Source organism: Gadus macrocephalus, chromosome 16 (assembly GCF_031168955.1).
Source record: "Gadus macrocephalus chromosome 16, ASM3116895v1".
In the NCBI taxonomy this organism is placed as follows: Eukaryota; Metazoa; Chordata; class Actinopteri; order Gadiformes; family Gadidae; genus Gadus; species Gadus macrocephalus.
Window position 1 is genome coordinate 25724563 of NC_082397.1, and position 288358 is coordinate 26012920.

At 43.8% G+C, this 288358-nt stretch overlaps 9 protein-coding genes and 3 long non-coding RNA genes across 12 annotated transcripts; 5 read left to right on the top strand and 7 right to left on the bottom strand.

The window, feature by feature from the left end:
• Positions 1 to 2054: 2054 nt before the first annotated feature.
• LOC132475068 (14-3-3 protein epsilon) lies at positions 2055 to 19173 on the bottom strand. Its single transcript, XM_060076053.1, has 7 exons — positions 18860 to 19173; positions 18704 to 18778; positions 17271 to 17470; positions 13023 to 13129; positions 12546 to 12752; positions 8090 to 8226; positions 2055 to 3322 (listed from the first exon to the last, which is right to left on the bottom strand). The coding sequence occupies exons 1-7, from the start codon at positions 18969 to 18971 to the stop codon at positions 3270 to 3272; spliced, it is 891 nt and encodes a 296-aa protein (XP_059932036.1). The 5' UTR covers positions 18972 to 19173; the 3' UTR covers positions 2055 to 3269.
• Positions 19174 to 28049: 8876 nt separating this feature from the next.
• On the top strand, positions 28050 to 58973 carry LOC132474660 (uncharacterized). Its single transcript, XR_009529696.1, has 2 exons — positions 28050 to 28790; positions 58470 to 58973. It is a non-coding gene; the product is annotated as an uncharacterized LOC132474660 (long non-coding RNA).
• Positions 29322 to 33989, top strand: LOC132475034 (uncharacterized). The gene is made up of 7 exons (XM_060075995.1): positions 29322 to 29419; positions 29518 to 29654; positions 29749 to 29842; positions 29975 to 30313; positions 30393 to 30576; positions 30821 to 30945; positions 31170 to 33989. Exons 2-7 carry the CDS (start codon positions 29614 to 29616, stop codon positions 31497 to 31499), a joined length of 1113 nt encoding a protein of 370 aa, XP_059931978.1. The 5' UTR covers positions 29322 to 29419; positions 29518 to 29613; the 3' UTR covers positions 31500 to 33989.
• On the bottom strand, positions 38182 to 39692 carry LOC132474586 (uncharacterized). The gene is made up of 2 exons (XR_009529681.1): positions 38386 to 39692; positions 38182 to 38307 (listed from the first exon to the last, which is right to left on the bottom strand). It is a non-coding gene; the product is annotated as an uncharacterized LOC132474586 (long non-coding RNA).
• LOC132474696 (uncharacterized) lies at positions 45622 to 47574 on the bottom strand. Its single transcript, XM_060075526.1, has 4 exons — positions 47521 to 47574; positions 46762 to 46917; positions 46302 to 46397; positions 45622 to 45930 (listed from the first exon to the last, which is right to left on the bottom strand). The coding sequence occupies exons 1-4, from the start codon at positions 47572 to 47574 to the stop codon at positions 45622 to 45624; spliced, it is 615 nt and encodes a 204-aa protein (XP_059931509.1).
• A 25330-nt stretch (positions 58974 to 84303) lies between the features above and the next one.
• crk (v-crk avian sarcoma virus CT10 oncogene homolog) lies at positions 84304 to 164381 on the bottom strand. The gene is made up of 3 exons (XM_060076050.1): positions 163852 to 164381; positions 132682 to 133265; positions 84304 to 86446 (listed from the first exon to the last, which is right to left on the bottom strand). The coding sequence occupies exons 1-3, from the start codon at positions 164075 to 164077 to the stop codon at positions 86309 to 86311; spliced, it is 948 nt and encodes a 315-aa protein (XP_059932033.1). The 5' UTR covers positions 164078 to 164381; the 3' UTR covers positions 84304 to 86308.
• Positions 100703 to 102285, bottom strand: LOC132475134 (uncharacterized). Its single transcript, XM_060076125.1, has 2 exons — positions 101984 to 102285; positions 100703 to 101432 (listed from the first exon to the last, which is right to left on the bottom strand). Exons 1-2 carry the CDS (start codon positions 102283 to 102285, stop codon positions 100703 to 100705), a joined length of 1032 nt encoding a protein of 343 aa, XP_059932108.1.
• Positions 164382 to 178742: 14361 nt separating the features above from the next.
• LOC132473865 (uncharacterized) lies at positions 178743 to 180532 on the top strand. Its single transcript, XM_060074149.1, has 4 exons — positions 178743 to 178874; positions 179314 to 179407; positions 179844 to 179877; positions 180059 to 180532. Exons 1-4 carry the CDS (start codon positions 178838 to 178840, stop codon positions 180530 to 180532), a joined length of 639 nt encoding a protein of 212 aa, XP_059930132.1. The 5' UTR covers positions 178743 to 178837.
• Positions 180533 to 244986: 64454 nt separating this feature from the next.
• LOC132474461 (uncharacterized) lies at positions 244987 to 247355 on the top strand. Its single transcript, XR_009529660.1, has 2 exons — positions 244987 to 245720; positions 245836 to 247355. It is a non-coding gene; the product is annotated as an uncharacterized LOC132474461 (long non-coding RNA).
• LOC132474460 (G2/M phase-specific E3 ubiquitin-protein ligase-like) lies at positions 247148 to 249470 on the bottom strand. Its single transcript, XM_060075178.1, has 3 exons — positions 249161 to 249470; positions 248708 to 248925; positions 247148 to 248014 (listed from the first exon to the last, which is right to left on the bottom strand). The coding sequence occupies exons 1-3, from the start codon at positions 249292 to 249294 to the stop codon at positions 247758 to 247760; spliced, it is 609 nt and encodes a 202-aa protein (XP_059931161.1). The 5' UTR covers positions 249295 to 249470; the 3' UTR covers positions 247148 to 247757.
• Positions 249471 to 253384: 3914 nt separating this feature from the next.
• LOC132475283 (zinc finger MYM-type protein 1-like) lies at positions 253385 to 256681 on the bottom strand. Its single transcript, XM_060076321.1, has 3 exons — positions 256312 to 256681; positions 255405 to 256100; positions 253385 to 255316 (listed from the first exon to the last, which is right to left on the bottom strand). The coding sequence occupies exon 3, from the start codon at positions 255252 to 255254 to the stop codon at positions 254349 to 254351; it is 906 nt and encodes a 301-aa protein (XP_059932304.1). The 5' UTR covers positions 255255 to 255316; positions 255405 to 256100; positions 256312 to 256681; the 3' UTR covers positions 253385 to 254348.
• A 1204-nt stretch (positions 256682 to 257885) lies between these two features.
• Positions 257886 to 259203, top strand: LOC132474704 (uncharacterized). Its single transcript, XM_060075536.1, has 3 exons — positions 257886 to 258280; positions 258406 to 258699; positions 258810 to 259203. The coding sequence occupies exons 1-3, from the start codon at positions 258231 to 258233 to the stop codon at positions 259201 to 259203; spliced, it is 738 nt and encodes a 245-aa protein (XP_059931519.1). The 5' UTR covers positions 257886 to 258230.
• The last annotated feature ends 29155 nt before the right edge of the window (positions 259204 to 288358 follow it).

The window sequence follows — 288358 nt, forward strand, 5'->3', positions numbered from 1 at the left end:
GGTGCTGAGTTACCACTGAAATCAGTGGGTCAGATCGGTCGTCAAGATGGCGGCGCAAAGTTAGTGACGTCACGTGAACCAAACGTCGCAGCATACTTTGCGCGGGATACGTTCCTTTCTGGAGAAGTGAAGAGGGCGTCCTACTGAACGGAGGTATCCTATATTATGTTAAATGAAATGACCTAGTTCAAGTGTATTCCCCCCAAAGTACTGCAGGATAAAATAGAGCACAAATTCATGTTTGCAGATGTTCGAAAAAAAAAATCTGGCTATAATCTCTTTTTTCATTGTTGCAAAACCTTTTTTACAAGGTGTTTTTCAAACAGACTTACAAGCCTTTGAAACTTTATTCAGGATTGAATTATGACAGGATACTGGCTCTGTCACACTAAATTTGTACCGGCTGCCAAATTTGTACCGGGCGCGTCATCCATACATAATCCATTCCAAACCTGCCTGTCAGCAGATGATCGCGTCGTCCGTTGCCGGGCAGGTTTCAAAAAACATTTGCGCTCATGTTGCCAAAGACGAAATAACATAATACAGTTAACGGATCGCTAGATAACACTTGTTTTTACTTTATATTTGTATTGTATTTAATTGTTTGATCAAATTTAGCTAGTAAACTGAGTATTTAAAGCGGGTTTCAAAAAACATTCGCGCTCATGTTGCCAAAGACGAAATAACATAATACAGTTAACGGATCGCTAGATAACACTTGTTTTTACTTTATATTTGTATTGTATTTAATTGTTTGATCAAATTTAGCTAGTAAACTGAGTATTTAAAGTGGGTTTAAAAAAAAATTTGCGCTCATGTTGCCAAAGACGAAATAACATAATACAGAAAACGGATCTAGATAACACTTGTTTTTACTTTATATTTGTATTGTATTTAATTGTTTAATCAAATTTAGCAAGTAAACTGAGTGTTTAAAGCAAGTCAAGGACGAAATAGCATAATACAGATAACGGATCGCTAGATAGAAGGTTTGCGAATGTTCGTGAACCTTTCACGTCATTCGACGCGATCGTCCGTTGCCAGGCAACGGACGATTTGGAGTGGATTACGTATGGATGACGCGCCCGGTACAAATTTGGCAGCCGGTACAAATTTAGTGTGACAGCTCCATACTGGCTCCGCTTCACAGCTGGCGAAATCGAGCTGACTAACAAGCAGGCAATGTCTGAAAAACGGTCGTCTACCAAAATAAAAATATATATAATTACGCTGTGTGACAATTCAAAAGAGGTAGCTATTTGATAAATGTATCCCTAGATACCTTCACAGCTTGCAACGTCGAGCTAACAAACTAGCAAGCAACTGGTTGTCTACCAAGATAAAAAATATATATAATTACGCTGTGCACATACAAATACATTTCAGGTCATGAATCATAAAGGGCCTCTGATAGAATATAGTTACAATTTCAAAAGAGGTAGCTATTTAATCAACTTACCTCAGAAGTTACTCGGCGGCCAGCAATGGAAATTAATGATATCCAACGCCGTAGAACGGATGTTTGGAACTACGCGAGGCTGCATACCCCGGAAGTAGGCGGCAAAAAGCGTACAACGGAATCCAATGGAAGTGTCACCACTCCGTTATATCTATCACTCTGGTTGAAAGCATTTAAGTCAACATGTTGACTTATGCATTAATAGGTCCATGAGCTAACCCAGGCTTTGAGCGCAACATACCTCGCTAACCCACTAATCGAGGTTTGTAGTACAGGCCAGAGGCAAGTGTTATCCATCTCAGATAAGCCTCTATAAATATGTTCCCAGTTGCCATATGTGGCTTCCACTGCAACATATGTTGCATATATAGCAACAACTGTAGCTATCAAAGAAATTTAGAGGGTACATTGTATTTCTTAACCATTTGTAGCTACAATTATTTCACTTTGAACGCTCAAATATTTAGTAGCCCTAAGGATTGCTAGGAATGTTACTTTGGGTCTTCTGTCTTTACAGCACCAACAACTGGCCTTTATTTCCCTCCCACATGGCAAACACGACTATCCATCAAGATTTGAAAGAAACAAAACCATATTGTTTTTTAACGTTTAATTTAGATTGTTTAATGTTAATTCCATGCTGTTTCAGTAAGAACGGTACAGATCCCCCCCGTCTGTGGCTCCAGTCAGATATCCAGTAGTACAAATCAGCTCCAAGTTACACATAACCAAGCAAGAAGAGAAATTAAAATATACCATTGACAGGAAACTGCCCAGAGACAGATGGAGAAAAGCACCTCGTGAAGAGAAGGCTTCTAGTAAAAAGTAGGATGAAGCAAGAAAAACAGTATTTGTAATTTGCCTCAACATGCAAGCACTGACGGACAGGGTACTTTTACAGCTCTCCGTCGAGGAGCTAGGGGGCCAGATTGAGACGCGTCTTCCCATACAGGTGATCGTTTCTACTGTTTATTTTGTCCAATCTTAACCACCGCTAAGCTATCAGTCAGACCTCAAGGAAAGGATGTGTACACAGATACAGTATTTCAGCACAAAAGAATCCAAGGACGACTCCTGGAAAGAAAAATAACTACAATTGGAGGACGACGGTGTAAAGGTCATGGTTGTTCGCTTCTACATGGATATCGCAAATTTCGCCAACTGCCTCTGAAAAACTAAGTTACCAAAAAGGGCACTTAAAGTATTATATTTTATTCTGCCCATAAAAATAAAAAATAAAGTAAAATGATTTGCATTTGACATTTTCCTAAAAACAGATAAAAAGGCTCCCAAAACTAATAGTCAACATATCAGTAATAAAAGTTAATTTCTGCAATTACATTAAGAAAAAAATTCTCAATATATCCAGCAACTGATAAAAATATTGAGGAAAAACCCAAGGGAAATAAAATAAAATCATACATAATGAAAACATAACATTTGTTAAATTCAGGGACACTTTCTTTGTCTTTGCATTTCTCACATTGTATTTACTGTCTCAATTAAGTGGTACTTACTTCAACTGAATTAACGGGCTAACAAAAATAAAATATATGCAAAGAGGAGAAAAATAAGTGGGTCCGCTCCTTGGCCCTGTGAGACATGAAGCTACTGAGGTTTGATGGGACAGGGGAGGGAGAGAAAGAAATATCCAAAAGAAATTAGATTAGACGAGGAAGGAGGAGAGAGAGAGGACCGGGAATTTACACTTCCTCAGGGTGGGGCCTGGTTATAGAGGAGGAGGGGTGAAGGAGTGTGAGGAGGGGGTGAGGGATAGGGTCTCAAGTTGTTGGCTGTCGTTGGCATAGTCTCACTGGGCTTCGTCCTCAACGTCTTGCAATGCCTCTTTGTTCTGTTCTTCTCCTGCAGAGAGGGGACATAAAAAAAAAAATCAGCATCACTGCACACGGTAGGAAAACACAAAATGGGGCTCCTTCACAACAAACCGGTGTCTTCATGGAGAAGTCAACCAATGGAAGTTCACTCACACACTGTTGTGCTTCCGGCTTAGTGAGGAGGGAAGTGATTCCCATCCTGTACACGCACTCAGGCCTTGGATGTGTGATCCCAACCTACTGCTGCTCCAAGTGTTCAACAGGTGGACATCATGTGATTCGTTCAGAATGCATTAAGTCGGCTTGGAAATCAACCAGCAAGTCTCTTCTCCTTCGGATTATAAAAACATATGCAACTCTATTTGCTATTTAAGCTCACGTGGCGAAGAATTGCTTGGCCGGGCAAGATTTGTGGTGAATAACCTGCCTCTTTGCAGATGGCAAAGAAAACTACTTTTCAGAAGAACCAAAGAGCAAAACCTGCACTTTGGTGAGTCCTAACGTCTAAGACAATAGTGCACCACTGATTGATTATACGCAAGTTCTCCAGCTCAGAAAAATGTCCTTGGAGGATGTAGGCAATAGGGATCGACCGATACAGGTTTTTTAGGGCCGATACGATACCGATTTTTCTTCATCTGCCTTAGCCGATACGCTGATACCACAATTTGAATTGGCTCAGCGAGTCACTCTGGGAACGAGCAATATACTGTATATTCTATATAGAATAGTGTATATTCTGGGCCTCCCCTGGCCCAGAACATTAATCAATCACATCGACGTATCAATATAGGCGGGCCAAAAGCGTTGCTGTTTTACCGACCAGATATGGCAAAAGTCTTATCTATTGGTTAGCTCCAATGATCTGGATACGTCACCCCTTGTATTCTTCTGATGGTCATAGTGTTATCCAATGTGTGTTATCCAGTGATATTTTCAAATGCATGCTTGTTGCCGCCCCTCGAGTTGGGCCATTTACATTGCTCGTTGCCAGACCCTACAGCTTTCTAGATGTGGTTCTGGATTTCCAGGCTAAGCCTCCCTCAAATTACATCATAAAAATGACAATGATAACAAATGTTACAATGTCTCAATAAAAAAAAATTACATTTATTGAACCGTCTGTAAATCACGGCAAATAAATTGTAAAAAGACATGTGAAGTTATATTTTTGAAGTGTCTAGTTCACCGTCATGCAGGCTGTGTTCAGTAAAATAAATAAATAATTGGCGATCCGTTTTCGGCGCATGTAGGTCTAGCTGCCTAAGCCCACGTTGAAATAATTTTGATGTTGAATGTTGATGGCGCAGTTGTTAAGAATAAACAGTTTGATTTCATACAAATCACAATGACAAACCTGTGTCATTGTGTGTGGGTGTACCCGAGGTGCGTGCGTGCGTGGGGGGTTCTTGATTGAGCGATTTTCGAATATTATTCGAATATGTCTCAGCGAATAGTATTATGGCAAGAAATGCACATCCCTAGCACACGCATTTGAAAAGGCACCATCCAGGTGTTAGTATCACTGTTGCTGTGGAAAAAAAAACTAGCTGTGCGAACCCAGCTCACGATACTATTTCAATAACCCCTGTTAGAAATGCAAATGCCATAACCAAGTGTATTGGTGTTTTCATTGCTGCTGATCTACGGCCATTCTCCGTTGTTGACAGACAAGCAGTTTTTTTTTAAATTGTAATTAATTAATTATTGCATTAATGCATTAATTATGAACCGTACCATACCGTGACTTAAAAACCGAGGTACGTACCAAACCTTGACTTTGTGTACTGTTACACCCCTAGGGTTCATGTGTACAGTTTTACATTTTAATAAAATAAGCGGTATATAATAAGACAGGTGGTGTTTCTTTGATTTGTTTACATATTGTTCTTTATGTCTTGAATGTTTGGATTAAACCTGCACTACTGTAAATGTTCCTGACAAATAAGCTGTTTATATGCTTAACCCTTGTTCCTTTGATGTTAAAAGTTGCACTTTTGATAATATATAAATAAATAACACTGTTACACTTTTTTAAACTATTTCAGTTAGCGTAGGCCTATCAGTACTTTCTGAACATATTCAACACTCAAAATACCACGAAAATACCGAAAACCAGGATAATTATGGTCACAATAACCGTGAGGTTAAATTTTCATAGTGTTACATCCCTACAACAATGATTGATATTTCACAAATAAATGCTTTTGTTTAGGCATTCAACACGAAGAACCTATGTGAATTAACCAGACCAAGAGCGACCAACATAAACATTAGAGCCCGACCGATATAGGATTTTTAAGGCCGATACCGATACGAATATTTTGTGATTAAAAAATCCGATATGCCGATATATATAAAAAAAAATAATCCAGAAACGCGCAACAAAACAAACAGATTTCCCTAACATTGGTTATTTGTAGTTATCCTTTAAATCCTTTTCACTCTCAACTAACACGTAACAACAGCAAAACTGGACATGGTAGTCATGAATTAAGTCATGCTTATCGACTTTAGAGAATTGATGGGGATGTTCTTTTAATTGTTATTCAAGCAATGTATGTCTTGTGACAGTTGCCAACTTACCATGAACACACTTGCACACATGAGCTGTGTTGGAAATCATTCCCTATTCACTCCCTCACTATTCCCTATATAGTGTTTATGATATAGTGCACTATATAGGGAACGAACAAACGAGAATTCGGACACTACGCTGAACATTTCTAAGCGTCATTTGCGACAGTAAATGCGCCGGGTATTTGTGTGACGCAGACAGATGCTCCCACATCATGTAAACAAACCGGGCAATAGAGTGGCGAAGTCATGCCCCTTCCGGTAGGGCTCATGGGACCTATGAGATCGAAAAATATGAATAGGTGTCAATGGAGAGAAAATAATTATTTTCTGGTCCCAGTCTTTATATGCCCTGGATTACACATATGTTGTTTGTGGATTTAAATTATAATTGTTCATGCAAAGAAAACTAAAAATGTTCGTGAAGAAGTTTGATAATTTTAGGTTTTATGTGAGGCCGCTTTGTGAACTACAGCTCTTCGCTGCTCTCGACGCATATGATATACGTCACCACACCCGCCCTTGGAACTCGGCACAGAGATGGCGATCTCTCTGCCCCACTTAGCCGCTTTTTCCAAGGGGAGGATAAAAGCATCGAAAGAGGTGAAAACCATTATAAGTCGGGGCACGTGCAGAGTTTCAGTTATGCCGATGGGAAGATTGTCGGTCTTCTCCACGCCAGTCGCAGGGAGCGTGACGTCACATACGAGCCGTGTAGTCTTTCTCGTTGTGTTTTCTCTACAGCCTTTATCTGAACAATTGCACAATAAACGGTTGAACTCTTTGCATGAAAAATTATCCTTTAAATCCACAAACAACATATGTGTAATCCAGGGCATATAAAGACCGGGACCAGAAAATAATTATTTTCTCTCCATTGACACCCATTCATATTTTTCGATCTCATAGGTCCCATGAGCCCTACCGGAAGAGGCGTGACTTCGCCACTCTATCCCGAGGAAAGCTGGAGCTTGTATTGATGTTGAATGCAACATTTCCTTGATCAAGTTTTTTTTATTAATTTTGAATATTACATTTTCTATGTTAACTCCCAATTAAATTGTTGACATCTCTAAACGAAAGCCGGAGACTCCATCATTAAATGTATTAGTTTTCGCGGTTATTCAGCTTCTTCTTCTCCTCCGGAAGAACACTACCGCATTGCATTGTGGTATACGGAGTAACAAGTAGGGAACATCGTATGTACACTCAAATTTTAGTGCATGAAATTAACCACTGAGAATTTGAACACCACTGCAAAATGGCGAGCACCCTATATAGTGCACTATATCCGTGATAGGGAATGATTTCGAACACAGCTATGAACAACACCGATGATCTCCGTCGATCTCCGTCATTCACTCTGCCTGAATCAGCGGGTTTGGGGCGTTAGAGCGCCCTCTGTTTTTTTTTTTTATATTCATTTATCGGCCATTATAATGCCGATGCCGAATAGTTTGAAAAATGCCTAATATCGGCCGATAATATCGGCCTGCCGATATATCGGTCGGGCTCTAATAAACATCTAAAGAAACTCGTATCTCTGTAGTGGAAAGTGTCATGCCAAAATCCATCTCCATCGCTAAATATGTAACCTCTTCATTGCATCAACTGACAACGTTCGTCTAGGTGCTGGCTGTATATCTAGGTACAGACTCGATTAACCTTGAGGAATATAACTCTGGGGTTGGGGGGCTTAAGGAAATGCATGCAGGTGTAGGCTCTAGTTAAATAGGAAATAGTTTTTCTCCAGGACGGTTCATTAGCCAAGACGATGAGCTCTCTCCCTCTCTCCTCTTTTCCAAAATGAGGCTTCAGGGAAGAAAGGCAAGGAGGAGAAAGGGCTTCACAGACTCCTTTGTACTGCTTTACAACAGGACACACAAGCCACTGCAAACACTAGGAACAGTTTTATTTTGGGGTGGAGTGGCGTTGACTCAGCAGTATCCGTGAGCTGGGGGAGAAGAGCCCGAGGCTAAAGGACCGCACCATCTATCAATTGAATCCGTTCATTTTGAAAAACGCTGCAAGAATTTACTTTTTTGCTTGTTGGGAAAGGATATGTTAAACTGAGAAAGTCTGCAGGTGATTTTGCATTTATTTGAACACTAAACAAAAAGTAATTTAAGGTTCTGGATCTGCCAAAATTAAACCCTTATCAAGACCAATGTGTTTCATACGTCATTACTTTTACTCAGTCTTAGATCAACAGACTCACCGTCCCCCTGCATGTCTGAAGTCCATAGTGTCAGGTTGTCGCGTAACAACTGCATGATAAGCGTGGAGTCCTTATAGCTCTCTTCACTCAGCGTGTCCAGCTCTGCGATTGCGTCATCGAACGCAGCCTTCGCCAACCTGTGTGAACAAATAGACATGAGTCACAGCATTGGCTCCTAAGGGCACATTGTAACATTCTGACGACGAGGATGACCATCCGGGGTCGTTCAGCCCATCTGTGTACATTGATTATTTATCGGTCTTCCTTACCACTAAATGTCGACCGACCGTGAGTCGATCGGAATAAGTTAAACATTTAAATATACACGCAGCAAACAATGTATTCGTGGCAGCAAACCCATATTTAAATAGCTGCATCGTCTACAAATTGGTATGCGACTTGACTATGCCTACAAAGGTTAAACCTCCTGGATACTACTACTAGTGTTATCCGCCACTCCGATGGAGCTTCAGCCAACACCAGACACAGACTGGTTCATACTATGCATAAAGGTAAGCAGCCCTGGACACCACTGTTGACATTAAAACCACCACTATTAACATTAACAGTTCCAATGCCGGTCCATACATTCACACAGGACACTAAAATACACGATACGATTTTCTCCATTTATTGGTTATAACCGTGAACTAGAATACAATTGCTTGCTTTTAAATAAAGTTCTGCCAGTTTAACTTGCTGGTTGTTGCATGGTTCTTGCACAATTTTTAAAGTCAAATTTAAGACTTTTTAAGACCAACACATACATAAATTAAGACCCAAAAAATGTCTGAAAAATTATTTGATAGAAAAGGTGTGTATAATTGAGTCACTTATACACATCAACCGTAGCCGTAGTACTAGCAGTACTCTTGCAAAGTTATCTCGGAAGCGCGCGGACACGACGATACGCGAACACATTAACCCATCCGTGTCACCCATAGTCACCCATGACCCGTCGCTTAGCAACCGGACACGCTGGGGTTGATATGTTACCGGACTACTGTAACTACTACGGAGTGATAACAAAGACATGAATCAGGCAATAAATCCACCGTCCTTGACAGCGGCATGAGTGCGGAGTGAACTACTGCAGCTTTCCTAAGTTAAACCCCAAACTATCGGAATAAGTGTATGCATGTCGATTATAGCAGACTACACCACCTCTTCTGTAGCCGAATAGAATTATATTACGAACAGATAATTGTATTCCGATTGAGGCGTATTATATGATCCTTTTCTATTCCGATTGAGCTGTTCTTCCACAACTATGCGGATCAGATATGTCCATGTAAACACGGCTGACAGTGAACACACACACACACACACACACACACACACACACACACGCACGTGGGACTCAAGAGCTTTTGCTCCCATGGTCCCTAGTATGAATGCCTTTCGGGATAAACGACACCTTGCCTCGTAGTCACCTGCCTTCTCCAACCACCCCCGAAACGTATCCTCCTCAAACCATTTCTCATTGAATTTGCACTGTCCCATCCTGAAAGTAGCGCAAGTTGGCCTAATGATGTCAACCTCAAAGTAGCGCCAGCAAGTTAGCCTACAGACGCAGCTGCAGGCTGCAGATGCAACCGGCCCCCCGATGACTGATGTCGATGTCAACGTTAACGTAACGTAAAACTCCTGAAAATGCCGTAATTAAAAGACGCACTAGGTGATTTGTGGTGCGCGACAATTTCCCCTAGTCTTAAAAAACCATCTGCAAAATTTAATACCTAGAGCAAATTTACAGTAAATTTAAGACAATTTATGGCCTTAATTTACACAAAAAAAATTAAGACTTTTTAAGGACCCGCGGGAACCATGTGTTGTCAGGCATGAAAACGGGTCAGGGGTGAAAAAGGTGAGAAGGATATTATCCCTCTAGGGGGGTCCGGGGTATCCTCCCCCGGTAGAAAATTTTGAATATTCGGTTCGAGCCTGCATGAGAGTTCAATGTTGTCATTAGCTGTTACGTCTGTCTGACCAATCGCAGTTCAAGGCCGACCTGGGCTGTACCACTTCGGGAGGGGGCGCTCAGTTACTCCTCTCTAGACGAAATCGAATTGGTTGCGACGTTGACCCGGCGCCCCCCCGAATCATTAACGGGCCACAGGGAATTCTCCCAACTCTCCCGATTACCACTCTGCGTGTGCGTGCGTGCGTGCCCGTGTGAGTGTGCAGGCGTTATTCAACTGCCTGGTAAACATGTAGGCCTACGGTAATATTCATACTGGTTTAAATAATGCATTTGATAGTAGGCTATTTCCCATCGTTGCTGAGCAAGAGTTTTGTTCGAAAGTTCAGTGATAGAAAACAAATAATAGCCCGGGCTATTGACGTTTTACGGTATCACTGTCATGCACCTACCCGATGTCAAGTGGACCGGGTTGAATTCACTGCGGGTTTCTCTTATATCCATCTTACCAAAGATATTTTGGTACTGTCCTTCTCAACACTCTCTGATCTCACTAAAAGGCTAGCAGCACGAAACAGCAATATCGACGAGATGCGCTATGCATAGAGAAGAAAGAATACCGACGTTGAATTTGCAACATTTTGCAACAAATTATTCTAAATCTGCCCATACATGGACACGGCAGAATTTTGCGGTTTTCACTCGCTACAATGTTGCATCTGTGGCTGCTGGTAATTCAATCACAAAGAAGTAAACTCTACGGGGCTATTTTCAGCATTATGATGTTTTTTTTACGGCACAGCGATCCGGGGCTATAGCCTCGAATGCTGGGGCTATAGCCAGGTCTAACGACGCGCCTGCTCGCGCATTCAAAGTTCTCCGTCGGGATGTCGGATACGCATTGCAATTCTCCGCCCGATCGAACTTATATGTTGACAATATATTTGTAAATAGTTTTGTAAATAAACTTCCAAAGCTTTAAAAATCCTATTTGGTATTTTATTGGTCCTGTGCAAAGTAAATAAGGTCCAAAGTCAAACCGAGTAGCGTTTCCGGAAATGATTTTGTTAGAGGACCAATCACAGCCCTTACCGTCTCTGTTGCGTCGACTGATAATTAAAAAATATTGGATGCGCACGTAAACTACGGAGAGGTTCTCAGACAGGCTCTCCGTGTCCAAGTACAGCACTTTACGGAGGACTATAAACTGGCCGGCCTCTGAACCTACCCCCCCCCCCCCCCCCCCCTAAATATTTTTTCACGGAGGTCACCTATTTTGGTTTCAAAACGGCGAATTTCGCCGAAAGGTGAGTGATTTTCATGCCTGTGTTGTAACTAGGGATCGACCGATTTTCGGCCGGGCCGATAATCTCCTAGTAACATTACTGTGAGCCCATTAACGTTATCGAAACATAAGCGGCAGCTCTGCTCGCTCGCAGTCCGTTAATCACTCGAAACAATGTTGCTGATAATATCGATATGGATATAGTCTGTGAAAGTAGAAGTCTGTGTGTGAGGGAGAGAGTAAAAACCTAATAAACTCAATTCAGTCCAGTTTTATTGCAGGGAAGCATGTTAAGCGGTGGTTATACTTCTACAACTGCGTAATGCGCTATCCAACTGCGTAACCACGGAGCCCCTCGAACCCTTAGGGGCTTTAAGGTGCAGGCTGATTAGCTTTTAGCGTAACGTTAGCCCAGCGGTCCGCTTTCTCCTTCTCTGTGTGTGCGTGTGCGTGCCACATGAGAAACTGACAGCCAAGCACCGTCTGTCTGAGAGAAAACAGTCTGGCAATAATGGCTGTTTAACTAGGGAACTATTTATTTATTTAAATTTCAGTTGTAAAATATTAACATTTCAGTTCAGGAACATTTTAGGGAGCCATTGATTTGTTTAAATTGTTATGTTGCAAATCTGATAAGCTGTTGTGTTTATTAAACATATGCTTAGAGGCATTTAAATGTTAAGTGTTAACGCCAATATTTTCCCCTTTTCTGTAAATTAATATCGGCTCCAAATATCAGTTATCGGCCCCCTTTACTACTAATAATCGGTATCGGCCCCAAAAAAACATATCGGTCTATCTCTAGTTGTAACCAATTCAGAGCCATGTTGTGGCTATGGTTTACAGGCCTGTGCTATGGCTGAAGGGTTTGAGCTAGTGCTGCCCACCATCACATCTTACAAAATATAAATTTTATTTTCTTTAAAGGGGTTTCTTATATTTAAAGTGGGTATATCGCTGCCCTTTGGCTGTCTTTGCTAGCTATAATCTGATTTTCAGATTGGGGGAATTGGACCAAAACGGCCCAAGCAGGTAACCCATGCAATACCATGCGTTTTACCCATAGAGGGTAATTTGAGTCCATATTTAAATCTTATCCTAGGTTTTAAAAACGAGAGTTGGACCAAGATTAATCCATAGCACTGTCATGTAACCCACTACATGACTTTCCATCTAAATAAGGATTTTTTTCTAAAACTCCAGGCTAACCCTAGCAGCAGATATGGACCAGAAGCAGGGGAGGGGCTTACCTGCAGGCACGGTCCGGCGAGTTGAGGATCTCGTAGTAGAAGACAGAGAAGTTGAGGGCTAGGCCGAGCCGGATGGGGTGTGTGGGCGGCAGCTCCGTCATGGCGATGTCGCTTGCCGCTTTGTATGCCACGAGGCTGTTCTCCGCTGCCTCTTTTCGGTCGTTGCCGGTGGCAAACTCGGCCAGGTACCTGTGATAGTCCCCCTTCCTGGAGAACAGCGCAATGTTGATGGTTGAAACAATGAGTTGAGCAGCTTATTAGTTGATCGATAGAAATGTCAACGTTGCTTACAGCTTAAAAAATATATATATTAGGTTGATTTCAGTGTTTCAGAGCATAATTTTCTTTTTGACATAAGAGAAAATACATGATACATAGAACAATTGAACAACAAAAACAGTTATTGTAGCTGGAACACAATGGACACATTACTTTGTGTGTCCCAGTGGTTAAAAGTTCAACACGCAGATCTCTTACATTTTGTAGTAGAAGACTTTGGATTCTCCTGTGGTAGCAGCAGGAATAAGGTGCTTGTCCAGTACATCCAGAATTTCGATACAGATGGACTTCAGCTCGTCCTCAACCTGGCATCACAAATCATACACACTTAATATCAGTCACAGAAATGGAATAACACACTCAACTCATTGTCAAAACACCCTCTAACAATTCAAACCAGATCTGTGGTTTTGGCTTGAGTGTCTGTGAGCAATGGCGTGGTCGTGGTAGAGAAATAAAAAAATGGGTCCCCGAGACAAACGTTGTCGAGAGAAGTAAGTGTTACAGCACATTAAATCTCTGAATGACATTAGCTCATTGACTGCATTCCAATGGCCTCTCCCATCAATCTGACACTCTGTGGCCTCTCCCACATTGATAGTCAGCTCTTATTTCCAGAGAGAGCTGGCCAACTATGACTCACATTTCTGTCTGGGACTGCTATTGAACGCAAGATGTAACGTCATGAGTATCAATAGAAGCTTGTATAGCTGTTATCCAGCTCATTTATATAATCTGGAAGGCAAGATTAATTATCTTTAACACAGCACAGTAATTATGGGATGCAAGGAAGACCATCTTTGGTATTTCGTGGGGACCGTTGTCCAATACACATTGTATGCCTGGACTAGGGCTGCACGATATGGGCAAAATATTTTTTGGTTGAATGGCGATATATATATCGATATTTTCTATAGAGTGGGATAGATGGTTTTTTTGTAAGTTAAAAGCCACATGTGAGATGATGCAAGCACTTTTATTAAAACATAGGTCAGTATGACTGCAACATGTGATTATGTATCGTTATTTTCAACAGAATTGAATGAACAACAAAGGGAACCGTTTTCATTTTCAGCATCACCTGTGCAAAACAATATAAAGCTGTAGGTTACACATATTAGCTACCATTAAGAGCATTGGCATCGTCGCATTGTCCTGCGTACTACGGTGAGGGTTTCAGTGCGCTGTAACTTTAATCCCCCGCCCCCTCCCTTCTCCGTTCCATTTGGGAACATGTTTGGTTTCATTTTGTTTGTTTCTTATATTTTAATTAATTAAGAGCGCCCCCAACACATTTGCCGCCTTAGGCAATCGCCTAGGTCACCTTTGCCGGGATCCGGCCCTGGTTTCGGGGCAGAAGAAACTGTCGCGGCCGGTGATGCAACCGCACAGCCACAGAGTTTTACGCATTCCTCATACTGCACTTTGTGCCACTGCTGTAAATGGTGGAACAGATTTGTCGTGCTTCCACTTTTAGCCGCAACGTTTTTGCTACACTCTCTACAGATGACCTGCAGCTGCTGCTCAGTTTTTTTAAACCCGAGCTATTTCCATATTATGGAGCCGTTGTTTCTCCTCTTTGAAACAATTTCGTCTCCCGCCGCCGTCTCGTTTTCTTTATGGGTATCCTCCATGCTTGTTGTGTTGTGAGGGGGTGACGGGGCGGGAATGAGGCGTCTTTGCACACGGCACATTCGGAAAGACAGTGGGAGGGGGAGGGGTCGCGCTCACAGTCTCCAATGCAAACACAGACGCTTGAGGCGGAAACTGACCATTTTAACGCATATATCTATATAAACTATATTGTCAAATCTTGTATCCCCTTGGAAATTATATCGATATATCGTACATAGCCGATATATCCTGCAGCCCTAGCCTGGACACATTACAAGTGAAAGACTTCAAGTGACCCCAGTGAAGTCACTTGAGATAAAACGATACAAATCAAATACAGTGTATAAATTATCCCAAAATGGGTTCCTATTAGGTTATAAAACTGTAATAAAACACTATGAGTCAAGATATTAGAAAACATGTTTAGGTTTAGGTTCTGATATTTCTTGAAGCCATCTCTACCCATGACAGTTACATCAAGGTAGCACTGGAGCGCATGGAAGACAGTAGTGGTGCAACGGGTTATCCGTGATCCGTACGGATCAACCCTCACAGTTCGGGACGCAAGTGATCCATGGATCGGCTGATAAGAAAAAAGAAAAGTTGTCTGTTCACGTTAACAGCGCATGTTTAAAGGACAATTCCGGTATTTAGCACAACGAGCCCCCTTTCTGGTTTGTCTAGGATGAAATATAGTGGTTGACACACCGAAATGTTGACTATTGGTCCTGTCTCGGGTATTTGGCTAATTTCGAAACGCCCCTGCCTGCTTCAGAATGGCTGGCTTTGGGCATTCACAAACTAGTCCTTAAAACAACCCTAAACATTTGTTTTCCGAATTGTGCAACTCACCGAGTGGTTAGTGGTGTTCGTTGATGTTCCTCATCAAGTATTGTAGCGAAATACAGTTTCTGTCTTGTTTAATTTGGCATTTTGTAAATCCCATTGAAACGGAAACCGGACACGGAATCGGGAGCGGAAATGGGCTGTTTGTTTGGTTGTAGTCTTTTTCGCTCGGTTCTCCGTATCAAAAGTAGGGCTAGAACCGAGCGAAAAGACTACAACCAACCCCCCTTTCCGTTTCCGGTAAACGAGCAACGAGCCTTCAAACAGAAATCAATGGATTTACAAAATGCCAAATAAAACAACAGAATGTTGACTGATACTTGATGAAAAAAAAAAGATGAGGATGTCTGCATTGGCTGGGCTCTAAACTCTCCCCAGTGCAGACATCCTGAATTTAAAGTTGTTAATCCAGGTCTGTGGTGCTTCCTTTGGACACAGGTTTATTTTTTATTATTTACTATCCATCTCAAAAAGAAGAAGGAATAATGCCTCTGATTGCACTTTATTTTGTTTTTATTTTATGTGGACAAAAGCAATTTTTTATATATATGTACTATGTTTAAAGGAAGCAGGATTATTACCAAACGTTTCACTTAATTTTTTTTTACACATTTGAAGATTTTATTTAAAGTCACATTTGTCTTGTTCAGGGCTCCAGACTTATTTTTTTCACTAGGAGCACTGTGGCCCCTAACTGAAAATTGTAGGGGCGCAACCAGAAATTTTAGGGGCACACACCGTTAATCAACATGCCAACCAAATATTCACATTTCTACAAATTTTCACTGTATTACTAATAACTATTTTGATAATAGATGCAGAAATTACAATGTGCCGTTTCAAATTCAGTGTCACATTTTATTGTGATTCTCATCTACCCCAACGGTTTCCAGGTTTGCGCATGCATCCGTTCGACAAGTACTGAAGCGACAGTTTCACAGGAGTGCGCCCGCTTGTCGTGCCGCTTGACAGGACGCTGAGCCTCCTCTCCGCCCGCTCGCCTCTCCATTGAGAATGTATTATCAGGCCCGACAAACGCCTCCCGTGTGAAAAGCCCTTTATGGTAGCTGAAGCAGAGTCCTGCACTGGTTCGGGTGACCCGCACAATTTGGATGAAACGAGTCGGGTCGGACACCTGAACAGCGCGTGTCGGGCGCGGGTTTTGCGATTGCGAGCGAGACTTCACCGGTGCTGGATATGTTAATCAGGAGCGGAAGAGTCAACTAAAACCGTCAACAGTGGATGATGTGCTTTTTTTGCACAACAATCTAAAGCACCAAACCAAACACGAGATAGTGTAATGCCCATCTAATGTTTCTAATTTTCCATCGGGTGCAGGTCGGGTGTCGATATCAATTTATAGCGGGTCTGGTCGGGCTACTGTCGGAACACAGGTCGGTGCGGTTTGAAGTATTGTGGGTACGGGCGGGTGGGGGGTTTGTAAAATAAGACCCGTGCAGGACTGACTTGCACTGGCACACTAGCCGAAGGTCGGAAGAACGATTCAATAGTTTGCTTGCTCATTGTAAATGCACGTGGCACTTTGTGAAATCTTTCTCCTTTGCACAAACTTTTACGCACCCTCGATAATCTCTAGGACCCTCCCCCTCGACACATTAGCCACTTACAGTGGCCATTCCCCATCTTTCTTACACTCATTGGCCTGCTAAAGATTCCGGATTCATTGACGCACCCCGTCCACGTTTAACGTGTAAGAAAAAAAGGGCAAATTTGGTGATGGGAAATTCGGTCGCACTCTCAAATTTTGGTCGCAAAATGTGACCATTTGGTTGCAGTCTGGAGCCCCGTTATCTTTTTTTGTTGTTGATCCGAAAATGAGCCGACCCGTGCCTCAAAAACCGTAACACGATCTGAACAGTGAGTTTTGTGATCCGTTGCACCCCTAGAAGACAGACAGCACTAATAGCTCTGGTTAGCATGTAATTAATGGAACAAACACACTGAGCACAGATGGGGCCTCGTTACCGTTTTCCTGTATTCCCGAATCATCTTGAGCTTGTCTTCCCCGCCCTTGCTCTCCTCCCTCTGTTCGATGCTGCTGATTATCCTCCAGGATGCTCGCCGCGCTCCGATCACGTTCTTGTATGCCACCGATAGCAGGTTCCTCTCCTCCACCGTCAGCTCCACATCCATCCCCGCCACCAGCTTCATGGACTCCACCATCTCTGTTGGGAGGTGGGGCATACGACAAGACATGTATCAAGCTCATAAGGCCATGCATTTGTACAGAAACATGTGAAATATTTTAAGTACAATAGACAGGGGTCAGAACCGAGATAGCCACCAAACAAAAGGAGGTAAATTGTGGCTAAAAAAGACTCAAGTAATATCAACGTTTTATAAGATTTGTATTGCTTTAGAAACGTTAACCGGTGCTGAGCCTCACCAAGAGTCAGATGTATAACAAAAGGTTAAATCAATTGTCTGTTGAAAGAGCACATACCTGGGCTGCCCACATTTTCTGAGAGAGGGTGTTTTGATCGGCTAAAACCTTGCAACTGGTGTGTAATGGTTACAATAAAAATGTATTAATACAACACAAAAATACGTCTCCCCAATGCTGTGACTCTGGGGTAATTGCACATTATTGAAGCATGTGCAAAATATTAAAGTCCGCCTATTGTGTATAGTAATCGTAAGCACGTCACACATGCATCGCCATAAATACACCCTGGGGGGCAAACCCCACCAATGACTCATAGGCACTATCAGACAACGTTACCGGGCAACACGCCCTGTAACAGTAGTTACCGTCCATCTAAAAACAGCCCGGCGAGGCCCCTGCTGGCACCACGGTCTGGCGGTACTGGACCGGCCCCAGAGGAGGGTCGTTCTCCCGGGTAGATCCGTATATGTGGGCTGTAGGGGAACACCCCAGTGAACAGCTGCCCTCCCTCCCACCGCTCTCCCGTAGCACACAGGCTACTAATCAGCTAACAGCGGCTGATCTCATTAATAACGCTACAGTGTGACATTTGCATTTATTTTCATTAAATCGGCGTTAGCCTGAAATTACATAAGTTTACCGCAAGCTTATCTTAAGAGTGCCCACCAGTGGGTCAAAAACACTTAAGTTTTTCGGGCAAGCCTGGTGCAGGGAGCGAGAGTCTGACAGCTCACCGACCATCCGCCATTTTGTGTTAGCCGCTAACGTTAGCCAGTGTCGATAAATGAGGACCGCTCTACGACGTCTATCAAAGAATATAAAATATTTAATTGGTGCTGCACGTGAATCACACATCGGACAGTTGTCGAACCACGTCCATCAGCGGGGTGATTGAACACCGCTTGTCCGTCGACTATGTCCGACAGTCAGTTAGCGTAGCATGTTGCTATCCAGAGCTAACACCGCACTCCCAGGTCGAACCCGTCCCCCGCAGAGCCTCCCAGCGTCTTACCGTCGTACCGCTCCGCCTGCTCGGCAAGCTTAGCCTGGTACACCAAGTCCTCCCGGTCACCCATGGTGTTAGGATCTGTAGGTGGTAGAGCGAGCTTTTAAAACGGACAAATGTTGAAAAAGCACGTCGGTATGAGTTGTCAGCGGTTCCTAATACCAATGGTTGGTAGAGAGTCGTTCCGCCCCACCGGCAGCACTGGGATGGAGTAAAGATGGCGCCCTGTTTCATCCGGGCACTGGGATGGAGCAAAGATGGCCCCCTGTTCCATCCGGGCACCGGTATCGGGTGAATATGGCGCCCTGTTCCATCAGGCAATGGGATAGAGTGAAGATGGCGCTGTGGTCCGTTGATGTAAAACTAAATTAATCCTTTGTGGTGTGGTGGTCTCGTGCTAGGTATGACTCGGAGTGGTAAATGTTCAACAACGTGGTTTATTCTAACAGAGACACAAGGTAAACGGGCTTGCGTTCTGGAGGTGGCTCATTAAGCAACTCGCGTTCTGGAGGTAAACAAACAGTTCAGGGAGTGGGCGAAACGTAAATAGGCCACGCCTACATGTTCTAATTTACCCAGGTAAACCCGTCTCTTGGCTTAAACGGAAATGGCAAAGTGGCCATGTTTGTAGTCTTAAACTTATCATTAAAACCGTGTTGTCAATTATGTGGTGAAGAAACTGTGGATAGCTTAAAATATGAAATAGAAATAGTGATCATAATGATGTAAATTATTTCAAACGTATTTAGAAGCATAGTTTATGTGTTACGACTAGATTGTTAGTTTGTGTGTGTGTGTGTGTGTGTGTGTGTGTGTGTGTGTGTGTGTGTGTGTGTGTGTGTGTGTGTGTGTGTGTGTGTGTGTGTGTGTGTGCTGAAATAAGGGGAGCCATTCCCTAGTTAAAGGGATACTTCAACGTTGGCGATATGAAGGTTATATTAAGTAAAATTGTCTATGTATTATAAATGTGCAAAGAAAATGGAAATCGATTCATCCTAGCCAGAAGTGTCTCTCTGGCTCAAAAGTAAGAAATCCTCAAACTATCACAGTGCATTGCGCCCGCTGCACAGCACGCTGTTTCCGTTTGGAGGGGGAATGACCCATGGTCCTAGCGCGAGCCATCTTTGTGTAAACGTATCTCTGTGATACGTTGACTAGTTTAGACTTCTGCCCTCGTTTTTTTGCATCATTTGTATATTGCTGTACTAGAAACATTTTCTAATTACAGTAGGTCAGCATATCAAGTATTTGTAGCCTACTCCTTTTCTCCCCAGTTTAAATATGTGTTTATTATACAGTAGGCCTACTTTAGTATAACAGCACTTGGACTAGTAAACAAATCACAACAACCAACATGAATTTAAGGTTTTATTCATGAAAATGTGTGAACTATTTACAAAAATAAAACGTGTAGGGTGCGGTTGCTAGAGTCTAAATAGTCCCAGCTCATCTTGAGCATCTTGTCTCCTGGAAGTCACGGTACTGCCCATCTTGTGCTGGGTAAATTGCTCTGATGGTCTGGGCCTCGTTTCCGAGTAGGGTCCAGCTGCAGCCCCGGAGAACAACACCCTGGCGTGACAGAACAGAACACCCAGGCGTGACGGAAGTACTGTGGCTGGACGGAAGTTACCTCCGATTATTTTCTATAGACAAATAAACTTATTTATAGCTTGAAATAACATAAAGAAATAAAAAAATATTTCGACACGTTAGTAACCATTTTTATAGCTTAGAAAATGTATTTTAACGTTATTTAGACAAATACCTCAGGATTCTTTTTTGCGTTATTGAATTTATTAGACCAAAAAATTTACATAATAAAACAATATTATGACATGTCAGTAACCATTTTTAAAGCTTAGCTTATAGCTTATTTTTTTAACGTTATTTAGACAAATAAACTAGTTCAGTGTGTAGACAATTATTTAATGGAATTGAGTGTATCATACACTTTACTCATTAAGTAATTTACCATTAGAATTAAGTAATTGTTTTAATATGTCTAATATAATCAAATTTAATTTGTTGTCAAGTATATCATCATAATTTGATATAAAGATACATTGAAGAATAACCACACCAAAGTTTCCTCACAATTTATTCAACAAATAATCTACAGAATCTTAAAGATATAGGTTCTTCATGCTGCCATCAGCTCCAACTCACTGTCAAAAGAATCAAACAGTCAAATCAATATTAAGCCTATACAATATATTATTTGTATTCTGTCACTGGAAACGATATACACTTCTCTTTTTCGCTTCAGTCTGAAGACTGGTGGAAGTAGTCCAACCGCCATTTGTTTGGCCTCCTCAGTGAAGTGTGCGAACCTTCTGCCGTGCCTGAATAAATAAGGAGAAATGATTGTAAGAATTATACATATTTAGTTCATATTGGGGTTGAGGTGTATATTCATATCTGAAATAAAAAAAAAACACACCCATCCAGGTGGAAGTTCTCAAGCAGTACAGTGCACCACCATTTTCTGAGGACTGGCATGTCTTTCTAAAGTAAGGGGATATTCCAAGAATTGACAATGATAACATATGTATACAAGTATGAATTTCTCGATGTTGTAACTTGTAACAAAGTTCAAAGGTTTTTATTCGCCATTTGTGCATAAACCAGACAGTTCAAACACATTGGAATTCTTGTGCAGGGCTTCCCAAGTCAAGTACAGTATTAATACAAAGAGAGAGATCGAGAGAGAGAGAGAGAGAGAGAGAGAGAGAGAGAGAGGGCGCAGCACAATAAATAGTAATAATAAAAAGTTTTAAAAATTGAGATAAGGACAAATTGTATGTTGTACATTGCATTTCAGAGAGCACCACAGTAGATAGTGATTTAAAATTAAAAAATATATATACATATTAAATTAAATTGAATTCAGCAGTGCAACCATACTGTATAACCACATGTAGCAGCGTTATTGCACGTTGGAAGTGGGGGTAGGGTGGTGAGTATATATTTAAATAAAATAAATAAATAAAATACAATATTGCATATTGTATTTTTTCAGATGTTCTCTGTTAATGCCATCAGTCGCACTGTTGCAGGGAAGAAGCTATTGAAGAATCTTGTTGAGTGTGTGATGACACTGTCCGCTCTACTGTGTCTGAGTCTGTATTTGCAATATTTGTTATTGAGTAGAGGGTGAGCTGGGTGGAGGGAGTCTCTAATGATTCTCACTGCCCTTTTCCGACAGCGCTGACTGTAAATAAAGTCCATGGAGGGAAGTGTGGTCCCAGTAATCCTTTCAGCAGTCTTTATGACCCTTTGGAGTGCCCTCCTCTCTGCCTGTGTGGTATTCCCGTACCAGACAGTGATACCTGAAGTGAGAATGCTCTCTACTAGTCCACTGTAGGCCAGGGTGAGAGGATGCTGGTTTAGTCCCGATTTCCTGAGCAGTCTGATGAAATACAGCCGCTGCTGGGCTTTTTTCACTGTGGCAGCAGTGTTTAGAGACCAGCTCAGGTCAGACATCACCTGCTGTCCCAGGAATCTGTGGTTGTCCGCCCTCTCCACCTCAGTCCCTTGGATGGTAAGGGGCTGTAGGGGGGCAGGACGCCTCCTGAAGTCTGCTATCACTCTCTTGTTTTGGCTACGTTGAGGATGAGGTCATTCTCCTCTCCATAGATGAGGATATCCTCTATCACACTCCTGTAGCCTGACTCGTCACCCCCCTTGATGAGGCCCAGGATGGTGGTGTCATCAGCGTATTTGATGACAATGGTGTTATCATGTGTGGAGGCACAATCATGCGTGTACAGGGTGAAGAGTTTGGGACTGAGGCAGCAGCCCTGTGGTGAACCTGTGCTGACTATAAGCTCAGCAGACACCCGCCTCCCAACTCTCACCACCTGTGGTCTTTCAATCAGGAAATCTAGGATCCAGTTACAGGTGGGAGTCGGGACACCGAGGTCTGTCAGTTTACCAATCAGCTTGCCCGGGCGGATGGTGTTGAAGGCAGAGCTATAGTCCAGCAAAGGATTCTGACATACGTTTTGCTGTTGTCCAGGTGTTGCAAAGTGTGATGTAGGGCTATGGCCACCGCATCATCCACTGATCGGTTGGGGCGATAGGCAAACTGGGATGGGTCGACAGTGTCCGATACTGTGTCGTTTATGTGGGTAAGAACCAGCTTTTCTAGGCACTTCATGGGGGCTGAAGTTAGCGCCACCGGCCTTAAGTCATTCAGCGTGGATGAATCAGGCTTTTTTGGAACCGGTATGATTATGGATGATTTAAATACTCGGGGGACTACTGCCTGTGATAGGGACAGATTGAAAATGTCAGCATACTCACCCACTAGTTGTTCCCCACAGGCCTTCAAGACTCTTGGATGAACGCCATCTGGTCCCATAGCCTTATGGGGGTTCACCTGCTTCAGAGCCCTCAGAACCTGTGCGTGTGTAACCTGGAAGGCAGTGTCCATGGAGTCACAGGGGGCTTTTGAGGGAGTGTCTGTGTTCAGCCTGTCGAACCTGGCATAAAAGTTATCAAGGCGGTCTGGAAGGGTGGCATCTCGGGTGTCTGGGGTCGTCATGGTAGTCCTGTAATTCGTAGCTGCCTGGATTCCCTTCCACATGCTGCGCGTGTTGTTGTTCAGGTAGAGGCTTTCAAGTTTTTTGGAGTGGGCCCTTTTTGCAGCTGTGATAGACCTCTCAAGGTCATACCGGGCTCTCTTATATTCCTCTTGATCTCCTGACTTGAAGGCCTCCCGTCTAATACTGATGTTTTGTTTTATGTCCCCATTAAACAAAGGTTACATATGTACATATATATCATATATAACATATGTCAAAAATCCAATCGTTATTTTAAACGTATCTTTTCAATTGTCAGCTCTTTTTTCATTTAATTTAATGTCTACTTACAACAGTGAAGTCAAATGGTGCATCCATGGCAAGGTACCAAGCGTACTGTGATGGAAAAATGTAATTGGTGACAACATTCACACGCGTTGTTATATCTGTTCAGTACATTTTAAGTTTGCGACTGAGTATACCATAATCATGAAGATCCCACAGTCGTTCCCATATTCCTGTGGTGGAAGTCCCTGAACCATGAAGGTAAAACATAATATTAGAAACACATATAAAAACGATTTATTCCTTAAAAGTTAAATTACTGCAGCCTTTACAAAGGGATTAGCTTTATGTGATTTTCAGCTATCTGACATGTCACCATGTAAAATATTGATGTGGCCATTGTGTGTCATGAATGAACACATTTCACTGGCATCCAATGGTAGGCCTATCTTAAGAGTGAATGATAACTTACGAGAACACTTTCCATATATTTCAGATCTGATGACATGTGATGAGCGCATGACTACTTGACTAAAAGTCAGGGAAATGTGACTCCCTTTAGAAATGTCTTAAACATAGGCTCGTCAGGGGAACATGACTGCCTTTTGAAATGTCTTAAACATAGGCTCGTCAGGTGAACGTGACTGCCTTTTGAAATGTCTTAAACATAGGCTCGTCAGGGGAACGGGACTGCCTTTTGAAATGTCTTAAACATAGGCTGAATCCGAATACTTAGTACATACTATTTCTGTTCAGTGTCTACTACTTGACGGTACTACACTTGACAGTGTAGTAGGGGCTGCTTCCCAATGTCAAGGAAGCATGCTCAACGGCCGCCCTTTTAAGGACGCTACGTCATAGAACGCCGAAAAGCACTGGCCGTTTCTCAATTCGCGTACTTGTGCGTGCTCGTGGACTCGTGAAACGTCATCAGTCGTTGCCTGAGCACTGTTCCAATTCGAAGCACGCATCAAGCGAGTACTGTCGTAAAACCCGGAAGTGTTCTTGATGCGTGCTCGATCTCGCCGTTTCACCAAGCATGCATCGGAGGTGGCTCATGGTGCTTGCAACCGCTATTAATCCCAGGATGCATTTTGCACTCGCAGCAGTACGATGGCGGACAATATGGAGAAGACGCACAACTGTAGCTTAAGTTACTCTTAACTTATATATATATTTATATAATATATAATATGATAATAATAATAATAATAATAATAATATAAGATAATATATAAATATATATAGATATATATATATAAAGTCGCGTGTTTTTGCGTCCTTTGTTTTTGAGAATTCCGCGATTTTTCAAGGATGCATCACTGCATCCTAGAAGAGCCAAAACTACCCACAATCCTCTGCGTTCACTGGGCGGGTTCTTGAAAATGGCAGAGCAGTACACGTTCAAATGAAGTGAAGTTATATTCGTTTTTCAGAAATATTTTGTGCCGTATTGCTTTTTATAGATTCATCATGTTAATGCAAATAATCAAGCCTAAAGACCTGTGCCACTTTTCAAACGTTTTTGCAACTTAATGATACGTTGCTATATTTTGCATGGACGTAGCTGGTGTTAAACACCACTGTCACCAAGGTCAATTTACTCGCTCACAAGATTACATTATTTATGCATACCTATTTATGTTTGTGTTGAATCGGTTTTTTTTAGGGTCAGCCCAGCAAACGGAGGCTTTTGTGCGCCTTAGGGTGGCACACAAACATTTGTTTACCGGTGGAAGGGATAGTGCCACTATCCAATGTTGTAAAATTAATGCACAACCGATCATTTGAATTTTGAATGAACGTATATAATTGTATTTTATATGATATACTTATGTGTTCAAAGCACAAGTGCTTTGAACACATAACTAGGCATTGTCGGCATATATGAATGAATCAGAACAGTTAAATAATATATCCAAATAAATACATGTTTATCATCTCTTTCTTTGTCTTTTTCCCCCTGCATAATAGTAATCAACCGTACTTTAATTGTGATACATGAATTAAGTTCTCAGACAATTTCACTGCATAATAGTAATCAACCGTACTGTAAATGTGATGCATGAATTAAGTTCTCAGACAATTTCAAACGCTAGGAAGCACTCAAGCTAGCACTCTAGTCTCATCTCCATAGGACGTGACTAGCAAGGACGCGTCCTAGCAAGGCTGCAGCCTTCACTTTGGGAAACAGCCACGGTCTACAGCTACGCGTAGAACGCCTCCGAACGCTAAAAATGTCTATTTTTTACTTAATTACTTACTTTACTATTTTACTCTTTTTAATGTCTCTTTTTTTCGCCGCTTTCTACGACGTCTTTCTGGTGGTGTCGGGTCAGCCATCTCTTCTTCATTCGTTACCACACTCCGGTTGCATTGTGGGATAGCGTAGTGAACTCCTCAGCCGTTTCTCAATTCACGTACTTGTGCGTGCTCGTGGACTCGTGAAACGTCATCAGTCGTTGCCCGAGCACTGTTCCAATTCGAAGTACGCATCAAGCGAGTACTGTCATAAAACCCGGAAGTGTTCTTGATGCGTGCTCGATCTCGCCGTTTCACCGAGCATGCATGGGACTCTCTGGCCGTTTCTCAATTCCTAGCACGCGTACTACGGACTCGATGACTTGCAAGCACGTACTTGGCAAGTCTGTACTTCAAGCACATACTTGCGAGCACGCGAGTACGTACCTGCGATTGGAACAGCAGCGGACTCGATGACGTCACCACCTCTGCTCGTCCCTTAACTGTGCTACGGCCTCATTTAGGCATATACTACTGAACAATATAAACAAATGATATAAAACAAAATCCCAGCCTCTTTCATTTTCAAATAGTATGTAAATATTCTGAATGAATAAAAATTGAAAAGATATGCGTGTCCTGTCATGTGTAAGCTATACACACACGACTTTATATATATGTTTTTTTCTCTTAGGTGGGTCTGGAGGAACACCATAAGTTCAGTCAGTGTTATGTCATCCTTACTTATTAGCATATCTTTGAAAATTCCAGGTTTGATTATTCTTAACACACCACGGACTATTTCTGCCTCAGTGAAACGTGCCTTGATTCCTTCTTCAATCTGTATGCAGACATTATTGCAACTGATGTCTGCTGATTGGTCGCCAATTTGTCCGCCTTGCACTTTAAACTCACATCATCCCCTCACGGCCTGGCTGAGTGACAGATTTAGCAGACGGGTTACTGTTTGGCGGTTCACTTTCAGGCTTGCTGAATGAGAGTGAGGACGGTTGCAAGTCCCCTTGTGAGTGTGTAGCATTTACTGGGATGCACTGTATTAGCTTCTTGCTAAGGTCTTCATAGCTAGCCAACACTTTTAACAACTCAACGTTGGATGTGTCAGATGTGTTTAGCATTGTAGCACTAGATACGCCTGAAGTTGGGACAAAAGTCACTGTACTAGTGCTAAGCCTATCAGTACTTTGGCTAGGCAACACAGAGCTGAATGAGACAGTTGTGGCGGGACTAGAGCTGACAACAGCTGGAGTTATCTGTTTAGGAGTGTCACCTATGGTAGGTTCAGTGGCAATTTGGTTTGACTGGGTCGCATTAATATCAACAGTGTGAGCAGGGCGAACTGAATAAGTGTCAGTCTGCATGGTATTTGATTCAACATTACCCATCGCATTTAACAACATTGCACCACGGTGCGTCAACACATCATCAACAGCATCTTTCAAAATCATTAAATCAACCATACCACTGTCCTCTGAATCAAGCAACTGCTTACTGTACATGAACGCGTTGATGTATTCGAAACATCCCTCCTGGTCTCCCTCCTCAAGCTCGGACTGTTCTTTGCCCGACACTGGACCCACGGTCTTGTTAAGTTGGTAAAGCTCTTCTCCTGACAAGGCGAGTAGACTCTTCCTAATGTCCCACACTAGGTGCTTCCTTCCACTGTCAGCCATAGTTGCTCCTCTCCTACCTCACGATAGGTTATACAGTTCGGTAATGCAGTCTCTGTTCTGGGACAGGGTTCTCCACTCGTTCACGTTCACAGCAGGCCTCCACACACGTCAGCGTCTGCGTTGGTCATTGGTCCCAGATGTCATTAGGATGGATCAGCGTCCGGCCAGAAGGTGGCGCCGATCCCGGACGAGCCCCCAAGAATCTGTAACGGGTCCCAGGTGGGATCGCCGTGGACAGATTATAGATAACTGAAACAAAAGAGAAAAGAATGCTGACACGGGAGACGTGACTTGTCTTTTCAGATCCTCATTAGTTATATTTATTCATTTAACTTCTCAATTTACTGAAGGTTACCGTTTATCTTCACATTGTCCATGCATTTTAAACTCAGCATCATATTGTTAGTGAGATAGTGGTTAGTGAGGTCCCCCCTTCACTTTAGGCGTCTTTGAGTGTTATTAATTATTATTATTATTCATGTTTAACCTCTTTTTTCCTTTTATTCCTAGTCTGTTTTACATAGTTTTGAATGACGACTATATGCTCTGTAAGGTGACCTTGGGTGTCTTGAAAGGCGCCTCTAAATTAAATTTATTATTATTATTATATTACTCCATATGTTGTCTAATTAGACATATTTTCCATGTTCTTAAAACAAACCAAAATACACATAAAATACTCTTCAATTCAAAACACACCTTTTCTCACAGTGTTGTTCTTTCATCTCTCTGATACAATAAACAGTTTGTACAAAGTGCATCTTTAATGCTCTTAAAACCCATTAGGTTTTACTGAACTAGTATTTTTAACAGTACCTACCTTGTAGGCTATATCAAACATTTTCTTATTACTGAACTTCAAATAACTTTTCTTAACCCGTTTTTAACAGTATCTTTAAAGTGCTTTACAACAATCAATAAACATTTTAATACTTTACAAAACGTCAAGAAGTGAGCCACGTGTGGTGTTATTACAATAAAACAAAAAGGTAGAGACGAGCGTGGTCGGTACTAGCTTAAAGCTACTAGCCTAACGGTAAAACTTCCAACGGCGCCACCATTACAAATCTCTCGGCGAGCGTCGGACCTTACTAGCTAGTAGCTTAAAGCTACTAGCCTAACGGTTAAACTTCCAACGGCGCCGCAATTACAAATCTCTCGGCGAGCGTCGGACCTTACTAGCTACACATGTACTCATTTTAACACTCATACTTTACTAAAACATTTCACTACACATTATCCAATCACTAACATCAACTTGTTTTACATTTTAAACACATAACCCACCTGAAACAAAGAGAAAAGAATGCTGACACGGGAGACGTGACTTGTCTTTTCAGATCCTCATTAGTTATGAGGATCTCACGGGGATTCAGGCAAACCACAATATTACTGTGCCTCCTACTGGCAGGATAGTGCACTTGCATTGTGAAAATGTAAAACTATAAAAGATATTGCTCATACAAAATAAGATCAATTTAGTAGGAAATAGTGTGTCTTAATAATATAAAATGGTGTAGTATATAAAAACTTAATATACACAAATGTGGGCACACATTAGTGGGCATCACACTGACTTAAAAAGCACATTCAGTTTTATCTTATCTTTTCTAGTCATCGAGAGATTTTGCCTGCCCACTGATGCTAAAGTTACATACAAGGATGCAACAGGGACAGAAGTTGATGAAGAAATATTTAGCGACCTCGTTGGACAAGGCAATGTGGTGCTGACAGTTTTCCCAGATCAGGGTGAGATATAAAGGCAGGCATAATTAAGCACTACACCTTACAGAATATAATTACTAACATGTTTTCTATTCCTTTAGAATTCTCTGACAGCTCCTTATGTTCTTCTTCTGGGCTGTCTGACTCAAGCAAGCTTCAGCTCAAGTACATCAACTGTGATCATAGATGAGGTCTATAGCAAGAGACAAAGAATCGAGGATACACGTGATCGTGATGCTGCGTCTGCCAAACAGGTTTCTTAATACTTCTTAATACATTTTTACACTCTTGAGTCTTTAGAAAAGCTTTTTATCCGCATGTTTGTTATTCTCATGTTTTTGTTTTTTATTAGTTGATTGAAGCTGTGCTGAGAGGCAAATCCGGAGGTGAAGAAGTACTACAGGAGTACCAAACAACAGAAACCCTGACAGATGCTGCAAGAAGACAAATGGTTAACATCCTGGTGGCTCACATGATTGACAATCATGGGTATGTTTCTTTAATATTGTCTTTATTTGTGCCAAATGAGTGCATGGTCATTGCATTAAATGTACTCATTTACTAATTGAATATCTCCTCTCAGGCACCTTCCCACTAAAGAAACCAGAGAGGATTATGCACATGGGATAGTGATGCTGTTCCCTTCCCTCAGGGATCCATATTCCAAGAAGGGCTATGTAATAGTCATTATTATTGTTTACACTTTCATGCAATGATAAAAAACTGTGTGGATGGCATTGATATTTGAATTCCGTGAGATTGCTCATGAGCCTGGTATGACAACACATTTCATTTATTTTTCATTTCAGGAACACTTCTATGATTCTGCAAGCAGCACAGGATACATTTCTTGGCGTCTGAAAACAGTCCAGAGGAAGATTCGTCAAGGATCTGCAGTGCCACCAAATAGCGCTATTTGCTTTTCTCCAGGAGGCCCAAATTTCAAAAGAACTGTTCATGTTGAAAGGCAGCTTGATGGTGATGCTTGCCAAGAGGCCATGTCTTTGCTCAACCATACCACAGACAATTCCCTGATTTTCCAGAAGATGAGAGAGACCTTTCTGCACCGTCAGAAGCTCGTTAATGACCCAGGCAGAAGTGTTGATATCCTCTCCAGCTTCCCAAGATTCCTGGATACAAAAGGATTGGTAAGTTTGAGATGAGATGTTTTAGAATGGCTAGAAATTGTAAAGTATTTCCTGTAGTTGAATATCTTCTTTCTTAAAGGTGGACCAAGACTTCACTCTCCTATTTGATGATGACACATCCTCCAGGCTTCTTCAGAAATGGGATTTGTTCTTCAAGCCAAATGTCATAAAAGAGGCTAAGCAGCTCACTTCAACACCAGAGTTGCGTCACTTGGTGCAGTCAGCAGAAAGTCCCCAAGGAGATGATCTTGATGAGGAAACAAGTGAGTTGTTTTTGTTTTAATGCATTTGCTATAATTGCAGTTGAACTCTAACTGCAATATTTCCTTTGTTTATTCTGTGTATCTCTTGAGCGTTGATCCGATTTTTTGGATAAATGTGACTAATAGATGGATGACTGTTTAAAACTTTCTCATAATGCCTCCTTGTTCTCATTCAAACTTGAAAAGTATTAAATTTGAAGTTTTCAGTTAATTATTTTGTGTCTCTTTGTCTCTTGGTCCTCAGCCTACGACCAAGAAATGGCCTCTCTGTTGTTGCTGTTACATCTCCTTCCACCACCTCCAGGGGGACTGAAATCTCCCAAAATTAGTGCATCTGATGCAGTTGAGAGACTTGTTGTCTTTCATAAGGTATTTATATTATTACGTTGATTATAATAATTGTCACGTCACCTTCTTAGCCACATGTAAATGAGGGTTGCTAAAAAATGTGATGGTATTTTAATTAAGTCTTCATTCCCATCCTGCACTAGCCAATGAGAAGATGTATGAATAATCACTTCCATAATGTCGTTTTCTCTGTGGCTGTACATAATTCTTGTGTCTAATGTTCAGTTTTCATATTTCTACCCTAGTCATGCTGCAGTTTGGAGGAGCATCTCCGCAACCAGCAGGGTCGACAGCCATACCTCCTTGCAGTCGGGCGTCAGAAGAGCAAGATTGACAGCTTCTACATCACCATGGATAAACATCTCATCCCATGCAAGGCAATCCGCTTCCTCGGGGCATGCGATGAACTTTTCAAAGCACATTTTGTGTTTAATTTGTCTTACGATGTGGCACTAGTGAATTTTTACACGTTCCTGTATAACATTGATGTGGGGAAAATGAAGGATTCGCCCAGACTTAGAGAATTGAGAGCGAGACTGCTTAACCATCCAGTAGCACTTACACCCTGTGAATAAGAAGCTATAACAATGCTGACCTGTTTCATGTGTCAGAAAAATTATCCTAGCAGTCAGCAGTTGATTTCACATTTAAGAGTTGAACATGGTTACTATCCTGGACCCAAGTTCAAATTGTTTTGTTCTCAGCAAAGTTGTAGGCATCAGTTCCTGACATATGCAGGTTTTCGGAAGCACCTTAATAGTGTTCATAGCAATGTTCAGCAAATTGCTCAAACTGTTTCATGTTCATTTAGTGAGTCAGTTGCTACTTCATTTCAGGCACATGCTTTGGAGTACCAATTTAACCCACAAAATCAATGTAGCTCTTCCAATGATTCAGGAATAACTAAAGATCCAACTAAAGAAATGTGTGCATCCATCGTGGCCAAATTACAGGGGAGTGGGATTTCCAACAGTTTGGTATCCTCAATTGTAGGAGATTTGGAGGAACTAACAAGTGAGCTTCGCTCACAAGCAAAGCATACAGCTATTTCTGCTTTACCTATAACTGACCCCAACATATCTGTGATAAATGAATCTTTTAAAAATTATGAAAACCCATTCACAAATTTGAATACAGAATGGAAACGAAATAAATACTTCAACCAAAAATGCGTTGTCGAGCCAATAGAAATAACCCTGGGAGTGAGATATGACAACAGGAGAAATCCGAAATCTGGTGCTTATGATCAAGTACCTGTGAAGGATACTTTTATATATGTGCCGATTTTAGAAACATTGAAGTTCATGTGCAGAAATCCAGACATTTGTGTTTTGCTAAAGAGAGAATATAGATCAGAGCCTGACACTTATACTGACTTTTTTGATGGAAGTTATTTTAAAACTCACCCTTTGTTTACAGCTAATAGACATGCATTACAAATTCTACTATACTATGATGATTTTGAAACAGCCAATCCCCTTGGCTCCAAACGAGGAATTCACAAAATTGTCTTTATTTCGTTTTAAGAAACTTGCCCCCAAAATTTAATTCGGTTTTGATGAACATTCACTTGGTATCCCTTTTTCACACGCAAGATCTGCGCAAATATGGTTTTGATGTTATACTAGAACCGTTGATAAATGATATGAAAAAACTAGAAAGCCAAGGGCTAAGTCTTCCATTTTCGGATGAGCAGGTATATGGTACAATCTGTCAGATCACTGGAGATAATTTAGGGATGCACACAATTCTTGGTTTTAATTAATCATTCAGTAGCCGTCATTTCTGTCGCCTTTGTTTGATTGAGAAGAATGACTGTCAAACGGTATTCAGTGAGGATGATCCTAAGGTGATCCTTCGTGGAAAAGATGTGTTTGAAATGCATTGCCAGTCTCTCCAGGAAAACCCACAATTGAAGTCAATGTACGGATTGAAAAAAATATCGACACTTAATTCATTGATGTATTTCCATGTTTGTAATAACTATTCATTTGATATCATGCATGATCTTCTTGAGGGAGTGGTTCAGTATGAGATCAAATTGCTTTTTGGTTATCTCACACAACACTTTGTGTCAGAACAGGACTTGCTTTCCAGAATATATGGATTTGATTATGGATTTCTAGAACGAAAAAATCGTCCTACAAAGATTATTTTGGAGAGTGCTGGCAATTGCATTAGTTTGAATTCTATTCAAACATTATGTCTTGTTAAAAACATCCCACTGTTGTTTGGTGACATTATTCCTGCAGGAAACCAAAACTGGAATTTGTTACTGTTGTTACTTAAAATAATTAACATCGTTTTTTCACCTTCTCTCACTCTAGGTATGACAATATATTTGAAGCATTTGATTATTGACCACCACAAGTTATTTAAGCACTTGTATCCACATAGAAACTTGATACCTAAGCATCATTTTATGATCCATTACCCATCTTCTATAAGGAAAATTGGCCCCTTATTGCATACGTGGTGTATGAGGTTTGAGGCCAAACACAAGATGTTTAAAAATTATTTTAAAAAATTCAAAAACATAACTAAATCACTCGCTAAAAAGCATCAGATGGCCATTGCTTCACACTGGGAAACCTTCCCCCTCAAACAAAATGAGTATGGGCCAATTAAATCTTATCACTTCGTAGATGAGAATGTGGTCAACAAGGAAATGCTTGAAACGATCTTGTCAAAAGATGTTTTCTCAACAAGTTGGGTTAAAGTTGATGGTATCGAGTATAAAGCGGGATTAGTTATTTGCAGTGCAATGGAGGAAGACATGCCAGTCTTTTGTCAAATAAGTGAAATACTTTTGGTTGGAGATCACGTTATTTTTTTGTCTAATAAGCTATTTACAGAGAATTTTGATGAACATCATCATGCATTCAAAGTTGTGCGAAGTGTGGAAAGATGTCTTTTAAAAATGTCTGAGATTGGATTTGATAAACCTTTTGATATTCAAAGCTCATACAATGTTTTAGATGAAAGTTTGTATATTATACCTTCATTCACAATGTTGTAATTAAACTGACTGCAAGGAAGAATTGGCACAAATAAATTATTTGAAATGATATTGTTTATTGTAATTAATTAATATTAACATATGTATATATTAAATTAATGAATAAATATTTAATAAATGTATTTTACATTTTTTCAGTGTAGATAATTTACACTTTAGGGAGTGAAATTAACACTACCCAAATAGTTAAAACGTACTTTGAGCAGTGTTACTGTACGTCCACACCAGGAAGACGCTTTGGTCGCTCACAAAGTTTCGCTACGAATTTTTCTGTTCGCTTTGGTCGCTCAAGTCGCTCATGACGTACAATTCAATTATGCAGACGCATTTAAGGAGCCGTATGCGTTTAGTAGGCCCTACAGACAGCCATATCAAATAATGAACTCTCCCATACACCTTGGCCATATTGCCGAGACGGTTTTGCTTGTTCGATAAAGTGCTTCGACAACAAGTAGGACAGTGATTCCCCCCAATATAAAAAAAATCCTAAAATGTAGGCTAATTACAACCGAGAACAAAAAACCCTGCGTGCTGTAGTAGTTAAAATATGTTTCACTGATCTGGATCTGCAAATCATGATCTGCACTCATTCGTCGCATTCAAAACAAATAGACGCACATGGCTAATTTGCATACGTGCACAGGACTGGTTGGCTCCGCAAGGCAAATAATGGAACATATCTCTATCTAGGCCTTTCTGTCTATCTATCTATCTATCTATCAACGCGTGTCTAGTTTTAATGTGATGTATTGTGTGTGTGTCCAGTCAGACTTGTTCTGTGTGGTCTTGTAGGCTACTGTCCTGTGTGGGCCGAACCACCTAAATGGATTCCCGACGATTTGTGTCGTTTGGTATTAATAAAGACTTGACTAGGCTATCTATCTATCTAGACTATTTAATTAACAATTATTCACCTCAGGCTCCGTGAATAGTGGGGAATAGAGGGATAAAAGACAAGAGATATATCCCTTGTCATTTATCCCTCGTCTTGTCGATTAGTTTGTTTATGTGACGATTTCAAAAACTTTTTTGGTTTTGTTTAAAGCATGCTACACGCGATTGGTTGGTTAGATTGGTGGCATGGAGAGCAAATAGGCCTTATGCGCAACATTCTTCCGGGTTCTATAAAACAGTGGTCTTGGCTTCCGGTCGTCCGCTGCTCAATAAGCTGAGTTTATTATGGCGACCTTCTACAGCCGGTGTTTACAGGAGCTACCCCGAACAACTATTACCGATGTGCACAGTATTGCCAAACGGACGTCCAGAGCCCCGGGGACTCTGTTAGACAAGGGATTTAAGTTTTACGCCTCCTCATTTATTCATAATTATGAAGGTATTTACATTTGTAGCTTTTGCTAATAGCGCTCGTTAGCGTTAGTTAACTGTAAGTAGAGTAGCCTAGTTGTGTACTTGTATGCTATCAGTTAGTTTAGCAGTATTTTTGCTCACAGACAATTAAGACAATCAGATGAACACTGCATTTTAGCGATGGGTTTATACTACCAACAGTATAATTACTACGATGTCCTGTGTGTTTAAGCTGGTCTTTGTCGACGTGGTACGCTGGTCGTATGTGTCTAGTAGACGCATAAGACCAGACACTACTATCCTAGTAGACTCTACTAGGATAGCTGCTAGGTTTAATGTCGACTAGCTGCTACCGTTCTGGCAGGTGTTTCAGATTTCTAAAACATTGATTTGTATAAAGACAACTGTGATGAATGAATGAATGAAATGATGCTGTATCTTCTTTTCCACCAGTTTCAAACAAAGACAGGTTGAGAGGTACTGTCACTGTCAGAGCAGCTTGTCACAGGTCCATGCAGAAGAATGAAAAACCACACAGCTTGAGCGTAGGCTATGTTCAGGGATGGGTTTGTTAAATTGTCTGTTTCAGTTCAATGACTGTACAGAATGCGTTCATCAAGCCTCTCAGAATGAATATATTTACACTGCAACTGCTTTCATTTGGCCACCAGCATGTTCTCAACTATGTAAACACCATATTCACAAATACAACACATTCTTCTGAGACACTTGATAAATGGCTATAGTCTACCTGTTAGTGAAAGAAGGTAATTTGTGCAAAGTTGATTGACAGTAAATATTTCTATCGACACATATTTGGTATACCTCACACACACACTATACCGATAAAATCATTAGGACACTTGCCATGACATTACATTCGAAAGCTATATATATGGGTTTCCTCCCCTTTTGCAATTAAATAATAATAAATAATACATTTCATTAATACATTGCTACTACTTGCAACTATTGACACCCTGTAGTGGCAGGCATTCCAGTACTGAGCAATATATGTTTATTGTGGTAGACTTGTAGGAAGCCCCTTGTCTTAATTTAGTGGTATCTGTTCTGCCAACTGTCCAATTGTCTCTTTGTGTATTGTATACAGATAGTGCTTCGTGATTCAGATCCCGTCATCATGACCTCAAGTCAGTGTTCATGCAAAGCTGGCACAGCAGTATGCAATCACACTGCTGCACTGCTCTTTCAGACAGCTCATTACTCCGAGCTCAATAACCAGGTTGTCCCCCCTGTTCATGCCTGTACAGAAATGGAACAACAATGGCACAAGCCCAGAACTGCAGTAAGGGTTGAGGCAAATGCACTGTATATGTATGTAATAGTTAGGCTATGTGTGCTGCAATCTGGGGGGGGGGGGTGCAATTGTAAGAACATGTTGGATTGGAGCCATACATCATGAGCAGATTTCTATCCTTTATTGATCAAGTAACTGTCTGGGCCACACAAAATACAATTTTCGGGGGTATTGATCAAGTAGAAAAATAGAATAGAATAGAAAATATAAACCTGATGTCCTCATCGGAGGTCTTGTATCTTTCAAGTCCAAACTTCTGCCCCAATGAAACCTCCTCCAGTCGCCTCTGTAGCTCTATGATGACCTGCTGCTGTGTGTGGATTTTTTCGTAGGCCAGGTCCATAAATGCAGGTTCTGTTCTGCTATCGTAGTCGTGACACAAAGCCACGCTGGCATCGATCGGCACCTCACCCTCATCCTCATCCTCCTCCTCCTCTTGCCGCTGTGTCCTTTGCCACACGCTTGGCCGAGTGACCGGCAGGTTGTAGTTGTTCCAGGCGAACAACACCGGAATCGCCCCGGGTTTCAAACGGCGTCGGCCACCTTCAACGACATCTTCTGGCATAAAATGCCGACTGCAGACAGTGGTGTGTCTCCTTATAACGAATTTATCACGCCTAATGTTTCGGACCCATATCGCCCTAACTGACTCATCCTTTGGAAACTGGTGGAAACTTACGCTAGAGTTAAATTTCCCCGACACAGAACAGCTCGGCACACAACAAAAACTGCTGTTCAGATGTTGCCGTTTCTGGTATTTTAACATTTTAACATTTGTGAAATTTTAATTTCACAAATGTTAAAATGAAATTTTAATCACACGAAATAGAATACTAAATAGAATACACTAAAGCGAAACTTAGAAGTTACCAGGAGATCACCTACCGCTGCAGTCAACCAGTGTACGGAAGTGAAAAGCGGAAATGATTAGACCCGTTTACACCTGTTTTCCGGTTCGAACGCTGGGCGCTCCGCATAACCCCTAGATGTAGCCTATAAATACTCCCGCTTATCATCACTTGATATCCAAACCACTATGGCGTTTCGATCTCTGAACTGAAAAAGGGTTGGGTCGCGGGTACCCAGTTACAGCCGCGATTAATACTTCAGCCGACATTTTGTTCAGTGAGTGAATAAAGGTAGGTAGGAACGGTAAAGTGCCTGCCGATGTTCCCTGGGATCCACACAAGCGAAGAGCGTCTACATTCCGATTGGCTGTCAGTGTTTGGCCGCTGAAGCGAATAATAGTCATTTGCATAAAGTTAAAAAGTTTTCAACTTCTTTTTGACGCTCTGGTCGCTCAACTTTGGCCGCTGGTAGCGTTGGTCGCTTTGGTCGCTTTGGTCGCTCTTGCCCATAGAAAGTGAATGACTTCCGTCAATTTGGTCGCTCAATTCGCTTCTGGTGTGGACGTACAGTAAGTTGTCAAATCCCTTAGTGTTACTTTAACTCTGTTTTGCGAGTTAAAGAAGGAACTCTGGCAGAGTGTTAAATGTTTAACTATTTTGAGAGTGTGGAGCTATATAAACCCTCAAAAAGTGTTAAAATCAACTCTGTGAGAGTTAATTCAACACTGGACTTTTCATACTTTCTACAAATGTTCATTACATGATCTACAGTTTCCTGCTCCTCACAATGATCACACCTCCCTGTGTCATGTTTTCCAACCATAAACAACGATGCATTTAGCCCTGTATGTCCAAATCTTAACCGTGATATTACGGTTTCTTCCCTTCTGCTCCTTCCTGTTCCCCTGGCCTCTCCTACTTTCCTCTGAATTTTATAAAACCACCTTCCCTTCCTCTCCTCCTCCCACCTCTTCTGCCATTTCTCCTTCATTTTCCTTTTAATTATGTTTTTACCCTCCATCTTGCTGATATTTATGCGTAATTCAATTTCTTCACATTTTGTTGCCTCTTTTGCCACCTTATCTACCACCTCATTCCCTCTCACTCCAATATGTGCCGGTACCCACACAAACACCACTGTTATACCCATCATCTCTATTCTATATAAAATCTGTTTTATCTCTATTAGAATGTCCGGCCTGCTATCTGACTTATTGCTCTGTAGACTGGTTAGAACTGAACTTGAGTCCGAACATATTGTTACTCTTACTGGTCTAATTTCCTCTACCCAATGTATTGCCAATAATATTGCAATCATTTCTGCTGTATACACCGATACTTCATCATTGACCCTTTTACCCACCCGCACCTGAAATTCTGGGACCCAAAATGCTACTCCTACTTTACTTTCTGCACTCTTTGATCCATCTGTATATATCTTTACATAACCATAGAATTTATCAATATACTCTTGCACACTTATGGCATTACAAACAAACTCTCTATCTTTATTTTTCCTTTCTAGAATTGTCAGATCTACTGTAGCATCTGGAAGAATCCAGGGTGGGAGTGCTGATATTGGTACTGTTGGACTAAACTGTATCTTTTCAATTCCAATTTCTTTTGCCCTCTGCACTGCTGTCCAACCAAAATTCCTAACTTCCTTTTTCTCTTTTTCCCCAACTAGGTTTTAACGTGTCTTGCGCTGGATGGTCCTTGCTATGTCCTTGTAAATGCACCCAGTATGTCAGTGACAATTGCAGCCTTCTCAAATCAATAGGCATGACCCCCATTTCTACCTGCAGCGCAGCTATAGGTGTCGTTTTAAAACCGCCTGTACATAAACGCAATGCCTGATTCTGTATACCTTCCAGTTTCTTCATATGTGTCTCTGCTGCTGCCCCATATACCACACTCCCATAATCTATAAATGCTCTAATTAAACCATCATATATACCCTTTAGTGCCACTCTATCCGCCCCCCACTCTTTTCCAACTAGACACCTCATTATATTTATAACCTTTTTACATTTGTCCACAACCTTCTGAATGTGTATATTCCATGTTAACCTTTCATCAAACCACATTCCTAATAACTTAAAGTGTTTTACTCTTTTTAGGTCTTGTTTATAAAGTTTTAATTTAATCTCATCTCCCACTCTTTTCCTGGTGAAAAACATTATGTTTGTCTTCCCTACCGAAAACTTAAAACCCCATTTATAAGACCATTCCTCCACTCTATTGATTGCCTCCTGTAATTTTTTAACAACGAATTTCATATTTTCCCCCCTCTTCCATATTGCCCCATCATCTGCAAATAATGAAAAACCCATACCACTCTCTATTTCTTCAAAAACTTCATTTATCATAATGGAAAATAATAGTGGACTAATTATGCTCCCCTGTGGTGTTCCATTCTCTATTTTAAATTTCCCTGACAAGCTTTTTCCTACTCTCACCTGTATTGATCTCTCAGTTAAAAAATCTTCAATCCATCTGTATATTCTCCCTTTAACTCCCAACTTCCTTAATCTAACTAATAATCCTTCTACCCACATCATGTCATATGCCTTCTCAATATCAAAAAACACAGCTACAACACTTTCCTTATTTATCTGTGCCTTTCTGATCTCATGTTCTAGACATATGGTCGGATCCATAGTGTTCCTCCCCTTTCTGAACCCACTCTGATACTTTGACATAAATCCTTTACTCTCCATATAGTATGTTAATCTTTCATTTATCATTTTCTCCATTATTTTACATATATTCGATGTTAAGGCAATTGGCCTATAGTTCTCTGGGTTAGAACTGTCCTTCCCTGGTTTAGGTATTGGTACAATAACTGCCTCCTTCCAACTTTCTGGTAATTTACCTTCCTTCCAAACTCTATTGTATAACTCCAATAATATTCCTTTTGCTGCTTCACTTAAATTACTTATCATTATATAACAAACCTGATCCTTTCCTGGTGCGGTCATCTTTGTTTTCCTTAATGCACGATTCATTTCTGTCATTGTGAAAGTCTTATTAAGCAAATCTTCATTTTCTTCCTCATCTTGCATCAACACTTCATACTCCACTAAAGTAGCCTCCCTCCCTCTTTTTCCCTCTTCACTAATATTTTCTGAACTATGAACTTTCACAAAAGCCTTTGCTAACATCTCCCCCTTTTCTTCTTCCTTCATTGCTATTGTTTCCCCTACCTTCAAAACTGGATATCCATATTCTCTCTTAACCCCGTTCATCTTTTTAATCATGCCCCAAATCTGTCCCAATTCCGTTTCCCGTCCCACCGAATTGCAAAAATTCCTCCAACAAGTTTTCCTTGCATTTTTAATAGTTCTCCTTACATTTGCTTGACTTCTTTTATATTCAATAAGGTTCTCAAACCTATGGTTTCCCTTTAGCCTTCTAAATGCTTTATTTCTACTCTTGATTGCTTCACTACATTCTTTGTTCCACCATGGTACCATCCTCTTTTTCCCTTTTCCTTCTTTCCTCTTAATTGTTCTCTCAACAGCCTCTAATATAACTCTGCACACATTCGTATTTAGCTGGTCAACATCTTCTCCTATCTCAATTTCTAACATTTCTTTCTCACTTATTTCCTTAAATAGTTCCCACTCTGCATTGTGAAAGTCCCAATTCATCACTCTTTCTAGATTGCACTCAATTGTCAATTCTACTCCAATAGGATAGTGATCACTTCCAACAGTCGTTTCTTTCCTTACTTCCCATGAACATACTCCTGCCAGTGTATCTGTTACTAGTGTAAGATCTAACGCTGACTCCACTCCATTGCTTACATTTATTCTTGTCCCCTCCCCATTATTTAAACAAACTATTCCCTTGTTGTCCATTAATTCCTCTATCACCTTCCCATTATCATCATCTTTCCTTCCTCCCCATAACGTGCTGTGTGCATTAAAATCTCCACACCATATAGCATTTTGCCTTTGTCCTGCCCTCTCCAATTCCTCCAACTTCATTTTCTTACATGGATTGTACAAATTGATTATAGTCATTTTCCTTTTATTAACCCAGATTTCAATAACAATTATCTCTAGACTAGTTTCATAATTCATTGGTACTCTTTCATACAATATTCCTTCCTTAATAAACGTTGCACATCCCCCTGCCTGCCGCTCATTCCTATCCAGTCTAACTGAGTTGTATCCTACAATTTTAAAATCCAAGTGTGATTTCATCCATGTTTCTTGTATACAAATGATTTCTGGTTTAACGTCTAATTTCTCTATATACCTCTTAAATTCTTGCCCATTCGATATCAGGCTTCTGGCATTCCACTGCAGAATAAGGAACACCATAATTATACTACTTAGTAACCCCTTCATTTCTATTGATCTCATCCTGTACCATCTCTCCCGTTACATCCTTTATGTCTAAGTATTCCCTTGCTGCCTCCACAACAATCTTTATCCGATCTGACCTTGTATTTTTGTCCTGCATAGCTAGATTTATGACCTTCGCCATGAAGAATACAAAGTTAGCCTTATCCACAATCAAAGTGTCCTTATTCACATCAAATTGCAAACCTACTGGCTTTAAAGCTTGCTGTGAATACTGAGAGGGTTCAACAACACCCACACTTGCACCACCTTGTGGTCCTTTTACTTGTTTGATTGCCTCTGCATATGTTACTTTATTCTGGACTTTATATTTCTGAACTTCTTTTGCTTTAATCTGTGCTTCGCATCCTTGATATGCAGCACTGTGATCCCCTCCACAATTGCAGCATTTAGCTTTAGCCTCTGCCTCGCATTTACCGTATTCATGTTCCCCTGCACATTTGGCACATCTTGGCTTTGCCCTACATTGTCCTGCTATATGCCCAAACCTCTGGCATTTAAAGCACCGCAATGGCCTGGGAACAAATTCTCTAACCGGGTAACTCAGGTATCCAATCGTAACCTTATCCTTTATTGCCCCTTCAAACTGAATAAGCACAGACAAACTGTCCACTATTTTCCCCTGGTATCTAGCGGACAACCTTTTTTCAACAGTCACTTTGGCTCCCTTGATTTCTTTCTGCAGTTCTTCAATGCTTAAGTCTATTGGCACTCCGGTTATCACTCCACGTATCTTACGATTTATACCAGGGATATGACTTTTGATTCTCACTTCGTTCAGTGTACTCATTTTCAAAATCTTTTCTTGCTGATCTTTGTTAACAGTTTCTATTAACATCCTTCCTTTGCTCAAGAACCTTGCCTGTTTGACCGAACCAATCTCATTTCTCATAGCTTTCGACAGTTTGACTGGGTGTAGCTTGCTACTAGATATCTCTTCAAACTCCACAATCACTTTCCACACTTCTCCTTCCTCCTTCCTCCTTGCTTTTTTCGACTCATTCTGCTTTTCTCTGTCACTGTCACTCATCTCAGAACACCTTCTTGTTCTATTCTTTTTCCTACTGGTCACGGGATTCCAAATTTCTGCATCTGAATCATCATACACATATCATCACTAACGATACCAGACTTCGCCATCCTCCTTCCCACTAGTGTCCGTGCAGTGTCGTAGCCATGGACATATTAAAGGATGGACCACAGACTGGAAAATGGCCGCCCATTCATTCCTATACAAACTGCTCAGTGGTGCAGGGTAACATACAGGAGCGATTTGCTTCCGCGTTATGTGGCCAAGACACGTGACCTAGTCCGTGACGTACCGGATGCAGAGATCTTCTTCTTCTAGTTTAGTGGAGGATCATAGTTTTTCCCCATATACCGCCACCTACTGGACTACTACACAGGAGTTTGTGACAAGGACGTTGGCAAATTATACTTTAAATCATAAAAATAAATTCAAAGAAAAAACCAAACTAACGAAACAAAATAAACAAAATAAAACAAACTAACAAAAGAAATGAATAAATAAAAAAAAAATATATATATACTTAAGGTTAAATTCTTCTAATTAGGTTAGTATCTTTTAGCTAATTTATCAGCAATTTCATTGCCATATATTCCATGGTGGGCTGGAATCCAACAGAACTGAATAACTAAACCAAGGCTTATAATATTTAAAAGAAGATGCTTTACCTCTATCACCAAATCTTCACGTATTGAATTATCTGTTATAAAACTTAGTATCTACAACCCATCTAAGAGCGGTTATTATTGTGGCCATCTCGATTGAGTATACTGATAAAGTCACCCACTCTATATCCATATCCTTTTTCAAATTCTGGAATATATATGCCAATACCACATTGTCACCAACTTAGTATCTACAACCCATCTAAGAGCGGTTATTATTGTGGCCATCTCGATTGAGTATAGTAAAGTCACCCACTCTATATCCATATCCTTTTTCAAATTCTGGAATATATATGGCAATACCACATTGACACCATTCTATTATAGCTGATAACCAAGGTACACACTGTAATACTATAATCAAGAGGACATACAGGCAGTTCAAATAAAAAGAGATAGAACTTTATTGATCTGGAAACTTCATAAATATGTAAGATTGCTCCATATAATACCATAGTAACATTGTAAACGTATGTAGGCCTAAAAAATTCAGTTCAATGTTATTGCTTAAGAAACAGATTCCTTCCAACTAACTATTTACGAAAAATGCAATCAATAATTTATATAAAAGTAAATGTTTACATATCGACCAGCAACGAAGTTGGAGTAGCCTACCCAAATAATGAATTGTAATACACCAACATTGTCAACTGTCATACATAGCTAACCATAACCCTGTCATTCATAGCTAAACAAGCAAATGAAAATGAAATACCTACCAACGCAACTGAAATGTTAATATTAGACAATTAACAATATTATGAAAATTACGTAGGTCTCCCATAATCATTCAGGTAATCAATACGTCCATGCCTGTTACAGCTATTTCAATGATATGCGTGTTATATATCCGTGTTCAACGCCATTCATGTTAAGTAAAAGGACAAATCTCAGACGGAGCCGTGCACTTCAAAATAGGACCATAGCAAGGAGCCGTTTGTTTCAGTACGGCTCCTTTCAGCTGCCCACCCAACATAAACTGCTAATAAAACGCTTGAGGAGGCGTTTTGAAAAGAAAAAACTTACATTTTTTTAAAACAGGGTAGAAATATAATTATGAGCCTTTGATTGATATCCAGACATTTTTTGCGGAGACACAATCCTGTTCCCCACTTGTATTGGAGTGGACGGCGATATCTACTTCTGGGCCACATGAAATGACGGACCCCCGTCCACTCCCAGCTTAAACAGCTGCAATACCAGGCTTGGCCTCTGAGCAGCGGGCCTCTTGCTACTCAATACCTTTGCAAATGCCAGTTGAGATTTCCAGGTTGAGACCCCCTCAGTTGAATCTAATCTAATCTAATCAAGTTTAAATCCAACAGTTTATCTTTGCAAATGACATGTTAAAATGTCCATGAAGTTTAAATCCAACAGTTTATCTTTGCAAATGACATGTTAAAATGTCCATGCTATAAAAACAGTTGAACTCTTAATAAGGGGTCTCAACCAGGAAATCTCAACTGGCATTACAACTCATGGTATATTATCTAGTTTCTTTTAACATGGTTTAATCTCGCCAGTGTGCCATGTGACAGTGTCCATGTGAGCATCAGGCTGAATGCACCAAGAATGAATAAATGTCTACCATGTTATACAATAACTATAATTACATTCAGCTAATTGAGTTGCAAGTTCCAACAGTCAAAGTGCATTGCCAAACCAATCAAAACTCTTTTAAAGCATCTTTACATGAATATACTTATACTAGTCTTTCTTGTCTTTATGTTTCACTTCCTGGGTCTGAGTAAAGACAAATAGCTACATCCTCCATATGTATCTCTGTTTTCTTTTTGTTGCTTTAACTGAACTCTCTACCAGGCGGTGACCAGGAGCCATAATGAGTCCCTCAGGGGGTGTGACTGGTCTGGTTGGTCTGAACAGAAGAATGACATTTAGCATGTCTAAAATGCACCAAGGACAACATTTTGCATCCTCCAGAAATGCACCAAAAACAGTGATATTTCACATTAAAGTTCCACATCAGAAAACAAGAACAGTCCAACATGCAATTTCACTATGAATGGAAACCTTAAGTCTTATGTAAACATTAAGACAACAGTACATCAGCTAAACTTCAGACTTGCCAATGAAAAAATCCCTCACTAAGAGAGCATCTTGCTGAACAGTAGCCAGTCGCTACATACAGAGGTAATTCTTTAGTCTCTGAACCTTGTTGGAAAGGATTCCAGAATCCAGCTCCAGCAGTACTTTCTGGAATACCTCAAAACTATGTTTGAGGTTCTTGGGGTATTGCAGATCTAACACGTACATCAGTCCCAAGAGATAGCAGCAGGCCCTGCTAACATCTCCAAGACTGCTGAGGACAGTGTTGCCCTCAATGACAATCCCAACATCCAATGACCCATCTTGTTTCCGCAGCAGGTAAATCTTCATGACCTCTTCTGCCAACTCCTCTTGAACACTGGCAGATCCATCAGCAGCATCCTGCAGACATTGTAAAGATAACTTGAGTTTAGAACTCACTCTCAACCTGCATGTCGCAAGACAAATACCACCTACCAACATAAGAGCATAGCAGGACATAAAGTGGACAAACTAAACAATACTACTGTGGTGGTCCCAAATTTGATTTTGATCTCACAGAAAAAATAACTAATTAATGCTTCCATATAATTAATTTCTCTCTCCAAACAAAATTGACTCGTACAGTATCTGATGTCCACAGCTGGTTTACACTAGGAAAGCTGCTTCTTCTTTGTGTGCGGTAAGGAAAAAACAAACGTACTGCAGGAACTCTATGGTCACCCATGATTAAGTTGTTAAAAATCATGAAAACAATTAAGTATTATACTAACCTCAAAGTCCTTGAACAAGGCACTGGCATCTTCTCCCAAATGATTGATGAGACATCGGATGACAACCTCACGGGTCTGTTGAATGGGGATTCCACTCTGCAGAACAGAAAGCCTCAAAATGTTAATACAATGCAAAACTACACATTCAAGCAGAGGCAAACTTGACTTGAGTCAAAGCTTTCAATAGAATTTACGTTAGAAAAATTGAACTGGAGTTGGAGTGTAGTGATGTAAGAATAAACCAAAACATGTAAAATGGTGTGCAGAGGATGTGAGAGATTGAGGGACAGAAAACTAAGGAAGAAAAAGCAAGAACTGTTAAGGAAGGCTTGAGGATAGGAGAAGGCATAAGAGAGAGTCGGTGGGGATAAAGATAAGTTATCTGATTAGGATATGAATATGTAATTATTGATGGTAATTAGCTTAAAGGAGAGAAACGTGAATGAGACAGGTTTAATACCTTAAGTAGAACACTCATTTGTGCCCGATGTCTCTCTCCTGCAGCACCTTTCTTCGTTTGAAACAAGGACAGCAGTTTAGGTGTATAGAAGTCCAACATTGCCATGAATTTTGGCTCAAGATTCAGTGTGGTGATCCTCTGAAATTCTGCGCTAACCTGAAATAGAGTGATGAGAAAAGAAAAAAAAAGAACTGGTGACTCATCTGTTGTCATTCAGCAAACACGTAAGTCCATACTGAGATGAATAGGATGCAAGACTGTTCCATTATCATTTTTAATAGGATGTACAGTCACCAACCACTTGATTAGGTACACCTGTGCAATCTAATGCAATCAAATACAACAGCTCTGCCACACATACATTTTCAGTTTTTGTTGAGATTGTCAAAAAGGTGGTTATTATACTTTGTTTATCATTGAGGACATTGTGGATAATGTTTATTGGAGTGCATTATATTGAGCGGTGTCCTTATACTTTTGTCCATCCATTAACATATGTTGAGGGGGACAAAATATTAGGAACACTTTTCAATGTATTGCACTCCAGCACCACCCACTACAACCTCAATAATAAACAAAGTATAATAATCACTTTTCTGACAATGTCAGCAAAAACTGAAAATGTATATGTGGCAGAGCTGTTGTATTTGATTGCATTAGATGACACAGGTCTAACTAATGAGTGTGTAACTGTGAAACATGCAGGTTCAGTCCACAATATGTGTTGACCACTCTGTAACAACAATTCCAATTACTCACTTGCGAGACATCAAACAAGGCGGGCCATCTGTCCTTGATGTCACTGATGCTCATCTGTAGGGTGACAACCTCATGTCTCCTATGTGCAAAAGTTCTGCACATCAAGTCCTTGACGACTGTGCTCTCTCTCTTCTTTGATTCAGTGATTAGTTGGTTTCGGTCCAGCTCTTGTTGTTCCTTACTGTCTCCCGCAGGATAGTGTGGGAGAAACACCACTTCTCCTTTCCGTGCTTTCTATATATTCTTTGCAGCAGACCTGTCATCCGGGTGCTTGTTCTTAAGTGAGTTGCAGACAACCTCAGGAAATCCAAGGCTTCGGTGCTTCGACCTGTAATTTCCCATCTTGTATTTAAGACTGTACATCCATCCAAGCCAGCCATTACGACTGCCTAGCTCTGTCAGGCATGGATGCTTTCTGACTAAAGCCTCTGCCACCTCACCTATCTGAAGGCCTGTGGGGTAGGGTGTGTAGCTGTACATGTAGTCAGCTAATTTTTCCATGATTTCAGATCGGATCCGAGAATTGTTCAGCACAGTACGATCTTTGACAAACTCTTCATTGGCATTCATCAGTACTGTCTCTGTTGCCACAGAGAAAAGTGGAATGATGATTTGATTTGGCCATGTTGTCGTCTGAGGGCTTCTACGTGGGGATAGGATGTCTTGTGAAGACACTGATGAGGCATCTGTCTGGGAATCTGGCGTTGCATCAGTAGCAGAGCTTAAACTGTCATTCATTATATCTGTCTGGTTTTCAGTCAAAGCAGTCAATGTAAGAACTACCGATGGAATCATCACCACTTTGATTGTCCCCTTGTGTTTAATCTGGTTGGTAGAATGCAGAGTGAAGTAATCACCAAAGTCCTCATCCAGGTAATGCAGGGTAAAATCCTCAATGAGTCCAAATGTCTCTTTTACTGTCTCATGTAACTGTTCTACAGTGCTGGGTATTCCTGGGGACAGTGTAAGCTTCTCACTCCGGTGTTCTATAATAACCTTCAATGCAACGAAATCCATCTTGACAGAAAGAGAAAGAAATTACTCTGAAGGAAGGAAGCAAGGTGTTAGACATTAAAGAGTCAAACTCATCACCTAACACTGGCAAATAATGTGACGTTTCAATGTCACCATGAGTTTTCCTTCCACAAAATATGCTGTCAAGGGATATGTGTCCCCAAGTTCACTCTGCTGTACCAGGGTCATTTTCCCAGAGTGGTCTAACATAAATGCCCTAAAATGTTCATCATACCAGCTGTTAAGCATTTTCACAATGAAACTGACACTGCCATCGACAATAACAATCTGTGAAATCATAACAAAATCAGATATACCACCAGTTGACCCATAAGGCAAAACCATCCCAGCAGCATATTTAGTTCCATGGAGTATGGCCACATTGGTCAAATTCACAGAGGTTTGTGTTGGATAAACTGCCTTGAAAGACTGCTGTATTCCTGTATCAAGTATGTCTAATGGAAGAGATGATATTTTTGTGACACACACTGCAGGTTTCAAAGCATTTCCTTGTGAAATGTATGCCATCATCATTTGGTGCTTTGAGGCAAGTGACATCAATACATTTCTGAAGCTCTTTGTGTGTATAATAACTTGCTTAAAGAAGCTATGTTTAGCCTCAAATCGCATAGTCCAGAGGCTAACCAAAGGACCATACCCTCTTATCAAATCAGGATAATGCTCCAAAAAATGGTGCTTTGGAATCAATTTTTGATCTGGGAAAACTTCCAACAGCCTGTGACGATGTTCAGATATCAGCGTGTCTAGGTAGCAAATACTTTCCTCAGTATGAATGGGGGCTACTACAAGCTCAGTTATATCTTTTAAAATCATAAGAACGTGCCATGCTGGATCATTCAGTGGTACAGTTGCACCAATAATAAATGATAATAATCTTAACAATGTCCAGTTTTCACTGGCGTTCCCACCAATACTTTTACGAGAGGCAAAATTCACTGGGATAGGTCCGGGGTGATCCGTTTTATCAGTAAATTTGTATGGAAATTGTGTGATGGACTTGTTAAGTTCTGTCAAGGTGAAGTACTTCTTGTGGATGCACACATTAAGACACAGTGCCAGTTCCAAAGGAATTATACCTTCAAAAAGGTCATGTAGAAGGTCTGGTGGGTACCCGGTTACAAAATGGAAATGACTTAATTTCTCTGTGATGGGACAACTTTTCTTCACACCACAACAGTGTACCAAAGCAGGATTTATCTTTACAGACTGAACATGTAAATCATAGTTCTCTTTTGTTCTTAATGGAAAAGCTCCTGAATGTACTTCTTTTTGCTGATAGTCAGAACGGTCGCCAATACAAAACCTACAGATATAATGTCCACTAAAGTTTTCTACAAGTCCACTTAAAGAATGCGCACCAAGATTGTCTGCTGAAACGCAAAAAACAGTACCTCTGATATTTTTGCCAACCTGAGGCAAAAAAACTCCTTCCCTCTCCAATGTTATGAGATCCTTCAAAAGAGGCTCAAGAACAGTTTCATAGCCAAATTTTTTTATATGATTTGCTTTACAAAGGAGAGCTAAATTAATTGATGTTAACTGTGATCTCAGTTCAGGTGGTGTATTGGCTAGTGCCCAGTAAACTGCTGTGACTTTATGTTTTTTCCGTGAAGTTCCAAGGGGATTGCAGATTTCAAAATCATCTGCATACAGTATAAGGGAAATACTGAACTCCTCATTAGCATGAAATTAATTTAGCTTGAAATATTTACCATCACGGAAGGATGCAAACTGTGAGTCGTCTGAAGTAGTCTGTTTAGTCAATAACCTGTTTACAATGTCTTCATTTTTCAACAATTGCAGTAAGGATTGAAGAACAGGCACATATTGAAAGCTAAAATTCTTCTCTGGATCCAAAATATACTCTACTGGCTCAATTACACTGAGGTTGTCCTTATAATACTTTACCCTCTTAAATTTAGAAGAAAAGGGACCATCAGGACCCAAGGCTGCAGTAAAAGGATTGGAGTGATAGAGTTTGTCTACTAATTCACTAACAATAGCTTCATCAACAGCACAGTTATTCTTTGTAAAAATATCACTCACTAACTTTGGAATGTACTGAGTGGATGATTCGCAGATAAACTGAAGCTGTTCCACTAAGTCATCAACACATTTGCCAGAGACATTATAGATGCTTTCCAATTTTAACAAGAGAGAACCGACATTTTTCACAATTTCACCTTTAGTGTCCCTTTCACAAGCCAACTCTAAGGTGGCACTATCCACATGACAATATGATTCCAACACTGGAAAGTCAATTTCGTTCTCAGTAGCAACAGGATGCTCTGCGATCACATCAGTCTTAAAGTCTTTCAATGAATGGGACTTGTGTTTTCTACTTCTGTGTGTTGCATAAGTCCCATATATGTTTGTCTTGAAATCACATCCGTTAAAAGCACATTCTATGGTTTCATGTCTTTTCAAGTGGGAATTAATATGCTGAAAATAGTCTTTTGTACTAGGATAAAATGAGTTGTAAATTTGACATCTGAAAGATTGCACACCTTCACACTCTTCAGTTTCCTGTGAATTGTGGGATCTAGACAAGTGTGTACGCAGGCCACCCCAAGTCTTGAAGGAGCAAGGACAGCTTAAATGAAGACAGGGTACAGAATAGCCACGACCAAAAGTACCGTGCTTGACGCGATAATGCTTGAGAAGCTCCCCTCTTGAAGAATCCTCAAATGTGCAGAGTTTGCATTGCCATCTCATGAGGCACACCTTAAAAAGGATGATACAAAAACAGTGTTACAATACGGAGCAAAAAGACTGATTTAATACCATTTCCATTCATGTACATTAAATGTTTTATAAGACAGATCTATCAAAATGATGCATTAATTAATGGCAGAAACCTCCCGACAGAGAAAGTAGATTTACGGCCAAACCGTTGTAACCACCAGTAGCACGAGGCTTCCCTGATCGTGTAGGGGGCCGTGCACACTGAAGGCAAAAGCGTCGCTAGCAAAATCATTGTTTTCCTATGGTACGGCGCGCCTTTCACTCGCGCCTTTTCAGCCGTTGCAGGCGCAATACACACCAATGTTAAACGCAGATTTGGAGTAAAAACCTGCTCAACTTTAAGCTGTGATAGTTTAAAAACGGTAAAAGAATTTTACAAGTTGAATGCTCTCAGGCATCCACACTAATGACGCCAGCGTGTGGGAGCAGAGAACAAATCTAAACAATAAAAACATAAAAGTCTCCCATGACCACAAATTTCGTGCTACAGACTTAGCTCCATTAACTGCAACGTTAAACAGGAGGAACATTTCTGCAGGGAAGCAGACAAACCAGTTTCCCTTGCGAGTGGGAGAGAAGTCACATAAATGATAGACCTACACGTTCAGGAAAGCCTCGGCCTACTGTTAATGCTAAAATACGAATAAATTAGTCATTTTACACCCATTTTGGTGACGTTAGCTGTATAAACTGTATGTTAGCTGAGCAACAATAAAGTTTATGTGCGGGAAGACAGGGTCGCAATTTAATTACAATTTGCTAGTGCTCTACTTACCGGCGTATGGAGTCCTCCAAGTGATTTTCACCGGGCGTCTCAGAGTGTTCTGTTGCTAGCTTCATGCAAAAAGCAGGGTAGAATAGATATCCCATGATTCCACAGTTTTTGCACGCAAATTGTGGCATGACGTTCTGCTTAAAAAACTACTCAATTTCTTAAGTTGTTGTTAGAGATGAAGACTATTGAATTAGAGTGAGTAATAATTAAAGTTCTTGAAACCGATTGGTATGAGTGCTCCATACTCAAATATTCTGACTGGTATTTACTTAAAATATTATGGATATCTTAAAATTATAATTTGTTTGTCAAATACTAATTTCTTTCCTTAAATAAACTTAAATAATATATGTAAATATGATGCAAAATTAACTGTTGGATTTTTAAGCATTTATTTTGATATGTCCAACTCAAATAATCAGTTTTGTGATTTTCAGAGATTTTATTAAGATAATATACTTTTTTATTATTGTGATATATACTGAGGCCCTGAATGACTTTTTAGAGTGTACGGATAATAAATTGTTGTGTTGGTAGATCTATAGTCTCCTGTGTGTACAAGGAAATATGAAAACAGGCAAGAGAGGAGATTTAACGCTGGTTATGTTGGCTGCCATTGTCATCTCCTTTATTTTACACCACATCAGATATTCTTAGCATTGTTATCAAAATAAACTACTCAATCAATGAATAATCTACACAATTTCTTCTGTATGACTGATTAAATAAACCCAATAACCAATAACCAAAATAAACCTTCAAATCAAATTCATTTATCTAATTACATTAATATAAATATTAAGTATAAATGTGACTCTTAACAGATATACTGTAGTAAAAGATAACACTTTCAGTGGTGTTTAATGCCAAGTCTGTAGACCTACCCATTTTAATTACAGTAAATTACCCAAACAAATTAGCAATTCATTATCTCAACTAAAACAATAATAGGTCTACTTTGAGAGTGAATAACAGTATCAAAACAGGCACCATCAAAATAGCCTACATTTAAACAACACTTTATCCGTCCTACACCATTATACATTGCTGTTCCAAGTGATATAAATGTGCTGGTTGTATAAAACACTAGTAAATCCTAAACTAAGTCATAAAATCACACTGAAGCGCTTTACCCAAACAAATTAGCAATTCATTATCTCAACTAAAACAATAATAGGTCTACTTTGAGAGTGAATAACTTAAATTTGCATACGCGATCTGATTGGATGACGGATCCGTCAAGAAGTTGAACATTTTTCAACTTCTTGACTGAGCCGAAGGCTCCAACGGAACGGACGGATCCACAATGCATTGCGCGTCCGTCCCCATTCAAAGTCAATGGGGATCAGTCAACGGACGGAGGTAGTGGGCACGGGGCGTTATCCACACGTCGAGAGTAGACGTACATTTTGTCTGAATTTCCTTATGTACGTCGCCGTGACACCGCCGCCGGTGGACGGATCTTCCATGCCATCGCCGTGACGTCGCTGCTGGTCTCTCGTCTGCAGTCCCAATCAATCCCATTCAAAATTTCACACGTTCCCACGGCGACGTAGGGTAGGCTGCTCCTTCGCCTCTTCCAGGGAATCCTTAGGTTTGGCACTATCCACTCGGTATGGCGAGTGGATAGTGCCAGGATTCCCTGGAGAAGGATAACAACGTGTGAAATGAACGTGTGAAGAAGCTACGCCGCCACCGTGTGGAGAGGATATGCACGCCGCCGCCGTTGGGACTGGGGTTCGATTCCCAGTCTATATACATAATTTTTTTCTTCATTATTTTCTGGTATTAATATATCCAATGACTTGTTTATGAATAAGTTGATGACATTTTATAAAAAACGTTAGTTTTTATGTGTCAAAAAGACAAACTGTTTTAAAACAGATCTCAAAAATGTTTTGATGATTGTATGGGCATGATGTCACTTCATAGGGCAGAGGGGTATTCCACAAAGCCGGTTTTATCACATAACCGGGCAAATTAACCCAGGGTTTGCGGTAACCAGTGTTGGTCAAGTTACTTGGAAAAAGTAATTAGTTACGGATTACTTATCCAAGAAAGTAATCCAGTTACTTTACTGATTACTTATCTTCAAAAGTAATTAGTTACTTTACTAATTACTTTACTTAGTTACTTTTCAAAAACACACTATCTACTATACACAACCTGTATGCGCTTTTTTTAAAACTTGTTTGTATTAGTCTCAATCTTTTTAACTATGCACATTGCAAAAAATAAATACAAATTAAATGCAACAGTCTCTCATTTAAAGAAAATCGTTTTGGTGTGTATACACACCTTCATTCGAATAGATGTAAATAAAATACAGAAATAAAATAATTAAAACCAAAGTCTCTATTAACATTTAGGCTGTTCTAATGTCAAAGAGTAGGCCTATGTGTTTGAACTGTGTGTGGAAGGATGTGTTTCATAGATAAATACATAGATATTATATATAGTTATATGCTACACGTGAATCTCCTAAAATGGCGCAATTTGATTGGTTATCTCAAACTCTATTGTTTTCATCCCAAAATGTCAGCTGATAACAACAAATAAACCTTCGGTCTCGGGGGCTATTCCCCACTATTCACTTAGCCTTTGGCGAATAATTGTTAACTAATAGCCTCGATAGATAAATAGCCTAGTCAAGTCTTTACCAAACTACACGTCGGGAATTCATTTAGGTGATTCGGCTCACACAGTATAGCCTACTAAGACCACATAGAACAAGGGAGACAACAAGTCTGACTGGACATACACATAATACATCACATTAAAACTAGACCCATGCGTTGATAGATAAATAAATAGACGGATAGAAAGATAGTTAAATATGTTATATTATTGGCCTTGCGGAGCCAGCCAATCCTGTGCACGTATGCAAATTAGCCATGTGCGCCTAACACAAGAAAGACGTAATGTTGAGAAGTCATACTAAAAACGGATAGCAAGCGAAAGCCGAACAATACTGTCTCAATCACATACTTTTGGTCCATTCTAACTTATGGTAAGAGGCTAGCCTTTAAATCTTTGCAGTGACTGAATGTTGATGATAAAACGGATTGTTTTGCATAAGATGAGTGTGTGCGACTGCGTGTGTCCTTTTCGGCTTCGGCATACTGCATGCTTATGATCAAGGCCTTGTGGTTAGTTGTGGTCTTAGTGAAGCAGCCTAGCCTTGGAGTTTGATAAGTTGGAGTGATTGTGTAGTACGGGCGTGCGAGAGAGAGAGAGAGCACACCCGCCGTGGTGATGTTTGGCTTGTTGTGGGCTGTCTGTCGGCATTCGCCGAGTTGGACGGTGTGCTTTGTGTATCATGTGTTCAATGTACATCTGTCTGGTCATATTTGCGGTAGATTGATGGTTAAATAATGTCACACCACGATCGGTTATAGGCTACTTGCAGGCACTCATTTGCAAGTGCACTGATTGCTGTCCGATAGGCTAAGTTGGCCCATAGCTAGCATTATGCCTTCTATTTCTAGATCTTCTGACTAATTAATGTTTTTTACATCTTTTACCGAGTCAAACTCAAAGTAATGTCTGAACTTCCATGAATTAAATGCTCCATGTTCGCTCTCTCTCCCGCACTCCATGTCTTGCACACACGTTGGTGTTGTTTACTTCTAGACGTCGCGCCGCTATAGGCTACGTCATTGTCACGAGACAGTCTCACAAAGCAAATACGGCAAAATACCAAATTCTTTTACTGTCAATGGAAAAAATAAATCACGGTTTAGTAACGCAGTAACGCAGGATGCTTGCGGGAAAGTAAAAGTAATCGAATTACTATTTTTGTAATTGTAATCCCTTACTTTACGTTATTTGAAAAAAGTAATTGGATTACAGTAACGCGTTACTTCTAACGCGTTACTGCCCATCACTGATTCTGACACACATCGTAACTAAATACATTTTTAACATTTTACCTGCGTTCAAAACATTTAACATATCTACACACTTGTATCTTCAACAAAATAATTTATACTTTATTCAGAATCACGGTTTGAGTTCCATATCGCTTCGTTTTCAGTTGATGGCATTGGACAGTGAGTACGTCAATCAAACCGTCATACTGCACTCCCCCTTCCCCTCACCCGTTCGTGACCGCTTCGTGCACGTACTCAAAGCTCGTGACCCAGAGCAAGCTTCTGTTTGTTGTTATTAGGGATGGGCATAATTAATCGATGCTCGATAATTGATCGTTAAGAAATGCGTCGATCAATTTATATTGTTATCGATCAAAAGGACGTTGTGTTGCATACTGTGAGTCTTGAAGCATTTAATTGAATATAACCCTGCCGACTGGTGGAAAGTGAATGGAAGAAGGTTCCCCAGGCTGTCAAAGTTAGCGCGACAATACCTCTGCATCCCCGCAACTTCGGTCCCGTCAGAGCGGGTGTTTTCTGCTGCTGGACTGACAGTTACAAGGCTGCGTTCGCGTCTGACCCCCGAGCATGTTAACATGCTTATATTCCTAAACAAAAATATGTAGGCTGGAGTTACTGTATGCTATGGACGACAGTCACCACCGTATGTGAGTCGCTCTTTTCTTTCTTAATGTGTTGACTCTCGCTCCGCTTGGTGCCTCTTGGAGTCGTTACATTTTGCCAAAACTGTGATATTTTAGCAACAAGTCCAGCCTTATATATGTTCAATAAGGTATTGCTTTTAGATAGACTAGTTCATGCAATTGTTTGTAAATGGGTGGCTCATCTTTTTGTTGCGAGCCTTTTCCGCGCGCCGGCTGCAGGCATTATATGTCGGCCTTTTCCCCCCCTTTTTTTTCATAACAGTTATACAGTTTAATGCCCACTTTTAGCCTACTGCCTTTGTTTGATTATTGTTGTCCGATAAGTTCGCTACTTATTGTAATTGGAATAGGCTACAGATTTAGTCTTGTTGAATCGTTTCCAAACCTTTAAGAGCGCCTGTAGGCGCATTGTTCGGACTTTACGAGCGCCGCATAGGCCTATAACCTATAATGCCTGTATTTATTATTTTAAAACTGTTAAACAGTTGTAGGTCTTCAAGTTAACTGTATTGTATTAATTTTGGCCCATACATTATTGTTGGAATAAAGATTTCATTGATAAAAACATTAGAAAAAAAACATAGAAAAAAGTTAATGATTAATCGATAATTGATCGATAACTCTAGCGATGCTCGATCAAGAAAATTTCTTCAAATGCCCATCCCTAGTTGTTATCCTGTGGTAGCTACTGGAGCTAGCTAACTAGCTAATCCACATTTGGACCTAGAACTAGAAGACAACCCTAAACTCCCACCTAGCTAGCCTGGCTCGCTCTTGCGCATCTGTGTTCGCGCTTGTGCATGATTGTGCGTCCATGTACTTGGAATGGGTGGAGTCAGCGTTGAAGGAGAGGGACCATTCGAGTTGTGTGTTTTCAAAATCTATTGGCGTTTCGCAAATCCCATACCCAACCATTAAAAACTCAACTTCACAGTCGCACCAACGTGAACCGCTAGCCGTCATGTTTATTGTTTAATGGGAAAGAAGGGTCGCATGGACTATACGTCATCCAGCTCAGGTTGCGTAGCCGTGCGTGTGCGTGTGTCGGGTCATTAGCATCTGCACCGTGGCCTGAGCACACCTCCCAAGTGTGCTCAGGCCAAGGAAGGGAAGTGGACTTGAGTACGGTTGGTGCACTCACACTAGCCAAACAATCTAGACTTGAGCAAGGTACAGGTGTGAGATGCACCCTCACACACACACACACACACACACACACACACACACACACACACACACACACACACACACACACATTCTAGTTTTTACCGTTCTTCCATTTAAATGTTTATTTACTTTGTCAAACTTCCTTGCATGTCTCAGTAAAAATGCTGGTCCAGGTGAGGTACGGCCAACAGCAGAAATATGTGAAGTTGGAGGAGGATGAAGGACGGTTTGACTTCCTGCAATTCCATGAAAAAGGTTAGCAAGGCTTAGGAAAAAGGTTTAAAACCACACCCATGTTATTTTAAATGCTCATTCTGTAAGCTCCGTAATGTTGTGTATTCTGATGCCTTTATCAGCCTATTTTAAACTATAAATAGGGTTAAATCGAAAAGTCAGTTCTGCAATGTGTGCTTCATAGAGTGTAAAGCATAATATACACCAATACAGATAATAAAAAAATGCCAATCATACATTTTTTAATTTGCACTTAAGAGGGAGGGGGTTGTGAGGGGAAAATGCTCTAGGTCTATTGAATGATTATACAGTGCTGATATTTAATGGGAAGTTATTCGCTGTGAGGCAAGAAACACTGCTGATGTAACGGGTCCCAGGTGGGATCGCCGTGGACAGATTATAGATAACTGAAACAAAGAGAAAAGAATGCTGACAGTCTTTTCAGATCCTCATTAGTTATATTTATTCATTTAACTTCTCAATTTACTGAAGGTTACCGTTTATCTTCACATTGTCCATGCATTTTAAACTCAGCATCATATTACTCCATATGTTGTCTAATTAGACATATTTTCCATGTTCTTAAAACAAACCAAAATACACATAAAATACTCTTCAATTCAAAACACACCTTTTCTCTCAGTGTTGTTCTTTCATCTCTCTGATACAATAAACAGTTTGTAAAAAGTGCATCTTTAATGCTCTTAAAACCCATTAGGTTTTACTGAACTAGTATTTTTAACAGTACCTACCTTGTAGGCTATATCAAACATTTTCTTATTACTGAACTTCAAATAACTTTTCTTAACCCGTTTTTAACAGTATCTTTAAAGTGCTTTACAACAATCAATAAACATTTTAATACTTTACAAAACGTCAAGAAGTGAGCCACGTGTGGTGTTATTACAATAAAACAAAAAGGTAGAGACGAGCGTGGTCGGTACTAGCTTAAAGCTACTAGCCTAACGGTAAAACTTCCAACTGCGCCACCATTACAAATCTCTCGGCGAGCGTCGGACCTTACTAGCTAGTAGCTTAAAGCTACTAGCCTAACGGTAAAACTTCCAACGGCGCCGCAATTACAAATCTCTCGGCGAGCGTCGGACCTTACTAGCTACACATGTACTCATTTTAACACTCATACTTTACTAAAACATTTCACTACACATTATCCAATCACTAACATCAACTTGTTTTACATTTTAAACACATAACCCACCTGAAACAAAGAGAAAAGAATGCTGACACGGGAGACGTGACTTGTCTTTTCAGATCCTCATTAGTTATGAGGATCTCACGGGGATTCAGGCAAACCACAATATTACTGTGCCTCCTACTGGCAGGATAGTGCACTTGCATTGTGAAAATGTAAAACTATAAAAGATATTGCTCATACAAAATAAGATCAATTTAGTAGGAAATAGTGTGTCTTAATAATATAAAATGGTGTAGTATATAAAAACATAATATACACAAATGTGGGCACACATTAGTGGGCATCACACACTCCCCGACAAAATAAAAATGGCCCCTGACATTTACAACACCTCAAAAACTTATATTTCCCCATTGGTAAACAGGTGTGGTGTATGGCATGTAATATGTGTATGGCATGTACATAGGTGATGTGTAGGGCAAAGATGAGAACAATGGTCGGATGTAGTGTGGCATACTAAGAGAAGGTATGTAGGATGGTGTAGTGCAAGTGAAGACTGTGTCTATGTAAGCATGTAGAGAGGGTTGGCCAAGTGTATCATATGTAAATAACTGTCTTGTGCCCTATACCACGAAGCTCGCTGAACATACCCAGGCTTTCTTGGGAAAACCTGGCTCGACAGAGCCGCAACTCGCAATCAGAGTTAAATGGTACCACGAAGCTCACTTTAGATTCAATTAGTAGAACCAGGTTTTCCGCTTTAGGTTCAGTGCGCGTTCATGTGAAAGGGGCGTTTTTTGCGTCATTTTTCTCACCTTTACGATAGATCAAGCAGTCTATATGAGTATAAGCGAAAAGATTCTGCATATTGTCTGTAAAATAACTATGCCAAATGCAGAATTGTTCGCCATTAATCCAAATAGAATGATGATGATTTAAAAATGCATAAGCAACGTCCATCCTGCCTTATTCTATCATTTAGGGAATTCACTTTAAATACACCCTATTTAAGAAATGTATCGCATGTTTTCGACCGCTGAGAGGTAGCGGCTGTAGCGTAGTGGATTAGTATAAGACCCGAACGCCAGCGACCGGGGTTCAAATTTGCCGGTCTATCATCATGCATTTTACCCCCATAGATGTGGTGCCAGCACGGCCTTGAAAATATGGGTTCAAGTTCGAAATAAGCACAAAAATATAATTCCATAAGCTTTAGTGAATAAGTATTCCATATGCATGAGAATTAGGACTTTTTATGCTTCACATAAATTTGCATCACTTAGGAGTCGAACCCCCCGCGCAGAAATTCAAGACTGACGCGCTACCTCCACTCTAGCACACTGTCACGGAGACACAATGCGCAACAGTAATCATTGTCTACATAAGGTCCAAAAGGACGATCAAATAACGAACACCCTCTGATGAGAATCTGTATCTCTCATGAAGAACCCCAATTTCGTTGTTTGCACAATGACAATAAAGTCTGAAATCTGAATATCGTCAGACAATGCCAAGGGATCGGTTCTGTCCCGTAAAACCCTCTGTCTCCGGAGAGACGCCTGTACGAGAAGTGCGCCGGGGTCCACGGGAACACCCACAAATGGTGACGCCATTGTCAGAGGAGGGGCTAGGAAGCTGCGCACGCCGATTTAAGTAGCCGATCTCCGGCTAGACTAAGCCGAAAAACTGCTCCCGACGAGGTTTGGTTGCGAGCATAAGTCACCATGGTGATACAGCGACGCTAAAAGAGATCGACTTTCGTGGTACAACTAACCCAGGCTTGGAGCTCAACATACCTCGCTAACCCTCTAAGCGAGCTTCGTGGTACAGGGCCCTGGTCTCCTCTCTCTGGCCGACTGTCTGACTTCTCTGTATACATCTCTTGCAGGACTAGACACCACAAGGGGGGGAATAAGCCTCTCTTCCTGTCTTTGTTGAGGGTATCCAGTGTTTCCCACAGACCAAGGACCAATGTGTGGTGGTGCGGGCGGTGTGTTTTGATGTCGCAAAAAATATATATATATAAAAAAAAAAAAGAAAAAAAAAAGACAATCAATTCGTGGCGCTCGATGTTGATTCTGTGGCGCCGCGCCACACAATGGTCTATGTATGGGAAACACTGGTATCCATCTTGTTCGCCTTCCTCATGCTCTGGCATGTTTTCAGCGTCCGATAGTTCATTTGTCTGTGTTCTATCTCCCATCAACATCCCATCTCTTTCAGGATCGTTTTGATCATCCTCTCTTTCCGGAATGTTTTGTAAGTCCTCTATTTCAGGTATGTATTGTTCATCCCCTCTTTCAGGTAATGTATTTGCATGTTCTCTGTGGGTTATGGCAGGTTTACTAGGAGTCTGAACTGCGGCCTTTGCAGATGACGATGGTTCTTGGCTTTGTCCCATCCTGTTTACAGGCGTCCTCAGCCAGTAACCTCCTGTCCATTCATCATCAGAGTCTGATGTCTCCTCACTTTGATCCAGGTCTGTTGTAGCGCTTGCTCTCAGCTGAGACTTATTTAGCCTTTGTGGTGGTTTTGCAACTGCGTTGGCTGACTGTGGTGTTGATTCAACCGGTAAGTCATTGACTAGCAGTAGCAGATTTCTGTGTAAGGTTCTGGTTTTTCCTTTGTAGTCTCCTTCTGGTTGAATGATATACACTGGATTGTCTGAGACCTGCTCTTTTACCACATATATCCTCTTCTCCCAGTACGAGCGCAATTTTCCAGGCCCTCCTCGCTCACTTAAGTTCCGAACTAGCACTGTCTCCTGGTTTTAGAACTACGCCTCTCACCTTTTGATCATAATAGGACTTGCCCTTAGCACTAGAGGCTAGGCTGTTTTTGGTTGCAATTTGGTATGCCTCTTTCATCCTTTTTGACCATTTCTCCGCATATCCTGTGTGTGTTACCGGGTCTGTCTCCTCAAGTAATCCAAACAAGAGATCCACAGGAAGGCGAGGGTGCTGTCCATAGAGTAAGTAATGGGGTGAGTGCCCAGTTGACTCGTGGCGCGTACAGTTATACGCATGTACAATCTGTGGAAGATGTTCTTTCCATTTATCCTTTTCCTTTTCTTCCAGGGTTCTTAACATTTGCAGCAGCGTTCGGTTGAAACGCTCCGCTGGGTTACATTGGGGGTGGTACGGGGATGTTCGAGAATGACCGACACCTGACAGCCGTCCAAGTGTTCTGAAGAGTACATTTTCGAACTCACGCCCTTGGTCGTGGTGGAGTTTATTTGGGTATCCAAAATGAGGTACATAATCATCATAGATTCGCTCTGCTGCGGTTTGTCCAGATTTATTTTTGGTTGGGTAGGCTTGAGCGAACCGAGTAAAATGGTCGATGACAACTAAAATGTACTCGTAGCCTCCCTTGCTCTTCTCTAGATGCAGATAATCTATGCAGACAAGGTCAAGGGGCGAGTTAGATGTTATGCCACCCATTGGTGCGCGCACATGCGTTGTGGGCTTCTTCTGTTTTATACAACTGCATTTCTTTGTCACATAGTCCTCTATGCACCTTTTCATATAAGGCCAGTAATACCTTTCTCTGGCGAGTTGAAGCACTCGTTCTGTACCCACATGTCCCATGTTATCATGGAGGTGTTTCAGAGCAACAGGTTGGTACTTGACAGGAAGAACTAACTGTTTTCTTTCCGTTGTCCGTCGGTATAGGATTTCATCTTCAAGGTGTAGTTGATTCCACTCATGAAGGATCTTTCGAGTGAGCCCACTCACAGACTTCCGTGTTGCATCAGTAAGAACAGCATTAGTCTCTTTTAGCCTTATTACTTCCCCTATTGCCGGGTCTTCTCTTTGCGCTTTTGCAAGCTCATCATGACTGATTTCAGGTAGGGTCATACGAGGCTGTGGGATTACATCGAGAGATGAGGCGTAGAGAGCAGCTATCCAGGCCAGTTCTTTTCTCTTTGCTGCTTGACTACCGTCCCAGGTTGCATGTAACACTTCCTGTGACAGCTCCTCAGTACATGTCTCCACATAACTGTTCATATCCAGCGGGATGCGGGAGAGTGTGTCGGCATCAATATTGATCTTCCCAGGCCTGTATTTGATGTTGAAGCGGAAATCTGATAATTCTCCAACCCAGCGATGTCCAACTGCATTGAGTTTTGCAGTGCTCATTACATAGGTCAGTGGGTTGTTATCAGTGTAGATGGTAAAGTGTGGAGCATAGAAGAGATAATCTCTAAACTTCTCACACACTGCCCACTTTAGAGCAAGGAACTCAAGTTTTCCGCTGTGGAGGTTGTAGTTTCTCTCCGCAGGTGTCAATGTTCTAGATCCATATCCAATGACTCGCAGTTTCCCATCTTGCTGCTGGTAGAGGATTGCGCCAAGCCCTTTCTCTGACGCATCAGTATGCAGAACGAATGGCTCCTCAAAGTTTGGATATGCTAGAACTGGGGGATGCGTTAGCATGTTGATGAGCTCTTCTAGTGTACTTTGGTGATGTGCAGTCCATTCGATAGGCGTCCTGGAGGGTAATTGAGGACCCTTGGACTTACAGTGCCGGGGGGGGTGTTTTGGCATGGGGGACTTCCCTTGGAGCAGCTCATATAGTGGTTTGGCTATCTTGGCGAAGTCCTGTATGTAGGATCGGTAGTAGCTAAGGAAGCCAAGAACCTGTCTGATGTCGCCGACTGTTTGTGGGGTTTTGGTTTTCAAAGCCAGCACAGCCTCAAAGTCTTTAGGGTCAACTCGAACACCCTCGGCTGACACCATGCGCCCAACATATCGAACTTCTCGCTTGAATACCTCACATTTCTCCGGTCGAAGCTTCACCCCATGGTGCTGCAGAGCTTGGAGAACCTTACGACACACCTCCACGTGATCACTGAAGGACTTTGCATAACACAGTATGTCGTCCAGGTAGGGAATGCAAGATTCATCCCTCAGGGAACTCAACATCTCCTCCATGCTTCTCTGGAAAGCAGCAGGTGCATTAGATAGTCCAAATGGGATTCTTACCCATTCATGTAATCCCCAGGGGGTGATGAAGGCCGTGAGATGTCGGGAACCCTCTGCCACAAAACCTTGGTGGTACGCTTTGCCTTGGTCGAGGATGCTGAACCATGAGTACCCTCCCAAAGTGTCTGTCAAGTCCTGAATCCGAGGCAGTGGATGCCTGTCAGGGACTGTCTTTTGATTTAACAGACGATAGTCTATGCACAGGCGCAGTGTGCCATCCTTCTTCCGCACACATACGACGGGTGCAGAATAGGGAGACTTAGACTTCACTATCCATCCCTTTAGTATGAGGTCTTGGATATATTCCTTTACCTCTTTGAAGAGCGGTTTTGGGATGGAGGTGTACGATCTTTGTACAGGGATATCGTCTTTCAAGTTTATCACCATTTGTAGATTTGGAATGCAGCCGATGTCATTTCCATCTCTTGCGAAAGCACGGGACTCCTCATACAACATCTTTTTAACAGCTTCCTGTTGTTTCTCATCCAAGTGGTCGAGACTTACAGGTGGGTGCCATAAGGGTGGAGCTGGGTCACTGGTTTGAGTGGTGGTGACCTCACTGACTGTCACTGCGGACTGTGTTTTGGCGGGGACGTCACCCTCCACAACTTTTTTTAACATGTTGCAGGGTTCCTAAAGCTGTCTTTCGGGGTAAGGTAATGTCATGATTGGTATTATTACCAACTGGTATGGTGACATACGGTTTTACAGTGTTTTTAATGTCAAACAACCCTGGCCCCACGTCCAACTGCTCTAACGGTACACTATTTTCTTCTGCTTCAAACAAAACCATGCCGTCATGAGCATCCATGTTTGGTGGAAGCCGGCACTTTAACCACGACACACTACCAGCTGGGATGACAATATCCTGGGCACCTGTCCGCGGACGTCCCTGTTGCATGACTGGCCTTGCTGTCTGAATAAAGCTCACAATAGCTTCAGCTTTTTCACTGGGGACAGAGATAGCATTACAAAGCAGATTAACAAGGACAGGCACCAACCGTTCTGGTTGGCTGGAGATGAGCTGTTCTAAAACATTAAAACCAAGCAGTGGTCTCTCCAGGGGTAAGGTACTGACAAGGAATGGGACACTGATGGAAAGACTGGGGTCTTCATTTCCTGGTAGATTTATCTTTATGGCTACCCATCCATCAAATGGCACGAGATCTCCATTAACAGCAAAGACTTTTAGTTCCTCTATTTCTTCAATTATTTCAGACACTGGGTGAATATCAAGGTCAGGCAGGTATTGGTCTTTCCAGGCACGGTTTATCATGCTAACTTGTGCCCCTGTGTCTAGCAATGAGGTGACTGCTAACCCGTTGAGATTACATTGGACAAAGGCTTTTCTTCCAATTAGGTTGGCAACAGCTCCTCTTGCTGTAAGTGGTGGCTTAGGAGAAGGCTGAGTTGTTTGTTTACAGTTATTTGGTCTGCTGACTTTTGTTGCAGCGGATGAGTTAAAGCTGGTATGATTGTCACAATTAGCCTTTGTTGAACGTTTAGATTGGGACTGTCGTTCAGATCCGGTCACTGGATGTCCCTCTACAGAGGCCGGTTGAAGTTTCCCTGTTTATTTTGTCGCTTTAGACAGCCAGCTGCCCGATGTCCTTCCTCCTCACAAATGAAACAATGTTGACAGTCTTGACGGTTTTGTTCAACACATTTCGGGCAACCAAAGGGCTTTCCACGCCTGGATTGAGCCTTATTTTGGTTGAAACGGTGCTCACTGTAGAATGGTTGTGGTTGGGTTTGTTGTTGCATGACCTCAACCATTTTTGTAAGTGCATCTACTTTAGCGGCAAGTTCTTTAAGTGGATCCGACCTTGTTTTGTGGTCTGCACTCTCTTGTTTATTGCTAGACCCCTCAACTGCGTTAAGTTCAAGCTGTGCGCTGTGTACATTTGTTGCAGTTTGTCGACGGGAAGAGCCGAGTCTCTTCTGTCTCTCGCTTTCCTCACTTTGGATTTGCATTACATGGCGTAATATTGTCTCGTCACTGACGTCACTGTTTGAAAGGAGAGGTTTTAGTTCTCGGCGTATGTCTGTGTGTTTGTTTCCAAATCCTTGGTACACTGTATGCAGGAAAACATCTTGTACTGTAGCTGCAGAGTATTTTATTCCTGTGTCTGACAGTTTAGATGTGAATAGGATACGCTGTTTCAAGCCCATCACACGGTAAAGGAATTGTTGTGGTGTTTCATTTTCATCCTGTTTTGCGCACATCAACTCTTGGAATAACTCTGTGCTGTTTATATATATATATATATATATATATATATATATATATATATATAAAGTCGTGTGTGTATAGCTTATACACATGACAGGACACGCATATCTTTTCAATTTTTATTCATTCAGAATATTTACATACTATTTGAAAATGAAAGAGGCTGCGATTTTGTTTTCTATCATTTGTTTATATTGTTTATATTTATATTTATATTGTAGTATATGCCTAAATGAGGCCGTAGCACAGTTAACGGACGAGCAGAGGTGGTGACGTCATCGAGTCCGCTGCTGTTCCAATTGCAGGTACGTACTCGCGTGCTCGCAAGTCTGTGCTTGAAGTACGGACTTGCCAAGTACGTACTGGCAAGTCATCGAGTCCGTAGTACGCGTGCTAGGAATTGAGAAACGGCCCGTGGTTTACTTTGGCGGTAGTACGCATTCGGAAACGTCTTCCGTACTACACAATGCGTACTGAGCATTCGGACGCGCTATATTTTTGGCGTACTACAAAATGCATACTATATAGTAGTCAAGTATGAGTATTCGGATTCAGCCATAGGCTCGTCAGGGGAACGTGACTGCATTTTGAAATGTCTTAAACATAGGCTGAATCCGAATACTCATACTTGACTACTATATAGTATGCATTTTTTATTTTAGTACGCCAAAAATATAGCGCGTCCGAATGCTCAGTACGCATTGTGTAGTACGGAAGACGTTTCCGAATGCTTACTACCGCCAAAGTAAAGCCGTTTCTCAATTCGCGTACTTGTGCGTGCTCGTGTGCTCGTGGACTCGTGAAACGTCATCAGTCGTTGCCCGAGCACTGTTCCAATTCGAAGCACGCATCAAGCGAGTACTGTCGTAAAACCCGGAAGTGTTCTTGATGCGTGCTCGATCTCGCCGTTTCACCGAGCATGCATCGGAGGTGGCTCGTGTGTACTTGCAACCGCTATAAATCCCAGGATGCATTTCGCACTCGCAGCAGTACGATGGCGGACAATATGGAGAAGACGCACAACTGTAGCTTAAGTTACTCTTAACTTGTATATATATTTATATAATATAATAATAATAATATAAGATAATATATAAATATTTATACAACGGGGGACCTAAATCCAGCGATCTGATTGGTTCTCAACTGTTGTATAATGGGCGTATACATAACTGCTATGACGCCCGATCATTTTGTGAAAGTTTGCATATCACTCCGCGCCTGGAAGTAGAAACAGTTACAAAGTAAAACATATGTTGGATGATGGAGAGCGTGTAAATGTTGTTACTCCGGGAGTGAGCAAGGCGATTGAGGGACTAACGAAAGCTTAGGCACACGGCGAGTGAACTGCTCCATAGGATAAATTGCCGGCGAACCTCTCCATCGGAGCCTTCTCTCGGAGGGACGCTAAAGTGTGTTGCATAGCGACCGTCGATGCATAGCGGCAGCCAGGAGGCTACTTTTTTGTATTCTTTAATAAAACGGCTATTTTGACTTTCTTGGTTTCTTTTTAAATGTAGTGTGTCTATGACTTTCGTTTCGCCATAATAGTAACCGTTGTATAAAAGCAATAGATCACTTCAGTCAGTGGCATGTGCTCATTATAGAGTGGCGAAGTCACGCCCCTTCCGGTAGGGCTCATGGGACCTATGAGATCGAAAAATATGAATGGGTGTCAATGGAGAGAAAATAATTATTTTCTGGTCCCGGTCTTTATATGCCCTGGATTATACATATGTTGTTTGTGGATTTAAAGGATAATTTTTCATGCAAAGAGTTCGACCGTTTATTGTGCAATTGTTCAGATAAAGGCTGTAGAGAAAACACAACGAGAAAGACTACACGGCTCGTATGTGACGTCACGCTCCCTGCGACTGGCGTGGAGGAGACGACAATCTTCCCATCGGCATAACTGAAACTCTGCACGTGCCCCGACTTATAATGGTTTTCACCTCTTTCGATGCTTTTATCCTCCCCTTGGAAAAAGCGGTGAAGTGGGGCAGAGAGATCGCCATCTCTGTGCCGAGTTCCAAGGGCGGGTGTGGTGACGTATATCATATGCGTCGAGAGCAGCGAAGAGCTGTAGTTCACAAAGCGGCCTCACATAAAACCTAAAATTATCAAACTTCTTCACGAACATTTTTAGTTTTCTTTGCATGAAAAATTATCATTTAAATCCACAAACAACATATGTGTAATCCAGGGCATATAAAGACTGGGACCAGAAAATAATTATTTTCTCTCCATTGACACCCATTCATATTTTTCGATCTCATAGGTCCCATGAGCCCTACCGGAAGGGGCGTGACTTCGCCACTCTATACCACTGTGAAGGGGGTCGCCTGCCCTGCGCGTCGGGGCCGGAAAACGCCCCTTAACAGTGGTATAATGAGCACATACCACAGCCTGGCGTGATCTAGTGATGTGTCGGTCGCGAACGATACGGCTCAAAGAGCCGGCTCTTTGACGTGAACGATTGGAAGCCGTTTTAAGATCCTATTTGGGAGCCGTTTTTTTTTTCAGTTTTTCGCTCTCTCCGCCTCCCTGTCGCTGTGCTTGTGCTCTGCTTTTCGTTTTTTTTCTCCTGCGGTGCCTCGCTGTCTCCCTGCCCTCCCCCTCCCCCTCTCTCTCTCCCGCCCCTCCCCCTCTCACTCTCTCTCCTTGCGCGTTCTACCTGTGGTAAAGCAGAGGGTTTTTTTTTCCTCCGTCGGTGCCTTAATGTCTACACTGCCCTCGTGTCAAGCGTGTGCTCCACACATCTGACCAATCACACGCAGGCAGCTTTCAATTAATAATGTGCCGGGAAAACACTGAAAAAAAAGTTTCAATGCACAGTCACGCACGCAGCAGTCAAGAAGCACACACGGCATAAAGAAGGGGAGTCAGTGTGACAATTGAATAGGCCTGTGTGATAATGAGTGGTGACAGAAAACGGAGCAAAATCTGGACTCATTTTAATGCTACGTCAGACTCCACCAGGGCAGAGTGTAGACTCTGCAAAACCAGAATATCCTATCGTGCAGGCTCCACTAACAACCTGCACAGACACATGCGGACATCGCATGCAGCGGTGTTGCTGGAGGAGTCAAGGACAGAAAATGAACCACAACCGTCTGCCAGCGCAAGTGCAACAGCTGCAGCTTCCTCAGGTGCCAGAACAACTGCTCCCTCAGCATCAGCAACAACTGCCTCCATTTTTACACCCCAGCCTGCAACCCACCCTCCTGCACCCACAACCCAGAGCTCTATGAAGCAGTTCCTCCAGAAATCCTTAACTCCAGCAAGACAGACAGCAATAGACGAGGAGTTGGCCAAGATGGTGGCCAGAGATTACCAACCCTTTTCCATTGTTGAGGATGTTGGATTTAGGAATTTTTGCCAAGCCCTCAATCCTATGTATGCCCTCCCCAGCCGAAAAACCCTCACACAGAAATTCATCCCAGGCCTATATGATGCTGCACGGGCCTCCCTGCAAGAGAGGGTGAAGACAGCCTCAGCTGTATGCCTGACAACTGACTGCTGGACATCCCGCGCCACCACGTCATTCATGGCCGTCACCTGCCATTTCATAGAAAATTACAGTATGGCATCATGTCTACTGGACTGCTTTGAATTTAGTGACAGGCACACATCAGAAAACCTGGCTGAAGAGCTCCACCGAGTGGCAAGAGAGTGGGGGGTGGAGAACAAAGTTGTGTGTTGTGTCACAGATAATGCAGCCAATATAACAAAAGCCATTCAGCTGCTGAAATGGACACACCATCCATGCCTGGCTCACACCATAAATCTGTTTGTGAGAAATGCTCTGAAGGCTATAAAGCCCACTGTGGATAAAGTAAAGGCCATAGTGGAATTTTTCCACAGAAGCACAGCAGCCACCCAAAAACTGAAATCCACCCAACGGCAGATGTCTATGGCAGAGCTGAAGCTCAAACAGGAGTGTGTCACCCGGTGGAATTCGGCATTCCATATGATCCAGCGAATCCTGGAATCTAAGGATGCGGTTATCGCAACATTGGCGGTCTTCAACGCACCTGTGGCTCCTCTCAGCCAAGAGGAGTGGGAGGCTCTGCAAGAGGCCTGCAGCGTCCTGGAGCCCTTTGACCAGGTCACAGTGGAGATCAGCGCAGAGAGGTACAGTGTTCAAACATCATCTCATTGAACTTTACTATAATATTACTATGACCTATTAAACTTTATTAGGATGTTATTATCATTGTAATTTTTTATTTGTTAAATATTTTTTTTGACAAACAGGTTTAGAAGTGGCTGAAAATAATATTATTAAATAAAAAATATTAGTAGCCTATGTCAAGCAATTTAGAAGTGAAGCTTAAAATAATATTGCTAAATAGCCTAAATGAATAAATATTATATAAAATATAATATTTTGATGCTTCTTTTTTCAGGTATGTTACTGCCTCCAAAATGCTCATACTGTGCAGGGGTCTTCAGAGGGTGACAACAGAGCACCAGAGCAGAGTCACCACAGCGTGCGTGAAGGATCTGGTGAATTCCCTCTCTTCAAGCATGGACAAAAAATTCCACCGGATGGAATACAATGCAGTTCTGTCCGAAACCACCATCCTCGACCCCCGCTTCAAAAAGGCGGCCTTTAGTGACAACAGAGCACTCGACGAAGCCCTCCAAAGAATTACCACAGCAGCATCCAGGCATAGGCAGTCATCTCACCTGCAAGGGGGTCATGGAGGAGAGGAGGGAGCAGCAGCACATGAGCCGGAGGAGCCCCAAGCATCGGCTGTTTGGAGGTTTTTTGAGGAGCGGGCAAGCGGAGACACTGCAACCAGGAATCCTACAGCTGATGCTATTCTGGAGGTGAGGTCCTACCTTGAAGAGCCTCTTTTCCAGCGCAGTGCCGACCCACTGAGGTGGTGGGAGACAAAGGCACTGATCTATCCACAGCTCTCTTACGTGATGGCACGTAGACTGTGCATAGTGGCAACATCCGTCCCATCAGAGAGGATCTTCTCCAAAACTGGACAGATCATAACTGAGAGAAGGAACAGGATCAGCCCTGCCAAGCTTAGACACCTGGTGTTTCTCAACGCCAATCTGTAAGTCTTTGAGTGATACAGTGAGTTCCTTATCTCTATAGTGGTTCAAAACTTGTGTTGTTCACATGTGTTTTATACTTTAATTTAATAGCACTATAGGTCTAAATAATACTTGAAATTATGCCTTTTTGGCATGAAGCTGCTTTAATACTTTTCTCATACTGTGATGGGTATCTGTGTTTAATACAGTGAGTGAGTGGTTCAAAACTTGTGTTTTGTTTTGTCATAGTGTTATACTTAAATTTAAAAGCACTTTATTTGATATTTGTATTGTGGCTTTTCTGTTATGAAGCTGCTTTGATTGCCTACTTTTTTGTATTGTGGTGGGTGTTTGTATTTATATTTAACTGTTACATTTTTTCAAGTTATTTTTTTTGGAAGTGGCTATTTTGTAATAAAGGTTTTATTCATAAAGCATTGTTATGCTGCATTTTTACTCATAAGTGCTTAACAATGTCAATAATGAAACAAAATGTTATAAAATTAGGTTTAAGCTATTAATTAATTAATAATGTAAAACATGTGTATGGGGAGCCGTTTGGGAGCCGAAAGAGCCGGCTTTCCACAGTAAGAAGAGCCATTAGAGCCGCATCTCGCAAAGGAGCCGAAAATCCCATCACTAGCGTGATCTATTGCTTAAATATATATAAAGTCGTGTGTGTATAGCTCATACACATGACAGGACACGCATATCTTTTCAATTTTTTTTTCATTCAGAATATTTACATAGCCTACTATTTGAAAATGAAAGAGGCTGGGATTTTGTTTTATATCATTTGTTAATATTGTTCAGTAGTATATGCCTAAATGAGGCCGTAGCACAGTTAACGGACGAGCAGAGGTGGTGACGTCATCGAGTCCGCTGCTGTTCCAATTGCAGGTACGTACTCGCGTGCTCGCAAGTCTGTGCTTGAAGTACGGACTTGCCAAGTACGTGCTTGCAAGTCATCGAGTCCGTAGTATGCGTGCTAGGAATTGAGAAACGGCCTAAACCACGGAGTTCACTACGCTATCCCACAATGCAACCAGAGTCTGGTAACCAACGAAGAAGAGATGGCTGACCCGACACCACCAGAAAGACGTCGTAGAAAGCGGCGAAAAAAAGAGACATTAAAAAGAGTAAAATAGTAAAGTAAGTAATTAAGTAAAAAGAGACATTTTTAATTCATTAGCAACGATGACAAGACGGAAAACAGGTAACTTATCAAGGTAATTTTGCCGGCATCTGAGGGGAGATACGTCATCTCCAAACATCCGGTGGAGTTTCGGCGATGTTCGGAAGCGTTCGGAGGCGTTCTACGCATAGCTGTAGACCGTACTACACGGTCAAGTGTGGTACGGTCAAGTAGTAGACACTGAACAGAAATAGTATGTACTAAGTATTCGGATTCAGCCATAGGCTCGTCAGGGGAACGTGTACTTCCGTTGCGCCTGGGTTGTTGTCACGCCAGGGTGTTGTTCTCCGGGGCTAAATAACGTTAAAAAACCTTTTCTAAGCTATAAAAATGGTTACTAACGTGTCGAAATATTTTTTTTATTTCTTTGTTATGTTACTTCAAGCGATAAATACGTTTATTTGTCTATAGAAAATAATCGGAGGTAACTTCCGTCCAGCCACAGTACTTCCGTCACGCCTGGGTGTTCTGTCACGCCAGGGTGTTGTTCTCCGGGGCTGCAGCTGGATACTATTGTCGTTTCCCGATAACGATGGATCTTTGCTTGTACGATCATTCTCACGGTGGATCTTGCGAACCATCTTGAATTTCTTTCCCGAAACTCCTCTTAACATGAACGCTCGCGATCACTGCACTCACGACGTTCGAGGATTGTAACTGTCCACTGACACGGTGCTGAAACGGGCTATGTAGGAGGGGGAGACGCTGGAATTGTAATGTTTCTTCATTAATCAGAATCGTCTTATTCTAATAACGCATATATCTAATTGTAAGTATACAATTGGCTACAGGTGCCGCCACCTAGTGGTTGGTGGTAGTCTTTAACTTAATATTAATTGTGTACTCATATCATTGCATCCCCTTTTCTTTAGATGTACGCTACCATACTCATGAACTAGATTATTCCTATAGCAACTTAATCTTAACAATCTGCATCAGCATTCGTTTGCAGTACAAACATGAACATAACAAACACCACATAAGGACAAGCATGTCCATGTTTCAATTCAATTCTTCAATTCAATTAGTTTTGTTTTTTTTAAAGGGTACAGGTAAGTCCATTACAGTGGCGGCTGGTGAATTATATTTTAGGGGGGGCTGAAAGTTTGTAAACCAAACCCCTGTAGGGGGGTCTGGGGGCATCCTCCCCCCAAAGATTTTTTTTGTGATTTTCACATACAAATGAAGCATTCTGGTGCATTCTGACAAAATAATAAAGACAAAATAGAACATTTCCTTACAAAGACGAATGGAGCCGGGGAACTGAGTTTTAATTTAATTGATTTGCCTTGTAGAATTCAGCAAGATTAAAAGTGCAAATACATCAATAATAATTGGGAATTATACACAAGTTAACAATCTCTCTCTGTCTCTATCTGTATGTGTGTTTGTGAGAGAGGGAGAGTGAGAGTGAGGGAGAGAATGTGATTCTACAAGGGTTGAGTGTGTTACGGCCAATCTATTGTGTTGGTAACTTCACTCTATCTACAGTCAAGTATGCATTTAGACAAATATGATAAAATATCAATATAATATGTGCAACCTTTTATGTGTGGTTGTTCAAGACACACTGAAGGCATGATGCCACCATAGGTTTGCAGAGAACTATATACAATATGCACACTGAAGGCATGATGCCACCATAGGTTTGCAGAGAACTACATACAATATGCACACTGAAGGCATGATGCCACCATAGGTTTGCAGAGAACTACATACAATATGCACACTGAAGGCATGATGCCACCATAGGTTTGCAGAGAACTATATACAATATACACACTTAAGACATGATGCCGCCATAGGCTTGCAGAGAACTATATACAATATACACTTGAAAGGGGTGGGGTGGAGGTGTGGGGTTGTGAGGGTCGCTGTAACCCAGTGTCCATTCTCACGGGAAGGGGGGGTGGGGGGGTTGTGAGGGCCGCTGTAACCAAGTGTCCATCCTCTTAATGTCTTAATTCTTTTCAAAGTTGAGAAACATCTCTCAGCTTCAGCTGTTGTCATAGGAGTAGTTATGAGAATGTTCAACAAAGTCTCCTGGAGGTTATAGCTCATGATAACTTGGTACAATGCCAGTGCACCACAGCCTGCCTTGATTCAGGATTCTCATAGATCAGAGACAGTTCCGTCTTGAGCTTTGCCTTGTTGGGCGTGGGATATGCCTTCACAGTGGCATTCAGAGCATCAGCAGGAAAAGAATGGCAGTACCTTTCAAACATAGTTCCTTGTACTAAGGTAGCACTCACAAGGTGGCCAGTGAACCTCGCTTTGTTGTGAGCCAGGATGGTGTCGATGGAGTCCTCTTCAGACAGCCTCTGCTTCGCCTCTTCTGTCAAAGCCGTCCTTGGTCTGTCGGTTCCTGATGGCTCTTGCAGCTGGTCAGAGTCTCTGAATGCAAACAAACCAATAATGTGTTTGTTAGGCTGTGTACAGTACTGTAGTCTACGTGATGCACATGTTCATACTTTATCCAGTAAAAAGATGTCAGCATACCTACTTAAAATGGGAAGGAATGCATAATGTTAGTGTTAAACACTGTTTTTTATCTATTGTGTTGGTAACTTCACTCATAAATCTATCTACAGTCAAGTATGCATTTAGACAAATACGATAAAATATCAATATAATATGGGCAACCTTTTATGTGGTTGTTCAAGACACACTGAAGGCATGATGAGTATACCCACTTAAAATGGGCAGGGATGCATAATGTTAGTGTTAAACACTGTTTTTTAAGCTATCCATTATGCCTCGCCTAACCAGGATGTCCAGCACAGAGTAAAGCAAGCTAGATTACACCACTGGCAATATATTATAAAAAAGAACATATATTATAAAAAAGAACACAAATAGTCTCCTTTCATGCATATATATTCTCATATCAAAGCTTTGCTTTGAGAAGGATCAAATTATATAAATGTTATCTTACCTAATGGTCTGCAGACTGCTTGTGAAGCTCTCGAGGGCACTTTTGATGAAGACTGCTGCATCAATGTCCTTCTTCTGGAGCCTCTGGTACAGAATGTCGACGTGCAACCTCTTTTTTATTAATTTTGGTTTTGGAGGTCCTGATTGTTTTAATGCCAATTTATCTGAATTGGATCGTCGACTTAAAGGAACTTCTTTCAGAGACGCAACGGAATTGCACACATTAGCAGCCATGTTGAAATTCGCAAGTGACTTCAAATCGAAGATATCCCTTTGCGCTCTTTGCTCAGTGACGTATGACGCAAGCACGTTAGGGCGAGTCCCAAATCCCCATTGAAAATGCATTGAAGGCTCATTTTCCGAAAAAAAATGTTTTAACATGACTGTCAACGGAGAATCCTTGGGCGATTTTCCACGTCGATGAATTCGCCCAGAGAGGCGGGACCATTTGAAACGCGACATTAATCTGACGATTCTGATTGGACAATGACAGATAATATGTCTAGAACACTGAAAACTACTTTTGCTGTGATAGAATTTGTTATATATAAAAAAATCCTCTTTCTCCCAGTTGGTAGTGCGTCGCCCAAATCGCCCATATACACCATCCGCCCCTGGTCCATTATCTTTAAAGGTCTGTCTGGCAGTTTGACACTGCGTGTGAACCTTCTCAACACAGGCAAGCCATTCTGCTCAGCTGGTCCGCTGCTCTCTGTTGCAGGCGGTGCTTCAGCTGATGTGGTGTCGGCTGAATCTTCCATAGCTGTTTCATTTGGTTATTCTTGCAGTCTCTCTTGTGTTTTCAGTAGACTCCTTCGATTCCTTCTCAGGGTTTGGCCATCCTCTGTTCTGACGTTGTAGGACCTTGGACTCACTTCCTCCAGAACAGTCGCTCTCTTTGTCCAGGTGTTGGAATCTTGGATTCTCACTGCATCATGTCTTGCCAGTGGCCCCAGGCTTCTTGTGCACTTGTCGTAGTTTGCTATTTGTCTCCTTTGTAGAAGGCTTTGTTGCAGTTTCACTCTGTTCTGCTTTCGTTCTGCAGTGTATGGAATCGTGGTGCGTAGCCTACGTCCCATAAGAACTTCAGCAGGGGACATGCCATGTTCCAGTGGTGATGCTCGATAACTCAATTAAGCTAAATATTAGGGCTGTCAGGCGATTAAAATATTTAATCGCGATTAATCCCATTATTGTCATAGTTAACTCACGATTAATCGCAAATCTTTTTTCTATGCTAAATATCCCTTGATTTCTTTGTCCCATTAATTGTTCTAATTGTAATGCTCTTATCAACATGGAGAAGTGCATCGGCTTGCCTTGTGCAAATGTTTTTTTATTGATAACAACATTGGCATATACTAATAAAAACAGGAAGATACAAAAAAAAGCCAATAGTGCAATTAAACGATAAACATACAAACATACTGCCTTGAACATAGCAGTCAGGCTACTGCTTCTTTGTTTTGAGCCAAAACAAAGAAGTGGGTGCCTTAAAGGCACCCAGTGCAACTTTATGTAAACATTCAATGAAAAATAAACATTCAATTTCTAGTCTTTTTTACACGTAGTAAGTTTCAATAACTCCATACCATTACATATCGACATTCAAGGAGCAAAGATGAGACGTCGTTGTGTGGTGAGAACTGATAGAAAATCGTAAACAACAACAATCGCCGGTGGGGAGAAGCCATTTTTCCATTGACTGGAAGCCTGCTTTATTTATTGTAGGTTACAAAAAATAAAGAAAATGGCGGCATTGTTGTTGTTATCGATTTTGTATCAGTTCTCACCACACAACGACATCTCATCTTTGCTGCTTAAATGTCGGTATGTAATGGTATGGAGTTATTGAAACTTACTACGTGTAAAAAAGACTAGAAATTGAATGTTTATTTTTAAGCCTCGAAAGTTGCACTGGTGCCTTTAATCGCGCAATATTTTTTTTAAATCAATTTTAACACCGTTAAAATTGGAATTGCGTTAACGCCCTTAATAACGCATTTAACTGACAGCCCTACTAAATATGGATCTGAATTACTGTCTTGTGCTTTCTTGAGCAACTGACTATGTGAACTCCTTTCTCTGCCTTACCGTTTGATTGGGCATACAGAGGGCTTGAAGTCACATGTTTAAAGTCATATTCTTCTGCAAAACACTGGAATTCTTTACAACTATATGATGGACCATTGTCACTGTAGACAATCTGGGGAATTCCATGTCTCGCAAAGATGGACTTCATGTGCTTGATTACACAGGTCGCAGACATGCTGAAAAGTAGTGCTATCTCTGGGTAGTTTGACAGATAATCTATAACCAGAAGGAAATTCTTTCCATCTAAGTGAAATAGCTCTGTCCCGACTTTTTGCCATGGTTCATCAGGAAAGTCTGTGATTTTCATGGGCTCTTTTGGCTGTTTCGATTAATGTTTTAGACAGGTGTGTCTAAAGACCATCCTGTCTATGTCTGCGTTGATTCCTGGCCAATAGATGGCTGTGCGGGCTCTCCTCTTGCATTTTTCCATACCCAGGTGCCCCTTGTGTAGTCTCTTCAGCATCTCTGGTCTCAATGAGTCATGACTGAGGAATGATGATTCTGTTCTTCCTAAGAAGCCGCCCATTGACAACACTCAGGTCGCCTCTGATGTTGTAGTACTGTTGACACTCCCCTCTTGGCCAACCTTCATTCAGGAGCTTGATGACTCTCTTTAAACCTGCATCTTTCTGTGTTTCTGCAGTGATCTGCTTGGATTTCCTATCAGACACAGGCAGTGACTGTGTGATTAGGTTGACATGGAGAGTGACGTCCATTTCTGTGAGACACTCACCCTGTTCTTCACTCCGTATTGTTGCTCTAGACAGAGCATCAGCTAGCACTATGTGTTTGCCAGGTGTGTACATCAAGTCAAAATCATAGCGTTGTAACTTCATCATCAGTCTTTGAATGTTTGGCGACATCTCGCTGAGGTTTTTCTTTATGATGGATATCAATGGCTTGTGGTCTGTCTCAGCCACAAACTTTGGAAGGCCGTAAACTTATCCGTGAAACTTCTGGAATCCATACACCTGTCCTAGGCACTCTTTTTCTATTTGTGCATAGCGGCATTCCGTGACGGTCATCGTTCTTGATGCATAAGCGACTGCTTATGCTTCCAATCTTCTCCTGTAGTCTGTAGTAATACAGCTCCGATGCCATCCATGGAAGAGTCAGTGGATATTTTTATCTTTTTGGAGGGATCAAAGAATGTCAACACGGGCTCCGTTGTCAAAGTGGTTTTCAGACGTTCCCACTCCTCTACATGATCAGCAGTCCACTTAAATTAGGAATGAATTTTCCAATGACATTGATCATCCCTAACGCTCTTAACACACCTTTTTTATCTTCAGGTCTTGGCATTTCCACTATTGCTTTTACCTTGCTTATGTCTGGCTCCACACCAGCTTCTGACAACTTGTCCCCCAGAAAGGATTTCCTTCACGCAAAACTCACACTTTGCTCTGTTCAGCTTCAGTCCATACTCCTGAATTCTTTGAAGCACTCTGATGAGCCTTTCATTGTGCTGGTCAAGTGTAGCTCCCCAGAGAACAATGTCGTCTACGTACACACGTACGCCTTCCACGCCTTCCATCATGTGCTCCATGGCCCGGTGGTACACTTCCGGAGCAGAGCATATTCCGAAAGGCAACCTTTGGAAACTGTAACGGCCATACGGTGCCTTGAATGTGCAGAATGTACTTTGTACTATCCTCATGCAGTTTCAACTGCCAAAACCCTTGAGAGGCGTCCAGCTTGCTAAAGTACTGTGCACCGGCCATCTCACTTGTAATTTCATCTCTGGTTGGGATTTGATAATGTTCTCTCTTAAAGGCACCCAGTGCAATCCCTTTCTCTGGCGCCGAGCTCAAGCCGCCGGAGCTGCCGCCGAAGGGAAGTCGGGAAGAGGAGACACATGGAGTAGAAAGGGATTGTACTCCCGGAGCTGAGCTGCCAGACTGCCGCCGAGCTACCCCAGCCGGAGCTGCTAGTCCGCTGGAGCTGCCACCTAGCTTCGGCGGCAGTTCAGCTCCCGGAGTACACTGTCCGAGCTGCCGGGCTGCAGCCGGACGGCTTCGGCGCGGGGAGCTCGGAGGCAGTCCGGCTGCTCAGCTCCTGGAGTACAATCCTTTTCTTCTCCATGTCGCGGTTCATGGACTTCAGAGAGTCAATGCCAAAGTTCCTTCCCCCCAGTTCTTCTCAACCATGGCCGAGATATCCCGCACTACGAGTCTTTACTTGTGGAAGTACCAGAGTCTTTATTATTCATAATATCATCCAAGGCACACATAGCTTTTGGCCGTGATATTAGATAGATATATAATAGAGCTGTCAAGCGACTAAAATATTTAATCGTGATTAATCGCATTAATGTCATAGTTAACTCACGATTAATCGCAAATTCTTTTTCTATGCTAAATATCCCTTGATTTTTTTGTCCCATAATTCTTCTCATTTTAATTCTCTTATCAACATGGTGAAGTGCATTGGCTGCTTCTTTGTTTTGAGCCAAAGAAAAAAAAAAAAAAATCCTTATATTTTTTTTTTAATAAAACAATTACGTTAATCGCGCGATAATTTTTTTAACGCCGTTAAAATTGGTTTGCGTTAACGCCGTTAATAACGCGTTTAACTGACAGCTCTAATATATAAATAAATACCCGTATATAATATTATTATTATGTTATATTATATAATATAGATAAAGAGCTCCAGGAGTCAGCAAACGGCAACAACCTCTTCTCCTCCATGCTGTGGTTCAGTCTGACAGCTCATTGGTCAATGGGCAGCAGCTCATTTGCATCAATGCTACAGACACCAGAAACAACGCATTCTGAAGGGACTGAAACAGAGGGGAATAGCGGTAGACAATATTTTTTTTCCTAAAAGCTATTTCCAGAAAACAGCTTCAAAAACATGTTTTCTGGAACTCAAATACTATGTTTACTTGTTGGGAAAACACCATAATATGTCTCCTTTAAATCACAATTGATTAGGTCTAGGACGACATATGCTAGGGCTGTGCAATTAATCGAATTTGATCACGATTTCGATTCTTGGGTCAAACGATCTCCAAATTAATAAAATCGAGTTGAAACGATTCTTTTGGAATTTTCCATTGTCTAAGAGGTTTTGTGAAAGAGACGCGCATGCACAATTCAGTCCCTCCCCCAGATCATTCAACGCGGCCCCGCGAGCTGTCTGTGTGGTGACCTTACATGGCAAGCCCAGGGCGACTCAATTCAACGTTATTTTACGTGTATCAGGACGCGTTCTGACCAACTTTACGCTGTATCAGCACGCGTGAATATGGCAAGCCAACCCGGACAGAAAACGCCCTAATTTAGTCACGTATCACCTTCATTACACCGTAAAAAACGCCGTAAAATGTAGACAAACTGCGTATTTTAAGCAGTCATGCGTAAAAAACACTGTTTTGTATGGCAAGCCCAGGGCGACTTAATTAGACGTTATTTTACGTGTATCAGCACACGTTCTGAACAACTTTACTATGGCAAGCCATCCCCGACAGAAAACGCCCTAATTTAGTCACGTATCACCTTCATTACGCCGTAAAAAAACGCTGTAAAATTTTGAAAAACTGCGTATTTTACGCCGTCATGCGCCGCTTTTTACGCCGCAATGAAGCCTTTCAAGAGCGCACGTAAAATACGCCGTTTTGAGCATCAAACCGCGCGTAAAATACGCGCATTTGTGCACATCACAACGCGCGTAAAATACGGCGTCTCTCTAGTATGCTAAGAATCGCCGCCCTTCTTTTCTCTCAGCCAATGCATTTGAAGTGTTTGCGCTGAACAAGACAAGCAGACCAAATAAGTTCAGCACGGATCTGCTTGTGACGATTTCTCCTCTCATTTGTTATTAGTTGTAGCGTCATATAGATATATATCAGTGAATCTGAAATAAACCGTGCGGTCAGCGTGGCCCAATCGATAGAGACGCTTGCTCTGTTGGCAAGAGGTTGACGGATCGAGTCCATCTATTGTCAGATTTGTGCTTTTGTCAGATGGTCACCTTTTATGATCACAATGTTTTTTAGTCAGCAAGCCAGACCTCCTGTGTTATAAGTTCCAAATTCAGTGCCTTTTTAGTCAGCCAGCCAGATCATCTCGGTGTCTTGTTACACGCTTTATAAGTTAATTATATTTAAATTATTATAGCCATGGAGCCTTTATTTTCGTGGAGTTATCGTTACATCCTCTCTTGTTCAATCGATATAAATACACAGTGGAAGGGAGTGAGAGGGAGCCATAGAGAGAGACACTGATGAACTGGGGAGCCAAGTAGCCTAACTGATAGAGGCCCATCAGCCCATCATTCTTTCGAACCTTCGTAAAAAATGTCAGTTTTTCCCAAAACTCCTCTTAACATGAACGCGCGTGCACTGCTCTAACAATGTTCATAGGCTTGTAACTGTATGACACGGTGCTTAAATGGGCTCTGTAGGAGGGGGAGACGCAGGAATGTTGTTGGATTAAACTATTTGTGCATGACAGCAAAAAAATATCTCCCCATCAAGGCCAACAGCAGAGTAGCCTACGAAATCTAATATGAATGCTTCAAATATTAAAACACGATTGATTAGGCCTAGGCCGACATATGCTAGCCTGGTCCTACCAGACCATCGTACTTCATTTCATTTGTACAGAAGGTCTGGAACTGCTTAATTGACAAACGTTCACTCACTTGGAGGCTGGTGTCTGTAGAAGTTTTAAAATGATTGGATCTGCCCAGTGCCACTCTGGATCTGCCATAACCAATCTCATAGCGTTTGGTCGTGACGTATGTCATGCGACGGGTCTGGCTCCTTCACCACTAACGGAGCCAGCTGGAAAAACAAACTTTTCCCAAACCCGGTGGGGAGAAGCGCCACAACATCATGGCCACCAACAAAACTCTGCAAAGCTTGTTCTTTAATTGATCGATTTTCGGCAGCGATCCCACAACAGACCGAATAGCTTCTCTCGTATCCTTCTCCATTGTCTTCCTCTGACTACTACTGAAACTGGCGCGCGACCTAGACGTCATCGTTCTCAGCCACTCCCTCTGTTCGCTGATTGGACCGCCAGAAATTTGGTTTCCATGGAACGCATTCATATTAAGCAGACCCAGACCTAGTACTGAAGTGAAATGAAAATTGAGCAGAAGTAGGTAGGTGGGCGGTGCCAGCTAGACATATGCTATATCAGTCCTAATCCTGAACGCACCGTGCGTACATTTTTCACGGCATTTTCCCCCAGACAGACGGACGAACAGACTTTATTGACCCCAAACTAACTTTCATAATCCAGCAGGTTACACAATACAAATAACTCTTACACAAATACAGACAGCCTTTACAGTAATACAGCGACCACCTCAGCAAGAGGTAAAATGTAAAAAGAAGATACAAGCTCAATTTAAAATACCGATGCTGTAGCCTACATAAAAATACAGATGCCACATGAAATAGGAAAGTAGGATACAATATATAAATATGCAAAACTAGGATATAACTAGGCTATAATGAGAATACTTGGTTACAGTTGTGCAATATCCTCGTAAATTAAATTATTTATATGGAACAATTTTTGTCTATGGAATGATCCCGTCACTTTACTGCCACAAATTGTGTGTGTCAGTAAAGTGATATATATATAGGATATATATATACATAAATATAGGAGGTAGGAGATGGCGTATATACAATTTTACATAATTTTTTATAATTTTTTGATTTGTGCTGAACTTATTTGGTCTGCTTGTTTTGCGGAGATTATTAGCATACTAGAGAGACGCCGTATTTTACGCGCGTTGTGAGGTGCACAAACGTAAAGTTGTTCAGAACGCGTGCTGATTCGCGTAAAATAACGTCGAATTAAGTCGCCCTGGGCTTGCCATACAAAACAGCATTTTTTACGCGCTCTTGAAAGGCGTAAAAAGCGGCGCACTTCAGAACGCGTGCCGAGTGGCGTTCACGCGTGCTGATACGCGTTGTTCAGAACGCGTGCTGATACTCGTAAAATAACGTTGAATTAAGTCGCCCTGGGCTTGCCATAGCCGGCTGCCGGGCGGTGGTGCTTCGCGGCGGTGGTGCCTCGCGGCAACCGGCAGCATGTCACAATTCATGTTCTTCAGGGAGTCAAAGCCTAAGTTCCTTTCCCCCAATTCCTTCTCAACCATGCCTGAGATAACCCAAACTACAGTCTCGTTGTGGAAATACAAGAGACGTCAAAGAACCAACGTGTTATGCGCCATAACACCAACAGCAAACACTTACGTTACAGTGTGTGTAATCTCACACTCTCACTCACACACACACACACACACACACACACACACACACACACACACACACACACACACACACACACACACACACACACACACACACACACACACACACACACACACGTTGTGTCTCATTGGTGGGCCAAATTCTCTGGGCGGGCAAGGCAGAGAAAGGGGAGGAGCTTAGATCCTTTATGGCGACATATGGGACCACATTCCAAATCAGCGCACTTGAGCCTGTTTTTTTCAAAGGCGAGCAGAACACCTAGTGTTTGGTTTACACCGAACGCCAGCCACTGGGAGACCCTAGGCAGGCTAGGGGAACTCATATTTATGATAGAAACCTCATAAAGTGAGATTTCCATGGCATGGGACCTTTAATAAAATAAGCTATAGTGACAATGTTTTCACCATGATTCGATTTATTTGCCATCATGTATTGTATTAACATATTACATGCTACACAAAATAAAATGTCATTTTAATTGTTTGGAAAGAATATAGTGTTAAAATAAAATGGCACATTTAGATATTAACACAATTTTGTCGGCTTCATCCACCTCCCCTCCATCACATGAAAGGAAATTAATGATTGCAGGATTACTACCACACTTGAAATGATGTTTGTAAGCACTTGGCATGTAAATAGTGAATTACCCCCGAGCGTCCTGATGTGCGGTGGCTACACTGATAAAATGTATCATTCATTCAAACAAAAATTTATAGTTTCCAAAAACCGGATACATTGTTGGCTTCCAATGGTCTACTTGTATCTACCAGCTGGGACGTTAAATGGTTCAACAGGAGGAACTGGAAGGCTTCTTAAAATGAGAATCTATCCAAATTTTTCCAACCATCAACGCTGAAATTGATCATTAAGTAAATACCAGTATATTAACCCCATGTAGAAAATACAAAACTAAAGGTTTTCAAGTGCGTTCAGTTTAAAATTCTATTTTACCTTCATCTGCAAATTTACGGGCAACTTTATTTTTCCCAGAAGTCGCGTTTCCCTTTATGCAATAGCAATATAATATCTACTGGTATGATCCCTGCACGTGTCGAAAGATCAACCTTAAGCATAAAACCTTGTTTATTTCAACAAAAGGTAACAAAATCCAACCCCTGGATAATGAGAGGGATTTAAAATGACAATTGTCATTTGTCGAAAGTTACCCCAAAACAATCATCTACCATTATATCTAAATGGCACCTTACCATTAATTATCTGAAGAAAAAAGACAAGCCAAATTTCAGTAATCTTTTTAAATCAACGTTTTGTTTGCTTATAACAAGCGGATGAGTTTTAATATGTAATGGAGCATGATAACAGAGAAATTAGGCTAGGATGGAGGCACTGAAGTCACTAAAGGCGACAATGTGGTTCCAGATGGCATGAGAACAAATGGGAATAAAAACTTCCACGGTACATTGACTTAAGTGAAATAACAAAGTAGTGGACCACCTACAGTCAATTCAACAGCTACTCAAATGCACACGAGAGATATACGGTCTTGATATAAGGGTACGAATGGGGCCTCAATTTATCCACAGAGCGCAAGCTTCCACTCTTCCCTTGACCCCATGCAAAGTAGTGGACCCCTCCAACTGTGTGCCTTCTCTGAACACTTGGCCCGAGTGCTCAGACCTCAAGAAAAAACCTGATAGAATAGTCCCTTGTTTTCCATGTAATGGAAATCCCATACTATTCCATTTCAAGTGTCTTCATCCAACCAAGCAAAAAAAAAAGACGACACATGGATCAGTGCTGGGGTTCTCTAGTCTGTGAATATGTGCCTTACAAAGCAAAAGACAAAACCAGTATAGATAAGACAGCTTTCATGCCCAGGGGGAGAGAGGAGTGGGTGGGTCCGTTTACTCAGTGAGGTCAAAGGCCTGTGCATCATCTCCCAGTAAATAAGAACCAACACTAGCGCCAGCCGGGCTCCTGCTGCAATGGCTATTGTAGGCACAGCCTCATATATTATTTCTGTGTAAACACTAGTTGTGTGGCTTGGCCTCAAAGTCCTACAGCAATCAAAAGGATATGGAGAGGATGGCCCAAATTCAAACTCTTCTGGAAGAAAGGAAGACATCATTTGCGGTGGCGAGGCAAGTGTTTTTAAGGAGAGGGGTCATTTGGCCGGGGCGAAGACAAGGTGGTATATATATTTTTTAAAGAGTATGAGGGTTCAACTGATGGAGAGTTAGTCACAGTCTTAATAGTTTACCAAGTTCCACAATTCTTGGATCCATTATGTAGTGGGGTGGTGGCATAGGGGTGTTGGTTTACAAGGTGGTGAATAGGATTGAAGACTGACTCTGTAATACTAGTGTCCAGGGGAGAGACAGCTACGGGTGGAGGGGGGGGTTCTTGTTTAGGGGGAGGGGAGGGGGCTGGGGGAGTTCTCAGCTGAGTTCCTCCTCTTGGTTGAGCTGGTCCAGCAGTTTGACGTGTGTGAAGGGGAAGTGGCCTCGCTTGCCTTTACACTCGCCCTCCCATTGGCCGTTGACATTGATCTTGGTCACCGTTACCTTGTCGCCAACCTGCGAAGAAGAGAAAGAGGTCTGTGGTCTACAGTCATACTGAATCCCAATGGAAATCCAATTTTGGGCTCCCAACTCCATTAGATGTTTTAATAAACTGCAATATACTAAACACAGAGCTGGGTGTCTTATTTTAACTAGGGATGTGAATAACTCAGATTCTTCATGGTCGAATAATCGGTGGGTGCATAGGCGTCGATTACACCGGGGACGCGTCCCCACCAGATTTCGTCAAGAATCATTTTGTACCCACCACAAAAAAAATAATAATCTAGTTGAATAATTAGGGATTATTACACACAGGTCTTCTCAATGCCGTGGAACGCTCCGTTCACTTGCATGGGCTCTTCACAACATCCAGCGGTGAATCCGTTGCTAAGTATAATTGACCGCTATCAATGAAAATAAAGGACTTTTTGCCTCTAATGACGTCTTTGGTATCACTCCTCAAGTAGTCCGGTAACTTTTCAACCCCAGCGTCTTCGGTTGCTAAGCGACGTCAACGTCTTTGGCGGACTATTTCTCTCCTGATCAACACTACGAATTCTGGGTAACAAATTAATTCTAAAAAGACACACCATGTGAAGTAATTTTTTCGTTTTGGCAAGTAGCCGTGTAATAAGCGGGGTAATGTATAGAACGTCGCTGGTCATTATCGAAAATAAGCCCCTTCAGGGCGAAGCAAGACACCTTTCGCTTTGCGTCGGTGTCCTGTTCACCCTGTCGGGGCTTATTTTCCCGATAATGACCGGCGGTCTATACATTATCTCTTACTTATTACACAGCTCTTCTCAATGCTGTAGACCAGGGGTGCCCAACCTTTTTTGACCCAAGATCTACTTTTCAAGTAGCCAACCTCCCGAAATCTACCAGCCTAGTGTCAACATTGCAAACCTACCTTCAAGCGGGGGGGGGGGGGGACTTCAGTGGGGGTTTCATTCCGTCTGCGCATGGCACCTTCTCAACAATAATCAATAATCTTCCTCCCACTCAGGGTGAAAATGGTAGGTCATAGCTCGTTTCCCCTCAGCCATGCCAACGTTTAGGAGTGCGTAACTACTGTTGACGGCTTTCAACTGCTGTTGAGAGCGCATGCGCTACCGCGCGTATATGTCCCGCGCACATTTTATTTTATTAAAACCCCAAGTCGACCCCTCGCGGTCGACTTGGGATCTGTCGGCGGTCTACTGGTAGACCGCGATCGACTGGTTGGGCACCCCTGCTGTAGACTGCTCCACTCACTTGCATGGGCCTTCCTAACGTTCAGCTGTCAATTATTTTTGTTTAATACACTTCTCAATGCAGTGAAATGCTCACGTCCAGCATATTTGACCGCTGTCAAGGAAAGTGTTTCTTTTTGCCTCTTATTCACGTCATCTTTATCTACCCGCAGTTTGGTAACTTCTCAACCCCAGCGTATTCGGTTGCTATGCGACGTCAACGACTTTGGCGAACTATTTATCTGCTGATCAACGCTACGAATGATAACAAATACATTGGAAAAATATTTTTTCGATTTGGCAAGTAGCCATTACAAATAATACCAATACTCTATGGCTGGGATGATGAGGCATCAGACAATCAAGTCATTTTAGCCTGAATACATAGGTAAAAAGCACCAGAGCAGGTTGCTAGTTCCAGTGACAGTATCGATAACCTGTTGAACTAAATGGATGTGGTAGGCTACACCACGGGATGCATCTGCAGACCACTGTCACATAAATAAAGGTAAGACGCGATATTTATTGCTTAAGATTTACTGGTGCTGTGGCGAGGTCTTTTGTGTTTTTTGCACTCAAGTGGTCGGCTGTATTAACTTGCAATTGATAGTCGTGGAGTCAGTCTCTTGTTGACACAAATTGACTTTTGGTCATTCTTGCTTTGCTTGAATTCTGGAATAATTGTGGGGGGGGGAGTGCATGCGTTTTGGTCAGAATGCCTGATGTAGGCTAGTTTTGATGGAATGCGTGTTGTGAATTGAGAACAGCCAGCTCATGATGTGATACAGCGTTCAGCTGTGCAACAAATATTTTTTTCTTTTTCAATCTTGACGACTTTTGTAGTGCTGTGTGTAGCCACACGTTTGGCCCTTCTGAACTTAAACATGCAGTTAATTTCCTTTCCTAGCTCCTCTTGTTTATGTTGTTAGCTTAGCAATTTCATGTCACGTTTTCAACATTGGATACATCGAGCAGAACATAGTGGGTCATAAGTCCGATGCTTTTTGGAAACGTTTTCTTCATAAAACGTGCCAGACAGATTTTGTATACATTTTATTCCTTAGTAATAAGCTAAATGCGTATGCCGTCTTTCAGAACCTTTCATTACCGGCACTCAAGAGAGAGAAAAAGAGTGCGTCCTCATTGTACCCAGCACTTCTGAAAATGCACTTCCGAATGCGTCTCTGTCCCCAGCACATTTCAAACCAAACTGACGCCCATGGGTGGGTGGCATGAACGAATAATCGATTATTCGATGTGCCAACATTCACTAAGGCAGCCATGGATCGTCGGCAAGAAATCACAGTATCTTAAACACAAAAAAACAACTACCTGCTAAGTAGTTCCAGTCAAATTTTGTGTTCAGCCATCAAAACGAGCTGGTAAATTGTGAAAAATGCATTAAACTGTAATCCGAAAATGCGGTTATATGCTAGACCCTATAGTATCATTGGTACAAAGGCTGAATCGCGACGGTCTATACTTTCAACATAAAGTGTACATATTTATGATTCAAAATTCGTCCCAGCCTTTATACCACAGATGTGTTCTTTTTGGAAAAAGTCTGCTGAGTCAGGATCACTTTAACTCACTTTACCTGATAGATGCGTTACCTGGAACGTTCTAGCCCCATGGGCTATGTGTCGTGACTTATCTATTGGGCAGGCGTGGACTCAGGCGTGGAGTTCAGCACGCATGGTGCTGAACTCCCGCCTCCTGGATAACCGTACGTGTCTCTATGCTGCTCTCTTGTGGCTATGTGTTTGTATTGCAACTTTGTTTGTGGCCCTGAACGTCTGAGTTTGTCGAACACCTGGGCCGCTCGTCTCTCTAGAATTGGTACATGAATGAATGGCTTCTTGCATGGGCCGGACGCCTCCCTAGGCTCAGGATCCCTCCGTAGGTGGGAAAGAAGCCTCTCTAGTCGCCAAGGACATATGTGGCCTGTTGGTATGAATGTGTGAATTATGTTACAGTTCAACATTTTTGAGCAAACGCCCCCCTGACGTTACCCTGATCCTATGCATCGTTTTTCATTGATTTTGCAGTGGTCACTAATAGCAATGAATGCCCTCTGAGTCGGTTTTGGAGAAAAAAAAATAAAAAAAAAGGAGAGAGAGAGAGAGAGAGACCGAAAAAGAAGAGTTGAGGAAGAAATGGTTGGATAAAACATTCATTCACCGTGACCGCGGCACGGGCACTCCCGGCCGCTAGTCTCCCGTCGTGCCCCGTCAGCGGCACCACGGGCACCGCGGCCCGGGCAACGCGAAAACAGATCGCAGGTAGAGGCCTAATTAGGCCTATTTATTTTGTATTTGAAATGCAACAGCCTTTTCGTGGTGACTACGCTCAGAGCAGCTGGGACTGAACAACAGCAAGAGGAAGGAGGAAAACAAAATTTGTTATTTTTTTCTTGCTATCGGCCATGTTTCATTGTGTTGTGTTGGTTATCGAACTGTTAACCCCCGAACTTGGGTTATGTTCATCATCCTTACTATGGAGATCATGACGATTGCTGATGTAACGGGAGTCCGGGCGTGTGCAGGACCGAACCGCCCTGTATGAACACTGTTCCACTGCGCATAGACAGTAAAAAAGTAGCTGAGACGGTAGAGGGGTTAGAAACCAATAAATGAAAATGGGCTATTTATTTCAGGTAGCCTACTTTTCACAATTTTTTTGAAATCCATGAAAGTTTAAAATTAAAAATTAAAAATTAAAAAAAAAGAAATCACGCTCCCAGCGCCCCGCTAGGTTGTGCGAACACCCCCAGGGGGCGGTATCGCCCCCGTTGAGAAACCATGCTCTAGGGCAGGGTTCCCCAATTAGTTTTTCCAGAGGGCCAAATTTGGTCATGCATGCCATGCCAAGGGCCGAAATGTCGTTTCATTTTTCTAATTCGCCATATTTATGTGCAAATTTAGCTTTAATTATAATTACTGTTTTAGCGATAATGCAGGAGGGCTAGATCAATTAGGTTTAAATAGCATCAAGGAATAGTGCATCAATGAGAATGCAAGGAATGAGGAGGAGGAGATAATAATAATCAATGAACTGCCAGGCAACAGCAGCGACACTGACTCGGATAATGACGAGAGGGATCCGGGCATGTTGGATGCCGTACTCGCCCAACTGTTCAATTCGGACACATAAGAATTCGAGGGATTCGTGGACGGGGAATGAACTGAAAAAGTGAGCTTATTGTTAAGAGATATTGATATTGATACGAGATATTGATGAGATATTGTTAATATGCACATTAACGTTTGAACATCGTTACCATGGGAGTGACCGGAGTTGTCAGAACGCTTAATAAAGTTTGACTTTATCTGACTGTTTTGTTGACATTCCCTTTAGCACAGCTCGGTCTAGTCGATGCATAACGCAACCCCAGTCAAACGTTTGACTGCAGTATCTTCTATTCTATGCGCCGTATAATCCGGTGCGCCCTATATATGAAAACAGTTCTAAAATAGGCCATTCATTAAAGGTGCGCCTTATAGTGCGGAAAATACGGTAGTCCTCGTTTGTATTTCTTTCGAAATGGTGAACTTTTGCATGGTGCCATCTTCTATGTCAGATCCAGTGCCCTCCGCCAATGTACTTCAGTTTTATCAACAGCCTCTGTTATCTTAGCTTCAGACGCTGTGGATGTTAGTTTCTGCTGGTGAAGTCCCACCCACTGGCACTGCTCTAATAGGTCTGTAGCGTCAGTGGTTGTAGTCTTACGAGAATCATCCCCTCTTACACTTCCTGTTTTCTTGCACACAAAAATCGTCATATTGCGTCATTGTAAACAGGAAGTGTTGGAGATCGATACGGATCTCTCCAGTCTCTCCAGAAAATAAGGGAATGATGCTCGACCATTCAAAAATATGAGTGTGTTTCTAACGATACAAAGCTTAAGTGAAATGGGCGAAGTTGCCCTTTAACTGCTCTTAAAGCGAGAGGCACTATAAAAAGTCAAAGCCTTTTATACAATTACTAATAATAAGTAGTAGTTGAAAATACCCTCTGTAAGGAGTCACACAATAACAAAATGCTCTCTTAAAACAAAATTTGTCAACAATAAATTAATTTATTAAAATGCCTGTGGAACATCGGCAAACAAAAAGTCCAGCAAACAAACAGGCATACAGTGCAGCAGCCTTAAACATAAGGACTTAAATAGCAACAGCACAGTGTATCTTCAACAGGGCATTGGGTTTGGTGCCATCCATCCAGATCAATGTGTTCACGTCCACTCTATATGTCTCTCCCTTCCTCTCTAAGAGACACAGGTAGACAGAGATTTTAGTTAGTTACCTTTAAAATGTGATACCACAATATATGACATTAGTTTTAAATTCTTTAAATATGTGTAGCAAATAACAGTCTTTAAACAAAAAAAAAGAATTGCCTAATTGTGGCAAACATTATAGCCTAATTTGCTTTTATTTTAATATTATTTGGAATATATTATTTAATTGCTGTTTGAAATTGGACCAATTAGTTGGGCACTGTTAGTTACACTGTCTTATCCTCTGTTTCTTCTCTCGATTTTAATTAATTTGTTTTTAATTAAGATGTGTAGTAGGGATGCAAACAATTAATCGATTATCGATTAATTGTCGATAAGAGATTACTCGATTAAAATAAATTACTTGCAATTAATCGCCTTTTTAACCTGTAATTCCCCAACCGTCCACGTGAGGGCGCGCTTGACGCCAGACGTACTTGACGCACACGCGGGAACACAAGCGAAGAAGCAGGACAAGACAAACGAAAAGCGGGACACTAGAGCTGTTGTTCCCTATCATGGATGTAGTGCACTAAATAGGGTGCACGGCATTTTGTAGGGTGTTCGAAATTCTCAGTGGTCCACTATATAGGGCACTATATAGTGGACTTAAAATAGGGTACATACGATGTTCCCTACATGTTACCTCCGTATACCACAATGCAATGCGGTTGTATTTTTCCAGGGGAGAAGAAGAAGCTGAATAACCGCGAAAACTCGTTCCCTATTCCCTATATAGTGTACATGATATAGTGCACACTATATAGGGAATAGGGAACGAGAATTCTGACACTACGCTGAACATTTCTAAACGTCATTTGCCTCAGTAAATGCGCCGGGTATTTGTGTGAATTGATGCGCCGACATCATCTAAAAAAACCGGGCTGGAGGTTGTATTGATGTTGAATGTTACATTTCCTTGTTCAAGTTTTTTTAAATGAATTTTGAATGTAAAATATTCTATGTTAAATCCCAAATTAATTGTTGACATTTCTAAACACAAGCCGGATGTAAATGTATTCGTTTTCGCGGTTATTCAGCTTCTCCCCTGGAAAAATACAACCGCATTGCATTGTGGTATACGGGAGTAACATGTAGGGAACATCGTATGTACCCTATTTTAAGTCCACTATATAGTGCCCTATATAGTGGACCACTGAGAATTCGAACACCCTACAAAATGACGTGCACCCTATTTAGTGCACTACATCCATGATAGGGAACGATTTCGAACACAGCTACTGACACGATGAAGAGGGCAAAACGGAGTGCAGTATGGAGCCACTTTAAGTTGGTTAATGACGACAAAGACGCCAAATGCACAATATATATATATATTTTAAAGCACAACTAAACGACTTCGTTGAATTACCACCTAAATATGTCACATTCAGAAGGAAATTCAGCTTCTCAGAAGAATTGCCGCTTATCAATTAATCGATCATCGATCGATAAGATGAAACAACTATCGATTAATGAATTACTCGATAATTTGCATCCCTAATGTGTAGCCACTAAAAGATTGACAAAATAGCAAAAATAAATAGATGTTGTTCACTCACCAATCAGTGAGAGAAGTGAGAGCGACGTGATGAGGCAACCTTTCTGATGTCAGGCTTGTAATCTGTTGTGGCAATCCTGAGGCACTGTCCAAGATGGGCATTTGAGAGTCTGTTTCTGTCCTGGCTCTTGATGGCATTCATTGCAGAAAATGCTGATTCACAGATGTATGTTGAGGGGAACATTGTGAGGAGCAGCATAGCAATAGCTCTGGTGTTTTTAAAACGAGCTTGGGGAACCAGGTTGATCCAAAAGTCACACAGCAGTGACTCCTTGTGTTGAGCTTTGAGCAAATCAGATGTTCCCATTTCCAAGACCTCCATCTGAAGAGCTGCCTCATCTGTGGATGGCACAAGCCTTTTGGCCTCTGCAGTCCACTCGCCGTCAGCTGGCACAGAAAACGGCTGTCTCAAGAAGAGGAGGATGTCACCTGAGAGTTTCGGGGAGCTTTCAAATCGTTCCTTGAAGGACGGCTCGACACAAACTCCTTCATTGCTGGATCTTCCTGCATTTTGTTCTTCTCCAAATGCTCACACAGACGTGGGAAGTGCAACTTTCTCCCTTGAATGTCTCTCCAGAAGGTGCAGCTTCGACCGGAAGGCTCTAATCGCTTCGTACATGTCAGCAACAGTGTGGTTCTTGCCTTGTAGCTGCAGGTTAAGGTGATTCAGATGAGACATGATGTCACACAAAAAACTAACATCTGCCAACACCTTGGCGTCAGTTAAAAAGCCCAGAAATTCACGGGCTTTTGGGCTCTGCAGGCTGGATAAAAATGACACAAGTTCATCATGCAGGTCGCACACCCTCTCGAACACACAGCCTTTACTCAGCCAGCGAACATCGTTGTGCAGCAACAGATCTTTGTGTTCAGCTGACATTTCCTCGAGCAATGCTCTAAACAGGTTATGCTGCAGACTAGAGCTCTCACGGACAAAGTTCACTAGTCGTGTCACAGTATCCATCCTCTTTCATTTCTTGACTCTAATGGTATATTACCGGTATATTTTTGAAAGCGATATGTAGTTGAGACAATATCGCCATACCGGTATATTATCTATTATTTTGATGTTGCCTTGCGAGCGCTATTTTATAAAGCCGACCGCTGCTCTCTGAGCCTACAAACCATGTTCAGCTGCTTAATCCTGCCCCTTAAATGTACGTAGCGTTCTCCCACCCACGGACGTTTTGCATCACAACAAACTTTGAAAAAAAACATGGCGGACACGGTGGTAGAGTACTGAACCCGTAAAGGGACATGGGGTAAAAATAATGTTTTTAACGTTTCTCATGAGCACGAGAAAGTATCTGGTGCGCACGAAAAAGTATCTCGTTCGCATGAGAAAGTATCTGGTGCGCATATCACTGTGTGTAGGTGTGTGTGTACGGTGTGTGTGTGTGTGTGGTCAGCGTGTGAGTGCAGTGGACGAGCGAGCGGTAGCGTGCATGTCAGTTTAGTGAAGTAATGATCGAGTCTGGTTGTGTGTAAAATAATAAAGCACCCGGCAAGAATCAGTGGCCGCTTCATTCCGACCATATTCCGTCCTATAAGCAGACCCACTGCCGGTCAAAGTGAAGGGTGTGTTGCCCCTGAGAGATCATCGGTCCTGGAGGGAACGTGTAACGTCAACGGTCAGGTGGATGGTGTGGGCTGAGGGCAAAATAAAGCAGGCCGCGCAAAAAAAACAAAAAAAAACTTTTTTCTTGGATAACATCTGAATGCGCTGGGTCAGCGCGGGCCGGACATTTGGCTCTCGCGGGCCGGATCTGGCCCGGGGGCTGCTTAGTGGGGTTCACTGCTCTAGGGTCTATAGCAACCGCGTCGTCTGATTACAGTTTAATTCATTTTTCACAATTTACTAGCTCTCGTTTTGAATAATAGTAGTATTGGTAGTAGTAGAAGTAATGGTAGTAGTAGTGTTAGGAGTAGTATTAGTAGTAGAAATGTTGAATAGCTTTAATCAAGTGGGAGATTTGAACCGAGTTCAAAATATTAAAATCGAATTGGAATAAAGCTGTGTGTGTGTGTGTCTTAAAGGCACCCAGTGCAACTTTCGAGGCTTAAAAATAAACATTCAATTTCTAGTCTTTTTTACACGACTAGAAATTGAATGTTTATTTTTCATTGAATGTTTACATAAAGTTGCACTGGGTGCCTTTAAGAGAATGGCGGAGCCATTGCGTGTGTGTGTGTGCGTCTTTGAGAATGGCAGAGCTATTGCGCGCGCGTGTGTCTGAACATCCTCACGTTCCAACGTCAACGGAAATCAATGAGAGCAACTGAAAACTACACCGGTTTGAAACTAAAACTGATTCTGAAAAAAGTATAAATGCTATCGAAATAATAATGGAGTTACAAATGTGTAGATTTGTTCAATGGTTTGAACGATGGTAAACGGTTACAATTTGACCGAGTTACGATGTCCTAAGTAATTTAAGTGTCAGAATGGGCAGACGGCTTCAATGGAGAATGGAGAACTGTAGAATATGACAGTTTGAAACTAAAACTGTGATTCTGGAGAAAGTTGAAATTATATTGAAATTCAGATATTATTGAAGATACAAGTGTGTAGATTTGTTAAATAGTTTGAACGAAGGTAAATGGTTGAAAATAGAGCCCGACCGATATAGGATTTTTAAGGCCGAAACCGATACGAATATTTTGTGATTTAAAAATCCGACATGCCGATATATCGGCCGATATATATATATATTATTAAAAAAAAATCCAGAAACGCGCAACAAAACAGATTTCCCTAACATTGGTTATTTGTAGTTATCCTTTAAATCCTTTTCACTCTCAGCTAACACGTAACAACAGCAAAACTGGACATGGTAGTCATGAATTAAGTCATGCTTATCGACTTTAGAGAATTGATGGGGATGTTCTTTTAATTGTTATTCAAGCAATGTATGTCTCGGGACAGTTGCCAACTTACCATGAACACACTTGCACACATGAACAACACCGATGCTCTCCGTCGATCTCCGTCATACACTCTGCCTAACTCTGGCTGAATCAGCGGGTTTGGGGCGTTAGAGCGCCCTCTGGTGGACAACCCTTTATCGGCCATAATAAATGCCGATACCGAATAGTTTGAAAAATGCCTGAAATCGGCCGATAATTTCGGCCTGCCGATATATCGGTCGGGCTCTAGTTGAAAATCGAATGAGTTACGCCTTAAACAGTAGAAGTTCCAGAGGAAATGGGAGGACGGCTCTGCCGCCCTCCCATTGACTCCTATGTTAAAAAAAAGTGGAAAAAGCTGAATAGTTTAAAAAGTGAAATAGTTGAAAAACGCTGAATTATAGTCATCATGTCGTTAAAGAGCTGAACGTTTTAATAGTTGAATGGTTTCTGTAGCTGAAAGTATGGCGGAGGAGTTGAAGTCCAAAAAACGGGAGGAAGAAGAATAAACGTAAGAACTAGAAAATGCATTTCCTGCAGAAAACACGTGTGAACGCTGAAGGCTGAATGAAAAGCGCAAAGCATTGCTGAAAATTAAGAAATGTAAAATGAATTGAACTGAAGAATCTGAAAGTAGTAGCTGAAGTAGTAGAAGATGAAGTAGTAGTAGTTGCTGAAGTAGTAGTAGTTGCTTAAGTAGTAGTAGCAGTAGCTGAAGTAGTAGTAGCAGTAGCTGAAGTAGTAGTAGAAGATGAAGTACTAGTATCAGCTGAAGTAGTAGAAGCTGAAGGAGCAGGTAGTAGCTGAAGTAGTAGTAGCTGTAGTAGTAGGTAGTGGCTGAAGTGGTAGTAGAAGCTGAAGTAGTAGGTAGTACCTGAAGTAGTAGTAATACCTGAAGTACTAGGTAGTATGGTTGCCGCGGTATACGGTATTACCGGTGTTACCGGTGTTGAGGCCAACACCGATTACTCTGTGTTGCACACCGGCAACACCAAGGTTGTTTTTTTGTTTTTTTTCAGTAATAAAAAACAAATTCAGTAAAAATTAATAGTATAATTATAATTAAGAAAATTAAAATGTGTAGAATAGGCCACAGTTCTGCTCTGTGCGTTAGAGAATTGGCGCGCTTCCTTAAAAGATCGGTAACCATAGCAACGCCGATAAACAAACCCCGCGAAGCCCAATCCCTACGTGAGCTCCCCGCTCTACGGCCATCCGGAGGTGAACAGAGCTTTTGGCCGTGATTATAAGACGCCGAGAATTGGCGCGCTGCCAGCCGCTGTCACCGAGTGTGAGAGGAGAGTTGACGGAGAAGATGGCGGTTGACCTAGTTTCAAAGTTAATACCATTTATACCGGTAATACCGGTGTTGACACGAGCGTATTGACGTACGAGCGTACACGAGCGTATCCGTTTCAATTAAATTCATAAAGCTTTATGGCACGACCATTGTTGTGAACAGTATTACCGATGCATTATTGATCTTGACTTTTTACACCTGATGGAAGTATGTTTTCTTTCCCTACGAGTTTTCTACTTTGTTAATGCTTAATAATTTTAAAAGAATTATAAAAAAAAGTATATTAAATTAAATATTTTTTTTATTTTTAAATTAAATATATATTTTTTTATATACATTGGTAGTCAAGGCGGGGCCCTATTGTTGTTAAGGTGGCCGCCTTAACAACTCAGTGCTGGGGGAAACACTGGATTCTGTATTTTATTTGTGGTCAAAAGTTATTTTTGTCAATCATCAGATCAACATGCGTGGTTAGGGTTAGTGATTGGCCCATTCCTGATTACATGCGATATATAGCGCGGAGAATTCCGGAAGGGACGAGCTTGACTCTCTCCGCTCTCGTGGATGCCTTATTGTTTGGACGGGCCTTATCGTTGGATCGTTTGGATTAGGGCTGGGCGATATACCGGTTTTAAAATTATACCGGTATATTTTTGAAAGCGTAGTTGAGACAATATCGCCATATCGGTATATTATCTATTATTTTGATGTTGCCTTGCGAGCGCTATTTTATAAAGCCGACCGCTGCTCTGAGCCTACAAACCATGTTCAGCTGCTTAATCCTGCCCCTTATATGTACGTAGCGTTCTCCCACCCACGGACGTTTCACATCACAACAAACTTTGAAAAAAAACATGGCGGACACGGTGGTAGAGAGTACTGAACCCGTAAAGGGACATGGGGTAAAAATAATGTTTTTAACGTTTCTCGTGAGCACAAGAAAGTATCTGGTGCGCACGAAAAAGTATGGAGCAATTATTATTATTATTTTTATTTTATTTTTTTGGGGGGGGGGCTTTTGGGGGCCCTAGTAGTGGCCCGGGGCCCAAAGCAATTGCCTGGTATGCCTAATGGGACGCGGCGCCTCTGCTGCCACGGATAGGGCGTGCAACTCCCCGACCTGCTTCGCAGTGGTAAGTACTAAAACAATTTTTTGTTTGGTTCCGGTTTCCGACCGACCCTGTCAATTTATGTGCGACCCAAATTATTTTATGAGCTTTATAAAATAAAAAAAATAAAAAATAATAATAATTTTGGATGCAAACTATAATTACGTTTTGGTACAGCACCTCTTCATTCTGTACAAGGATGAGCGAATTTTCTCGTTTTTAAATGAAAACAACCTACCTATCATTCGCTGCCGCTGGAAAAAAAATAAAATAAAAAATTCCCTACCTACCCATGACCTCAACTGACAACCAACAGGAACCAATTATTATTATTTTTAGGCCTAATGGCGAGCAGAAAAGCCACCTTCATGGACAGCCACTTCAACCCTATCTGGGTCAGAGGCTCAAAAGGAGGTGATGACATGGCCTCCAGCACCAGGGGCAGGTCCCAAGCTGGACTCCTCAGAATCCTAGGGGGACGCAGCCTCAGGGCCCCCCCTAAGGAAGAGGGTCACCAACCTGTGGCAACCCACTGTGGCTCCGTCAACCATCTCATGCTGGGAAGAAATAGCAGCCACATAGACCCTCAAGGTGGAATGAGAGTGACCACGATCCAGGAGGGACTGCAGAAACTCCAGAACAGTGGCCACGGAGCAACGTACTGGGTCTACTGCTTTAACCCTACACCAGACAGAGAACAACTTCCATCTTTTGGCATACTGTGCTCTGGTAGATGGTGCCCTGGCACTCAGAATAGTATTCCTGACGGTCGCAGTGCAAACATTCAGCAGTATGTCGGGCCCTGCAGCGGCCAAGCCCAGAGCTGGAGGCGACGGGGATCTGGTGCCAAATCTGACGCCCCAGAAGTAGCCTGTGGCCCCGCAGAAACACCCTCTGGAGTATGGGAAGAATCAGGGGCAGTGGTGGGAAGGCATACAGGGGACTCTGTGGCCAGTCGTGAGCTAAGGCATCCTGTCCGAGGGGGCCGGTCACCTACGTCCAGGAGAACCAGAGGGGGCAATGTGCGGATTCCTCTGAAGCAAAGAGGTCCACTTCCGCTCTGCCAAAGAGACCCCACATCGTCTCTACCACCTCCGGATGAAGCCGCCACTCCCCCGGCGGGGGCTTCTGCCGCGCTAGAAAATCTGCCACCTGGTTCCGTTCCCCCGGTATGAAGACCGCCCGTATGCTGGCCAGGCGGGGATATGCCCAGGTCAACAGGTTCCGAGATACCCGGAGTAGCCGTGAAGACCGGTTTCCTCCTTGGTGGTTGATCTGGGCAACAGCTGACCTGTTGTCTGATCGAACTAATACATGCTTGCCTCTCAACTGAGGCAGAAAAAGATTGAGTGCTAGCTGTACCGCTCTGAGCTCTAGCACATTGATGTGTGCGTGGTTCTGTGCTGGCCACTGCCCCTGGGCAGTCCTGCCCTGCCAAATCGCGCCCCATCCCGAGAGGCAGGCGTCTGTCGTGACCAGCTCCCGGCGGGATGGAATGGTGCCCATGGGTATACCAACAGATATATACGACCTCTTTCTCCATGGGGACAGAGAGAAGAGGCATTGCCGAGACACCCTGACCTTTCGGTGCCACTTGGGGTCCAAGCGGAGGCTGTTCAGCCACATCTGCATAGGGTGCAGAGACAGCAAGCCAAGAGGCACCACAGCTGAGGCAGCTGTTAGCTTGCCCAAGAGCTGAAGGAAAAAAAATGAATGGCACCATCCTGCCATACCCGAAGAGGGGGAGGCAGAGGAGGATGTCGGTTACACGCCGAGGTGACAGATAGGCCCTCATAGCGTCCGAGTCCAGAACCATCCCCAGGTATGTGACCTGTTGGGATGGGTCCAGGCAATTCTTCAAAGTTTACCGTCAGGCCAAGTCAGACCACGTGCAAGAGTAGCCGAGCCGTGTCCCGGGCCACCTGAGACTGGGACGTGCACAGATCAGCCAGTCGTCCAAATACGGCAGGACCTTCGTGCCCTGCTTCTGCAGGGGTGCGAGAGCTGCCGCCACCACCCTGCTGAATACCCTCGGGGAGAGGGAGAGACCAAAGGGAAGTACCCTGAATTGAAAATGACGGCCGCGAAAGGCGAACCGAAGGAGGTGCTGATGGCGCGGTGCAATTGGGACGTGGAAGTATGCGTCCTTCAGGTCCACCGTGGTGAACCACTCTCCCCTTGTGACCACCCGCAGCGTGTCTGATGCGCATGTGGAATGGTAAGACCTTCAGGAACCTGTTGAGTCCCCTCAGGTCGAGAATTGGGCGGAAACTGCCATCTTTCTTCTTTATTAGAAAGAACCTTGAGTAGAACCCTCTGGGGTGCAGCAGAGCATCCACTGGCTCGATTGCCCCCTTGGCCAGGAGGGTGGACAACTCCTGGTCCAGAGCTAAGGCCTTTGCCGGGTCGTTGACAACAGTCATTTTGACCCGGCTGAAGGCTAGGGGCCGACGTCGGAACTGCAATTCGTACCCTTGGGTCAAGGTGGAAACCACCCAAGTACAGGCAGCCCAGTAACTGAGCTGCTGATGGGAAAAACAACCGACGACCAGCCCCGTGGGCCTAGCGCCTGCCACCCAGGCCGCCTGAGGCTGGGGGGGTGACGGTAGGCTGTTGCGCAGGCCGCTGAGACCTCCGTAGGCCACCGGAGTGCGCCGCTGGGAGACAGCCGAGGGGCCCCTGGGCCTGCTAGGAGCGGACACAGTCCTGTTTAGACCGGAGAGCTGCTGCCTCGTCTGCCTAGCTCGGGCAGCCCCCTCCAGTGCTTCCAGGGCAGCTGACCCAAAGAGCTCCCCTGGTTCCACCGGCACCGCACGGAGGACCCTCCTACACGTCTCTGTCAGTGGACACTGCGCAAGCCACACCTGGCAGCGAGTTTGTACGAGGGTGACATTAGGGCAAAAGCCTGCAATGAGGCGTCACACAGACTCTGCAGTGACGACTCAACCTGGGCCTGCTGCAGAGAGGTCGAAAGACCCAGCAACAGGTGGGAAAGGGAGTTCCCAATACGACCCATGCGGGCCGCTGCGACGTAGGCTTTTGACAGGAGGTCGTCTGTGACCCTGCACTGTGGCCGAGGACACCTGGCATTTGGCCTCATCAGGGGCCAGAATTAGGGAGGCGATGGCAGGCTTGACTGATGGCATGCGGCCCAGCCAAACCTGTGCCGCATTCTGCATGGCAGCCAAGGTCCGGGCATCCGATGTGAGTGGGATAGGGCCCTAGTGTCCCTCCAGAAAGCATGAAGCTCCTTCAAGTACTCCTCTGAAAGAGGGACGGAGAATGTGGCCGGGGCAGGGTTGCGCCTGAAGAAGGCAATGGCCTGGGCTGACTGTCTACGCCGCATCGAGCTGTAGGTGAGCCAGAGCCATCCGCAGGAGGGCCGCCATGGAGGTGTCTGCTGCCCCCTGCAGAGAGCTTTTTGCAGAGGAGCAGGAGGCCTCGTCCAGTATGTGGGAGGCATCGCCCTCTGTCATGACCTCATTAAAGAGGTTAGCCGAATCCGCCAGAGAGAGGGCATCGTCAAATTGGGACGAGGGAGGGCCAGGCAGTAGCCCAGCCAGCCCCTGACCAGTCCCAGGCTGAAGGGCCAGGAGGAGGGACCGCATTTGCTCCATGTCGGCCGCCAATCCTTCCACCCTTGAAGCCAGCCCGCCCCTTGCCTTCTTTTTGGGGGGGGCACCCATAGCCGCAGCCCCATCATGCCGATGCCGCCCAGAACGACCGGGCTGATTGGGAGGGAGGCCCATTAAGGCAGAGGGGTCGTTGCCCGATTCTCCATCTCTGCCAGCCTAGCCACTCTTAGCGCCCAAGGCAGGAGGCTGCAGTTCATGCAGGCGCTGTCCGTGAGGCTCTCCCTCAAATGCTCGAGACAGAGGCAAGGAGGGCAACTGTCGTGGCCATCCTCCGGCTCTAGAGGAGCCGCACAGGCGACACATAGGTGGGCCATTATGGAGGCAGCCACCAGCAGCGTAACTGGAAGCCGAAGCGAGAGCACTTCCCTCGCCAGTGGGAAACTAATTAGCCTGAGCGTGATCGCTGCTACTAATTGTCAATCAAAAAAGGGCCAAATGCGGCGTTACCGGGAGCGGGAGCGAGAACACTGCCTTCACCAGAAAATTAAATCAACCGATATTAATTAGCTTCAGCGTAAGCGCTGCTTCTAAAAAAGGGGGAAGCCAAACTAAAACGCTACTGGGAGCGGGAGCGAGGAAGGAAAATAAATTGATGGTTAGAACAGAGCAGAGACAAACAAATGTTTGGAGCGGGAGCGAGCACCAACAAACGTCGGCTACAACTCTTCTTATAGTTCTTTATAAATATATATATATTAGGGGTGTAACGGTACACAAAAGTCACAGTTCGGTACGTACCTCGGTTTTTCAGTCACGGTACGGTACGGTACGGTTCATAGTTAAGGGGAAAATTTTAAAATACTGCTTGATTGTCAACAACGGAGAATGGCCGTAGATCAGCAGCAATGAAAACACCAATATACTTGGTTATGGTATTTGCATGTGGTATTGACAGTGGTGGTTGAAATAGTGTTGTGAGCTGGGTTTGCACAGCTCTTTTTTTTTTTCCACAGCAACAGTGATAGTCACACCCGGATGGTGCCTTTTCAAATGCATGTGCTAGGGATGTGCATTTCTGGCAAAAATACTATTCGATATTCGCTGAGAAGTAATCGAATATTCGAAAATCGCTCAATCAAGAACCCCCCACGCACGCACGAACCTCGGATACACGCTAAGGTTGCCGCGGCGGTGTGGACATTTTCACACCGAGTAATACGCTTGCGTCAACACCGGTATTACCAGTATAAACGGTATTAACTTTGAAACTAGGTCAACCGTCAACTCTCCTCTCACACTCGGTGACAGCGGCTGGCAGCGCGCCAATTCTCGGCGTCTTACAGGGATTTGAATAGGGTTCGTTCGTTGTTTTTTTTATTTTGATATGATATATAAAAATGTATATTATACTATTATAATTTTTATTCTACACATTTTAATTTTCTTAATTATAATTATATTATTCATTTTTACTGAATTTGTTTTTTATTACTGAAAAAAAACAAAAACAAAACTCGGTGTTGCCGGTGTGCAACACCGAGTAAACGATGTTGGCCTCAACACCGGTAACACTGGTAATACCGAATACCGCGGCAACCCTAATACACGCACACACAATGCCACAGGGATAGGCTTTTATGATTTGTATGGAATCAATCTGTTTATTTCAACAACTGCGCCATCAACATTCAACATCAAAATTATTTCAACGTGGGCTTAGGCAGATAGACCTACATGTGCCTAAAACGGATCGCTATTTATTTTTTTATTTTACTGAACACAGCCTGCATGACGGTGAACTAGACACGTGAAAAATATATCCTCACACGGTGTGTCTTTTTCAGGGCTTGAAAACAAAATAATTTTTCAATTGTTCCGCTCCGAACGGACCCGGTATATTTAACGTTTTCGTTCTTGCGTTCCGCCACCAACATATCGTTCCTGAACCGGTTCGGAACGTAAAATAACGTTTGTTCTTAACGTTCCGGCAGTGTTATTGGGCCTAGTCTTTTTTTGTGGTCGATATAGGGTGACCAGATGTCCCACTTTGTGCGGGACAGTCCGCATTTCCATTACTTTGTACACGTCCCGCAAATTGAGACATTGTCCCGCATTGTTATTGACAGACTCGATTTTTGAAATGCGTGTTTTAAATTCTGGCATTTATCAAATAGCTGTGTGTAGACAGCAGTGAGGGCTGTCATCAGGGAGCGGGTGGGCTGTTTGATCATGTCAATGAAACTTGGACGCGGATGCAGGTTAAGGGCACGCCCACCAACAAGAAACAATGCATCCTAGGCGATCGCCTTTATCAAACATGTTTCCAAATAGAAGGGACAAGGGGGGGAACGGGGGATTATCTGTTATGTGGACTGAAACCCCCACTGAAGGTCGCAGCCCCCCCCCCCCGCCCTCGGAGGTGTTGCCTAGAGCGGAATTTCACGTAGAACCGGGCCTGCCCACATTGTCCCGCACAAACGTAGTCTATGTCCCACTTCTGTTGAATTGGGATCTGGTCACCCTAGGTCAATACCTTACAATAGACCTAGTTATTGGTATTTGTCCATAATTTACACAGTAGTCTAAATGCCCAAAAATCATAAATCACAGGCAGCATCCAAAAATATTCGCGATATCCATCTCACATACCAGGCAGACTGCTGCTGACTGTAGCCTATATTCTATGATAAATATAATTTTGTATCAAAATCATTTCTGAATAAGTGGGCTAGAAACTCCTTACCTGGTTGTAAGTTGTATCCATATGCCATGGAGATGTTCAGATATATAGGCTCGCTCAATCATTTCTAACCCCGCCATAAGCGAATATGTTGTATTTTCTATGTTGCTGACAAATACCCAAGTCTCTCCAACAACTTCCAATTTAACTCTACATCTACATTCGAAGATAGTGCAACTGTTGCTTCCAAATCGCCTCTCGCCAGGGTGGTGGTGGGAATTTGTGACAACTGAGCTTAGCGGGCGGCGAAGTGAACGCCGCAACCGGAAATATATATTTTTTTTTTCATGAAATAGGCTATGCTTTTGTGCTATATAGAGAACGAAAAAAACCTGTTATTAACCGGTTTTGGGGATTTCAGAATAACGTTTCTGTTCCGGAACAGTTGAAGAACATTTGGTTTTCGTTTCCGTTCCTCGTAAAATTCCGTTCGTTTTCGGTTTTCGTTCCTTGAACCGGTTCGGAGCCCTGGTCTTTTTACAATTTATTTGTTACCAGCATTCGTAGTGTTGATCAGCAGATAGATAGTCCGCTAAAGACGTTGACGTCGCTTAGCAACCGAGGACGCTATTCACCACCGGAAGTTGTGAAGGCGCATGCAAGTCAAGAGCATTGAGAAGAGCCGTGTAATAAATAACGATAGTCACATTTATTATTCGATATTCTACGCGACTCCGACTATTCGAAGATCGTTGCCCATCCCTAGCGTGTGCATGTTAAAGTGCTGTACGTAGACAGGGAGAGCCCTCTCCATAGCCGGAGAGCATCCAATATTTTATAACTATCCGTCGAAGCCATGGACCTATTGGTCGACGCGAGACGGCAAGGGCTGTGAGTGGTCCATTTCCGGAATCACTTCTCCGGTTTGACTTTGCACCTTAATTACTTTGTACATTGTTTACTTTGCACCTTAAGGATCAATAAAACACAGACTGAGATTTGAATAGCTTTGGAAGTTTATTTACAACACTACTTACATGGTTTGTAGTCAACATATAAGATATTAACGCTATGTACGACACATTTACGTACCGCGGTACACCTCTGTAACCGCTCCGAAGTGCCCGTACCGTGACGGTTCGGTAGAAATACATGTACCATTACACCCCACAGTGTTTCCCATACATAGACCATTGTGTGGCGCGGCGCCACAGAATCAACATCGAGCGCCACGAATTGATTGTCTTTTTTTTTTTTTATAACGCGATTTGGAAACATAAAAATCTTTCCGTTCATTCATCTCCGCATTTTATTCTGACTCTGAATGTTTGTTGCTTTAATCCAGATGAGCATTGAAACGTTATTTCTGCGCCAAAAAAGGCCTCGTCCAGACGAGACGGAGCAGCTTGAGGAGGTAGTTAGCTTAGTCTGAAATTAAGTTGAACAGTCAAATGGCTGTGGCTAGTAAATGTTTATTAAATATAAAATAAATTTATTTCGAATGTTCCTAGACATCGAACAGTGCTGAACAACCCAGTGCTTCTCAGGGGCCGGGCTGTTCATGAGAGATACAGGAGGATGGAGGCCAGGAGGACAGCAGAAAAATGTTGCTGAAACAACAGGTGAGGTGGAAACAGATTAGTGTAGATTTTAACTTTAAAAAATAAGAGTAGGGAAAGTAATTTCGATCCTTCTGTTCCTGGTAGAGGTGGCAAGGAGGAGAGCTGGAGGACACAGGGGCACTGGATTCAATCCAGAATGGTTAACCATGCCCCAGTTTAAACCATGGCTATACCAAAACCAGCATGGTACTCAGCATATTGATTTATTTATTAATCTATTTTTCTTTTTACACAATCGTACATGTTTAATTTAGCAAATTATATTAATGTTATTTTATATTATTTAAGGCAGGGGTTTTCAAAGTGTGTGAGTGAGCCCCCCTCAGAGAAAAAAATTCAGCTGAACCCCCCCCCCCCCCAATTTTTTTTTTCTAAATACCTGTGTTTTGAAAGCTATCTTAATTATTTTACACATTTTATACATGTCTGATCATAATTATAAAACATTTTAAAAATATTTTTGAAACATTTGAAACATTTCTGAAACATTACAACATCTTTGTGCGTTTTTAAACACATTTCTTAACACAATTTAACAACTTTATCTAAGCATGTTTTAGCTTAAACTTTTCTAAATACATTTGAACATCTTAATCTGTGTAAACTGCCAGTTTACACAGATTCATTCAGGGTCCCCGACTCTGAATTTTCTGAGTCTAATCAGATCTGCCTTTTCAGTCCAGAGATTCAACTATTCGGCGGGGTTTGTTTACCGGCGTTGCTATGGTGACCTAAATTATTATAAGCATCTGAAAACGATGCCGGTTTGAAACTAAAACTGTGATTCTGAAAAAAGTATAAATGCTATCAAAATTCCGTTTAGATAGTATTGAAGATACAAGTGTGTAGATTTGTTAAATGGTTTGCACGAAGATAAACGTTTGAACATTTATTTAGTTATGTTACTTCTACAGTTGAAGTACGATTGATGATTTGAATCATCTACTTTCAGATTTTTTTTCGGGTTTATTTTTTTCTCACGTCGCGCCCCCCCTGAAGAACTCTGGCACCCGCCAGTTTGAAAACCACTGATTTAAGGGATGTTCTGCAGACTTTGTAGGCAGCACTGCACCTGCACCCAAGAAAGGTGCAAATAAGAGGGCATTTGTGGAGGTTGCTGCGGTCACATACCGCAAAGACTACATAGAAAGGCATCTCAAAACAGAGCACCACCAGGAGAGCATCAGATGTCAGGCATCGCTTTCTTCGGGTACTTTCCAAATGGGAAAATGAATAATTTCCAATTTCATGTTGTAGGCATATGTATAAAAATGATTTACTTATTATTTTTTTTAATTAACAGGTGTATCAGTAATGGACTCATTTGAACCAATAATTGTGTTGGAGCATGAGGCCATAATTGGTGGTTTCAAGTGCCTTTATTGGCTTGTAAAAAATGAAATAGCCCACCAAACCAACTACCCCAAGCTTCTGAGCCTGGCAGAGCTTTTAGGGTGTGATTTAAAAAAAATGAAAGGTAACACATACATTTAAATAATCTCAACAATTCAGTCTTTGCATTAATGACTATACATTTTTGAACAAATTATACACTGATCTTGTTCTTCTCCCAATTTCAAGATTGACAAGAGGAATAATTATAGGTCTCATCGTATAATTGATGAGATGCTGGAGATTCTAGCAGAGGTCCTGGAGGAACCTATTCTCATGGACATCAGGTCATCACAGGCGATTAGCCTGGAGATAGATGAGAGCACTGATGTCTCTGTGTCCAGGCAACTGGATTTGCACATCAGGTAATACATTACCATTCTCAGTTAGAATCACATACGTCATGATCCCAGCAAAATAATTGTGAATTCTAAATACTGTTTTCTACAGGTACTTGGATAAAGAGGGACAGGTGTACAATCAGTTCCTGGATCTGGTATCCGTCATGGACGGCAAAGCGGACACCATTGTTTCCGCTGTCAAAACAGACCTTCTCAAAAAGGGCATCCCGACTGAGAAGCTATATGGACTCGGGACTGATGGGGCAGCTGTCATGAAAGGTAATTATTTTATGCAATATGATTTTGTTTAGTGTATTATATTTTGTCTGTTGAATTCAAGTTTAACACTTTTAATTTTTTTTAAATCTAGGGCGTTTGAATGGTGTTGCAAAGCAGCTTAAAGACAGCTTTCCCAAACTTTTGGCTGTGGCTTGTGCTGCCCACAAACTGGCCCTTGCTTGCAAGGATGCTTCAAATAGTGTCCCATACATGGCTACATTTAGGGACCACTTGCAGGATCTGTACCTGTTTTTTAGAAATAGTGCCAATCAGACTGCCACTCTCAAGGCTGCATCCCTTATCCTGGGTGTCACTGACCTGAAGGTTAAGGTAACTGCCGTCTGATACCATCTGATATGTTTTTTAATCAGTGTTAATTGTAATAATTGTTGGAACATTCACAGGAAGTGATGGCTTTCACAGCATAAAGCCATACAGATGCTACAGAGGAACCTGGCTGCTCTCTTTGGGGCCTTGGCGGAGGAGGCAGAGATAAGGAAGTGTCCCACAGCCAAGGGGCTTTACACTTTCTGTGGGACTTACAGATTTGTGGCCTCTGTATATCTACAGGCAGATGTTTTGCCCCACCTAGCCTGTCTCTCAAAAGTGTTCCAGAAAGCACATACATTTTTTACACATCAAAGAGCAGGTAACTGTGATAACTAGGCCTGATACAGTTCAGTTGTGATGCATTGTTTTTTTGTTTGCATGTACTCTACTAATACAAGATATACTTTTTAGGTTCCAATCACCATCCAGACCCTCCTGGATATAAGAGAGGCTGGGCAGACTCCGGTCCCAGGATCCTTCCTGTCTCGCTTGCACGAGGACCTAGAGGATCCTGACAAGCTTGGAGCCTTTGAAATCAAGCATGAGGCTGAGAGGGGCAGGAGGGGGGAAGATGTCCAGGACCAGTCGAGGGAGGCACAGTGGTGCAGATTCGAGCGACAGGTAAATTATAATGTTTAAAACCCTTAAAATATACTAATATACTAAACCAGGGTAACCGCGGGGTCTTAAAAGTCTAAAAAATGTCTTAAATTTCATGTTCCTAAATTAAGGCCTTAAAAAGTCTTAAATTGCGTTACCCAAGTCTTAATTTTTTAAAGATGGTCTTAAATTTCCTACTAGGATATGTTTTCGTAGTCAACCGGACTGTAACACAAGGGGAAAATGGGGGGCGTTTTGCGTATCGGGGTTTTGCGTAACGTCAGAGAACGTCTCATTTATTGGAGCATGCGCGAACAATACTTTGGGTTTTCGCGCCGGCAATCTCAACAAACATAATCAGTCGAGAGGAGACGCCACATCATGGGGAAGCAGGGCTCTAAAGTCTCACGCATTCGGCGTGAGACACACGCAATTCGACCCATGCACACGCTCACACGCCACACTTCGTATTTCTCACGCAGAGAACTTACCAGGATAGCGCCCACCAACTTGCGCCACTATTTAACAGTGAACAGGTAGGAATCAAATGGGTTCCCCTTACGAAGGGTGACCAGACGTCCTCTTTTGCCCAGACATGCCCTCTTTTTGAGACACTTATAAAAATAAATGTGTCCGGGCGGAATTTCAAAATCGTCCGGGATTTTATTAAAGCCTCATACATGTTCACATTGAATTTGCGCTGCGTTCCTCTGGGTCGGTCACAAACTACGCTACGCCCTCCCCACTTCAGTTCTGTTCGCTTTGCATTGCTGGAAGTGAGTAGGGGAGTGGTTAAGTAGAGCCTTCAGATTGGACGGTTTGACTTAAGAGTTACCGTCATGTTTTTTTTTGCCATTATTGTTTTATAGGGACAAACATTAACAAATTTCTCCTACAGGGGATTGATAAAGTTCTATCTATTGAACAGAAAGAAACACTTGGTCATACTTTACACACTTTACCACAGCATTGGCCTACTGAATGCCACAGATATATTTTAAGCATTGGACTGAATGCCACATAAATATATAATTATGTTTTTGCACGTTTGCAACGTTTAAAAGTTCAGGGAAAAGTATAGCCTCTACTGGTGTTGCTTAGGCCAATATCCTTTTGAGGCAGTGTTGTTTCCGAATATTAGTGTTAGGGGCCAATGATGCTTACTATCATACATTAGTCACCATGTCTGTGGACGGGTTAGGGTTAGGGCTGGCTCCATACATTACGAAGGAGTTAGTAAAAGAGGTCAACGAGGCAAGTGGTGGATTCATTGAAATGGTTGAGGAAATTTGAATGCTGAGAAACTACAGCAATTTGAAAAGAGTTTGTTAGTTTATATTTTATATTGTGTGTTGAAAGTTTGATATTTAAACCAAAAATACAGCTACACTTTCACACCATCACTTTGTGTATTGTTTTTTTAATCTTTTATTAACATTTCTGGGTACATGGTCTTAAGAGACATCAGGCCTCTAGGCTTTGAGTTAGGCCCTCAGTTTGGCTCTTTGATTGGTGAGTGCACACTTATCCTTTGGCACATTCATTAATGTATTGACATGAATGTTTCATATGTTCCAAAAAAACATGAATAACATATGCACGACCGTGTTTTACGACCGCTTAATGGGTGCGATGTAGGTCTTAATTTTCATTGAAGTGGTCTTAAAAAAGTCTAAAAAAAGTCTTAAATTTGGGTTGATCAAACCTGGGGAAACCCTGTAAACACACTCTCTAGCTTGGTCCTTAATGCCCGTTTCAAAGGTGAGTGTAGGTTCCTCCTAAAATGTGCTGATCTGTTCATTGTAGGTCATTGAAACCTACATTACTGGCCTGGAGACAGAGCTGAAAAGGAGGTTCCAGGAGCTGGACATCCTAGGAGCCTTCCATGTCCTTAGACATCAGTCAGCTGCCCTCCCTGACAATATGTCCATTGCACAGCTGCAGACTGGCAAAACAATTCTGTCCAGACCAAGAGAAGGTGCTCCTCCAAGAGTGGTTTTCTATCAAAAACCATATCATTACAGGGTCATTACAGGTAAGTGAAAATCTCTCACTCTCTCTCTCTCTCTCTTTCTTTCTCTTTCTCTTATGTGCTATATCTTTCATTCAAGAACAAGAGCCAGGAGGAGCTCCTGACTCTGCTGGCGAGTGAGTATGATGAGTGGTTAGACCTCTACCCCTGCCTCAGTCTCCTTGCCAGCATTGCCCTGATTGTCCCAGTCTCTTCTGTGAATTGCGAGCGGGATTTCTCCGCTGTGAATAGGGTAAGCACATCGAAATTCACTATTCCTTAGTACATTTCTTGAAGTAATGGGCATTTTAATACTTTATTGATAATACATTTTATTTGATTTTATCCCCAGATAAAAACAGACCTCAGGAACAGGCTTCAAGGGGAACACCTGGCAGCCTGCTTAAGAATTTCCATAAATGGGCCAGAACCGAATGAGGTCCCTTATGATCGGGCCCTTGAGTTCTTTTTCAGGAACCCACGTAGAATCAGGTGTTCTGATGGGGCATGCAAGCTTTGCACATAAGGGCTAATGCAGTTTCATTATTTTAGTTAGTTGTCTTGTTGTAATTAGTAGTATATTGTTACTATTTATTTTATTTTTCCTAAAAAAGTTAAATATTGGTTCAGGTAGGTCTTGAGTTTATTTGTACTTGAAATAAAGACCTCAAGCTTTAGTTGTCTGTTGCAATTCATTCCTTGAATGTCACAGAATCAAAAGTTCAGGTAAAAACTAAACTCGTGCGCTGACGCCGCCGCATCGCGTTGCGAATTTCGTCGATTACGTAAATTTTTCATCAATTAAAATAAATACAGTGTGCAATTAAACATTTTACCACACGGGGGCAATATTTGAAAAGAATGCGGGTCCGTGTATTTCAAAAGTAATCATGAAGCGGACGAGGCCACGGCGAAGTCTGGTGTGGGATCTAAAAAATGACTTAGTTCACTGCCGACATTGCAAAGCTGTGTTTAAGTACAACACGGCCACGACTCAAATGATGTACCACTTGAACAACACGCATCCGACCCTGGTTAGTGGCGGTGCATCGTGCTCTCAGTCTCAACCTAGAATCGACTCGATGTTAGCACGGACACGGAGGAGCTGCGATTCACAACGAACCACAGACTGCTGGACCGCGTTAACAGCCGAGAGCTACAAAACCTTCCACTACATCAGTGATACCTGGCAAATTAACTCAGCGGTCCTGCTTACAGAAAGCCTGCCAGGCCGGCATACAGCTGACTAAAATGAATGACGCTGTAGAGCAATGGGGACTTGAAGACCGAGTTATTGCATGTGTTCATGACAACGCGGCCAATATTGTTGCCGCCAACAGTGCCACCAGAGTGAACTGGATTTCCGTTGCCTGCTTTGCACACACTCCAGTTGGCCATAAATGACGGATTTGCCATCTATCTATATCGGGTTATATCAGAGGGTAGTAAACTTGTTAGCCACTTCCATCACAGCACCGCAGCAACCTATGCACTGCAACAGAAACAGGAGCAAATGGGCCTCGCAACTCATCGGCTTATTCAGTCCTGTAAAACACGGTGGAACTCCGTGTGCGAGATGTTTGATCTGCTGGTGGAGCAGCGGTGGGCTGTTGCTGCTGTGCTTTCGGACCGAACCGTGACTAAGCTTCAAGATGCCAGGATCCTGGAGTTGAAGGATGAGCACTGGCAGATGATGGAGGACACACAGCCTGTGCTGTCAGCACTTAAATGTGCCACCACGGTTATGTCTGCAGAGAAAGGCGTCTCCATCTCGAACACATATCCCATTACCTTCGGCCTCATCAATATCCACCTCATGCGCAGTGAAGAAAACGGGCCCAGACTCAGCGAATTCAAAGCAAAAGTGCGGTCCTCCCTCATCAAGCGAATGAATGCAAGCTTAACTTTTTTTTATCTTCGTTTAAATGATTTTACATAATAAAAATAATTGCCTATTTAGATATTTTCTAATTGATTCCATCATATATTTACAGGTTCAGCCAGAGTTTCTGTCTTCCGCCCCCATGATCTCATCAATGCTTGATCCTCGCCACAAGCACCTGGGGTCTCATTTATAACCATTGCGTACGCACAAAACGGGGCTGAAATTGGCGCACGTGACTTTCCACGCCAAGGTTGTGATCTATAAAAAAACAACTTGACGGGAAAATGTGCGCAGCCCTAAGCAAACTCTGACCCATGCGTACGCATTGTTTGGAGGAAAAGGAGAATTGGCGACACAGATGGTGTGGTGGTGAACTGAAGTCAGACAGAAGAATTGTAGAGTGAGAAGAACGATTATGTTTTATCATCGCCCTTCATAAATTTAATTTCAACCCGTGTCATGCGTTAAATCTATGTAATCAGAATGATTTAAGTCAACTGCGTTATTTCTCAGTTATAACTCCAGAAACATCTCCGTAGAATAGAAATAAAAAAAAATTCTCTATATTTAATCCCGTCACTCCATACTCTCCATTGACGGCGCGACTGCATGGAATAAAGCATCTGTCCAACATGTGTCAATAACATAATATTTTCATGTGACACTGTAAACACATAATCAAATGTCAATTAAATCCCAAGTGTGGAAAACCAAGCCACACTCCTCATCACAATCGTTGTCCGTTACTCTTGATGCTTTCATGACAAATCAGGCATTAAAATGGGGTTATGTTCAAGAACATTTTACGTGGGTGATTACAAACTGATTATCCAAGGTGTTCTCTGTCAGTCTTATTACCGTAACCCTATAAATACAGAGGTGAGCGCCGTGGTAATGCTGCACCATATGGCACTTCTGGCGGACCATGCAAATGGCAGGATTCGGAGGGATAGGGTCTTTACGGACCATAACGATTTATTGGTACATACAAATATGTACCCTTATGTCAGACCACTTCTTTTTTAATTCTGGGACTGTGCGCTCCGTGCTACTGACAGAGTTCACTGCTGCAGCCACTCACTCTGCTTTTTGTTGTTGGCGATCCCCAGTGTGCGAATTATACCACGGTCTCCGGGGGAGCTGGGGGGGGGGCGGCTGATGGTGGTTGATAAAAGTATTTCGATCACTTATTAAGTTAATTCGTTACTTATAATGGTTTATTCGTTTCCCAGTATCATTTCCTTAATTTTGAAGAAAGTTTGGTTCATTTTTTAATTGTAAAATAAATCAAATATTTTTTTGGAAGTTGCAGAGTTGCTCAAGGTTAAAGGAGTGCTTCAGACCAACCTTAAATAATCCACGGACCACCAAAGTAACGTTTGACTGTTTAATTAAATCAACTCAGAGCAGAACACACAAGCAGCCAGCCTATATCATAAATATTTTAGAGCTCCCCCAAAATTTCACAAACCATGTTTCCAGGGGAGCTCATGTCACCACTAGGGGAGCTATAGCTCCCCCTGCTCCCCCTTAATTCGCACACTGGCGATCCCAATCCCGTGACCGCCGAACAAAACTACTTTTCGGGCCTCCATCTCACCCACAAGTGTCTCCACTTCAACCTCCGTGAAATTTCACTTTTTTGCTTTTCTCAGTACTTCTGCCATTGTTTCCGACAAGTCATAATACTTGCATCTGAGTGTTTTATATGCAGATCGCATTCATGAGGTCATTTGCATTGACCATTTATGGTTAAAAAGGGGCGTGTACAGGGCGGAACGTGAAGCTGATTCAGCTGCGCACACTTGTACGCACTCTATGATTTATAAAGCAAAGATTGCGTACGGTGTGCGTAAGCAGGGTTTTATAAATCCGAATATTTTTTGGCACACGCAAAACTTGGCTTTTGGGCGTACACTCTAAAAAATGATTCAGGGAGCCAGTAAATGTGACAATATTTAGATATGCATACTTAATAAAAATGTTGAATATCATCATTAAGAGTATTTGAGTTGACTACATCAAAATTCATGAGTATACTTCCAGCATGAATATTTCTGTAAAATATCCATATAAATATTAAGTTTACTTCACCAAAATAAATGAATACTTGACTCACAGATTACATGGTTTAAATCATTTGTAATAATATGTGTACATTTCAACATTTTTTTTGAGAATACACTACAAATATCAATTAGTTTTAATGAGTGCAATTATTAAAGAAGTAAACTCAATTATATTGGTGACGAAACTAACAACTTAAAAAAATCCAGTAAACAGAGCGGAATTGACGTCATTCCTTCCTTGACGGTTTTGGATATTCTGAGAAAGCGGGCGGGAATGGCCATACTGACGACGGGCACGGCACAGCCGATTGAACTGACCTTCAACCTGACCGTAAGTAATTCTGTACAAATGCATATTTGACGATAAGCCTTCTTAGTCACAGAAGCCAGACATAAGCATGAAATATCAGTTGGTTGTGAGTTTGTGGTTCGGACCGCGTCTTTTCATTTGGTATTACATCCGTGAGGCAAGCGTCTGTAGAGTTTTGTTTGGTTATCCAGCCACGCTAGCTCCTTCATGCTGCGGTTAGCTGTTGGCTGCACCATGAGGTGCGATGCCAATCATAATTTTGAAAGTGGTATGAGATTTATAAGAAGAATAAACTTCGCTATGCAGAGGGAGAGAGGAGAATTCCCTTTGTAACACATAAATGTAAAATTAAAAACTTACAATTTCTTAAAAGAAATGCACTGCCGCCAGGCTGTCTTTTATATACACACTAGCTAGCTTAGCTTGTGCAGCTAACGTTAGTTAACGTAGGTAGTGAGATACATCAAATTGCATCTAGATCAAGTGCATTACCTATCTTATGAGGTATTACAATAATTTTAGCCAAATGTTGTAGGATTAAGAAAATAGAAGGAATTGTATTGTCGTTATGGACAGGGCATTTAGAAAATTATACCATGGAGTGCCCCTGAAACGAATAGCCATCTTTTAACGTATTTAACGGTCTTTATAGCATAAGATGGAACTTACACCAACTAGTGGGGAGGTGTAAAATATAAGTTAGAACTTAGCGTTACGTTGGAACTATCTGCTTGGTGCAACTGCTATTTTTTTAGTAGAGTGTAAAGTCGAACGTAGGGGCAATTTACGTCCATCGTAGCCTAAGTTGGAACTTACGTTCTATTGGTGCAAAGGGCTGCAGATGTTTAGACCGTAAGTGCTCGCGCGTTTACTCAGATCAGAACGCCAACGGTCGCCATATTGTGCATGGAGCGAATTACACGGCTACTTGCCAAAACGAAAAAATAACTTAACACAGTGTGTCTTTTTACAATGTATTTGTTACCATTCCTAGTGTTGATCAGCAGAGAAATAAGGAATGTAATGGCAAAGATAAGTTGCCACATGCTTATCGTCGTGCAATTCATAGTGACTTGTATGTTTGGTTGTTATGGAATTAAATGGCATGGGGTTATGAGTTTTATCATGCATTCATCATATTTTCTAAATCTGCTTTACAGAATTGAAAACAACTGTTTAAGAAGAGTGGAGAGGTAAGTTGTTTTTCTTTACAGTTTTTCTCAGTCGCTTTGGTGCATTTCTCACATCACTATTAAGATTTGCACAACAGTTTGTTCAACCTCCACAACATTTAGTCATTTGTGCACATCATAGTAGCAGTTTCTCATTCCTTCGAACAAATTCCAAATGGTTTGTCCATGCATCAATTGCTTTCATACAATTCTCTGTTGTTTTATAACATTATCATTTGCTTATGTCATGTCAGTGAAAATGAACTATACTTGTGTAGGCTGAATAGTCATTCCCTATAAAACTAATAGTCCTCATTTCATTGCTCGAGTCATTACATGCAAAAATGTTGAACTAGTTGTCAAACCATCTGTTCCAATATGTACTGCAATATTGTTTACAGTTGTGCACAGCTCTACCCAAAGGGAATTTACGTTTGTTGTAAATAAGGGTGTATTTTTTTCTTTTGCACAATGCTGTGAACAAATTACAATTGCAAAGAGCATATGCAGTAAAAATGTGAAACATACATATTCAGTGTCTTGTAGTCAGTTACCTCACTAAATACAGTAATGTGCAAGTGTACTGTAGTTTTCAAATGGCTGTGTAAATAGTATATAGTGCTGTTTTAAGGTAGTGTCACCTAGATCTGACCCTTTTGCATTGGAAAACATTTACAGAGTAAACTGTCATAATGAAAGCATGACAAAGCCATTTGACTATCTTGTTCAAAACAATGGTGTCAGGACTTTTCATTTTGACGACACTGACACTTTCATTGACATGAATACTTGCTTTTGAGGAATGAACTATCCATTTTGAGCAAGTGACACGCTTTTGCAGGTTATCCACTATGTTTTGCAGTTTGAACAAATTGTTTAGAGAAATGCATAAACTTTTGTGCAAATCTTAAGTGATGTGAGAAATGCCCCAAAGCGACTGAGAAAAACTAATAGTAGCAAAGCATACCTAATTTTTTAAAGTTATAAATATTGACTATAACTCTCAGCTTGCTGTCTGAGATTTTCATTGTGCTCACTGAGTTTTTTTTCTGTACGTTACAGTGCATGACTGTTGGAGCCGCAGAAATGCACACTTGAACCCAGACCACCACCAGCTTGTTGCAAGATCCTTGCCCTGTGAGCTACTGCTGCCCCCCATTTAACAAAGGTAACCGTTAATGGAATGGCAATGCAAGCTCTGCAAATTTGTGGCATCATCAAAGGGGGGACTTCTTAAACACTATAGACTGAGACATGGACATTTTGGCTGTGGACATTTGCTGCCCTGTATTCATTTGAACTGTTCATGTTCCTTTAAAACTTGGAGTAGCCTGCGTTCACACTTGACCAGAGCTCACAAATCAGAGGAAACTGAAAGTCAACAAGATGTGATAGCCTTCAAATGTAAAATCTGTGACTCCAAATTTCCAAATACTAAAGATTATTTTCATCACATCAATTCTCATCTTAAAAGGCTAGAAACAATAGTGTGTGTGTTTGATGGCTGTGAGTTTAAAACAAACATATATGGCACTTATGCTACTCACAGAAGTCGAAAGCACCAATCTCACTCGTGTGATGACTTCAAGGCTGATGTGATTGTAAAACTTTCTACCAGTGTTCAACAGAATGGAAGCCATACTTCCTCACTGGAATCAATTGATGATGTTGAGTTCGATCATACTGCAGATTTGGATTGCGAAGAACAAACCGGTGCATATGAGGAAATAATTGGTTCTCTCTTGTTAAAGTTAGAAAGCATTTATAATGTCACAGGTAAATGTTTAGATGACTTGGTGGAACAGCTCCAGTTTATATGTGCATCGTCATCTCAATACATTCCAAATTTAGTGAGAAACATTCTGGCAAAGAATAACTGCACTGTTGACGAAAGTGTTATTAGTGAGTTAGTAGAAAAAGTACAACTCTGTAATCCTCTAACTAAAGCCTTTGGTCCTGATGGTCCTTTTCATTCTAAGTACCAGAGGGGTAAATACTTTAAAGAAAACTTCCGTTTTATTCAGCCAGTTGAATATGTATTGGATCCACTCGACAGTGCTACCTTTCAATACGTGCCCATCTTACAATCTTTACAGCAACTGCTAAACAATAAAGATATTGTAAATAATATACTGACAAGACATTCAGGCAGTGGGTCACACCTTTCATCCTTTAAAGATGGTCAACATTTTAAATTAAATGAATTTCATAGAGATGGAGAGCTAAGAATTTCACTCATCTTTTATGTGGATGATTTTGAAATTTGCAATCCGCTCGGGAGCTCGCGCAAAAAACACAAAGTGACTGCCGTATATTGGATACTTGCAGATGTGCCATCAGAATTGAGGTCCCAATTAACAACAATTAATTTGGCACTTCTTTGCAAAGCTGTTGACGTAAAGAAATATGGCTATGAAACTGTCCTGGAGCCTGTCTTGACTGACCAGGCTACGTTAGAGGAAGAAGGCATTTTTTTCCCAGCCATCGGTAAGAATATCAGGGGAACAGTTTTTTGTGTTTCGGCAGATAACCTTGGAGCTCATTCTTTGAGTGGCCTGGTGGAAAGTTTTACTGGGCATTACGTCTGTAGATTTTGTATCGGGGACCACTCAGACTACCAACAAAAAGAGGTCCATTCTGGATTTTTTCCTCAAAGAACTAAGGAGAACTATGCTTCTCATGTTCAGTCTGTAAAGGAAAACCCAGACCTAGTACATTGTTACGGTGTAAAGAAGGTTTGTCCCTTAACAGAAAAATTTAAGTATTTCCATTTCGTGACAGGCTACCCTCCGGATGTGCTCCATGACCTTTTGGAAGGTCTAATACCATTGGAGTTGGCACTGTGTTTTAAACTGTTTGTAAAGAAGAAGTATTTCACTGTCACAACTGAAGTTTAATTAAAGAGTTTCCGTATAATTGGACTGACAAAACTGACCGCCCTCAACCTGTCTTCTCGCAGATCTATCGGCGGAAACGCACATGAGAATTGGACATTACTAAGATTATTACCATTTATAATTGGTGCAAAGGTGCCACTCGATGAACCAGCATGGCAAGTCCTCTTGACTTTAAAAGACATTACTGAACTCGTGGTATCCCCTATTCATAGAGAGGACAGTATTAGTTATCTCGATAAATTGATTTCTGAACATCGCCACAGACTATTGGAAGTTTTTCCTGACTTTAAGTTAACTCCTAAGTTCCATTTTTTGGAACATTATCCAGACCTGATAAAATGCTTTGGACCTTTGGTTTGTGTCTGGACCATGCGCTTCGAAGCGAAGCATAGTTTTTTCAAACGCGTTGTCAGACACGCAAACTGTTTCAGAAACATTCTACTTTCTCTCACCACAAAGCACCAGATGATGGTAGCATATCATTTACATGCTGATGCTGTGAAACCTTCATTGTGTGTGAGTAAAGTAACCAATATTCCATTGGCATTGCTGCATGAGGACATTCAGGAGTCTTTTAAACAAGTATACCCAACACAAACCACAGTGGAGCTGACAAATGCACTGTCATATCATGGAACCAGATATGCAGTTGGGATGATTCTGCCTCATGGGTCTACTGGTGGTCTGCCCAATTTTGTGGAGATTTCACAAATTGTGATTGTAGACAGTGATCTAAATTTCATTGTTAAGTTGCTCAACAGCTGGTATTATGAACATTTTAGGGAGTTTGTTTTGGAGGTGGGAAGGTGACACTGTTGAACATACAGCAACTTAGTGATACATACCCCCTGGCACCATACTGGGTGGGAGGGAAACGCATGGTCAGTTTGAAACGACACATTATTGTCCAGTCTTAGGTCAGTTAAAAGACTAAACTGTATTTGTTTTTGTACAGATGGACCCTGTTGTTGTGAAAGTGATCATTGATCATCATAGTGAGAAGCTGACACTGTCATCTGGGGTCCCAAATACAGTGGAGCAATTGCATGAGACTGTGAAAGACACTTTTCAGATCCATGAAGAATTCACCCTTCATTACTTGGATGAAGACTTTGGGGATTTCTTCACCATTCATTCACCAAACGAGGTTAAACATAAGGGGACAATAAAAGTGGTCATTATTCCATCCATAGTGCTCACATTGACCACACCAGAGACTGAAAATGTGGAAGTTGCAGACGATGCGAGTGACATTTCCAGTGCCACTACAATAATGTTGTCTTCAGAGTCATCCTCTGGTTCTGCAGACTACCAGTCAGATACATCATCACTGTCATCACAAGACACTGGTAGAGCAATGTGGCCAAGTGAAGTTGAGATTCCACCTTTTTCAGTTGCAGCAGAGGCAGTACTCAGGAATGCGAATGAACAGTTTTTGAAAGATGGCACTGTCCTCAACAACACCCGGGTCAAGTCTGAAATAATGGAGAAGCTGGCAGATTACATGTACAGTTACACAGCCTATCCCACAGGCCTTCAGGTTGGACAGATTGCAGAAGCCTTGGTCCAAAAACACCCATGTCTAACGGAACCTGGAAGTCGCAACGGGTGGATTGGATGGATGTACTCCCTAAAGTACAAAATGGGGAATTATAGGTCCAAGTTAAGAAATCTTGGATTTCCTGAAGTTACATGCAATTCTCTTAAAAACAAGCGTCCTGGTGAGAGGAAACCAGCCCAAAATGTAAAAAAAGCACACAAAGGGGAAGTGATGTATCTCCCACATTATCCATCAGGAGAAAACAGTGAACAACAAGAGCAACAACGACTCAAAATCCTGTCTGAATTAAAGAAGAAGGAGAGGGCGACTGTCAGTGCATTGATGTCCAACACCTTTGCTCATAGAAGACAGGATGTCGTCAGTCTTCAACTGAGCATCACCGAGATCAAAGAAAGGTGGCCTGCCCTGTTTGATGCGCCACAGGTTAGAAAAAAAACAACAGTTTACCACAAATGCACCTTACTTGGGCAGCTTGTTTAAATCTAAGTATGTAAACTGTGCTCTGTCCCTGTTTGTGTTTTTCTGCTTTTTTCAGGTCAACGCTGAGTTCCATCGAATTGCCACTGTAAATCTTGAGGCCAAATTCATGTCCATGTTGGACCACTACACCCCTAAACTGCTTGGTATCTACCAAGCCAAGAAAGGTGCTGCTGGACAGAGGCATCATGCAGAGATGAATATTGTACTCCAGGTATTTTAGTTTGCTCCCCTGTTTATATACCGGTAATTCTTTCCCCCACCTGTGTTGTCACCACTGTTTTTTAACTATCTCTGTACTCAAACATTCAACACAAGATCACATACCTCATGCTGTCTTTATTATCATTCTCATGATACATTTTAATAGAAAGTGACTGCTGTATTTTTGCCAACTGTTTCGTTTTGTTTTTTTTCTTAACAGAGTGGAATTCCCATTGAGAAAACTAGAGAAGTTGTCATCAGGTGTCTAATTGATCACTTGGGAGAAGATGTGGGTGCATTAATCAAGGAATTTGAGGTGAGTGCAATGAAAAGAAATGGCTTTCACTGTTCTCCATACAGTTTATGACAGTTCCATTTTATCCTGTTGGGAGTAATTCTCCATAACAACCTCCAAACTACACATTATCCCATACACATGCGCGCAGTCCTTTCCCACACTCCCCCGCACACACACACACACTTATGTGATTAAAGACACACACAGACACAACGAACACCAGCACACAGGTAACTTTATGTGATTACAGTTACACACACACACACACACACAGGTAACTTAATATGATTAGCCTACAGCTTCTCATATCAGTGCTTGTAGAAAGATGATTATGTCTGTGTGATCAGCTCTGTCTTGATCTTAAGGTTGTGGGTTTGATTCCCATGTTGACAAAGATGGCAAAACCGGCCGTAGCTCCCGTGGCCCTATCAAAATTTCTCAGAGGAAATGTTCTAGTTATCATTATTGTTATTTGCATGAGTCTGTTGATATCATTCCAATTTGTTGTATGCTAGTCAAAATAATAGAAAACTTAAACATATTGTATATCCTATTTATGTTGTATGGTAATTTATTTTATTCTGGTGATATTCTGCCTGCTCTAACCACTTTGCTTTACAATGTCCACAGACTTCTGATGATTCAGCCATCAATGTGGAAGAAGAGCTGGCAGCAGAGATGATGGCTCTGTACGTTGTGCGCAATGAAAATGGACAAGTCAGGGATGTAGGGATCATCATTGAGGGTTCCATCGTACTCAACCACCTTGGGGATCTCAGCAGAGCCTGCTGCTACTTGCTTGGGCTAACTTATGCCTTGGACCTGAAGTACCCCAACACTCTAAAGTACACTTTTGAAGTTTTTCAAAAGATGCTTGTTGAAGTCGATGCTGGAAAACTGTCAACAAAGGTGCAAAGACTGAAAAACATTGTGCTGATATAGTTGCAATTCCATTCCAGTCTGTGTTCTGTGAACAGTCTGAGATCAGTCTGTGTCCAGTCTGTGACATTTCCATTTTGCATTTATGTCTTTTCTTTTCTGTTCTTTTTTAATCATTCCTGTGAGGCATAAGGCTTCATTTTTTTATTTAGAGTTTTGAAGCAGTTCAACCCTCCCATCAACAGTGCAGTTGGCTGTTAATATGTTAAATAAATCTGTTGGAAATGTTAAAAAATTGGAAAAATGTTTTAAAATAATGTTTTGTGAGCTCTTGTCCATTTTGGTTTATAGTAAATATCCTCAAATATCTAATATATCATATTAATAAAATTAAAAAGTCTGTTGGTAAAACACATTTTTTTCAGTAAATCATAAGCAAATTTGCAGTTATCTCCTACAAATGTTTTTCAATTATATTAACTGAATTTGATTAGTGATTTCTACTCAGGTTTTCCATATGGTTAACACATAATTTCAGTAACATTTACTCAATTTATGTGGTAATTGAGCCAAGTCAATTCATTCAGATGTACTTAAAAATATTACTTGGATTCAATTATATTAACTGAATTTGATTAGTGATTTCTACTCGGGTTTTCCATATGGTTAACACATAATTTCAGTTACATTTACTCAATTTATGTGGTAATTGAGCCAAGTCAATTCATTCAGATGTACTTAAAAATATTACTTGGATTTACTCATTACTCATGTTTTGTGTAACTGATTTGAGAGCTTTCATATCAACTCAATATTTTTAAGTGTATAAATGCTGCACTGATTGAATTGAAGGAGCATTTCACCGGTGGAGGCATGAATATGTATTGAAATGGGGTCCTATGTGTAGTCGAATAATAAAATAAAATTCTAATTTGGTGCCGTCTTGACCGAGAAAAGGCAGAAAGTGACTTTTTGGCGCTTGTGGATTGAAGACAACAACTCCCACCATGCACCACGATGCACAGCTTCGCTGGCGGCCACTCCCGACTATCGGACACCTCCTTGTTCCATCTACTAATGGAACAAATCAGCGTGGAGCTTGACCCGACGTCACTGGCAGAGAGTAGTGACGCATGCACAGAAGCATACGGCCGACATCTTTCTTTATTCTGGGTGGAAATAGTAACATAGTTACGCCATTAAATGCGTTTATGTAAACATTTTTAGCGAGAAATGTGCATTTTACTTTCATAATGTTCGCTCGTTGAATGTGAAGGATGTTTGGTTTGATAGTTATGACGAAGAGGGAACGCTCCATTCACTTGCATGGACAGCGTCTCTGGTTGCTAAGCAACCTCAACGTCTTGGCGGACTATCTGCTGATCAACACTACGAATGGTGGAAACACACCAGACACACCATGTGAAGTTATTTAACCCGATTATTGTTATTTATATCCGAGATTATTTAATCTAACCCGATCTAAACTCTATCATGCACCCAAACACGGCGGCGTTTGGGTTTCCTACCTCGGACTCCTAAATCCAGCGCAGCCACAGGCGCGTTGGCGCGTTGAACCATTTTTGTGACACACAATGATCAAGTGTCAAGTTAGGCACGTTACACGCGTTTGGTGTGGCCGTAGGTTTCACCCAAAAAATTGGCTTCGTGTGGACGGGGCCAAGAAGGCGAACACACGTCACCAAGACGGGGAGACAGCGCCAGGCGACTTACGCCACTATCTGCCAATGGATCGTGGATGCCTGGGCTGATATAACAGTCTCAACTGTGGTCCAAGCTTTCACGAAGGCAGGAATAATCACTGAACTGCCAGGCAACAGCAGCGACACTGACTCGGATAATGACGAGAGGGATCCGGGCATGTTGGATGCCGTACTCGCCCAACTGTTCAATTCGGACACACAAGAATTCGAGGGATTCGTAGACGGGGAATGAACTGAAAAAGTGAGCTTATTGTTAAGAGATATTGATATTGATCAGATATTGATGAGATATTGTTAATATGCACATTAACGTTTGAACATCGTTACCATGGGAGTGACCGGAGTTGTCAGAACGCTTAATAAAGTATGACTTTATCTGACTGTTTTGTTGACATTCCCTTTAGCACAGCTCGGTCTAGTCGATGCATAACGCAACCCCATTCAAACGTTTGACTACAGTATCTTCTATTCTATGCGCCTTATAATCCGGTGCGCCCTATATATGAAAACAGTTCTAAAATAGGCCATTCATTAAAGGTGCGCTTTATAATCAGGTGTGCCTTATAGTGCGGAAAATACGGTAGTCCTCGTTTGTATTTCTTTCGAAATGGTGAACTTTTGCATGGTGCCATCTTCTATGTCAGATCCAGTACCCTCCGCCATTGTACTTCAGTTTTATCAACAGCCTCTGTTATCTTAGCTTCAGACGCTGTGGATGTTAGTTTCTGCTGGTGAAGTCCCACCCACTGGCACTGCTCTAATAGGTCTGTAGCGTCAGTGGGTCCCACCCCTTGTAGTCTTACGAGAATCCTCCCCTCTTACACTTCCTATTTTCTTGTACGCAAAAATCGTCATATTGCGTCATCTAAAACAGGAAGTGTTGGAGATCGATACGGATCTCTCCAGTGTCTCCAGAAAATAAGGGAATGATGCTAGACCATTCAAAAATATGCGGGGGGTTCTAAAAATACAAAGCTTATGTGAAATGGGTGAAGTTGCCCTTTAAAGTATATTTAATGTATCAAAAACTACGTTTTATAGGCTTTTTTTTGTTTTCTTTTTATCGGACAATTAAATCGTAATCGTAATTTTTCTCTTAAAATAATCGGCATCGGCACTCAAAAATCAATATCGGTCGGGCCCTAAAAATGCAATGAAAATGCAAAAACAGCGTGTTTTCCTCATTGGGATCTTTATTATTAGATGAACAACTCAGTTAAACCAGATCCATTCAATAGTTATGCGCTACTCTGCTCTAAGCAATGGAGCCTGCAGCTTGAAGCCGGTGCTCATAAACATAACTAAAAATAAACACAACCCTAGTTTCTTCCCAAAATAATAACAATAATAATATAAAAAAAAACAATCATGTTATAACTTAACCAAAAATATGTTATACTTAATTTCGGACAGGTTTTGCCAAATGTAACGCAAAATATAAAAAAAAGGCAGAGAACAATGAATTAGGCTTAGACACAAAGCTTCTGAAAATAGAACCAGTAGCTCACACAACTTCAGCACCAGTCTACGGATTTTTGTTCAGAAAGATGAGCATGTTGACATGCTCTGGGGTCAGACGCGACCGCAGCCTGGTGACCGTCAGTCCAGCCGCCGAAAACACCCGCTCTGAGGGGACGGACGTTGCCGTGATGCACACATACCTCTGTGCTAACTTGGCAAGGCGGGTGAACCGTGTTTCATTAACTTTCCACCAGCCTGTAGGGGTGCAATCCAGGGATGGGGGGGCCTCCCTCAGAAAGTTCTTTATTTCTGCTTCGATGCCAACCTCGCCTTGAGTGGTAGGCCGATAGTGCTCACCAAGAAGTTGTGCCATTGCAGAGACCTGGGACTGAGAGGCCGCGACTCTAGTGTTTGCGTTCTCCTCATCCGTGTCAGACAACGGAGGCTCCTCGTCTCCCCCAGCCTCTGGGATAGCCGCCCCACTGATCTCCGCTGCCTCTCCCACTTCAACCAGTTTCGCATTAGCAGCCGTTTTTTGTGTTGAGTTAAGAAAGCCCTGGGGTCTCATTTATAAAACTGCGTGGGATCGTTACTAAAAGTGTACGTACACTCTAAAAAATAATACTGCACGTTACTTAAAGGGCAACTTCACCCATTTCACATAAGCTTTGTATTTTTAGAACCCCCCGCATATTTTTGAATGGTCTAGCATCATTCCCTTATTTTCTGGAGACACTGGAGAGATCCGTATCGATCTCCAACACTTCCTGTTTTAGATGACGCAATATGACGATTTTTGCGTACAAGAAAATAAGAAGTGTAAGAGGGGAGGATTCTCGTAAGACTACAAACACTAGTCCCACCCCCCTCTAGGGGGTGGGACCCACTGACGCTACAGACCTATTAGAGCAGTGCCAGTGGGTGGGACTTCACCAGCAGAAACTAACATCCACAGCGTCTGAAGCTAAGATAACAGAGGCTGTTGATAAAACTGAAGTACAATGGCGGAGGGTACTGGATCTGACATAGAAGATGGCACCATGCAAAAGTTCACCATTTCGAAAGAAATACAAACGAGGACTACCGTATTTTCCGCACTATAAGGCACACCTGATTATAAAGCGCACCTTTAATGAATGGCCTATTTTAGAACTGTTTTCATATATAGGGCGCACCGGATTATAAGGCGCATAGAATAGAAGATACTGTAGTCAAACGTTTGAATGGGGTTGCGTTATTCATCGACTAGACCGAGCTGTGCTAAAGGGAATGTCAACAAAACAGTCAGATAAAGTCAAACTTTATTAAGCGTTCTGACAACTCCGGTCACTCCCATGGTAACGATGTTCAAACGTTAATGTGCATATTAACAATATCTCATCAATATCTGATCAATATCAATATCTCTTAACAATAAGCTCACTTTTTCAGTTCATTCCCCGTCTACGAATCCCTCGAATTCTTGTGTGTCCGAATTGAACAGTTGGGCGAGTACGGCATCCAACATGCCCGGATCCCTCTCGTCATTATCCGAGTCAGTGTCGCTGCTGTTGCCTGGCAGTTCAGTGATTATTCCTGCCTTCGTGAAAGCTTGGACCACAGTTGAGACTGTTATATCAGCCCAGGCATCCACGATCCATTGGCAGATAGTGGCGTAAGTCGCCTGGCGCTGTCTCCCCGTCTTGGTGACGTGTGTTCGCCTTCTTGGCCCCGTCCACACGAAGCCAATTTTTTGGGTGAAACCTACGGCCACACCAAACGCGTGTAACTTGCCTAACTTGACGCTTGATCATTGTGTGTCACAAAAATGGTTCAACGCGCCAACGCGCCTGTGGCTGCGCTGGATTTAGGAGTCCGAGGTAGGAAACCCAAACGCCGCCGTGTTTGGGTGCATGATAGAGTTTAGATCGGGTTAGATTAAATAATCTCGGATATAAATAACAATAATCGGGTTAAATAACTTCACATGGTGTGTCTGGTGTGTTTCCATCATTCGTAGTGTTGATCAGCAGATAGTCCGCCAAGACGTTGAGGTTGCTTAGCAACCAGAGACGCTCCATGCAAGTGAATGGAGCGTTCCCTCTTCGTCATAACTATCAAACCAAATATCCTTCACATTCAACGAGCGAACATTATGAAAGTAAAATGCACATTTCTCGCTAGAAATGTTTACATAAACGCATTTAATGGCGTAACTATGTTACTATTTCCACCCAGAATAAAGAAAAATGTCGGCCGTATGCTTTTGTGCATGCGTCACTACTCTCTGCCAGTGACGTCGGGTCAAGCTCCACGCTGATTTGTTCCATTAGTAGATGGAACAAGGAGGTGTCCGATAGGCGGAGATGATCATCGGGAGTGGCCGCCAGCGAAGCTGTGCATCGTGGTGCATGGTGGGAGTTGTTGTCTTCAATCCACAAGCGCCAAAAAGTCACTTTCTGCCTTTTCTCGGTCAAGACGGCACCAAATTAGAATTTTCTTTTATTATTCGACTACACATAGGACCCAATTTCAATGCATATTCATGCCTCTACCGGTGAAATGCTCCTTTAAACACTTTTGACGAATATGTGAATTGAATGCAGAACCTTTGAGTGTTTTAGAATACATTTACAGTCAAAAATGAGTGGAATGTAAAATGTAAAATAAATAACTAACTCCCAATGTGCTGCGCTCGTGAGCAGTGACTAACACGTGCGTGCTGAGCAGGATGGTCTCACCGTTAGAGTCTACAGTATAACAAATTAACATGGCCTGGGACCTAAAGAAAAACAGGCACAACATGCTCAAACAACGCGTCTTGTGTACATTGGTGAGGTGAGCGCGCAGCTGCCTGAGCGAGCGTGCTTTCATGTTGTACGGTAAAATTCAATCTCCTCTTTTTTACTCCAGCTAAAGTTGTTAGTTAGCAAGGCGAGTAGGAGCGCAATCTGCAGGATACTAAGCGCAATAACATTTCAAAAAAAAAAATAATAATAATCGGTTGTAATCTGCGTCTTTTTGGCAGATGTCGATTATTTTCAAAAAGGCTATAATCGGCCGATTAAATCGGCAGGCCGATGAATCGGTCGGGCCATACATTTTGAATATAGCATATAAATACTTAGCAATATCACATGAGAGGGAGTGTGTTGTATCAGCACGGCTGTGATTGTGCCGAAGATAATCACAGCCGTGCTGATATTCACTACAACAGCACGACCTCGAGTGTGATATTGCTTTTATACAACAGTTCTACAAGCACCATTAATTAGTTAACATTTGTTTGTTTGTTTAATGATTTATTTGGCACCGCCAACCAGAGTTCCCGTTGTCCGGTAATTCCCGGTCTTTGACCGGAAAAAAATGAGGAGGACCGAAAATTCTAAATGTCTCCGGTCAGAATGACCGATTGGAAATAAGGCCCCGTCCACACGGAGCCGAAACGGGCGAAAACGATCCGGTTTCGTTTTATGCTTAATGTTCAAGGCGCTGGTTCTCCACAGAAAAAAGTGGAGCGCATCAACCCTGCGCTCATACAGCATGCGCGCTGTATACAAACATTCAGTCACGAGGAGATTCAACCATTGAGCAGAACAAAATTGAGCAGGTCCTATGTTCCCGGTTTTCCCCAAAAAGGGTCCTATGTTCCCCTGTAGCCATACATACCGGGGAGCATAGGACCCTTTTTGGGAAAAGCGGGGTCTTATGTTCCCCGCAATCTATCAATCTTTAAAAATATTTAAACTTTGACGCGGCATTCGCGTAATGACAGCCAATCGGCGTTCAACAGAGTGACATGTCTAACGTAACAGCCAATCAGCGTTCAACCGGCCAACTCAGTGCAGTGCAGTCCGGGGTGAACTGCAGCATGGAGGAGAAAGTGATTGTTGCCGTTTGCGACTCCCGGAGCTCTTTATATAATCGTATATAATATAATTGTATAATGATATCACGGCCGAAAGCTCTGTGCGCCTCCGGATGTCCGTAACGCGGGGAGCTCTCGTAGGGATTGGGCTTCTCGGGGTTTGTTTACCGGCGTATGAATATACTGCGTCAGGTTCTCCGACGTCTCTCCCTCTTCTACAAAAGGTAAAGACATGCAATGGTAGTTATCTCGGCCGGAATTTGGCAGTAATGGTGACAAAAGTAACAGACCGGGGAACATAGAACCCTTTTTAAAAAAAGGGTCCTATGTTCCCCGATATGTATGTGACCGGGGAACATAGGACCCTTTTTTTTAAAAAAAGGGTCTCGGGGAACATAGACACGCTCCCCTATAGACTACCGTAGGTTTATGAACTAAACGGCGGCAAGCTAGCGAAAGCCGGCGGCAAGCTTTGCGGAGCACCGGTATTTAACAACCATGGCGAATCAAAATATGATCACACACTTCTTCTTCTTCTTTATATAGCCTGCCTATCAATTTTTTTAAGTGCAATAAACACGGACAAATATGCAACCGTTTTTTTTCCAATTTGACTGGTAAAATGAAACCTTCCCGGTCACATGACCGGCACCAATTTCTTCTAGCGGAAACACTGCCGCCAACACAAATGGATCCGCGACTGGGACTGAACTGTTGCCAAGCAACACACACACTAGCTAGCGGAACATAAACAGCGGAGTGATACATGTATAGTTAAAAGTCCCGGTGCTGTTATACTTGGTTAGAACTAAATTTTAATGTAAAATATTAACGATTAATCGACTAATTGATCGTTAATTCTCCTGACGATCGACTAAGACAACTTAATCAAATGCCCATCCTAGTGGTCATACAGCGCAGTTCGGTCCTGCACACGCCTGGACTCCCGTTACATCGGCTATCATCATGATCTCTATAGTAACGCTGATTATCATAACCCAAGTTCAATAACCAGAACAACACAATCAAACATGGTCAATAGCAAGAAAAAAATACATTTTGTTTCATAGCCTGTTTTCCTCCTTCCTCTTGCTGTTGTTCAGTTCCAGCTGTTCTGAGCGTAGTCTCCACGAAAAGACTCAAACACAAAATATATAGGCCTAATTAGGCCTCTGCGTGCGATCTGTTTTTGCGGTGCCCGTGTTGCCCTGGCCGCGGTGCCCGTGGTTCCCGGGCCATTCATTCATTCGTTCACGTGGCGGCCGGGAGTCGCGGGAGTGCCCACGCCGCGGTCACAGTGAATGAATGCTCAATCCAACAATTTCTTCCTCTCTCTCTCTCTCTCTAAAACCGACTCAGAGGACATTCATTGCTATTAGTGACCACCGCAAAATCAATGAAAAATGATGCATTGACACCTTTAAGCGCCAGAGGATCAGGGTAAGGTCAGGGGGGCGTTTGCCCAAAAAAGGTTGAGGACCACTGACCCAAAAGGAGACATCCTACACAGCTTAGGGCTTTTCTGAAACAACAGACAAGACAAGAAAATGCTGGCTGATAATTAACTGCCCAAAGATCGTCTTGCTGAGTCATTCAAGCAGCCTACTTATTTTCTCTGGTATTGGCTTATGCCAAAGACTTGCTAAAGCAGGTGGAAGGAGGTGTGGGCCCCCATGCCATTCATTTGCCCCAAAATAAAAGCATCAACTCTGAGAAGAATGCCCCTAAATTGAAGAAACATTGGTTGGTGGGGCGACCTATCCTAAATCAATGTTGAGTTTAAAGGGCTATACAAATAAACATTGAATTCAATTCAAATACGGTGGGCTCCAGTGAATGGGTAACCCAGCCTCAGAGGTGCTGGTCCTACCCTGGGCCAGGCACTCCCCTCCCCACTCCTCCTCAGAGCGCTGTCGGTTCAGCTTTAGCTCTCAGGCTTCAGAGATTTCTAGAGAAAATGGCCCTGTACCCAAACAAACTATTTCCTTCCCCACAAACACCCACTCCAACGTTGTTCAGGAGGGGGGAGGCCCCAAACAGAGAGGGGTGTTATCTTCAGACTAAATCTAAGATTCCTAATCTTTCATTTCAGCTACTGTCTATCAAATAGGAGGATACCAACTCCACCATTTCAACAATTTTCCATGGCAGCGAAGTCAAAGGGGAAATGGCTTTCCAAGGGTAAAAGGAGGAATGCTTTGTTAGAGAGATCTTGCTTTCATATCAAATGCTAATTCATAGTTACCTCCAAAGCCAGGGCAGTTTTGTCATAGGCGTTGGGTACTCTCTTCTGTATGGCTCTGGCTAGCACAGGTCCATTCTGGAGGTTTGGAAGAGGGGTAGGCTGGGCATACTGACTTGGGTCCCCCAGAAGGGGAGCCCCGGTCTGTGCCATAGACCCATCAGAGTTACCTAGCGGTGGCGGACATCCCGTTGTGCCTGGTCCAACCAAAGCACTGGGAGATGACGGTCTGTACTTTTCAACGTAGGGCACGGGTATCATCCCGGCGCGGCATTCAGAATTCTCGGCGTTCCACCACTGCTCCTCCGGTTTCTCAAGGACACGCAGGATATCGCCCCTCCGGAACGGGAGATCCTCCTCATCGTTCCCGGAAAAGTCGAACAGGGCGCGGACAAACTCGTCTTCAAGTCGCGGGGGGGGCCCTCCTCCATGGCCAGTTTTGGTGCTAATAAAGGAGGTGTGTTTGGACTTATTGATGGGGTCTATCAAGGTAGTAGTATCCAAATAATGGATCTTATAGAACTCCAGCAGAGCAGGGAGAGCCTCAAACTCCTGGTCGCCAATACGGAACCTCAGAGGGGCCAAACCTGGAAAGGGAGATGGAAAAGAAATAGGGTCAAAATAAATGGAGATATGTGGAACAAATTAAGCAGACCAAACGCCCTCAGGGATTGTGATGAACATTTAGACAGGTGCAGTGTGCGGATGCTTTTATGCGACTTCTGATTCAACGTTGGTGTTTATCTTTATTTTTTCATTACGGATGTGATCTAATGCCCACATGGACTATCCCTACACATAAATTACACATAGATCCTAGCAGGGGTGGACTGGCCATCTGGCATATCGGGCATCGTCCCGGTGGGCCGTTGACCCAATATGGGCCGGTCCGGTCCGTTATGTTTTCTTTTTTTCCGACGTGGGCGGGACCTCCGGCCCATGCCATGAGGCCCCGCTGACCCTGGGTGGACGCTGGGACCCGTCATGGCATGGGCCGGAGTCGCTGGACGGAGCTGAAAATGGAAAACCGTAAGAAACGCCCGGGTGCCGCTGAAAAAATGCGATGTAAGAAGCTGAAGTCTCTGGAGGTGGAAGCTGCTAAATGTTCTAAATTGACAGACCTATTTGGTGCCGGGGTCACCACCCCAGTAGGTGCTGCTGCGCCAGGAGACGAGCGAGTGGAGGCGTATATGGTAAGTAACGTTAGCCTGGGGCTAGCTAGGTTACATTTTGAGACATGTCCAAAACTAAATAGAAAACGTTTTTACATTGAATGTGATGGATGATGTGACCTAATTAACTGCATACTTGTGACAACATATTAGCCCAGAGTTGAAGGGCTGTGAGTAGGGCTGGGTATCGAATTTCGATCCGGCTATGGCACCGACCGAAATGCTCCGATCCCATCGAATATCAAAACATTAATAGTTTTCCGGTACTAGGGGTGCAACGGATCATCATTGATCCGTGATCCGTTCGGATCATCTATTTCGGTTCGGCACACGCATGATCCGCGGATTGATTTATGAAAAAAAAAAAAATGTGCGCATGTTCAGTCCACACACAGCCGTAACCATTCCTGCTAGTTCCAGGGACAGAGCTACTTAACACGCTCTGGGTAAAAGTCTGCAACAGTTCCCTTTTCAATAAGCAAACGTTGTGATTTATTGTCCTCAGCGTACAACATGAAGAACAGTGGGCATGGAAAATAAAAGTAGGCTAGACTTCGGTGACTACTGTAACGATAACTGCTGCCTCCAGTGCTACGTCTGTTTCCATATACTCGCGCTGCCACACAAACCTGTCGCCTAGCTTACCACACAGACGTAACACGTAGCTGACATAGCGATTGCTAACATAAAGAAAAACCTGCAACACAGCGTGGTCATGGCGAGCGGAGGAACAGAAGAACTAGAACGCCCCACATTTAAATCCCCTGTTTGGGAGCATTTTGGCTTCCCTGTCAAATTGAATTCAGAAGGAAAGAGGTTGGTGGATAAAACCGTGACGGTGTGTAGGCACCGTGGCACAAGAAAGCCATACAACAGTGGAAACACATCGAGCATGGCCACGCATTTACAGCATTTATCACCCCGGTGTTTCACTGACAGGAGTGAAACCGAAAGCGGCTCAACAACCGCTCATCACCGCGGCATTTAAGCAGCCCCTTCCTCCACAATCAGACCGGGCTAAAGCAATCACAAACGCTATCGGCCTGTTTATAGGTGCTGACATGAGGCCATATTCCGTTGTGCAAAACAAGGGATTCAAACACATGCTGAACGTGCTCGAGCCACGTTACGACATCCCGTCGCGCACCCACTTCAGCGACAATATTGTGCCAGGTCTGTATGAGCAGGAGAAGAAAAAGGTGGTGGATGAGCTAGCTGTAGCACCCTCTGTTGCACTCACAACAGACGGGTGGACGTCGAGGGGAACGGTGAGCTATGTGACAATAACCGCTCACTTCATCACAGCAGACTGGGAGATGAGAAGTCCAGTGCTGCAGACACGCCCCCTCTACGAAAGTCACACAGGCAGTCACCTTGCGCAGGTACTGACACAAGCAGTGGAGGAATGGAAGATAAAGAGGCCCACTACTAATATCCCAGTCACAACTGATAATGCCAAAAATCAAATAAATGCAGTGAATGAGGCAGGACTGGGCCCACAGATAGGGTGCTTTGCACATGTAGTAAATTTGGCATCACAGAAGGGAATCTCAGTCAATAGGATGGACCGCCTCCTTGGGAGGATCAGGAAGGTGGTTTCCTACTTCCACAGAAGCACAACAGCTGCTCATGTGCTTAAGACAAGGCAAGAAATGCTAAAGCTGCCTACTCATAAGCTCATACATGATGTCCCAACAAGGTGGAACTCCACTTATGATATGTTAGAGCGTTATCTGGAGCAGCAGGCAGCTATATACTCTGCATTGACCGACAAGACCCTAAAGATAAATGTCAAAGACATCATAACCCTCTCTGATGATGATGTGAGAGTGGCAGAGGAGGTCCTCCAGGTGCTTAAACCCCTTAAAACTGTTACATCTCTGCTGAGCACTGAAACGTCACCATCTGTGTCAATGATCCTTCCGCTGAAAACAAGGATTCTACAATCCATGGCTCCAAGTGTGGAAGACAGCACCATCACTCAAGATGTCAAGACTGCCATTAGAGAGGACCTGAAGCCCAGATACACTTCACCCCCTACTCTACAGGACTACCTCCACAGATCTACTGCCCTGGATCCGAGGTTTAAGTCCCTGTCTCACATAGACCCTGACCTACGCCAGAGGACATACAGTGACCTCACCACTGAGATTGTGAGCAGTCTGGCCACTGAAGACTGATTGTGAAAAAAACATTATTTTAAAATGATCAATTTAAATCTTCATACATTTTTTATTTTCAGTAATAATGGCATTCATTTAATGTTATTGCTGCATTTTTCATGTTTATGAAACATGAAAATAAATAATAGGTTTAATTAATGACCTATTCTTTTCTGCAGGGTCAAGCTGCAGAGCCAACAGGAGCAAACTTGGACACATCTCCTCCACAAAAGAAGTCGGCGTTGGCAGAGCTTTTTGGAGAGACCTTTGCCAGCAAAGACATGGACAGCAAGACTCCTGCTGACATCATCAAAGAGGAGGTGGCATTCTACCTGGCAGCAAGCGGCATTGCAGTGGATGGTGATCCACTGACATGGTGGAAAAGCAATGAGTGTAAATACCCTCATATTGCTAAGATGGCAAGATGCTATCTCGCTGTGCCAGGCTCTTCAGTTCCTTCCGAGAGAGTGTTCTCAACAGCAGGGGACATAGTGACTGCAAAGAGGTCCACACTCTCCCCAGACAATGTAGACACCCTTGTCTTTTTGAAAAAGAATTTAAAATTATAAGCTCATGTATGCTTTGTTTTCTTTCTTTAATTCTTCTTTGATGATAATGCTTTTGTTTCAAGGAAGATGATGTGCCTTCTTATGTTGCACTTTAATTTGTTTTTTATTGATGGTCATTGGTCCATGTTTAAAGGAAGATGATGTGCCTTCTTATGTTGCACTTTAATTTGTTTTTTATTAATGGTCATTGGTCCATGTTTAAAGGAAGGAGATATGCCTTTTTATGTTGCACTTTAAGTTGTTTTTCATTGATTATGTTGAAAAGAAGATGTTAATTGTACACTTTAAGTTGATTTTATATATTTCAATTGAATAATTTAAAAGTGTTAATAAACAAAAAGACAAAACATGTTTATTTGTCTTGTCTATTTTTTTTTTAGCTGATCCGAAAAATGATCCGATCCGTGACTCTGATCCGAGGAACGATCCGAACCGTGAGTTTTTTGATCCGTTGCACCCCTATCCGGTACCGTATTTCGGTACTCAATTAAATGAATCCCAGCCTGTCAGCCAATAGTAATATCCTTTTCAACTGTTTCTGGGTAAATGCTACGTCTGTGAGCCAATAATCATGTGGTATTAGTGGTTCAGAATCTTAAGTCGCTGGTGATTGGCTGTCACATTTTCGGAGCGCGAGACATTCGCCAAACTGGTTGGCTTGAGGGCGTGCCTTAACGTTAAGCTGTAGCGTAACGTCACTCTTGACGTTGTCATAATGCCTAAAAGGTCCAAAGTGTGGCTCCACTTCGCTCAGGTGGACACCAATAGAGCCAGATGCTCTATTTGCCAAAAAGTCGTGCTGGCGAAAGACGGCAACACATCAAATCTTGCGAAACATTTAATAATGCACCAGATTAACCTCCGGTCGGACAGCTGGTCCGTGTTTGACTGTAAAGCTAAGAAAGCTAAGAAGGACGACGGGACTTCAGTCACCAGACCGCCTCCTTCTTCCACATCGAATTCTCTATCGGCTAGTGACCGGGATTCAGCTGGGAGTTTGGCCAACAACATTACGGGTAAGGTTTATTACCTGTTGATTACTTTGTTACTTTTGGTTTGAGCCATATTTTTGCTTGTGAGTGAAAATGATTAGCCGGCTGATCAACTGCAACTATCAGCTGATCGCGCGCATGTAAACAGAGAGGCGTGGCGGGAGTTGCGTCACCATGACAACAGCTGTTTATCAAAATAATTTCAGTGTGGAACGTGGATGCAAAACATTCCTAAAACGATATGAAAATGATAGTGTGGAGTCCACACTATCATTTATCACGATCTCCGTCCACACTGTGTACGGAGATCGTTTTCATTGCGAATGTGCGTTTTTATATTTACCCGGGTTAGTGTGGACAGGGCCTAAGTTTGCCTTGTTTTACAGGCAGCTGCTTTCTAGGTAAACATTACGTCAGTGTTTATTTGACATGGACACTTCTGATCCGAATAGATTTCTAATCTGAAAAGATGTAATCCGAATGTACTGTAGGTATATGGCATTTACAAAAGTGGTAAGCGTACGTCCGTATATCTCTCGCGCACAACCGTTATGTTGGTCTGGACTTATTCCGCATGGAACTCTATTCAGATCAGAGAATTGTATTCCGATTGAGGCGTATATATGATAATTGTTTGTGTCCATGTCCATGTAAACGCGGCTACTGTGAGCATAGCAACGCTAACCCTTTAAAGCAGTAGAAGTCATCATGTCCATCTTTTCCCTTTACGTTAGCCTCTGCCCCGCATCTTACCATACCTGAGGTAAGGAAGACTTTGCCAGGTAGTGCTAGTGTCAATCCCTTCACACTGGCAGAAAGGGGGGAAAATGACGAAGGATCAGCGAGAGGAGTGCCATAGGGTAGTCACCAAGTTCATTGTTAAAGGTTTGCTGCCCTTTTCAACAGTGGATACCCCATGGTGGAGGTGAGCAAGCTGTAGTTGGCTTAAAAGATACGCTTTAGGCTGGATAATGTTGTTGTCACTGTTATTGTCTAATAGTGATAGTGATACTGATAGTATAAATAAGAAAGTATGTCACTGGTAATGCTTTATGTTCTAATGTCATCAATTGTAGGGAGATGATAGCAGCCCGGAACCCTAAATATCAGTCCCCCACCAGAGACATGGTATCGAATACTTTCGTGCCTGCATGGTATGCTGTGGAGAAGGAGAATGTGAAGAGGGAGTTGGAGGCTGTCAGGGATGTGGCTGTGACTGCTGATGGATGGACCAGTGTTGCGCAAGATCACTACCTCACTGTTTCTGTCCATAATCTGTATATAATAGAGGCTGCCATGAAGGAGAAAATACTGCACACGCAGGCAGTGTATGTATTACAGACAGGGGTAGCAGTAGCAGAAGAGATAGGGGACATTTTGGAAGAATTTGGGGTAAAGGAGAAAGTTGTGGCCATCACTGTGGATAATGCTGCAAACATGGATGTGGCAGTGAGAAGGATGAGTGGGAGAAAAATTGGCTGCTTTGCCCACACACTTAACATCGCCGCCCAAAAGATATACACCATACCCTCAGTTGCAAGGTGGGCAGGAAGAGTCAAAGCATTGTTGGTGTGGTTGAAAAGGTGTACCCTGTCTAAACCTGTTATGAAGGAGAAGCAGAAAATACTCGGTAATACACACTAAACTTGGTTCAAATAGTCATGGTTAAAATATTTTATTATTAAATCATTATTCATAATGGACCATTGGTTTCACACTTTGTGTCCTCTCTGTATCTTTAGGCCTGCCAGAGCACTCAGTCATTCTGGACGTTAAGACCAGATGGAACAGCCTATATTTAATGATTGAGCGTTTTCTGGAAATGTTCCCTGCCATCCAGGCAGCCTGCATGGACCCTCGCCTGAAGAAATCCATGGAGAAGGAGAGGTTTGGAATTGGCTTATTTTCACCATCAGTTCCGCAGCTTAACATTTTTTTCCCTAAAATTGAATCCTGCTAGTAAAACCCATGTGCATATTTTTCAGACTTGAAAGAATTTCAGGTGACGACTTCAGGAAAGCAGAGGAGTTTCGTAAAATTGATGAAAATCATGTACCAGTCAACTGTTTGCATCTCTTCCGGAAACAACGCCACACTAGGTCAAATTATTCCAATCATAAAAAAACTTCAAGATCACTTCAGGGTCACAGCAGACGACTCTTTCTTCTAATGCCATAAAGGAAAAAGTCTGGGATGACCTTTCCAAAAGATACCAAGTGAGCATCACTATTTTATTGATTTGTTGATTATTTTCATTCGGTATACAGAAACCTCTACGTATACGGTGGTGCGCCGCAGCAGTGGCAGCCTTTTCAGTAGCTCATCTGTTACATGAATTGAATTCCCCTCAGGATTAATGAAGTATCTACCTATATCAATCTATCTATCTATGTTCTTCTCTCACAGGGTGAGGGCATTCAGGAGTTTTTGGAGGAGGGCACGGCTCTGGACCCTAGGTTCAAGGGAAAGGTAGAGGATGCTGTGTGGTACAGACTGGAGGAGGAGTTAATCGATCGAGCCTCACACCAGGTGTTTAAAACTATCTGTAACTTTAAATCTCATTATATTTAGCCTCTCGCTGTAAATGAAATCGGTGTACATGACACCTGCTTTTCCAATATCAACAGAACAGAGGTGAAACTGCCCAGGCCTAGCAGCAGGTGGACGATGGGGACAGCTCATGCGATGAAGCCAGTTCAGCTGCAACAGAGGTAAATATTGTCTTGCTTAGGGGTGGGAATTGATAAGTTTTTATCAATATCAATGCCATTGTCGATTCTGCCTATCGATCCAATTCCTTATCAATTCTCTTACCGATTCCTGAGTAGTTCATTGAGTGGCAAAAAAAGAGTTAGTCTTCTGCACCAAAAGTAACCATTTTAACCAACCAACCTGACGCAGTCTATTCATACGCCGGTAAACAAACCCCGAGAAGCCCAATCCCTACGAGAGCTCCCCGCGCTACGGCCATCCGGAGGCGCAGAGTTTTTGGCCGTGATACTCCATGCTGCAGTTCAGCCCGGACTGCACTGCACTGAGTTGGCCGGTTGAACGCTGATTGGCTGTTACGTTGCAAATGTGTACATTGTTGTGGTGATTTTGTTTAAATATGCCGAATTGGGATATTATGGGTTATTATTAGGGCTGTCAAATTAATTAACAATACTCTTAACTAACAATATTCCCTGAAGCTAGCGCTAGCTTCAGGGAGCATTGTATATAGTATTATATTGACTGAAGTATTGAATAAACTGTTGGAACACGCGAGACCGGTAACCATAGCAACGCCGGTAAAGAAACCCCTTGAAACCCTACGAGAGCTCGACCGCACTACGGCCATCCGGAGGCGCACAGAGCTTTTGGCCGAGTTTGATACCATATTGTTCTTACTGAGGGCATTTAATGGTCAAAATATTATTAATATATATTTGAATATTAATATTAATAAACAAAATAACTTTGAATATGATTTTTGGTCAAAAGTCAAAGCCCTGGTATTGTGATAGTATTGTATATTTTTTGCCTGAGATGCATTGAATCTTGAGTGAGATGGAAATGTTATTAATTTGTAGGGGTGTAACGGTACACAAAAATCTCGGTTCGGTACGTACCTCGGTTTTGAGGTCACGATTCGGTTCATTTTCGGTAGAGTAAGAAATCAAAATGCTAAATATAAATGTGCTTCATGTTGTTCATAACACACTTTTGGGCTTTTTACAATAGGAACATTAGACAACACAAAGCTAGAATTCTGCTCAAAAATATAAAGATTCTGAAATGTAGAAATAAAAATAAATAACATTGGCTCAGACTGTTTTTTTTTTGTATATATTATCGAATGTGCAACAATGAACAATTGCAACACTAAACAAGTTCAAGTTGTTGCTCAGATTAAATAACATGAATAAGGCTCAGACTGTTTCTTTAAAAACAAATCTTTTCTCAATCTAATGTGCAACAATGAACAATTGCAACACTAAACAGTTTCAAGTTGTTGCTCAGATTAATTTTTACTCCTCCCCCCCCCCTCAATCTTTAGCCCTGATGACTTTCACTCAATCTTTATGTTTTTTGCCAGAAAAATCTCCTTATCCACATTATCTGCAGGATAATAATACGCAAAATTTGAGTGTAAATACGATGTACCCTGCATGTTACTCCCGTATACCACAATGCATTGCGGTCGTGTTTTTCCGGAGGAGGAGAAGAAGAAGCTGAATAACCGCGAAAACGAATATATTTAATGATGGAGTCTCCGGCTTTCGTTTAGAAACGTCAACAATTTATTTGGGATTTAACATAGAATATTTAACATTCAAAATTAATTAAAAAATAACTTGAACAAGGAAATGTAACATTCAACATCAATACAACCTCCAGCTTTCCTCGTGAGTGCCCGGTTTGTTTACATGATGTGGGCTAGGGATGGGCGTGACGAATCGATTACTCGAGTACTCCTCGTTACGAATGAACTCGATTGGTGGACAGGCAAACTCGAGTTTGCATATACACACACAAACAAAGTTTTCTGAAGCAAATGTATACATTTTCTGTCGGCGCCACTAACGCATGCCGTGGGCACAAAGCAAATGAAATGTATCCATTTCTGTGTGGCGCGTTCCGTGCCGTGTGCAGGCACGCCAGAATTCAAAAAGTTAAGAGATGGCGGTTAAAGCAAAGCGCAGCGAAGAATTGAAATACTTTAAAGAAATAGGGGATCATAAGGTGAAATGTAAAATATGCCAAGCAAAACCGAGCTACCAGAAAGTACTATGCGGCAACATATGCTCCTGAAACACAACGGTGAGTTCGGGTAAGCAGACCCGCAGCAACCAAGTGTGTCGGCTATTTTCACCGCCGCAAGACGCAGCTTTAATCCCGGCCGTGTAGAGAAGATCACAACGCTGAGTATTTCCATAGTCCATTTGCTGCCGTTTTATTTGCAGCTTTAAATTATTTGCAATGGTTAGGCTACTTGTTTCGTTTTTTTTTTAAACCGTTACAGGCCTTGGTTCGACGTGATTTAAATTGTGAGACTTATTTATTTTTGTAAGGAAAATGTTTTGAACGTTTTCAAAAATAAATAATGAATACTCTGATAACTGACTGTTTTGATGGAGAATAAGCATTACATGTTCGGTTGGTAATATTGCCGTTCATCATCAGTCCTATTCCTGCTGCAGATGCGTTGCATTCTAAAAATAGATTCGATTAAACGAGTACTCGATTGATCCTCGAGGAATTCCTTCGATCACTCGAGTTTGGAATTTACTACTCGTGCCCATCCCTAATGTGGGCGCATCGGTCTGCGTCACACAAATACCCGGCGCATTTACTGACGCAAACAACGTTTAGAAATGTTCAGCGTAGTGTCCGAATTCTCGTTTGTTCGTTCCCTAAATAGTCATGTCATGAACACTATATATGGAATAGTGATTGAGTGAGTTAATAGGGAACGATTTCGAACACAGCTACGGTGTGCGCAACTGTCCATGTGCGGCCGCAGCATGTTCCACACATGCGGTCCTCTACTTAATATGTCCGTATGAAAACTCGTTCGGTACGCCTCCGCACCGAACCGAGCACCCCGTACCGAAACGGTTCAATACAAATACATGTACCGTTACACCCCTATTAATTTGATCTTAAAATGCACCGTATGTTAATGAAAGACATGTTCAATAAAAGAGACATTGAACTTTAAAGTCTATTATGTCTATTATTCATTGAATCACTCAGACAAAAATGTACTTCAATTAAATTATTTTGAAATGTAAGTATGCGATTCATTAAGATTAATTAATCACAGAACCTGTAATTAATTAGATTTTTTTTTTTTATCGCTTGACAGCCCTAGTTATTATTGTTAAGATGATTTAGCTAAGCTAGCTAACAGCTGCTAACGTCAGCAGTCTCTTGTTACCATAGCAACAGTAAATTTGCTAATGAGCTGTAAATAGAGATGCAGAATCAAGCTGTATTGTAGATTGTTGGGAAAAATAACCTGATGAGCACATCACATGGCAGGCACATTAATATATAGTCGACTCTTGCTCTAAACCCAACGAACACATAACACAAACATGATAATATATAGTCAGGTCAAGGCCGGAGCTGAAGGCCCCATCTCCCAGGCAGGCAGATGGTGGACACTCAGACAATGCACCAGTATCATCTCCAGAACGGGAGAGCCACATTAATTTATCACACAGGAGACATTTTGAGAGCTCTTCCCCGTTAGGAGGAACCAAGAGATACCTCTGCCCACACCAGGGGCCTGAGAGCCACATTAAATTATCACACACGAGACATTTCAGGGGGGCACTCCCCGTTTTAATTTATCACACCGGAGACACGAGGAACTCTCCCCGTTACGAAGCTCTCTCAGGGCCTGGGAGCCAAAACACACAGAACCGCACACACCTCAAACGCACACACCTCATCGAGAGGAGGATACAGCATAAGACTGCATCACACAGGGACTCTTCACCTTCTTCTGAAGCAGACCTTCCACGGAGGCGAAGCTCCAGACGAACCATCAGCGCTGATTAGGGACTTAGACATATTCGATTTCTCACGCTTTATGACTCTGTATAACAGTTGCCACTTTACTTAATAAATCCAAGGACCTCGTGCCGATAGACTTTATTACCTCTCCGTCTCATTTTATCTGGTTCAGTAGCTAGACAGACCGTTTTTCCCAACAAGATACAGATGAGATACTTTGAATTTTAGCACAAAATACAAGTAAACCCATAGGAAATAATTAGTTTAATTTGCAATATTTGCCATTGAATTTATTGTAATCTTTCAATTAATTTATCGTTTACTGAGGTGATAACTATTTCGTAGGTATCATTTGTGTGTAACTTTAATTTCCGTGTACCTTTACTGTAGTTTTCAAATGGCTGCATTGGAAAACACGACTGTCATAATGAAAACATGACAAAGCCATTAGTGTTGTTATGCTCGTGAACGTTTAGTTCAATATGAACTAATCTTTTATCATGTACATTATTCTGTGGTTTTCAGTTATTTCCCAATCCAATGATAAATGCTTTCCCTATGTCAAGCCCAGACAGGTTCAGGGCAAGTCCAGCTGGTCAATTAAGGGAGAGCCAGACCAATGCAGGCATCCCAAAGATTGCGCCACCTGTAGAGAGTGAGTGTGTCAGCACAAAGTCAGGATCACCTGAGAGAGAAGCTGTAGAGAGTGAGGAGTGTGCCTGTCAAATAACGGATTTCTTTTCACAATCTAATCAGAAAGATCTCCAGTCATTTTTAAATTTCCATTCTCAACAAAAAAGTAACAATCCAGTGGTGCAGAAAGTGTTTTGTAGCAGAGACGGCACCACCAGTAGAAAGTGGCCGACGTACTGTCCAGAGCGTCAAATGATGTATTGTTTCATCTGCATGGCATTCGGTAAGAGAACTGATATTATGGAAAGCCAAGAAGGCCACAATCCGGCCCTAGAATGGCGCGGTAAAAGTGCAAAACCGCACGGAATCCATACGGATTCCGTACGGTTTGGCAAGAATTCCGCACGGAAACCGTAGTACGGATTCCGTACGGTTTTGAATTACTAATAGCCGCGGCTATTAGTCATTCACTCCGGCTATTAGTCATTCACTCCGGCTATTAGTTATTCACTCCGGCTATTAGGTATGCAGAACAAGCCCCTCCCTCTTCTTTGCTTGACCACTAAGTTTGAAGGCTGTCTAACCAATCAGAGCTGCAGTGCCTCGATGTTTTGCTGTAACATAAAGCTGTGTTGTCTTTACTAGTTTCACTACAATGTAATGACCACCATTAGCTAGTGGAAAATACATTTGTGTCTAGTACAGTGATATATTTGTATATGTTAGGCTATATATTGAGATGGCAGTGTGCGAAATACCCGACAATATTCGGGGATGTCCTCATCCCCAGATTGTTCTCGATATGCAGTAGCCAGCTAGGCCATAACATTACATAACATGAACATGAACTGAATAAATGGCAGGTATATAGCATATCGGAGACGGGCACACAATCAGTGCATTTGCAAATGAGAGCCTGCAGTATGACCGATCTTGTGACATGTGGTCGGAGAGAGTCGTGTGTGTGTGTGTGTGTGGAGCAAGTTGTTAAAGGTAGTGTTTCTATTTGACGTTACAATATTTCATGGATGCAAGCAAGCCAAGACAATCAATCTATAGCCTACATGACAACACACACACACACACACACACACACACACACACACACACACACACACACACACACACACACACACACACACACACACACACACACACACACACACACACACACACACACACACACACACACACACACACACACAGCAATAGGAGCCTGCATTGGCTAAAGTTGTTGCGATGAGCGTTATTTTATAACAGGGAGGGGCAAAGTTGTGCATTACAATGCAAACACGACAATAATTGGCACCGTTCTTACGCACTCAGAAGAACATGAACTGAATAAATGCCAGGTATATAGCATATCGGAGACGGGCACACAATCAGTGCATTTGCAAATGAGAGCCTGCAGTATGACCGATCTTGTGACATTATTTAACCATCCATCTACAGCTAATACGATCAGACAGATACATCATTGATCACATATAAGCCCATTACAAGCCCAACATCACCACGGCAGGTGCGGTCTCTCTCGCACATTCACACAATCACCCCAACTTCTCCAACTCCAAGGCAAGACTGTTTCACTAAGACCACAAACAACCACAACTAAACAGCCTACATATCCACAACAATGCACAACAATCAGTTCATTGCATCTATCTTCTGTTTGGGGCACATGGCTAATTTGCATACTTGCACATGACTGTCGGCTCCGCTTGTCAAAAAAATAGAACGTATTTGTGAATAAATGCTTTTCATTCTGAATACTGGACTTGGTGAGCTTAAATAGGCTACATTTAAGTGACCTTTAGTGAGATGGCCTAAAACGGAATACAAATTACTTATTCTAGGACATAGGCTTTCAGGATCAATGTAATGCACAACTTTGCCCCTCCCTGTTATAAAATAACGCGCATCGCAACAACTTTAGCCAATGCAGGCTCCTATTGCTTTAACAGTGTGTTTAAAGTGTGTGCGTGTGTGTGTTGTCATGTAGGCTATAGATATAGATTGATTGTCTTGGCTTGCTTGCATCCATGAAATATTGTAACGTCAAGTAGAAACACTTCCTTCAACAACTTGCTCCACACACACACACACACACACCTCTCTCCGACCACATGTCACAAGATCGGTCATACTGCAGGCTCTCATTTGCAAATGCACTGATTGTGTGCCCGTCTCCGATATGCTATATACCTGGCATTTATTCAGTTCATGTTCATGTTCTGTAATGTTATGGCCTAGCTGGCTACTGCATATCGAGAACAATCTGGGGATGAGGACATCCCCGAATATTGTCGGGTATTTCGCACACTGCCATCTCAATATATAGCCTAACATATACAAATATATCACTGTACTAGACACAAATGTATTTTCCACTAGCTAATGGTGGTCATTACATTGTAGTGAAACTAGTAAAGACAACACAGCTTTATGTTACAGCGAAACATCGAGGCACTGCAGCTCTGATTGGTTAGACAGCCTTCAAACTTAGTGGTCAAGCAAAGAAGAGGGAGGGGCTCGTTCTGCATACCTAATAGCCGGAGTGAATGACTAATAGCCGGAGTGAATGACTAATAGCCGCGGCTATTAGTAATTCAAAACCGTACGGAATCCGTACGGAAACCGTACGGAATTCTTGCCAAACCGTACAGATTCCGTGCGGTTTTGCACTTTTACCGCGCCATTCTAGGGCCGGATTGTGGCCTTCTTGGCTTTCCATATGATATGGTACGGCCACACCAAACGCGTTACTCGCGTTGGATAACGCGTGTAACGCGCCTAACTTGACACTTGATCATTGTGTGTCACAAAAATGGTGCAACTCGCCTAACGCGCTTGTGGCTGCGCTGGATTTAGGAGTCCGAGGTATGATACCCAAACGCCGCCGTGTTTGGGTGCATGATAGAGTTTAGATCGGGTTAGATTAAATAATCTCGGATATAAATAACAATAATCGGGTTAAATAACTTCACATGGTGTGTCTGGTGTGTTTCCAGCATTCGTAGTGTTGATCAGCAGAGATATAGTCCGCCAAGACGTTGAGGTTGCTTAGCAACCAGAGACGCTGTCCATGCAAGTGAATGGAGCGTTCCCTCTTCGTCATAACTATCAAACCAAACATCCTTCACATTCACCGAGCGAACATTATGAAAGTAAAATCCACATTTCTCGCTAAAAATGTTTACATAAACGCATTTAATGACGTAACTATGTTATTATTTCCACCCAGAATAAATAAAGATGTCCGCCATATGCTTCTGTGCAAGCGTCACTACTCTCTGCCAGTGACGTCAGGTCAAGCTCCACGCTGATTGGCTATCGCGGCAAAGCATCACGCGTTGGAAGTTAAATTTTTTGAACTCCGGGCGTTGGTGCGTTGGGCGCGTTACTGCGTGCGTAATTACATGCGTCTGCCGTGTCTAACGCCCCTAATGCGACGCTTCAACACGTGTAAACGCGTCTACGCCAATGGTTCCCTATGCAAAAATGCAGATTTTCGACGCCCCAAACACGGGTAACGCGTTTGGTGTGGCCGTACCTATAGCAGTCTGTTCATCAGTGAAATGTCAGATTGGAGGCATATAAACCAGCGCACAGAGGAGCATGAGAGAAGCAGCGCACACAGAAACTCTGCTGAAGCTTCCCTCTTGAATACTGCCAGTGCTGATATCAGCAGTGTGATTGGCGGGATTCAGATGTCGGCGCACAGAGAGGTTTTGGAGCGCATCATAGATGTCATCAAGATTCTTGGGAAGAGGGGGCTTGCATACAGGAGGTCAGAAAATGAGGCAGCATATACCCTGGAAGACCAAACAGTTGATCATGGTAATTTCTTGGAGCTCATACTTCTACTGGGGAAGTATGATTTCTGTTTAAAAGAGCACCTGGACAGCTGCATTGAGAACAGCAAAAAGTTGCATTTGTCTGGTGGCACAAGAGGCAGAGGCTCCCTTGTAACTTTACTCTCCAAAACTACAGTCAACTCAGTGATAGATGCAATTCACCATCTGATTCAAGAAAACATCTCCAGTGATATCAAGAAAGCAGGAATGTTTTCAGTTCAACTGGACAACGCATCACCTCTCAGGATCAATGCTCTATAATTATGAGGTATGTTACTGATGTTGTTCAGGAGAGGCTTGTTGCAGTGCTGAAGTGCAGTTCATCCACTGGACAGGCCTTTGTCGACACGCTGCCAGAAGTTCTGGACAAAATGGGCTTCAGCAAGACCATGTGCATTGGAAATGCGACTGATGGGGCATCAAACATGCAAGGCAAATACAAAGGATTCTCCTCACTGTTGTCTGCACAATCTCCAAACCAGGTGCATGTATGGTGCTACGCACATGTACTAAATCTGGTGCTTGCAAACACAACCCAGATTGTTATTGAGAGTGGGTCCCTGTTTGCGCTCCTCAATGGCATTGCGTTATTCATTATTGTTGTTGTGGCAATGACGCGGGGCGCTCCTCTTTTGAGCGACTCGTGATTGAAGGCTTTTTTAAACATTATATAGCGAAAAAAAATTCAAGTTTTGTCCAGTTAGACTGGTGCAATACGTTTGTGAAGTATGGATAGTGAGAGTTCTGCATCGTTTGATTTAAAACATCAATCCACGACGGAATATGAAGATAGTTTCTCTGCTGGGGTCACCGCGCATCAAATGGCATCGAGACGCACCTACACCAGAGCGGACCTTCTGGAGCTGCGATATGCTTGCAAAACAGTTGATTTGTCACCAGAACAGCTGGATCTCATACCAACACACCGGCTTATAAAGAAGAGAAGGAGGAAAAGAGGATCGAGAGGAGGGATCAGGAACAGGATCAGGAGACGGGGAAGTAAACTACCACTACCTGCTTTCACTCTGGCAAATGTGCGATCGCTACGTAATAAGATGGATGAACTTGCGGCACTTGTTAAGCTTGATTCAGATTATCGGAGTACAAGTTTATTCTGTTTCACTGAAACGTGGTTAACTGAGGACATTACAGTGTGCTTGGATGGCTTTACATTCATACGCTTTGACCGGGACAAAGAAGTAACGGGGAAATCAGTCGGAGGTGGTCTTTGCATGGTTGTAAATGACAGATGGGCAACGAACTTCACAGTTCGTGAGATGCACTGCTCACGACACTACGAAATCTTGTCTGTGTCATTTCGTCCCCACTATCTTCCCCGTGAATTTCAATTAATAACAGTAATTCTTGTTTATGTCCCTGGCCCTGACAACGCGCTGGCAGCAGAGCGCATTTTAGAATGTTATGACAATGCCGTCTCCAGGGCATCTGACCAGCCCGTGTTTCTGATGGGAGATAACACATGTGACGTCACCGCACTTCTCCCACAGTTAGAACAGTATGTAACAACGCCAACACGGCTGAATAGAACGCTAGATTTATGTTTTGGAAACATCCCGGGTGCATATGTATCCAAGCCCTGCCCTGCCCTTGGGTCCTCAGATCATAATGTAATACTACTACTGCCTAAGTACAGACAAAAATTGAAGACCAAGAGGTAGACTCCATTCAAAGACTGAAAGGATGTTTTGAGCTGACAGATTGGGAAGAATTCTTCAGGGAATGCAATGGTGACCTTAACCTGTTGTACAATACCATATGCTCTTACGTCACATTCTGTGCTGATAGTGTTATTCCCACCAAACAAATTAAGATCTTTGCAAACAATAAGCCATGGATAACCAAAGACCTTAAGAACTGTCTCAATTTAAAAAAGTTTGCATTCATCCAGGGTGACCAGCAGAGAGTTTAAGAGCTGAAAAAGGAGCTAAAGCAGAAGACCAAGCTGGCCAAGCTCAACTACAAAAACAAAATGGAGGAGAAGTTCATCAGTGGAGATATAAGGCATGCATGGAGGAGCCTAAACACCATGATGGGCAGGAATAAGAACACTGCTGCAGTACAATGCCCAGACCCTGCTGCCTTTGCTGAAGAACTCAACACCTTCTATGCCAGATTCAACAACACTGACTCTATGGAGGAAATGGTCACTCTCCTATACCCCCCAGAATCTATTAGTCAGGTGGCTTAACGAAAATACCGATACCGACTGGACAAAAGCACCAAACTTTGCATGGGTCTTCCTTAGGGCTTAGTAGTCAAATTTAGCCTAGGAGCCACCCCTCCCCCCTCCCTATTTAATATTTAAGGGTATTTTTCAGAATTCAGGCCCACTTTTCAGAATTCGGCCCATTTCTGTCCACAGACAGGGTGTAATTATATTAAAAACGAATTACATCTAATACATTTTAGATCCATTAATTAGTATAAACAAAAACAAGCCTAGACTTTTTTTATGGTTGCTCTTACTAATGATTTTAACACATTTTATTGGTGTTTAGTGGTACAATATCTGTGTTTTGGTGTTGTCCGCCACCATAGTTTTCACATGTCGTGCCATATCTCAAACATTATTTATCACAAATTAATCATAAAAATATGCATATGGATTTAATGTTACTTGAACTAATAAACTACATGCACAGATTAAGCATATATATATGCATTTTGTACTTTATTTTGGCTAATTTCTACCTGTCCCATGGTTTAGCCGTCATTACCAACACACTCTGCATAAAGGCACTTTACTACTGTTTTTTCATCAAATGTTTATTTGGTTGCCATGGTAACTTAATAACATAGTGGAGCTTCTGTACTTCAAGCTGTAAGACTGATGCCTTGATGTCCAGAAAAGTAAGTAAATCTACTCTTTATTCTTTGTGTGGGGCATATACACTTATTATGCGTCATTACCATATGTGTTCTATTTCTGTATTTTCGATTTTTTTAAAAACATTTTTATGACTTTAATAGTTTAAATGGTGTTCATTACATGTAGAAAGCTAGCTTCACTTGATTAGCCATCCTCTTTGCTAGTAAGGCTAGTTTTTTGGCAAACATGTCATTACCAGCACAGTCATTACCAGCACATTACAGCTTGTTACAATAGGTTACGATAAGTGATTTGTCATCACCGCAACCTATGTATAAATTACAAAACATCCAACAATAATTTATTTTGGACAATGTTGGACAGACTAAATGATCACTGTATAAAACAAAAGTTGAGACATATGACATTTACTTGGCATTTACTTTACTACTTGACTATATTCGATGATGTGATGGTAATGACACATTTACTTGACATAGTTAAGAAAGTGGCAAAAAATCTGAAATTCCCTTATCTTTTGGTCTCAACCCAGCTCATAACGTTGCTTCTGACTGAAGGACAATTAATATTAGGATAATTTAATTTAACCAATTAGTCAAATTTGGAATTTTAATTGTGAGACTTGAAAATGGATCTAAACTGGGATCTCTGTTATTTGCCAGCAAGACACTCGAGAACCATTGAAGTGTCCCCTAAAATGTCCTGGAACCAGTAGTGACAAGAATGATGCATACACATCATTTCTGACAAATGTAGATTCTGTACATTCTCTTCAATTCCTTTCGACCAAGCACATGAACAAGAAAACAAGATTGTCAAAGGTTCAGGTGGTGCTGTTGGGCTTACAGAGAATCCTGCTGCCTTCAGACGGTGGATGCTCTCTGGACCAGAATTAGCCAGACTAGTGAAGCAGTTTGAAGGAGTATACCTCCCTGATGAGGAAACAGAGATCTCCACGAACTTCCAGCACCATGAGCAGGGTCTCTCGACACAAAAGACTTTCCAGAGACAAGTTTCCAGCCTTTCAGAAACCATCAAGCGAATGGGCAATCCCTTCTTGGATGACTTCCCTGATTTAGTAACTCTTGACAATCGCAACTGCACAGATGAATCAGTAATAGCCACAGTGCGCACTTTGGAGTCCACAGGCAAGGAAAAGTACCAAGACTTTGTCAAGAAGGTGCTTGATGACCGCACCCACTCTATCCATGACCCAATCAAGAGAAATTCTCTGCCGCTCTTCAGAAAATGTCATCACAAGCAAACATCTAAGCAGGGAAAGAAGATCAAAGTGCTTCAGAATAATGTAGCCCTCTTTGGCAGGCTGTACATTTCAATGCAAAGCCGGGATGGAAACTTGGATGATTTCTTTGCACATGAGATACAATCCTTCCCACCTTCTCTGTCAGACCTTGGCGCACTTCACTTACCAAACACAAAGTCTCACCTGCTCCAATGTCTTGACCAGCCTGGGCAAGCAGAGCCACCTTCAACCTACAACTGCAAAGTCCTAGATGGTGCCGTCATCGTCCACTGCTTGCCCACAACCAGAGTAAGCACATTTGATGAGTATGCAGATGCAATATTCATCCCTTACCTAGAGAGTCAGCTTCGGGATGCAAAAAGATTGGATCTTGTTTGGGACACTTACACCACAGACAGTTTGAAAGAGTCTACCCGAGAAAAGCGAGGCACAGGTGTACGAAGGAAAGTATCAAGTCATACCAAGCTTCCTGGCAATTGGATGGACTTCCTTCGGGACTCAATGAACAAGGAGGAACTGTTTGGTTTTTTGACTTCCAAGATTAAAGAGTTTAGCTGGCCACAAGACAAGGCTGTCTACGCCACATCAGGGCCAGCCGTGGTATCCATTGGTTCCAGCAGCCCCATGAACAACTGCAATCAGGAGGAAGCAGACACGAGGCTTGTAGTCCACATTCTTCATGCACTGGAACAAGGGGAGACGAAGTTCCTGGTACGTACAGTGGATACAGATGTCATTGTCATACTTGTTGGCACCTTCCATGACATGCTTGCGACTCAACCTTTGGTCGACATCTGGGTTGCTTTTGGTATGGGCAAGAATTACAGGTTTTACCACATCAACACCATCTGTGCAAGCCTCGGGGAGTCACGATCAAAAGGCCTACCTGTGTTCCATGCATACTCTGGCTGTGACACGACCTCTGCATTCAATGGAAAAGGCAAGAAGTCAGTATGGCAAGCCTGGCAGTCTTATGAAGATGTTACAGAGACATTTGTATTTCTGGCCAACCATCCCTTCCAGCAGCTCGAACTGGATGATGAATCATTCCAGAAGCTCGAGAGACTGACTGTTATTCTGTATGACAAAACCAGCCCTTTGACCTCAGTCAATGAAGCAAGAAAGGAACTTTTCTGCAAGAAGAATCTGGCAATGGACAAATTGCCACCCACCCAGGATGCACTGCTCCAGCACCTGAGACGAGCAGTGTATCAAGCAGGAATCTGGACTACCAGCACACAAACACAGCAGGTGGTTCCTTCTCCACAACAGTATGCCTGGAACAAGGTATCCAACTTATGGGTGCCTGTTTGGATGACAACTCCAGAAGTTTCAAGAGCGTGCAGGGAGCTCATTAAATGTTCCTGCAAAGGAGACTGTTCCAACTGCAGCTGTGGCAAAGCAAACCTGGACTGTTCACCACTTTGCAAATGTAAATGTGTTCTGGACTTCTGAGAGTGTTAACTGTTTTTGAATAAATTCTGAGTTCTTTCCTGCATTGGGTCTGCGTTTGAGTCCCTTCCTGCAATTCTTAACACAGGCTGGACAAAAGCACCAAACATGCCCTGCTGCCCCCTCCCCCGAACTCCCCCTCCCCCACAGACTCTCCCCCACCCTCTGGTGATAAATAATGTTTGAGATATGGCACGACATGTGAAAACTATGGTGAATGGATCTAAAATGTATTAGATGTAATTCGTTTTTAATATAATTACACCCCGTCTGTGGACAGAAATGGGCCGAATTCTGAAAAATGGGCCCGAATTCTGAAAAATACCCTTAAATATTAAATAGGGAGGGGGGAGGGGTGGCTCCTAGGCTAAAAGTGACTACCAAGCCCTAAGGAAGCCTCATGCAAAATTTGGTGCTTTTGTCCGCCCGGTAACGGTAATGTCGAAAATACTCGTTAAGCCACCTGACTATATCTGCATAGAAGAGAAGCGGGTTATATCCATCTTTTCCCATCTCCATTCCTCCAAAGCTCCTGGACCAGATGGGCTGAAGGGCAGAATACTGAAGGAGTGTGCAAGTCAGCTGGGCGGTGTAATGACGGAAATGTTTCAGCTCTTCCTAGATGCCAGTTTTGTTCCCAGGGCGTGGAAGGAGACCACCATCATCCCTGTTCCCAAAAAGCCCCGGGCTAAAGCTCTGAACGACTTCAGACCAGTGGCACTCACCTCTATCCTGTGCAAATGCATGGAGAGAGTTGTTGCAGGAGAGCTCACCACCACCATCGGTGAGAATCTGGATCCACTGCAGTTTGCCTACAAGCCAAAACGAGGTGTGGAGGACGCTACATTACATCTACTGCAGGGTTTTTTCTAGAAAAAAAAAGTAGCAGGGAGCAGACCCCTGCGCAAAGCCGAGGGATGGTGTGGAAGGGGGGGTCTCCCCCTTCCACGGCGCGAAGCCTTTGAAAAAATAATGATTAAATGGTACATTCTGAGGCTATCTTAGAGAGAAATTCTAGCTCTTGTGGTCATCCTGAAAAACTAAAATACTATCAACTTTTGGTAGACTTGTACAACTTTACCCTGTAAATAAACACGACAAATTTCAAAAATATTGGCTAAACTTTTATTAAGTAGGACAAATCACAACAGCAGCCGTCTGTTCCTGAGACTGCCCCAACGGCTCACTGCCTTGTCAAAATTTAATTGATCAATTGCAGGCCCCTCAATACTGATCCTGAGGAGGTGGTTCAGGGTAGCGTTAGTCATGGTAGACCTCCTGTGCCATGCCTATATGGAACAAGTTTTGGGGCTCTAGTCAATAATGGCGACGCAATAGATATGTTACTATTGTTGTCGTTTTCAGTTTTGCACTTTGCAGATGGTCCCTAAGCTCGCGGCTGAAAGCCGACTGCTCGTAGAAGCCAATGCAATTCAGTTTTGCACTTTGCAGACGGTCCCTAAGCTCGCGGCTGAAAGCCGACTGCTCGTAGAAGCCAATGCAATTCACCGTTCGCTGACGGCTCGTTTGGATGAAAACTATGTTGTAGCTGGTTCTCTGGGTTACTACACTTTTATTGGGCTAATTCGGCCGTGCAGCTGCCATTTAGTTCCCTGCTACGGGTTCCCTGGTAACAGGGAACCCTGTTCGACTGTTCGTTTTGCTCTCGCAAAACTCTTGATCAACACTCAGCATTTGTTTATTTCTGTCGTTCATTGAAACCGCTTTGTGCAGAGAGAACTGGAATGGTCTTGTATACTTGCTTAGCATCTTAGCGCCTAGACCAAAAACCCATTCAAATACATAGTAGCTAGCTAGCTAGCTGCTAATAACTTTAACGTTAGCATGTCGACTCGGTCTGGGAAACTCCAATTCGGATCGGAATATTTTTGGAGTAATTATAAGTTATTTGAGGATCAGACACATTGTCAGGTGGTGGTGTTGGGATATTTTCGCGGAGAAAAGATCGTTTTGAGAAATAGTGTATGTTGTACAGCAGCATGTAAGTACAGATCCAAGTCTGACAGGTTCAGTCGGCATTTCGGTAGGATGGCGCACGCCGGGAGTATCGGGGCGCAGCGCCCCTGTTCCCTTGTTTAGAAAAAACCCTGTACTGGATACCATCACAAAGCACCTGGACTCCCAGAACTCCTTGGTCAGGGTCTTATTCATGGACTTCTCGTCAGCATTTAATACAGTTAACATCAACACACTCCTGCATCGACTTCAGCAGCTTCAGGTCAACCCAGCACTGACACTTTGGATCAAGGAGTTTTTAAAGGACAGACCCCAGCATGTAAAGGTCCAGGGTGTAACATCGTCCAACATCATCCTTAACACTGGAGTCCCACAGGGTTGTGTCTTGTCTCCCATCTTGTTCTCAATATACACCAATGAGATCACATGCAACATCAGTGGATTCAAGCTATTTAAATATGCAGATGATCTGGCCTTGGTGGCCAAACTGACAGATCAAAGCACCCTGTCCAAGTACACCCAATATATCACTGAAATGGCCCTGTGGTTCAAAGAAAGCTCACTGCAGTTGAACATCAGCAAAACCAAAGAACTGTGTTGCCATAGGAGGAGGGCATCTAACACCCCACATCCACTTTCCTCACCTTTGACCCTGGAAGGACAAGTGGTTGAACAGGTGGTGAAGTTCAAATACCTTGGCACAGAGATCGACCAACGTCTGTCCTTTAGCCAGCATGCAGATGGGGTTTACAAGAAGGGACAACAACGTATGCATCTCCTGAGGAAACTAGACACCTTCAATGTCAGTAAAGACATTTTGTCAACTGCCTACCAATCTCTGGTGGAATCCATCATCACTTGCAACATTACATCCTGGTACGGCTTCCTCACAAACGCAAGCAAAAGCAGACTTAATAGATTAACTAAGCAAGCAAGCAAGCTAATAGGAATACACCAGAAAGCGCTGGAGGATCTGTATATCCAGGCAGTGGGAAGGAAGACCAACTCCATCCTCTTAGATCCCTCCCACCCACTCCATCCTTGTTTTGATCTACTTCCTTCTGGCAGAAGATTCAGAATGCCTTTGGCCAGGAAAGCTATCTACAAAAAATCATTCATCCCCATAGCTATACACACACAGAACACTCATTCCTCAAAGAACTCACACAAATAACACACACACACACACACACACACACACACACACACACACACACACACACACACACACACACACACACACACACACACACACACACACACACACACACACACACACACACACACACACACACACACACCTCCAAGCCTTCAGTCAAAAGACAATTTTCTAGTATGGCAACATACTAGACAATAAAGCTTTTTGAATCTTTGAATTGAATCTTTGAATTAGGGATGGGCATGATTAATCGAATTGAACGTTAAGAATTTCGTCTATTACGTAAATCTTTCATCGATTAAACTAATGCAGTGCGCAATTAAACATTTTACCACACGGGGGCAATATTTTAAATTGCGGCTCCTCCCCAGCAATAAACATCCCGCTTTGAACGGTGAGCTCTTTATGCCTAGCAGCTATAAAAACTACAAAATGACTATTAATGGAGGCTATGTGGAAAATGCGCCGACTTTGGCTCAGCCTGGCTCCGCCCTCTTCCGCTACATAGCCAAGATGGCTGCAGTTGAGTACGAAAATTGTACATCGCCACACACTTCAGATCGGGCGAAAATAAGTGTACTGAAAACGGTCAAATCGCGAAGTATGTGGAGATGTACACTTTTCGTCGGCAGCCACCTTGGCGGAGCCAGGCTGAGCCAAAGTCGGCGCAATTTCCACATAGCCTGCATTAATAGTCCAGTGTTTCCCGCAGGATTTTTTTCAGCAGCGGTGGTGTGGTCCCCGGTGGTGTGGTGCATGCCCCCGGGGGGTCCGGGGGCATGCACCACACCACCGGGGACCACACCACCGCTGCTGAAAAAAATCCTGCCCCCCCCCGGGGGGTCCGGGGGCATGCACCCCCGACCGAATTTTTTTTGTACCCTTTACATTGGAATGCATGAATCTGGTGCACTTTGAGAGGAGAATATGCACTTAAATCCTATTCAAACAGTCCTGTGTATTACTGTAGATGGGATTATTGGTGTTGTAACTTTGCCTTTTGTGTCTTAATTTACAGATTTTTATATTTTTGTGTAGTAATATTTAAACAAAAAATGCCACAACGCAAATATAATTTGCACAATTTATTTACAGATTTTTGCCTAATGCTTAAACACTAAACATGGTTGCTATGCCCAAAGCATAACTGTTTTTTAACATAAGACACTCTGTTCAAAAATGAAATCTCCTGCAACAATGGGCAAAACACAAAACCTAACTAAAATTTGAAAAGAACACACTCACACACATGAAGAATAAAAAATAAAGCTAATTGAATACCAATCAGTGTGAGCCTTAGCACTACAAATAGAGCTCAGCTCCTTTGTGAGACAGTGCGAGTCAGGGTAAGAGGACAAGAGAGCGATGATAAGCTTGTTATTGCTTAAAACACTTCTTCTTAGTCTTGGGAGTCAAAAAGTGATGAGAAAATTATAAAATAAATATAAGTTATACATAATAGAAACTATTCATGATCTTTTAAGAAGTCCTTAGGTTTTTTCCCTGCATTTATGCTAATGACCACATGCTTACAGGCGATTAGCATAAATTCCTAACTAAAATACGCGATGAAAACAGATTTTATATGGCAATAAAGAACAACATCGGATCTAACAGTATGGATTCATTTTTCAAAGTTCCCGAAAATACCTAGGCTATAAATTCCTGACTGGATATAAGCTCCTGTAAAGGCTATGAGTGATCCCAAAAAGAGCGACAACACGCACACACACACATAGGCCTACACACACACACACACAATACTAGAGGAAAAACGGCACGGAGGTTGCGGTTTATAGATACAATAAAATGATTGGGCTCAGAGGGTTTTTAACACTGGTGGTCATGTAGCGACACATTTTAGCGACTGACTGACTGACTGACTGACTGACTGACTGACTGACTGACTGACTGACTGACTGACTGACTGACTGACTGACTGACTGACTGACTGACTGACTGACTGACTGACTGACTGACTGACTGACTGACTGACTGACTGACTGACTGACTGACTGACTGACTGACTGACTGACTGACTGACTGACTGACTGACTGACTGACTGACTGACTGACTGACTGACTGACTGACTGACTGACTGACTGACTGACTGACTGACTGACTGACTGACTGACTGACTGACTGACTGACTGACTGACTGACTGACTGACTGACTGACTGACTGACTGACTGACTGACTGACTGACTGACTGACTGACTGACTGACTGACTGACTGACTGACTGACTGACTGACTGACTGACTGACTGACTGACTGACTGACTGACTGACTGACTGACTGACTGACTGACTGACTGACTGACTGACTGACTGACTGACTGACTGACTGACTGACTGACTGACTGACTGACTGACTGACTGACTGACTGACTGACTGACTGACTGACTGACTGACTGACTGACTGACTGACTGACTGACTGACTGACTGACTGACTGACTGACTGACTGACTGACTGACTGACTGACTGTCACACTCGCTGTATTTTTCTTGTTTGATGTTGGTTACGTGACGATGTGCCGCGTGCTGCGCAATTGACGTTACGCGCTGTACATTTTCTAAAAGGAGCTACGTAAAAAAAAAATTAAAAAAAATTAGGAGAAGGGTTAGGGTTTTTATTGCAGCGGCGGACAAAATTCAGCAGCGGCGACGCGCCGCTGCTGTGTGAACGTGGGGGAAACTGTAGTCATTTTGTAGTTTTTATAGCTTTTTATAGCTGTAAGGCTTAAAGAGTTCACCGTTTAATGCGGGATGTTTATTGCGGGGGAGGAGCCGCAAATTAAAATATTGCCGCCTTGTGGTAAAATGTTTAATTGCACACTGCATTAGTTTAATCGATGAAAAATGTACGTAATCGGCGAAATTCTTAACGATCAATTAGTCGATCGTCGATTAATCATGCCCATCCCTAATGGCCACAGAGAAAGACATTCTCAGGGCCTTGGACTCTGACTCTGTGATAGACAGACTTGCAGAGAAGACTGAGCTGCTTAAAAAGCTGCTCCACTGATAAGGCGAGAAATATTTAATATTATTGTTATTATTATTATCACACATCACACATTATGGATGTAGTAGTAATTCATTATTTGTCATTTTAATGATGCTTTCAGAAGTTTTATTGTGCTTATGTGTTGATCCTTAATGGCGTGATCATGTACACTAAATGATCAATTATTCTCCATTACAGGTTGTTCTGATATATTTGAGGAGTCGTTCTCCGTCTGTTCTATATGTTGACTTGTTCTCTCATTTGAGACCACTGTTAAATGTCTACACCGCTGGATCTCGTTCTGACCCGCGGTGTAGACATTTCACAGCTAGTGGTCTCTTCCTACACCTCAGCTTTATCAGACCACTTTTTGCTCACTTTCCAGGTGGTGGTATCCTGCCCCTGCGACGATCAGCAAGCTACTTTCAGCTGTCGCCGCATCACACCTGCAACCATTACAGCTATGGCAGATAAGTTATCTGGTTCACTTGCACCTCTCTGTAACTATAGTGGTTCTGTGGAGTGCCTTACTGATGACCTCAACATTGCCTTGTCTGTTGCCATTGATTCAGTTGCTCCGCACGTAACTAAAAAACGAACATTGAAAAAACCAGCCCCTTGGTTTAATGCAGAAATGCGCATTTTGAAGCGAAACTGCAGGATCCTTGAACGCAAATGGCGCTCGACTAAACTTGAGGTCTTTCATCTTGCATGGCATAATAGTCTGATTACCTATAAGGGTGCGCTGACTATTGCCAGGAACGCCTACTTTTCTAGTATCATTAATTTGAATAGAAATAATCCTACATTTCTTTTTGACACGGTGAGGAGTCTCACTCAGAAACAGAATCAGACCGTAGGCTCCTCGATCGTGGCAGGTGAATTCATGGATTTCTTTGAGAATAAGATTCAATCAATTAGAGAGGAAATTGATGCTTGCCGTGCGGCTAATCCTACACATCCTGTGGGGCAGGATGGGGTTCTGCCAAGTAGGATTGTGAACCCTGACGCAACTCTTTTGGAGTTTAAGGCAATTTCTTTGGTGGAACTTGAAAGGGTGATAAAGGCCTCAAAGCCAACAACTTGTATGTTGGATCCTCTCCCTTCCAGGGTTCTTAACCCATTTAGGCCTAAAACGCCTACTAAAAAAGGCCTTTTTATGCCTAAGAACTTTTCTGTAAACCCCCTCTCAAAACCTGAAGGTTTTCAGAACAATATTCAAAGTTTGTCAACGCCTAATAAAACCTTAATTTCTCAGGCTCTATAGCAGATAAAAACATGAGGTAAAAGGCATTTGAGAGATTAATTCTTTGGCTGTCAACTTGACTGACTTGCTTGGCCATAAACTTCAACTGCATATTTTTAAAAACGTTATCCGCGGCTTCGGAATTAGTTTCCATTGCTATGCGGATGACACCCAGCTCTACATTCCTGTAGATTCCGGGGACTCGGCCCAGATTCAAAGGGTTGAGTCCTGTCTGGCTGCTGTGAAGGGCTGGATGTCACAAAACTTCCTACAGCTTAATACTAGGAAGACAGAGCTGATGATTATCGGCTCGAAGCGGGACCGGGAAAAGTTTGAGGATGTCTCTCTGTGGTTGGATGGCTTCGCCATCCCACAGAGTGCATCTGTCAGAAATCTTGGTGTCCTGTTTGACCCTCAATTATGCTTTGACCAGCATATAAGAAGTATAACTAGAATTGCCTTTTTCCATCTGAGAAACATTGCAAGAATCAGACCAATGTTATCTGCAGTGGATGCAGAGACACTGATTCATGCATTTGTTTCGTCAAGACTGGACTATTGCAATGCACTGTTCTCGGGATTACCGAACTCTACCACAGAAAGTCTACAGCTGGTACATAATGCGGCAGCTAGACTGCTGACCAGAACGAGAAAGTTTGATCATGTTACACCTATTCTCGCCTCTCTACACTGGCTACCAATAACTTTCAGATCAGACTTTAAGGTGCTATTGCTAACCTATAAAGCCTTGCATGGATTATCTCCATCGTACCTGAAGGACCTGATCCATCCTTATAGTCCTTCTCGGTTCCTCCGGTCTTCGGGAGCTGGCCTTCTTTCACTGCCGAAGGTTAAAAAGAAATCGGCTGGACAGAGAGCGTTTGCCTATCGAGCCCCCTTCCTATGGAATAGGCTGCCATCAGCGATCAGGGAAGCTGACTCTGTGGAGCTATTCAAAGGGAAGCTCAAAACGCACCTCTACAATCTTGCATTTGGAGTGTGAAAACAACAGATGCGAAGTGAAGACTACTCTGTTTGCTTGTGCTTTTCTTATTACATTATACATTCCCACTATGTACTTTTCCGTTCTAATTCACTATTCTGTCTGTTCTAGCGTGTTGCGGGTGCTGGACTGGATGCCTGGACTCTCCTCATGGATAACCGGCCAGAACCCCATCACCATTTTTATATGATGTGCATGTATTTAGTTTACCTGTATGTCAATTGTGGCACCCATTGCACTCCTGACCATCCCTGGAAGAAGGGATCCCCTACACTGCGTTTCTTCTCAAGATTTCTTCCTTGCTGATTCAAGGGAGTTTTTTCTTGCCCGTGTGGGGGCATGGGTAAAGGGGGGTGTCACAAATATTTGGCCTGTTAAGCCCTTTGAGACTGTAATGGTGATTAAGGGCTATACAAATAAAATTGAATTGTTAGAATTAGGTAAGTTTATCATGTATTTTTGAATGTTAGATAAATTCATACTTCATAATTATAATAATTTAAAAAAAGTACTAAAAGAAACGCACATCCAAAACGTTTTCAACTCTAGGTGCAGGACAGAGGAAAACATTTTCTTTATTTTTCAGAATTAATAATGTGTCCATGTCCCTCTCAGGTTGACCACTTGACATGTGAGAGCCTGAGGAGTTGTTCCCCCTCCGTCCATGTTCGAGGACTTGTTCTCACTCTGCCTCCACTCTCTGCATTCACTGCACCAAAGTTTGGCTGTTGAGTCTCCTCTAGTCTGGTAAGTTTTTTATGTTTTATGAAATTATACTTAATTTGTGATGATTAGAGACTTAATAATGTATCCATGTCCCTCTCAGGTTGACCACTTGACATGTGAGAGCCTGAGGAGTTGTTCCCCCTCCGTCCATGTTCGAGGACTTGCTCGCTCTCTGCCTCCACTCTCTGCCGCCACTCTCTGACATGACATAACTTCTGTTGTGATTTGACACTATAATTAATAAAGAATGATTGATTGCTATAGCTGTCAATTTTAATCCTTAAGTTCATAGTTACGTGCTTTATTTGTTAACTGCTATCAAGGAATATGACTCTCCTTTGTAGAATGCATGAGAGGAGATGCTGCGAGATTTGTGGATTTATATGTAGTGTCTGCTGATAATGTAGTGGGCTGATCTGGATAGAAAATGCCAGGGCTGAATTTTGGTCCCAGTCCACCCCTGGATCCTAGTATAATGAGGCGTAGGCTATAATAAAGACGTTGTTCCAGATGGAGCGGGTCATTACACATCCAGTCGGACACTGGTTTTCAATGGATGAATTCAGCCGGCCCCAGATATTATGCTCTTACCTGGATTGCCGGATAGTCTTTGATTGTTGCTGATGCTGTTGATGATGTAATGCGAGACTTTGGAGTTCTCCGACACGGAGAGCACGTAGTCCCCGGGGCTGGTGATGGAGTCCCGGACCAGGAACACGCCGTGCCTCTGGCCCTGCAGCAGCGACACCGCCTCCTGTCGGCTCAGACGACCCCAGTACCAGGTACCGCGGTCCTCCGCGTCGAAGTGACCGGCCATGCTCCTCACTCGAGAGCCGAGGCTTCACGGGCCTTCCCCGTGCCCACCAGCAAGGCTTCAACTCATACAGAACTTTAGCGCCTGGAAGCCGTCTGTAGAGCAGGCGACATCCGCGACCAGCCCACGGTCATCAGTCACCAACACACCGGTGGGGTCGTATCCGGTTGAACCCTCCGCGTTTCAGTGTCAACCCCAGAGCACCGGTCTGGTGCTGTGTTTTTGCAACTCAATTTAAGCTACAATCGAGCGACTGATGACAACTAACTTCAAAAACTGAAATGGCGGATAAGGGGAAACAAAAAGACCCTACTCACCGGATGTGACGTGTAAATATACCATGGCGGTGACTAGCCATGGTGCTGACTAGCCGCCATGTTAGTGAGGTCCAACCGATACACACATCTGTTTCATTCCTTAATTTAATGTAAGAATAATTTTAGCATGTAAAAAATGATGACACTTAAAATATATACTCTTACGAGTATATATTTTAAGTTATATTTTAAGTTATCATCATTTTTCTTTTTCTTTTAAGTCGTCAATGACCTCCACGGTCATTTATTGAATATCCATGTCTTTTTTAATTGAAGAATGGTCCTGGCCACTAGATGCCAGTCACATACTATTCAGTAGCAGCCAATGCATTATGACATTATGGCTTGACCTTGGTAGTACACAGAGACGGTTCAACCAATGCATTATATCAGACATTAAACCTTGACCTTGGTACGCCACAGAGACGCTTCTAATTATACATCCATGACAGCAACCAGTGGAAGCATATGGCGTGTCAAAGTCCTTTCAAGGTGATGACAATGGTGGCGCACAACATGTGAATTGCTATTGACCCAGACAGGAGTGTCGCTAGCAATTGAAAACATTCGGGGCTGTAGCCCAGAAGTTAGAGTCATTTTAAAAGGGGGTTCGGGGGTTTGTCCCCAGGGAAAATTTGAAAATCGGGCTGATGAAATATGCAATTGTAACGTCGTTTGAGAAGGAAAGGAAAGACCAATCGTCATGTCTGACTCACGTCGGGGCAGGCCTACTGAGTAGGTTAATGTTTACGTTAAGGATAGGAAAGTGCACCACGTACACCAGTAGCCAAAATGAGACATTAGAAAAGCCTGTAGCCAAATAAACACTGTCATGCTCCTACCCAATGAATTCAACCGGGTTGAATTCTCTGCGGGTCTCCTGAATCTGTGCAAGCAGCAGTAAACAGCAATATCGACCTGATGCGCTATGCATAGAGAATACAAATTGCAACAAATTATTCTAAATCTGCCCATAAATGTACGTCAGGATTTTGCGGTTTTCACTGGCTACATGAACATGATTCTTATTGGGAAACCTTCACATCGTGGGCAGTTAATACAAAGGAAACAACCATCGTGGAGAGTTTAGGATTGGCCAGGGCTGATGTCAGCCATGGTGGTAGAGACCAAGTTAAATTACAATACACTATGTGTGAAGTGGACATGTCTCCAAGACAGTTAAAGGAATCGATTCAACAAAGAAGTCTGTTGAATGGCCTCAGTATCAGACTTCAAGGCTACAGTTTAATGCAAACTATCTTAACACCTTAGAGAGAGGATGGGAGGTATCGTCTAGGACGGTCCAAATATTCATCAGTGGTGGGCCGTCAGGGCCAGCAGGGCCTTCTCTGCTGGCCCTGTCAAAATCTAAATAATATATATTCTTTTTTTCTAAATTACATTAATTTGTGTCTGAAAACCGTCATTTTTTGAAAGGCTGAGCTCAGCTGAATAACGCATCACAGCTAGGTTACATGGACCGGCGGGGCCAGCACTAAAAGTACCCTTTCGCTGAAGCTGCCACCTCCGATTGGATAATAAATTTGACTGACGTGTGTAATCAGCCAATCAAATGTTGATGTGTAGTAATACAACGACCCCGGGGCCCAGCAATATGCCGGCGCTGGCCCCCGGTGATGTCATCAGCGAATTTTGAATCGTTGGCGGTACAGAGTTGATAGTGAACTACTATGTCCACCGCCTTCACAGCACCTAGCGATCCTGTTTCTGATCTCCTTTGTTCGCCTTTTTCAAGGCGATCGTTTGGAGAGAAGACAGATGTAATTTCAAGAGGAAGACCTACACTGAAGCCTGATGGGCTGACGCAGGCCGGTAAAGGTTTTGTGCGGCACTTTACAGAGTGCAACTACAGCCGCTTATGGCAAGCCATCCCCGACAGAAAACTCCATCATTTAGTCACGTATCACCTGCATTACGCCGTAAAAAACGCCGTAAAATGTAGAAAAACAGCGTATTTTGCAGGAATGTTGTTGGATTCAACTATTTGTGCATGGCAGCAAAAAAATATCTCCCCATCAAGGCCAACAGCAGGGTAGCATACGAAAATAATAGACTAATATGAATGCTTCAAATGTTAAAACATGATTGATTAGGTCTAGGCCGACATATGCTACATCAGTCCTAATCCTGAACGCACCGTGCGTACATTTTTCACGGCATTTTCCCCCAGACAGACAGACAGACCCTTTATTGACCCCAAACTAACTTTCATAATCCAGCAGGTTACACAATACAAATAACTCTTACACAAATACAGACAGCCTATACATACAGCGACCACCTCAGCAAAAGGCTAAAATGTAAAAAGAAGATATAAGCTAAATTTAAAATACATGATGCTATAGCCTACATAAAAATACAGATGCCACATGAAATATGTACATAGGATACAATGTATAAATATGCAAAAATAGGATAGGCTATAATATCCACAATAATTTTTTGATTAATTAGTAGGCTACCCATTTTTGTTTCAGTTACAACGGTGTGGTCACCGTGGCCCGATCGATAGAGACGCTTGCTCTGTAGGCAGGAGGTTGTCGGATAGAATCCATCTATTGTCAGATTTGTGCTTTTGTCAGATGGTCACCTTTTATGATCGCAATGCTTTTAAGTCAGCAAGCCAGACCTCCTGTGTCACAAGTTCCAAATTCGGTGCCAAATCAGTTCAGCACAGATCATATCTCCTTTTCTTTTCCTTCCTTCCAAGTTTGCCTAGTTTACGTAGTTTGTCGCAGGCTAGGTTAAGATTTAGGGTAATAGGCCGGAAATATGCCAAAAATTAACTAAATTCCTCTTCCATTCCATTTGTTTTTTTCTTGGTTAATACTTTTATCTCATTGTTGATTTTAACTGGTTTAGTCCAAGATAATTGAAAGGGAATACTAGTGCAGTGGGTAGAGCTCCCAGCCTCCCACCCATTACATGGAAACATCGCAATTTATTTTTAATCTATCATGCACGTTGCTATATTGTGATTTATTTGTTGTTGTTGTTATTTGTTGTGGATATAAAACCACTGACTATGCTGTGTTAGTAAACAAGACAGCAGAAACCTGTGTGTACTTTAACAGTGTTTATTCAGTTACACAAGTGTCAAACAAGCTGTCCTCTAAATCACCGTTTCCCTAGGCCTATATGTTTTCATGTCGACAAATGGTTGAAATAAAGTAACGTTGTGACCCGGCATATATTAGACTTGTTAAATGCAGAAATGCTTGCCGGCAGTGTCTATTCAGTTACAACACTCCAATTCCAAAATTATGTTTTCATGTCGTCAAATGCTCGAAATAAAGTCAGGTTGTGACTCGACATCTACTTGACTTGTTCGCCTCGACGCAGGTCGAGGAAATGTTTGCTGGTTGGCGTGCCACTGCTTGGATAGGGAAAAACCTACCTTTGCTATACGACTACTACATTGTTGTTACAACTGACTAGTTAGCCCCCAACCCTTGAGAAGTTAGAAAGCATTTATAATAAGATTTAATTATTAACTATAGTGATATGTCAATTAAATATGATTTGTGTTAAAACTCTGTACATTAACGAAGTGAAATAGCACCATAGACCACCATCTAGAGTTCTAAATCAACGCATATTACTTTAACTTCTGCCACATTGCACTTTCTCTCCCTACAAGCTTTAAACTTGGTGTGACTCATTCCCATAGATAGGGGTACTGATAGATAGAGGTTTTGGTATAGGCCTACTATGTTATGTTTCCAAGCTGATATTCACCTTGAAAACTTGTTCTCTTTAGGTAGAGATTTATTTTTTTATGTTCTAGTTGTTTTCTCTTGAACTGTACAAAAAATATTAATTCTGAATCTTTCATTTGATTCCATTTTTATTTATATGGTCCTTGTGGTTAAGGAGATTTTCAACATATACTGTTGGCATGCAGAGTTGAGCAAGAAAGCTAGAAATTGGCCCTGAAATTGCTTGTAAGTCACAAGCAAGTCTTTCGCCTATCACAAGGAGTCTATAAAGGATATCAGGCCACGGATTACTAGCATTCCATGTTCTCCCCTGGGGCCACTGAGAGGGTCAAACTGTGCCTGAATGTGCTCCATCCCTGCCTCTTCCAAAGGATAGTCTATATGAGGCACAGTTACCCTCTCTTGCCAGTCTACTAGCCATGCAACTTCTTCATCAGTTGCAGCAGCAGCAGGGGCAGAAGGAGCTGGAGCGGCAGCACCAGCAGCATGAGGGGGTGCAAGGCCAGCAGCATGAGGGGGTGCAAGGCCAGCAGCATGAGGAGGTGCAAGGCCAGCAGCATGAGGGGGTGCAAGGTCAGCAGCATGAGGAGGGGCAAGGCCAGCAGCATGAGGAGGGGCAAGGCCAGCAGCATGAGGAGGGGCAAGGCCAGCAGCATGAGGAGGTGCAAGGCCAGCAGCATGAGGGGGTGCAAGGTCAGCAGCATGAGGGGCAAGGCCAGCAGCATGAGGAGGGGCAAGGCCAGCAGCATGAGGAGGGGCAAAGCCAGCAGCAGTTCCTCCGAAAATGTACTGCATGGCAGTCAGATGAACTTCTTCCCTGCTGCTGGAGACACCCTTGAACCAAGATCTGCAATGGACTCATGTGACCTTCTGTCCTTAGCCCATGGTGATTCCACTGATTGACAAAGTCGGCTAAATCTCTGTTCAGCCTTGGAAGATACACATAATGGAGAGCCCAGAGATGCATATCACTGTCAGGGTGAATTATGCCCTCACTCTCCAAAAAGTGAAATAGGTTGTGGTACACGTTTGTGAGTCCACGCCAGAGATCCCCCCAGAGCCTCTCTATGCGTTGGTTTCCGATGCTCCTCCCTTGAATGGCGCTGCCTCGTCTAAAACCTCGGAAGAGGTTCATCATGAGGCACACAGAACTGTTTTCTCCTCCTTTGTCAGTCCTGACCCTGGAGGGCACGTCATAGCGATCCACAGCATTGACAAAGCTTTCCAACACTGTGCTGCTGCGGTTGTTGGAGGAGTCACGGAGGAAAACAACCAGGCGACTGTAGCCATCTATCCCTCCATGGATGACCATCCTCCACCTACAAAAACATACTTAATATAAATGACAACGCAGCCACTGACATAAAATATTGCAATTGCAAATATCTGATGTAATAAATGAGTTTAGAAATGGTAAATACTAGAGCTGTCAAGCGATTAAAATATTGAATCGTGATTAATCGCATTAATGTCATTTAACCTGTTCTGCCCCGGCAGTATTTTGGTTTTTTTCGCCTATACACATACCCAAATGGAAAAGCTTATAACACAGTAACCCTAAGTCCTAGATGGATGTATGATACTTCATTTGAAAGCTGACAAGCTCTAGTTTCTGTAGATATGTTTATTTATTTCACACAACCTAAATGACATCAGTTCAAACATGGCTCTAAAGCAATTTCTTTGTCTTCGAAAATAATAGGTCATAATTGAACTACAATAACTAGGATGTGCTTTATGTAAGGCATATGGCAATATGCCAAATACCTTCTACATCATGCCAACTACACCTGGAAGAAATTTTGGAGTTCTAGGCCTAAACCTTTGGGAGTTAATGGAGTTTTTATGGTGTGTTTTCACTGGCGGCACAAACCTCTCCAAAATGTCTCCAAATGGCCAAATTGTGCCAAATGCATTTACTCACTTCTGTGACACTGGAAACATTACTGAAGCATTTTGGTGACTATCAAACCTTTCTCCATGATTCAAAACATAATTTTTTCACACATTCATTTGATATGACCATATTGAGATATTGTCATGTGATGAGACACTACCGGATAGTAACCATCATAGAAAAATGACAGAATATACTGGACTGAATTGACCTACAAACACAATGCAATGCACAAATGTCACCAAATATAATGAAGAAATATATAAATGCAATTCAATGGGGTGTTATTTACATAGAAAACAAATAAACACCGATATATGATATTACATACTACACAAATCAACAGGAAATAACTGTATAACTTGGAAAGGTAAACTCATTGGCTAGAAGCCCAAGTGATTGATATATCAATAGCCAATACGGTGTCCCTATACTAAAGCCGCGAAACAAAGTAAACAAAGCCCATTGGCCCTTCCAACTGGGAGCGCTCCATCTACTTCACGGGCTGTACCGGGGTGAAAACTGAACAGAAAAAGACGGGGACACTTTTATTTTGTAGCCAGCAAAGTGATGAAAACAAGCATACCCAACAACTCCATACTGGAGGTAGAGAAAATATCGATACGAGTGCGAACGTCTGGATGTTAGTTGACGAACAAAGTTTGGAGATGGTAAACAAATGGACTTTACACGACGATATTCACAAGCTGGAATAATTTTATGAAAAACCATTTTGATGCTTTTGATCAGTGGATTCTCACGGACAATTGGAATATAAATAATTGAGGAATGGACACATATTACGGTTCTCAGATTGCTTCAAAGGTAGGGAGTCGCTCTGTTTTTTGGCATTTACGGTTTACCATGCTGGTAAATATCAATGATTGATGGTTTTGTGCTCATGATTTATAGAAAAAACAACCGGATGAATAAATTGTGGAGATTCTACCCTTTCTTACGACGTATAGAATGTCTGTAATGATGAAAGTTGAAGCGGGTTATGTCGCTCCGTAGTGGAAACATATCGTCAACAAACCCAATCGCCCACCGGTGGGCGATTGGGTCTTAAGAGGTTCACGATTAATAGCGATTAATCGCAAATTATTTTTCTATGCTAAATATCCCTTGATTTTTTTGTCCCATAATTCTTCTCATTTTAATTCTCTTATCAACATGGTGAAGTGCATCGGCTTGCCTTGTGCAAATTATTTTTTATTGATAACAACATTGGCATATACTGATCAAAACAGGACGATACAAAAAAAGAGCCTATAGTGCAATTAAACGACTGCTTTGAACAAATGTAATTTGAACATAGCAGTCAGGCTACTGCATCTTTGTTTTGAGCCAAAGAAAAAAAAAAAAAAGAATATTTTTTCTTTTGTTAATAAAATAATTGCGTTAATCGCGATATACATTATTAACGCCGTTAAAATTGGTTTGCGTTAACGCCGTTAATAACGCGTTTAACTGACAGCTCTAGTAAATACCTTATCAACTTGTGGATGCCATCAATGTGCCACAAAGAGTTAGGACCTTGTACTTGGTAAGTCCGTCTCTCTGGTCTCTGCAGTGAAGATCTAACTGCAGCTGCCCCAGGGTTTGTACGCAGCATACTTTCTCGCACCCTTCTTCGTTGTACACGGAGTCCCCTTGCACGCAGCGCCGCTCGTACATACTCAGGACCCACCAAGTCATTGCCAGAAACCAGCTCTGTGACTAGGTCATCCAGATCCGATTCGGGCATACTTGAAAATGTCTGCCGCAGGTTTAACACTGTTATTAGAAGGAAAAAAATATGTTTAGCACATTATCAATCAATATTGATTGTTTTATAGTGTGTATGTCTGTGTGTGTGTATATGTATGATATATATACAAATTATAATGCAGTGATGCAAAGCTCTATCACACAATGACAGAGTAAAACAAATACAGAAAATTGAACATGATTTAGCCACTTGCCTCAAACGTCGTTGAACAGTACGTTCAGACACATTAAGAACACCAGCCATCTGAGGTACGTTGAAGCCACAAGACCTCAGAAACAACAGCTGTTGCCGAGTGATGGAAAAACTAGGTGCTCCTCTCCTTCCTCCCCGAACCAACTGGGCGTGGTAACCAGAACCAACTGTAAAAACAGGAAAAGTAGTCTTATCCCTTTTTGGGAGAATATTTTATAATACGTGTATCTCCACGATTTCCTAAGCACATAGGCATACAATAATCAAACTAACAATCATTGCTCGTTGCTCATCGTTGCTCATTGCTTAAAGACACTATGTAATTTGTTGCAGGATATTTTTGAGGTCACATTGTGTTTTGGTCTTGGATTTACCCATGTGTCATTTAACATATCCTAGGTCATTATCAGGAGATGCAAAAATAGGTAAACTGTTCACGGTTCATGTGTTACAATCATGTAAGACAAATTATATTATAATACCTTGCTCTCCTTGATTACCAGCCATTCTGACTTCTTCTAACAATTCTGTTAGAAGACCTAATTCTGCTGAGAATTAGGTCATCATCTTGGACATTTATCAAAGTTCCCCTTGCCCACTGCAGGCTCCTCTGCATTATCTCCAACCTTGGAAAATAAACCAAAAGTTAGGTAGACCATGACCACCAGCCAGATTATTTTTGTAGCTTTAAATACAGCCCCTTTGTAAATTGACATTAAAAAGTATTTCTGCTAAATCTAAAAGGTTTAACAACTGCTATCTCTCCTCGACTAAATGTTTGCATTTAGTCGAGATGGATGCCGAAAGGCATCCATCTTGCGCGGTAGAGAGACGGTGGAGAACCAGCACCTTTAATATGTAGGCCTACTACAGCGTTTCTACAGCTCGATGCGTTTTGCAATGAGTCCATATTTAAGGAGATATTACCGAAACGCATCAAAGGAAAACAGAGGGGGAAATATATTTTTCAGGGCCTAAAAGGCGGACAGATGTCCCCAAAAGAGAGCAATGTGGATCGGACAATAGGCTACCTGGAATACACTGTCTGCAATGACCCCCCTAGATAACTTAAACTACTTCTTACTACGCAGAACGTCATCACTCTAATTTCCTTAAGTCGACAGTAAGTTCTCCGAACCTCAGGGGTCAAATAGGAAGAAGACAGACAACAATATGAAAGATCTGAGAAAAAATACCTGCGTAATGCTGATTGATATACGCCTAAATGAGGCACGTCCATCAGGAGACGTCGAATGCAGTCGTTGAGAATATTCCTGCAACCCAAGAGGAACGTTCTCTGAGCCATAATTATCTGTTGTGGGTAGCCTATGTCTCCAGCGGTAGTCCTTCACAGAACTGTTGTGGGAAATACCCCAAAATTGCTACTCTATATAATTGGCCGAGCAGGTAACGCCCCTGTGGTACATTAAGATAACGATAGTTATGTTATTATAACTCTAGTTCTATGATTGTAGGCGTAGCCGTCTAGGCTTCGCCTTATGGCCTTGTCCCGAAAATTTCAAACTATGCACCAATCAGCGTGGGCACCGCCCACATTTCCCACGGTATCGTGTCTATAAAACGCGGTGTATACCGTCGCTCATCCTCCACGCTTTTCTTTCAGCATTTGGAGGGTACAGCAGGTGGGAAACTAGACGGCTACGCCTACAATCATAGAACTAGAGTTATAATAACATAACTATCGTTCTATTTCATTTAGGCTACGCCGTCTAGGCTTCGCTTTATGGGCTAAGGTGAAGCTGCGAGCGGAGCCCGATCAATGTACTCCTGCTGGACCCCAATCAAAACGACTTAAGTCACCAGAGCACATTAAGACTCAAAAAGCCAAGGATGTGTAAAACACAACAGCTTAATAAAAAACGAATTCCTCCTAGATCAAGCAAGGCAATGATCAAGAGAGAAAAAAGTGAGTCTGTAAAGACTCCGGCTCTAATCCGTGCTTCATGGAACCCATGAAAAGGAAAAGAAAAACCAGAGCAACACGGTTTCCATTAGGTCCGCTACCACCGGGGGCGGAGCTACGGAATCCGGCTCTCCAATAAGGGGTCTCTCTCGGCCGTTTCTTATTTGAAAGAAACGGCGGGAGTGCCATACTGGCAAACAAAAAACCACCTGACAATTGGCGGGCCAATAGAAAAAACCCCTAGCCTGTTTTTCATTTGAAAAACGGTGGGAGAGTAAGGCCCCGTGCCCACTACCTCCGTCCGTTGACTGATCCCCATTGACTTTGAATGGGGACGGACGCGCAATGCATTGTGGATCCGTCCGTTCCGTTGGAGCCTTCGGCTCCGTCAGAAAGTTGAAAAATGTTCAACTTTTTCGGCAGCGACGGATCCGTCATCCAATCAGATCGCGTATGCAAATTTAAGCCCTGTGACGCGACTCGGGCTCTGACGATACTGGAAAGCGGGAAATCGGGTAATCTTGCCTCGCAACAAGCAGGAAGAAGCAGGACGAACCCGGCGAAGCGATTTGATTGGCTGACTGATGCCTCTGCAAAGACTACTCCCCCATCAGTCAGCAACGCCTTCCCACGTCCGTTGACTGACGGTGCAGTGGGCATGTAGGGTCAGGCCCCGTGCCCACTACCTCCGTCCGTTGACTGATTGACTTTGAATGGGGACGGACGCGCAATGCATTGTGGATCCGTCCGTTCCGTTGGAGCCTTCGGCTCCGTCAGAAAGTTGAACATTTTTCAACTTTTCGGCAGCGACGGATCCGTCATCCAATCAGATCACTGTACGGTTGCGGATTGACGCCCCGCCCTCATGGGTAAAATCCTCAGTTTGTCGATACTCATGCTAATGATCATGTGTTTTTCCCCGCGTGTGATTTGTTGACCATTATGTTAATTTTGATGTGCCTGTCCCCGGACGTGATTGGCTGCTGCATCGGAGGGCCGAGGATCCGGGAGGATAAAGCACGGGCGAGCTCAACATTCACGGCAGCTGGCCTTGGATATGCAGCTTGCCATATTGGGTCTTCGAATGGTTATTTGTTGGTTGATCGAGGTTCTTGTTAATTGCTACACGGGAACTGGGCCAGAGTTTTGTTAGAGGTTATCGAACACCGACTCGCAGCTATACTTTTGTTAAAAACACTAGACGCAGGGGTGCTGTTCCACTCATGTATTTTGGGAGCGTATGCAAATTTAAGCACTGTGACGCGACTCGGGCTCTGACGATGCTGGAAAGCGGGAAAGCGGGTCATCTTGCATCGCAACAAGCAGGAAGAAGCGGGAAGAACCCGGCGAAGCGATTTGATTGGCTGACGGATGCCTCTGCAAAGACTACTCCCCCATCCGTCAGCCAAGCCTTCCCACGTCCGTTGACTGACGGTGCAGTGGGCATGTAGGGTTAGACTGGTAGTCAAGTCCAACTCGCCAGCCGGCGAGAGGAAATCCAACCACGCCGCTTTAAAGAACATGTCTATATTCTTAAGCCGTAAAAGGGGTCCCGGACTCCAGCACAGAGTTGCCGAGTGAACCCCTGGACATGTCTAACATGTAAAAACGAACAAAGGGGCCGGGGGAAGACCAAGACGCAGCCGCGCAGATGTCTTCCACCGAAACGCCCTTGAGTAGAGCCGTTGAAGCGGCCATGCCCCGTGTGGAGTGAGCTTTAACGCCCAACGGTGGCGCTGTCACGTTAAAATTGTACCGGGGGCGAAAATTGTACCGGCCTACGTCATCTGTTGTTTACATCTTGACAACCTGCCTGGTAACAGACGACGCGATCGTCTGTTGCCGGGCAGGTTGCAAAAAACATTCGGCTCATGTTTCCAAAAGACGAAATAACATAATACAGATAACGGATCGCTAGATAACATTTGTTTTTACTTTATATTTGTATTATATTTAATTGTTTAATCGAATAGCAACAGACGACGCGATCGTCTGTTGCCGGGAAACGGGCGATCGCGTCAAATGACGTAGGAAGGTTCTTGAACATTCGCAAACTTTCATGCTCGTTCATTGCACTCCTTCATTGAGTGTGACAAGACCATTAACATTCATTGGCGTTGCTAACTTTATATTTGTATTGTATTTAATTGTTTAATCGCATTTATGAATGTTCAAGAACCTTCCTACGTCATCTGACGCGATCGCCCGTTTCCCGGCAACAGACGATCGCGTCTTCTTTTGCTATTCGATTAAACAATTAAATACAATACAAATATAAAGTAAAAACAAGTGTTATCTAGCGAAACAAGCGATCCGTTATCTGTATTATGTTATTTCGTCTTTTGGAAACATGAGCCGAATGTTTTTTGCAACCTGCACGGCAACAGACGATCGCGTCGTTACCAGGCAGGTTGTCAAGATGTAAACAACAGATGACGTAGGCCGGTACAATTTTCGCCCCCGGTACAATTTTAACATGACAGCGCCAAGCCCTGCCGAGAGTAGGCTAAGCAAACACCCTCACATATCCAGCGAGAAAACCGCTGCTTAGAGAGAGCGCGGCCCCTGCTAGCGTCGCTATAACACACAAACAACTGCTGTGTGGAGCGGAACGCAGCCGAGCGATTCACGTACATAGCCAATGCCCGAACCGGGTACAGGAGATGCAACTCCGCCTCACTAGAATGAGGCGGGGGGTGAAAAGCCTTAAGCACAATATCCCTCGACCGAAAAAAACTATTAATGTTCTCTGGGAGGAACGCAGGATTAGGTCTGAGCAACGCGAATGAGCTGTCCTCGTTTAGCAACAAGCAACTCGGGCTGACAGACAGAGCGGTTAGCTCACCGGCCCGCTTGGCAGAAACCAAGGCCCACAAGAGTGCCGTCTTAAAGGACAGGGCATCCAAAGGGGCCTGAGAAAGAGGCTCGAAAGGATCCCTGGACAATCCGCGCAACACGGTGGGGAGATCCCAGCGTGGTGTAAGCACGCGTGAAAACAGGCCTAACCCGTCTAGCCCCACGCAAGAATCTCTTGACCAGTGGATGGCTGAAGATCGGTCCACCATCACAGCCTGCATGGCCAGCCGAAACGGCTGCCGCATAGACCTTGATAGTGGAGAAGGCCAAACCTTTCTCCAATAAGTTTTGCAGCCAACGCATCTACCCCTAACGGGGGAAGATCCCGAGGGCTGAGGGAGAACCACCACCTGCAGTGCGTGTTCTCCCTGGACGCGAAGAGGTCCACCTGCGCCGTCCCGAACCTCTGCCAGATCAGTCTGACAATGTCGGGATTTAACCGCCACTCGTCTCGGCGGGGATCGCCGCGAGACATGAGGTCCGCCCCAAAGTTCTGGGCGCCCGCGATATGCAGGGCTCTCAGACTGAGGAGATACTGATGAGCCCAAAGCCAGAGCTCGACCGCCTTTCGGTGGAGAGCAGGGGAGCGGACTCCCCCCTGTCTGTTGATGTACGCCGCCGCCGACACGCTGTCTGTCCTGATCAGAACGTGGCGGCCGCGCACCAGGTGAAAGAAATGCAACAGCACTTTCCTCACAGCGTCGAGCTCCAACACATTTATGTGTGCTGCAGGGGGCGTGCGCCACTCGTCTCCGACCGAGTGAGAGAGGCACGTCCCTCGCCAACCCGTCAACGAGGCGTCCGTGAAGACTAGGGTTGAACACCGAAACTCGGTTCCAGTAGGGAACCGGTTCCGACGTAAACGGTTGTAACGAGATCGAATAAGAACGCACATTTCGGTGCCTCATAACGGTGCCTGACGTTTTTTAACGCCCCCTGCCACGCCCCCATGGTGTTGCGGCGTCAACTTGCGTTAGTGCTGGGCGCCATACCGGTTCACACTGAATAACGGTGCGTATTTTCGTTAGGATATGATTTTTTTATATACCGCCATACCGGTGTATTTGATTACGCAACGTTCGGAACGCAGCGCTGCGCGACTCTGTTTCAGACGGGACCCTTTTCAATGTTGCGCTAAACCCGCATGGACTAGGGCTGTGTCCCAATTCCTAGGACGCATCCTTCGAAGGCTGCATTCGAAGGATGCGTCGACGCCGAGTGCTGTCCCAATTCCAAGGGTCCTTCAAATGCGGCCTACGAATGCAGCCTTCTTTTCCCGGATTTGAAGGATGCATCGGCTGTATCCATGGACATATTAAAGGATGGACCACAGACCGAAAATGGCCGCCAATTCATTCCTATGGAAACTGCTCAGTGGCGCAGGGCATCATACAGGAGCGATTTGCTTCCGCGTTATGTGGCCAAGACACGTGACCTAGTCCGTGACGTACCGGATGCAGAAATATAGAACTGATACCGTAATGCACCGCTTCTTTGTCTTTGGATCTTTTGAATAAATGGATCAATACATGATGAATCACAATGATCGCAAGCAGAGGACCGTGAGAGTTATTGAGCAGCAGATGAACCAGTCCAAAAAACGGAGCACTGAACTAGGCCCTCTCGGATGCCATTTGCTTCACTACGACTCCTTTCAGCTGCACACCCCTCTTCCCCAGCGAGATAACGGCTAATAAAACGCTTGAGGTGGCGTTAAGGAAAGAAAAAACTTACATTTTTTTAGGACATGGCATGAAGGTAATTATGAGCCTTTGATTGATATCCAGACATTTTTTGCGGAGACACAATCCTGTTCCCCACTTGTATTGGAGTGGACGGCGATATCTACTTCTGGGCCACATGAAATGACGGACCCCCGTCCACAGCCAGCTTAAACAGCTGCAATACCAGGCTTGGCCTCTGAGCACTGGTGGATTGCGGAAGTATGCGCCTATCCTGGGGGCCTGGCTGTATCCTTCGCGGCCCAACGTATCCCAAGATCCTTCACGGCCCAACGTATCCCTCCCAAGATTCATTGCGCATTCAATCCAAAAAATAAAACAACAATGGCGGAGAATGTGGATTTGACTTTTTCATTTAAATGTAAGTATTTGGTTTCCAGTCACTCGAGTATTTAACGATACAAATGTTAAAATACTAATTTGTATCGTTAAAAACACAAATAAGTTATCCTTAAAACTTATTTCATTAAAGTAATAGGCAATATAAGTAAGGTAACGTTACAGTTAGTGAAGCTGTAACGGTAACTAAGAACACCCGTTAAGCCCTATAGTTTTAAATTTAAGCGGTCAAAATAGTTTTATTTACCGAAATTGGGGCGATTATATAGATAATTTGCTATTCTGTAACGTTAGATAAATGGACCAACGCAAACACAGGTTGTGAACCCTGGTTTTTTTCAGACCGTAACGTTACAGACGTTGGGATTGATTACACAGCTAACTTGGTTATTTTGCTATTTAAGCTGCTTTTGTTTGTTAGTGTAAAGTAAAACTAATTCTAACATTTGGTTTTGCTTTAGGGAGCAAGGAGCATACTGCTCAATTTATCAAACTCAGGGGGGAGAACGACGAGCTCTTCACCGGGGTGAAACATTCGGCGAGTGTGGCTTGGGGGTAAGGAAACAATCGTTTATTTATATCGTAAGTTAGTTTATAAAAATTATTATAGGCCATTTGTATATCTACATTTGACCATCTTGTAAAGGTTAGTTAAATTAGCCCTCATTGAAAAGCAGGACAGATACAACATCCACAGAAATCGTTTACTACGATGTCCTATTTTGGGTTATTAAAGAAAGACAAAAAAAAGTCACAGCTCGCATCAGTACTAGACAGCACTCGAAAAACACACAAAGAAAAAGGGTGTTTTGACTTCTACTGGTTGTCTTATTATTATGGGCTTCATATAGGATGAGGGCTAATTTAAATGTAACCTTTACAAGATGGTCAAATGTATATATTATAAATGGCCTATTGTTAACATGGGCTATTAACATGATTGATAAATGTGTCTCTTGTTTTCTCTGATTAATAATCTCTCTGTGTTTAGGACAATTCTGGAGAAAATAGGCCTGCAGGGGAATGTGACTCCCATGCAGGCAAAGAAAAAATGGGATAATTTAAAAAAAATATATAAAGTATGTACAGGTCATTTTAAATATACATTATTTGTTTTAACCATGCAAGTTAATAAACACTTTTGCTGAAATTTGTTTTGATACTGCTGTTGTTGTTAACTGCCATGATTGATTTCCTCTGCCTTAGGATTGCAAGTATCCAGGGTCAGGAGAGGGGGTAGGTGGGAAACCCACTGCTGCCACTTGGCCCTGGTTTGTCCTCATGGATGAGGTATTGGGACAGAGGCATTCCACCAACCCCCCTGTCCTAATTGCCTCCATCCCTGAGGACACACCAGGGCCAAGTACGGCAGTGGTGGATTTGGAGGTGGAGGAGAAGGATGAGGAGGAGAGCAGGTCCAGGAGGAGGTCCAGAAAGAGGGACAGAGAGGACGAAATGTTCGAATTGATTAAAGAGGACATGAGGCTGAACAGGGAGGCAGAGGAGAGAAGAGCCCATGAGAGCAGGGAGAGAATGGACCGTTTTTTTCAAAGACCCTGGTGTCTCCTGTCAGTGGGACATCCAGGGTTGGTCTCCAGAGTGTACTGGATATGCCTCTCTCCACTGTCCACCGCACCGAATGGGTTTGCAGGGCTGACTCAATCGACGGCTGCCATGTAACGGAGATTAACCGAGATTTAAAACACTTAGACTAATTTAAGAGAGAGAGTGCAAAAGAAATCGAGGGGTCCGGAGCAAGAATTGACAAAAGACTTTATCGTGCAGAAAAACAACAACGATAACAGCCTGAGTAGGTTTGCAAAGTCACTGGCTGGACTTCGGTCCCAGCCCTCCTTTATACACATACAGGAACTTCTTTAATACAATGGAGGTTCCCTTTGTCCCTAATGAGGTTTTCCGCCTTGTCTCTTCGTCTCAGCATGTTATCAACCGTGCCCCGGTCTGAGGTACGCAGGGATTAGCCTTGTCAGTCAAAATGACCCACGCCTGAAAGGTGGAGGTCAACATGACTTGACCCCGCAGTTCCCAGGGCATTTCTGCGTACCTACCATCTGGTGTGAACCCAGACTCAGGCGTCATGTGCTTTCCACTATTTAAAATATTAAGCCTATTAATAATCATGGTTTACTATAGAATATACTCACTAATTTCTACCACACATCCCCCCTTTGTGACTACTAAGGTCACAACAAAAACATAACAGTCGTTTGGGTCATATTTTGCACTACATTTGATCATCGTTAAAAACCTTTAAACATGTTCAGGAGTCTCAACCTGATTTAAGGCAAAAAGATCTATCAAATGTCTAACATGTCTAACTAGAATTCACACATAACACAGTATTTTCAGCATGCATTGAAAATAAGCATTTCAAAATATATGACATAAAAATATGAAACTCAAAAAATGATATTTCAAAAAATAAGTAAACAATAGGAATTAAAACTAAAAGAAATTAAAACTGAAAACTGTCAACAAGCTTGCATGGATTGGGATAGTTCTGATTATTGTCATGTACCGGTATGCTATATAATGTGGGGGGTTAGGGCACCAGTTAAGAGAATAGGAACTCCCCCTGATGTCCGATTCTCACATTCCGGTCTCCTTTCTAGTGTCACTCCAATCTATCTCCCCATAGAGTATCCTCTCCCACTCCCCCGACTCCTCTATGCCAGACACCATGAGGGCCATCTCCTTAGAAAGCCTGGATGCTATTACGGATCTGACTATGGGAATGCAGCAGCAGAAGATAAGACCCATTGCTAGTACTATTAGGAGCACTACACCTATCTTAGCGAACATCATTCCCCACATGCCAAACTTTGTTTCAAGCCATCCAAACATTCCCTGATCGTGGCCTGCGTTTTCCTTTAACTCTTTTCTTAAACGTTTTAAATTGTTCATTGCAAGTGTAAATGATCCATCTGGGGCAGTATTATTTGGAATGAAGGTACAACACATTTCACCAATAAGATCACAAACTCCCCCCCTTTCTGCTAGAAGCCAATCTAACGCCTGTCTGTTCTGCCAAGCCACAGCGCTTGTGGCTGTCAGCTGTTCGCCCAATGCAGATAATGCATCATCTGTGTAGTTAATGAACCTCTGTTGGTTGTAAAAGATATAATTGATCCATTCCGCATTTTTAGCAATTCCGATTGCTGGCAGTAGTGCCTCAAATCCTGCTGCTACTTCACTTCGTGCCTTAAATTTATCGGGTATTCCCCTGGGTTGTCCTATTTTATCAATTTGTATGTTCTCGTCTGCCTCGTATGCTCTCTTCCGCCTATTTAGGTTATCTGTTTCTAAGTTATCGACTACATCTTTTATTGATGGTAGTATTGCAATTTCCGTAACCACTTGGACTTTCGCGCATCGTCCTCTCCACATTTTAGCAAGTATGGGACGAAGAATCTTATTACCGCAAAGCCAAAACTGATCTGCCACCACTCTGTCCTGGCTCACGAATGCTCCATCACTCCACAGTATTGACATGTAATTCTCTCTAGACTTCTGCTGAGAGTCTGGTAAAAGGTGGCTGATATAACATTCGTTTCCCGTCTTTATCGAATAGCGTGACATTCCAAATTATGTTACATTGTTCTTCTGGTATACTACCTACATCACTGGCATTTTCGTTTCCTTCGTCATTTTGAAAGCATTCTAATCCTTCTTCAATTTGAAAATTGGTTTGTGTTGGTCGTGTTACCTCGCCTATTTCTTGTGATAGAGTTATATCAAATTCTCGGCATCTTTTCATGATTACATTCCATGGCATTCCGTCATATTTATCTTCAAGATATTTGTTATGTTGACTCGATCCTAACAGCAGAAAACATTTCATTGAACATATAACATACTTTTTCTGATATGGAATACCTTCTGTTCGTGTTGTATTTAAATTGACCTCTATATCATACTCCTGCTGTGTCCGTTCTTCTAAGCAAAATTCAAACGCTGTAGAGCGGCGACCAATGCTTAACAGTTGTTCGTTCTACAAGAGTCTCTTCAAGAGACATGGATGTTGATGTAAAGATCCTTGTCGCCATAGTTTATTTTTGATTACACAAGGATCGTCTGCTTCTAATGTAAAATTAAACGTTCTGTCTGACACTGCTTTAAAAAATATGAATTCTCTAACGTTCAATTGATAATTTCCGTTGTAGTCCCATGTTCTTCCTGACGTTACTTTTAGACACCATTTCATTGAATCAAATTGGATATGTAATTTACACCGATCTTTCCTATGTGCATGTTCATAATTCTGGCGGAGGGTTAATGCACATAGGTGTTCATCATCCGACATAACAGTATACACAAAGTCATTGATTTGGTCTTGCGGTGGTATCTGAGCATACAAGACTATTTTCCTTTTGTTGTCAACCAGTCCTGAATGATTTTGGGCCGGATTATCCTGTGTTCCTCTCTGGCTTTCTTCAGTACCACCTAGTACCACCTTTCTACGCCTACCACCCCCTAATTCCTGGCCCTTCCAGGTTTGTGTTGCCCCAATGGTTTCATCCTTCCTCGGGGTCTGTGCTTGTGCCAGCTGAATCTGGCACAACCCGTAAAGGATCAGAAACAGGCTCCCCGTTTTCAGCATCACCATGCTGCTGTATCTCTTGGCTCGACTGGATCTGGTCCTGGGGCAGCTGGTCAGCCCCACGTGTGTCTGCGTCTGGCTCCTCCTCCTCACTCCTCACGTGCAGTGATTGAGATGATACCACGTGGCACTTCCTTCCACTTGGATGGCTGTTGGTGTTGCGTTGGTGACTTTGTATGATCCTTCTCTCCTGGGTTCGTTTGTTCCACTTTCTCCTGAAGACTCTGATGTACACGTGGTCACCCGGCTCCACCCCCCTTGGTGGCTCCTTCTCCAACTCTGGAACTCTGTCTTTCTCCTGTTAGTAAATAAGCCTGTGTATGCCAGTTAGTTGTCCCATATAGCGTCTTAATTCAGTTTCCAATTGTTCCAATGGAGGTCCTTTGTGAGGCCCTCGAATGACAGGCGAAGGCATGGGTCGACCCGTAAGCATTTCATGCGGGGTTAGATGCGTCGTTCTGTTAGTTTTCATGCGATAACTCATTAGTGTCAGTCGTAGTGCATTAGTCCTTTAAGTTAGTACTCTAATTTAATTTTGTTAATCTTTGTCTTAAGCGTCCGATTCCTCTCTCCACCATACCTTGTGGTTTGAGGAATGTAGACACAGCCTAATCTTTGTTTGACATGCAGATGTTAAATCACTTGTTTGAGTGTTTTCTGAATAAACGCTGCCCTATTGCCTGAGCTAATTTGTGACGGAATTCCAAACCTTGGCATGACTTCTCTAGTCAGAACCTTGATTACCGTAACCGCACTTTGGTCTTCTGATGGGACTGCTTCTACCCATCTGTTGAACACTGTTTTTTCAAATATTTCACACTCATTTAGCTGGATGCTAATCATTGTTTGCAAGTATGGTGAAGAAAAACCTTGTTTTCAAAAAATGTCCTAATTCTCCTCAATACCTCCCCCCTTGCGCAATGGTCAAAGCCATGTGCAGTAAATGATAAGCAAATCTAATAACGCCGTTGGTGCAACCAACGTCGAAACGTGTAACCTTAAGCATCAGCAAACTGAAACCAATCTTTTGGGAAGGGAAATCGAAACCTGTATGTTCAAATCCAAAGCCCAATATGGGTGGGTTTACCATCAGCCGCCTGAAACCACGCTGTTCCAAAGTCATGCACTAAACCGAAAAAACGTACATGCATTAGTGGCCTTCTATACCACAAAGGAAAAATAAAATAAAATAAAAACGCGACATGCCCCGTTCCAAGACCACTTCTGCTGCCATAGCTGACATATCTGACTCCTGTTCCCCCTCCACCTTTCATCAGCCGGCTTTTCCTATGATGGTTGCAGTCCGTCACTCCATGATCAAGTGAGCCAGTGCTCACAGTGACTCTGCCAAGTAATCGTGACTGTGCCTGACTTAGGTTGTCCCGGGCTTCAAGGTGGGATCTTACCCGTCGTTGGCTAACCAGCCTTCCATACTGGCTTATTGCAGGATGCCGTACCTGGGATACGATCAATCCCCACCTATATGGTGGTATAGATCGCAAAGTGGAGGGATGGAGACAGAGTCATCAGCCGCATCTGCCTTATGCAACCATATGTGTGCGTAATGAATACAAATCAGGGCGACTATAAAACAAAAGATAATTTATCAGAGTTAAAATTATTAAAGTGTTGCAGCAGTATTAGTGGCATTTGAAGGTAAACCCACTACTTCCGAATCCAATTTGACAACATAGCACGTATGACTCCTTCCCAGCAGATGTGGCGTCAACCCACCTACTGTCCTTTACTAGGGAGATGTGAAAGAAAACAAAAATCACAATATTAAAACTTGCATTTTCAATATTGCGCGACTCACTTTTGTCTTAACCATTACTCAAAATCATAATTCTCTTCATAATCCTACCCGATTGCCCTTCACTATCTATTTAAATTGGACGACCTAATTAAACCTTTTATTCTACCTATTTATTTTGAATGACATGTCATTGTGGATAACCTAAATTAGAAATTTGGATAACGTTTTATCATACTTATTCGGTCTAATTTTTAAGTATTACCGATAGTTTTTTCTAAATTATAAGATCACTTTTAATATATTGTCTATTACTTATCATAATCTCGAGGGAAATATTTTATTTGTGTTGTTATCTTGGCACCTAGACCTCGTCAGGTCCAAGCACCAAAATAACATCCACCTATCCACGCAGAGTCCATGGGTTGGGTCTGCTCCTCCTTTGATGAGTCACATTACCCTGGCGCCATTGAACCCATTGACTCCTGTGGAGTGTGGTGTGCAGACAATTTTTAACGCTAATTGCTCATGTTTTGGAGTCTAGATAATTATTCCTAAATCCTGTGATCTCCATGTAACTTACTCAGGGACACATCAACACTCAGCTAGGAGAGATGGGGATCGAACCAGCAACCCTTTGGTTACTAGACAACTGCTCTACCTCCTGAGCTAAACGACCCCAGCCACCTCTCCTCTGATTTATTACCTCCGGGTCGGTCCGCATCCGCCCTTTTTGCTTTCTATACATTCCTCTCCCTTCTCCAAACACCTTCTCTCTCTGATCCAACCCGTTGTCTCACCAGTGCTTTGTGTACCAAGATGTAATGATATATACCACATGATATTCCGACGCGATGGAGAGTCTCCAAGAGCCACAGAATCACCAATCCCAGCGGTGGTTCTAGGTTTTTTCTAAAACAGTGGACATGGGTTACATACAGGAACCAATTACAGAGTACATCCAAACGCATAAATCATGTATTAGGCACAATGCAAATTCAATCTCTTTCTCTCTGTTGTCTCTCTGTCCAGCCCCCACCTGCAGGTTTTTTCATTACTTACGTTCCTTCTCTCTAACTTTCTTTACCTCTCTTTATCTACTTCCTTTGCTTTCACAAATCTCCATAACCATTTTCACTTTCAGTAATCCTTTCCTTTCCTTTCTGGTTTATTCGTTTTTTTTGGACACTCTCCAAAACTAGATTTATTAATCTTAAATAGGCCATCGAAAGATATGAATCTCCCCAAAGAAAATTCTAACCGGAAAGCCTTCTCCAATCTCATCGTCACTTCTCGTTGCCATTCTACACACTCTTCCTCTTCTCTGTCTCACTCTTCACAAATCACTTCATCTGTCCCCTCTAACTTAACTCAATGCTAACTCTTTCTCACTCACTCACTCACTCACTCACTCACTCACTCACTCACTCACTCACTCACTCATACAACTTAAAATAGGAATTCACAGATTCTCATCCTTGGAGCTGTCATAGGCATTAACTGCGTGTGTTCCGAGAATCCTAAAGTTTTGGTGAATTTACCTGCCAGGGTGAGGTGAGAGGCATAATTTGGACCTACGCAAGTGTAAGTGGCTCCAGTGTGGGCCATCATTGGCGTGCCTCTATAATTTATCAGAACCTGCAGTATTGGTTCCTCATCAGCTTGTTTTGTGATTGCTACAAGCTGACCCTCCCCCTGTGGATTCTCTGGGCACCCCTAGTATCCCTGACCTAAAAAGGGACCCGCCTGTCCCTGGTCGCTGTTACCCTGTCCTTGCTGGGATGGAAGAGGGTTAGTCAAACAATTTCTCTTCATATGTCCTTCCATGTTGCACCCATAACATATTAAAGGACCTCTGCGTTGTCCTTGGGATCCTGGTTGTTGATTGTTTCTAAACTGTCCTCGGGGCCCCTGATTCTGTCTATTTTTATTTGTGGGGTTCCCATAATTATGGATGTGTACATGTGTAACAGGTGGAGTAGGTGACAGTTGGCTCTGAGGCTGTTGTACTGGGAGAGAAAATGCCAATCGTGGATATTGGTTTTGAAGTGCGCCCTGCTGGGCGGCTTGCGAAATTACAGCAGCTGGTTCTAAAACACCTGCCTGTCTCTCCTTATCTCTTTCCTTCCTTGTGAGATCTTCCAGCTGAAGCTGATATAGCTTCCTCTGGACCTCTTTGCTTTGTTCCTGTATTCTTTGTTTATTCTGACGATATTCATCCACTGCATGAACTAAATGGCCATTAAAATTTCTATGAGATCCTGATGTAGACAGTCCAACCACATCCTCTAGTTTGGCTTTGATTTGGCTGGGAAGTGTCTCTATCACAGAGTTTCTAAACATGACAGAGAACACCGGATGGATCTCAGGATCCTCATTCGTCTCCAAGCGCCATCTGTCCACTTGGGCCTGGAGGTAGGATGCAGGATTCTCTGTGTCATTGATGGGGAGGCCTCTCATGTTTTTATGATCGATATGGGTAGGGAACTCCGTTCTGAGTGTGTTCCACATCGCCACTCTGTAGCGATCAAGTGTAGTCCCATCATACATTCCATCCATTATGTCCAACCCTCCATTCCTCAGTACAGACTCCATTTTAGATAACCCCAATACTCTTGCCAACAGAGCTTTCAGGTCACCCACTGCAATTAGCTTTCCCACTGTGAGCTCCTCAAATGTTCTAATCCATTTAGACGCCCCGTTAATTATGTTAGGGAGTTTAGAAATGACTCCCTTTAAGTCCTGTGAACCCCACGGTTGATAATGGGCCTGTTGTCCGTTGACTAGAGTAGGATAATTTCCCGGAGAAGTTTCGGGTGCTTTTCCTTCTCTCTGTGATCTCCTTAGTTTCTCATCTAACTCGAGTGGTGTGGGGCTTACTGATGTACTGCAGCCAGGCTCCTCTGCCCCTTGTGTCCCACTAGACCACTCCTCCTTTCTTTTGTTCCGCTTCTTTAATTTCCTTTTAGCATTCTTAGTATTGTGTTTTACACATGGTTGTGATGACCCTTCACCAACATGTTCAATGTCATCCTCCTCCTCTCCTTCATTCTCGTTTTCACCCTCACTACAACAAATGTCAGCATTGTTACACTCTTCCCTTGTGATTATTTTTCTGGCCACTCGTTGTATTGCGCGCCACCTCTCTCCCTCCTTTTCGAACAAAGCTAGCACTAACCTTTCCCTGTCTTTCTTCGCTAAGGCCGTTTTTCCACTTCTGTTATCTATGTAATTCCTTATTACTACCTCCATGTCTCGATACATTATTGAATCAAAAGTCCCTCCCATGGGCCATATAGTACCTGCTGCTTCTGTCCTTTCTTCCCAGTTCTCAGAGATCTTTTTCATCTCACCTTTGAGCAATAGACGGTCTCTACTCAAAATCTCTACCGCTGTTGGTGCCATTTTTAATTATTATTTTATTACTTTACTTATCTATTTTTTCTGAAATACACTATTTATTAATACAATTTATTTGAGTTTATTCTACTAGTTAGTTTAAATACTTTACTATCTCTAAGCTACAAACGTGAACTCCCCCCAAGCGCTCGTCTTTCTCCCAAAGATTGGAATGTAGCCCCCACCCTTTACTGCTACCAATTACCAACTCTGCCTTGCAGGCTCCTGCTCGACCCCTGTGTGTTTGCTCGTGCACGTGCAGTTAGTCAGCGCGGTGATGTCAAAGAGGATTTACACATTTATTCAGTACTTCAACAAATTAACTATTCTCTATCCGTCTAATTTATTTATGATTATCAACTAATTTAAACAAATTAACTATTCTCTGTCCACCTAATTTATTTATGACAGAATCAACAACAACAAAAAATGAACCGGGTCGTAAAAACCTCCGAGGACTTAATCCTAACACGACTTAAATACAGACAATAAGCCGGTTCATACAATTTCTTTATCTTATATTAAAAAAATTCCGAATTGTTTGTAATTAATTACAAATAAAAAGTTGACCGAGCATAGAAACTGGCCTTTTGGTTAATCACATGAACGGTCGGATGTATATATGAATCAATCAGAACTTCAAACAAGAATGATTGCCACAAAGCACCAAGATCAGAATTAAAGACTGGCCCCACCTTCAGATCCAATATCTGCAGTTTAAATGAACTCATACAAACGATGTTTCGCACAACCAGTCTATTCCTTCAAAATAATGGCTAATCACATACACACTCGACCAGATTACGAACAAACAAGAGACTCTTCAAAATACCAACTCAAACGGTACTCCAATCAAGAACCTTATCTATTCAAAAGTGCGAGAATCTGCTTTCTCAAAAATGCCAACACCGGAACTAGTCGACATCCCAAGCAGACCTCTAAAATAAAAATGAATTCATCAACGGCAATGAATTCCAACAGACAAGAAACTTATCTATTCAAAAGTGCGAGAATCTGCTTTCTCAAAAATGCCAACACCGGAACTAGTCGACATCCCAAACAGACCTCTAAAATAAAAATGAATTCATCAACGGCAATGAATTCCAATAGACAAGAAACGTATCTATTCAAAAGTGCGAGAATCTGCTTTCTCAAAAATGCCAACACCGGAACTAGTCGACATCCCAAACAGACCTCTAAAATAAAAATGAATTAATCAACGGCAATGAATTCCAATAGACAAGAAACTTATCTATTCAAAAGTGCGAGAATCTGCTTTCTCAAAAATGCCAACACCGGAACTAGTCGACATCCCAAACAGACCTCTAAAATAAAAATGAATTCATCAACGGCAATGAATTCCAATAGACAAGAAACGTATCTATTCAAAAGTGCGAGAATCTGCTTTCTCAAAAATGCCAACACCGGAACTAGTCGACATCCCAAGCAGACCTCTAAAATAAAAATGAATTCATCAACGGCAATGAATTCCAACTCAGCTCTCTGAGATTCTCTCAAACATCCAACAGGCACTTCAATCGACCTGCGGACCTGTTACTGTCCTATTGGAACTTTCCCACTAATTCGATCCTCTAGAAAACAGCCACAGGACTTTATAATAGGTCTATTTGACCAAAATATCAAAACACCAAATAACAACAACTCGTTTACTTGTTTAAAAATAGGGAACCACAATGCGTCTTGGTCATTTAGATCCACAGCGCCTAGGGCATATGTGCGCGCACACGTCAATCTCTTCCGGAGCTCCCGTCTCTCACTCGCTCGTTTATCTATAATTTTAGTTCGTTTGATCAAAGAGACACTTTACCTGCTGCTCGGCGTTCAGACGGGGCAAGAACAGATCAAACGACTCTATCCTATATATGGCAAGACAACTTACCCTTGAGCTCTGGTCGTATGATCCGTTCGCGTCCCGTCCTCTGGCCCGGCAGCTGACGAGTCCCTATTTCCTCCTGGTCGTGACGCCAATATAACGGAGATTAACCGAGATTTAAAACACTTAGACTAATTTAAGAGAGAGAGTGCAAAAGAAATCGAGGGGTCCGGAGCAAGAATTGACAAAAGACTTTATCGTGCAGAAAAACAACAACGATAACAGCCTGAGTAGGTTTGCAAAGTCACTGGCTGGACTTCGGTCCCAGCCCTCCTTTATACACATACAGGAACTTCTTTAATACAATGGAGGTTCCCTTTGTCCCTAATGAGGTTTTCCGCCTTGTCTCTTCGTCTCAGCATGTTATCAACCGTGCCCCGGTCTGAGGTACGCAGGGATTAGCCTTGTCAGTCAAAATGACCCACGCCTGAAAGGTGGAGGTCAACATGACTTGACCCCGCAGTTCCCAGGGCATTTCTGCGTACCTACCATCTGGTGTGAACCCAGACTCAGGCGTCATGTGCTTTCCACTATTTAAAATATTAAGCCTATTAATAATCATGGTTTACTATAGAATATACTCACTAATTTCTACCACACATGTCACTAAAATATATTTGGAAAAGGGCAAGAATAAGAGTGCATACTAAATACTACACAACCTTATTTTGACAAAAGAAATCTTGCCACAAATTATTTGAACGGGTAAAATTATTCTACAAAACATTTTAAATAAATAGAAATAGCTTTTCAATTATATTACTTGCCTGTATATATTGGTGGTCAGGGGGGGCCTCTTCCAGGGCAGACACCTCTGCAGACAGCTGGTCCCGCCAGGAAGCACCACTGACTGCCTCCAAACCATCGCCCCCCTCATCCTCCTCTACATCGTCCTCAGGCTCATCCTCCTCCTCCTCTGGGGCCATGATGTCATCGGCCCCAAGGCAGATGTTGTGGAGGATGGCACATGCTGTTATGACCTGAAATGGTAAAGAAAAGAAATGAAAAAATTATATATGCCTCCTGAGAAAATAATAAATGTTTTTTTGATTTACTCTTAGTATTCTAAAAAATCCTGTTGAGTGATTACTTACGTGAGGTACGAAGGTGTGGTGCACCTCCAGCGCTTGCAGGAAGATGGCCCTGAACCTGGTCTTCATCATTCCAAAAGCACGCTCTATAATGGAGCGTGCCCTGGAATGATGCCAGTTGAAGCGCTGGGCTCCCACACCTCGCACTGGCCTCTTGTAGGGAGTGATGAGGGGTAGTGGGTGTTGGAGGCAAGGGTACCTGCCGTCTGCAAGGATGAAGTGCCCTGGAGGAGGGTAGAGTGACCTATACAGTGGGCTGTGGCGGAGGACTCTGCAGAATTATGGAGGAAAACAGTTTCCTGTTCCTGTAGCAGTGACCATCAGGGCCGCTCGGTGGCTTGATACGGACATGGCAGCCGTCGATTGCTCCCGCTGCTTTCCCAAAAGCGCGGTGTCTTGCCAGCCCTGCAAACCCATTGGTCACTGCCACCAGGTCTTCAGGGGTCTTCGGGAGGTGGATGACCTTAAGATAGGATAGGATAAGATCAACTTTATTATCCCACACAGGACATTTACTTGTTACAGCAACTCAAGAGTCAAAGATAGAGGAAATTAGTGATAAAATAAATATAAATATACTTTGTGGCGAATGGCCACCACCTCCTCAGTGACCCTGTGGACGATGCGGTGGACAGTGGAACGAGGCATCCCGAACACTCTGGAGACCACCCTGTATGATGTCCCACTAGCCAGCCAGAATAGAAACACCAGGGTCTCAATGGTGGCACCCCATCCATGGCTCCGCTCCTGGCCGAGAAGGTCCAGCAGCACTGCCAGGGCCTCCCTGCCCAATCGGAAATCCGTTTTGGTATCCTGGCCATTAAAATAACGGTCCAGGACAGGAACCGTTGGATTGATCCTGCAGTACACGGGTCTGGGCTGTTTAGTGAAAGAAACAGAAGTAAAACTGTTGAACAATAGCTGGATATTAAGTGTGGAGAGTTTAGATAGATAATGCTTAAATATATATGTATATATCTATCGTTATCTATCTATGCAATATATATATATATATATATATATATATATATATAGTTAATAGTTATGTATCAATCTAAGTTACTCAACCTTTATTTAGCTGATTAATGACAGAAACATTTTTTTATATTAATGTAAGGTTGAGACTATTTTAAATATGTAATTATATTGTCAAAGTTCAATGACATTTACATTTACGCTAGCCATATAACACGATGATGAACGGCGGTGAGTATTCCTCAACTCCTCCAATAAAAAATAAAAGATAAAAAATGAAATTATAATTTCTGGCTCCATTTTTGTTGGTTTCTTTGTTCGTTTATTGGGTTTCTTTGTTATTTTTTTTTCGCGCTGTCCGGTATAACTTCTGTTTACTAACAGGTCAGGTCAGCTGTCAGGGTGGCGGTGACAGGAGCAGCGCGTGGTGGTCACGTAAGGTAAAGGGCGGTAACGGTTTGTTACGTAAACCGGAAATGCTCCGAAAGCTAGACCGTCCCATTTCTTCGGCCTTCGGAGTGTCCTTCGCGGTCTACGTAGACCGCATCCTTCGAAGGACGCGGTCTACGAAGGATGCGTCCTAGGAATTGGGACACAGCCTAGGACTTTCTTATAGGTCCATGACTGCGAGGCGTGGTATTTCAGGCCAACTGGTAAAAGAGTATGTCATGGCTTTCAAACATATAAACCATAAAGCCTATGGGCGCCTCGAGACGGACTTGTCAACGCGCTGTGGCATCGCTTACTTGATGTTGTTTTGATTGAAGATCGGCAGGTTGTAGTGGGTGAACGTGAATGAACGTGTGTGTGTGTGTGTTGCGAGCGAATGTAGTTTTAAAGTAACAAACAAACAAACTCAAAGCCGATGCATGCATCCAAAACTTTCTGTTCAAAAACCAAATAAACAAATCAAAAACAGAGTCGTTATTCGCTTCAAATACTTTTTCTTTCAAACCTTGGGAATTAATACAGCACGGTACCGAGCGGTTTAAAACAATGTTGGCGTCTCTTGTGGCTTCCTTGCGCACATGAGTTATATTACTTAAAGGCACCCAGTGCAACTTTATGTAAACATTCAATGAAAAATAAACATTCAATTTCTAGTCTTTTTTACACGTAGTAAGTTTCAATAACTCCATACCATTACATATCGACATTCAAGGAGCAAAGATGAGACGTCGTTGTGTGGTGAGAACTGATAGAAAATCGTAAACAACAACAATCGCCGGTGGGGAGCAGGCTTCCAGTCCATTGACTGGAAGCCTGCTTTATTTATTGTAGGTTACAAAAAATAAAGAAAATGGCGGCGTTGTTTTTATCGATTTTGTATCAGTTCTCACCACACAACGACGTCTCATCTTTGCTGCTTAAATGTCGGTATGTAATGGTATGGAGTTATTGAAACTTACTGCGTGTAAAAAAGACTAGAAATTGAATGTTTATTTTTAAGCCTCGAAAGTTGCACTGGGTATGCCTTTAATATGACTTTGGCAGTAATGTTGCGCCATGATGTGTGCCTGCCTGCTTTCAGTGAGTAATTACAATTATTTGTAATTTTAAAAAGATATTTATTCAGTCATATCACTCAGCCTTTTCGGGTAAGTCGAGTACTTTAATGCCAACCGTAAATCTTGCATATCAAGTAGGCTAGCAAACACTGTTGCCATTCAACTCAGTGTCCGCTGACAAGTGTGCCGTTTCGTTTTTTTAAGTACCGGTTTGCAGACATGGGGGACTCTAGTCACATGACTTGACTCGAGTCAGACTCGAGTCGCAAATTTGAGGACTTGAGACTTGCTTGACTAAAGGTACGGCCACACCAACCGCGTTACTCGCGTAAGACGCGTAAAAAATCGGCAATTTTTCCATAGGGAACCATTGGTTTACGCGCGTATGAGCTGCGTAGATGCGTTACATGCGCTAAAGCAACATTTTAGCCGCGTTAAGGCCCATTCACACCCTACGGTAAATACGGATACGGAGAGTTTCGTCCAGTCCCGGAGGTGTTTCGTCCGTAAATGGGTCCGTCGCCTCTGAGCTTACGAATCCGGAGTGCTCCGGGAGAACCGGAGCAATGCCACCGGAAATCGAGGCGGCAGTATAGAGTCAAAAGTCAGACCATTCGCGAAAATAGATAGAGTAGTATAATATCTGATATGTATATTATATATCTATATATATAGATATATATATATCTATATATATAGTATTTGACGTTTTTTACTTATATTATACTATATACCTGACATTTCTATTTTATTGTTTATTGTTATTGTTCCCCTGCTTTGGCAATGAGTTGTAACTGGTCATTTAACAACATTTTGAGGAGATAATCTGCGGGTTGGTGAGGGGTGTCACATGCCACCGCACACTTTTTGCACTTTATTTTGCCGATTTCGGATGACGCAAAGCAAAATCATCGCTACAGATGTCATGTTTGCGATTGTAGATGCCGTTAATTTGTGAAACGACAGTCACTGCCCTCTAGAGGATTTATTGCGTAACATCCATAACAACGCTGAAACCAGACGGAGGTATGAAGGGTAGCTCCGGGGGCAACGTTTGGGGCGACAGACGAATTTCGTCTGGATCCGGAGGTATGGATCGGCCTTTACGCCCCGTGCCCACTACCTCCGTCCGTTGACTGATCCCCATTGACTTTGAATGGGGACGGACGCGCAATGCATTGTGGATCCGTCCGTTCCGTTGGAGCCTTCGGCTCAGTCAAGAAGTTGAAAAATTTTCAACTTTTTCGGCAGCGACGGATCCGTCATCCAATCAGATCGCGTATGCAAATTTAAGCACTGTGACGCGACTCGGGCTCTGACGATACTGGAAAGCGGGAAAGCGGGTCATCTTGTATCGCAACAAGCAGGAAGTAGCGGGAAGAACCCGGCGAAGCGATTTGATTGGCTGACGGATGCCTCTGCAAAGACTACTCCCCCATCAGTCAGCCACGCCTTCCCACGTCCGTTGACTGACGGAGGTAGTGGGCATGTAGGGTAACGCCCCGTGCCCACTACCTCCGTCCGTTGACTGATCCCCATTGACTTTGAATGGGGACGGACGCGCAATGCATTGTGGATCCGTCTGTTCCGTTGGAGCCTTCGGCTCAGTCAAGAAGTTGACTGACGGAGGTAGTGGGCATGTAGGGTTAGACGCCTGCTGCCCTACGTCGCCGTGAGAACGCCTGAACTAGGTATGTGGCCACAAAGCGCTTCAGTTTGATTTTATGACGTAGTTTACGATTAACTAGTGTTTTATACAACCAGCACATTTATATCACTTGGAACAGCAATGTATAATGTAGGACAGATAAACTGTTGTTTAAATGTAGGCCATTTTGATGGTGCCTGTTTTGATACGGTTATTCACTCTCAAAGTAGACCTATTATTGTTTTAGTTGAGATAATGAATTGCTAATTTGTTTGGGTAATTTACTGTAATTAAAATGGGTAGGTCTACAGACTTGGCATTAAACACCACTGAAAGTGTTATCTTTTACTACAGTATATCTGTTAAGAGTCACATTTATACTTAATATTTATATTAATGTAATTAGATAAATGAATTTGATTTGAAGGTTTATTTTGGTTATTGGTTATTGGGTTTATTTAATCAGTCATACAGAAGAAATTGTGTAGATTATTCATTGATTGAGATAACAATGCTAAGAATATCTGATGAGGTGTAAAATAAAGGAGATGACAATGGCAGCCAACATAACCAGCGTTAAATCTCCTCTCTTGCCTGTTTTCATATTTCCTTGTACACACAGGAGACTATAGATCTACCAACACAACAATTTATTATCCGTACAATACCAAGAATCAACAGATTTTCATGAGTATATGATTACAATCATGAATACAATTTGAATTAAGCTCACATTCACATACAAATATATTCTAAATGAATACTCTGAGCAAGCATGACAATACTGCAAGGCAAGCCATTACATCATGTCTTGTACTACACTAATGCTACTCAATACCTTTGCAAATACTTTGCAGGAGGGAGAATCCCAGCAGTGACCTGACTGCAATCGTGTGTTTGAGGCACTTTTCATCCAACTCTACGAGCAGTACTGTGGATCAAGGCGCGTATGTGGAGTCAGGCACCAGTGTTTGAGCCATACCCCCACATCCGGCAAGTCATTATTATTAATATCATGGTGATGGAGAAAAGCACCACCCGGCTCCAAGTGATAAATACTGCAACAATCACAAGATGTTGAGTTTATAAACACTTTACCCAGCCAATAATAACCTAGTATCTGTGCCATTTCCTGTGTAGCCATGTTGTCATCTGATATTATGCTTTGTTATACAAAAAAGGTAATACTTTTAGGCACTGCACAGGGAGAACTGTCGCGAGCCCATAGAGGCTCCATCTTCTGTTCTGAGGCCTGCTCCTGAGCTTCCTCTCCAGTCAACTAAACTAGCTCTTCAACCACTTGCCCACACCTCCACTTCTCCTGCCTGCCTCCCAGATTCTGGTTCCTGTGGTTCCGGTTCTAAACCTGCAGAAGCGTCTCGTCCCAGTTCCACGTTTTTATGCTTTGCCAGACCCTTATTGGATGACTACAATCAAAGCTTTTGTTTGGCCGTCTGCCAAAATAATACATGTTGGCTTACAACTAGTGACTACAATGAAGTCTTCTATCTGCCCAATAATGTTTTTCTTCTTTCTTGCCTTCTCAAATTCAACATTTGTATGGTTAATTATCTGCTGTCAAAGCACAGATTCTGTTGAATGATCGATGCTTAAAATTTACTTTGAAACACAGATAAATGCGGTTGTTAATTCACAAATGTTTTCTGTTTCATCAAAGAAATTCCATTGTGATCATTTACATTGTTACATTGATTTATATATTAACTACAACTTTTGAAAAAGAAAGTGAATAATATAGCCTAGATAGAAAACAGAAAATGTCATAGGCCTGGGGGGTATGCCACGAACGGACGTTTAACAAACAGAGTTAACGCTGAACTCTAGGTTGAGTGAGCCTGTGCCAACTAAACCAGAGCTGTCGGTTCCACGGCACCAGTTATGCATTAGTTCAATCAACACAGGGTTGGTTAACACAGGGTTGTGCGCGTCCACGCCAAACCTATAAAGAAGTGATTTATGGATCTTGGAAACCCTGATCGAAATGGGGAAACGGGCCGCTTGAAAGTGAAAATGTCATGTTGTCCTGGGAACCGGATTTTCAGTTCTAAACAACCGAACGAGAGATGGCGTTGAGATGTGCGAGAGATGTGTCGTTTCTTTCAAAATGAAAATAAATCAATATCAAGAGGTGAAAATCACTACCAATCGAAACATGTCGAGGCGTTAATGTATTCACTGCACGCTACTGTGGAGAAGGCTATTTAAATATATTAAAGATTTGCGTGAGAATCTGTATCTCTCCAGCAAAAAGTCATCCGGATATAGCCGTGGTCTTATAAATCTCTCCCGGTGGATTGCACGAATAATTGGCGCTCCGGTATCAACAGGGCTCTCATCAAAAGGGCATGCCATTGTGAACACATGGAATCTGCGGTGCACGCAGCTTTAAATCCCCAAAACCGGGTTATGTTCCAAACTTAACCTGCACAAAACCTGGTCCGACCAGGTTTGATTCAGAGCATATGTTGCTATAGTAACTAACATACCGTGTTCATTTTGGAACGGAAACCCTAGGGTTACCGCAAACCCTGGATTCATTTGCCCGGTTATGTGATAAAACCGGCTTTGTGGAATACCCCTCTGCCCGATGAAGTGACATCAGGCCCATACAATCATCAAAACATTTTTGAGATCTGTTTTAAAACAGTTTGTCTTTTTGACACATAAAAACTAACGTTTTTTATAAAATGTCATCAACTTATTCATCAACAAGTCATTGGATATATTAATACCAGAAAATAATGAAGAAAAAATTATATATATAGACTGGGAATCGAACCCCAGTCCCAACGGCGGCGGCGTGCATATCCTCTCCACACGGCGGCGGCGTAGCTTCTCCACACGTTCATTTCACACGTTGTTATCCTTCTCCAGGGAATCCTGGCACTATCCACTCGCCATACGTATGAGCTGCGTATATACGCACCTACGCGCCTACGCCCGGAGTTCAAAAAATTGAACTTTCAACGCTCCAACGCGTGATGCTTAGCCGCGATAGCCAATCAGCGTGGAGCTTGACCCGACGTCACTGGCAGAGAGTAGTGACGCTTGCACAGAAGCATACGGCCGACATCTTTCTTTATTCTGGGTGGAAATAGTAACATAGTTACGCCATTAAATGCGTTTATGGAAACATTTTTAGCGAGAAATGTGCATTTTACTTTCATAATGTTTGCTCGGTGAATGTGAAGGATGTTTGGTTTGATAGTTATGACGAAGAGTGAACGCTCCGTTCACTTGCATGGACAGAGTCTCTGGTTGCTAAGCAACCTCAACGTCTTGGCGGACTATTTCTCTGCTGATCAACACTACGAATGCTGGAAACACACCAGACACACCATGTGAAGTTATTTAACCCGATTATTGTTATTTATATCCGAGATTATTTAATCTAACCCGATCTAAACTCTATCATGCACCCAAACACGGCGGCGTTTGGGTTTCCTACCTCAGACTCCTAAATCCAGCGCAGCCACAGGCGCGTTAGGCGCGTTGAACCATTTTTGTGACACACAATGATCAAGCGTCAAGTTAGGCACGTTACACGCGTTATCCAACGCGAGTACGCGTTTGGTGTGGCCGCGGCCACACCAACCGCGTTACTCGCGTTGGATAACGCCAGTAACGCGCCTAACCTGACGCTTGATCAGTGTGTGGTGGTTCAACGCTTCCAACGCGCCAACGCAGCTAGATGAGTCCATGTCCATGCAAGTGAACGGAGCTTTCCCTCTTCGTCATAACTATCAAACCAAACATCCTTCACATTCACCGAGCGAACATTATGAAAGTAAAATGCACATTTCTCACTAAAAATGTTTCCATAAACGCATTTAATGGCGTAACTATGTAACTATTTCCACCCAGAATAAAGAAAGATGTCGGCCGTGGCTGTGTCACGTTAAAATTGTACCGGGGGCGAAAATTGTACCGGCCTACGTCATCGTTTGTTTACATCCTGACAACCTGCCCGGCAACAGACTACGCGATGCAGAAAACATGTTTCCAAACGACGAAATAACATAATACAAATAGCGGATCGCTATCTGTATTATGATAGATAGCGATAACACTTGTTTTTACTTCATATTTGTATTGTATTTAATTGTTTAATCGAAACAATAAAAAAATTTGCCCGCAAAACGGGCGATCGCGTCAAATGACAAATGTTGTGCCCGCAAAACGGGCGATCGCGTCAAATGACGTAGGAGGGTTCTTGAAACATAATACAGATAACGGATCGCTAGATAACACTTGTTTTTACTTTATATTTGTATTGTATTGAATTGTTTAATCGAATTTAGCTAGTAAACTGAGTGTTTTAAGCAGGTTTCATAGTCTAGAATGTTGAAGAACCTTCCTACGTGATTTGACGCGTCATTTGACGCGATCGCCCGTTTTGCGGGCACATTTTTTTATTGTTTCGATTAAACAATTAAATACAATACAAATATAAAGTAAAAACAAGTGTTATCGCAATCTATCATAATACAGATAGCGATCCGCTATCTGTATTATGTCATTTCGTCGTTTGGAAACATGTTTTCTGCATCGCGTCGTCTGTTGCCGGGCAGGTTGTCAGGATGTAAACAAATCATGACGTAGGCCGGTACAATTTTCGCCCCCGGTACAATTTTAACGTGACAGCTGCACTGGAGTCCGAGGTAGGAAACCCAAACGCCGCCGTGTTTGGGTGCATGATAGAGCTTAGATCGGGTTAGATTAAATAATCTCGGATATAAATAACAATAATCGGGTTAAATAACTTCACATGATGTGTCTGGTGTGTTTCCAGCATTCGTAGTGTTGATCAGCAGATAGTCCGCCAAGACGTTGAGGTTGCTTAGTGTGGCAACATGTAGTTTGTTGTCATGGTGACTGTCAGCTGTGCGGCAGTCCCAGCCAATCACGGTGGGAGACTATCTATAAAGCCGGGCGTAGAGCACCTGTCGGCCTCTTGCTTGCCGTAGGCTGGGTCACGTAGCTCCTGTGCGTCTATTTCCGCTTCTGTGCAGTGACAGGTGAGCTGCCGGTCACGGCTGCATCTCTCTTATACGTTGCCTTTCCAGTGCTAATTTTAGTTATTGTGTTGTAAAAGGCTCACTTGGATGTTGCTGCTGGCTGCGCGCTGCTCATCGATACATAGCCGATGCCGCCTACTGAAATGTCGCTTTTGTATAGCGTCCCGTTCCCTGCTCCACGCCACGTTGGCCGGGACTGCCCGATTGGGCAATAGTATCCAGCTGCAGCCCCGGAGAACAACACCCTGGCGTGACAGAACACCCTGGCGTGACGGAAGTACTGTGGCTGGACGGAAGTTACCTCCGATTATTTTCTAGAGAAAAATAAACGTATTTATCGCCGGAAGTTACCTCTGATTATTTTCTATAGACAAATATACGTATTTAAACGTATTTATCGCCGGAAGTTACCTCCGATTATTTTCTATAGACAAATATACGTATTTATCGCTTGAGTTTTTAGTAGCCTATTAGATATTCCCCGGGAGAAACAGACAATTTTCTGCTCCGGTGGCCAGTTTTGCAAAATTGTGTTGCTGCAGCATCACATTGGTGATTACGGATGACACTAAATTACACTAATTTTTCTAAAAGGGCGCAATATTATTATATTCGAATTTATCGAAAAGTAAATAAACTACGGCAAGACTTTAACATAAATATTACCCAATATATTAAGCATATTGACAGTCACACTGTCAATCCATGGTTCATCTTCGGTATCCGATTTGATTTTTAAATAAATCACTTCCGTCACGCCACAGTACTTCCTTCGCGCCTGGGTTGTTGTCACGCCAGGGTGTTGTTCTCCGGGGCTGAATAACGTTAAAAAACCTTTTCTTAGCTATAAAAATGATTACTAACGTGTCGAAATATTTTTTTTATTTCTTTGTCATGTTATTCAAGCGATAAATACGTTTATTTGTCTCTAGAAAATAATCGGAGGTAACTTCCGTCCAGCCACAGTACTTCCGTCACGCCAGGGTGTTCTGTCACGCCAGGGTGTTGTTCTCCGGGGCTGCAGCTGGACCCTACTCCGATTGGGTGGCCGACAGTAGCGGCGCAGCGGCGGCCAATCCACATATAAAAAACACTGCTGCTTTGCTTCCACGTTATTACCGCCTTGCCAGGGCCAGCTCGGACCCGATCGCTTTGCCGTTTATTCGGCAAGCGATAGTTTGTTCCTTTTCCTGTTGTGTCGCTATCTCTTTTGTTTAGTTGGTGCAACTACTTCTTAAAGTGTGTATGTTATGTTATGTAAGAGTTTTTGCTGATTTCTCCTTGTGTTTACCTATTATAGATTTTGTTTATTTAATTAATTTCTCTTATTATTATTTTGTTTCCATTATGTTTTCTAACTGGTTGCTCTGCGATCCCCCTCAATTCAGGTGCTGAGCCTACGGTGGTGGACTGGTGTCCTGGTCACGATGTCCCCTTTGTATTGTGTTTGCATTTGGTTTATTTTTCATTTGTTTTACGTGTGGTGTTCCTGGGACCCCCTTTCCTTTGGATGCAGGTGTTCACAGTAGGTCTCAGCACTGATTGGATCTCAGCACCCAATTTCCCTCCTTAGTGAGTAATTCTTTAGTAGTCTTAAGAACAGACATTTTCTATAAATAAAAGCATTTTTGTATGACCGAACTGCCGTCTCTGCCTCATTGCATAACGGACCTCAGTGCCTTTCCTTCATTTGGGCTAGTCCACTTAAAATAAATCTCTGGGTGAAATTCCCAGGGTGGCGTTGTCTGGCAACAATTAATACTACCGAAACTGCCTTAAGAAAAGGGCATCACTCCATAGCTCGTGCTGCCACATTAGCAACCAGAGACGCTGTCCATGCAAGTGAATGGAGCGTTCCCTCTTCGTCATAACTATCAAACCAAACATCCTTCACATTCACCGAGCGAACATTATGAAAGTAAAATGCACATTTCTCGCTAGAAATGTTTCCATAAACGCATTTAATGGCGTAACTATGTTATTATTTCCACCCAGAATAAAGAAAGATGTCGGCCGTATGCTTCTGTGCAAGCTCACTAATCTCTGCCAGTGACGTCGGGTCAAGCTCCACGCTGATTGGCTATCGCGGCTAAGCGTCACGCGTTGGAGTGTTGAAAGTTCAATTTTCTGAACTCCGGGCGTTGGTGCGTTGGGCGCGTTACTGCGTTTACGTGCGTAATTACATGCAACTGCCGCGTCTAACGCCCCCAACGCAACGCTTCAACGCGTGTAACGCGCCTAGACCAATGGTTCCCTATTCAAAAATGACGATTTTCAACGCCCCTAACGCGAGTAAAGGCCTCCACACACCGGCGCCGCAGCGGCGCGTAAAAAAGTCTGCCCCCATTATTCCGGGTGTACTAGCCCACACCGGCGCCGACTAGCTGCGCGGCAGCGTTCCGCGCCGCGCCGCCCAACTACTCTTCGAGCCAATGTTCTATTCCCGAGCGTCGCCGCCCCTGAAAAAGCGCTTTGTAAAAGCTGGTTTGTACATCCCGGGTCCCGTAGGCACCTCCATATCTACCCCTCACCACTGGATGTCGCCCTCTTTCGTTTGTGATAAACAATTACGAGAATGGACGATGAGAGACTGGTCGTCGAGGTGGAAAAATATGTTGAATTGTATGACCAAAGTTCCCGTCATTACAAAGACAACTCCAAAAAGGTCATTGCCTGGCGAGCCATAGCTCTGGAGATTGGATCTTCAGGTGAGAAATCAACAATGGTGGACTAAGTACCCAAACCATTAACCATAATGGGAAATAGACGAAATCAAGTCACATATAATCACACCATGTAGGTAGAAACCAGAAATATTTTTTTATTTAAGGCAAGGCAACTTCATTCATATAGCACTTTTAATACATGAAGCAGACTCAAAGTGCTTCACATAGAAACATTCTCATACAATAAAATAGATAAGTAAAAGGAAACACAGGCAAAGCTCAAAAATGCATTGTCATGTATTAACTGTCTCTCTGGTATCAGATCATGTATTAACTGTCTCTCTGGATTTACGGAAAAATAACATTAAGTGTCTCGAGCACTCAAATAAAATACACTGGCTACTGAATCCAGCACAGCAATAACATCACTGTATTTATCCAGAGGGATAAAAAAAAAAAGTATATATATATATATTGTGGCATCCCGCCACGTGGTCCCCGGCCTGGACGGGCCCGGGGTACCGTAGAGGACGGGGTGTACCACCCCCACCCACCAGCCGGCGAGAGAGAGCAGCCCTTTCGGCACCCCAATCAGGGTGATTGGGGGACACCTGGCCGAAAGCACGGGGGCCATTTTAAAAGGAGGCACAGCACAGCACAGCACGGGTCGGGAGCAGGAAGGAAGGGCTCGTGGCAAGGAGAGAGCCTAGAGGCCCACGGAGGCCCTAGAGACCGCGACTCCTTCTTTGGTTTGATTGTTTCGTTGTTGTTACGTTGATGTTAAATAAATGCCTGAAATGGCTAAAACCCCACAGCCAAGCAAGTCTTGTACGTGGATTCCGGCTCAACCGAGCACCGGGTTACCACACTTGGTGGAGAATGCAGGCATGAAGATCCCACTACGACCCCCCGCAAGAGACGCTGCTGCCGCCGCAAGAGACGCCGCCGCCGCCGCGAGGGACGCCGCCGCCGCCGCCAGGGATGCCGCCGCCGCCGCCGCCGCCGCCAGGGACGCTGCCGCCGCCGCCAGGGACGCCGCCGCCAGGGACGCCGCCGCTGCCGCAAGGGACGACGCCGCCGCCGCGGGAGAGAAGGCCGTAGCGCGAGGCCAGGACGGGGCTGCGCCGCCGGCCGGCGCGGACGTGCGGACGGGTCGGCCCTGTATGCTGGCGACCTGCTGGGCGCAGGGGACATCTGGTAGTCCGACCATCCCGGCGAGGGTTATGAACCAGGACACGCAGGCCATGGTGGACACCGGCAGCGTGGTCACCCTCCTCCGCCCCGACTTGGCGGGAGGGAGGGAGGGGAAACCCATCGAGGTGGCCTGCGTGCACGGGGACATACGGTCCTATAAGACCTGCCATGTGGTTGTACGGACACCACAAGGGGTGTTTACGGCACGGGCGGGGATTGTACCCAACCTCCCCGTGCCGCTCCTAATCGGGAGGGATTGCCCGATATTTCGCCGGCTTTGGGACCCGGCACTAGAGTCCCGGGGCAGGAGAGATGCGGTCGCCGCCGCGGCAGGAGAGGCAGCCGCCGCCGGCGCAGCGGGAGACGAGGCGGCGGGAGACGAGGCGGCGGGAGACGAGGCGGCGGGAGACGAGGCGGCGGGAGACGAGGCGGCGGGAGACGAGGCGGCGGGAGACGAGGCAGCCGGAGACGAGGCTGCCGGAGACGAGGCTGCCGGAGACGAGGCTGCCGGAGACGAGGCTGCCGGAGACGACGCTGCCGGAGACGACGCTGCCGGAGACGACGCTGCCGGAGACGACGCTGCCGGAGACGACGCTGCCGGAGACGACGCAGCCGGCGCCGCAGGAGACACCCGGCCCCGGCGAGATACCATCCTGGGCGGGTCCCTCGGCTACCTGGGGCTTGGACAAAGGGTGGAGGAGTGTGGCATCCCGCCACGTGGTCCCCGGCCTGGACGGGCCCGGGGTACCGTAGAGGACGGGGTGTACCACCCCCACCCACCAGCCGGCGAGAGAGAGCAGCCCTTTCGGCACCCCAATCAGGGTGATTGGGGGACACCTGGCCGAAAGCACGGGGGCCATTTTAAAAGGAGGCACAGCACAGCACGGGTCGGGAGCAGGAAGGAAGGGCTCGTGGCAAGGAGAGAGCCTAGAGGCCCACGGAGGCCCTAGAGACCGCGACTCCTTCTTTGGTTTGATTGTTTCGTTGTTGTTACGTTGATGTTAAATAAATGCCTGAAATGGCTAAAACCCCACAGCCAAGCAAGTCTTGTACGTGGATTCCGGCTCAACCGAGCACCGGGTTACCACAATATGCAAAAGAGAATACCAGAGAGGGATAATAACTAGATTACAGGTCATCATATAGGCTGCACCATATGGTTCTGCCATTGCACACTTAGTGGCGAATTGAAATATTGGCGTGCCTCTCAGGATCTGCACGGAGCTCCTGGACCAGATTGTGGCATACCCCCTGTTCTTGTCTCTGATCATTGATGGGGTGCACCCAAACCCTTTGTCTTCTCCTTGCCCGCCTACAGCGCAGGAGAAGAAGAGCAGCCCCCCTCTGTCTGGCAACAGTTATTTGTTCTGTTGAAATAAAAAAACCTCAATAAAATGTAAAAGAGCTTGCTCAATTAAAATGGATAACTACTGGCTGCATACATGTAAATGTGTGGCTATGTTAAGGCTATATAGATGGATAGATAGATACTGTATTGGTCCCAATGGGGATCAATAAAGCCATCCAGGAGCTCAATACAATAAATACACACAATAACAATTGGCCTTAAAAGGTGACTGCACTATATACTAAAAAGGATTAATAGAAGGTCCTGCAGTTATTGAGATTGTTGATGCAGTAGATCAGGGGTGTCAAACTCAAATATACAGTGGGCCAAAATTAAAAAATTTGACAAAGTCGCGGGCCAACATTGATATTTATTGAAAAAATGTACCTAAACAAGTTTGAACAATATGGAACTATATGGAATATGGAACATGGATATAACTTAATATTGCTTAATATTGCACACATGCAAAATCGAATTTCAAATGAAAAACCACATCAATGGCATTCATTTCTTCAATAAAATTTTCATAAAAATCGTATGCCTTTCTTTATATGCAGCCTAATTTAAATGTACATTTAACAGTCATATTCCACAGGCTAATAATACATTTCAAATAAAATAAAATAACAATAAACCGATTGACTCAAGCCCATACCTTGGACTAGAAAAAAAAGTGCATAAAGACAACTTTAATTAATTGTAGCTCAGTTTGCTACACAGTACACACTGATCTGAACATCTACTCTGTGTTCAAACCAGATACCTGGCATCTCTTCTTAGACGCAAGTGCATCGATATCTGGGCTCAGGCTCTGAGAAGAGGAAATCCTCAAGATCGCGCAAAGGTGTTCGTCTGTCAGACGACTCCTGTGACACGTTTTGGTCATCTTCATGGAGGAGAACAGTTGCTCACACAGATAAGTGCTGCCGAACATGGAGAGCATCTGAGCAGCTTGGATGCGGAGCTGAGGCATTGTGTCTGGGATGAATTGTGGAAACTGTGCAGGACCCACAGCATCATATTTCGACTTCAGCGTGGCACTACACTGGAGTTCAATCAGCTCCATTTGGAGGTTGGTAGGGACGTTTTCCACGTCAACTGTAAATGGATTGCTGAGCAGTTCAAACCTACATTTCTGGACATCAAAGTCGGCAAATCGACGGGTAAACTCGGCGCGCAGTGCGCCGAGCTTTTGAGCAAACTGTGCACATGGGAACACGGCGGTAGAGATCTGCGTTGTAATTGTTTGGCAGCAGGGGAAATGGCCCAGGTTTCCTTGCAGCATCTGATTCTCCCACAGGCACAATTTTGTTTTAAAAGCCCTCACTGCAGCGTACATGTCTGTGATGATACGCTCCCGCCCCTGAAGCTGCCGGTTCAGCGCATCGAGATGGCTCGTGATGTCACACAGAAAAGTCAGCTCACACAGAAACTGTTGCTCCCGGAGCTCTGCTGTGTCTTTCCCTTTGTTTTCAAGAAACTGACATATTTCCTCATGGAGCTCGAAACATCTGTTCAGTACTTTTCCTCGGCTTAACCATCTCACCTCTGTGTGATAAGGCACGTCTGCGTGTTCCGAGCCACACTCCTCCAAAAAAGACTTGAACTGGCGGTGATTTAGACCTTTGGCTCTTATAAAGTTAACTACTCGTGTTATTGTGGTCACAACATGTTCCATCTTTAGGGCTTTGCCACACAGTGCTTCTTGATGTATAATGCAGTGATAAACAGTAAGCTCACCCACACAGTTCTCCCGCATCTTCTCCCGTACCCGGCCTGCCCACCAGTCCACTCTTTTGACCGCACATCGCTGGCGCACCGTCTGTCGTTAATCCCGCGAGTTTATCCCAAGTCAGCTTCATTTCAGCGACACATTTGGAAACCTCTTCAAATATGTCCTTTCCCGTGGTTGTGCCATGCATTGCTTTAAATCCCAAAAGTTCCTCCGTAACACACAGATTTGAGTCCACTCCACGGATGAAGACTGCTAGCTGGGCAGTGTCAGACGTGTCGCTGCTCTCATCCACAGCCAGGGAGAATGCAACGAAATCTTTTCCCTTTTCCATCAGCTGTTCATACAGATTGGTGGCGAGATCACATGTGCGATCAGCTACTGTGTTTCTGCTCAGGCTCACATTTGAAAATGCTTGCCTTTTCTCTGGGCACACGATGTCACAAACTTTCATCATGCACTTTTTCACGAACTCACCCTCATTGAAGGGCCGGCCTGATTTTGCGATCTCTGCTGCCACAATAAAACTCGCCTTTACAGCAGCCTCACTTTGTGCCATCACTTTTTTGAACATAGTCTGTTGTGAAACCAAACTTCTTTTCATCTCCTCTACTTTCTGGTGCCTTTGAGTCATGTCCATGTCCTTGAACTTGTCGTGGTGTTTCGTTTCATAGTGTCTTCTAATGTTGTACTCTTTGGTTATAGCCACGTTGGCTCCACATACAAGACATGTAGGTATGTCTTTTACGTGTGTAAACAGATATTCTGTCTCCCACTTCTCCAGAAAGCTCCTGTTTTTTGCCTTTCTTTTCGCCATTTTTGGGATGAGTAGCACAGTGCCAGTAGCAGTCACTGTCAACAGAGGGCACGCCAGGTAGGTGTTTCGCGCCAAAGCACGAGCAGAGCATTCTGGGATTTGTAGTATTAGCAGCACATGCGCTGTATAATACCGGCGGGCGAGAAAAAAATAAATAAAAAATACCGGCGGGCCAGCTCTAGTAGTCATTGGGTATTGCCTCGCGGGCCAAATATAATTACACTGCGGGCCATATTTGGCCCGCGGGCCACAGTTTGACACCCCTGCAGTAGATGAATAATGGCAAAATATAAAATAAATAAGAAATGACAGTAAATAAAACGATAAAGTGCCCTACAAACTAAGTTGATCTGATGCTTGAAATTTCGCAGATTATACATTTTTCAAATTATTCAGCCAAAAATATGGAAAATAAATAAACTAGGCTACAATAGGCTACTCACCCATTGCGTTTCGTCTCTTTGCTGCGGTTGATTGACAGGTGACTTCCTGATTTTATACTGCAGCGCGGCCGTCGCGCCGCCTCCTGTTGGTGCTAGGGGCGTGCTTTTGACGCGCGTAAAATGCGCGCCGCGGCGCCGGTGTGTGGAGGCCTTAACGCGGTTGGTGTGGCCGTACCTCTGATAAAAGACTCGACTTGACTTTGACTTGGTCTTCATGACTTGGTCTTCATGACTTGAGACTTGACTTAGACTTGAGACAGATGACTCGAAATTACTTTTTTAAAGTTAGATTAAAGGTTGGATGTGGGATTTGCGATAGGGCAGCAGATTTTAAAAATACACAACTCAAATGGTCCTACCCCCTCTCCTTCAACGCTGACTCTGACTCCACCCATTCCAAGTACATGGACGCGCAATCACGCAAGAGCGCGAACACAGATGCGCGAGAGTGATCCAGGCTAGCTAGGTTGGAGTTTAGGGTTGTCTTCGGTTGTCTTCTAGTGCTAGGTCCAAATGTGGATTAGCTAGTTAGCTAGCTCCAGTAGCTACCGCAGGATAACAACAAACAGAAGCTTGCTCTGGGTCACGAGCTTTGAGTACGTGGAATGTTTTGAATAGTTGGAGTGATTGTTAATGTTAAGACATTGTTATTGTTAATGTTGAAATAAAACTCTCAACTTAAAACTCTCAACTTATAAACCACTCTCTTTACCGATTTTTAAATGTGGAAACTGGGTTAGATCATCAGATTTTTGTATGACTTGACTTGTGACTTGCTTGACCTGAGCAATGACTTCACTTGTGACTTGCTTGATTCTCACCACAGTGACTTGGGACTTGCTTGAGACTTGAAGGTTATGACTTGAGACTTGCTTGTGATTTGCACATGAGTGACTTACCCCCACCTCTGCCGGTTTGAGAACCGTTTTAGCACCGGAACCGTTTGAAAAGTACAGAGTAGGCACCGGTATCGGATAAAACCAAAACGATACCCAACCCTAGTGAAGACCACTACGTAGGACGCCACCCTGCCCAGGGGAACACCCCTGAGAAGGGCAGGTTTTTTTTTTTTTTTTTTTTTATTCCATGTCTGGCGACACCGAACGGGGAACGAGGAGCACCCTGAGCTTGTGTCGCCTGGGGTCCAACCGCTGGAGTCTGCGAATAAAAAGCAGACCCGGGGGGACCACGGTGTGGGCAGCTGCCATCAGCCCTAACAGGCGCATGGTGGACAGTGCGGTCACGCAGAGCGCCGACAGGATGGTGTCTCGCCGAGGAGGCGAAAGCATCAAAGTCATGGCTGAGTCTAGGCAAAGCCCCAAGTAGACTGTCTGCCGGCTGGGGAGCGGGGAGCTCTTCTCCCAGTTGATGGCAAAACCCAGGAAGGAGAGATGGTTTATCACTGTTGGGAAAAACGGTCTGTCTAGTTACTGGACCAGATGAAATGAGACGGAGAGGTAATAAAGTCTATCGGCACGAGGACCTTGGATTTATTAAGTAAAGTGGCAACGGTTATCTATCAATCTTTAAAAATATTTAAACTTTGACGCGGCATTCGCGTGATGACAGCCAATCAGCATTCAACAGCGTGGCCACTGAGTGAAGTGCAGGCCGGGATGAACTGCAACATGGAGGAAAAAGTCATGGCTGAGTCTAGGCAAAGCCCCAAGTAGACTGTCTGCCGGCTGGGGAGCGGGGAGCTCTTCTCCCAGTTGATGGCAAAACCCAGGAAGGAGAGATGGTTTATCACTGTTGGGAAAAACGGTCTGTCTAGTTACTGGACCAGATGAAATGAGACGGAGAGGTAATAAAGTCTATCGGCACGAGGACCTTGGATTTATTAAGTAAAGTGGCAACGGTTATACAGAGTCATAAAGCGTGAGAAATCGAATATGTCTAAGTCCCTAATCAGCGCTGATGGTTCGTCCGGAGCTTCGCCTCCGTGGAAGGTCTGCTTCAGAAGAAGGTGAAGAGTCCCTGTGTGATGCAGTCTTATGCTGTATCCTCCTCTCGATGAGGTGTGTGCGTTTGAGGTGTGTGCGGTTCTGTGTGTTTTGGCTCCCAGGCCCTGAGAGAGCTTCGTAACGGGGAGAGTTCCTCGTGTCTCCGGTGTGATAAATTAAAACGGGGAGTGCCCCCCTGAAATGTCTCGTGTGTGATAATTTAATGTGGCTCTCAGGCCCCTGGTGTGGGCAGAGGTATCTCTTGGTTCCTCCTAACGGGGAAGAGCTCTCAAAATGTCTCCTGTGTGATAAATTAATGTGGCTCTCCCGTTCTGGAGATGATACTGGTGCATTGTCTGAGTGTCCACCATCTGCCTGCCTGGGAGATGGGGCCTTCAGCTCCGGCCTTGACCTGACTATATATTATCATGTTTGTGTTGTTGGGTTAGAGCAAGAGTTGACTATATTATAATAATGTGTCCATGTGATGTGCGCATCAGGCTAGGGTAGGAGTTAGCTATATTTATAATGCACATGTGATGTACTCAGCAGGTTATTTTTCCCTACATCACCAACATGGTGTCCCTTCTCGCGGTCTCCTCTGAGTTGCTCAGAATAAGCAGGTCGTCTAGGTAGAAGAGAATCCTCTTTCCCTGACGCCTGAGCGGTTCCAACGCCGTCTCCAGACACTTTGAGAAGGTGGGCGGAGCCAGGGAGTAGCCGAACGGCAGACACTGGTACTCGTACGCCATCCCCATAAAGGCAAAGCGAAGAAACCTGTGCGCCTGCCGAACAGGGACGTGGAAGTAAGCATCCTTGAGATCCAGGGATGTGAACCAATCGCCCTCTCTCACACACCGGAACGACGCTCCGACAGTGAGAATTCTGAATTTCCTCGTGGCAATGAATCTGTTGAACACGCGAAGATCCAGAATAGTTCTCTTTTCCCCTGACTTCTTGGAAACCAGGAAGTAGCGGGAATAAAACCCTAGGTGAGACTCGTGGGGGGGAAAAACAGTGATGGCCCCCTTCACCAAGAGACGGGCCACCTCTGCTGCCAGAGCCGTGCTCACAGCCGGGTCCCGTAGCGTGGTCTCCACCAACCCCAAAAAGGGTGGGGGACGACGCTTGAACTGTATGGGATGGCGGCCCCATCTCAACGTGTTGTCCAACCAACCGTTTTGTCGAAGTCATCTTAATGTATTCTCGATTTTCCGCTGATAAGCACAAGTGCTGAAAGAAAAGGGAGGATGAGCGACGGTATACACCGCGTTATATAGACACGTACCGTGGGAAATGTGGGCGGTGCCCACGCTGATTGGTGCATAGTTTGAAATTTTCAGGGGACAAGCCCATAAGGCGAAGCCTAGACGGCGTTGCCTTCATGAAATAGAACCCCTTTCGATGCTCATCTGAATAACATCTCCTACCTTATATGTGTAAATTGAATTCCAATGAGTGTCTGCCCCCCCTGCATTGTTTATTAATGGCCATCATTAGGCCTATGTAAATCAGACCATTAGGGCCGTCTAGCACCATAGGGGGTCATCCCTATGTTCCCCGGGTCCTATGTTCCCCGTTTTTCCAAAAAAGGGTCCTATGTTCCCCTGTAGGCTGTAGCAATATATACCGGGGAGCATAGGACCCTTTTTCTGAAAAAGGGTCCTATGCTCCCCACTGTTGCGGGGAACATAGGACCCTTTTCTGGGAAAAGGGTCCTATGTTCCCCGCAATCTATCAATCTTTAAAAATATTTAAACTTTGACGCGGCATTCGCGTGATGACAGCCAATCAGCATTCAACAGCGTGGCCACTGAGTGAAGTGCAGGCCGGGATGAACTGCAACATGGAGGAAAAAGTGATTGTTGCCGTTTGCGACTCCCGGAGCTCTATATTGTATAAAATATATTAGTATATACATATTGGGGAACATTAGAACATAGGACCCTTTTTGGGAAAAGCGGGGAACATGGGACCCTTTTTTTTTTTTTTTAATGATCCTATGTTCCCCAGCCTCTTATTGCCTTCAAACATCAACATGGTAAGCTCAATCACATTTTGATCATGTTAGTTCCATGAACAGTATCCAACATTCATGCACTGATAGAAGAATGGAGTTGGTCTGCAAGGGTAGTTCTAATATTATTTACTTGGGCAGTTTGCTGCCAGGCACCTTCATTACCTTTTTAAGAATGTTTTTGCCATAGTAATAGACAAATTGGGCCAACATGACAAACTGATTTATAAAATCATTTATATATGAAACCAGGAACTGAACACAAGGGGCATGAAAACAAGGTAAACAAACACATGGTTAACAAAGGAAATGACAGGAAGAACAGACATAGAAACACATGAGAAACTTCTAGCTAAAAGTAAAATACAATAACTTATGAACACAATGTAGAAACTAAGCCACTACCCATGAAAGAATGAGGAAAAAGGGTGAGCAAATATATATTATTTTTAAATGAACAGATTATTTTTGTTTTTAAAGAACAAAAAAAGACAAAACTTAATTCCCTGAACTCCCTTTCACATTCCATACCCCTGGGGAGAAACAGAGAGAGGCTGCAGGTGGAGGCAAAGGGGATGCGTTTAACTCCTGGCTCCTGATCATAAAAATGTATCGAGCAACGGACGGAAAATCCAAGTGGGGGGAGGCAGTCTGCTCCGGCGAGGAAAATCAGCAGGTCTTCGAATTTGAAATCCACAACACCTTCTGCAGACATCAGTTTAAAGTAATTAAACAAAGTCATCTTAAACAAGTGTTTTATATATTTACAGTCAGTTATGTCCCATCCCCACTTCTGTAATGGTTTAAATGTTATGTGAAAATGCAGTACAGATAGGATCTTATAAAATGTATGAGTAAATCAGGCCACATTAAACCATGTTGCATTCATATTACGATTGTTAGATATGTATATTACGTAGAATTCCTCAAGCAAGACATATTTGGACCTTGATATGAGATTCAAACATGATGCAGGAGCCAACAATCTATACACAAATTTATTTATTTATTTACAGCTCTGTAGGATGATGAAGGCAGCCAAGAGCTAGTTTGAAACAAACCATCACGCTCCTCCTCAAAGACTAATTACCACTATTACAAACCTCTGGCAACTAATCCTCTCCTCATTTACAAGCAAATTGTCAAGAAGAGTCAAGATCAAAGTCAGGAAAGCATCAGACCCAGACTAATAGGCATAGTCTGTCAATGGAATGATAAATGACGATGCCAAAAAGTGATTCAGAATTTAACAATACCACGCACCTTCAATGGCCAACAGCCAGTCCTCAAATAGATAGAGGGTGTTTTTCTCCATCTCCCACCTGTTGCTTCCTTCTTCGCTCCTTGCTTTGACAAAAAGCGACAGAAAGTTTGTGCCGGGTGAGTTTTTCCCCAGTGTGGGTGAAGACAGGAACAAACTGCCTCCAGTAGGACTTCACCAGGTCCCAGAAACGGCCACAAGCATTCATGCCAGCTGTAAATTGCTGGATCATGCCTGCAACTCTGTTGAATAAATGGTTAGCCAGCTTATTTCCGAATCATGCCAGGCCATGTAATTATAACGACTTTTATTTGTAAACAGCTTGCATTTAGTTTGTACATTACTCCATGAGGTCTCAAGAGTGAACTGAAAAAGCTTAGAAAATACAAAGACATGGTCTCGCTCTCTGGGGAAATTAGTTATTCAAAACACAAGTTTCACACGCTCATGTACACAAACTTCAATTTTCCTGAACAAAGTTATAGCAGTAATACATGCAGGCCACACCAACAAACCCTTTCAGGGAAGTACTGTATATACAGGCCATCACCTCCCAATAAGGAAGAAGGTCTGTAATTTTGCACAAAGTAAAACAATCTTACCGATGAAAAATGAAATGCGCCACAACTCTGTTAAGGACTTGTGAGATCCTGGAGGCAGTGTAGACTGTTGGCACACCACAGCCAGCAATCCAGTCCCCACACATCTGTTTCAGGGTCTCCAGGTCCTCCTCTGTGCTGCAGGTATTAATCTTTACAAAGTGAGATTGACATTACGGGGGACATAGAAGGTGAGCATTGTGAATTCCATATTATTTGGTTGTTTTCTTGTATTTTCATGTTACACTATAATTGTGAATGTGCATACTTGCAATAAATGCTAAGAGTCATACATAAATGGCATTGCACTTTGTTCTTAGAGGTTGTAACACACCTGAAGTAGTACTCTTAGTGTTTCCTGGTCTATCTTGCTCTGGTTCTCATTCTCAATTTGGACAAGCCCAAGGTCCATTTTCGTGAGGTCCACCTCCTGGCTGCACACGAGTGCAAAAAGGGAATAATTGAGACATCGGAGGCCTGGGGCCGTATTCACAAAGGATCTTAGGGCTAAAAGTAGGTCCTAACTGGCGAATTTAGGACTAACTCCTAAAAAATAATGGGCGTGTCACTCTTAAATTTAGGACTCCTAACTTTTTTCACTAAGAGCAATTCACAAAGTATTTTAGGCCTAAAAGTAGCACCTAAGTCTAGGAGATCTTAAAAGTCCTCAAGAGGACTCCTAACGGTGCCATGCCGTAATTCCGACGCCTCATTGTTCCGACGTCTCAATGGTCCGAAATATTTCCCATTAGATCGACATGCCATTATGCCGACGGTTCAATGTTCCGAAAACTGAACCCATTGGTCCGAAGGTCCGTTTGTCCGACTTTTCAAAAAGGAGGCGCATTAGGCCGACGGTTCAATATGCCGAATAGGCCAAGGGCCAATTCCACATGTGTGATTATGAAACCAAAAATAAAAGACTGCATGGTACCAGCTCGACTCGACTCGACTCAGCTCGCATTTTTGGCGTTTCCACCGCGATAACATGGTATCTGGTACCTGAAGTGGCTGCTTTTTTTAGTACCGCCTCGCTCTAGGTTCCAAGCGAGCTGAGCCGATGCTAAAAGGTGACGTCGGCAGACGGCCGGCCACTGATTGGCCAGAGAGTGTGACGAAGTCACGAGAGCGACATGGCAACCATGCTGGTAACAGCCAGCATGGTCTGACTCTCTTCTCTTTTGTGTCTGACAAAAAGCACCAGACCGAGCAGCACGAATACCATCGCATCGATGTCCTCCATTGTTGTTATGTGGGTTCTGTCCATGTGTGGGTTGCGTAGGTGTTGTTTGCGTCGCGTACAAAAATACGTCACGGCCCTTTCGCGCAGCCGACCCAGCCCACGTCCAGGAGGTACTATTTGCGGTGGAAAACGACCCGTGCTGCTACCGTGTCGAGTCGTGTCGAGTCGAGTCGAGTCGAGTCGAGCTACATGTGCGGTGGAAAAGCGGCATAAGTTCCAGCAGTGCACTTCACCAAGCCAGACTGTTGCTGTGGGCTTGAACGGTCACAAGAGGTGAATTTATGAACCGCATGTTATGCAAGGACTAATACTTCTCCCGTAAAGAAGTCAAACGGTGAGTGAAAAACAAATACAATTTTTATCTTTAGTAGCTGTGTGTGGGCCTATATGTGTTGTTTACAGTGGGCTTTTAGCCTAAATAATTTGCCTAAAGCATTTTTGTTTGAAAAAAAGATGTAAAACACAGCGTTATGCCATCATTGTCTGATTTATTGAACTGTCAACACTGAACATTGAACATAGTTGCATTGAACTGATATATATATTTTTTTACTTTATAAAAGTAAGACACATAAACATAAATGTACATAAAATAACATAAATATCAGACAAACATACATTTGCAAATAGGTTAACAGAAATAAATACATTTATAAAAAAGAAAGATAGAAAAAATAAATACAAGGGTGAACCTGTGAACTGATTTTTAATGAGAAGCTTTGTCATTCTTGGTGACAGGGAGGCAACTGCTGTGATTAAGCTCTTCTCCAGGCTCAGTCTGTTTCTCTGCTTTGTTTTAATCACAGACATTGCAGAGAAGGTGGCCTCACATAAATATGTGGAGGCAAAGGGCAGTAGCGACTCCAAAGCTTTCTGTCCCAGGTCAGGGTGCTCCTGCTTCACACACACCTAAAACTGTGTGAGTGTGGATGTGTCAAACTTTATCCGGAGGCCACGGTCAGATGACACATCAAGGAGTGTTTCCTGATTAGTGACAGGTAGCTTGTTTGTTTCGGAAAAGAGAAATGGGTTTCTCACCCAATCCAGCTGTTTAGATTTTTCCTCAATGTCAGGAAAGTAGGAATGGAAATTTTCAATCAAGTTATTCAAATGTCCCACAATGAGCAACTTGACTGAAGCACTGTCCACATCCTCACAGAGAAAAGCATTCACCTGAGGAAAGCAGGTGAAATCCCCCTGTGAAGAGGCTCTTCTCCACAGCTCTGCTTTCTTCAGGAAGCCATCCACCTTATCATATAGGTTCAAAAGGCTGGTGTCTTTTCCTCTTGAGACATATTCAGCTCGTTGAGTTTGCTGAATATATCTGCCAGATAACACATCTTTGCAATCCAGTCTGTGTCCTGGAACAGGGTGGCATGGAGAGAGCTGTGCTCAATCAGAAATGTTTTAACTTCTGATCGTAATTCATACAGCCGGTTGAGAATTCTCCCTCGAGACAGCCAGCGCACTTCTGTATGGAGCAGCAGCTGTGTGTGTTCCGCTCCCATGTTTTCACAGAGGCGTCGAAACAGGCGTGCGTTACGTGGCTTTGACTTTATAAAGTTGATCACCTTGATGCAGTCGTTCAAAACGTCATGTAGCACAGGGCTCATTCTCTTTGAGGCCAATGCTTCCCTGTGTATGACACAGTGAGTCCACTTCACGTCGGGGTTCTCTTTTTTAATACGCGCTATGAGTCCTCGCGTGCTGCCCGTCATTGATGCTGCTGCGTCCGTGCAGATGCTGCTGCAGGATTTCCAGCTCATGCCATTTTCACAGAAGAAGGTGTTGACAACATCAAAAATGTCCTCTCCTGTTGTTTTCCCCTCCAATGCTTTGCAGAATAGAATGTGCTCATAAATGTCGTCAGTATCGATGTACCTTACAAAAGCAACAACTTGAGCATTCCCACTGACATCTGTGGATTCATCCAGCTGAAGAGAAAAAGAGTCGCTAAGTTTTCCCACAACTTGCTCGACAATGTCTGTTCCCATTGCATCTATTCTGCGGCACACAGTGTCATTCGACAAAGGCACAGTCTTTCATTTCTCCGCTGCGGTTGTGTCCAGCATTATCTCAGCCAGTTTAACGGCGGCGGGAAGAAGCAGGTCTTCGGCTATGGAGAACGGCTTCTTGGCTTGAGCGATGAGCAAAGAGACCTCAAATGAGGCCTCCAGGGCTTTGGCTGATGTCGTGGACGTGGAGGCTTTCCGCATCGTGTCTTGAGATGACCTGAACTCAAAAAGCTGCCTCAGGTGCCTTACCAACATGACCTGCATGTTTAGTGTTGAGATGCCGCTGAAGATGTGCTGGCTTCATGCTGCTGTTGGCTAATCTCTCCCCACAGAAGAAACACAACGCCTTGGGTGGATGGCAACTCGTTGATGTAAATCCCATTAAAACATATTCTTCTGAATACTGACGAAATCTTTCCGGCTCTAATTTAGCTTTCTTTGGCACGACTGCCTTCGTGTTTTCAGCAGCATTGCTGCTATGCTTCAACCACGACTTCATTTTTTTAAGTTTTCAAGCGGCAAATAGTTCTTCACCAGTCATGGGAGGATACAGTGAGGTCAAACTTGGGGGTGTGTTGGAGGTGTGTCTTAAGAAATTACAGACCTGCGAACGCAGACATTTAACCCACGTATGTCCCATACAAATCAACAGAACTTTTTGGAACATTCTGAAGAGCCATATAACAACTATTTCTTTGAATGGGTGCTAATTTTAAATATATCTTTAAAAAATCTCACGTACCCCCTGGACTACCTTCACGTACCCCCAGGGGTACGCGTACCCCCGGTTGAGAACCACTGTGCTAGAGCACACAAACATACACGAAATGTTGTGGAGGGAGGAATTGGGCAGATGAAACCAACGTTTCATGTCCTCCACGGCGAAATACGGAAGCACAGTCATCACTGTATGTGCCATTCTACACAACCTCTGCAAGCGGAGAAACATTCCACAGCCAGACGATGATGATGATGACGACGATGAAGAGGACGATGACCACGATGATGATGATGATGATGATGGCGATCAACATGACAAGGAATTTGGCCGTGTGGAACCGAGTGGACTGGCATTTAGGGATCACTTTGTGAATACACATTTTAGGTAAACACCTTGGCACAAATCAGTCAACACTTGTGTAGTTCATAACATTTATTTTCTTTACATTTTTAAATTTTACGTATTTTTATTGTTTGCTTTCTCTCTCTCTCTTGAACGTGCAGGCTACAACGTCATTATCGTGGTCTGCACAAACTTGTCATCATACGTGCAGGGGCGGTTTTAGGTACGGGCGAACCAGGCAGCCGCCCGGGGCGGCATATTTGTGGGGGGCGCCAAGTCACATGGGGGGTGCCAAGAGCACTACATAACATTGTGCTGGGAATAGGTATTTTGGCACCCCCTCTGGCTGCAGGCGCACACCTGCTCGTTGAGAAGGTGCCGTGCGCAGACGGAATGAAACCCCCGAAACCGTTTCCCGAAAGCATCGTTGGTAACGAACGTCGTGAAAACGCTCGTAGCTAACGAGTGCTCCGGGGTACTCGTAGGACGCTAAGAGCATCGTTAGCCTACTATAGAGTGAACTCATTATTGCATGAGGGAGTCTTCATTCATAAAAAATGAAAACATTCGGGAGTATGCAATAATACAAATTATTCTAAAGAGGTCAGAGACTCCGTGCACAGCCCTGCCTTCCCCAGTGAACCAAGAAACCCCGGTTTAACACAGGAAACTTGAGATAAGAAGGTGAAATCGCCGGGCGTGCCAAGCTGCGACCGAACCGGCTCGACAGTGTAGAATGACCTATAGCCAGGGTTCGAGTTAGGTGGGAGCTGAGCTCCCAGAGAGGTCTGGCTCCCATGAAAGCAGTAAACTCAAATATCTGTGGGGGTCTTGGAAAATACAGCAGCATATTATTGTAATTACCAATAAAGCTATTTTCCCTTCCACATGCAGAGTTATATTGACGTTAAGTGGGATAATAGAACGCCGGTCATTATCGGGAAAATAAGCCCAGACAGGGTGAACCGGACACCGACTCGAAACGGAGGTGCTTCGATAATTTATTATTTATTTTCGATAATGAGCGGCTACTTGCCAAACGAAAAAATAACTTCACAAGGTGTTTTTTTTTTACAATTTATTTGCTACCAACTTACCATACGTAGTTTTGATCAACAGAGAAATAGTTAGCCAGAGACGTTGACGTCGCTTAGCAACCAAAGAAGCTGGCGTTGTGAAGGGCCCATGCAAGTGAACGGAGCGTTCCATGGCATTGAGAAGAGCAGTGTCATAATAGCCCATATTTACGTCATATCCCCCCCCCCCCCGTCAAAATTCAGCGCAAGGCCGGTACGGTCTCCCCCCACCGTCAACAACTTTAAGAGACCCCCACAGAGATGGAATCGTAACTCGAACCCTGCCTATAGCCAACTTCATCCTGCCCAACAATATGGGCAGGATCCAAGCTCTCCTAATCGGGTCAGCAATAGCCGCGATTGAATGATAATGTATGAATGGAACGTTGCATTTTTAATGTCTACAAATATTCTATACTAGAGAGCCAATCAATGCAACCTTATGCGGAATCAGATAAAGTTGGCTCTCTTGCTGCGCAAAATATATGTTTAAAAAATCAGCACATTAAGATAAATGTAGTTGTCACACAAGCTATTTTGGATTTTTGTAAAATGGAATTATTTCAGGGGGGGAAATGCCGTGAATAAATGTATGCACAGTGCGTTCAGGATTAGGACTGATATATATGTCGGCCTAGGCTTAATCAATTGTGTTTTAATATCTTTAGCATTCATATAAATGCAATCCATTCTTTTCGTAGGCTACTCTGCGGTTGGCCTTGATGGGGAGATATTTTAACCCTTTTTAACCCCATTTTCCTGCGACATTCCTGCGTCTCCCCCTGCGTCATAGCCAGTTTCAGCACCATGTCAGTGGATAGGTACTATCCTACGATCGTCGTGAGTACAGCGAATGCGCGTTCACGTTAAGAGGAGTTTCGGGAAACGCTCCAAAGAAATTAACGATGGTTCGAAAGATCCATCGGGAGAATGATCGTACGAGCGAAGATCCATCGTTATCGGGAAACGGGGCCCAGTATGGTAAGGGAAGCTTAGGATCATGGTATCAGGGAATAGCCCAGGGGGTGTTGATAAAAACAGCTGTTTTGTAAATATCTATAAGTTGTGCACAAGGTGTGGGTATATATGTATTTGGTGATTGTTTATTTAGTGTCATGTTTATTTAGTATTCACACAATGTACCTTCTGTTCAGTTATGTAGGATTGGTAGCTTTAGGTAAAGAATGTTCCCCCAACTAATGGTCTGGCCCATACAGCCTTGATTGGTCCAATTGTCATTTCCCTATTTAAGGGCTGCCTCATTTGGTGTTTGGGGGCTGAAGGTGGTGCTGGCTTGACGTGAGGCCAGTACGAGAGCCGTATGTTTTGGATAGGCTAGGCTAGGCTAGGCTAGGCTATGCTATGTTATGTTAGTTTATGTTTGCTGACTGATGCAGTCATTTCCGTTTCTTTTGGAACGTTGCTCTATTTTTTGTGAATATTGGAGAGAATAAAACTTCACTTTTCTTAGTCCTGAGACCATTGCCCTCTTTTTTGCTCACACTCAGAATCTGGTTGGCCGTATCCCAGATACGTGGGGCGACCACACCGGTCCCTCACACTTAGTAAGAGTAGGTCTCAGTGGCTTTGTGAATAACTTTTAAGAAAACTTCTACGTAAAACGTTTTAGCTCGAGTTAGGAGCACTCCTAGCGGTAAGATAAAATGCTTCGTGAATACGGTCCCTGGTCCATTGTGGATAATGGACCAGGCCGTAAGTTTTCCTGCTGTGTAAAACTTATTCTGGTCCAGGGCTTGTAGATCATATGCAAAAAAAAAAGCTCTCCAGGCCTCCCCTCAAAGATCCCTAGGGAGCTCTGTACCTCGAGCATCAGCAACCTGTAACAAAATGGTAAGGGAAATTTGTTTCGAATAGCATACATGATAGGGTGATTGACACGATCTGGCAGATAGGAACCAAGTGCAGGACAAAATTAGCTTGTGAATCCAGACAAAACTTTACTTAACTAAGCACAGGAACAGATTGTGACAAACATGTAAAATGACCAAATGACAAGGCACAGGATTCAGGAAACTAACCAAGCCACGTGGTAGAATCAATAGTTATTGCTCACCTAAAAAACTCTCTCCACGCCCGCCGTAGTCAGCTGCCATCTCAGAAACGAATTCAACTGACGGCTCTTTGTGCCAGCCAAAGTAGGTCTTTGAGAGTGCAGCACAGGCACTTCTCAGGACATATCGCCTCCTGGCAATCACTGTGAAGGTGCTGCCTGCGTCCAAGTTGTCCTGTGAGAATTGCCTTGATGTCCACTAGGGTTGCCGCGGTGTGGACATTTTCACACCGAGTAATACGCTCGTGTCAACACCGGTATTACCGGTATAAACGGTATTAACTTTGAAACTAGGTCAACCGCCATCTTCTCCGTCAACTCTCCTCTCACACTCGGTGACCGCGGCTGGCAGCACGCCAATTCTCTGCGTCTTATAACGTTCTTCTATATATAATAGTATACTATAATTTTATATATCATAATATCACGGCCAAAAGCTCTGTGCGCCTCCGGATGGCCGTAGCGCTGGGAGCTCACGTAGGGATTGGGCTTTGCGGGGTTTGTTTACCGGCGTTGCTATGGTTTACGGTCTTGTGTGTTCCAAAGGTTTATTAGGTATCCTATCTATTAGGACAAACGATAAACAATAAAACAGTAAAACAGTGCAAAGAACTTTTTTTTTTGGCAAATAGGCCTAAAGATGACGGCGACTTGCATGTGCCGTCTTGTGCCGCGGGCTGCAAGCCCAATTGCCACAACTATTTACATATTATATTTTTAATACACAGGGTAAAACAAGGTAAAATAATCAAACTCAATGTAACAAAATTAATAAACGAATTGGCTACAATTAAATAAGCAAACACAAGGCATATGGAACAAAAAAAAGAAACACAATTCTGCTTAATGCCAAAATCTCACTATTTACAAGTGTGACTAGTCTAGGTTACATGTTCTTTGCCAGGAAAACCAACATGTTCACCTTCTCTGGTTTGAGAAGCGATCTTGTGGGGGTGACAATGTTCCCTGCCGTGCTAAACACCCGCTCTGATGCGCAGCTCGTAGCACACACGCAGAGGTAATTTCTGGCGACCTTTGCCAGAAGGGGAAGCCTCGTTTGGTTCAATTTCCACCAGCCAAGAGGATCCTCCTCAGCATCGATGCAAGCCTTTTGACAGTAGCTGGCAATCTGTGCGGCTGCTTTTTCGGGGAGCATTAGTGGGGCTGAGGTAGGTGCGCCTGTTTTCCCCTTTAGCAAACATGCCAAAGTTATTTTCTTGGGCTGGGGCTCGGCCGCGACTCCCTCTTCTTCATTATCCGCTCTCACTGGCTGCGCTGCTCGCCCGAGGATGGCTGCTTCTTCCTCAATCATTCTTTTTAACTCGTTAACATTCGAGTCATATTTACCCCGGTACCGCGGGTCAAGGAATGTTGCTTTGCGCATGAGCTCCTGGCTTGCCGGGCTTTATATTTTTCTTCCAGAACATGGAGGATGCCAGCTTTCAGGTCAGCAGTTAATTTGGTGTCTTCAACAAAAGGGGCTAACGTTCCCTGTTTGACCAAATGCAGCACAGTGAGTAGAGACGATGCGGTCACATAATTCTCCCCGGAGAGAATGTCTGTGAAGTCGCTCACTGGCTTCAGCGTTGCCAGCAGCACATCTTCATCTTGCCATGTGATGTTCACATTGGTTTTCCGATCCTCTGCAAGCACTCTGTTGATAGCCTGCTTCTGCTCCAACATTCTATCGATCATTTTTTGCTTGGACCCTCAGCGTGTTGCACAATCCTAGGCGAAAAAAAGTTATGCTTAATATAGGCATATTGTATTTTATTTATATTTGACAATTTTTCCCAAAAAGAATGAGGCTTAGTTAACTTACCGTCACCAGCGAGTGCTGTGGGAGGCCAAGCTCAACCTGGGCTTTCTGCCGCTCCCGTCTCCTCCTCCAGCTGTGAGAAAACATCCCGTTGATTGTGCGACAGACTGCAAGGGCACGGTCTGTTCGCACTCTCAGTTTTTTCCAAAGTATTTGACACAGCAAGGTTTAGGTTGTGCCCGAAGCAGCTCAACCAGGGCCACCCTAGGTTCCGAACAGCTGCTTTTATATTGGCTCCACTGTCGGTGGTGAGACAGGAGACTTTAATCGCGCTCAATTCCCACTCCCGCAGAGCGTCCTGCAGGGCATCAGCCAAATTAACGGCGGTGTGGTCCTCTGGCAAAAAGCTTGTCTGGAGGCATTTTGACACCAGCTTCCAATCCTGGTCAATAAGTGACATGGTGCCATCGTTGTGCTCGACCACAAGTCTGTTGTGAGGGAAAGATCTTCGACCGATAAAAGGATACGTTGCAGCTCACTCCTGACACTGTTGTAAGCGCGCGGGATGGCTGTGGATGAACAATATGTCAGCCCTGGAACATCGTACTGGCGGTCAAGTGTCGCCAAAAGCTCCTTGAAGGACTTTTTTTCCACCGTGTTGAAGGACACCATCTCCTTACACATATATTTGGTGACTGCATCGGTACATGCAGTCCACCTCACACTGTCCTTCTTGTACTTTGTACATTTGGCAAACGCTCCACAAATTGATGGCTGTGTCGGCCGCTGTGTGCCCGACACTGCCCCACTGCTGCAAGCTCCATTTTCACAGCATCGCTCCTGTGGTGCAGTTTTAGGTGTGTGTAAATTTGAAGTGTTACCTCCAGCTGCTGCCATCTTCATGTTGCAGAGTTTGCATATTGCCTCGTTTGGGTTCTCCGGTTCCCGATTTTCGTTTGGTTTAAATCCAAAATGTTTCCAAATAGGCGCCTTTGCCTTAAACTTCGAAACAAGGTCAACCGCCATTATCTTCCCGTCAACTCACACTCGGTGACAGCGTCCGGAAGCGCGCGAATTCTCGGCACGCCGATTCTCTTCCGCACAGAGCAGAAATGTGGCCTAATTTACACATGGATGTGTAGCGGCTACACATTTTCTTAATTATAATTATTAATTTTGACTGAAAAAATTTATTACTAAAAAATAAATAAATAAAAAACTCGGTGCTGCCGGTGTGCAACACAGAGTAATAGGTGTTGGCCTCAATACCGGTAATACCGTACACCACGGCAACCCTAATGTCCACATTGTCCTATAATGGAATCAAGCACTTTAAGTTTCACAAGAAATAACAATTTTACATTGTATATTATTAACACAACAAAAAAACATTTCACATTGTACATTAACACGACAACAAACAATTTGACATTGTATAATAAGACAACATGCAGGTTTATGTGCTTACATCAGGATCACTCCTGTTGACGGATCCAAGCAGGACTTCCTCCAACTCATCTGATGAGAATGTGATGACATCCTCTCTAAACAAGGGAAATGATTCATGTATAGACATAAATGTCAAAGACGTTCTCACAAATTGTAACTTTATGTGCATCATGTTATATCTGTAAATAAAGCAATACTAAAAACTAAATATAACACTAGGTGGTGACAATGGGGAGCTTGGGACAATGGTATTCTCAAAAAGTAGGATTCTCCAAAAAGTCATTTTACCCGTTTGCCTTTATATCATCAAGTATCTTTCTGTGTAGTATGTAGCCAATGATAATGACAGCCAACACCAAGACTCAAGGCTTCATTTATGTGTATTCCATAACAAGACATTAGAATGGAATTATAATCATTTGCCTTAGCATAGCTTCATGTTCTCCACTGACTGAAGATGCATTGCTATAGAAGGGGGAAAAGTAAAGTTATAGCGGTCGGCAGATTTAAAAATATCCCAGAGGAACAGAGACTTTGTGATTGTCAAGAAGTGGACAATGAATCTCATTCTTTTATACTGCCCCTTCTATGATGAACTAAAGAGTACCTTTTGTAAATGAACTTTTGGCTCAAAACCCTGAAATATTCTAGAGTAATGATGATGTCGGATGGAATGTTTGTTTACCTTCAATGTTAATACGTTAGCCTCTTTTGTTACTAAAGCCAGCATGAACCGTGACTTGAGGATGGTTTATATCGTTAATGTTAGTATTGTTTAGCATCTGCTTTTGGTTTTAGGTCCGTCTATGTTTTATAATGGTGTCTTGTAAGCCCTTGTGGGCTGGGCACGCTAATGCATGACATCCATAGCTATCTCTATGATGGCTTTCTTGAAAAACAAGTGATTTATCTCACTGATACTCTAGGCTGGATGGCAGGGGATAATTCATTCTCAGGGGCAGGACTAAGAAACCGAAAAATAACATTTCTGCTTTTAGATATTGATTCCAAGAAATTGCCTTGCCCATGTTGCAAGTTATAGTTCCACAAATACCCCTTACTTTGTTATAGGTCCGGGTGGCTCAACGTTTTCTGTGGTGGTGGGGTTGCTGTAGAGCAATTAGTCATGAGTCAGAATATAACCTTATTACCTGAGACAAACGGGACAACTTAAACAATGTGAAGTAGGCCACAACAAGAAAAAAACTCTTTCCTCATTGTGAGTTCCTCACTGGTGGAATTCTAAAGGAAATTAATAGCATGACATATTACATTACATAATACAAAATGTAAACGGTAGGCCACTACTTCCGAGCAACTCTTGGTTCGTCTACCCCAAGGTTTTTTTTGTGTCTGGGAGAATTCTACAACCAATCTCAGAATATCTGCAATCAAGCCACCTCCACCTCCGATTTTAATTGTATAGCCCGGTTCCTGTTGCTAAGGCCTGGTAGCATGTCCTCAAAGTAAAGTTGCAGAGCATGTCTAATTCTGATCTCAAAGAAAAACAAAATTAAGCAAATCAACTCGCCATCACCCACCTAGCACATGCAATAGTAAACAGCCATGACCATCCCCTGAACTTATTTTTCATACTTCTCCCATCTGGCCGCAGATACAGAGTACTGGACTGGAAAAAGGACCATTTTAAAATACGCTATTTCTTATTTCTTACGCTGCCAAATGACATCTAACCTTGACTGATGTGTGAAAACAATTATCCCCATGGAGACATTGAAGAACCAAACCTAAAAATCCCTGTGAGCTCAATTAATTCAGACCAGTCAATTAAGCATTTCATTTTTATAAAGAGAATTTATCCATCTTCAGCAATTGTGTGTGATTATATCTATGATGATCACAAAGGTCATGTTTTCCATACCACCCACCCCCACTTTACTGTGTGATATATTAGCTGACCTTTGGCCGAAGGTATAAATTGGACCGTTGCAGCGCCTAGTGGGTATGAATGTCCATTGGGCACTGCTGTGTGAAGGGCACCACCTCCCGCTGTCCATTTACCCAGCAAAGTTCGAATTCATCAGGCACCTGGAGGAAATCATTAGAATTTGTAAAGCAGATAAGAGGAAAACACGTGCACCATCTGTTGTATGTCACTATTAAAACCGTAGGTTTTGGAAATACCATTGCATATCGGTGTTAGGCAATTACTCATAAAATAGCTAATTGAAAAGCTAGAACATACCCCAGTAATGCTGTCCCGGAGTAACTGATGGAACTGCTGGGGTGTGAGGTCCAGGGCCACCACAACCCTAACGGGCGCTGTGGCATCTATGAACAGACAAAGACATGTTGTAGTACTTCAGCAGTGAGAGAGGAGGTAATACTACTCAGAGACTCAAGAGCTTACATGAAGCCCAATACGATGGAAAATCTAAATAGTCTACATGACAACACTCCATCTGTTACCTACGACGGAGTATTAGGGCCACACGTGAAGAAAAAAGTTATTGCCGTGACAAGATTAAAATCGACACTTCGACTTTAAAGTCAACATTAAACTCGAAATGTCGAGAATAAAGTTGAAATGTCTTTTCGACTTTAATCTCGATGTGTCGACTTTAAACTCGAAATGTCGAGAATAAAGTTGAAACACCATATCGACTTTAATCTCGAGGGGTCCATTTTCCGTTCCTCTGTCAGAAAGCAGACGCTCCGGGCATCCTCCCAAGCGTGCAGCGGATGACACGAAGTAGTCGGAAATAACCCTGGTCATTGTTTGTGGTGTAGGCCTCCATCCTGTCAGGCGGGCTCTTGAAAGAGGACTCGGATGCAGATAGGCGATCGAACAAAAAACTAACTTTATTAGGACTCCCTGTCCTATCGTCAAACACGAGCGATCAAAAACGTAACAAAACACTAGAAACAATAATCTCGCTTACGTGGCAAAAACAAGAAACTAGAACTCAGCTCTGTATCTTGGTTCAGGTAGTGACAAGGACAAGGCTGGGTCAGGAGCTGGAGTACATGGACGGTGACGAACGAAATACTCTGGCAACAAGGACAAGGGAAGACAAAGCCTATATACACATGAGGAGGGGAGACACAGGTGGAAACAATCAGGGATCAGGGAAGTCACCAGACCGGTGACCAGGTGTGACAGTACCCCCCCCCCTCTAGGGCCGACACCTAACGGCCCAGGTCGTTCAGGGTGGTCCCGGTGGAAGTCGGTGATGAGGCTAGGGTCCATGATGTGCCGGGACGGCACCCATTGGCGCTCCTCGGGTCCGTAACCCTCCCAGTCGACCAGGTACTGCTTGCCCCGGCCCCGGTTGCGTACTGCCAATAGCCGCTTGACCTTGTAGACCGGGCCCCCGTCGATCACTTCGGGCGGTGGTAGGGACGTGGTGGCCGGAACCATCGGACTCTCCCTGACAGGTTTCACCTGGCTTACATGGAACGTCGGGTGGACACGCAGGGACCGAGGCAGGCGAAGGCGTACAGCAGCGGGACCCGATCTTCCTGGTGACGGGGAATGGACCCACGAAGCGTGGCGCAAGCTTCTTGGAAGGAACCTTGAGGCGCATGTCCTTGGCTGACAACCACACTCTCTGTCCTGGCTGATAGTCTGGAGCCGGCCGTCTCCTGCGGTCGGCCGATCTCTTTACCCGGTCCCCCTGTCGAATCAGGACCTGGCGGGCGGCTATCCAGATGCGTAGACAGCGTTGGATCATGGCATGGGCAGAGGGGACCGACACTTCCAGCTCGTTGTCTGGAAATACTGGCGGTTGATAACCGTAAACACAATGAAATGGAGAAAAACCTGTGGCAGAAGTAGGTAGCGAGTTGTGCGCATACTCTACCCAGACCAGGTGCTTGCTCCATGTTGAGGGGTTCTGGAAAACCACACAGCGAAGACCGGTTTCCAATTGCTGGTTGAGGCGCTCGGTCTGGCCGCTGGCTTCCGGGTGGTAGCCTGAGGTCAGGCTGGCCGTGGCACCGATGAGCCGCCATGACTTCTGCCGTCTCTTTGGCAGACGGCAGCTTGGGCAGAGCAATAAACCTGACCATCTTGGAGAATCTGTCCACCACCGTGAGAACGGTGGTGTTGCCTTGAGAAGCCGGGAGGCCCGTGACGAAGTCGAGTGCGATGTTGGACCACGGTCTGGAGGGGATGGGGAGCGGTTGTAAGAGCCCCATGCGGGCCCCGGAAGAAGTCTTGTTTCTGGCGCAGACCACACATGCATCAATGTACTCCCTGACCCCCACCTCCATGGATGGCCACCAGAACCGCCGGGAGATGACGAACACCGTTCTCTTGACCCCTGGGTGACATGACAGAAGTGAGGTGTGAGCCCAGTGGATCACCTGTGGGCGCAGCTTGACGGGGACAAACAGACGGTTAGCGGGGCACCCTCTAGGTGCCGGGGCACCGCCATTCGCCCGTTTAACCTGTCTCTATGGGCCAAGTAACCGCTCCAACCACACGGGTCAGTGGGAGGATGGTTTCTGGTTCCTTGGCCTCAGGCTCGGGGTTGAATAGTCGAGACAAGGCATCCGGTTTGACGTTCCGGGACCCCGGCCTGTACGAAAGAGAAAAGGAAAAGCGGTTAAAAAACAGCGCCCACCTGGCCTGACGAGAGTTGAGGCGCTTAGCCTTTCTAATATACTCAAGATTCCTGTGGTCTGTCCAGACAATGAACGGAAGTTCGGCCCCCTCTAGCCAGTGCCTCCATTCCTCCAGGGCGAGTTTAACAGCCAGCAATTCCCGGTTGCCGACATCGTAGTTGCGCTCCGCCTTGGACAGTCGCCTTGACAGGAAGGCGCAGGGGTACCATCCTGGTCGGAGCGTTGCGACAGCACGGCCCCGATGCCCTCATTGGATGCATCCACCTCCACCACGAACTGGCGCTTGGGATCTGGCAAGGTGAGGATGGGGGCGGAGGTGAACCGACGCTTGAGTGTACTGAACGCCTTCTCGGCTTCGGGGCACCACCGGAACTGCCCCTGTGGAGACGTGAGAGCATGGAGAGGAGCTGCTATCTCGCTGAAGCCTCTGACAAACCGCCTGTAAAAGTTAGCAAACCCGAGGAACTGCTGAACCTTCTTGCGGCTGTCGGGGGTTGGCCACTCGGACACAGCGCTAACTTTAGCCGGGTCCATCTGTACACTTCCGGGGGCTACGATGAAGCCCAGGAAAGAGACAGTGTCGGCATGGAACAAACTCTTTTCTGCTTTGACATACAAGTGATTAGCCAGCAGTCTTTCGAGAACCTGGTTGACGTGATTACGGTGGGTGTCGAGGTCAGGAGAGTAAATGAGAATATCATCAATGTAAACATAGACAAAGCGATCAAGAAAATCTCGGAGAACATCGTTAATCATGGCCTGAAAAACTGCGGGGGCATTAGTGAGTCTGAAAGGCATAACTCGATATTCGTAGTGGCCACTGGGGGTGTTGAACGCAGTTTTCCACTCGTCCCCCTCCCTGATGCGGACCAGATGGTAGGCGTTTCGAAGGTCTAGCTTCGTGAAAATCTTGGCCTGTTGGAGCTGATCGAAGACAGAGGACATGAGAGGGAGGGGTACCTGTTTTTTATGGTAATGTCAATGAGTGGACTGTAGTCGATGCAGGGTCTTAGTGAGCCGTCCTTCTTTCCGACGAAGAAAAAACCAGCGCCAGCAGGGGACGAGGAAGGACGAATCAGACCTGCTTTTAGGGAAGCAGAAATTTACTCCCTCATCGCCTCCTTCTCAGGGCCGGAAACAGAGTATAGGCGGCCCTTGGGGATGGTGGAACCGGGGATCAGGTCTATGGCGCAGTCGGAAGGGCGATGAGGAGGAAGAGACAGAGTCTTGGTCTTGCTGAAGACTTGGCCGAGATGATGATAACAGGGAGGGACCTTGTTCAGGTCCGGGAACTCGGCCTCTAAGGTTGGGTTGGTAGAGAACAAATACATTTCTCATCTTGAGAGAGTGGAACAAGGCATGTCTGCGTACAACCGTCCCCCCATCCTCTAATCTCTCCCGTTCTCCAGTCGATGTGGGGATTGTGATTCAGCAGCCATGACTGCCCCAGCACCAGAGAATGGGAGGAGGATCTGAACAGGTAAAAGCGTAATAGTTCCTTATGGTCATTGAAGTGCAGGTGTACTGGTTCACTGATGTGTGTGATTAGGAAAAGATCCATCCCATTAAGGGAGCTGGCCCTAACGGGCCGTTCCAGGAGTTCAATATTAAGCCCCAATTTCCTGGTTAGGCCCCAGTCCATCAGACTCTCATCTGCCCCAGAGTCTATGAGGGCTTCAAGGTCAGTGTCGGTGTGATGCTTCACCTGGAACTTGGTGAGAGTGCGAGCTGTGGGGCTCGATGCTGTGACATGGCTCACTGCTAGGGACTTCTTGGTCGGACAGGAGGCGACGAGATGAGCGGTCTCTCCACAATAAAAGCATCTGCCCTCCAGTTGACGTCTTCTCCGGAGATAGTCGAGCCCTCCCCAGCTGCATGGGTTCCTCCTCTCCAGCGACAGCCGACGGATGAAGCTGGTCCTGCGGTGAAGACTGAAGAGCTGCTCCAGGTGAAGGTTGAGGGCGAAGCTGAGCCTCTGTGTTCGAAGATCTCCCCTCCCGTTGCCGCTGGAGCCGGGTGCGTCTGTTGTCCGTCCGGATCGCGAGGGCGATGAGTTCATCCACGTCGGTGGGTAAATCCAAGGGAACGAGGAGGTCCTGGATACTGGGGCCAAGTCCTTTTAAAAAAAATATCATAGAGGGCTACAGCGTTCCACCCGCTATCTCCCGCCAGCGTGCGGAAGCGAATGGCATAGTCACACACAGATCCGCTGCCTTGCTTAAGGCTACTTAGTTCCTGTGCCTTCTCACGGCTCATGGTTACCGGGTCAAAAGTTCTGGTGAGTGCTGCTTGAAAATCCGCGAGGGAAAGGTAAACGGGCGAGCCCCTCCCCCATTCAGCAGCAGCCCAAGTCTTAGCTCTACCGGTCAGGTGAGAAATCATAAACGCTACCTTGGACCAGTCTGTGGGAAACGCACGAGGATTAAATTCAAAATGAATAGAGCAGTCAATAAAAAATATCCTGCTTTGCTCCGGCTCTCCGGCGTATCGCGCTGGGGAAGCCAACTTACTGCCCGCTCCGATAAGCGGCATGGGGACAGTTGGAGTTACTTCCGGGGTCGGAAGCGGAGCCGGCGAGTGAGCTGGCCAATTATGTCCTGCAGCTGCGTCGAAACCAGCCCCATCTGTGAAGCCATCGCCGACTGGAATTCCTCCTGGCGAGAAAGACGGGCTTCCTGGGCGCGTAGGGTGCTGGACAAACGTTCTGCCTCTGCTGAGTCCATATCTAGCCAGAGTATTCTGTCAGGCGGGCTCTTGAAAGAGGACTCGGATGCAGATAGGCGATCGAACAAAAAACAAACTTTATTAGGACTCCCTGTCCTATCGTCAAACACGAGCGATCAAAAACTTAACAAAACACTAGAAACAATAATCTCGCTTACGTGGCAAAAACAAGAAACTAGAACTCAGCTCTGTATCTTGGTTCAGGTAGTGACAAGGACAAGGCTGGGTCAGGAGCTGGAGGTACATGGACGGTGACGAACGAAATACTCTGGCAACAAGCACAAGGGAAGACAAAGCCTATATACACATGAGGAGGGGAGACACAGGTCGAAACAATCAGGGATCAGGGAAGTCACCAGACCGGTGACCAGGTGTGACGCATCCAAACAATATAGCGACTAAAACCGTCAAAGCAACCACTGATGGCAATGTCTTATGTACGACGGAGTATTAGGGCCACACATGAAGAAAAAAATATTTTTGCCCTCTACTAGTCGACTCGTAGATTAACACGTCTGTTCAGGTCCTCCTCCTGAACAGGCGAATTTTTCCGCACAACCTTTTCAGCGTCCATACACTCATCACCACACTGTGGCTCTGCGCTAAAACAGCAAAGATCTCTTATTGTTAAACCCGATTCTGAAATACAATTTTACCAAATTATCCATACAAGCCATTGGATTCAGTGCAGGCCCTGTGGAGCGGTTGTTATCTCTCCCAACTATTTTCAACTGTATCTTTGACGTTTCGAGTTTAATGTCGAGATTAAAGTCGACATAATATTTCAACTTTATTCTCGACATTTCGAGTTTAATCTCGACATGTCGAGATTAGAGTCGACATGACATTTAAACTTTATTCTCGACATTTAGACTTTAATCTCGTCACGGCAAAAAAAAAATTGGCCCAAATACTCCGTCGTTACCTTACCTCTGTATTTATGGCTCAAAATAAATGGTTATAAGGGTGTACCTGGCTGTAATCACAAAATCGTATACATCCAAACTACCTCTACCAAAAAAAAGCTATCGACTTGCCATTTCTATGCCTCAAAGCAGTAATGTCACTTCTTAGGACTGCAACTTTAATGGCTATTTGTCGGGGCCTTCCTGTACTGGTGCCTCGCCTCCTTCTGGGCACTGACCTGGCACCTGACTCCTGCCTAAAGCCCTGTAGTCTACATCCAAAATGTTAAGAGTATTGTGGCATTGTAGCAGAGGGCGTGTACCGGCGCCACCCACGTGCCAGCGACGGGGAGCGTTCTCCAGCTGATCAGGATCAGCTGGATGGGAAACAGCCGGCGAGAGGAAAGCGTGGAGGGGACAGAGCGGAGGACTGACTGCAGGGAGGCGACCCCCCGACAACGGAGTAGGAGACGCATACCCCCACGACGGCTACGAGGCTCACAGAGACCCTAGCCTAGAGACTCGATTGCTCGTACTATTCTCATTGTTAAATAAACGCCGTAACCGGCCTTATACTCGCCTCAACCGTGCCTACTTGCTGTGTAAACCAGCCTCTCGGCCAACCGGGGTGCCACATATGGTGGAGAAGGAAGGCACTCGGTACCCACCGCGACCCACGGGGAAGTAGCCACGGACATGCAGAACTCAGAGGGAGCCGCCACCGCCCTGCAGCGCCAACAGCAGATCCAGGGGCAGGTCGCCGCGGCACAGCGAGACTCGGCGGAGCGCCTGGCCCTGCTCCGCGAAGCGGTGCTCCGCCTAACACAGCAAGCTGTTCGCGACTCCCTGATCGCCACCCCGACCAGCCGGCTCACCAAGCTAGGTCCGGAGGATGACGTGGAAGCCTACCTGGAGGTTTTTGAGCGGACCGCCCGGAGGGAGAGCTGGCCGGAGGACCAGTGGGCTCACATTCTGTCACCCTTCCTCACCGGTCCGGCACAGCAGGCGGGCCAGGACCTATCGGCCGAGACCGCCGGCCAGTACCCCGCCCTCAAGCAGGCCATACTGGCATACTACGGGCATAACCTCGCGGCGAGGGCTCTCCGGTTCCACGACTGGCGCTTCGACGTGCGGGGTCCGGTGCGCACGCAGATCGCGCAGCACGGTCGTCTGGCGAGGAGGTGGCTAGCGACCGGGGAGGGACCCAGCGCACTCGACCGCGTGATAATCGACAGCACCATTCGCCAGCTTCCACTCAACTCGCGCAGGGTCCTAGCTCACCACCATCCGGACTCGGTGGATGACCTCATACGTCAGCTGGAGAATTGGCAGGTGGCCCAACAGCTGAGCGCCAGTCCCAGGACTACCCCGCGATCGGCGGAGCCCCGCCGGGACCGTAGGGGACCCACGACCTCGCCGCGGACACCCCCACCAGAACTACCGGTGGTGACCCAGGAGGGTCGCGAGGGCAGGCGGTGCTACACCTGCTGCCAGATGAGGCTGTGGGAGGAATTAACCATTACTTTTATATTAACTATGAGTATTATCAGGCCTATATGAATCAGGCATAAACATTAATGGTGGAAAAGTAGAGAAACCACCTCTGGACCCAGAGCAATGGCCTAATAAGGCGCCAAAGACTTTGGGGCCCAGGCTACTGACATCCTCCCATTATTTACATTAACTACAGAAGATGAGCACATACGTAAGGGAATGTAAGGCTAACTTTCCATACCATGTAAGGCCATTTTGAACATATACCAGGACGGTCATATAACATGCATGACAGCTCGGTTGGGGTGGATAAGAGGGACTGGGATCGGAGCCCCAGTCAGTGTGTCTTTTGCAAAACCACATGCTCGGCTCTGTTGTACCTATTTTGTGGGTAACAATAAAGTCTCTGTCATTACTTTTTCCGGACTCCCCGATTTCTATTGCTCATAGCTAGTTGAAGTAAATTAGATAAGTCGTTAACAAAAATTGCAACTACATATTGGCGTCACGAAGAACAGGACTGAAAAGAGACAGCCCAACTGCCGGGCTGCAAGGCGGGGCGCGGACGGATCACACAACCAAGCGCACAAATTTATTCTCTAAGTTTGGCTTACCACTAATTAAACGGTTGGTTGATCTGTTTTTGCCCCGTCTGAACGCTTGGTGAAATGGTAAAGTGTCTCTTCAGTCAAACAAACCTAAGTTAAAGAGAGAGAGATAGAGAGACGGGAGCTCCGGGAGAGATTGACGTGCACACGCACATAGGCCATATACGCGTTCTGTGGTTCTAAATGACCAAGACGCTTTGTGGCTCCCTATGTTGATACGAGTTGTTATTTGGTGTTTTGGTGTTTTGGTTAAATAGACCTACTATAAAGTCCTGTGGCTGTATTCTAGAGGAACGAATTAGTGTGAAAGTTCCAATAGAAAAGTGGGTCCGCAGGTCGAAAGAGTGCGCACCTATTGGATTTCTGAGATCTCGGCTCGAGTTGGGTCCGCAGGTCGAAAGAGTGCGTACCTGTTGGATTTCTGAGATCTCGGCTCAAGTTGGGTCCACAGTTCGAACGATTGCGTAACTGTTGGGTTTCTGAGATCTAATTTGGAGTTGGGTTGGAATTCATTGTCGTCGATGAATTCATTTTATTTGAGAAGTTTCCTTGGGATGCTCTTGGATAAACTGAAATAGTTCATTTGTAATTCTGATCTTGGCACTGTGAAGCGATAGGTACTTGTTTGAAATTCTGGTGGGTTGATTATCCATCCGACCGTTCATGTTGTAATCAAAAGGCCAGTTTCTACACTCGGTCAACCTTTTATTTGTAATTAATTACAAACAATTCGGACATTTTTCAATATAATATAAAAAATTGTATGAATCGGTTTATTGTCTGTATTTAAGTCGTGTTAGGATTAAGTTCATCTCATCTCATTTTCGTCCGCTTATCCGGGGTCGGGTCGCGGGGGGAGCAGCTCGAGCAGGGGGCCCCAGACTTCCCTTTCCCGGGCCACATTGACCAACTCTGACGGGGGGATCCCGAGGCGTTCCCAGGCCAGTGTTGAGATATAATCTCTCCACCTAGTCCTGGGTCTTCCCCGAGGTCTCCTCCCCACTGGTCGTGCCTGAAACACCTCCCAAGGAAGGCGCCCAGTGGGCATCCTTACCAGATGCCCGAACCACCTCAGCTGACTCCTTTCTAAGTAAAGGAGCAGCGGCTCTAATCCGAGTTCCTCACGGATGGCTGAGCTTCTCACCCTATCCCTAAGGGAGACGCCAACCACCCTTCTGAGAAAACTCATCTCGGCCGCTTGTACCCGCGATCTCGTCCTTTCGGTCATCACCCAGCCCTCATGACCATAGGTGAGGATAGGAACGAAGATCGACCGGTAGATCGAGAGCTTTGCCTTGCGGCTCAGCTCTCTTTTCGTTACAACGGTGCGGTAAAGCGAACGCAATACCGCCCCCGCTGCTCCGATTCTCCGGCCAATCTCACGTTCCATAGTACCCTCACTCGCGCAACAGACCCCGAGGTACTTGAACTCCTTCACTTGGGCTAAGGACTCATTTCCTACCCGGAGTAAGCAATCCATCGGTTTCCTGCTAAGAGTCATGGCCTCAGATTTAGCGGTGCTGATCCTCATCCCAGCCGCTTCACACTCGGCCGCCAGCCGATCCAGTGAGTGCTGAAGGTCACAGGCCGATGATCCCATGAGGACCACATCATCTGCAAAAAGCAGTGACGAGATCCTCAGACCACCGAACTGCAACCCCTCCCCACCACGACTACGCCTCGATATCCTGTCCATGTATATCACAAACAGGATTGGAGACAAGGCGCAGCCCTGGCGGAGCCCAGCACTCACCGAGAACGAAACTGACTGGCTGCCGAGGACGCGAACACAGCTCTCGCAGCTCTCGCAGAGATGGATAATTATGGATGAGGGTTATAAGCTGAGTGCGTTCAACCTCCCCCAAATGGCGCAACGAGCTGTCAAGGTTAACAAGTGATTAAGTTACCTCGGAGATTTTTACGACCCGGTTTATTTTTTGTAAATTCTGTCATAAATAAATTAGGCGGACAGAGAATAGTTAACTTGTTTAAAGTAGTTGATAATCATAAATAAATTAGACGGATAGAGAATAGTTAATTTGTTGAAGTAATGAATAAATGTGTAAATCTTCTTTGACTTAAACATTATTGCGCTGACTCTAACTGCAAGAGCTGGGAGAAGCAGAAAACGTGGACGAGCATAAGCACAGAGAAAACAGCGGGGACGAGCAGAGAAGCAGGAGCCTGCAGGCCAGGTTTAAAAATAGATAACAGGGGCCACATTCCAATCTTCGGGAGGGAGACGAGAGACTGGGAAGAGTTCACATCTGTAGCTTAGAGACAATAAAGTATTTAAGCTAACTAGTAGAATAAACTCAAATAAATTGTATTAATAAATAGTGTATTTCAGAATAAATAAATTAAATAAATAAAGTAATAAAGTAATAATTAAAAATGGCACCAAACAAACGAATTTCTGAGAAGTGGGAGAAGCGGACAGTTAAATCAGGCACAATATGGTTCCTGAATGTAACCCATGTCCACTGTTTTAGAAAAAACGTAGAACCACCACTGGGATTGGTGATTCTGTGGTTCTTGGAGACTCTCCATCGCGTCGGAACGTCATGTGGTATAGATCATTACATCTTGGTACACAGAGCACTGGTGAGACAACGGTTTGGGTCAGAGGAAGGTGTTTGGAGAAGGGAGAGGAATGTAAAGAAAGCAAAAAGGGCGGATGCGGACCGACCCAGAGGTAATAAATCAGCGGAGAGGAGGCTGGGGGTCGGTTTAGCTCAGGAAGTAGAGGGTGTCTTGTAACCGAAAGGTTGCTGGTTCGATCCCCAGTTAAAGAAGTGCTGAGAACAGGCTTGCTTCCTGTTTGGCTGCTTTGCCGTCAAGTTTGATTGGCTGTCACGGCCAAACGGTTTTGAATTTGAGAAAGCTGTTTGACACATTTGTTCAACTTGGTCTGAAGATCATATAGGCCAAGTTTCATGAAGATTGGACATAATTTGTGGCCTGTGGAAATGTACAACTCATTTTGACAACTTTGAACATGGCAGCCAAGTTCTGATGTTGCCATGAGAAATAATTTATAAGCTATATGGGGAGGTATAACAGTTAAACTAACATTGAAAATAAGTTTGAAATGTACTCATGTGAAGAGAGAGGAGTTAAAACACGTCTTCATTAATTATAGCGCCCCCTAGAGGTCAATGGTCACCAAATTCATTGAGGTTCCCCATGATGATGTTTTGGGTCTATGTATCAAGTTTGGTTATGATATGTCAAAGGCTTGCTGAGAAATTGGCTTACTTCCTATTTGGCGGCTTCACAGTCGAATATGATTGGCTGTCGCGGATATTTCTGCAAGAAATAATATATACTAGTTATATAACATGGGGAGGTCTGATAGTATCACCAGACATTGAAAATAAGTTTGAAATATACTCATGTGAAGAGAGAGGAGTTAAAACTAGAGCTGTCAAGCGATTAAAATATTTAATCGTGATTAATCGCATTAATGTCATAGTTAACTCACGATTAATCGCAAATTATTTTTCTATGCTAAATATCCCTTGATTTTTTTGTCCCATAATTCTTCTCATTTTAATTCTCTTATCAACATGGTGAAGTGCATCGGCTTGCCTTGTGCAAATGATTTTTTATTGATAACAACATTGGCATATACTGATCAAAACTGGATGATACAAAAAAAGAGCCTTTTGTGCAATTAAACGACTGCTTTGAACAAATGTCATTTGAACATAGCAGTCAGGCCACTGCTTCTTTGTTTTGAGCCAAAGAATTATTATTATTTTTTTTAATAAAATAATTGCGTTAATCGCGCGCTAATTTTTTTAACGCCGTTAAAATTGGTTTGCGTTAACGCCGTTAATAATGCGTTTAACTGACAGCTCTAGTTAAAACACATCTACGGAAAATCCATCATGGCGCAAAATGACGTCATAGGGTGCAAACAACTCGGCTTGGACCAAGGCTTCCACTGATCCCTTGTTTTTGAATATTGGACGAATGGGTCGAAAGTTATAAACATGAATGCATGTCCAACTTTGACCCGTTGGTGGCGCTAGAGTTGATTAGCCAGCGACCTCAAATTTGCTTTATAGGCTAATGGGACTGTTCTGAACCAGTGTGCCAAATTTCACAACTTCTCACCAAGGCGTTCTATGGGCTGCCATTGACTCCAATGGCAGGAAAATAATAAGAAAACGTACGAAAACAATAGGTTGTCTCGCAGCTTCGCTGCTTGACCCCCAATTATGAGCCTTTGATTGATATCCAGTCATTTTTTGCGGAGACACATTCCTGTTCCCCACTCGTATTGGAGTGAACGGAGATATCTACTTCTGGGCCCCTTGAATCGAGGGACCCGTCCACAGCCCGCTTACACAGCTGCAATACCAGACTTGGCCGCTGAGCACTGGTGGATTGCGGAATTATGCACTGTTCCTGAGGGCTTGTACCATAGATATATATATTAATATATACATCTATGGCTTGTACCCTATGACATTGCCCAGTTTTTATAGGAATGAATGGGCGCCATTTTGGAATCCGCTGTCCATTCTGTCAAGGCCCGGCTCTTGGCCATAACAAATATGGAGACACACCATGGTTTAGACTGAAAAGTAACCATAATTTATTGACAGACAAAAAGTTTAACCAAAAATAACGTGTCTGGAGAGAGCCATGGGCAGACTGAGCCTTTTATCTGCCACCCTCTGATTGGGGTTGATTGGGCAGCTCCACCCACCCGGAACCACCTGAGAGGAGAGACCTGGGGAGGAGCAGAGGATCTTGCCCAGGTTACCTATAAACAGTCAGAGGGCCGTCACCCCCCCCCCCCCCCCCCCCCCCCCATAGGAAAAGGGTTCCAATGGAACTCTAGTAATTATAGTAACGTTTAATATATCTCTCATAAAAAATAAATTGAATAAATAAAAAAACTGTTGACTAGTTCCTACATGTCTGCACCCAGCCACTCCTCCAACCTCAGCAGCAGGATCCTGCGAAGCGATTTAAGAGGAGAGTAAGAAAGTAGGAAGATAACATGTACAGCACTATCAACATTAGGCTATTTAGCAGGGTGCTCGGGACAAAGCATCTGCCACTACATTGTCCTTCCCTCTAATGTGACGTATGTCCAAAGTATATGCCTGCAAAAATAAAGACCAGCGCATTAGTCTTTGATTCGGACACTTTAGCGATTAAGGAAAGTCAAGGGGTTATGATCTGTAGACACAATCAAAGAGGCAAGGCCAGACATAATGTACACCTCAAAATGAACTAAAGCCCAGGCCAAGGCGAGAGCCTCCTTTTCAATGACGGAGTAGTTCAGCTGGTGCGTATTAAATTTCTTTGAAAAGAAGCGAACTGGTTTGTCTATGCCAAGCTCATCGGCCTGGAGGAGCACAGCCCCTGCGCCCACCTGACTAGCGTCTACCTGGAGCTTAAAAAGTTCATCCATATGAGGAGCTGCCAACACCGGAGCAGCACAGAGAAGGGACTTCACATTTTCAAAAGCCTGCTGACAGACATCACTCCAGATGTATTTAGCATCACCTCTCAACAAATTAGTGAGAGGGGTAACGACAGTGGAAAAATTCCTGCAGAAACTGCGGTAATAACCCACAAGGCCCAAAAATCGCTGCAGCTCTTTTTTGGTTGTGGGTCTTTGGTACATGTCTATTGCCTCTACTTTGGCACGCAACTGTCCCATGTCCGAGGTAGGTCACCGAGTCCGACGCCTTTGCAAACTCGCATCTCGCAAGATTGACTGTGAGGCACGCGTCAGCCAATCGGCCGAATAAAGCATTGATACGCTGCAAGTGAGTTTCCCAGTTGTCAGAGTAGATGACAATGTCATCTAAATAAACTGCACAGCCCTCCAGGTCACGCACAACCATGTTCATTAAACACTGAAACGTGGCTGGAGCATTTCTCAAACCAAACCGCATCACCGTGTAGGAATAAAGGCCGGAAGGAGTTATGAAAGCAGATATTTCTCGAGCCCTCTCGGACAATGGCACCTGCCAAGATCCTTTCAACAAATCAAATTTTGAAAAAAACGTTGTAGAGGAAACTTGGTCTATGCAATCATCCATACGTGGAAGTGGGTATGAATCTGGCTTTGTCACGTTATTAACCTTGCGCAGGTCTTTGCAAAATCTTGGCGTATTATCAGGTTTTGGAACCGTCAAACATGGAGACGCCCAGCTGGACGATGACGGAACTGCAATGTTATTTTCGAGCATATATTTTATTTCCGAGTCCATCTGCTTACGTTTTTCTGGATTCAACCTATAAAAACGTTGACGAATGGGCCTTGCATCACCTACATCAATATCATGTTCGATTAAAGTTGTATGTGAAGGAGTATCACCAAAAAGAGATGGATAATTATGGATGAGGGTTATAAGCTGAGTGCGTTCAACCTCCCCCAAATGGCGCAACGAGCTGTCAAGGTTAACAAGTGATTCAGAATTCTTCAACTTCCCATTTAACAGGGATTGGTCAGGAGTGGACAACCCATCCTCCTCAAGCTCTGCCACCGCATGAGGGATGGAGTCCACAAGGACTGTTTTAGCCAAACACGCCGGACGGGGGCATACTGGAGAAGACACACGATCATAATAAGTCTTCAGTAAGTTAATATGACAGAGTTGGTTAGGTTTCCTACGCAAAGGCGAGGCAATCAAATAGTTTAGGTCGGAAACTTTCTTTACAACTGTATGTGGGCCAGTAAATTTAGCCTGAAAGGGGGAACCGACTAAAGGCAGCAGAGCGAGAACTTGATCACCCGGGGAAAACCTGCATTGCTCGGATCGACGGTCATAAAGACGCTTCATTTTATGTTGGGCGCCTGCAAGTTTCTCTCCAGCAGCATATAGCCTATTCCTGAATCCATTTACATAGTGCAGTAAAGACTTCAACGTGGCGTGGAACCTCTCAAGAGCTCCTTGACTCCGCGCGTGGTAGGCTGACGCCTTGTTATGTTTACCCAGAGTTGTTTCAAAACCTGTGCAAACAGATGAGAGGAAAAGTTAGAACCTTGGTCTGACAAATATGGAGATGAACTGAGTCAGGGCACGCACTACCGACATAGTAGTGATGGTGTGTAATGGGTATGCTGCCGGATACCTGGTGCTCTGACTATGGAAAGCCAAGAAGGCCACAATTCGGCTCTAGAATGGCGCGGTAAAAGTGCAAAACCGTACGGAAACCGTACGGAATCCGTACGGTTTCCGTATATGGAAAGCCAAGAAGGCCACAATCCGGCTCTAGAATGGCGCGGTAAAAGTGCAAAACCGTACGGAAACCGTACGGAAACCGTACGGAATCCGTACGGTTTCCGTATATGGAAAGCCAAGAAGGCCACAATCCGGACCTAGATTGGCACGGTAAAAGTGCAAAACCGTACGGAATCCGTACGGTTTCCGTACGGATTCAGTACGGTTTGGCAAGAATTCCGTACGGAATCCGTATGGTTTCCGTACAGTTTCCGTACGGATTCCGTACGGTTTTGAATGACTAATAGCCGCGGCTATTAGTCATTCACTCCGGCTATTAGTTATTCGCAGTGTTGGGGGTAACGCGTTAGAACTAACGCGTTAGAGTACTCTTATTCGTTTTTTTCAGTAACGAGTAACCTAACGCGTTAGTTTTGCGAATTCAGTAATCAGTAACTCGTTAATTTCCAAAATAACCACTCGTTACTCCGTTACTTTAAGATTTTCCCTCGATAAGGAAAGTAAAGTCCCGGGTTTTCTGCATTTAGTCAGATGCTGCTGCCCTGCTCCTTGCATCTCTCTCTCTCGCTCTCTTCGTGTGTGTGCGCGCGCACCTGTGTGTGTAAGCTACGTGTGTTACCGCGGCAAGATGGACGAGAAGATAGCCTTAGATAGATATAGATTCCTGGAGGTACGCTCATTATTTTGAGTTACAGAGCGAAAAGGACAAGAAGGACATAGTGGTCGTTTTGAGCACCTTCTTCTCCTACGTTTCAACCATTACTTTGGTGATAAATAGGCTAAAGGTAGCCTACGTGATTGTTATGAATGTAGGGCTATAGGGTCACACGAACATTTTCAGTTCTTCAATGTTTTTTTAGTGCCATGCACTGTTCTTTTGTGCAACGCATACGGTTAAATTGAGTTAAATTTCCAATTCTAAAAGGTTGCGTGCCTACCTGTTAAGCACTTTGTTAGGCGCCTGCACTTGTAAAGTGGATAAGCTATGTGTGACGCACTGTTCTTTTGTGCGCAGCCAATACGGTAAGCTACATTCTGTTAAAATAACTGCCTGTTACCGGAGTATGTTATTCATGGAAGCTGTTCAAATGATCAAAGGATGAATGCCTGTTAAATAAAACGTGCAATATGATGACTGTCTTTCCTGTCATTATGCTATAGGTTCATGATTGATTCATAAACAGTCAGCACTGTTGGTGCATCTAAAGGAGGATGTGTGTTGTTGTTGCGCTAGGCGGACACGCACGCACCCCAAACGCATTTTAATTGTTGGTAACGCACGAGTACTCTAACGCGTTTCTTTTATTTATAGGTAACGTAGTAACGTAACGGATTACTTTTAATTGATAGTAACAAAGTAACCTAACGGATTACTTTCAAAAGTAACGATACCCAACACTGGTTATTCGCTCCGGCTATTAGGTATGCAGAACGAGCCCCTCCCATTCTTTGCTTGACCACTAAGTTTGAAAGCTGTCTAACCAATCAGTGAAGAGAAAGACCAGACTAAAGTAACGCATTGTCGAAACTAGAGCTGCAGTGCCTCCATGTTTCGCCGTAACATAAGGCTGTGTTGTCTTTACTAGTTTCACTACAATGTAATGACCACCACTAGCTAGTGGAAAATATATTTGTGTCTAGTACAGTGATATATTTGTATATGTTAGGCTATATATTGAGATGGCAGTGTGCGAAATACCCATCATTATTCGGGGATGCCCTCATCCCCAGATTGTTCGCGATATGCAGTAGCCAGCTCGGCCATAACATTACAATATTTCATGGATGCAAGCAAGCCAAGACAATCGATCTATATCTATAGCCTACATGACAACACGCAGACACACACACACACACACACACACACACACACACACACATATATATATATATATATATATATATATATATATATATATATATATATATATATATATATATATATATATATATATATATATATATATTAAGCACACTGGTAAAGCAATAGGAGCCTGCATTGGCTAAAGTTGTTGGGATGCACCTTATTTTATAACAGGGAGGGGCAAAGTTGTGCATTACAATGCAAACACGACAATAATTGGCACCGTTCTTGCGCACTCAGAAGAACATGAACTGAATAAATGCCAGGTATATAGCATATCGGAGACGGGTACACAATCAGTGCATTTGCAAATGAGAGCCTGCAGTAGGACCGATCTTGTGACATTATTTAACCATCCATCTACAGCTAATACGATCAGACAGATACATCATTGATCACATAAAAGCCCACAACAAGCCCAACATCACCACGGCAGGTGCGCTCTCTCTCGCACATTCACACAATCACTCCAACTTCTCCAACTCCAAGGCAAGGCTGTTTCACTAAGACCACAAACAACCACAACTAACCAGCCTACATATCCACAATAATGCACAACAATCAGTTATATACATTGCGTCTATCTTCTGTTTGGTGCACATGGCTAATTTGCATAGTTTGCACCGGACTGTCTGCTCCGCTTGTCAAAAAAATAGAACGTATTTGTGAATAAATGCTTTGAATTCTGAATACTGGACTTGGTGAGCTTGAATAGGCTAAATTTAAGTGACCTTTAGTGAGATGGCCTAATACGGAATACAAATGAATTATTCTAGGACATATAGGCTTTCAGGATCAATTCAGAGGTTCAACTGTTCGGGATTCATTTTGCTTAGCCAGTGAAAGTGACCAGCTGTAGATTCCGCACTGTTAAAAATACTTCACTACAAGTAGGCTATAAGTCCTCCAAATAATTCAGCAGAATTGCATTACTGCCACACGCATAGGCAGCAGTAGTCATTATGCGCTAAAATGGTCCCTGCCAGTGTTTTTCTATTCTGATGTTTGTGGATGAATCTTTCAGCTACAGCTTTGTTACATTTCCTTGCGATGGTTTGCTAGTTTAACTATACAGCAATAAATCAAATGATGTAAGTTGATGTGTCCGTTGCGTGGCTGTCATGTGAGAGCCGTATACGCATTTTAAAAACACCTGTAATCAGCGTGACTATGACTTTCCGAGCGGATCATGGGGGGCTCTTCAATCATTTATTTTTTAGGATTTTCTCCCGTCATCCTCCAGTTTATTGCAAACATCTGGAGATAAGTAGGTTTAATTAAATACTCAAGTGAAATACAAGTGTACCTCCAAATTGCACTTATTGTACAGTACTTCGGTAAGGGCATTTACAATCCATCACTAAAGTTTTAATAGAATATTCTGATTCAGCGGATTTAAAATGTATTTGTATAATCTTCACAAATCTTGCAGCAATGCAATGTTAATATATCATCATGGGAAATGAGTATTCTGATTCAGCACATTTACTATTTATTTGTATAATCTTCACAACTCACAGCAATGAAATGTTAATTTATCATCATGGGAAATAGCATATAGACAAGCTTCATAAAAATTCATTTCTAAGCAGTAGGCCTACTACATATTTCTCAACGTAAGCATCATGACCATAAGCTATCCCAACGTTTTCACACCTTTCACACAGTAGGGCAGCATTAGTCATGCATGATTAACAACACATCAAAGAAACTTTATTGAGGGATAACAGTGAATAAAACATCTGCGTCTTGGGTAAAGATGGGCTATGCTTAATGTGAGGAGCAGAGCCCGATTGGAAGGAAGCCCATTCAGGACGAAGTTTACCCGGAGAAGGCAGCTTCCAGGCAGATGAAGATGGGGGGGCTCTACTTCTTATTACCACAACAGGAACAGAACGCAGCCAAGCCAATGAATTCAGCCAAGTCACTGAGAAGTCTGTCTTTAACATTTGGAAAATACAGTTCAACCATGTAGGACTTTTCTAATTCCCCACTGTACTTTACAGAGATAGAGCACTTTGTTGCAGTCAGACATTTGTTTTTGTTTACCTTTAACATAGTGAGGCTGGAACACAATAGTTTGACCTGGCTTGGTGGAAAGCCCACTCACCACGTCAAGGTGCAGGTCATGAAAAAAGGTGTGTGTGTGTGTAATTCCCTATGCTGTGCTGTATTTACAGGTATGCCTAGGTTCACAAATCAAATAGTAAATATTTTTTTACTTCTTATTACCACAACAGGAACAGAACGCAGCCATTCAGCCAAGTCACTGAGAAGTCTGTCTTTAACATTTGGAAAATACAGTTCAACCATGTAGGACTTTTCTAATTCCCCACTGTACTTTACAGAGATAGAGCACTTTGTTGCAGTCAGACATTTGTTTTTGTTTACCTTTAACATAGTGAGGCTGGAACACAATAGTTTGACCTGGCTTGGTGGAAAGCCCACTCACCACGTCAAGGTGCAGGTCATGAGTGGGAAAATAGGTGTGTGTGTGTGTGTGTGGGGGGGGGGGCACTTCAAGCGTCCTTCCCTGTGTGTGTGTGTGTGTGTGGGGGCACTCCAAGCGTCCTTCCCTGTGTGTGTGTGTGGGGGCACTCCAAGCGTCCTTCCCTGTGTGTGTGTGTGTGGGGGGGCACTCCAAGCGTCCTTCCCTGTGTGTGTGTGTGTGGGGGCACTCCAAGCGTCCTTCCCTGTGTGTGTGTGTGTGCGTGGGGGCACTCCAAGCGTCCTTCCCTGTGTGTGTGTGTGTGGGGGCACTTCAAGCGTCCTTCCCTGTGTGTGTGTGTGTGTGTGTGTGGGGGCACTTCAAGCGTCCTTCCCTGTGTGTGTGTGTGGGGCACTTCAAGCGTCCTTCCACGGGGTTGGGCACCAAATTACCGGTAGGCCACGCCGAAGGTACTCCCACCGGAGGTTATTCCTTCCTCCATGGCCTCCTTAAATCCAGTGTACTCGGGATACACCGGTAGCCTGAGGACCAGGGAACAGGTATTGGCCGTGGGGAAAAGGGCCGGTCCATCTTCCTCATGGAGGAATTCAAGCCGGGGTTGGATGGGAAAACCCACGGCAGGAATTCTTTGAAGGCCCGTGGCAAACGCCAGAACCGCCCCCAGGGTGAGACTCGTATCTCCATCTGTTAGTACATAAGAGATAACTTGTAAGAACGACCGCATGTGAACATTAACAGGAATTTTACACTGCCTGACATGTGCCAATCTTTCGTCGTCCTTAGTTAAGATAAGATATACTTTATTCATCTCAGCAGAGAAATGTAGGTTGTTTTATGTTGGTTTGCGTTGCATTTCTCAGATCACAATAGAAATGTTCAAAAGTCCTTGTTTTACCCGAAGTGTGCACTAATAAATCAATGTGTTATTCTTTCAAAAAAAAATATAAAATGTGTTATGCTGGTTCTGTCACAATCTAGGCATTGGTTCACTATAATTCCCTATGCAGTGCTGTATTTACAGGTATGCCTAGGTTCACAAATCAAATAGTAAATATTTTTCATGTGTGCATTTGTTCATTCATGCAGAGCTGTAAACAGTATTGTATTTTTCCTTTGTGTATTGTGACCAATTATTGTTTGTGAAGACTTAACTTCTACGGGATGCCCCTTTTATATCCATTCATGATAATATCACCTGTTACCAGTTACTAATGTTGAAACAGTTGAACATTGTGTTTTTTTGAGCATTCTACAGCTTTCCTAGTCTTTGGTGGTCCCCTGTTTTGAATTGTGTTGCTGGCATCAAATTCAGAATAAGCATATATTAACAAAGAACAATTAGATAGATAAGGGTTGTAGATAGAAACACTTCCTTACCCTCCACCTCGATCAGCCAGTCCCTCCAATATACAAGGGTCCTGGCCTCCTTCCTCCTCCGATTGGAGCCCGGCTCAGACATGTAGGACGTGCTGAATGTGGACTCCAACCGGGAGGCCAGCAGCGGCTCAGGTGTGTCCATGAAGACCCCCTTGAGCTCCTCATGGTGGAACCTCAAAAGGGCTTGAATCCCGAAGGTCTCCAACCCTTCTTTGAATCTGTAAAATCAATGAGATAATAGATCAGAGAAAATATAAGGTGATAGAATATCCAAGTCTGTTGCTCTGAAGCCTGTTCTAGCCTACTCCATATTACATAATGTGAAGATAAAAATCAATTAGACAAGGAATCCTTTCAATTAATTGAATTAGATTATTTTGGAACCCATGATAACTTTTCACTCCAGCACAAAGGTCTCAGTCCATTAAATAGTCAATTCCCAGCTCCACTTACTGATTCAGAGCAGTCAAAATACGGCCCTCTGTTAAGAAGTTGAGGGCTGCCCCCAGCAGCTCATCCCTATGCGGGAGGCTCCTCACAAAGGAGAAGGAGCCCATGAGGGAGAGCTCGTCTGTGGCCTCCTCCATAGCCTCCCTGGCACCTTCCACATGTGTGGCATCTGCAATCTAATATCATACATTAGGAACAATAATCATTATTTGGGATTTCTAAGCACTTTCATGGCACAAATTATCTTCTAACAGTGAAGAATGCATTGACATATCTGTATGACATCAATCATATATTGAAATTCAACATCAGTACACTATAGAGCACACCACACAGTATCTTGACACAAAAACACTTCTCCAAAAAGTGGTTTCAATTAACATTAACCATTTACTTGCCTTTCGGAGCTTGGTCCTCAAATTGTAATCTGTCACCTCTTCCAAAGTGGCAGGAAGAGGGGACAGATTACACACCTGTCTGTAGAGGCGCTCAGATAAAAATCTAGGGGAGACCTGCCCCTGCACCAGGCAGACGGCAATCATCTGCCCCACCAGCCTGTACTGTCCTTTCTGCAATGCTGTGATAAGGGGAAAAGCACAAGGTTATTAAAGTTTGTTTCTCATTTTAAATGCATGTTAAAAACTCAAAATTGCAACGCCCAATACCATAAATTAAATTCAAAGCTTACCAACACTGTCCAGGGCCAGGGTTTTGTTGCCCTCAGGACCTTCAAATACTAAATGGTTCTGTATTTGGTGGATGAGGAGGGTACAGAACTCTCTGGTCGGTCCCCCCTCATCCACTGCGCCTTCTGCCACCCCATCGCCATCCACAAACACCACATCCAACTTTGAGTAGGGGTCAAAACTCGACCTGTTGAAGGCCCTAGCTGCACATTGGAACTCCTCCCCTCTTAAGCAGTTCACCCGGCTTCCCTGACCCATCCTCAAGACAAGGTCCTGCAGTGGCAGAAGGATGTCCTTCACATCCAGAGGTCTGGAAAAATAAAGAATAACAATTCAGGTTTTAATCAAATCTATATCACCAGATATGCCTTACTGCATTGTTTCTCAGACCACTCCTGGAGTACCACTTATCCTGTTAGTCATTTTAGCTATCCCTGATTATCAGATGTGTAGATGCAGGGAGAGGGTTAAATTGTACAGGATAAGCAGTCCCCCAGGACAGGATTAAAGAACACTACTTAAAATTAGGGGTGCAACGGATCACAAAACTCAAGGTTTGGATCGTGCATTGGTTTTTGAGTCACGGGTCGGATCATTTTCGGATCAACAACAGCAAATAAGATAACAAGACAAATGTGACTTTAAGTAGAATCTTCAAATGTGTAAAAACAAAATAAAGTGAACAATTTGGTAAAATTCCTGCTTCCTTTAAGCACAGTCAATATTATTATTATTTTTAATATGAGGCATTATTCCTTCGTTTTAACTGATTGTAAATAATCCCTAACCCTGGATTTACAACTTTAAACTCAGGATATCTGCATTGCCTGGGGAGAGTTTAGAGTCCACACTCTCCATGCAGACATCTCTCAAGGCAATGCAGACATCCTCATCTTCTTTTTTTTCATCAAGTATGGTAGCGAAATACAGTTTCTGTCGTGTTTTATTTGGCATTTTGTAAATCCATTGATTTCGGTTGGAAGACTCGACGCTCATTGCAAGGGGGATTGATTTAAAACATTTTCCCTGCTTGGATAAGCTTTGCTTAAGCAACAGGGCAAGATGCAGTTATTTTGATACTGTCACAAGTTTAAAGATAATTTCAGTTTATTCTTAAATTATGGAGGGAAAAATTGGGATTCTGACGGGGCACCAGACTCTAAGTTATTAATGGGAAACACGGTTCACTACTCACAGACTATTGGCAGATGGGATAGGGCTGGCAGGTGGAGAAGGGCTGGAAGGTGGAGAAGGGCTGGAAGGTGGAGAAGGGCTGGGAGGTGGAGAAGGGCCGTCAGGTGGAGAAGGGCTGGGAGGTGGAGAAGGGCCGGGCAGGGTGTGCAGGGTTTCTGGGCCGGCAGGTTGGGGTTGGCCAGCAGGTGGCAGAGGTACCTGAAAAGTAAAGACCATCAGTATTCTTTACCTATGCAGATATTCTGTACTGGCTCGGTCTAAATAAAGCCCTATTACAAAAGCTAACAACTTCAGGCCACTGGCTGGCTGAAGATGAGCCTGGGATCTTATATGGTAACCCTGAAAAAGTAGTTTCTCAATGAACAGACGACAGACTTGGAATTAATGTTTTCAAAAAAATTCTTGCTAGTGCAAGAGTGGTTATCTTTTCCACATTTGCTCTTCCTTCTTAGACACCTACAAACCTTGAATGAGTACTCATGCTGCGTTCGAGTATTCTCTGCGAACCGACTCGGATCTGACGCCACGCCCACACTTCAAGCGTTTTATTATTTCGCTCGGTCGTTGGAGGAAAACATGGACGCCACCCGGAAAGCTGTTATCGCGGTAGCATTGGCAGAGGACCAGGCGATCCAATATAAGTAGGCCATAGTCAAGTCAAGTCAAGTTTATTTATATAGCACATTTGTTGACCAAAGTGCTGTACACAAATACAATATATTTGTGTACACAGGCAGAGATACGGACGCAGTAAGGTATTGCAGTAATACGAGTGATTGAAATTACCATTTAAACCACCAAAGAGGTCCAAGCACAATGAAAACAGTTCATACTTCAAGTCACAACGGGCGCAGCCATCTTGAATTCTGTCTCGGAATTTCGCTCGGTCACCACTGAGTTCAACCGAGATGGCGAGATCGCCGTCCGAGGAAAAGGGGCGTGTTTGTGCGTGTCGCTAGGCAACGTCCTCGGACCTCCGAGACGGATGGATATTAAAACGCACCATCAGTCAAAGTATTCACTTATATTGTGAAAATAACCGTTTTGAAGCAGTTTATAACATGAATACTGTCAACATAGACCGGTGCATTTAGAGGGTGCCGGACCTCATTGGTTGAGGGAATGGCAGCCGCAGCACCCTGTAAAATAAGTTGTTAATGCCAGGTACATTGGTCGATGTTTATTTTATTTGACCTGTTGTGCTTATTTGTTAATGTTCATCTACCTTTGGTCGGATGTAAAGGTTGGACCGGCCCATCATGCCACGTCCCCGAAGGTCTCTCGGGCAGACATCGACCAGTACGGTGAATCTACGGCCAATGAGCCTGCAGAGGTCGAAGGCCTCTGGCATGTACGGCACTTTATCCTTGAGGGCCTGCAGGAACTCCTCGCGGGACATTGTGTCCTGCAGTACCACTGTGCAGGTGACTACGATTTCTAAAAAAACATGAGAACAATTATTTAGTAGTAGTAGTACTATACTCAGTGGCTACTTTCTTTTTTTAGAATATAATTGTACACGTGTTCAATAATGAAATCATCAAACAAACGTCCCCTTTTCTTTTCAGGGAAAGTCTTCTTCAACCCTGCTCACCTTGTGTACAGCGGTACACCGCAATGTCCTGCTTAAGGACGGAGACCTTTATCAAGAGATGTGTCCTCCGTGGTCTTCTCCTCCTGCTGCTTCGTGTGGGTCCTGCCCCTTCCTCCCTTCGAAACAGTGCAAACCTAGGAAAGTGTTCATTTTAATAACAAATTTTTTTTTTTGACCCAAACAACGTTTATGGTATCACTCCGCAAGTCCGGTAACTTGTCAATGTAATTTGCGGGATATGTATAAGATAAGATAAGATACAACTTTATTAATCTCCCGTAGGAGAAATTTGTTTGTTGCAGAACAGCCCAGCAGCAGTGGAAGGACACAGGATAAATTAACAATGCAATAAATACAATAATTACAAAGTGCTAATGCATAAGTAGACGCTTATAGTTAAAATAAGGACAAAAACAAGACAAACAGAACCAACATCAAGATGGGTGATGCATATACACATATATACGCATACCTAAACACACACACATGCAAACACAATCATCATCAGGCACTGATGATGATATTTTCTCGTTTATGACCGGCGTTCTATACATTATCCCTTACATACATAATATCACGGCCAAAACTCTGTGTGCCTCCGGATGGATAAACCGTTGGAACGCACAAGACCGGTAACCATAGCAGCACCGGTAAATAAACCCCGCTAAACCCAATCCCTACGAGAGCTCCCCGCGCCATCCGTAGCGCGGGGAGCTCTCGTAGGGATTCCCAGTCAGCACTGCTGACTGGGAGGGCTAGAGCTATTTTGCATAGCCTGAAGAGCTCAACAAACACCTCTTGGTATGGTTCCAAAAACACTGTTAAATCTAGGATGTTTCCCAACTGTGCCGCCCCACTCTCAGCTTTCCTTGACAAAATTCTTCTAGCCTGGTGAAGCTCATGAGTAAGATCCTCCTTATCGCACCCATATATTGTTCCAAAGTCAAAGACCTGGTCATCCTGGAGGAATGTACTGCTTTTAGGATTTAAGGCCTGTATACCTCTCATTACTGAACAGTTCATTTTTGAGAACCTTCTTTCCATTTCAGAAACTAAGGTGTCAAGGATGGGGTAGAGTAGTCCCTGCCTGAATGAATCTTTGTCTGCATTACCCTTGCGCAGGCCTATAGTACATGTCACAGATACGACCCACCAAGTTTGGTGCTGACTTTATGTGCTCTTTTCTTCTCAACATTCTCAACAGCTATGTTGCACTGTTTGGCTGTCTCTACTATGTCATGCCACAGTTTATCAGTAAATGTCTCAGTCCTATACTCTTGAAAAGTATCAAGAAGTGACTCCACCATGTCTGCTGCCATAGCTAAATCAACTGAGGGTGACTGCAACAGTTCAGAAAGCAGCTTTGTGTCACCGAAAACTTTTCGGAAGGTTGCAAGGAGGCCTATAAATGTGAGGTCAATCTGTGCAAGCAGACCTCTAGCATCAATGGACCTGTCTTTGTGATTTTCTGCACTTATATTTTGAAGAACACACAACACAGCTGGTAATCTATCCATCAAATTCCTGCAAGCTACTGCCCATCTTGTGTCACTTAATTTTTGTAACTCTCTAGGTGTGCCACCATACATCTCTTTCTGGACAGTAAGCCATTTCTGGTGCACATAAGAGCCTGACATGTATACATAGATCTTTTCAAGCAGTGAAAATAAACAATCTGCCTCTGGAACTGACTTTACAATGTCAACCAAGACCAGGTTTAGACAGTGCGCATTACAGTGGACATAAAACGCAGTTTTAGCCTCTGTCTTAATTCTGGCTGCCACACCGAATGTTTACCACTCATTACTGAGGCGCCGTCATAACCTTGTCCAACAAGGTTTGATTTATACTGAAGGCCATAGCTTTCTAAGCACTTGATGATCATGTCACTAAGCCCCTTAGCATCTAGATGTTGTGCATGCTGCATTTCAAGGAAGCTTTCATGAACAGCCCCATTGTAATAATATCGAAGTACTAATGACAGCTGCTCCTTTTTTTGCAAATCTTTGGTTTCATCAGCGATGATGGAGAATACCTCACTCTCTTTCACTTCTTTCACAATGGAATCCTGCACCATACTGGCTAAGCACTGCAGAATTTCATTTTGTATGGTATTGCTTGTGTATTTTGCATTGCCTGTTGCTTTCATGGGATTGTGTTTAGCAATCATTTCAAGAATTTCTAAGAAATTCCCTTTGTTGTCAGATTGCTCAGACTCACGGTGCCCTCTTTGTGCCATATTTTGTGTGGCTGTCAAAAGCAGTACATCTGCAACAGTTTTAATGTAACTGCGATTCTCTTCAACCTTCTTTTTGTACTCATTGTTGAGCATGTTTAATACAGAAGCATCTGTAAGTGCAGCCTTCTTGTGTTCACTCCAAGCTAACATGGCAGTAATATGAGAATCTGATTTTTCATGCACCTTAAAGCCAGCATCTTTATACATTGCTTTTTTCCAATGTGAAAAGCCGGATTCTGAGGTAAAAACGGATTCTGACGTGCTAGGCAAAGAGAAGTGTCTGCATGCATAGCAGTAAGCGCAGTCTTTCATAAGTGAGTACTCAAGCCATGAAAAGGTGTTGTACCAAGATGGATTGAATGACCTCCTCTTCTCTCCTTGCATGGTTTTTGGATATATCTTTAACCGGGGTTGAGTGGGTCCTGCTGCTCTTGACTGTGAAATATCTGTAAGTGACAAATGTATGGGAATCAGAACCTTTAAGTGTCATTTAATTCACTGATTTGACTTAAATGTTAAATTGTTAAGACATACCAATAGGTCCGGGCCGACGAAAAGGGGCTGCCACACCACTATCCCCTTGTGGATGGCCTGCAGGAACCTCTGTATTGTCAGCACTGGACACACCTGAAGCAATACAGAGATTTTATTAGTTTAATTATATTTCAAATTGCCACATTTAGCTTTTAAACACCAGTATTATTGATATCCTGATCCAAATAAAAGCAGATACTGTAATGTTTTTTTTTTTTTTTTAAAGGTAAAGCATATATACCCTGCTGCATATGTGACGGTAAGGGGCCTTCATCACAGGAATCTTCGCCTGAAGCAATACAGAGATTCTATCAGTTTAATTTTATTTCAAATTGTCACTTTTAGCTTTTAAACACCAGTGTTATTAATATAATGATCCAAATAAAAGCGGATACTGTAATGTTTAAAAACACTACAAAAAAAAAGCATACATACTGTGCTGTGTATGTGACGGTAAGGGCCCTTCATCACAGGAATCTTCTGCCTCTGCCTCGCCTGCCTCTGCAATAACACATAGGTTGTCATTAGAATGATAATAAAATGTGCCTAAAATATTAAGCATATGATACTTCATATGAAAAATGAATTGTTAAGACATACCAATAGGTCCGAGCCCGCCAAATGGGGCTGCCACACCACTATCCCCCTGTGCATGGCCTGCAGGAACCTCTGGATTGTCAGCAGCACTGGACACACCTGAAGCAATACAGAGATTGTATCATTCATTTATATGTCAAATTGTCACATTTAGGCTTTTCACACCAGCATTGTTAAAAAATGTGTCCACACGCTTGTTAAAAAATGTGTCTACATGCTTAATGACAGTATATGCCACTGTAGTATAAGTGAAATATCCCAGTTCGAATCAATGCACATAATGTTTTAAAGAAGGTAAATTCATACATACCCTGATCTGTTTGTGATGTTGAGGGTCTTTCCTCTTTACCATCCACATGTACATCCACAGAAACTGTGATTAAAATGATAATACAATCAGCCTTTCCTTAGTAAACTAAGTGGTATGTTACAGTCAAACCAAATGAGTAAGTTCAAACATGAGAACAAACTTGAACCATCAGGATTTCACATACCTATGTGTACAGCTGAAGCTGAAGCCTGGCTCTCATCCTTTGACTGACTGCTCTGCCCCTGCTCTGGCTCTATTTTGGATTTCTTCCTTATGAAGAAATCCTTATATTCTGACCTCTTTTCATACTGTAATAGTCCCATAATGCACGACATTCTTATATGTTGTACAATAGATAATTCTCCTTCCACACTAAAGGCCGTGTTCACATCTAGCGTTTTTTTTAATCTGCCAGCGCTTATTTTATATTATATTCCTATGGAGCAGAGCGTTTCTGGAAAAAGTCACAGCCGTTTTTTTAAACGCCTCTCCCAGCGTATATTTTCTGCGTTGAAAAAAGTTCAACTTGGAAGAAAGCGGCCGACGTCAGTCGTCTTTTGGGCAACAAACCAATCACAAGCGGAACATTGACACTTCGTCACGAAGGTAACTTATAACTGTCAAAACAAGAAACAATGGCAGACAAATCACTCGGGGAAAGTGCCGTTGGAGCGATTAATAGTTGTAATTACAGAACATGTTGAGATCTACGACATGTCTGGGCTCTAACCTGGATACTAGTAGGCGAGTAACGTCGGGTCTAGTTGCTTTGAGAGGCGTTTAAAAAAAAAAAAAAACTCGCCTTTGTACTTTTGGTTTGAGCCATATTTTTGCTTGTGAGTGAAAATGATTAGCAAGCTGATCAACGGCAACTATCAGCTAATCGCGCGCCTGTAATAAACAGAGAGGCGTGGCGGGAGTCGTGTAACCATGACAACAATTGTTAACCAAAAACATTTCAGTGTGGAACGTGGATGCAGAACATTCCGAAAACGATATGAAAACGATAGTGTGGACGGAGATCGTTTTCATTGCGAATGTGCGTTTTTCTATTTACCCGGGTTAGTGTGGACGGGGCGTAAGTTATAAAGTAACCGTTCCTTAGATGGGTATCGTTATCCAGTCACTTCTGGCGTGGGTGGAACTTTAGGATTACAAGAATGAATGTTAACAACTTATTTTGTGACAAGTAGGCTATTATTTTCTATGTTCATTGCAAACCAAAATTCATGAAATAATTCTGCACATGCAAAACTCGCATCGTTTAGTGACGGTTGTCGCTCATAATAGCTCCATGCTGTCGCTTATCTGCACTGATCCCACCACTTTACTGTTCCCCCTAAAACGAAAAAAGGGTGTTCTGAATTCCCCTATATATATATATTTGCTTGCGTGTTAATTCGCTCAGGCAGATATTAATGCGCCCTTACCACTAGGTGTGGGGTAGCTTCACAGTTACCATTTTTTTCCTAATTTCACGAAACCTTTTAAACTTTCAGGTTGGAAACCATGGAGAGGACCCTACTGTGGTCACGGGGAAGGCTGCTTGACATCTCCTCAGCTGATCTAATAATTCGAGATGTTCGGGAAATTATAGCTGAAGTTCGGAGATCTGTGCCTACCACACCGGGACAACAAGGTATGCTTGCATGGGGCTGCTGATAGGATTATTAATCAACGCCTAAATGACTCAGTTTATGGTTTGTTTTCTGACTATTCCGTCTTAAAAAGTTCTTAAGTCCTTTTTTAAATTTCAACTTAAAACATAGATACCCTGGTGTGTAAACATCATCAATCTGTTATATTTCTCAGGCTACCAGGCACCTCTCATTTGGACCGGAGGTCGTGGTCCCCCACAGTTCAAAATATCACAGGAGCAACTGTGTTTTTTGAGGACCTGTGGTTTCACTGGGAAACAGATGGCACAGATTCTGGGTGTCTCTGTTCGTACACTGAGCCGTCGTTTAAGGTATGTTTAAATAATGGCAGTTCCCTCTTGTCTCAATTGTTATCATCCTGGAGGGCTGGTTGAAGGTGCAAAAGCACATCGAAATACCGTAGGTCTAACATTACCTCTATGTGCAAATGTTATAGGCAGTTCAACCTGAGGCGCGCTGGGACATTTTCCACCTGCTCAGATGCTGCCTTGGATGACCTCATCAGGGAGACAGTGGCTGGGAATGACCGCATCGTTCCAGAGTCTGTGAGGGCGCAGCTGCGTGCGCAGCAAATTAATGTTCAAAGGAGCAGAGTGCGTTCAAGCATGCTGAGGGTGAACCCTGCAGCAGCTGCAGCAAGAACAATGTCCCAGACACTGCAAAGAAGGGCATATAGAGTTGCTGGCCCAAACTCCTTGTGGCACATCGATGGCAACCACAAGTTGATAAGGTAGATATTAACATTAGCATACCAGACTTTGGTGTTCGCTTTAAAGGTGTGGTTAATTTGTCTCCGTAGGCTATGTATTGTTCATCTAAATTATATTTTCACTGTTTCAGGTGGAGGATTGTTATCCATGGGGCCATCGATGGATACAGCCGGTTGGTTGTGTTCCTCCGAGCCTCCGATAACAACCGGAGCAGCACGGTGATGGAGAGCTTCCTGAGTGCTGTGGCGAAGTATGGCGTGCCTTCGAGGGTCAGGACTGACCACGGAGGTGAGAACAACTCGGTCTGCCTCATGATGAACTTGTTCAGAGGGTCAAAGAGAGGTAGTGCTCTCCGGGGGAGAAGCACCCACAACCAGCGCATCGAACGGCTCTGGGGGGATTTGTGGCGAGGAATGTCCAACGTATACTATGAACTCTTCAACTTCCTGGAGAGCGAAGGTATCGTGGACATCGACAATGAGATGCACATGGCGGCACTGCACTACGTGTACCTCCCGCCATAGACCACGGAACGTGTTTGAACAAGGGGGGGCCACAATCGCAAGAGGGGGTCACCAACATTTTAGGTCCGACATTATCCATAGCCAAGGCTATGCACGGTATACGAGGACACGCACGTAATGCCATCAGTCACGTCAGCCAGCACAGAACAGCGCAGAATAAAATGCACAAGAAAGGTACCTCGGTGGTAACGCAACTGAAACTGCTTGCTTGTACCAGAGAGAGAGAGAGAGAGAGAGAGAGAGAGAGAGAGAGAGAGAGAGAGAGAGAGAGAGAGAGAGAGAGAGAGAGAGAGAGAGAGAGAGAGAGAGAGAGAGAGAGAGAATCACTTTGCCAGGATGATTTTACTTTAAATGTCCAAACAGCCAACAACACTAATAACCCAAGTCCAAAATATGCCAGCGCAAATTGCCAAAACAGTCAACACAGCACAGAAGGCTAGCCTACATAGAGGAATCAATGGTCATGACTTAAGCCCACAACATGCCAGCACATAACTGTGCAGAATAAAATGCTCAATCAGCCAACAATACACAACAAAAGCACCACAGTAAGATGTTAACTCAACATAAACTCACTTGTATCAGTACAATGCAGTATAAAAACATTGAACAAAGAAGAGTGCACACGGCGGTGCTAATAAAACCATTGACCTACGCTTAAAACTTCCCAAAGGCCTGCCTGCGTCTGTCATTGGCCTGCACGAACTCCTTAGCGATGGCTGTCATGTCGATGTCCTCCAGAATGTCACGGTGAATATGGCAGTTCATCAAGTCATTCAGTCTTTTTTGTGTCATTGTGGATCGGAGGTATGATTTCAGTCGACGAAGTGTGGAAAACGAACGCTCTGCTGATGCCATACTGACTGGGATGGTGAAAAAAAGTTTCAGAAGTTTGTGTACTTCGGGCAGCAGGTCTTTTGCGACAGGAACAGCATTCATTGCATTGCTTATTACTCTCACTGACAGTTTGTCATTTTGAAGTGCAGATGTCTTAATCGTGTCTGGCAACATGCGCAACTGTGCGGAGAGTTGATCAAAGTCAAAATCTTTGTATAGAGACGTAATGGATGATGGGAGTGTCACCTCATCCCCGTTCCCAGCTGTCACTAGTTGCCTCTCAATGTCCACCACTACTCCGAAATCACGCTGGTCGAAGCGCCTATCCAGCTCATTGTCAATGATGTCCAACACCTCAAAATACTGCTTCCTGAAGTATTGTGATGCACCATCAAACAGGTGCTGTGTATCACTTCCAAACTTTTTGGGCAGTCTTGGTTGCCTGGGTAGCTGGGGGCGCTCAGTCAGATCGGTAGATTCCTCACTAACTGACTTGAAAGAAGCTGTCAAATTCCTTGTCCGATCGTTGCCTTTGGATGAAAGCCCGTGTCACAGTGACTGCGCTTTGCGCATCTTGCAGCATTATGTTGGTATTTTGCAAAGTCTTGGACAACTGCTCAGTTGGGGAAAAAATCAAGTGCGCCAGGCGTAGACCGAAGTAGGTGCTGAAGTAGGTGCCAAAATGCCTGCAGCTTTTCGACCAGGTTCATCGTGTGATTCTTCCGAAAACTCCTCCATCGCAGTGGTAAGTACAGAGTAGTTGTCTATGACTGACTTCAGGGCCCTGCTTCTCACCGTCCATCTCGTAGGACAGAGCGTGCGAAGGTTCTGTGTTTCTGGTTTCAGCTCGGCCTTTAGTGACTGGAATGCGTTGTTTCGTTTGGGGGACTGCTTAATTAGCTGTGCCACATCATGCACAATGTCTAGTGTAGGGATGGGCATTTGAAGAAATTTTCTTGATCGAGCATCGCTAGAGTTATCGATCAATTATCGATTAATCATTAACTTTTTTCTATGTTTTTTTTCTAATGTTTTTATCAATGAAATCTTTATTCCAACAATAATGTATGGGCCAAAATTAATACAATACAGTTAACTTGAAGACCTACAACTGTTTAACAGTTTTAAAATAATAAATACAGGCATTATAGGTTATAGGCCTATGCGGCGCTCGTAAAGTCCGAACAATGCGCCTACAGGCGCTCTTAAAGGTTTGGAAACGATTCAACAAGACTAAATCTGTAGCCTATTCCAATTACAATAAGTAGCGAACTTATCGGACAACAATAATCAAACAAAGGCAGTAGGCTAAAAGTGGGCATTAAACTGTATAACTGTTATGAAAAAAAAGGGGGGGGGAAAGGCCGACATATAATGCCTGCAGCCGGCGCGCGGAAAAGGCTCGCAACAAAAAGATGAGCCACCCATTTACAAACAATTGCATGAACTAGTCTATCTAAAAGCAATACCTTATTGAACATATATAAGGCTGGACTTGTTGCTAAAATATCACAGTTTTGGCAAAATGTAACGACTCCAAGAGGCACCAAGCGGAGCGAGAGTCAACACATTAAGAAAGAAAAGAGCGACTCACATACGGTGGTGACTGTCGTCCATAGCATACAGTAACTCCAGCCTACATATTTTTGTTTAGGAATATAAGCATGTTAACATGCTCGGGGGTCAGACGCGAACGCAGCCTTGTAACTGTCAGTCCAGCAGCAGAAAACACCCGCTCTGACGGGACCGAAGTTGCGGGGATGCAGAGGTATTGTCGCGCTAACTTTGACAGCCTGGGGAACCTTCTTCCATTCACTTTCCACCAGTCGGCAGGGTTATATTCAATTAAATGCTTCAAGACTCACAGTATGCAACACAACGTCCTTTTGATCGATAACAATATAAATTGATCGACGCATTTCTTAACGATCAATTATCGAGCATCGATTAATTATGCCCATCCCTAGTCTAGTGCATCTCGAATCATTTTGTTGAAACCGTTCACGGCAAAAGCAGGCTCGTTCTTACTCACCGCTAGGTTTTTCTTAGCACAGCAGCGACATTGCGTGCAGAACAGTTTCCCTCTGGTCTCACAGAGTCAGCCAAGCAAAATCCTTGAACCACTGGTATTGCAAGGATCGGGTGCGTTGTGAAGAACCTGTCCCTTGCACCCTCTTGGTTCTTTTTAGCACATCGGGATTGCTTGGTTGATGAGGCGTTGTAAGATCCCTGCTGCACTCACTTGAGCAGTTCCCATGGCTAGCCTCAGCTAGGTTTGGTTCGGTTAGCGTAGTTGGAGTTGAAGAACATTCCTCTCTGTTGCTTGGTTGGTGGTCCACAGTTGAAGGTTGGGGTACAGCTGTCCCATCAGATGATGCTGCGCTTTTTATTTGTTTTCCTTTGAAATATTCAAAAATGGTTTTGTGCCTTTTCATTTTGATATTCCAATCCACGCCACGAACAATCTCTGCAGTCTACCACAATCACTAGTTCTACTTTTGCGCGATTTTCAGTGCTGCGCAGTTATAGGTCTACATTTTGCAACATTCATGCATGACGTGTGACGTGAACAATATTGGTTTAGAAATACGCTTGATTCAATTATTACAGCATGGGTTGTGTTTAAGTTTGATCTTGTCGACAGGTTTTGAGTTGAAAAAAAAACTTGCAGGCCAACATTCATTTATTTTTTTAATAATCATTTCAAAAAGTTACCCGGGCCACGGCCCCCCTGGCCCGGCCGGTTCCGCGGTCTATGCCTCCCGCGGATTAACCGTGACCTTTGCGGCTTCATTGAACAGTGGAATAACCATGGACTGAGGACGGAAAGGCATGCTACTCCACTGCAGATGTTCGTCAGAGGTTGCCTGGAACGGCAGGGACAGACCACTACTGCAATGCTATCCGTATTTGGTGGAGAAGGAGGTGCTGCTGAGGAAGGAGGTGCTGCTGAGGAAGGAGAAGGGGAAGATCCAGCAAGAGAGGGCGGTGCTGGTGCAGGAGAGGTGCACTGGCCTGAGAGGGTCACCGTACCCTCAAATCAGTACCTCATTGGGGATGCTGTTTTGGAGCAGCTAAACAGCACATTTGACCCTCTTGCTGGTCCTAGAGGAGACCTTGGACTGGACCTCATCCGTGAGGTTGTGTCTCTTCTGGCATTACAATGAGACACTTGGAGTGCCCCCCCCCCGTGGAAGGATGCTTGGAGTGCCCCCCCACACACACACACACACACACAGGGAAGGACGCTTGGAGTCCCCCCACACACACACACAGGGAAGGACGCTTGGAGTTCCCCCACACACACACACACACACACAGGGAAGGACGCTTGGAGTGCCCCCACACACACACACAGGGAAGGACGCTTGGAGTGCCCCCCACACACACACACACACACACACACACACACACAGGGAAGGACGCTTGAAGTGCCCCCACACACACACACACAGGGAAGGACGCTTGGAGTGCCCCCACACACACACACAGGGAAGGACGCTTGGAGTGCCCCCACACACACACACACACAGGGAAGGACGCTTGGAGTGCCCCCACACACACACACACAGGGAAGGACGCTTGGAGTGCCCCCCCCACACACACAGACACACACACACACCTTTTTTCCCACTCATGACCTGCACCTTGACGTGGTGAGTGGGCTTTCCACCAAGCCAGGTCAAACTATTGTGTTCCAGCCTCACTATGTTAAAGGTAAACAAAAACAAATGTCTGACTGCAACAAAGTGCTCTATCTCTGTAAAGTACAGTGGGGAATTAGAAAAGTCCTACATGGTTGAACTGTATTTTCCAAATGTTAAAGACAGACTTCTCAGTGACTTGGCTGAATTCATTGGCTTGGCTGCGTTCTGTTCCTGTTGTGGTAATAAGAAGTAGAGCCCCCCCATCTTCATCTGCCTGGAAGCTGCCTTCTCCGGGTCAACTTCGTCCTGAATGGGCTTCCTTCCAATCGGGCTCTGCGCCTCACATTAAGCATAGCCCATCTTTACCCAAGACGCAGATGTTTTATTCACTGTTATCCCTCAATAAAGTTTCTTTGATGTGTTGTTAATCATGTATGACTAATGCTGCCCTACTGTGTGAAATGTGTGAAAACGTTGGGATAGCTTATGGTCATGATGTTTACGTTGAGAAATATGTAGTAGGCCTGCTGCTTAGAAATGAATTTTTATGAAGCTTGTTTATATGCTATTTCCCATGATGATAAATTAACATTTCATTGCTGTGAGTTGTGAAGATTATACAAATAAATAGTAAATGTGCTGAATCAGAATACTCATTTCCCATGATGATATATTAACATTGCATTGCTGCAAGATTTGTGAAGATTATACAAATACATTTTAAATCCGCTGAATCAGAATACTCTATTAAAACTTTAGTGATGGATTGTAAATGCCCTTACCTAAGTACTGTACAATAAGTGCAATTTGGAGGTACACTTGTATTTCACTTGAGTATTTAATTAAACCGACTTATCTCCAGATGTTTGCGATAAACTGGAGGATGACGGTAGAAAATCCTGAAAAATAAATGATTGAAGAGCCCCCCTGGATCGGCTGGGAAATTCATAGTCACGCTGATTACAGGTGTTTTTAAAATGCGTATACGGCTCTCACATGACAGCCACGCAACGGACACATCATCTTACATAATTTGATGTATTGCTGTATAATTCAAACTAGCAAACCATCGCAAGGAAATGTAACAAAGCTGTAGCTGAAAGATTCATCCACAAACATCAGAATAGAAAAACACTGGCAGGGACCATTTTAGCGCATAATGACTACTGCTGCCTATGCTTGTGGCAGTAATGCAATTCTGCTGAATTATTTGGAGGACTTATAGCCTACTTGTAGTGAAGTATTTTTAACAGTGCGGAATCTACAGCTGGTCACTTTCACTGGCTAAGCAAAATGAATCCCGAACAGTTGAACCTCTGAATTGATCCTGAAAGCCTATGTCCTAGAGAATAATTCATTTGTATTCCGTTTTAGGCCATCTTACTAAAGGTCACTTAAATGTAGCCTATTTAAGCTCACCAAGTCCAGTATTCAGAATTCAAAGCATTTATTCACAAATACGTTCTATTTTTTTGACAAGCGGAGCCGACAGTCCTGTGCAAACTATGCAAATTAGCCATGTGCACCAAACAGAAGATAGACGCAATGTATAGAACTGATTGTTGTGCATTATTGTGGATATGTAGGCTGGTTAGTTGTGGTTGTTTGTGGTCTTAGTGAAACAGCCTTGCCTTGGAGTTGGAGAAGTTGGAGTGATTGTGTAAATGTGCGTGAGAGAGCGCACCTGCCGTGGTGATGTTGGGCTTGTTGTGGGCTTATATGTGATCAATGATGTATCTGTCTGATCGTATTAGCTGTAGATGGATGGTTAAATAATGTCACAAGATCGGTCCTACTGCAGGCTCTCATTTGGAAAATGCACTGATTGTGTACCCGTCTCCGATATGCTATATACCTATACATTTAGCTACATATAGCTATACATTTATTCAGTTCATGTTCTTCTGAGTGCGCAAGAACGGTGCCAATTATTGTCGTGTTTGCATTGTAATGCACAACTTTGCCCCTCCCTGTTATAAAATAAGGTGCATCCCAACAACTTTAGCCAATGCAGGCTCCTATTGCTTTACCTGTGTGTGTGTGTGTGTGTGTGTGTGTGTGTGTGTGTGTGTGTGTGTGTGTGTGTGTGTGTGTGTGTGTGTGTGTGTGTGTGTGTGTGTGTGTGTGTGTTGTCATGTAGGCTCTAGATATAGATTGATTGTCTTGGCTTGCTTGCATCCATGAAATATTGTAATGTTATGGCCTAGCTGGCTACTGCTTATCGAGAACAATCTGGGGATGAGGGCATCCCAGAATAATGATGGGTATTTCGCACACTGCCATCTCAATATATAGACTAACATATACAAATATATCACTGTACTAGACACAAATATATTTTCCACTAGTGGTGGTCATTACATTGTAGTGAAACTAGTAAAGACAACACAGCCTTATGTTACGGCGAAACATGGAGGCACTGCAGCTCTAGTCTCGACAATGCGTTACTTTAGTCTGGTATTTCTCTTCACTGATTGGTTAGACAGCCTTCAAACTTAGTGGTCAAGCAAAGAAGGGGAGGGGCTCGTTCTGCATACCTAATAGCCGGAGTGAATGACTAATAGCCGCGGCTATTAGTCATTCAAAACCGTACGGAAACCGTACGGATTCCGTACGGAATTCTTGCCAAACCGTACGGTTTTGCACTTTTACCGCGCCATTCTAGAGCCGGATTGTGGCCTTCTTGGCTTTCCATATCTGACACATCACTGTCAACAGATAGATTGCACCCGAACGAGAACGAGGTAGGGGACCAACACAGTCAATAATGAGATGCTCAAACGGTTGACCAATTATATTATACCATAATTGGGCAGAGAGGAACTGGCTTTATGCTCTGATTCGGTTTTCCGGTCAACTAGCACGTATGACAAGTTTTAATATATAATATACAATGCCACATCTCTCTTTAGATGAGGCCAAAAAAAACAAACGCAAAATGCGATCATATGTTTTACGGACACCCATGTATCCACACTCGTCATGTGACACTTGCAAAACCAAACTATGAAATTTGGAAGGCACGACAACCTGGAAAATAGGATCTCCAACAAAATCCGGACCATGTGGCACCCACTTTCTCACAAGAACCTCATCATGAATGAAGTATGCCTGCGCACTGTCCCTCGCACCAGCAGCAGGGCGAGCCCTCTCAAGCAGAGGCTTCAGAGAAGGGTCCACCTGCTGCTCTCTCACCAGGTCACCGTGAGAGACAGACAAAGGAAAATCAGACAAGGATAACCTGACAGTTTCTGGGTCATCATCCAATTTTTTAACAACATCGTTTGCACGGCGTATCGCACGGGTGACTGCACAAGCAGTGAACACCTCGGGAAATTCCCTTTCACTATCATCAGGCCTGCTTTTAAGCAGCGGCACTGACGCTACCACAACGGATGGCACATCAGCCCCACACACGCGCACCAACCAAACCATTACCCAATATCATTGTGACTCCTTCAATTGGTAATGCTGGCCGAACACCCACCTGCGCTTCACCCTGGAACAAATCAGAAAAAAGCCTTATCTTGTGTAGGGGAACATTCAAAACGTTCATGCCCATTCCAAGGACTGGAATGAAGTCACCAGTATCAAAGTTTTCTGAAAACGGCAGAACTGACACCACAATGAACGTGTCAAATGCACCAGTATCACGCAAAATTTTCACAGGAACCTTGTTGTCACCTTCCAACAGAGACACACACCCTTCCGTTACGAATGGCAGATGAGAATCAAAACCTGGGGAGGGCTGAGTTTGTGATGGTTCAGATTCTGGGGTGACAGAACCGACCCGTTTAACCACAGGGGCAGCAAGACCGGCCCCTTGCGGTTCCGAACTGTTCTGGGCAACACTCGATCCACTTCTTGGCCTGAGTGCATAACACTCTTTTTCTCACCAATGTCCCTTTTTACGACAATAGTTACAAACTTTGTCAACCTCCCGTGCACTATGATCACTCCTATATACTGACCCGTTGACTCTACCTAGACCAGCAGCAGGCTGCATATCAAACGAAGGGATATTTCTCCTGAACCCAGAGTCAGCAACATAAGGGCAAGGCTCTCCAAACGTACCTTTGTGCGTCAAGGTGTAGTCGTCTGCTAGCAGCTTCAGCAACTGTTTTAACTTCTTTTTCACCGATGTAAGTAGAAATCTGTTGTGGAACTGCAGTCTTAAACTGCTCAAGCAATATCAGGTCGCACAAACATTCAAAGTTGTCAACTTCTGAAGCAGTGCACCAGCGATTAAAGTGCAACACCAAGTTACGTGCAAATTCTAAATGTGACTGCGTCTTCCCTCTTCTCCAATTTCTGAAGTGCTGACGGTATGCCTCTGGCACCAACTCGTATACCTTCAGCCAGCAGCCTTAACTTTGCCTATCAGTGTTCCTCAGTGCTGCGTATGCCTCCTGAGCCTTTCCTGTGAAAGCACACTGCAACATCAACGTTCGCTCAGTGACGGGCCAACCCCGTGTATCCGTGTAGTGGTACGAGGCAACACGGCTACTTAGACACAGGCTTCTGTTTCACCACGCCCTCTCCGGCCCGTTCGCCAATCATTGCTTGTCAAGGGGATAAAAGTAGGCCGTACCCTTCCTCCTGAACTCTCAGGGCTCGTCACCTTTCCACCTTCGATCAAGCGTTCTTTCTGTTTGACCATTTGGAGGGAGAGGCGCGTGAAGAGATAAAATATAGCCCGGCCACAGATCGAAGTGATTCAAATATCATTGCGGTTTTGCGAGAGCTTTATGGTCTCGTACGTTGCCCTACAAGAGGCGTTTTTCTCAAGGCGACAGCAAGAGGGGGAGTCCCTTCAAGAGTTCTCCCTCGCGTTAATGAGTGCGTCTGCGGTGAAACAAAGTGCTCCAAGCGAGATGCCAAATGCGCGATCAGTTCATTGAAAATGTTATTGATAGTTCCCTTTCACCGAGAACTAAAACAACTCACGCGCAGGCAGCCTACCGTCTCTCTGCTGGACGCTAGGGCAGAGGCAATTAGGTGGGAGCGAGAGGGATTGCCAGGGGGTGTGCGGGGCCGAAGTCACTCGGTACCCTCGATGCTGGGCTTGCAGTGTGGCGTTCGGACTGCTCCTTCCGTGGCTAGTCCACCTAAGGCTTCAGAGTTGCAGGAGGTGAAACAGATGCTGAAGCTCCAACAGGAACAGCTTAACTGTCTCACAGAAACTCTTGCTCGGCTGCAGATTAATCCGCAGGGTAATCATTCCTCTTACCGTGATCCGGTAATCTGCCGGCGGTGTCAGCAGCCTGGCCACTTTGCCAGGGAGTGCAGCGGGGAACGTGCCCCTCCTCCACCTTCTGGGGCTGCTTCCTTGCCGGTTTCTAGGCGGGATCCTGCTCAGCATTCGGGAAACTAGCACCCGTCGAACTGCGGAGCCAAAGTTCGAGGGGAGGCGTCACAGGCTCACCAGTTAGGTTAAGGGATGGGGGAGAGACTAGGCTAATCAGTGCTTGTCCACACATGGACGTGGTTATGGGGGGAGTGAAGGTTCCTTGCTTGGTGGACACTGGGTCCATGGTGTCCACTGTCAGGGAAAGCTTTTTTTGGCAACACTTTGCGACTTGGGGCCAGGAGAAACTTCAGTCCTGCCATTGGCTGCAGCTTCAAGCAGCCAATGGATTGCCCATTCCATACCTTGGTCCATACCTTGGCTACTTGGAACTCGAAGTTGAGCTCTGTGGTAGGACTGTGCCAGGGTGTGGGCTATTGGTTGTCAAGGATCCTCCAGCTGATGTATCTCTTTCTGCCCCGGGTGTCTTGGGGATGAACATCTTACGAAGATGTTATAGCACCTTGTTTGGGCAACATGGCTCTGCCCTGTTCAATCTGCCCACCGTTACCGAAGCACCAAAACTTGTGGTGCAGGCATTGCAGAGATGTCATCAAGCTTCTCTGACTTCCCCTGCTGATGTCATTGGCAAGGTCAAGCTGCGAGGCAAGAAGGCTTGCCGTATCTTTGGTGGCACTATGCAGTTAGTTCCAACCACCTGTTCTACCCACTTCCTTCCCCAGTTGGGCTTACTTCTCTTTTTCATCTTTTTGTGCCAAACCGTGTTCATAATAATAAAATGCTTTGTTATTTTTGAACTCTGTCTCCCGCCCTCCCTGATTAAACGAACCTGAGTGTCTTATCGTCAGAGGTGACAATCATAATCATAGTGTATAGGTCCTTGGGCCCTAACCCAAGGTGGCGTTGTCGGTAACATAGAGAAGATACTCTGACATAAAATAGTAAAGCCTCCTCGTGTCGCCACATCCGCAATACGCTCGAACAAAGAGAAAAATTTATCCGTGTCTCTTTCATTAAATTAGGGCAAAAGGCTCAGGTTACGAATAATATCAGAAGGACGCGAGGACGCACCACCAGAATCAAGTAAACTATGCCCATCAAACACAGAATCACCAGAGAGTTTACCCGCACTACTCAAATCCAGCTTTTGTCTTTGCAACTCCATTTCATTTAGTTGCTTTTCCATTAAAAAAAATTCAAGTGCCAATTCCTTATCTATTTTCATTCTTTCATGTTCCAATTGTATCAACATCAGCTCTTTTTGTTGGTCAAATGTTAACCCAGGGACTATCGACACAAGCGGAGGCAGCCCCTTTGCAACATTGGGAGAGAAAACCTGTACGCACCTTTGCAAAATGTCATCTTTCTCCAGATTTGCTATTAGACATTCTTTAACATCCTGTTTTTTCTTTCCAGTTATTGCAACGCCATAATGTTCAGCGATTTGTAAATCGTTCCAGTAACTCCTCAGACGGAGCATCAAAAAATGATTCTATCCAAGCCATGACTGCAGAATGCCTATGGACCCAAGAGCGCAGACCAAGTGAGCCCTCCGCTGCGCACTAGAGGCACTTAACCACCTCGTAGACGGTGCGTTCCCTCTAACTACCTATACAAAAATCTTAGTCTTCATGTGGCTGATGGCAGCGGGTACTTACGGACTGAAGCCCATGGGTCGGAAAAGAAGACCAGCACGCTGGCGCCTCCTGCCAAGCACATGGATGTGCCCCAGAGACAACTACTGCTAACCGTGGTCACCACAACACTACTGGTAGCGCTCAGCAACACCCAAAGGGATGAAGCCGTAACCTTACACGGAAGCCCCGCAATTTTAAGTGCACAACGGTGAGTCCTAGTACTGCGTCTTGCTCCAGGCTACATAACAAGCATAAATAAACACTACCTGAATGTTGCACAAAACAAATGCTCCTCCTCTCTCGTCCAGACACCGAGCAGAAAACAAAGTAGACCAAGTTTAATTTAGTCAATAATATTTAAACTTAACAAACCTCAGAGTGTCTCCCCAATGCCAAACAAGGCTTTACCACAACACACAGCGGTGCACTTTCCTATAGCCTCTTGGCCACCCGAATCATTTCATTTAACAACAAGTGACACCTCCTTTCCTTCAACAAAGGAGCGTCACAGGAGGTACACATAAGTAATCAAGTGTCCCCCTACCAGCCACACAATTACCACTACTTACCACTACCTGATTCAACCGGACGAGCCCCCAATTTGTCACGGCCCGGCTCTTGGCCATAACAAATATGGAGACACACCAAGGTTTAGGCCCCGTTTACACGAGGACGCTTGCGGGTGAAAACGAAGAAATATTTTATCGGAAGTGCCTTTCGTTTAGACGGTGACGGCGTTTTTAGGGCATGAAAACGCATAAATCTGAAACCACCCTCCAGAGTGGAAAAGTTGAATACGCTCCGCCGTAGCGTTTCCGTCTACACTGCCAAGACGCAAAACACTGCTCAGATCTGCTCACGTCGCGTACGCGTTTACGTCACATACATGTGCCAGTACAAGGAAATAAACAAACATGTCAGATTATTTCCATGAGTCGGACCTTCAAGCTGCTCTGGCAGCTCTAACAAGCGTAAAGGAGTCTTTCCACGAAATGTACAGGATATGTACAGATAGTGTTACTGAACAGAGAAGGATCTTTTTGGTTTTTGCGGCACGGATAAGAGAAGAAGGAAGATTCTACGCATGCGCTCAGACATGGCGGTATTGTGTGATAGTGTATCACAGCACCACCTAGCCGCCTGGCATGCATACCCAATCGAATTCCACACACTTTTGCGTCACCGTATGCACGCAGATTTCCTCCCGAAAACGCTCGTCTAAACGCGGAATAAAAAGTGAAGACGCAACGCCACTTTTGCGTCTTCTGGTCAGACCGTCATCGTGTAAACGTAGCCTTAGACTGAAAAGTAACCATAATTTATTAGCAGGGGTTGATTGGGCAGCTCCACCCACCCGGAACCACCAGGAGAGACCTGGGGAGGAGCAGAGGATCTTTGCGGTCGCCTAGCTCGCCTATGCCGAGCACCGGCCCCGTGTGTAGATATATAGAACACTTAAGGTACGGCCACACCCAAACGCGTTATTCGCGTTTGGGGCGTCGAATATCGGCATTTTTGCATAGGGAACCATTGGTATAGGCGCGTAGACGCGTTACACACGTTGAAGCGTCGCGTTAGGGGCGTTAGACGCACGTAATTAAGCACGTAAACGCAGTAACGCACCCAACGCCCGGAGTTCAAAATTTTTTAGATTCAGCGCGCCTACGCGTGACGCTTAAGGTACGGCCACACCAAACGCGTTGCTCGCGTTGGATAACACGTGTAATGCGCCTAACCTGACGCTTGATCATTGTGTGTCACAAAAATGGTTCAACGCGTCTAACGCGCCTGTGGCTGCGCTGGATTTAGGAGTCCGAGGTAGGAAACCCAAACGCCGCCGTGTTTGGGTGCATGATAGAGATTAGATCGGGTTAGATTAAATAATCTCAGACATAAAAAACAATAATCGGGTTAAATAACTTCACATGGTGTGTCTGGTGTGTTTCCAGCATTCGTAGTGTTGATCAGCAGAGATATAGTCCGCCAAGACGTTGAGGTTGCTTAGCAACCAGAGACGCTGTCCATGCAAGTGAATGGAGCGTTCCCTCTTCGTCATAACTATCAAACCAAACATCCTTCACATTCACCGAGCGAACATTATGAAAGTAAAATGCATATTTCTCGCTAAAAATGTTTACATAAACGCTTTTAACGGCGTAACTATGTTACTATTTCCACCCAGAATAAAGAAAGATGTCCGCCATATGCTTCTGGGCATTATGTGGTTACCGTGGCCCAATCGATAGAGCTGCCTGCCTGCCTGCCTGCCTGCCTGCCTGCCTGCCTGCCTGCCTGCCTGCCTGCCTGCCTGCCTGCCTGCCTGCCTGCCTGCCTGCCTGCCTGCCTGCCTGCCTGCCTGCCTGCCTGCCTGCCTGCCTGCCTGCCTGCCTGCCTGCCTGCCTGCCTGCCTGCCTGCCTGCCTGCCTGCCTGCCTGCCTGCCTGCCTGCCTGCCTGCCTGCCTGCCTGCCTGCCTGCCTGCCTGCCTGCCTGCCTGCCTGCCTGCCTGCCTGCCTGCCTGCCTGCCTGCCTGCCTGCCTGCCTGCCTGCCTGCCTGCCTGCCTGCCTGCCTGCCTGCCTGCCTGCCTGCCTGCCTGCCTGCCTGCCTGCCTGCCTGCCTGCCTGCCTGCCTGCCTGCCTGCCTGCCTGCCTGCCTGCCTGCCTGCCTGCCTGCCTGCCTGCCTGCCTGCCTGCCTGCCTGCCTGCCTGCCTGCCTGCCTGCCTGCCTGCCTGCCTGCCTGCCTGCCTGCCTGCCTGCCTGCCTGCCTGCCTGCCTGCCTGCCTGCCTGCCTGCCTGCCTGCCTGCCTGCCTGCCTGCCTGCCTGCCTGCCTGCCTGCCTGCCTGCCTGCCTGCCTGCCTGCCTGCCTGCCTGCCTGCCTGCCTGCCTGCCTGCCTGCCTGCCTGCCTGCCTGCCTGCCTGCCTGCCTGCCTGCCTGCCTGCCTGCCTGCCTGCCTGCCTGCCTGCCTGCCTGCCTGCCTGCCTGCCTGCCTGCCTGCCTGCCTGCCTGCCTGCCTGCCTGCCTGCCTGCCTGCCTGCCTGCCTGCCTGCCTGCCTGCCTGCCTGCCTGCCTGCCTGCCTGCCTGCCTGCCTGCCTGCCTGCCTGCCTGCCTGCCTGCCTGCCTGCCTGCCTGCCTGCCTGCCTGCCTGCCTGCCTGCCTGCCTGCCTGCCTGCCTGCCTGCCTGCCTGCCTGCCTGCCTGCCTGCCTGCCTGCCTGCCTGCCTGCCTGCCTGCCTGCCTGCCTGCCTGCCTGCCTGCCTGCCTGCCTGCCTGCCTGCCTGCCTGCCTGCCTGCCTGCCTGCCTGCCTGCCTGCCTGCCTGCCTGCCTGCCTGCCTGCCTGCCTGCCTGCCTGCCTGCCTGCCTGCCTGCCTGCCTGCCTGCCTGCCTGCCTGCCTGCAAATGTACGCACAGTGCGTTCAGGATTAGGACTGATATTGCATATGTCGGCCTAATCAATCTTGTTTTAACATTTGAAGCATTCATATTAGTCTATTATTAAGCCTATCAGTTAGGCTACTTGCCTCCCCAGTTCATCAGTGTCTCTCTTTATGGCTCCCTCTCACTCCTTTCCACTGTATTTATATTGATTGAACAAGAGGGGATGTAACGATAACTCCACGAAAATAAAGGCTCCATGGCTGTAATAATTTAAATATAATTAACTTATAAAGCGTGTTACAAGACACCGAGATGATCTGGCTGGCTGACTAAAAAGGCACTGAATTTGCAACTTATAACACAGGAGGTCTGGCGCAAACACTTCAAATGCATTGGCTGATAGAAAAGAAGGGCGGAGATTATTAGCATACTAGAGAGACGTCGTATTTTACGCCGTTGTGATGTGCGTTTGATGTTCAGAACAGCGTTTTTTACGCACGCTCTTGAAAGGCTTAATTGCGGCGTAAAAAGCGGTGTTTTTTTGCGCATGACGCCGTAAAATACGCTGTTTTTCTACATTTTACGGCGTTTTTTACGGCGTAATGAAGGTGATACGTGACTAAATGATGGCGTTTTCTGTCGGGGATGGCTTGCCATATGCGTCTGCCGCGTCTAACTGCCCCTAACGCGACTCTTCAACGCATGTAACGCGTCTACGCGCCTATACCAATGGTTCCCTATGCAAAAATGCTGATTTTCGTAATCACGCATGTAAACGCACCAACGCGCCCAATGCACTGTTACGTATTTTAAGAACATAAGCTGCCTCCACATAGCCTCTAGGAAGCAGATTCAAACACACAAGCTGCATTACCCTCACATAGCCACTAGGAAGCAGGATCGAACACTTAAGTTGCAATAACTACCTTAGCCACAGATAGCAGCACCTTTAGACAGGGGCGGAGCCATTACGTCACCCCGACCACGCCCACTGCATAGGCCACGCCCACTTGACGTCCTCTAGCGGAGGATTCGAAGTGAGGAGGCCAGAGATCAATAGGTAGACGGCGGAGAGGGGGCTTGAAGTAGATCAGGGTATTTTCCTCTCCACGCGTTAGATACAATTCCCTCCCTTATGCTTCATAGTTACCATACCGAAACATGCCTACTTTAACAAATAAAGTCAGTTAAAAGCAACCCGGGATTGGACTACTTTCTTCGAAGAATGCTGCAATAATTTGGTGACCCCCGACGTTTGGAAGAAAGTCCCGAGAATCCCGGCGGGCGCGACGCTAAAACAACTTCCACAGGCCACACACGTCTGAGGTAAGTAGAACCCTTTGTCTTAAAGATTAGATCTGCAATAGGATTAGTTGTAAGAACATTTAGGTGCAAATTTGTTTTAGCCACCGTCCGGTCGTGCTGCTCCAGAGGCCTAGACCTCGACATAAAAAGCAGAACAACACGTGTAGATCAACGGTTGCAAGGAACTCTGAAGGCCCTCCCTCCCCCCTTCTTTACACTTGAGTTGTTTTGAGTACTCTATATCGGTCTCTGTATAGATCGGGCCAAAATAGTATATTAACGAGAGTTATCTTTCACTTCTCCGCTGAGGCCGGCCCGGTCTGTGTTCCTAAGCAGTAGCACCATAGCGGACGGTCGGAGTGAATACTATCTTATCTGCCGATCCGCTAAATACCACCCTAGACTGCATGCTTACATTTTACATTCAAGTCTGTTGGTATTTTGTTATTAAAGACGATGAATTATTAAGGTAAAAGACCCCCTGACCCCCTACGCTCGTAAAGTCCCCACCACCCCCCCTCCAGGCCCCCTACACCCGAGAACCCCCCCACCCCACCTCTCCCCCCTCCCTCCGCACCCCCCTCGTAATCTACCCCTCTAACGCCTCCCTCCTCTTGAACCCCTTTCATCTCCCTTTTCAGATCCCGTCCAACACCCCCCTCCCCTCCCCCCGCACCCCCTTCGTGAATCTACCTTCAAACACTCTCTTCCCCTCACTTCCTTATTCATATTGCTGAAAGAAGGCCACTCGCCTTTCTATTGTTAGTTAAATTGAAGTTATTTTCTTATTGTTCTTTCTTCCCCTGGCTCCCTCCCACCCTAGACACCTGGTCATGTGTTGGAACCAGAATGTAAATTTAGTATATTTGTTTGTATATTTGAGGGTCTGTGTGTCTGGGTGCTGAAATACAGGGAGCCAGTCCCTAGTTGATATCGGCAGAACACGCAAATATTTGTGTGGGTTGTAATCAATGTTTTTTGATTCACCACCATTAATAGTTTAAACGATCTGTAAATGTTTACATTTGTACTAAATTTCTTCTTTCTCTTCAGGCCTTGGCAACCCGAGCAGTGACGGACGCCCGGCATTCATCATTTTAATTGTTTACATTACTACAAATATTCTCTTTTCTCTTCAGGAAGTGGAAACACAAGCACTGCAGGTTGCCCAACACTGATCATTTTACTTCTGTGCATTGATCTTAATATTCTCTCTCTCTCTCTCTTCAGGAAATGGCAGTATATGCAGTAACGAATGCCTAACACTCACAGACATTAATGTTTTTCAAGGTTGCTGGGCCCTTCTGTCTGTTTTCATGCATTTTGTGTATCAAAACAGGAGTGCAATAGACACTGGTTGTGTCATGCACATGGATATTAGAGAACCAGGATGGTTCAAATAGACACAGGGTTCAACTGCTAAAATATGTTTAATTAATAAATGATGCACATGGTTTTAACCGGTGCACAAGGCGGGAGTTAGCTCAACTGCTGTAGTTCAATTACAATAACATTTGTTTCAACCGATAACTTCTGAATTTTTCTTTTAGGTTCAGTTTTTGTTTTGTTTATAGAATATCACCATATATTTAATACCCAGATGTGCATAATTGTTGAAAGTTTGGATGACTCTTTATTCTACCTAGTTTAGACGGTTTTGATTGACCTAGCTCAAAATTCACCAGGTGTCAGACGTAGGATTGTGGCACTCCTTGGGAGCCCCCGAGCCACACGTCAACTGCACCAGGTGTCAGACGTAGGATTGTGGCACTCCTTGGGAGCCTCCGAGCCGCGCGTCAACCGACTTACCGTTCCTGCAGTGTTCTGGAGTGGTGACGGTGGAGCTCAATGGGAGGCTCCGGGAGAGTTGGCCATCACGGGCTCACACGGGGAGTGGTGACGGTGGGGCTCATGGGGAGGCCCCGGGTGAGTTGGCAATCACGGGCTCACACGGGGAGAAATCAAGTAAGTCAGTAAGTCAGAAGGTTGAATTAATGTATCGATTTGATGTTGACCAACAAAAAACTAGATAATTATAATAATAAATACTGTTTTGGAAATAGTAATGGACGTGTCCGGGACATGTATAGCTATAAAATAAGTAAAGATAAAACTGGGTTTTACTTTACTTCACTTTGCTAAGACATATGCACTTTTGATGTGGTATGCAAAAGGTAGCGCAATAGGATGTTGTGCAGAGAATAAGGTGTATGCACGTTTGATGTGGTATGCGATGTACATAGGAGTGAATCAAAGTGTGGACAACATCAAATGCGAGCAATAGGTAGGTCCCAGGAATAGAAACGCGCATCAGGTCGGTAACCTTAACTAACACTAAGCTTAACCACCACTAACCTTAACGGTGTACTTTTGCTTATGTCATGGTTTTGTATTAATTCCATCAACAGGCTACGGCTACGCACACCTACGATATCAGTAGCATTAGCTCATTGTTAGCATTACGAATTACGACTTACCTTTGACTTAACACCATGAAAGACGATGAAGACTCACGACTTACTATAGCAAATAACGAGATTACTAACCTGAAGGCGGACATCAGAAGGCTCTCCGCTGAGCTGATAAGCAAAGAGTCCCTGTTGGCCAGCTTTATTGACTTGGCTGCCAACCAGAACCAGAGGATCGCTTCCTTGAATGCAGCTAACCAGGACACTGTTAGCTGGGACTCCTCTGCCCATCCTCGACCTTCCTCCTACTCCACTCCCGACCATCATCCCTCATGGACAGAAGTGGTCGTCCGAGGGCGAAAGAAAGGCCCGGTCAGGGCTTTACCTCCTCGCCTGAGCCTCTCCAACCACTAAGCGGCCCTCCCAGGCGACACTCCTGCCCCACCAGTCCATGCCTCTACTCTACAGCCACAGGTGGCAAACAGTGCAGGGGAGACCTGTAACACAGATGTGGGTCCAACTCTACGCTCTGAACCGCGTACGGAGACCTCCGCCTCCCGCCGCAGGATCGTAAAGGAGGCCGTGCTGAGACGCTCCGGTAGACATCCCCCTTCGGCCCTGGCGGTGACCCATCCCCCTGGTCCCGACGCTGCTGGCTCTCCTCCCCACTCTTCCGCCCGGTCCCACAGTGTGGATCCCACGCCCAGCCGGGTGGAGACCCGTGAGCCTTTACATTCACCACATCCTCTGGTTTCCCCCACCACCTTGATAGTGGGTGACAGCATCACCAGGAATATCCGTTTTTTCAATGCCACTACACGTTGCTTTCCTGGAGCCAAAGTCACATCCATCCTGGACAAACTTCCAGAGCTTATTCATTCCCTTCCGTCCTCCATACATCGAGTGATAGTCCACACAGGCTACAATGATATGGGCCGTCGACAAACCGAGCTGACAAAGCAGGATTTTAACGACCTCTTCTCTTTCTTAAAACGCTGCGGAAAGTCTGTTTTTATCAGTGGTCCCCTGCCAATCATGTCCCAACGCCCAGAGCGGTTTAGCAGACTCCTAAATCTCAATACATGGCTCCAGTCCACTTGCAAAATTCAGAACTTCGCTTTTATCGATAACTTCAATCTGTTCTGGAACCGCACTTCTCTCTATAGCACTGATGGAATCCACCCAAACACTTTGGGCAGCTCGGTGCTAGCTGCAAACATACAGCATGCCGTACAATCTGCTCCACACAATGGTCCTCATAGTTGACTGTTTTCAAATGACACATTCCCTATACAGACCATTATTACCGACAGCGCCTGCAATCCACCTCGCACATCTAGCCTGCACACAAGGAGGGGAGGAAGATGCGGAGTGGATCCTAGTCTGCTGCGGCCCATCAAAATGACCCGCAAGCACACTACATCTTCCACCGCGGAGCTCACTCTACGATTGGCCCTTATCAATGCCAGATCAATAACTAATAAAACATTCATCTTAAATGATTTCTTCACGTCCAGGAACTTAGATTTTATGTTTTTGACAGAGACATGGCTTCGCGCTGGCGAGCTTACAGCATTTGCTGAACTTCTTCCGCCTGACTGTACCTTCATTAACACCCCCCGGATTACTGGGAAAGGTGGAGGGCTGGCGTCAGTTTTTAAATCCAGCTTCCGCTGCCGCCAAACTCCGTCAAACAGCTTCTCTAGCTTTGAACTTCAACTCTTCGAGATACATGTTCAACCTCCTGTTCTATGTGCTGTGATCTACCGTCCCCCGAAGTTTAATAAGGATTTTATCCAGGATTTTTATGACTTTGTGGCGGGAATTGTCTTGAACACAGATCGCTTATTAATCATAGGAGACTTTAATATCCATGTGTGTTGCGACTCCCGGCCCTTAGTTAAAGACTTCTTGAATCTCATTGACTCTTTTAACCTCACACAGTCCGTTACTGCCCCGACGCATGAAAAGGGTCATACACTAGACCTTGTTCTGTCCCATGGCTTAAATGTGTGTATTAGTGAAATTTGTGATGTGCCGATTTCAGACCATTTACCGGTGATGTTCACTCTGACTCTGCCTGGCGCTCAGGCTTCAACGCGCGCCCCGGCGCGCCGCCTGCGAGCGCTGAATCTGTTGACCGCGTCACAGTTTTCCGTCGCTTTTATTGACTCTATGCCTCCCACAAGTGACTTAGAAAATACATCTGCGGAGGAGATACTCAGTTCTTTTAATTCTACCTGCTCTAATATTCTGGACTTGATTGCACCTTTTAAAGATAGACGCCCCAAACCTGTCACTGAGCCGTGGCTCAATGATTACACTCGTACTATTAGACGCACATGTAGGCGTGCCGAGAGAAAATGGAAGAGGGACAAACTCTATGTCTCCCTTGGGATTTTAAGAGACGGTTTAGCAAAATACCAGAAAGCCGTTAAATCTGCGAAAACCCAATTAATATCCAACCTAATATCCAACAGCCATAGGCCCCAGGTTCTTTTTGGCACTCAAAAAAAATCTCATTAATCCCTGCAACTCTCCTGCTGTTGTGCAGTGCCATCACTCCCTTTATGTGAACAATTTCTTACGTTCTTTATCCATAAAATCTCTGCCATCAAGTCTTCACCTCCTCTGTCCACCGTAGATCCAGCGGCATCTCCTGTATGCCCTACTGTCTTCGAGCAGTTCTACCCACTGTCGCTCTCTGAGCTATCGCAGGTGGTTACAAAATTGAGACCTTCACAATATCCGCTAGACAGTATTCCTGCCAGATTATTGAAAGACGTGTCTAACACTGTTGGCCCATACATTTTAACGTTAATAAACACCTGCCTTGCCTCAGGCTGTGTTCCATCTGTTTTTAAACAGGCTATAGTCCAGCCCATTATCAAAAAACACAACCTCGACCCCTCTGTTCTCTCCAGCTTTAGGCCTATCTCTAAGCTTCCCTTCCTCTCTAAAGTGTTAGAAAAAGTGGTTTTAGAACAACTGCAGCTACACCTGGATCTTAATGACATAACAGAAAAGTTTCAGTCTGGTTTTAAATCACGCCACAGCACAGAAACGGCACTTTTAAAAATCTTTAATGATCTTCTTTTAACTGTTGATTCCGGGAGCTCTGCTGCGCTCGTGCTTTTAGACTTGACTGCTGCCTTTGACACAGTCGACCACCAGATTATTTTATCCCGCCTGGAACTCTGTGTTGGTATTACTGGAAATGTCCTAAAATGGTTCAAGTCATATCTGTCAAAGAGAACCTTCTCTGTTCATCTAGGCCAGTAGTCCTCAGCTGCAGCCCCACTAGTCTGTGGGGTCCCCCAAGGCTCTATTTTATCTCCAATTCTTTTTGCGCTATATCTGCTCCCCCTAGGTTCCATTTTTAAAAAACACAACATTGCGTTCCACTGCTTCGCAGATGACCTAGAAATCTACCTGCCGTTAAAATCAAACAAAGACTCAACAAATGCATTGTCAAACTGTCTGAAAGATGTGAAAACCTGGTTGGAACTTAACTTCCTATCACTAAACAATAATAAAACCGAAATAATTGTTTTTTGCAAATCTGAACTGCTGGATGGCATCGACAGTGTTCTTGGTCCCCTTGCCTCCTACAGCCGCCCTTCTGTCAGAAACCTTGGAGTTATTTTCGACTGGTTTTAAATTTAACAAGCAAATAAGCTCAGTCGTGAAGACAAGCTTCTTCCAGCTGCGACTCCTAGCAAAAGTAAAGCCGTATCTCCCACCAAAGGACTTTGAAAGAGTCATTCACCTGTTCATAATGTCCCGTCTAGACTACTGTAATTCTCTATACTTTGGTGTGGACCAATGTCTGCTCCGTCGCATACAACTGGTCCAAAATGCTGCTGCACGTCTCCTCACTGGAAAAAGGCGATATGACCACATTACCCTTGTCCTGGCCTCTCTCCACTGGCTTCCTGTGGTTTTTAGAATTAAATTCAAAATCCTGTTGTTTACTTTTAAATCTCTACATGGGCTGGCACCTAAATATTTGTCAGAGCTGGTCTGTATCCATGCTCCATCTAGAGAAATTCGGTCAGCTCAGCAGGTGCTGCTGGATGTACCTAGGTGCAGACAAAAAACAAAAGGGGACAGAGCCTTCGCTGTGGCCGCTCCTAATCTTTGGAATAGTCTCCCCCTGAGTTTGCGATCTGCCCAGTTTATAGACCAGTTCAAAACGCCACTAAAGACTCACTTTTTTACATTGGCTTTTAATACAGATTAAGATTATATTTTATCTTATTCATTGTGGTTGCTAATATGCAATTTTAAGCCTTCCTGTTCTTTGTTTTGTTTTTTATATTGTATTTGTGTACAGCACTTTGGTCAACTACTGTTGTTTTAAAATGTGCAATATAAATAAACTTGACTTGACTTGAATAAATGAAGATTAGGTCATCCAATATACATAGTTAGTGTAGGACAATCGGGTAGTATGATGAAGGTAACTGTTATTATGAGATACGGTTAACACAGAAGTGATATTGAACATGCAAATTTTAACATTGTTATTTCCCTTTTACATCTTTTTGGTTATAGATAAGAAATGGATTAGCGATACATCTGCTGGGAAGGAAACCTATATGCTAGGGTTCTCAATTTAGATTCAGAAGTAGTGGGCTCACCTTTCAAATGCCACTGCTGCTGCTGTAACGCTTTGATACAACGTCAGCGTTTCATAGTATGATATTTTTTTAATTCTGATAAGTTGCGACACATAGGTATACTGACTCATGTATCGTTTACGGTTTAGTGCATTTGAGAACAGTGTGGTGGTCTCAAGACGGCTACATAGACCCACCAATATCGACCTTTGGTTTTGTATACTGGTTTTCATTTCTCTTCACAATAGATTGGTTTACATACAGATGATTAAGGAAAGGAACTTCAACTTGGTTGCACTACGGCGTTGTTAGGTTTGGTTGTCATTCAATGCGCATGGCTGAAGCAATGCGCAAGGAGGGATGTAGTGTGAAATTAAATCAAAGTAGAATTAAAGGAAATATGCTTTTGAACAACCAACTGCTGTACATGAGTTTGTATTTCTACAATAGAAACAAAAGTTCCAGAACCAGATGCAGACACACCCGGAGCCTACAAACTACGTCCGCCGAGCAAGGAGTAACAGTCACATGAGGAAATCAAATAACGGCAGGATTTGAATCGGTTCTGTTTTGGTTGTCCACCATTAGAAAAAATATTGTTTGGATAAATTACATATATCATAATCAGCAACAGTTCGTACAGTTTTCCACGAATAAGGTTGAAGGAATATATAAGGTATGGATATGTTATTGACAGAGCAAGGAGGGGTGTATGCGATGATAGGCACATGTACTTTTATCCCCAATAACACAGCTCCGGATGGGTTGGTGACCAGGGCGCTGGCTTGATTACAATCCCTCAGGTTCGAATTGGCAGAGAACTCCGGCATTAATGACCCTTTCACAGGATGGATGGAGAATATGTTTGGGAGGTGGAAAGGCATGCTCCAGTAAGTGCCCGTCGTGGGAATAATGGCAGAGACCGTGTTAATTGTCACCGGCTGCCGTTGTATTCCCTGTGCACGAGGGCTACTGCATCTGCTGATCACCACAGCAGTGAGCGCTACAGAAGCGCCAAGTGCCATTCAGGCTTACATGGGGATCAGATATGATCCGATGAAAGTGGACGAGACATCACCTGAGGGGCCCGACCCTATCCAGCTGAAATATGTAGAATAGTCAACACCTATACTATTCTAGTAGTAGCGCCTGTATATAAGATAATCAATATCCCGGATTTACTTGATTAACAAATTTTTAAACAACCATACCAGGCTATGTTTGTTATTGTGTAGTGTTGCTTGGTTGCGAGTGCAACCAGTTATTTCTGTATCGCTGCATTGATAATGGTACTGTTGATCTTCTTTGAGACGGTTGTTTACAGGTTTCCTGTTGCTGACACGACGACGATTGAACGCCTGAAGGAGGTTCCCATGATGTGAAAGTAACCTCTCTGTGAGCTGAGCCCTTGACAAGGAGGGACGAGTCTTGGGTTCATGAATTACAGGCCCCGACGGCGACAGAAGAAACAATGGCTGCGATAATAACAATGTCCAAAACCACCCACATGCAACAGCGCACCAATACACGAAGATCACCTGAACCACCCAAATCCATGCTAGCCTATCAATAATCTTGAATTTTTAAAAATTTTATTATGACTACTAATTTTGTACTTTGCACATGTTGAAAATGTTATGACCTTGTTGCACATAACCAAAAAGTATTAGCTTAGGATTTCTATGGATACTTTTGTTTGTGTGCTGTTTGACCATATGATTGTATGATAACCAGGATATATGTTCATTGTTGTATTGATAATATGACTTGTATTACCTATGAGACCCATCAAGGCAAATGCCGTTTCAGTGTTATGGTAATCCGTGGTGGTTTTATCTCTATTATGGAGTTTTCCCACTTGGTTGGTGGTGTTGATGTTCTATTTCATCCTTACTGACCGCCAGAGGCGGTGCATTAAGCACTGGATTTATCCGTCTCGCGCATGCGCAGTTCGAGTACCTATACCAACAAGGTCACATGTGACCCTCGAGACACCGGATTGGCTATATAGCCCGGTGTCGACAGAGGATCTGTTCCCAGAATCTTCTCGCGAACCACGAGACTTCTGAGTGACCTGTAACTCTGGCGGTCATCCAGGATTCATAGAACCGGAGTTACATAATAATAATAATAATACATTTCATTTAGAGGCGCCTTTCAAGACACCCAAGGTCACCTTACAGAGCATATAGTCATCATACATTTTTTAAAAAAACAAGACATTGTGGAAAAAATAAATAAATAAACATAAGCAATAAATAAAAAAAATAAATAAAAAAAGACAAAAGAAAAAAAAAAATCAAAACAGTGATCAGTTAGACGTTGTGTGCGAGTTTGAACAGGTGAGTTTTGAGTTGTGACTTGAAGGTTGTAATGGTGTCTGACTGTTTTATGTGTGGGGGGAGGGAGTTCCAGAGCCTGGGTGCTGAACAGCTGAATGACCGGGCACCCATTGTAGTGAGTCGTGATGTGGGGATACATAGTAGTCCAGCAGAGGTTGAGCGGAGGGAGCGGGAGGGAGTGTATTCTTGGAGGAGGTCGCAGAGATAACTGGGGGCTAGGTTGTGGAGAGCTTTGTAGGTGAGGAGTAGGGTTTTGTATTGGATACGGTAGTGTACTGGGAGCCAGTGAAGTTGAATGAGGACAGGGGTGATGTGGTCAGATGATTTGGTGCGGGTGATGATCCGGGCGGCTGAGTTCTGAATGATCTGCAGTCTGTTGATGAGTTTGGTGGGGAGTCCGGTGAGGAGGGCGTTGCAGTAGTCTATGCGTGATGTGACAAATGAGTGAACTAGGATTTCAGTGCTGGATTGGGTCAGTGATGGGCGGAGTCTGGCGATGTTGCGGAGGTGGAAGAATGCAGTCCGGGTGATGTTGTGAATATGGGGTGCGAATGAGAGGGTGTTGTCCAGGATGACGCCGAGGCTCTTGACTTTGGAGGAGAAGGGTACTGGGAATCCATCAATAATTATGAGTGGAGCTGGGGTGTGTTGTGATTTAGTGAGGGTGGATTTGGATCCGATGAGCAGGGCCTCGGTCTTGTTTCCATTGAGTTTCAGGAAGTTCCTGCTCAACCAGCTCCGGATCTCTTCCAGGCACGTGATGAGGGAGGTGGGGGGGATGGCAGCGGTGGGTTTGGTGGAGATGTAGACCTGTGTGTCGTCAGCGTAGCAGTGAAAATGGACCCCATGGTGACGGAGGAGTGTGCCCAGCGGGAGGAGGTAAGTGGTGAAGAGGAGTGGACCCAAGACTGACCCCTGGGGGAAACCCAGTGAGACACCTGAACACCCAGACTTGTGGTTGCTTAGTTGAACAAATTGTTGACGGCCGGTGAGGTAGGATGTAAACCAGGAGAGTGCAGCACCAGTGATCCCAATACCAGCTAGGCGGTCAAGGAGCAGAGGGTGGGAGATGGTGTCGAATGCTGCGCTGAGATCGAGGAGGATGAGAATGGTGAGTAATCCAGAGTCGGCTGCAAGGAGGAGGTCGTTGGTGATTTTGACTAGGGCTGTTTCAGTGCTGTGTTTTGGACGGAAGCCAGATTGGAACGGTTCATGGAGATTGTTAATGTCGAGGTGGGACTGTAGTTGTGCGGCAACCACCCTTTCAAGTGTTTTGGAGATGAAAGGGAGATTGGAGATGGGCCGGTAATGGTTAAGGTCAGTTGGGTCAGCACCAGGTTTTTTCAGGATGGGAGTGATGGCAGCCAGCTTGAGAGTGGGGGGTACAGTACCAGTAGTGAGGGAGGAGTTAATTATGTTGGTGATCATGGGGGAGATGGACGGAAGATATGCTTTGACAAGGGAGGTGGGAAGAGGATCGAGCTGACAGGTGGTGGTTTTGGCTTTGCGGATGAGTTCTGAAACGGTCTGTTCTGTTACTAGGGTGAAGTCAGAGAGGCTGATGAGAGGTTGGCCAGAGGTGATCATCCAGGGTGGGTCATCAGAGGGGGTGCGAGATGAGGCCAGTTGTTGGTGAATGGTGTTGATTTTAGAGCTGAAGAAGTCAAGGAACGCAGTGCATTGGGTGGTGGAAATATCTGGAGGGAGAGATTTAGGAGGCTGAAGTAAGTGGTTGACTGTTGAGAAGAGGACTCTGCTGTTGCCTGTACCAGTGTTGATGAGGTTGGAGTAGTATGAGGTTTTGGCAGTGGTGAGGGCATTCTTGTAGTGATGGAGGTGGTCCGAATACATTTGGCGGTGTACAGTGAGTTGAGTCTTATTGTAGAGTCATACATACATACGTAACTCTGCGTTCTATTTCATCCTTACTGACCGCCAGAGGCGGTGCATTAAGCACTGGATGGCCAATACCAACAACGTCACGAAGAATCAAGATGCTCACCTACTGACCAGAGGCAGCAGAGCTTGGTATCAGGGCCACGCCCATTGGATGGGGAGTGGCAATGTTGACCCGGTAGAACCTGGAGAATGTGCTAGGCGACGCCCATGACGCCGCGGCACAGATGGTCCCCAGGGGCACCCCTCTCAGGGCAGCCCATGATGTGGAGACGCTCCTGGTTGAGTGACACCTCACCCTGGATGGCGGGGGGCGGCCACTGGCCCCGTAGGCGTGCGTTATGGTCTCCACAATCCAGTGGGACAGCCTCTGCTTTGTTAAAGCACGACCCCTGTTAGGGCCACCATGGCAAACAAAAAGCTGCTCCGACTGGCGAATACCGGCGGTAGCAGAAATATAAGCCCTAAGGGCCCGCACCGGGCACAGCAGCTCAGACCCACCCTCCCCAGAAGGGGGGTCAAAGCGTGCTAACTGGATGGGCTGGTTAAGGTGATTGCGTGGCAGGATCTTTGGCAGGAACGCAACATTCGGCCATAGAGTGACACCCGAGCCATCAGAGTTCCACCTCAGGCATGTATCACTCACTGATAGGGCATGCAACTCCCCGACCCGCTTGGCAGAGGTTATGGCGAGTAAAAAGGCAGCCTTCATGGACAGCCACTTCAACCCCCCTTGACCCAAAGGCTCGAAGGGAGGAGATGACAAGGCTTCCAGCACCAGCGGCAGGTCCCATGCTGGAGACCGCATGGCTGTAGGGGGACGCAGCCTCAATGCCCCTCTTAGAAAGAGGGACACTAATCTGTGGCACCCTACCGTGGCGCCGTCAACCCTATCATGTAGGGAGGAGATGGCAGCGACATAGACCCTCAAGGTGGAGTGCGACCGGCCACTATCCAGGAGGGACTGCAGAAATTCCAGCACCGTGGTCACAGTGCAGTGCACTGGATCCACGGCCCTAGCCGCACACCAGTTGGAGAACAGCTTCCACCTGTTTCCGTACTGCAACCTGGTCGATGGTGCCCTGGCACTCATGACCGTACCCCTGACAGCCGCAGTGCACTCCCTCAGCAGTGGGTCGGGCCCTGCAGTGGCCAAGCCCAGAGCTGTAGGCGAGAGGGGTCGGGATGCCAGATCTGACCCCCCAGCTGGGACAGGAGATCCCTCCTGTCGGGGAGGCGCCATGGCGAGCTGCAGCAGAGCCTGAGCAGCAGTGGATACCAGAGCCTCCCCGGCCAAAAGGGGGCCACCAGAAGGAGCCGGTGGCCCTGCAAAAGGACCCTCTGGAGTGTCGGCAGAACCAGAGGCAATGGTGGGTAGGCATAAAGAGGCCTGTCCGGCCAATCGTGCGCCAGCGCGTCCTGCCCTAAAGGGCTGGACGCTTCTGCCCAGGAGAACCAGAGGGGGCAATGCGCCGACTCCTCCGAGGCAAAGAGGTCCACCTCTGCCCTGCCGAAGAGGCCCCACATTGACTCCACCACCTCGGGGTGAAGTCGCCATTCCCCCGGTGGAGGCTTCCGTCGGGAGAGGAAGTCTGCCGCCCGATTCTGGGCCCCCGGCAAATAGACTGCCCGTAGGCTGGCCAGACGGGGAGAAGCCCAAGTCCACAGGCTCTGGGATACCCGGAGAAGCCGTGCTGACCTGGTGCCCCCCTGGTGGTTCACCTGCGAAACCGTGGCCATGTTGTCCGACCGGACCAGGACATGCCGGCCTGTCAA

Bases quoted from the DNA above. Each gene is read 5' to 3' on its own strand.
- LOC132475068 (XM_060076053.1), bottom strand. From the start codon at position 18,971: ATGGAACAGGGGGCCATCTTTGCTCCATCCCAGTGCCCGGATGAAACA. The intron at 8,227-12,545 runs GTAAGCCCCTCC...TTGTTCACACAG, and splicing joins TCGCCGGACCGTGCCTGCAG to GTTGGCGAAGGCTGCGTTCG. The intron at 3,323-8,089 runs GTGAGTCTGTTG...CCCTCTCTGCAG, and splicing joins TTCAGACATGCAGGGGGACG to GAGAAGAACAGAACAAAGAG.
- LOC132475034 (XM_060075995.1), top strand. From the start codon at position 29,614: ATGGTTAACATCCTGGTGGCTCACATGATTGACAATCATGG. The intron at 30,314-30,392 runs GTAAGTTTGAGA...TCTTTCTTAAAG, and splicing joins TCCTGGATACAAAAGGATTG to GTGGACCAAGACTTCACTCT. The intron at 30,577-30,820 runs GTGAGTTGTTTT...CTTGGTCCTCAG, and splicing joins TGATCTTGATGAGGAAACAA to CCTACGACCAAGAAATGGCC.
- LOC132474696 (XM_060075526.1), bottom strand. From the start codon at position 47,574: ATGAGCATCAGTGACATCAAGGACAGATGGCCCGCCTTGTTTGATGTC. The intron at 46,918-47,520 runs GTGAGTAATTGG...ACTCTATTTCAG, and splicing joins CCTTGTTTGATGTCTCGCAA to GTTAGCGCAGAATTTCAGAG. The intron at 46,398-46,761 runs GTATTAAACCTG...TCTGTTCTGCAG, and splicing joins AAATGAGTGTTCTACTTAAG to AGTGGAATCCCCATTCAACA.
- LOC132475134 (XM_060076125.1), bottom strand. From the start codon at position 102,285: ATGCCTCCCACATACTGGACGAGGCCTCCTGCTCCTCTGCAAAAAGCT. The intron at 101,433-101,983 runs GTTTGGCTGGGC...CCTGCGCAACAG, and splicing joins CCATGCAGAATGCGGCACAG to CCTACCGTCACCCCCCCAGC.
- crk (XM_060076050.1), bottom strand. From the start codon at position 164,077: ATGGCCGGTCACTTCGACGCGGAGGACCGCGGTACCTGGTACTGGGGT. The intron at 133,266-163,851 runs GTAAGAGCATAA...CTCCCTTTCCAG, and splicing joins AAGACTATCCGGCAATCCAG to GTTTGGCCCCTCTGAGGTTC. The intron at 86,447-132,681 runs GTAACTATGAAT...TCTTCTTCGCAG, and splicing joins AAACTGCCCTGGCTTTGGAG to GTTGGCGACAAGGTAACGGT.
- LOC132473865 (XM_060074149.1), top strand. From the start codon at position 178,838: ATGGCGGAGAATGTGGATTTGACTTTTTCATTTAAAT. The intron at 179,408-179,843 runs GTAAGGAAACAA...CTCTGTGTTTAG, and splicing joins TCGGCGAGTGTGGCTTGGGG to GACAATTCTGGAGAAAATAG. The intron at 179,878-180,058 runs GTGACTCCCATG...CCTCTGCCTTAG, and splicing joins AAATAGGCCTGCAGGGGAAT to GATTGCAAGTATCCAGGGTC.
- LOC132474460 (XM_060075178.1), bottom strand. From the start codon at position 249,294: ATGGAGGAGGCCACAGACGAGCTCTCCCTCATGGGCTCCTTCTCCTTT. The intron at 248,926-249,160 runs GTAAGTGGAGCT...TTGATTTTACAG, and splicing joins ATTTTGACTGCTCTGAATCA to ATTCAAAGAAGGGTTGGAGA. The intron at 248,015-248,707 runs GTAAGGAAGTGT...ATGTACTAACAG, and splicing joins CTGGCTGATCGAGGTGGAGG to ATGGAGATACGAGTCTCACC.
- LOC132475283 (XM_060076321.1), bottom strand. From the start codon at position 255,254: ATGCAAGGAGAGAAGAGGAGGTCATTCAATCCATCTTGGTACAACACC.
- LOC132474704 (XM_060075536.1), top strand. From the start codon at position 258,231: ATGGCACAGATTCTGGGTGTCTCTGTTCGTACACTGAGCCGTCGTTTA. The intron at 258,281-258,405 runs GTATGTTTAAAT...CAAATGTTATAG, and splicing joins ACACTGAGCCGTCGTTTAAG to GCAGTTCAACCTGAGGCGCG. The intron at 258,700-258,809 runs GTAGATATTAAC...TCACTGTTTCAG, and splicing joins GGCAACCACAAGTTGATAAG to GTGGAGGATTGTTATCCATG.